Genomic DNA, 288,358 nt, shown 5'->3' with positions numbered 1-288,358 from the left:
GATGATGATAAACACACAATTAATAGGGGTAAAATAACACAATAAAGTGCACCCAAGTAATAATAGGAACACTGACATTATTTTTTTCATCAGTAGTGTCTCAGTTTTCTCCACACTTTCTATCTTGTCCCCCTTTTCCTCAGGTTTAAACAATTATCGGTTGCAATTGGATACCATGAACGACACAACTGCAAATACTCTAATACTTTAGCACGTTGTCTCACTTGTTGATATTCTAGTGATTTTATTTGGGGGCTTGGTGGTCTGTCCAGAGTAAATTTGGCAGACATTTGCTGTCTATCTTGCCACCGCTCCATAACATCTGCAGAACATTTCAAGGCTCCAGGTGGTGTGTGAAAATGGTTAATGTTATATGTTGATGAAGATTCTCAGGCACTCAGGTCATGGTAATCGGGGCAACTGGACATCTTCTTGGATCTTGAAATCTTGAGATCTTGGATCTTCAAGATCCAACCTAGATCAAGATCCAAGAAGAGGTCCAGTTCTCCTTATTCAAGCTCTTACGATGACTAATGCTACTTTATATGCTAATTATTTCCTTTGATTTGTCACTCGTCTGTGGTTTAGTCCACCATCACACAATGTCTGGCACGTATTAGTCTTTTTTATTTTCTTCATTCAAGGTTTACACAGGTTCCTGTAAAGAAAACTGACATGAACTCAAAGGCTTCTTCAAAGTTTTATGACGTGCAAGCTAGATGGTTTAGAGATTTTGGAAGCCAGACAAGAGAGGATGTCAAAGTAAATCTGAATCTCTGTCTCTGTAACTTCAGCTAAACATGATTGGCTTGTCTGCCCTTATGGCCCTAGGTTACATCTGTGATGCTTACACTAGTGAGGAGCAGAGGAGGACAGAGCTCAGCCTGAAGATCAGCAAAGGGGAACATTTGGTTTTAGTCTTCAGTTCTTGCTGTTTATGGTAATTTCCTGTAGCAGTGAAGCGCTTGGTTGCTTTGATTTAAAGCTGCCAATTAATACTAGAGATATTCTCTTGCCAAAACTCCGCATGCTATAGGTAATCACTGCATTTTTCTTATACAAAAAGCTTGCAAACTGACAATTTATTAGGAATTATCTGTTCCATCAGCTGTCATTTGCATCTTTGACATTAGTGAAGGGTTTTCTGTCTTCTCTAAATATGAAGGAACATAAAAATCAGTTGTGTTGTCCCTTTTTCTTCAGTAAATTATTTCATTAGACTCAGATTAATTTGTCTACAGTACATACCGTATCTGCATGCATGTTCCCTCTGTGCATATTTAGGAGGAATTTACATCCAATCAAGGACCTGACTGCATGTTCACATTCATTTAGATGTTTGTAAAAGATTTTTATTTAAAAAAAGATAAGAGGAAGCCTGTGAAACCCAAAATATGTATTTTAATTTAAGGAAAGTGGCAAATATGAAATATGAGGCTCCAAATTTTGAGAAATTGTCTTTGTTTTAGTCCCTGCAGCCAAAAGTGTTTCCAAGAGCACATCCTGTCTCAGCGACACACACATACACACATAGACTCGGAAGGTGAAAATGATACTAGCCTCGCAGCTGGTAACAAACAAGCTTACACACCCACATGCCCCCCCTCCACTATCACTCTGCATGTCTTTAAACAACATCTCAGCCATCCAGGTCATGTCTTTAAACAACAACCAGGAATAAACATCAAATGCCAAAAAACAGAAAAGCCTTGTGTCTCTGTGAGTTTTAATTAAAAAGGGAATTTGGCAGAAACTTAAAGGTGGGGTAGGGGATCTTTTTCTGGAGCATTTTTTTACATATTGCTTGAAATACTCTTCACACCCCCATTGCAACCAATTATTTAAAGTTTTGACACAAATATGAAAAGTTTTAGTGGCCTCTAGAACGTACAATCTAGGAAAAACACTATCCAATCATACTGAACGGACCGTTAACGATGATTGGATTCTGATGCGTCTATCACACTGCAATCTGCTCCTCCCTCCCCCTCCTTCCCCCTGTGCGCGTACCCTGCTCCGTGAACGAATTACGCGTCCAGAAGCTTGGCAGGAAGCTAAACTAGAGCCAGCTTGGATAGCACCTAGCATTATTAAACGTATAGTTATCATACACTAAATACGGCAATGATCGATGCTTGCTGTCAGAACAGTGCTCGTGCACCTTCGTGCTCTTGCATGTACTCTAGAGGCGTGGCTTCGGGGGGAAAGTGAAGAAAAGGGTTGGGACTTTTGACCTGTGTATTTTCAAAATGCAGCTTTGCTGGACTCAAAATCCAGGATCTCCTACCCTACCTTTAAGAGCAGTGTTTTTTTTATCATCATTTAATTGATGTATTATGTGTGAGTATGTGCCTATGTGACTACACACGTGTGTCATTTCGACCCATTACCCCTGAGGTTTTAATCTATCTGGAAAGCTCTACAAGGCTTCTGCAGAGAGAAGTAGGTCTCATCGATCGTGTCTGAAAAACAAAAGTATTTGAATATTTTATTTAAGGAACCTGTACTTTTCTGTTGAAAATAAAGATTTATTTATTTTTAATTCATACCAAAAAATTACAAGATTATCTTGATTTTTTTTCCCCACACCAAGCCACAAAGTGAGTTCCCTGTATTCAGCCACTTGTTCATCATGAGGTTTTCTGGGCACTAATGGTCTCTATTCAACAGTGAGTAGACAGAAAGAGGGCAGAAAGATTGGGGGTAGACATGCTGCAAAGGGCCCCAGGACAGGACTCAAACCTGGGCCAGCTGTGTCGAGGAACAACAGCCTCCACTTAATCACTTGAGCTTTACGTCACCCCCATCACTAGCTTCTTTCACATATTGTTTGTGCTTCATCGGTGTATAAAAGATGTCCTCTTTAACCCACCGCTGTTCCTCCTCCTAATTCACACATGCCCAACAGAGGCAGCACAGCCCTGCATAGCTGTGTCCTCACATCACATAACGACGGCACCATTGGTTTTGAATGGTGAGTTATGCACTGGAAAAAATCAAAGTCTTACCAAGTATATTTGTCTCATTTCTAGTCAAAATATCTCATTACACTTAATATAAGACACAACTGCCTAACAAGTACCATTTCAGCCAGATATAGGGACTTGTTTGAAGATGATACATCTGGAATATCTTGTTAAATAAAAACGTCTTGAAAACAAATTGTTTTGAGTCACATGTCATATGAAACAAGCTTCAAGATCACTTTTATCTCAAAAGTTCTAAATATCACATCTTATTTCAAGAAATCTTGACAAGCCGATTTTCACTCGTTCCATTGGCAGATTTTTTTGTTTACTTCAAGCAAAAACGTCTTTTATTTGTTGTTTTTTTACTTATTTTTGGAGGGGCATTTTTTCCAGTGTGTGATGCCAGCTTGATGAGTGTAAGCACAAGTGAGGCAAGCCCGTTTTGCCCGTTTTTGTTTGATTCGGTCTGGCGATCCATCCAGGGTGTACCCGGTGTACCCTGCCTCTCACCCAATGCCAGCTGGGACAAGATCCAGCCCCCCATCAACCCTGAACTGGATCAAACAGGTGTAAAAAAATGGACCGATGGACGGACAATATTTAAGATTGGGATAGTTATTATTTAGTGAAAGTGTTAAAACTGAAAATAATGCACCATATGTGAAAGATCTTGTTTGCACATTGTTTGAATATGTTGTGTCATAACCAAATGTGTGCTAATTTATATTTGCAGAAATGAATTCAATTATTAGAAAACATTTTGCTAACTAATTACCAATAAGATGCAGTGAAACAGATCTAAAAAAATAAGTGAATATGTTGTCATTTGAAACACATTTGATGGAAAATGTCACATTGCATTCTTCATTCTTTTAGAAATACATTTCAAACTATGCAGCAAGAATGAGTCATCTACCAGAATATGGGAAGTGAAAATTAAGTGAAATCACAGTGAGGCTTCCTATGCCATAATGTGATTTCCCCTTCATTTCAGAATGGCTTTAATATTGGGTCTGTCATCTAAGGAAGATGATGCTGTTTAAAGAGTCAGCCACTTTCACCTCAGGATTCCTGAATGTTCAAAGGCAGCCTTCTGGTTTTCGGTTGGCCAATATAATTGAGAACCACTTCAGACTCAGTCATCGGAAAATTACCCCTCTCCTTACTACTACTACACCTGCACTCCTATCAAAGTAATCTGTTACAATTGGGAAGAGCTACACAACACTCAGATCAAATGGATATGACAATCTCTTTATCAGTGCGAGTGATGACATCTAGGCTGGCTCCTCTTACGCAGCTCTCAAGTTGCTACTAGAAAAAGTAAAGATTTTTGGACAAATTTGCTTGTTTGCAACCAACAGTAAAAGAAGCTGCTGAGATTGACCATAAAGTCTTCCCATATTTCTTGGAGGTACAAAGTAAGATAAGATAGGGCTGCCTGTCATCAGCTTAACTTTTGGATTTCAGTTGGCAAAAGTCCCACATACAGGGCTCACCATAGCCAAAAGTCATGGTCATTTGCTGATTTGACATGTTTTCCCTGATTTTGTCATAGAATTTAAGGAATTTGCATCCAATATTATGAGATTTATTAAAAGCGAGAATATGTGTAATAAATAAATATATGTTGTACTACTGCAATACAAAATGGTTTATTTAGAGAAAGAGACACAATTTTCACATTCTGCTGGGATATCGTGGGTTGTTGAAGAACCCAAATGCAGACCAGATGACTGGATGACGGCAGGAAGTGGAAGTTGAATTGAACTCATTTATTCCTTAACAAACAAACGCGGCAGAGTCGAGGATCTGACAAATGCTGTGAAACTACAAGGAGACTAAATACTGTGGGGAGAGTGACTGGTGAATGAGTGCAGCTCATGAACCGGCTGTACGGAACTGAGGAAGGACAGGGAGGGAAGGGGGAGCAAGAAACAGAAGACAAGACTAACTGATCAAAATAAACCCAATGAAGACAAAAACATGAGAGAAACTAACAGACAAACTGAACAGGAACAGACCAACCATGGAGGAATCTATTAACAAAAAGACAAATCTGGACTATAGACGTAGAAAGAGCAAAATTCTAAAAACAACAAATGACTAAATAACAGACAAGAAAACAAGATAATGATAAACCACAGAAAAAAAATCTGAGAAAACTAAACCAAATTAAAAATAAAAAAACGTAACACATTTATTGAATGAAATTAAATACATATTTACAATTACACTTATGATTAAGGAAAGTCTTCTGGAACATTTGATTTGACTGTGATTATGGTGATTATGTGGTTTCTTCTTACCTCTCCATCCCTGTACTTGTGCTCCCTGCCAGCACGTCTCTTTATCCCGGCTGTTTACTTTCAGGTTGCAGGTATTTACAAAAGAAGACAGAAGAATCAATTTCCCTTTAAGATGGATGATGTTTTGTCTTCTTCACAATGTTGCTTGGAGAAATGAAAAGAGTGCTGAATGTGAACACCTGTCTTTGAGAATAATGCAAATAGAATTTGTTTCAAATTGCTGTCAACTGAGTTTTTCAAATAAAAGCTCACACACTTTGCCTAAGCACACAAACCATACCATGAGTAGGTAACTGATGTTCTGCATTACACACAAATGCTTCTTTATCATAGCAAGATAACTATTCACTCGTTTTCCTTCTATGCAGAGGTGAATATACAGTTGTAAACATTAATATTAATGACAGTCGATCTCTATGTAGCAGCTCAATTTCCCTGCAATCCTGCTATTAGTTAGAATCTCATGATTTAGTGATAGTAACACTTGAGCACTCATTGTTTTATTATTCACATTTTAATGACATTGATATTATTTTATAAAAACATCTTCAACAAACAAATGTAAGCCAGAATGATTCTATTGAGTGAAAATGAAAATGTTGGTTTTCACAGCCCTTTTCATACATGCACTGGAGCCCTGAAATGTTCACGTTCTGGAGCGACAGCATGTGAGAAGCTGAATACTCACATCAGCTGACATTTTTCTGGAAAATAACTAATTGAGACCATTTATGACTATAGCAGGTAATCCAGTGAGGGATTTGGGGTGATTGAGTGTGTGTGCTGAAAAGAATAACTTCTTCATCTTGGGTCTGGAAGAACCTTGAAGATTCTTCTGCAGACAGCAAGCAGATGTGGTGGGGCCTTTGGCCATAAGTAAACATTTTTATGCATGCTTTAAACAACATCATAACCCAAAGAATCCCCAAAAATATACACTCAAACCTAGCTCTGCATTGCTTACAGTGACATTAGATGAGGAGATACAGCACTCCGAGAAAAAATAAACCCCATAAGGCCACTGGCCAGGACATCTTCAGATGGGTCCTGTATATGCTGTAAAACTCAGTGCTGAGTCATATATATATATATAATATATCCTCCACAATTTCTGAATGTATGAGTTGATGCAATTGGTTAATCATTTTTGCAAATATATTCATGTTATCGTTTACGTCAATAAATGGAAACACAGGGAACCAAGAACTCATTGTCCTGATAACTTTTTCATTATTGAAATGAAAAAATATAGTATGAAAATACTTTATTTATTCAAAAGGGAAATTATAAATGATTATTGCAAATTTGTGAATTTCCACCTGGGGATAAATAAAGTATCTATCTGTGGGAAAATAAAGCCTTGAACCTTTTTGACCTTTGGTAGATCTGGGGTCCGTTTCACGTAGCAGGTTCAACCAACTCTGAGTCTATTCCTGATCTCTGAGTTGATCTACTCTGAGATAGAAAACTCTGAGTTTTCGGTTCCAGAAACGCTGATTTGAGTGAGTTTAATCAACTCTGAGTAGGTTCACCTTGAGTTTTGCGTGTGCACCACAACTTTAAAAAGCCAGCATCAATGGAGCCCCAATTCGACGAGTCACCATGGCAACGGGGAAGAGGAGGGGCTACGTTTTTCACCAACCTCGAATTGGAAATCTTAATGCGCTCATACGGCGAGTTTCAATACGTTTTAGAAATAAGTGCAACACCGCTGCAGCAGCAAAAGTGTAAGTTTAAATGTAGTCCTTTGCAATCACAATAATATTACAGGGAAACTGCTTGAATGGTAGCCCATTCATTTATTTCATTTAGGTGCAATCCCGCAGGGGAGAAGCGCTCTTGGCAGCAGTTTAAGATGAAATATAAAAACATTGTTCAAACAGGTGAGACCTCGGCATGGAGGTACCTCATTTTGATCATGTTTTACACTGTAGGCTAAAGTAAATATTAAGTGGCTATTTGACTGTGCAGTTATTTTATTCCCAACATAATGCTGTTTTAACACACATAAACTATGTCTTCTCATCTATACCATCCATCCATCCATTATCTATACCGCTGAATCCGTCGGTCGGGTCGCGGGTGGGCTGGAGCCTATCCCAGCGGTCAATGGGCAAGAGGCGGGGTACACCCTGGACAAGCTGCCAGTCCATCACAGGGCCACATAGAGACAAACGAGACAAACAACCATACACACTCACAGTCACTCCTAAGGACAATTTAGAGTCATCATCTATATCATGTTCTGTTAAATAATTAAGCCTATTTAAACTAACACAGACTTCTACTGAGCCAACAGAAAGAAGGCAGATGCCCGTAAAACGGGTGGTGGCCACCACCTCTAACGGGAGTCCAGTGGCTGAGGGAATCCCCGGAGGGAATCCACCCCCAAGACACAAGTATATATTTTATATAAAATATAATAGGCCTATATATGTCTTTTTTAAGCCTATTCATACAGATATATTTATTTGTCTTTTATGTTTTTTTTTTCTTTTGTCCCAACACATTCTGATGGTGCCGCTCAAAAAGATAATTGTCTGTAAATGCAAAAATCTATGCGCGGTCTGATAACCATCTCCGACGAATATTTATTTCTCTGCGCAATAATGCTGCACCTTCATCCACGGGATCGTTGTAAAAGGACATGTTCGTGAAAAAAGTCGCCTCCTACTGTGCCTAATGGACTTCTAGAAGTAGAAGAACTCGCTCTGCTGACTGAATGAATGAGGAAATCAAATGGTGTGTGTGGCTGAAAGAGGGCGGAGACAGAAAGAAACTCGAGGTTTCTTGAATAAAACCTGGTCCCGACCAGGTTAGGTTCAGAGAGTCTGTTACTCCGGTAACTGACCGTGAGGTTAAGTTACCTCTCTTTGTGAAACAGGCTAGAGTTACCCCTCTTTCTCGGGGTTGAGTTACCTCCCTTTGTGAAACGGAAAACTCAGGGTTTCCCTCATTTCAGGGTTAACCTACTCAGAGTTTTCACTAAACCTGCTACGTGAAACAGATCTCTGGTCCTCCTTTTTTTCAAGGACTAAAAAGTTTGCTTAATTCAAATCCTTCTATAGAAATAGATTGCATATATATCAACGCATTAAAATATTCATGATATTTGTGTTGTATTTATACTGTAAAAAGAGCCATTCCAGCCAAGACCAAAACTGTTACAATGATAGATTCACTATATGTTATATAGTGGTATATACGGTTTTAGATGATTTGACACATGAGCTTTGTGTAAATTATGTATACAAGTCTTCAAGGTTATCTGTGGCGTTATTGCTCATTTGTATACTGTTGGAACGTTTATGCCCGGACGTCAGCTGTGTGATAACATCACCACTGGTTAGAGTGGCAAGCTCCATAATACTGGCTTAATGTGAGTAAGCACATACAAAGCGGGATCATTTCACCTCTGTTACCGCTTCCCTTTGCCGGGGAGAGGCGTGTTTACTCCGTTCCATCTGTACTTTCACACATGACAAGGTGCACAAAGAAGGCGCATTAGTCCTGGCTTGAAAAGCCGTATGTGAAATAGGGCCGGTTTGAAGGCGGTATGTCTTCAGATAAAGATCTATCCACTTTCATTTACTCTCAGAAAAGATTCTTTACAGCTTATCTGCCACTTTGAATGTGGAGCACCTGCCGTGGCATACAGCTTAGCTGATGTTTTTTCTTCTTCATACCTTTCACTGCTTCACTTTCTCCTGCGGTAACCTTAGCATTTCAGTACACCCCAGCATAGAAGTTAAAACAGCTGAGACATAGCTCATATATCCTTCTGGATCAGTCATGCATTGATCCCTTTACAACTGTCACATAAAGCCTTTCAGTAGCCCAGTCTGAATGACATAAAACGAACAAGCATGTAACCTTTCAGTCTCAGGAAATGCATCTGAAAAGAATCTTTCAACCATGTTAAAATTAAGTCAAGTAGTGTTTAAGGCAGTTATGCTCTGATTGGCTTTACAGAGGTGAAAGTAAAGCCAAATACACCTCTACTATAGTTGCCTGCACACAGTCTCCATGGGCATGGATGTATATTCAGTGTTTGAGCCAGGTCTGCTAGAAGTAGCAGCAAACCACTGTCCTGGCTCAGAAGAATTACGTTGTGAAAGCATGTTGCTGCTTTCAGTAATGGAAATTAACTGAGTACATTTGCTCAGGCACTGCAATTGATGTATGACATTTGATTTTTAGTGTAACTTTTACATCTGTTGCAAAAAATCTTACGGAAAAGTGTACTTATGACCTCTATTCCCTCCTTATACATGTGTCGACTGTTTCTATATGAACACAATGCAATGAATTACCCCACATTATAAAGTACAAAGCCAGAAAAATGAGTGAATTTCAATTAACTGCAGCATATATATGATGATAACAAAAGCTGTACAACTGCAATTTCAAAAGGTTGGGACGCAAATCTCACACACCAACATCTATTTCACAATAGAGCATAGTTGCTGTGAAACAGAAACATGTTACAGCAAATTGAATTAACGCTCAAAAGGTCAGGAACATCATTGGGCACAAAAAAGAGCCTACCTTAGAGAGACAGAGACTAACACTAGCATGCTAGGGAGATTGGACTGAAGAGAAGTTTCAGTGCAATCTGTTGGTTATTAGCTAGGAAATTGTTTTTGAGTTGGCTCTGTATGAATTAATTGGACTCCGGCTTCCTCCCACTGTCAAAAAACATGCATGTTGGGTTAATTGGTGTCTCCAATGAGTGTGAGCGTGTGTGTGTTGTTTGTCTCCGTGTGGCCCTGTGATGGACTGGCGACCTGTCCAGGGTGTACCCCGCCTCTCGCCCAATGACCGCAGGGAAAGGCTCCAGCCCCCCCATGACCCGACCGACGGATTAGGGGTATAGAAAATAGATGGATGGATGAATGATTTGGAATAATTTTGAATTTAATTAATTGGATTTGATTGGGTTGTGATTACATTGAATTGAACTCCAATTGGCTTGAATTGGACCATATTATTTAAGTGCCTTGTGATGACAATTGTTGTAATTTGGCTCTCTATGAATGAACTGAATTGAATTGAAATTGAATTAACAAAAGTAAAGCTGCAAAAATCTGTCTACAAATTATGAAGCCATTTTAGAATTGCAGTAGCCTATGTAATATCATCAAAATTGCTGCATGGGCTCAGGAACACTTCCAGAAGTCATCGTCTGTGGATGCAGTTCACTGTGCTATCCACAAATGCAAAAGGTCCTGTCATTTAATGAAGAAGCCATATGAGAAAATGATACAGAGAGGCATCTGTTTTCTCTAAAATTGAATGAGGCCAATGAGAAAATATTTGGGATTTTGCAGTCCATGTCAATAGATTTGTCAATTTTTCTGGGAAATCAACTTACTGACTTATTTTTTTGTTTTTATCTGTAGTACTTGAGAGCATAGACAGTTTCAGAACATCATCATGATGAAAAATAGAAAAAATTATTTAGCAAGTAATTAGTAAGCATTTAGCAATTCCTGTTCCATTATCGATATCGCTGATTGGTTCGGTTCCTCATTGGTTCTCTTATCGATTTTCATCCCGTTATATAGTACAAATATAGTACAAATGGGTTTGGTTGCAATAACACTTTAATTTTAAGTATACACCAACATTTTATCTATTTTCCCCTGTCATTTTACTTTTCCCTGCCTCGATGAAAGGGGTAGCTGCAGCTATGCGGGAGCCTGCCTACAGTATGACCCTTGCCTCTGAGCCTGCCTCACTCTTGCAGTCCTCGTCAAGTAAATGTTAATATTAGATGGAAATTATTCATACAGTATGTCGCTAACATTATTACAATCAACAGGACCTGGAAGTTTTACGTAGCAGGGCTCTCAAGTTTTGAATGCAGGCAAGAGTGAGGCGGGCCGTTTGCACGTCACAGGAATGGGGGTCTTTCGTTAATGATATTATTATGTTGTTGTTATTAGTAACTGCTCTGCTCAGACTCATGGGAGACGTGCTTGTTTCCTGCCGTTTCCATAGCGATAATGAGAGAGACATTCATATTATCATTTTTTTTCAGCGTGAGAAATACAATGTGTGGCGGGAGTGCATGACCAAAGACCGAAAAGCGTGAGTGTCACGCTCAATGCGTGAGACTTGAGAGCCCTGCGTTATCTGGTACTTTTGAGGCCTCAACGCCATGTTTGGAAACATTCTGAGCCAAAATACGAAGCGTGCACGTGACGTCATTGCGCAAATGCGTCAGAAGTGAGCAGAACCGATAAACGGGATCGTTAGGCAGGCGGATTAACGATTCCACTGAATCGAACTACTGGGAGCCGGTTCTCGATTAGCATCCCTAGTCATCAGACAAATATTGCTCCTTTGGCGTACATTTGAAATGTTCTCACCCTTGTCTCCTTCTTTGTGTTACTTCTCTTTAAAGTTTTTCACAAATCCCTTAAAAACGGAGAGTTGCGAAGTAGTGTCATTTATTGCAGCTTTTAAGCACTTCTTACATGATTAGTATTTTTGCACCATGAAATGTCATTTACGCAGGTTATTCAGCATTATGAGTACTGTGTTTCTTTTAAAAATGGATTCAGGGCTTTTTAGGACAGGATTGCTTGTTTGCAGAACTGAGTAAAGGCATACAGACCAGCTGTGAGCAAATACTGATATTTGTTGGTGTATTTAATGAAAGAAGCATACAATAATTGCTCATAATGTGATTGGTATATATGCTTCTTACAGCTAAATTAGATGACAAATATCCTAGAAGAAGATAGAAAGCACAGAGAAATCATTCAACAACACTGAGTCATATGTACATCAGCCGTCAGGGCAATTAATCCTAAACTGACTCCCATTTACCGTAATGTTAGGTAACAGGCTATCAGTGCTTCACATAAATCTCCTCTGTTTGTTGATATAATCTGGCTTTTATCTCCTCTTCCCATCCCCCTGTCCCTGCCTTTTCTTCCTCTCTGTTCAATCCATCCATCCTGCATCACTGCTCCTGTCAGTCAGCCTCTTTCACTTTTCCCCTCCCACTACTCATGTGTATGGCATGACTAACTGTGGTCACTCACCTAAACAACGACCACCCAGCTGTCAGGGCAATAATGTAAACCTTGCCGAGAGAAGATAACAGCCGACCAGGATAATTTGTCAGACGCGCGCGCACACCCCCACACACAAACCCACCCACACGCACACACAAATGAAGTCAAGGCACACAGTGAGAAACCTCTCAGTTACCATAGGAACATGACCCAAAGCCCCGAATAGACTCATAACAGTGAACTGACCAAACACCCCCCTATGTGTACTTTGCCCAGACAAGGCGAACAGGAGAACAAAACTTCAATCACAGAGATAATGTAACAAGGCAGCGGGATCCCTTACAAAAACAGGGACCTGCTTCGTCAAGTGACAGAAAACCATAAAGGTCACATACAACACCAGGAAGATTTCTTGTCATGTAAGGGTAACAAGGAATACAAGCAAAATATTGAGAGATATAGGTATTGACTGACCTGCTCAATGATAAGAGTGTAGCCGTCTGTTTAGTTGTATCTTATAAATAATACATAATGAAGTAAACTGTTGGATGCACATGAAAAAGGCTGGTTTTATTTACTTAGATTAAATTAACCCTGATAACTTGGACATTTTGTACCCTGTGGCTAAAAATCACCACGAATGCAGCTTGTTATCAGGATTTTTTCCAGCGGACAATTTTTATGTAGGTAACTTGCACCTCCTTGTGGTTGCAAGTTGATTTTACAGCTAAAAAAAATAAAAGAATACAGATAATTCTGATGTTGAAGAATGGAGGAAGTTTTTTCCATCCATCCATTTTCTATACCCACTTCATCCGTCGGTCAGGTCACAGGGGGGCTGGAGCCTATCCCAGCTGTCATCAGGCAAGATGCAAGATGCAGGGCAGAACTTGGACAGGTCGCCAGTCCATTACAGGGCCACACAGAGACAAACAACCACACACACACTCACTCCTAGCGACAATTTTAGAGACACCAATTAACCTAACATGCAAGTTTTTGGACAGTGAGAGGAAGCCAGAGTACCTAGAGAGAACCCACACATACACAGGGACAACATGCAAACTTCACACAGAAAGGCTCCAGCTGGGATTTGAACCTGGAACCCTGTAGCTGTGAGGCAATGGTGCAAACCACCATATCACTTTGCAGTCCAGGAAGTTATTTATTTATTTTTTTTAAATGTTTCTTTACTGATTTATTTTTCTAATCAAGTCCAGATTGACGATAGGGTCTTCTTTCACTTTAGATTGTCTCCATCAGCATTCTTTTTGTTTTAAAAGATTTTTAAGTATCTTATTGACTAAGTTGCATCAATGACCAGTGCAAGTAAAATTTGGAAATATGACACTTCTAAAATTCTAAAATTAAATGTAAGATTTGTTTGCACATATTTCTCTTTCAGATGCATATGTACAACTATTTGTGGTAAAATAAATATCTGAAACCATCACCTTATATTCAGTCTTTGTTGTCAAGTTGTAAAGATTTATGTCTTAGCACATTTTCTTTATAATGCTTTTGATGTCATTTAACTTAACCTTTATTCATTTGACATGCACTTTTCTCCAATTTAAATGCCAAACAGTCCAACCAACAGTCAATGACATGATGCTACTGTAAGACTTTGACGTTGAGCAAAAAAAAAAAGAGCAGGAGTAATTTTTTGTGAATGCACCTCTTTATTTACCATTTCGATCAATGACAGCAATCATTGATTACCAGAAACATTTTTGTAAACATGAACAGCTGTTGAAATTTTTCAAAAAATCTGAAATTCTGAAAAACATGAATTTGACATCCCAAAGGCCTTCTTTAAATGAACTTGCTTGAACAATTATCAGTACAATTATGGCTCAGTGATTTAATGCTTGTGCAAAAAAAAAAAAAACATTTTGAAAAGCAATTCCCAATAATTTCTTGAATCTTCTCTAATTCGGAATCCAACACAAAAAAAAAACATGTTACACTCAAGCTTAAGTTGTACATCTGTCATTTTTCTGACTCTGAAAATGATTTTAAAGAATAGATTTACTCAGATCTGTTGGTGCAAGACTTAAAAGGCTTTAATTCTGCTCTCCTACAAAGTACAGTTCAGTGTCAGCTGTATCTTGTTTCTTTAGGCCATTAGCAATATTTTTCCAAATTACGTTTTTTAAAAGAGATTGTTGAAATACATTTGAAAGACAACACAAATAGCATATCTGAACTGGTGTATGTGAGCACATAAATCTGTTTGTCACTTTCAAAACAATAACTTCCCATGCTGTGAATGACTATGGTTTAGAGATGTTGATTCAAGCTCCTAATGTGAGGTAAACAGCCTTCAGTGATCTGAGCTTAACTTTGTGTGATTGCTAGTCTTGATGCATCCATTCTGCAATAGTAGAAGTGATCTCAAGCTGGTTGACTGAGGGGAACTCAGCTGCAGCACCATCTCACTCAAAAGCTCAACCTTCAACTGAGAGGCACCGATAGAGTGACCTCATTAGCAAAGTGGCATTCTGACTTTAAAAGGCTCTTAGATGTCTCGTCGGATAAGGAAGCACTGAGGCGTAAAAGAAGGTATGACTCTTCCCTTGGAGCTGGTTTTGTCCCCAGGCTACAAGCTCTACCTGCAAGGGTTTGATCAGTGACAGGCGGAGATGAGCTGAACACTGTAAACGTGGAGAGATGATTTATTTTTGTCTTTTTTCTCACACTGACTGTTGGTCTGATTTAAATTGAAAGTAAACAAAATTGAACCGTGCAGATAACCAAAAACTTCTCACAAATTTAACCATCTAAGAGAGTTGATCCAAGCAGTCAAATAAATATTTTTTTTTGTCTTTTTTTACTCTCTGAGAGTAATCCAAGGTGAATGGAAATTCATACGTGGTGCACAGAGCACTAAATATGAGCTCGCTGCTCATCTCAGAGGGTAAAACCAAAGCAAATTCAATTGCACTGCTACATATTACAAGGTGTAGATAAAAAAAAATAAACCTTTAAATGAAAACACATTACCTGCTATGTGTGCAGCCCTGTATTGCCTTCACCCTCCTGCTCTACCCTTTGGTGACTAAAGTGTTTCTTAATGAACAATATTGGAAATATAAAACTTCTCTACCATTCTTTTTAGGTATCTTATTCCATTCATTCTTCAAACGTTGAAACTTTTACTACCAAGTGACATCGTTACCTGAAAAAAAACCCAACAATGTTGAGTCTTCTTGCCCAAAGGGAATGAAAGTGCAACATAACATTGTTCAACTTTTTTTCCTGAGGACATAAAACAGTAAAAGTTGCTTCTTGCTTATTGACGATCACTAATAGTTCACTAGAGGGCAGCATCTAACCACAGACAGAACTATTGCTAAACTGACAGCTCATGTGTCCTGCTATTTTTCTTTTTAACTCAAAGGCTTCTGTTTTTCTAAAAAAAAAAAAAAAAATCATTGATTATGTATCATGTCTATACCAGTCAATACTTTAAAAAAAACAAAACAAATAAAAAAAACACAGGCTCGTAGCTTGAGACTTAACCAAACCATTTGCCAGAGGGGATGTTTACCTTACATGAAAGTGTGCTTCCTGTGTTTGAAAGTGTTTTCACACTTGTGTGTCCAAGTCATTTTGCTTGTACTGAAAAAAATATACCTTGCTCTCTCATCCACGACTCTCTATCAAAATTAAGCAGCAGTTATGTCTTACACAGAGTAATGATTATCAGCTCCCTTGTTATCACCTCCCAACAGTCTGTAATTTACTTGTTTACTTTAGCCATGACCTGAAAAATGAAAATAATAGATCTTTTGACTGCAAAATGATTCACTTAATCTAGAGCGCTGTTTTTGTTTTATGGGAAAGAAAGAAAGAAAGAAAGAAAGATATATCAGTACCTCATTTGTTTTGATTAATGTTAATCATTCACCCTGATGTTTGCTTGATGTGATGCGGTTTTACTTTGTCAGGTCCAGTGTTTCAGTGCGATAATGAGGGAAAATAAAACAGATAAAACTGTTGTTATGCTTTCCGGTAATCTGGTTTTACAGCCTTTGGAAGGTAAAGGAGCTCTGACTCTTTGAAGTTCCCGAACCAAAGAACTTGCAATGTATCTCCCAGATGTAGTGCTCGTCAAGGAGCAGTTATAAGGCACATTTGAACTTCTCCACTCCAGGTTATCAGGGAAAGTCAGCCAACTATGGATGGTCACCCATCCCTGTCCGTCCACAGTTTTTGTAGTGGCATGCCTCACAGACTCATCTGAGAGATTGCGGGAGTCGTGAAACCAGTGAACATCTCCATCTGGGTAGACATGGTTGAAGGTGCAGCTGGGACCATCTCTCCTTAAAACACTCTCAACTGTCCCACAACACTCTAAAGAGAAGATCACAAAAAGTGTGTTGAAAATGCATTAGTTGTGCAAGACGTTTGGGACATTAACTGTTCTCATTTAGCAAAACCGTCAAATTCTGGATGTACTTACCTAATTTTCTAAATGAAAAAGTACCATTCTTGAACAAATTTACATCACACATTCTTTGACTAAATCCATTGAATATTGCATTTTTATAATCTATGAGAAAAACTTCCTGAAAAGTGGAAAATAAATAGCTCGCTTCTCGTCTACTTAGGTGCACAAAACGAGACATGCTGACATGGCTTCTGGTAGATCTGTTTTTCTTTTCGATAGGTATAGTATGCATACAGCTGATGCTTCACACATCTCTCTCTTTTGTTTCAGGGCATGTTGATGATCTGAAAACAAAGGCAGGAAGGAGGAAACCTGCTACCCAGGGTGCAAGACTTTTTATGAAGGGGAAAGGAACGCCTGTGACACAATTGTTAGAGCTCATTCAAAGTAAACACAAAAAACGTGCTACAAAATAAAATAGACCAGGCTCAGTAAACAATTCCCTAAAATCAACAATTAACCTTCTAATACTGGCTCAGTACCTAATGAAGAACCTCCTGATCCCTATAATCCCTACATAGATCAGTGAGCAGTGCTGACCAACATGTCATTGGGGTCATCAGGTGGAAACCTCCTTTCATCAGTGTTTTGTCTAGCTGGGCCCACGACACCTCCAGGAGGCTAGAGAGTGATCACTGGCGTCCCAGAGTCACTCCCCTAATGCCAGCCAACACTGCTCCTCACACCACAACAACCATCTTTTCTTCCACAAGCAGCATTATTATCAAAGTTAAATGTTGATAATTACGCTGAAAGTGCATTTTTATTTTGTACATCCATTACATCAGCTTTAAAAAAGCTTTTAAGAAACATTATTTGCTTAGCAAGAATAAACATGGACTCTGACCTTGCAGCTCCACTCTTGTATATTCATGGGGCATTCCTTGGTTAGAGTGCAGTTTGCACCTGTAGGGCATCGCTCTTCCGGCCTCCAGAGGCAGGACTTCTTGAAACACAAGGGACAGCCGCCCATCTTCATATTCACAACGGAAGTCACTGGTAGAGTTTTTCTCGTACATAGTAATATTTTCCTGATTGTCCACCGAACATAGAGGCATTTTGTCTTGGGACCACTCCATGTGTGAAATTAATAGTCCATGCTGAGATGAGGATGCGTTGCAGTGCAGGGAAACTTGTTTGCCACACTCTGCCGAAAGCGTGGGACTCACCTTCAGTCCCACCAACTCTGGAGACAAAGATACAGATATGCTGAGGTTTAACTTAAACTTTCACTATCAAGATACCATCACACAGTTTCACACCAACACCTTACATTTTCTTATATTTTTATTATGTTTAACTCTACTACTCAGAGAGGTTGACAGATCACATACATACCTTGTGTTGTAAGAGTGAATGCAGAAAGAAGCCAAAGAAAACACAAAGCTGTGAACTCCATTGTCAGCCTTTGCATTTCACTGTAACACACAGAACCATTAAATTAAAACCCCTCTTAATACATGGACACTACAAGTCTAACCAACATGTTTGTTCAGTTTTTACTATTAAGCAGAACTTACCTCTGGAATATTGTTGCCACTCCTAAGCTCTTCTTCCGTGCTTGAATTTCAGAGTCCTACTAATGCGTTTCCTTATTCAGGTTTATGGGGACATAAAGTTGATCATTACAGAATTTTAAAGCGGAATTACCAGGAAGGCTGGCGACTTGCAACTGTGGAGGGAGTGTGCTGAAACCTAAACAACAAGGAGAAGGCAGAGGAAACGTCTGTGCGTGCCTATGCATGCATGAGGAAGAGAGAGAGTGAAAAGAACAGAGAGACTGAGAGTGAAGAGCTATTCATAAAGCTCAAGAAGCTGCCTCAAACAGACACTTGTATGATGCCTTTGAAGTGTTGCAACAGTCTTCTGCAACTCAATTTTACTTCACTCAGCTCTGATATGGACTTTTCCCATTACGTCATTATAGCTATTTAATAGTGTTCTAATTAGCCTCCAGCAAAATGCTCCATTGCACTGTATTATGCTCCAAAGAGTCACTTTTACTCTGTCAAGAGCTTAATTGTGAAACTGTAAAGTCATGAGTCACTTTACGGAATTAGTTGTTCTCTCATGGAAGAGAAAATGTACAGGTCCAAACAGGCTTTATTTCACTTTCTTTCATCAGCTATTGAAGGTTGGGTAATAAAAATCAAAGACCAAAAGCATAGTTGTACTGTTGTACGCCCCTCCCAAAAAACAAAGTTCAAAACAAGTTAACTTGGGGGAGGGGCTCAGTTGGAAGGATTGAACAAAATCAATATCAGTATGTGTGTATATGCGTATATATATATATATATAAATATATATTTATATATATTTATATATACTTATATTTATATATGTTTATTTATATATATATGTAGATACACAAAAAGAATGCAAATGTTTGGCGATTCGGCTCTGATGGTGAGCCATGGTGGAGGATTGGGATAAGATCCCCAGAGCCTAAACACTGGTGGTGGATAAGAAGATGCCAGTCTTCTAATGAGGCTACTTATTGGGCTTTATTTTTCATAAGATCTTTTTTCACTGGTATTTGCAGTCTGACCATGTCAAGAGCTTCAGCTATGCTGCAGTGTGTTTACTGCAATGAAATATGCTGCTGCATTACATTGTTTTAGTTTGGTTTTTATCATCTAATTTATGTTTAAATAAAATTAGATAAGCATAGTTTGAAAGGGATTATGATCAAAGTTCATGTCTTGAACAGCCTGCTGCTGATCTTAGTCGATACCATTTGACTTTTAATTTTTACGCTAAAGACTGTATCCAACGGCGTCATTGGTCACCCTCTGGTAGCTCATTATGTATGACATAATGATTTCATTGGACCAGCTTCTACAACTATTTACCAAATAATAGCCTCTTCCAGCTGATGGCCCAACCCGTTTGGTCTCTAAAATCCAATATTTACAGGTACAATCACCCTCTCAGCTAACACTTTCACCTCTGGATAAGTTATCTGTTCACAGACCTGTACTGCATAGTGCTCAAGCCATCTCTGTCACAGCTATCACAGTCTGATTGTGCTTTAATACATTCTTTAAGGTTTGAAATACTATATTGTTCTCCAATTCCTTAAATGTTTCACAAAAGACACATTAAGAGATAATTCTTCCGGTAGATTTTACAGCAAGGATCCAGAGGACTGTAAAAGTGTGCCACTCCTCTTAGATCAAATTTGATCATTATCTTGTCAGCTGATCTGGTGAGACAGTACAGGAAGTAGCCGGGCTGTTGGAAACAGCTTTATTGGAATATTGCTATTGCAAGAGTGTGAAACAACCCGTGGACGACAGAGCCAGTGGTGACTTATTAGTTACTGATATGTACTCAATAATTAAGAAATATTTAATATGTAAATCTGATAACTAATATTTATTTCTACAAGTCATTTCCTGAAGATAAACTGTACAAATAAGACGACAAGATTTCAGTTTGGCAACAAATTGGCACAGAGTTGGAGTGATGTAGAAATGATGCAGTTTTCAAAAACAAGACACTTACTTTAAATATATATACATTAAATAAACTTAGGTGAACCCGCGGCTTTTGAGCCTGATCTGCAGCCTTGGAGCAGAATTATGTTTTGACACGTCTTTAATTCAGCTTTGGCTATGCCTACACACACGTGCAACACAGAAACATTAAATGCTATACCCCTGACCTGACGTCATGTATTCAGGGGCAAAACTGTGCCAGACTCATAGGCCTTTCCTACTGCACCTCAGTTATGTTGAGTTTTATCCTGTACTTATTTTCTCTGCAGACCAAATTACCAAAAAGGCAGTTTTAAATGTGGATTTAGCACAATGCACAGGACTGAAAAAAAACAGTGAAGTTGGTATCTCTTTCCAAGCATAGACTGACAAAAAGGGGGATCAGGACAGTTGTTTTTCACTCTAAATATCTCTTACTGTGCTGATTCATTAGGAAGCAAGTAGTCTGTAAAAGTGTGTCTGTTCTGACCACAGAGGAGGTAAAACGTGAAGAGAACACTGTAGAAATTTATGACACATCAAAAATAGCATTTAAGGCTCCTTGATGACCGTTGTGTTATCATCAATACTGATATACGGATGTCTGAAAAAAATCCACAAAAGCAAGGAGTGAGTTGAAAATCAGCAAACAGCAGGAAGGAGACTTGGGAGCAATACTTAACAGTATGCAGTATGCTCATTCCAGAAGCACCAAATACTCGTTGCTATGTTTTGCATGTCGTCTCACCTGCTTATGTTCCAGAGATTTTACTAGGAGTCTGAACAGAGAATCTCTGAAAGGAGCCTTGGGTGAATGTTGATGATTACTGTGACCTCTCCTGGATGCCACATTATTAGACAAATCCCCTGTAACAGTTTGGTAGGGATCTTAACTTTAGGTAATTCCACTAACTGCCACCAATACAAAATAATCCTAATAGGCTTGCTTGACAACTGAGAAGGAAATGAGGCAGTAAGGCATCTGCTTTCTGTTCAAGATTATTACACGAGCTGTTGATCATATATTGCATCACAGCTTTGAAGGTACAAGTAATAACTCCTGAGTGTCTGCACCCTGTTAACCCCCCCCCCCCCCCAAAGTCCTATACAGCTTAGCCTCAGAGAGATTTTAAGAATTTAAGCAGTGCTTGCACTGAAATGAAAAAGTTCTCTCTAAATTTCAGCAGTTTCTATTTAAATTGCCGCTCCTTGCAGTACTTGTGATGCCTCAAGGCATCTGCATTTCTTGTGATTAAACGGATGTCGCCACACTGTGAGTTTAATAGATTTAAACCAGTTCAAAAACATTGTAGGAATTACTCATATCTCTAACAGATATAGATTTATGCATTTACAGTCACCGTTTTAAGAGGCATGGCATTGCCTCAGGGTATCCCACATAATTGTTTTGCACGTTTAAACGACATTTTCTGTTTCTCATGGATGGCAGGCTGGGACATGACTTGCAAGTCGTCCTCCCTAGATGAGGTAGCTTGTACCTGCTGTCAGTTATAATTCATATGAGTGACACTGATGAGTTGGTCCCCTTTTGGAAAGAGCAACAAAGTTTTTGTAAAGACGTTGAATTGAGTAAGCAGGAAAATTCGCAGTTTGACACCACACTGTGACCTTTATACTTTTTTTTTGTTTTAGTTTAGCTTTCACTCACTGTTTGTTTCTGCTTGCTGTTTAGTTTGTTAAGAAAAGGTTGACCTCAGTCCTTCACTACTCAGAATGTGTGAGAGCTAGACCTTCTGGAAGTCCATCATAGATCCACCATATTACCGAAGGTTGTACATATACATAAATGCTATGGAAGCACTCCACAGTGGTCCCCATCCCTAAGAGGAGCTATGTTAAGACCCTGAATGACCTCAAGCCTATGGCTCTCATGAAGGCTTTGGAGAGGATCATAAAAGAACACATCGTCATGACAACAGACCAAGTGATGGACCCTCTCCAGTGGGGGGATTGATGATGCCAAAACAGTCATCATGGACACTGTACACAAACACCTGGAACAGCCCAACACCACAACCAGACTCTAGTTTGCAGACTCCTTCTCTGTATTCAACACGTTACAGCCACACATCTTGGCAGAGAAACTCTCCACATGCTTCCTCCTGAATAACCAGCTAATCCTGTGGATCACTCACTTCCTGATCAACAGGTCACAGAGAGTGCTTGTCAACACCTTCTCCTCTACTGGTTCCCCTCAGGGCTGCGTCCTCTCACCTCTGCTTTTCATCCTCTACACAGATGACTGTAGGTCCACCCACCAAGACTGTCATTTCTCCTCACCCCGCTCTCGGGACCCTCGCATCACTTCAGCTCAGTCTTGATGAGTATGCGAAGTGGTGCAATAAGCAGCCCGTTCCATGGGAAGACCATAGAGATAGTGGAGGAGTATAAATACCTGGGCACCATCTCTGACAACACCCTGAAATTAAATGTCAATGCAGAGGAGATTCTCAGGAGATGCAAGCAGAGACAGTAGCATCTGAGAAAGCTCAACACCTTTGGAATTGACCAGAACATCCAATCTTTTATTATTTCTTCATTGAGAATGTCTTCACATTCACAATAACTTTCTGGTTCCACGGCATTAGCATTCAATTCAAATCAATTCAATTCAATTCAATTCAATTCAATTCAATTCAATTCAAAATACTTTATTAATTCCCGAGGGGGAAATTACAAGTAGTTCCAGTACGACCCATCCAGACAGACAACATAAAAAACAAACAAGGGAGACGGGTGACCGTGGCCATGCAGCCCTGAGATGAGCGCAGCACCTTCCAGATAGGAGAAAAATACCACATTAGGTGAGAGGAGGAGAAAAAAAATCATATTTCACACTTTACCCTTACCAGGATACAGTTTCAGATTGCAAAAAACCTCAGGACAAAAACGCATACACACAACATCAAGCATTGGGACCGGTCATTACGGTCATTCTGCAGACGCTTTTATCCAAAGCGACTTACAATAAAATTGGTGACTCTAACATTGTCCCTAGGAGTGAGTGTGAGCGTGTATGGTTGTTTGTCTCGTTTGTCTCTGTGTGGCCCTGTGATGGACCGGCGGCCTGTCCAGGGTGTACCCCGCCTCTCGCCCATTGACTGCTGGGATAGGCTCCAGCCACCCCGCGACCCGACCGACGGATTCAGCGGTATAGAAAATGGATGGATGGACTTACAATAAGTGTGTTCCACATTGGTAGGCAAAAGAACTTCAGGTCACAAGAAATCATAAGTGCATTCTGTTTTGTAGCTTACAAAACAGGATTTGCCTACAAAACACAGTGAAAATCTGCTCTAAAACTATAGGACTTCAACTCAGATCACTCTCCACTGTGTGTGACCAGCAGAGTCTGAGGGCAGTGTGCAGGGCTCTACAGGACCCCTCACAAACGTCCTCCTTTTTTAACTTAACTGTTATTAGTTTTTTTTTAGTATTTGCTTACTTTTACTTACCTTGACATGCATCTTAACAACTGCTCTACGAACCTTTATTTCCCCCACAGGAACAAATAAAGTTGTTTAAATTGAATTGAATTGAAGTAGCACAACAGATCAGTGCTGTCGTTCTAATATGAAGCAGATGAGGTGGTGATAGTGGAGTGGGCACTAGGGATCAGTGTTGTATAAAGTACTGAAATCTCACACTCAAGTAAAAGTATAGGTACCCCTCCAAAATATGACTTTGGTAAAAGTCCAAGTCACTGACTGAAATGTTACTGGAGTTAAAGTCTTAAAGTATCCGAAACATCTTGTACTTAAGTATGAGAATTACTGTAAAAATAGATGTACTTAAGTAATGTAATGAAAAGTATAAGTAAAAAGTAAACAAGGCAAATGCAGTTTGAATGACATTTTTTATATTTTGGTCAACTTTGAAGGTCAAATACACTTAAAATCTACACAGAACCAAGTGCAGGCAAAATTTAGACCAGGTTTAGACAGAAAATACAAACTTTGTGAACCTTTAAGTTTTTCTTCTTCAAGTAAGGTCAGTGCTGAAAATGAGGCGTACATTACACCATTAAGAAAAAAATGAAACAAAAGAGGCTGCTACTGTTATTGCCATCATTATAAACAAAATTTAAAGAAAAAAATAGAAGAAAACTGAAGCTTATCTGGCATCTGAGGAGGGAGTCCAGTTTGAAACCCCTTTTGTAAACCTTTCTAAAATATAAATAAAATAACTCAGTACAGAAAATGCGGCCAACATCACCAAGAAAAAAAGCTGTTACATTACTGTACTTCACAAGCTATAGGAGGTGCACACACAACCGGTCATTATACAAAAGAAAAAAAGAATTGGGAGGGAACTGCAGCTTATCTGGCATCTGAAGAGGAAGAGCTTTTTTGTAAAACTACCTTAAAACCTAAAAAAGGGGAGTTTCTGTAAGATAGAATTTCCACGTCTTTGGGCAGGCATAACATGCATGGGGTCAAAACACTGTTGCGTTTTTTTTCTCTCTCTCTCTTTTTTTTTGTAACGAGTAACTAAACCGAACAATGAAAATGTATGGGAGTAAAAGTATGCAATTAAGTTCGGAAATATAGTGAAGTAAAAGTGAAAGTTGTCAAAAAATGTTAAACTCGAGGAGAGTAGAAAGTATTCCAAAGTACAGTAGTGAAGTATTTTTACTTCGTTACTATACAACACTGCTAGGGCTCTATGGAAACATATTTTTGGTGTTGTCAAAAAGAGCTGTCCTTTCAAGTTACAGTATTGTCAAAGTGTTGCTTGTTTTACAGTGTAGTCAATGCACAGAAAAGCCAAACAGAAACAACTCTCTTCAATGAAGATGGGATGCTGATTTTAAAATATTGAAACTGCTGAATACAGACACCTTTCTGAAATTACTTTGATGGTTTAAATACTGCTGAAATAAAAAAATTCTCACCTAATTTATACATTAAATGTCACTGAAATCCTTCCCCCTCTAATATACAGTGCTTGTTGCAAACTGTGCTCTTTATCATTACTGGAAGATTTATGTGAAATTTACGAGGTAATAACTTCTCACCATAAACTTGACAGTGCTTTATAGATCCCCATCCTTTCATCCGGCAAATATACAGATCAGTTCCATGATGAATTTGCCCAAAATATCAAGACAATCAATCAATTGAGCATGCAAGAGATTGTCTTTAAAAATAAATCTTTGCTTAGTTCTAAGTTCAGTTCCAAGTTTATTTCCAGTAACACTTGCTTTTCCTCACTCTGACAGCCACACCTTCAAATCACTTGAACTTTGACTTTTGCTTCTTTAATATATTTTAGAACAGCTCTTTCTTCTCAAGCAAACCTTCTAGACCAATTACAATAAGAGTAAAAAGAAGAAAGCTAAGCAGCCCTACTAAATAACACACTGATACATTCATTTATTCTACTCTCTTATTTTTTCAGTTTTTCCGTGCTTTCCTTCCTCTGCATTTTGTGCACTCAGCAGCAGGTTGTAGGTTTATAGTGCCATTATCCAAAAGTAACAGGATATAATCAATACGACTGAGAGAAAATGCAGGATGAGAAGAACTGGAAATTGCTCAGAAATTGTTTCTTGAGCAAAGAAGGAAAGAAGCACTTTAAGCAACAATCAGTTTTTGTTTTTTTCCTTAGAGTGGCTTTGTGTATGTTGCAAGTGACTCACCAATCAAATAAAATGGAGCCAATTTTACCAAATTGTCATTAGACTGACATCAGCAGGTTTGTGTTTGTGGGGTTTTTAGTGTTTTTTAGGGGGAAAACATTTGAAGAGACTCAGAGTGTTCGATATGGATGCATTTAGGACATTTCTTCAAGACTTGGCATCTTATCAGAACAAGTTGAGAGTTATTTCTGGGTGTGTTCAAATATACTATAAAAATATCCCTGCAAGAGGAAAACGTACTAAGCCATTAGAACAAAGTAAACCAACATGTTTACCATCGATTTTTTTAAACAATAATTGTTCAATTATTCTATTGAGTAACAAATTCCTTTTTAAGATGTATTCTTTTGCTTCTCTCAAAAATTGTGAGAAAAAGAAAACAACTTATGTTCCTAACATTTATAAAATAGAAACATTTCAAAGTGCCCTGTGAATGTATTCAGGAAAGGGTAATGGCAGATGTTCATAATTTACATCTACCGTTCTTTGTCATAGACATACGACAAAGTCACATCAGATCAATGAATATTTATCAATCTTTTATATATGTGCAGATTATTATTTCACTCGGTCCTACCGCATTCTTTTAAATGTCATTTAATTCAAAATGTTTGAAATAAGGCAACAACACAGTAAGGAATAGTTTGATATTTCAACACAAAAAGTGACACTGTTGCCAAAATTACTGTCATGATAAGAAAACGCTGCAGCCAGTATGAGAACATTGAGACATTAGGGAGCATTGTGCTTTGCCATCTGTGGCCTCATTATACACCACTTTCACTATAACCTACAGACAGCTACAGGCTTCAGAAGGATGCGTCTGAATAATCTTGATTGTGGTGCAGCTGCTGCTTCACTTGGCAGGAACAGGGCTTTAAGGGCTCTGAGATTACAAAAACTATCCTGGGATGCAAATGTTTTTACTGACACAGAATAGATGATACCTGGAGCACAGCAGACGATTTTGCCTTTGCAATGACTTTCACAGCTCTCAAAGTGACAAATGTTTAGATTTTTACTTTCTTACCGCTTGTACGCAATCTGTACAATAGTTTGTACCAGTGTGAAAAATGTGGTTTGATTTGTTTTTTTTTTGTTGGTACTCAGTTATGGATGGACTAATGTTGGCACATAGCCCAACTTTGAAGGTGATTAACTTTTGATGTTGAGTAAGTTCTGTATCTAGAAAGTATTTTTTAATCCAGTCTCAGACTCCTATTATTGATTTTTGTAGCACTGAAAATCCAACCGTATTTTCAAAGAAAAGACTGATAATACTGGAAAAGTCCATGTAGACCATAACAGATGATCATCATTATGTCCTGCCCAGAATCAGTATGTTCCAAGCTGTAATTCTCTGTAAAAAAGGAGAAGTCCTCGCAGGGATCAATGTTTACTTTTGTTTGGACTAAAAATAGGTGAACTACAGCATTTGGATACATAGATCCCATGGTTCCTGTGAGCCCAACCTTGTCAACAGCTTTACTGCGTCCCAAAATTGTGTTTGAGGAAGAGTTCATCACTCTGAAAGCATCTTTGAGGAGATCAAAGGCATGTTTTGCGGAATCAGAAAGCTAATCTGGCTCAGAGCATACAGGAAAGCTGGTCTACCTTGTTAGCAAACAAAGAGCCATGCTCAAACTTAATACCAGTATTTTCCAGTGCAAAGGATTAGTTTCCTGTGTTTTCTTGCACTTTGCAGTCGGTGATGTGTTTTTACAGTATTAGTAGACCTAAACTTATCCTTTATCTTGGCTCAACTCCCAGATTAGATTCTGGCCACTAAAGGTGTTTTGTGATAGGCTGATTAAATGTGGTTCAAACTGCCCCAGTGAAAATGATGACTGACTCTGTGATTAACAACACTCAGACAGCCACATCACACTGAGGTGCTTATAGACTGAGGGCTTTCGTTTCCAGAGATTTAAAGTGAGTGCATCTGTGTCAGTTATAAAAAGGAAAAGATTATGGTAATTAAACAAGAAGCAAAGGAGGATCTCTAAGCACTCCATCCCCTCATGAACCAAAGAGAGAAATCACGTTCCACTCATTGCCAAGATTGTACAGATGCCTGCACACAGTTTCTTGCAATACTGCACCTTTAATTCAGCTGAAAGTTTTCACCTTAATTTGGACATGGTGAGAATCAAAATAAGGATAAACAAATAATGGCCCAGGAGGCGGAACAAGACGGTAGCAGAGATCTACAGCCACACAAATGGTTCTGTGAGGCTGTAGATTTTTTTTTATCTTATCTTTAGCAACGCACCAGTCACAGTGGCATTAATCCTGCTCACCAGAGGGCATCTTTGATAAACTATATCACAAGCGTTTATTGAGCTGACTTCACAGTACAAACAAGAGAAATCCCAAACTTCTAGATTTTTGCTGGTTCTAAGCATTTATTTGAAAAAGATGTATGAGGTAGTGAACGTTTAGATATCAAGTATTTATAAATTATATCCAAAAATGATCTAAACCTTCATCAAAACTCTCATTGAATACTCATTTGAAATAAGTAGGACAATTGATTGTATTGCAGGTTTTTGATAATGAAGTATGGTCAGTTGAAAAATGTGATTTGTGTATGATAATGTTTTTAATGGTTTTGTGCTATTTGTTTCAATACAGGAGCGCACTTTCTATATGACACATGTGTGCACATGTCAAGATGTGTCACGTGTTTCAAAGGTTATCTGATCTATTTACAAAGAGAACAGGTAACAACCACAGTAAGGTGTAAGGTATAAGTCTTAGCTTCAACCTGAGAGACTATGCACATCCACTGGGTAACTCACGGTTGACCTTCTCATGATAAGGCATAACGTTTAGTCTTACTATGATTTAAGTTGATAAAGCTGAAATCATGACAAAACAATAACTCTTGATTAAAGAGTTACAGGTGGCGCTTTGCATGACAGCACGGTGATAAGATGGTGAGTGAAATAAGTAAGTAAGTAACAAGATGGAAATAAACAGGGAGTAGTGAGGCAATCCTTCACTTTTAGCTTGTAATACCGTATAATTACCAAAGTAATAACTAGGTAATAGTGTGATAAAAACAACGGGTTTTACTTAAAACTAGGGCTGGGCAACAATTAAAATGTTTAATCTAATTAATCACATGATTTCCCTGATTAATCACGATTAATCGCATTTGTACGCAAAATCTAAAAATGAGTCCAAAAGTAGTGTATAGCTTTTAGCATTTAGTTTTATTTTAAATGTGCTGGCATATGAATGAAAGTGCCATAACATTTATGTGCAAACACACTTTTAACATCAGCATCTTTCTGTAGTTTTTATGTAGAAGCCTCGCTCCACTGTCTGTTTCCTTGAATGACTTGCTGCTATCAGTTGTGTGTTTTGCCTTTAAGTGATATTTTAGACTGGAACTACTACGCTGAGAAGACAATTCAACTTGGCAGTGTTTACAGATGACTTTGGTTCTGTGGACTCCGCCGTCTGGAAGAACTTTAAAATGAAAATGGCTGAGTAAAAGTTCCGTACCCTTCTCCATGTTTGGTGGATCCGCCGATTACTTTCTTTTCTGGTTTCGCAGCAGACAACAACAGACTTTTACAAAATAAAAGCCTGTGAGCAACAGACTTGTACAATAATAAAATAAATAATAAAACAGGGGTGGTCCGTGGCGTAGTGGGTTGAGCAGCCGCCCCATGTACAGAGACTATAGTACTCGCTGCAGCTGGCCCCGGTTCGAGTTCTGCATCGGACGACCCTGTGCTGTGTATCGTTCCCCCTCTCTCTGCCCCCTGCTTCCTGTCTCTCTAAACTTTCCTATCCATTAAAGGCACAAAAGCCCCCCCAAATTTATTTATTTATTTTTTAAATAAATAAATAAAACCTGCGTTAATGCGCGATAAAATATTAATCTGCATTAAATAATTACAGAGTTAACGCGATAATAATGAGTTAACTCGCCCAGCCCTTCTTAAAACATAATAAAACAAAAAATTTCAGGTCACAGAAACACGTTTTCTGCAGCTCATTGCAGTGGTAGCTCCCTGCACACATTTGTGCAGAAACACACTACGGAGGGAAGGAAACACATTTCCTTTAACCTCCTATTGTTAAGGCCAGTGGAGTTAAGTGTTTGTTAAGCAGGAAAGGGGCATCTCTCTTGATGCTCTCTCAAACTGTCCCCTAGTACTACATCTTCAGCCCAAATCGTGTGTACGATTTTCAATTGCCCTGCAGTTTTATAAGTGATCTCGCCTCCCATGTGGTTGCGCAGCATTGGCTCATCCATCTTTGAACTGACTATGATTAGAGATATTGGACTGGCCTCGCTGCTGATGGTATTCATGGACAGTGTGTATTAGCCTTCCAGCCTCCCCTGGGCACTCACCACTGATTTAGTGAAGCTGAGGAGCCATGAATTTTCAGTCAGGTAGTTGAGAAGAAGCCTTGTTGATTTATGCTTTTGTTTACAGGGTGCTGTGGGAACCTCAATCGGCAGTGATGAAAAGGGCAGAGTGTGTAACTACACTAGACATATGTGGGTATGAGTTAGTGCTTGCACAGGAAAACAAAATCAAGAAAAGTGGGAAACATTTTGACTTTTGCAACAGTGAGAACAGATCATTCATAGGGGAGAACACCTTAGCAGATCAATTGAAGATGTGTGTTCATATGTAACATGATCTCATGAGACTGCATAATAGCTCACCACGTCAGCCACATTGTGTAGGGCATTTCTCAGCACAGTCTCTCAGAACTAAAGGGAAATTGTTATGTCACGGAAAACTACTGTCCGCATTTGTGCTGACAATTTGTCATTTAATTTTTTTTGTGGTATCCAGCACAACTTTCAAAGTAATGTATCTCAACAGAACGTCCATATCGTGTGTCCAACAGGTTTTGCGTGTTTAGCTCAGGGGGCAGAGCTCGTCAGCCTGTAATCCAAGAAAAGGACATCGCCATCCTCCAACTACTTTGACTATTTGGGCTTTTTTGAATATAGAATATGTGTGAATATGTAGCGGCAGTCAGTACATGACTGTGACATTTGTGCTGTAGGACTAAATCGTGTCTTGCATTGAAATGATACACATAATGGCTGAAGTCCCTTTACAGTATATGTGATGCAATAATACAGAAAACAAAAAAAGTTGAATAGTAATGGCATGATATGTCATGACTTGGTGTTATTATTCTATTTTCTGAAATCAGGCTGTCACAAAAAAAATCATCTACCCAAGCCATACTCGGTGAGTTGACCGCAGGAAAGCCTCAAATGAAGAACTATGTTATTTCTTATTCAGCTGCAGGGTACACCATTTATGTTGTAAATCACTGAGTGAAAGTAAAAAGCTTGGCAATAGTCTACCATTAACATTTCTGTGATCAGCTTACAATTTATCACCAGAAGTACCTCATAAAAGTTAGTTTGAATGTCATTCACAAAAAAAGAATTCTCTGGGACATAGAGTCGGTCAGATCATTAGCCTTCATTGATGTCCCCTTTGAAGGCATTACCCTTCCTAAATGACGCCCCTCTCCATTAGGTGTGGAGCATAAAATGAGCTTTTTGAGTGCTGATGAAAATAGCCTCAATCAGTGCTCCCACATCTCTCTGACGCTGTGAGAAGAGAACTCTTCTCTTTGCAGGAAAGGGAGTGAAGGAAGTGCAATCCATTATCTTTGCCTTAAAGGTCACTAACACAGAAAGCAAACATCAATAACGTGTTTCAGTGATCCCTACAGATTTCAAGTGTTAAGTGGTGTCCTTGTTGGGGCTGAGAGGGGTTTACACCTTATGGTGGGTGATCTGAGGGATGGTGTTAGAGGAAAGGACAGATATATTTAGGTGAAAAATAATAAGTATAAGACAAGAAGTGTTGAAACCCCACCATTTCACACACATGCAAGTGTATGCCATGCTATTTTTAAAACTGACAATCTCTATTGTTTTAGAAGAATGATTGTGGAAAGGGAGGTGTGGGCAATTCACTCATAATTCCAACATGAAAGAATTTGGCCTTCAATCCTTTTCTGGACAATTTGACAAAGTGACAAAGTTATTATGCCAACTCTAGTTTAACACTCAGTTGAAACATCAAAACATGTTTATGAATTAAGCTAGTGCTTCTGCTCACCACTGTCTTTTCCATTTTCATCTGACAGCTGCAGCAGCAGGACTTGTCAGAGCGATGTCAGAATTAGTCTTGAACGTAACTGTAATCTAAATGTTAGTCAAAATCAATGCATGTTTGAGAGGACAGATTGCCAAAGGCTGTCCGGTCAAGTCACTCACATCAAGTTGTGAGTGCAAACAGAAACTTGCTTTGCAAACAAAAGCTTGTTTGTTTTCTTCTTTTTTCTACTTGTAACAACTGATATTTAGTTGGGTATTTTTGATGCTTTGACCTACCATGTGCCTGGAAAAATATCCAAATTGCTAATGAAATTAAAGTACAACCCCAATTCCAAAAAGGTTTGGACATTATGTCAAATGTAAGAAGAACAAAAAAATGCTTTCATTCACATAGTGGAAGGAAAATATATCAAATGTTGAGATATTTTATCTTTTCATTAAAAACTATTTGCTCACATTGAATTTGATGGCAGCAACATGGCTGAATAAAATTCTTCCACTGTGAAGTCATATTGTTGCAACAGATGCCGTTTGTGGTTTAGCATTATCTGGTTGAAAGTTGCAAGGACTTCCCTGAAAAATCCATTGTCCAGGAGGGAGCAAATGTTGCTCTAAAACCTGTACATATCATTCAGCATTAATGGTGTCTTTTCAGATGTGTACATTGACAGTTCCAAAGGCACAAATGCACTCCCACACCATCAGAAATGCAGGGTCAGAACTGAGTGCTGAAACAAGCTTGGTAGTCCGTCTCTTCTTTAGAGTTCCCATACTGATGCCAAGAACAAGACGGCAGACCCTCTGCTGTGTCTCCTCAGGTTGGCAGTGTTGGGGAGAACAATTGCACTTGAGCATACCACAAGCATAACCTCCAGGTGCATACTCCAATGTACAATGCATATTGCCCTGAGGAATTGAGCAGGAGTCACTACATTTTTTAGTAAGATGAAAATGTGAAAACAAAACAGCTTTTGTATAAAGTTGCAGAAATTTTCATCATCCAACACATTTTTGGCTCAGTAACAGGCTGCTTTGATGTGATCAATTCAAACATTACATTACATTACATTACATTACGGTCATTTTGCAGACGCTTTTAACCAAAGCGACTTACAATAAGTGCGTTCAACATCGGTAGGCAAAAGAACTTCAGGTCACAAGAAATCATAAGTGAAATAAGAAATCATCCTTCTAATACCAAACAGCTAAGAGCAAAACTAGTGCTAGAGTAAGTGCGATAACCAACCAGCCTCTCACCAACTGCACACCAGTCACAGCGGGGTGGGGATGCAAACCCTGGTTCGGGTAGGGGAAGACATAAAAGAGGTAAGAAAAGCAGGAATGGGATGCAAACCCTGGTTCGGGTAGGGGAAGAAATAAAAGAGGTAAGAAAAGCAGGACTGGGATTCAAACCCTGGTTCGGGTAGGGGAAGACATAAAAGAGGTAAGAAAAGCAGGAATGGGATGCAAACCCTGGTTCGGGTAGGGGAAGAAATAAAAGAGGTAAGAAAAGCAGGACTGGGATTCAAACCCTGGTTCGGGTAGGGGGTAATGAAAATATAGAGGGTGCCAGTGGTGGAGGAAACAATAAGTGCGTAAGGAACTAGGACGGCGCAGATGCTGTCCTAAGAGGGCGGATCAGGGTAGTTTTTCCTGAAGAGGTGGGTTTTCAGCCAACGGCGAAAGATGGGCAGCGACTCAGCTGTCCTGATATCAGTCGGGAGCTCGTTCCACCATCAGGGTGTCAGAACAGAGAAAAGCCGTGACTGTGTCGATCGTGCGCAGGGACCCCTGAGTGACGGGGCAGCCAGGCGCCTGGAGGCTGCAGAGTGAAGTGGTCGGGTGGGGTTGTAGGGCTTGACCATAGCCTTGAGGTATGAAGGAGCTGTTCCTTCCACTGCCCTGTAGGCCAGCACCAGAATCTTAAACTGGATGCGAGCAGCTACAGGGAGCCAGTGTAGAGAGCGGAGAAGGGGAGTGGTGTACTGTCCTCCTGATGGTGTGCATAACCAAAATTAGACAGCCAGCCAAACTCCCTGAATGATTGACGCGAGAGTCAGGATGTAGCGTCTCAAGCTCCAGGTTTTAATGACGACTCTTGTGTCAGACAAGGTGTAAAACTGAAATAATAACAGAAATATGCTCAAATAAATTTCTTATACAAATACTAAAGCATGAATATTAAACCAAAATTCCATTAATTATATTAGAAAATAAAGTACAGGTATCTTAAATATCCTGGTTGTATGAACAATGAGCATATCCAATGCTGAGCAATGTTACCAAACCAATATCTAGATAGTAATCTAGCAACATAAAAATTTCCATCAATATACTTCAAACTAAAAATATATCTGTGTAAATAATAAATTTTACTTACAGACAATGCTTTCTATGGCTCAAACCAAACAGATGGCGACAGATTAGAAAACAGCTCCATCATCTGCTGACCTCTCCATAGAGTGACAGGAACATGTGCTAATTTTTTACTTCCTGGTGCAATATCACATTTGACCACACTACCAAACAGGGGGGCGCCAAAACACACAAACTTCCAACTGCCTGGGAGGCAGAACACTCCCCGCCTGGCGTCTGTGATGCCACTTAATATTTAAACTATCTTCACATTAACTTGGTCCTCTTCGGGAAGAAGAAGAATGATGGCTGAGACAGGTCTCAGGAATGTCTTTGGCATACCTTGTGCTGCAGTTTTCACTTCGACTTTCCGCACCTTTCCATCCTGGCTTGGGTAGGTCGCTGTCACCAGTGCCAGGGGCCAGTCGTTTCTTGCAGCTTGGCTATCTTTTAACAGCACTACATCGCCTTGTTGCAGGTTGCGGTGTTTCCCAACCCACTTGCGACGGCTCTGTAGCGTAGGGAGGTACTCCCGTCTCCATCGGGTCCAGAACATGCTCGCGAGAGCTTGCACCTGTCTCCATTGGCTCTGGTGGAGGTCCTTATCTGAGAAGTCTCCAGGTGGAGGAAGCACAGCACCCTTTTGTGTGAGTAGCATCGCAGGAGTCAACAGGAAAGGAGAGTCTGGATCCGTGGACACTGGAGTAAGGGGTCTGGCATTAATGATCGCAGAAACTTCACACATGAAAGTGCATAGGACCTCATGGGAGAGATGGACGTGCTCCTGTAGCAATATGGAGCTGAAGATCCGTCGAGCTACTCCGATCATCCGCTCCCAAGAGCCTCCCATGTGCGACGAGTAGGGGGAATTGAACTCCCAAGAGCAACCTTGGTCACTCAGGTATCTCTGGATACTGGGCCCTTGTCGCTGTTTCGTCAGTCCAAGCTCCTTGCTAGCAGCAATGAAATTCGTCCCGCAATCGGACCTTAGTTGCCTTGCAGGTCCACGGATTGCAAAGAATCGCCTCAGGGCGTTGATGCAACTAGAGGTGTCCATGGACTCAACTACCTCGATATGCACTGCTCTAGTGCTCATGCAGGTAAACAATATCGCCCATTGTTTACTTTCAGCATGCCCCCCTCTAGTGCGCCTCGCAGTGACCTTCCACGGCCCAAAAACATCCAGCCCCACATAACTGAAGGGTGGAGATGTGGTGAGGCGTTCAGGTGGCAGATCCGCCATGGTTTGCTCTTCCATCTTGCCTCGTAGCTTGCGACAGGTGATACACCCATGTATGATGGAGCTGACGAGCCTTTTGCATCCGATGATCCACAGGCCTGAAGACCTTACGGCACCTTCAGTGAAGTGGCGCCCCTGATGTTTCACCTGCTTGTGGTGGTAGGACACTAACAGGGCAGAAACATGGTCACGTTTAGGTAGAACAAGGGGATTCTTCTCAGCGTGTTCCAATGGCGCTTGTGAGAGCCTGCCTCCAATTCTCATGAGGCCTTCTTCCACCACTGGACTGAGCCTAAAGAGTGGGCTGTTGCTGGGTAGAGCCCCACCGTTGGTCAGAGCAGAAAACTCCACTGAGAAAGCTTCTCTCTGGACTGCATGTATGATGACATTCATGGCTTGTGAACGCTCGTCAGGTGTGCGAGGTTGTTTGCACCAATGCCAGCCTTTACATCCCTTAGAATAGTCCTTAGACTTGTGACACCGGACTATGTGGATGAGCAAGGCGACAGCTCTCACTAGTGAGTCCCAAGTAGAAAAGCGCTTGAATCGATCTGTTGTGAGGGATTGTACTTGGACCTGTGTATGGAAGCTTGACACCTCAGGTCGCACTTCGACATCAAGTTCAGAACTGATGAGTTCAAAGGACTCGGATTCCTCTTGCAGGTCATCATACGATCTTTGAAGGAAGGCTGGTCCGCTGAACCAGGTAGTTTTCCCAAGGTTTGATGCAGAGACAGCCCTGGATGCGTGATCAGCCGGATTGTGCTCTGTTGGTACATAGAGCCACTGCTCTGGCTTGGTCGACTGACGTATCCGCTGCACTCTGTTGTGTACATACACGTAGAAGCGCTTCACCTCATTATGTATGTACCCTAAGACCACTTTGCTGTCGCAGTAAAACTTGACTGCATCCATCTTGAGATCTATCTCATCAAGGATGAGCTCTGCCATTTCCACTGCTAGCACAGCGCCGCAAAGTTCGAGCCGAGGGATGGTAGGCTTACACTGAGGAGCTAACTTGGCTTTCCCTAGGACGAAGCCAACGTTGCTGTTCCCATCTTCATCAATGGCTCTAAGGTAAGCAACTGCACCAATAGCCTTGGTGGAGGCGTCAGAAAACACACAGAGTTCCAGTCGTCGTGCCTTAGTAAGGGAATCTGGTGTGTAGGTACGCGGAATGTGCAGCTGCTTCAGCTCTAGGAGTGAGTCTCGCCAGGTTACCCATTCACTTCGCTTCTCCTGTGGGAGTGGAGCATCCCAATCAGAAGTGTCACAGGTAAGTTCCCGTAGTAGAGCTCTTCCTTGCACCGTGACAGGAGAGGCTAGACCGAGAGGATCGAAGACACTGTTGATAGTGGAGAGGACACCACGCCGGGTGAACGGCTTGTCACCCACGGACACTTGGAAGGTAAATGCATCGCTAGTTATCTCCCAGCACAACCCAAGACTGCGCTGTAAAACAGTGCTCTCCTCACTCAGGTCTAGATCCTGTATGCCTACAGCGTGATCCTCTGGTGGGAAAGCCTTCATCACAGCTGGGCTGTTAGAGACGATCTTGTGGAGTCGAAGGTTTGACTCGGCGAGAGATGCTTGCGTCCTCTTGAGAAGGCTGATAGCCTCAGTGTCGCTGGGCAAGGACATGAGCCCGTCGTCCACATAGAAGTGTCTCTCTATGAACCTTTGTGTGTCTGCGCCATGTTCACTTTCACCCTCTTTGGCGGCAAGCCTCAGCCCATAGATGGCGATGGAAGGCGAAGGGCTATTGCCAAAAACATGCACCTTCATCCGGTACTCAATGATGTCTTTTGTTGGGTCGTTATCCCTGAACCACAAGAACCTCAAGAAGTTCCGGTGGTCCTCTCTGACTAGGAAACAGTGGAACATTTTCTGGATGTCCGCCATGATTGCCACTTGCTCCTTTCGGAAACGGATTAGGACTCCCAGCAGGCTATTATTAAGGTCTGGACCTGTCAACAGCACATTATTGAGGGAGAGGCCACCTTCCTGTGCGCTGGAGTCAAAAACCACTCGAATTTGATCAGGCTTTCGAGGGTGATAAACCCCAAATGTCGGGAGGTACCAGCATTCCTCGTCTTGCATCAGGGGAGGCGCTAGTTCGGCATGATCATCCTCAAACACCTTTCCCATGAAGTCAAAGAACTGTTGTTTCATCACAGGTTTCTTGTTCAGGGTCCGACAAAGTGAGGAAAGGCGATGGAGTGCCTGCTTCCGATTATTTGGGAGTCGTCTTCGTGGGACCTTGAAAGGTAATGGGGAAACCCAGTTGTTCTTGTCGTCCCTGTACACCTCTGAGTCCATAATCTTTAGAAAGGCTACGTCTTCAATGGATTGAGCAACCTTATTGTCGTTTTCTGTGGTTTGGAACAGATTCTGACCTAAGCGATGCTCTGTAACTCTTTCCGGACTGGACTTGCGGATGTTGGTGAGACCGCTTGGTTGCTCCCCGCCATGACACACTTTCTCTTTCAGGTCGATGAAGTTGTTGCAGGGTGACAAGAAGGAAGGGCGTCCCTTCTCCAAAACGTGGGTCTTGAAAGCGCTCACCCTAGGCTTGTGGGCGTGTCCAAGGCACACTTCCCCAACCACCGTCCAGCCCAAGTCCAATTTCTGAGCGAAGGGGGAATCATGTGGGCCGTTGACCTGCTGGCGCACCTTATGTGCTCTTATGATATCTCTCCCTAGCAAGAGAAGGATTTGCGCGTTCGGATCAAGCTCAGGGATGTGCTTTGCCACAGACCTCAGGTGCGGATGGAACAGAGCTACCTTTGGCGTCGGAATTTCTGACCTATTGGTGGGTACTTGGTCGCATTCTATCAGTGGTGGCAAAGCAAGGGTAACTCCTCCATTCACGGGCTCTATCTCGAAGCCTTCTGCCTTGCGGCCTGACATTTCCATTATGCCAGCGCATGTTTTTAATGAATAGCGAGAGGAGTTGCTCTTGACGTTGAATAGGTCAAAGAATTCAGGCCTTACCAATGAGCGGTTGCTCTGGTCATCATGTATCGCATACATATTGATTGCCTTGTCGCGCTGCCCCTCGGGAAATACACGTACCAAGCATATTTTTGAACAGGACATTGCTGGCTGCCCTTCGCCGCAAATCTCAGTGCAGCGTGACGTGACTGTAGGCACAGACGCAAGTTCTTCTCCTTCCTCCTTTTCCTCTGGCATAGAAGTAAGAGCTGGAACTTTGGGTGTCTGAGGTGCCGGACCAGGGTGCATGGCGGCGATATGGCGGTCGCTTTCGCACTCGCTGCATTTGAGGGTGACTTTACAGTCTTTGGCCAAATGGGAGATTGATGCACAACACCTATAGCATATCCCATTTTCGCGAAGGAACAACTTCCTTTCTTCGAGTGTCTTAGCTCTGAATCCACGGCATTTCTTCAATGGGTGTGGCTTATGATGGATTGGAAGTTCTTGCCAGGGTTCTCCGCCTGCTTTGAGAAGATGTTAGACTCAGTCTCTGCAGCAACCTCCGTTTTGTGGACTGTTACTGGTATTTTTCCGGTCCTATAGCCCGCCTTATCTTTCACAGGAGGATTGCTACCGTTGGGGATAGCAAAGCTTGGGTCGTTCCTGGTTTCTGCTTCATAGTATACGAATTCTGCGAAGAAGGAGAATGGGGGAAAGAACCCGTCGTGTTCGTCTTTGAACTTAGAGCCTCGCGTTATCCATTTCTCCTGTAAACCGTAGGGAAGTTTCTCTACTATAGGGCTGATCCCCCGAGAGGTATCCAGGAAGGCCAACCCAGGTAGGTATCCATCCTCTTTTGCAGATAGAAACTCCATAAGGAGGTCTCCGAGCTCCCTTAGTTTGACATGGTCCTTACTGGCGATCTTGGGGAATGTATCCAGTTTCTTGAAAAGAGCTTTTTCAAGTACCTCAGGTGCTGCATATAACTTAATCAGCCTACTCCATGTGTTCCTCAGTGCTGCATCAGGATTGTTGACATGCACCTGACGAATTATACGGACATGACAGGATGACTCTTTGCCCAGCCACTTAGTCAAGAGGTCCAATTCTTCGCTGGCTGAAAGGCCAAGACCTCTAATGGCGTTGTGAAAGGAAGACTGCCATGCCCTAAAACTCTCAGGGCGATCGTCGAACTGGATGAGACCGGTAGTCACTAGCTCACGACGTGCTAAGTACTTTACGAAGTCCGTCATCACCGGTGTCTTGAGTTGATGAGCAGGGTCAGTATGCTGATGAGGGATGTAGGATTGAGCCGAAGGGTTCATCTTGTGGTAAGTCTGATGATGAAAGGTGTACTGTTGTGCTGAAGGAGTTATATTGTGGCCAGTAAGGTGATGAGAGGGGTAGAGTTGAGCTGAAGGGGCTACATTGTGGTGCTGTGGTTTAGAGTGTGACTCATCTTCATTTCGATCGGTCCTTTTAGCAGGAAAAGGTGGCATAGAGTCAGGACGTTGGATGGGCACTTCGTGTGAGATGGCAGCCTTTTGGGGAGAGGGGCCAATTGCGGGAGAACCAGTTGGAGTTCCCCATGAGACTAAGGTTTCGTTAGCCCGACTGGGTGGAGATCCGAGGTCATCATGGAGTGAGGATACATGTATCTCATTCTGCTCTCTTACATATGCACTCGTGCGATCCTCGATCTCCGTCTTTAAAGACCTCACACTGCCGTGCGCGTTGTCTGGAGCTCTAACCCGTTCTTCAGCGGCCTCCAAGACATCTGCCTGCCTGCTGGCAGCTGCTGCTTCTCGCTGGCGTGCCAAAATCTGCAGTTCAGCATCAAGTTTTGCTTTCTCAAGGACCGCCCTTGCTTCTCTCTCGGCCTGCTCAACTTTTAATTTAGCTTCCTTCTCTGCGAATGATGCGCGTACGCGTTCTGCTTCTGCCTTTGCGCGGGCCTTGGCTGCTGCACTAGCTGTAGAGGCGGATGTGTGCGTGCTGGCTCTGCTGCTGACATGAGAAATGTTGTCGTTCTCCTTACGTGTTGCCATGATGAGCTTTTTCTTCTGTTTTGATCTGTCACTGAAGTTGCTGTTGAACCAACTGTTCACTTGTCTTTTTACTGTACTGTCCTCCTGATGGTGTGCATAACCAAAATTAGACAGCCAGCCAAACTCCCTGAATGATTGACGCGAGAGTCAGGATGTAGCGTCTCAAGCTCCAGGTTTTAATGACGACTCTTGTGTCAGACAAGGTGTAAAACTGAAATAATAACAGAAATATGCTCAAATAAATTTCTTATACAAATACTAAAGCATGAATATTAAACCAAAATTCCATTAATTATATTAGAAAATAAAGTACAGGTATCTTAAATATCCTGGTTGTATGAACAATGAGCATATCCAATGCTGAGCAATGTTACCAAACCAATATCTAGATAGTAATCTAGCAACATAAAAATTTCCATCAATATACTTCAAACTAAAAATATATCTGTGTAAATAATAAATTTTACTTACAGACAATGCTTTCTTTGGCTCAAACCAAACAGATGGCGACAGATTAGAAAACAGCTCCATCATCTGCTGACCTCTCCATAGAGTGACAGGAACATGTGCTAATTTTTTACTTCCTGGTGCAATATCACATTTGACCACACTACCAAACAGGGGGGCGCCAAAACACACAAACTTCCAACTGCCTGGGAGGCAGAACAAGTGGTGTGGGAGAACTTTGGGAGGTTGAACACCAGACGAGCAGCAGCTTTCTGAACCAGCTCCAGAGGTCTGATGGCAGAAGCCGGGGCGCCAGCAAGGAGGGAGTTGCAGTAGTCCAGGCGGGAGATGACAAGAGCCTGGATGAGCACCTGTGCTGCCTTGTCGGTGAGGAAGGGGCGAATCCTCCGGATGTTGTAGAGGAGGAATCGGCAGGAACGGGTCACTGATGCGATGTTTGGCGAGAACGACAGTTCGTCGTCCAGGGTCACACCCAGATTCCTCGCGGTCCGGGTTGATGTCACCACAGAGTCATCCATGGTGATGGCCAGGTCTCTGAATGGGCAGGCCTTCCCCGGGAGAAACACCAGCTCAGTCTTGTCCAGGTTGAGCTTAAGGTGGTGCATCAACATCCACCCCGAGATGTCTGCCAAACACACCACATTGATTGTTACATGTAGGCTTTTATTAAGCATTTAAACTTTATGCACCAAAAAAATAACACGGTTAAAATCACGTTAACTCACTACAGAGTTCTTTCATAACACTGAACAGCCAATCAGAGTGAATTGGTCACTTCCCAATCCAAAGGGGATATAACATGTCAAATCAGCCTGAAAAAAAGCTCATACAGGGTCCAACAGAGATGTCAGTGCATTACACTGAGAAAAGGCATGAGACACACACGGTTACAGATAGTCACAGATGCTTCAGACGTTCCCAGCGTTCCCGATTGCCAGCTTGCTGTATAACAGCCCTTAATCCAGAGAACGCAGGATCCATGATTTCCCTAAAAGATTTGATATATCTGACCACAAGCATTGATTTCTGGAAGTGTTCCTGAGCCCATGAAGGGATTTCCATGAAGAGAATGCCTGTTTGTGATGCAGTGCTGCCTGAGAAGCTGAGGATCACGAGCATCCGATCTTGATTTCCAGCAGCGTCTCTTGTGCACAGAGATGTCCCCAGGTTCTCAGAATCTTTTGATGATATTATGTGACGGAACATTCAGTCTTTACATTTTTATGTTGAGGGACATTATTTTTCTTGAAGAATGCTGAGTGTCTGCCCATTCTTATCTATGAGAGACTCTGCCTCTCTAAGGTGTTCTTTTTATGCCCAATCATGTTACCAAGCAAGTTTACGACACTGGGGGGAAAAAATTTAAATCTTTTAAATTATTGTATTAGTCCAACCCAAAATTAACTTTTAAAATCTCAAAACCTGCAAGTAATACACCCAGATAACACAGTTGGGGATTAAATCAATCCTGAATGAATATGCAAAACTTAAATAGGGTGCTCTGCAAATGCAAAAATGGCAAAGATTACATAATTACATAATGTTTTATACACTGCTCTTCGTAGACTGTGCTAGTTTTTTATTTCATCAGCACATTGAATAGTGCACACATTCCTTTGAAACTACTTAGGATTGTACCTCCAATGTTTTATGTAGAACATAAACAATGGGCTGTAGGTGTTGCTATACATATTTAAATAAGAAATGCCTAGTCATTGCTTTGATGCCCGATTTTACTGATGTCTTGTGTAATACTGAAAGATCACCTTGGAATACTAGACTTGTAAACAATTAACGTAAGCACTTTCTGTGTCTGTCTGTACTTGATACTTAGATCTATCAAACAAAAAGATAGACAGAATTTAAAAATTACACACATAGCTCGAAATTGCAAAAACATGCATAACATCCAGCATCCAATTATTCCCAACGAATCAATGGTCTTCAGCTATAGCTACTTTTCATTGTGATAGTATCCTTAAGTGACCTTGGTGATAATGATTGAAGCAAGGAAGTCCATAGGAAAAAAAAACTCTATCTGTGTACCTTTATAATGCTTTGATGGATTGTAGTAAGTGGGTCAACACACACCCATGCACTGCAATCATGAAAACATAATTAGATTCAATCAAGACAGAGAGTAGAATGTAGTTCCACAACATAAGAATATATAAATACAAAAAGGAAAGTGTCACTCCCCACAGAGCAGCAACTCTGGTCAAACAAGATGAGCGTAGGACAGCCTGGAAAAGAAATGTACAACAAACCGAAAGAGTCACTAAAACTGTGACTGGAAATCATTTGTCAAACACGTCAACAAATTTCCCATCAAAGCTAGCAAGATTTTTGTCACTTCACCCAAATGATGATGAAATCATACAGGAAGTGGTCCCAGAGTCAGACACAGCTTCATGAACAACTTTGAAACACAATAGGCTTATTCAGAGGCATATTGCGTGAATATAGATTGAGAGGAGCCGGTTGGGAAGTAACTGAGCTCACCATAATTTTAATTTCCTCTCAGGGCTGAAAGGTTTTGAGATCTTTTCCATTAGGTCTGTAACCACCAACAAGCTCTTACTTGGCCACAACATGTTGCTGGTACTGTGTGGTTGGGAATATGATGAGATTTTAATGGGTAGCATTTTGCCACAATTTGTTGTACCATGTAAGAGAGCTTCACTAATGTTTTAAAACAGCTTTGTAGGACATTTAGGAACATTAACACAGATCAGCATTCATTACTGGCTGATGCAGCATGTAAGTGTTCTATTGCTGTCACAACTTTCTTCAGAATTCCGTTTTTTTTAAGAACTTTGTATGAGTTTCTAGTCAGATGCTAGATTTTGTATTTTGATTCATGAACACACCTGCATTAACTTGTTGTTGCTGTGAAGTGTGACTATTGTCTTCATGAGCCTCTGTTCATTGCACATACAATTTCAAGAATAGAGGGAAGCTATGAGAGGGGCAGTTTCTCTGTCTTTCTTGTTCAGTCCTCTCTGCTCCTCTTCCCAGTGCTCCTCTGACTCTGTTCAATTCTGCTAATTGAACGCAAGAGACCTCGTTGTAAAAAAATAAGAATTACTATGCTTGTGAAAGTTTTGGTTGTCAATAAATGCGTGCCTGTATCTCCCTCCCTTCCTCATTCTGTCCAGCCATCTTAGTGTACAGCCTTTTATGATGGTTTCTCAATTCCTAAGGTTTAGAACTGATAGCATCTCTGAAATGGCATTACGAATGTTTCCACTGTCAAAAAGAGACACAGAGGGGGCTGTAGGGTTGGAGGGTTTAGAGGGACCAGATAAGAAGCATTAGATCTGAGTCTGATACTGAGATTATTTTTCCAGTTTTATTTTTGCTTGTTTTCCCTTGTGACATAATTAGGTGTAGTCACTAAAACTACCTGACAAAATACTTGGTCAGGTTGAAATTCATGGTTGAGATTAGACTTCAACCAGACTTCAGTCAATCTGGGTGATGAATAAATTGAAATATTTCCATACGTTTCCTCTCATATCCACTGGAGGTCATTTATTTTTTAAACATGAACCTCCTGTGGAGTGGCAAACATGAATTTATCGCTGTTAGTGAAAAATATTTATTGCGTAGGTTTGAATGACCTGTTTATACTGGCATATTTGCATAATTTAAGAACTGTATAATGCCAGCCCTGTGATGGACTGGCAACATGTCCGGGGTGTACCCTGCCTCTCGCCTAACGAGAGCTGGGATAGGCTCCAGCACGCCGAGACCCTGAGTTGGATTAATCAGGTATAGAAAATGGAAGGTTGGATGTATAATAGCAATAAGGACAGGTTAAAACTATATCAACAAACCTCAATACTAACAACAAATTAACTATTCATCTTCATCTACTAATTCTTCTTATATGTATCATTTTTTAGAGCTCTGACGAAAAAATTAGCCTCAAAAGAGAACTTGGTTTTTGCAAATAATGACAGCAGTTAAACTTTTTATCCCGACGCATGTGCTGAATTATTGACTCAGTGCAGCTTGCTGCTCAGGGTAGTGCAGCAGCTTTAGGCAAAGCTGTCAGATTAAATGTAGCTGTTCAAATGTCACATAGTGAAACAACTCTGATGCCTCTGATACCAATAAATGCTTTCTGGATTTATTTTACTTTTTAGAACTACACTGGCATTGTCTGCATATTTAGTTGTATTTGACTTAGTACAGAAATAGAGCTTTTTGGATTACGAAACGCTAACATGACTGCAGATGTTCCTCACCCAGGGAATTTGCCCAGCTGTGTGTGTGCTCACACCCCTCGTCTGTGTGCTTCATCTCTCAGCCCTCACTGGAAGCCAGACAAACAACTTGTTTGTTTCAGGAGTTGATTTTTCTTTCCCCTCCATTTTTGTGTTCCTCCTTTGCTTGTCATGATTCTGCATGTGGCATATCAATAATCTAATTCTTAACTCGTGGCTGCTGGGTGCTGGACTAATTACCTCCTCCATTATCTGACCACATCTCTCATTATGCTGTAAGCAGCCTTCATTAGGGCCGCAAGCAAAAATGCTTGGGAGGGGCTGATGCAGAAAACACACACATATGCGCCAAAGACTGATGAGCATGCACGAACATCCTCTGAGCTGTGTTACACATGAGTGCTCAGGAAGACAAACAGACAAACCTGTCACCTTTCTGCACTCACTATATTCACTTCCTCACCTGTCTTCCTCTCTTTGCCCAGTCAATCAGATATCCATTAGCTAGTATTGGTCCCAAGAGATACTCTCTCACATATTGCACATCCACGGGAGCATTTCCATTCACCGAGATGGCTCACCTCCTCACCTCACTGTGATAGCAGTGCAGCCCAGGGGAAATAAAGATAGCTGCAGCCAGTGGGAGAGATGATGGCTCAGATTAGCATGTGACTGACCACTTCAGGCTTCATGAACCAGGATATGGCATGGTTCTCCTGGTTTGATACCATTTACGCTGCAAAGGCTGTAAGCTTTCACTGTGGAAAACTACCATAGAGTTGAGGGAAAATCTAAAACGGTATCCTTTGTCAAATACTGTACAGTGCTTAGCCATGCACTGTTTGTAGTTAACCACTTTCTCCCTCTCATCTCTTTAAGACTTTACTATGAAGTATATTTTCGGCAATTGTTTGCTTGATAGCCCTTTCAGCAAAGGCAACAGTCCTCGTGCATTAGCATGAAACACGGAGATAAAGGCCAGCGCGTGACAGAAGCAGGACACTGTACTCAATGACCTTTGTAGGTAGGACTTATACAACCTTGTTAGTTGTGGAGCACTGGACCAGTTTCAGTGCTCCTGCAAAAATAAAAATAAAAAAGTAAGAAATGATTTGGTTGTAGGATCGGTTAAGGTTTGCTAGTTTCAGTATAAAAACAATGCACATCAGTGTACACTCAGTAGGCAGCCTGTGTAAATGCATTGTTCAGCATCGTGTGTGTGTATTTTCTGCAAATGAATTTCATTTTTCTTCCCTCTCTACCCACCTATCCACCATTCCTCTTAGGGCTTGCAGCGAGTGATGCTGTCTGACCTGTAAGAAAGAATTAGGTGTTGTGTTGTTCATCATCAGCTGCCTCTCTGTCCTTTCTCCTCAGCTATCAGCCTCTTGTTATACGACTGTTTATCAGCCTGATGGCAGTTTGCTAATGGTGTCAGCGGACTTCAATTAGCTTTCTGCCACGCTCGATAGCACCGTCCTGCTGGAGAGGGATTTTAAATTGTCTGAAATAGCAGAGCCATTAAGTGTGAATGGGTAATGGGAGTTTAAACAAAGAGAGAAGGAAGAAGAGCACAGCAGCACCAAGATAGTCTGTGATTTTCTTCTTTTTTTCTTTCCTTTGCAAGCTGGCTGAAGGTTATAAACACACTATATGACTTCTTCTTGCAGCGGACTGTAAATCACTCTCCCTCCGAAATGTAAACAGAGACACTTTTTATTTCAGTTCAGTTCACTTTATTTCAGACAGAAAAATATAAAATACCCATGACACGAAATCCTCTTTGTCACTATTAAATGAGCATCCTGGGATTCATGAAAAAAAGAAATAAATAGTGCAGTGTGACATCATAAAGATCTCTGTGTTTACAGTTTGATATGGTTTGTAGCTCTATGCATTTACATCCAAAGTTGCCACTGTCAACACAATACATATACGTACATGCACATTTTTTCCACGAAGTTGGAATTTGTGTACAATGTAAATAAAAACTGAATTAATGAACTTTTAAATAATTCAAACCCTATATTTGATATATAAAGGGAGACAGCATATATCTTGAAGTTCTGTCTTGTTATCTTTCCTTGTGAAGCATCCAGATTCACTTGAGATTCACAAGATTAAAAACACAAAAGAATCCATTTCCTCAGCTTGCAAGCTATCCATTTATAGCCAAAACACAAAATTTCAGATCAATGAGTGTCCTATACTGGTAGCCAGAGGGGGCTTTAGGTGGGATGAGAAACAAAACACAGTTTTGTCTGGTTTCAGCTGCTTTATCTGACTGGCTGAAATTAACCCGTGACTTTGATAGAAAGATTCCTCAATCACCTAATAAGTATGTTCTTTTTTTTAAGTACCTGTACTTTTTCAAATGGTTTTCTACAAAAGACATCCAAAGTCTTTCTGGACACCATCTGGCAGTTGTGTCAGGTTACTTGCACACATTTCAGAAGCCAAAATCCACATGTAACGTTAGTGACGGAAACTATTAATGCTGAAAGCTATATAAAGGTTTTGGTGCAACATATGCTGCCATCCAGGCAACATTTTTCACAAGGAAGAACTTCCTTACTTCAGCAAGATAAACAATGTTTTGTCTGCAGAAAGTCCAGCCGCTGTCCAGACCTGTCTCTTATGGAAAACATTTGGTACATTGTGAAACAAAAAACAAAACAAGGAGGCCCTTTGACTGTTAAACAGATTCAATCTTATATCAAGCAACAAAGAGAGAATATTCCCCTTTTAAAACTACAATAATTGCTATCTTCAGAGTGCTATTAAAAAAGACATGATTAAACAGTGGCAAACTTTTTTAGAATTGTCGCTGACATCAAATTCAAAATGAACTTGCAGTTACATTTCTAAGTTTCAACATGCAAAGTTTGCTTTTTTTATTTTCATTTTTTGTTAAGCAAATTAAAAGATAATTGCTTTTCATTTGATCTAATAACTTAGATGTGTCAAACGTCAATTAGTATGTAAATGTTTCTTGGCTAGTGGAGATCTTTAAGCATGAAAATCGCCTGTGACAAAGCGCCTGATCAAGTATGGGCTATGGGCATATCTGGTTGTATAGAGTGGGTGTCTCAAAATAAAAATCCATTTATGTTTCGTCTCCAGGCAGTTTAGATGTTACTGCTCTTTTCTAAACCAACACCAACTAATAAGTTATTTTGAAGAGGGAAAGAAGGGAGCAGCCTCCTACAAAGAAGTTAATTCTATGAAGATCGAGGTCAAGTTATGTAACTTTATCTTATAAACGTCGCATGACTTTAATATATATATATATATTTGATGTTATTTAATTAGCAGATGACTGAGAAGGGTAGAGATTGTGGTTATCTGTGTTGTTTCTGTCAATAAAGAATCAATAAAAAAAAAGTCAGAAAAAAACACATAAAGCTGCCTAATATGTCAATGTCACCTTTTGATGGGTGGCCTCTCACCGATCAATCGCTCCTGACTGAAGTCATCCTTCAGAGGTAAGATTTAAAGCTTGTACTTAAATGCAAATTAGATAAAATGTCTGAATGGATTTCATGAAACACAAATAGCTTTTTACATATAACTTGTGTGTATGCATACTGGGTATGTAAGATCCAGACATATAGTATGGTACCCTGCAAACATGCATAGACTGGGAAATTATGTTCCTGTTTGAAAATGGTTACGGGAGGACAGCAAAAACTGTTGCTAGGGGGGTAGATGATGACATGGTTTGAGTGTCCAATAATGATAAAGACCTGAAAAACAATAACAGTCTCAGAAAGCCTTATTGGCCTGAAAAATGGACCGAAGCAAGCTGGATCAATAACTGAAAATTGTCTTAAAGGCCTTAGTTACATTGCCAGTCACAAAGAGTAACAAACAGTCCAAGTTTATTTGCCTTTAGTGGATAGTTAGTGCTCCCTCCATATTGAATATAAATAAAGAAACATGTTATCCATATTTCAAATGGCAAACTGTTTTGTGGATTATGGGAATATTTCCTAGTGAGCCATGATATTAACACATTTCAGTGTTGCAGAAAGGGGGTCCAGCAGACCTCCAGCAGAAAATAACACATAACACATACTTTTATACTCTTAGTATACTCTTTTATACCTAGTGTTGTTCTTTCTTCCCTTTGTTGCCAGTTGTCAGTTGAGAAGGCAATTGCTTAGAACACTTTAACACCCACATTGGATTCCCTCTCGCTGCCACCCATGTGAAGGTGGATTTGAACCATCCCAGGGGTGGAGCAGTGATTTTAATGTGGGGGTGTTACAGGGGTGGGACATGAGCACCACATCAAGCCCATAGACACGACGCTGAAGTTGGCATCCGATTCGCAAATTGAATGGATGGGCATAAAGGGCCATTTCATTGCATTTTTGCATTTTGATCGCCCTAAACTTGGTCCTGTAAGGAAACTACAATTGTTAAACTGCTCAAATCTGGATAGAATTATTCTAAAGAGGCTGTAGATTCATTAAAACCTTGTTTAGGATTTGTGAAACATTTTTCTGATTTGTGAAAATGCAGAACAGGGCCATCTTACTGTTTTTTTTTTTGTATTCTCATCACCCTAAACTGGGTCCTGTATGGAAACTACAATTGTTAGACTGCTCAAATCTGGATGGAATTATTCTAAAGAGGGCACAGAGTCTTTAAAAAACACATTGTATGTTGGTGCACTATGAGGGTGGGCAAACCGTTAATATAATACATCCATGGGGCAAACGGGTTTCCCTTTGGAAAATGTGGGGGGGATGAAATCATCTTGCTGTAAAAGTGGGGGTGTCGAAACACCCCCATCCCCCACGGGTGCAACACCCATGAACCATCCAACTCCGCCCACATCCAGGCTGTTTATCATGTTACTTTAGAAGCTGAGCCCACTACCCCAAAACCCTGTTCATTAACCTTAACCCTAAACAGTCAATTTGAGTGTGGTTTTTCTATATAATTAAGCAATTTCTTAGCTTTGGTAAAAAAGTGAAATAAATCAAAGAAATACATTCTTGGCTTTATCAAAAGATAAATAGGCCTCAACTCATAATTCCATTTCAGCCTGAAACCTGTTGCTCTCAGGTCTTTGATCAAGGAGTCATGCAGCTTGTGTAGTTATCTCCAAAATCTACAACAGAGCCAACTTGACCTTTGCAGAGACTGCAGAGACTGTGAAATTGTGTTGCTGTTGGAAAATGGTTGCAGGAGGACAGCAAAAACTGTTGCTAGGGGGGCAGATGATGACATGGTTTGAGTGCCTAATAATGATAAAGACCTGAAATCCTACAAAGACTTGAAAAACAATAACAGACTCAGAAAGCCTTATTGCACTGCAGCTCTGGCTGTGGTGTGGATGCCGGCCTGCCCTGATCAGGGCGGTTCCCCGTGGTGGTGGCCTCTGTGGTCATTGGTGGGCTGGCTCCCGGTGTGGACAGATCCCCAAGATACCGTTTCCTCGCTTCAGCGTCAAGCCAGATTTTAATGTTGATTTTAATGTTGATTGTTGTTGATTGTTGTTGATATTGCTCATGTTGGGGGTGGTGGGGGGGTAGTATGTGTGCAGTGTGGTTGTCGGTGTGATGTTGTGTGTGAGTTTATGAATTGAATTGATTTTATTACTGATTTTATTATGTAAAGCACTTTGTGTTGCTTTTTTCTTTAGTATGAAAGGTGCTATATAAATAAAGTTTGATTTGATTTGATTTGATTGGCCTGAAAAATGGACCAAAGCAAGCTGGATCAATAACTGAAAATTGTCTTAAAGGCCTTAGTTACATTACATAATGGTTATTTGCCTTCAGTGGATACTTAGTGCTCACTCCATTATGAATATAAATATAGAATCATGGAGCTTATATACTGAAGGGACTGATGAAACAAGTGACAGAAGCTGACACCAATTAACTATAGGTATCTATACGGGACTATACTGGTGAGTATTAGGCAACTAAGACAGAATAAATATACTAAAAACTAAGATCAGGAATAAAATAAAACAAACCCAAGACAATAGATAAGCATAAAACCAAAGGAAGAACAATACTTAAGGTAAATCGTAAAGGAGAGACGAGAAACTGACTAGACTTGAAAAGGAATAAGTAAATGCACTAATAAGTAAACACCTCACAGAAACCAAAGCGAAGGTCACAGACTACAATTAAAAAAAAGTGGGCAAGACACAGAAATTAAGAAACTAAATGGAGCAAAGAATAAACTAGAATAAGAAGACCAATAATTCCAAAATACTAGGGGGGAAAAAGTAGAAAACATAAATCAAATCAAACACTGAAAAAAACCCAAACATAAACCACAAGCAACAACAGGAAAGCCAAAAACCCCTAACACGGGATCAGTAATGCAGAATGCTGCTTTTGGAAAATCCGTATTGAACGTATACTTCCAAATGTTTATTGGTCAGCATTTAATAGGGTCATTTTCTAATAATTCTTAGAGACAGGATATAGTTTGACATTCAAATAAGGAAGCTTAGATGTCTGCATCTCATCTTGAACAGTAATCTGCTATTTGAAAGACAGACTTACACAACCATTTGGAAATACACACTTTTTCATAAAAGGGGTCATATGAGTATGCTCTCGATTATCTATTCATCGGGTCATGGAGAACTCTCTTTTAGAGTTTCTTAGAGAAACTGCTAGTAGGCTGGATGCTTCAAGTCCACCAAAAAAAATCTGCAGGTGGTAACCAACACCCAGCACATTCTTAAGGAGGAGCATTACATTTTCCATCACAGTCACACCTACACTGAACAGCTTATGCAACATCCGGCTTCCTGTACTGTGCAGCTTCTATGTGTACTTGAGTCTAACACTCAGCCTGGGGCTTCATTTCAGCGATGAAAAGCACAAGCAGTTGGGAAACCATGAAAACATCTGGGAGATAAAAATGTAATTGGAAAAGTTAGTTGAATCATAGAAAGTAAATCAAAATTTTTGAAAAATAAAAAAAAATACATTTAAGTATATACTAAAAATGAATTAACAAAGTAAGAACATATAACACATAACACATATCTGACTTTTATACTCTTATCACTAGTGTAGTACTTTCTTCCCTTTGTTGCCAGTTGTCAGTTGAGAAGGCAATTGGTTAGAACACTTTAACACCCACATTGGATTCCCTCTCGCTGCCACCCATGTGAAGGTGGATTTGAACCATCCCAGGGGTGGAGCAGTGATTTTTAAATGTGGGGGTGTTACAGGGGTAACATGTTTATCATGTTACTTTAGAAGCCGCGCCCACTAACCCATAACCCTGTCCATTAACCTGAACCCTAAACAGTCAATTTGACTGTAGTTTCTCCGTATAATGAAGCAATTTCTTAGCTTTGGTAAAAAAAAAGTTAAACAAATAAAGTAATATACTCTTGGCTGTATCAAAAGACAAATAGGCCTGAACTAATTCCATTTCAGCCTGACACCTGTTGCGCTCAGGTCTTTGATCAAGGAGTCATGCAGCTTATCTTCAAAATCTACACCAGAGCCAACTTGGCCTTTGATCAGATATTATCAGCAGGTTGCCAGGAACAAAAAAAATTGCCATTTCTTACATCTCCTTTCATGTTTTATGGACAAAAATATATATAATCAATTAACTTCGGCTACACACCTCTCCTATTCTATTTTAATATTCTTGGCTTACAGTTTAAAAGCACCTGTAAGTAAAAATCCAGATGGCATTCATATTATAAAGCAGAAATGCTGAGTAAAATGTAAATCATTTTCATATATACAAATCTGATGGATGACAAATAGGAGCACAACTTGAATCAACAAACTAACTTTATGAATATGCACATGACAAGATTGTTATCTTTCCTGTTAGTTTCTAAGTACAGGGCACAGCTGCTGGAAGAGTTTGTTATTACGGTCCCATTCTGTTGTCATGGAGAGGATAGTTTGTGTTGCCTATTGTGGAAGTAAAAGTCAATCACATTTGATGTTACTAAATGTTGGCACGGATGCCGTACTAAAATAGGATTAATAATGCAAACAGAGCTGTGAAATGAAAGACAGGATGAATTTGCTATTTAATGTTTAATGTTTTCGCAATAAATAAATGACCAAGTATAAAAGGATTTTCTTGGGTTGGGTGGGATTGGGGCCAGCTCTAAATAGTTTAAGAGGAAGCTCATTGTGTAGAGGTGAGTAAATATGACATTAGTTATCAAAATAATCACTTTAATGTTTTAAATGTCAACTATTTTGGGGGGAAATTTGTTTTTACCTTATTTCTTTAAGTCAGTCAGCAATATTTGATTATCTTGGCACATTTGCTAAATGTGTACAAGGTTACACAACGTAATCATAATCCTATAAGCATACAGGAATTTAGAAAACACAAGCTAAAAGGCTGAGATTTATATATTTTCTAAACGTCATCTGAGAGGAGGCTTACTGTTCCAGACTGATAACTCCAGGGGCCTCATGTACAAAGACTTGCGTGGATTTCCTACTGAAACATGGCGTACGCTCAAACCCAAATGACCTCCAACGTCGGATGTGTGAATCTGTGCGCACGCATCAATCCAAGCACATTTTGTTTGTACATCCCAATCAACGTGGAATTGAGCGCACATGTCGGAGCACCCGACTCCTCCCTGTCCACGCCCCTAGTTAAATATGCAAATCATATTTAAATGAGCCCTGCACCTGCGATTCCCCTCTGTGTACGATCAGAAAATAAAGAAAAAAGAATGAATAAGACGGGAAAAAAGCAAGAAACTAACTTTAACCAGCAACTATGATGCTGTGAAGACAGGATAGAAACTGGGGGCGCACATACTCAATGCACGTTACGGGGAATAATATTAGGCCAAGTACACAAATAAAGTTACTCATCAAGAATCCACCCATCACGCACAGTGCCAGCCTGTAAGTCTGTTCCCAACGATGCTGTTACTCAGAATGTATGAATCGTGCGTTGAACCAGGGCACCTTGCCACAATGTTGGTTAATTACATTTACGCATCACATATGATCTGTACATCGATCGAATGAAAACGTTTCCTGTTAACATACAAATTCATCATTTGATTGCGCTTTTATAGCAATGTATGTGCAGTCGATAGCTCCGATTACAAAACCGGCTCTCGCTTCAAATTGAGCTTTAATGTTGGCCTGTTGGGAATTTGATATACGTGGCTGAGATGCGGATAATTCTGTCCCACGCGGCTGGCATGGCTCGGCTCAGGGTAGACTGGCACAGTCCCAATCGGTTGGCCAGCTCCCTCTGGAATGCCCCGGTTGCTATAGGAACCCCAGTGTGCACATCACCTGTGAGCACCGGCAGCGCATGGCTCCTCGCTGTGTTGCGCTCCAACGCCGGCCGCTGCTCTGCGCACAGTTCCAGGAGGATTTCCCTCAAAACAGCTAATGAGTTGCCATCATGTGCCAGTAAATCCTCTCTGTCTAATGAACACACGCTCTCTTCGAATTGCACCATTTGCAAAGTCTTCTAATACTGCTAAAGCAGCCATTGTTTTAATGGTATGCTTTGTGCATGCTTTTATATCCACTCGTGTAATTGTAGACACATGGGTGTGTTAATTGTTCATCAGTATTAATTGTTCATGTCTAATGTGCACATCACTCTGAGGACTAATTGTTTTCACATTTATTTATTATAACAGTTTCCCAACATCATCTTAGGTGTCGCCAAAGAATCAACAGCAGTAGAAAAGTGCGTACGCCAGCCCTGAAGTTGGCGTGAGGCACCGCACATTTCCACGGTCTTTTCGCTCTTGATACATCTGATCGTTGACGTGAAAAAGTGCGTACGCCACTATTTTGTGCGTACGCACCCTTTGTACATGAGGCCCCAGGTCTAGATAATGTAGGTATGCTGATTGGTGGAACATAGATACACAGAACTGTCAATGCCTGCTAAAAAACAACAACCTACAAACTATAGTAAAACTTCAGCCATGTGAAAAAACATTGAAATAATTGTTCAGTTAATCTTAGAGAATGTGTACAAGAGGATAGCTAGATAGCTAGCACTAGCCCAAGATTGTTTAGTGATGTTGTTTTGGGATGCTAACTGTCCATATCCTTCGCTAGTGACACAACCTGAAGTCAAAGCAGAACAACTAATTACTACATTGGTCCACAGTGCAAAAGGTTTTGTGATAAAGACTAAAAAAATTTGACTACGTTTTCCACTCTCACCTTACTTTCTCTATGTAGACACAAAGCTTACGCAATGACACATAAGTTCGTTGTCTTCCAACATTCTCGATGTGATGACTTTCAACTGGCATGTGTCCCCTCGTGAGGACTTTGTTAACCTGCAATGTCTTGCTACATTGTTTTTACTCTCACTGTACTCTTCTACTTCCCTCTCACTCGAAAATCCTTAATTCTCTAGTGCACTCTCACCCACAAATGATTAAAGTTAGGTGCATAAAGTGCACTGTTTGGGGCAGAATTGATATGTGTGGTTAGGTTTACATCATTGTACATAAATGGTTAAGGAAAATATACATGTTTAGGAATTATATGTTTTAAAATGTATGGACTGTTATGGTCGTGTCACGTAGATAATCCCCTACACAAAACAACAGCCTACACATAATACCAACTCACAATTTTCAACCCTGATTTGTGACACTACTATGCTTCTGATATGAGGACAAACTTAACTATTGCATGCCTTCCTTTGAGGCTGGACTTGATGAAAACCGAAAATGTTTCAAGGCGCATTGAACGTGTTCAACTGAACACTAAACTAGCCTACAATTTGCAATAAAACTTACACCCCCAAAGGAGAGGGACCCTGATTTACGATATGAACAGTATGCTGTATTAAAGAAAAGCTCAAACTTGCAACTGAGCCATCTATTTATTAGAATAGTGTGAACTGAGGTGATAAATCAAATTCTTACAGACCGCTATACAATCTGCATTCAGCTGGCTGTTTTAGTTAGATTAGAACAGTTTAAGTTACCGTTGGTCTGTGGCTATTCTAAGATTGTATTTAAAACAAAAATATTTTCATTTAATTTTGGGTCCAAAATGTATGATTTTCTTTTCTTTTTTCTCGAAACAAAAGCATTATTTTGGTCATGATTTTTGTTTCCATTTGGAATCATGAAATAATTACGTGTGACTGTTAGGCAGCAGGGACCGTCCCTGCTCCATTGCCCACCTGCAGGTAACATCTGAACTCCTTCGCTCACAGCGTGACAAAGTGATTGTGGCTTTCTGAACACATCGACTCTCTGGATTTATGAGTCTTGTTTTGACTAGCGAGGGATGAGAGGGAAATTGAACACATTTGCACGTAGCTGTACAAACAGTGGAATTAGAAATGTGTCTACATCAAAACATCTCTCTTTATCTCGCTCAGACACATGTACACACCACTTCAGGTCCTGTAGTTTCAGTAAAGTATTTCTGTCGCTGCCTTTGGGCATCTCAAATTGCAAGCGTGTGTGTGAGATGACGCCGGGGGCTGAGACCTCCTCAGTAGTGATTCATTGCTTTAATCACTCGAGCTCTCCAACCTCTCACCAACCGTTCCAGAGTTTGACACATCACTGCCTTTTTTGAGCCCTCACACCATTTGTCCTACTTAGAACACTGTCTTCACTCCTGTAGACAATTACAAAGTGGGGGCACAGTGTTGTGTGGAGCTGGTAAAAAATGGCAGCCGGCTGAAAAGGCTGAATTGCTTTGAAATTTAGTACGAAGTTTCCCTCTGTTCAACTGAGATGATGGTGGTTTTCTTGCACATTTTTTAAAACGTCGACATCATTTCGCACCATGACTGGAAAAATCTCAGAAACTAGAGGAATATGGGTGGTTGGAGTGGGTCGTCCAGTAACCGGAAGGTTGACAGTTCGATTCCCACTCTCGCTACTCAAAAATTGGTGAAACTGAGCAAGGCACTGTACCCCCCCATGCTCCCCAGGCGCTGTGATTGGCTGCCCACCACTCCAGTGTATGGCACCTGTCTCTATGAGTGTGTGACCCTGTGCATGTGCGTGTTCAACAGGTGCCAACCTGGATGGGTTAAAAGCAGGGGACAAATTTCGTGTATGTATGTGTATGTGCATGACAATAAATCTGATCTTAAATCTTAAATAAGGATCCTACATGTTGCTTGCATTGACAAACTTTTTCTTAGGTCCTCTCCTCTTGCTTTTCCGTCACCTCAGCCTGTTATAACTTTATATTCACAGCACAAGAGCAACCTTTCTAAGCCTCTATTGATTTTTGCCTTGGTCTGTCTTTTTATTGCTGTATGATGGAAAAAGGACAGAATCAATCACACCTATTTTCTCCATTTGCCACCTAAAGGCAGCAATCTCAGGAGCTCTACAACACCAGTGAATGAAAAAACGCCCACATTACGACAAATATGTTGCTGCTTTGCAGAGTCAACAGATGATACTACAGCTGAGAGGCAAAACCTTATTCTGTTGTAATTTATGCCAAAATGTTTAATTGCATGGAGAAATCGTGAGTGGGCAGCTATAGTGGCTACTGTGCCGCAATTTGATGAAATCGGTGAGAAGGATACAGAGAAAGAAGCTTTACAGATGGCAGTGACTCGCTTTTTGAGGACATGGATGTATACTGTGTGGCTGAGAAAGCCATCTTGGGACTCAGCTCACATTGAGATAAGAAGTTTATCTGAAGTAAGCTCCAAAAGGATGTGACTTCTCCCCCACTTACACTACAGCTCCTAGTTTGCTTTCCTTATGCCTCATAGTCGATCCTCAGGACTGCTTCTCTCTAGCATAGTTTTCCAACAAAAAAAGCGGGGCAGTAAATTACACACAGAAGTGATGCCCGATGATTGTGGCCATGTTTTAAACGACTGAGATGTGGCCCTGTAGGAGGCGAGAGTTGTTCCAAATAGGACATATATCCGCATCTCGAGTATCTCCAGTTTGCACCGTATGGGACACTAATGTTACACTCCAAACCACAGTTTAATCCAAAGAAACTGAGCTGAAGTTTTCCCCCCTATGTTGCCTCCTGTGAAACAACCACATTCATTTTTGACTGCTCGAAAATCTCATTCTAAATCCATGGACATCTCTATGCCCTCAAAAAGAGATTCAGTTCATCCGAAATTTTGGGACCTGCCAGCTGGAATTTTCTCCCCTAGAAATAGGAGAGTGTTTGTGAATTGAGCTCAGCCGGTGGATGATGAAGCTTAGCGTGCAGCTAATGTTGCAGTGCCATCTCAGATGTATGTGAATGGGATTCAGGACAAGGTTGGGTGCTGAAAAGACTTTTCTTTATGGACCTTTAAAATTTATGTAATTACAACAGTCTCCTACTATAAACTATGTAAAAAAAAAAAGGCTGAAAAAAAATCCAGAATGATTTTAGATAAAAAGATAAAAAGCCTGTGATTGGAAAATAATGGCAATTTCAGCATGATAACCTCATAACATTTGAAGTATAACTGTCTTCTTCCCACTTGCTGAGGAAATACAGGAATTAGAGCTCAGACTGAAGCGATGAAAGAAGAAGGTCTGCTGCTCTCTGTGCATGCATAAGTATAATTTTATAGTCTAATTTTAACTCAAGTACACTCAGTAGTTACTTCTGCCAAGACAGAATATGTGTGTTGGCTGCCCAGTGAGTTTTGTGTGAGAGCCAAAGAAAAAATTTTATATTTGGATCACAGCGCAGGGGATCAGCTCCTTCTGTCTTCTGGAAGATGCTTTTAGGAGCCTTTCTTCTATTGCCTATTCCCTCCTTGCCCTGCTGTCACACAGTAGGACTGCTGATATGTCATTCACTATGTCAGTTAAAGGCCCTCAGTGGCTTCTGCAGCCATTTATTCTTTGGCGTTCTGTTGTGATGCTACAGTCAGATGGCTGCTCCCTTCAGCTGAGGGCCACTGGCTGTCAAAAAAGTCGGCTTGACGAAAGTGACTTTGTGAGAAGCCATAAGTGTGGTGTGTGTGTGTGTGTGTGTGTGTGTGTGTGTGTGTGTGTGTGTGTGTGTGTGTGTTTGTATAAATTTTATGTTGCTTCACCACACAGAAATGTACAAAGCAATGTCACCAGGTCTGTTTATCATGAGCTTGTTTTTTCAAAATGCTTGCAAATATTCACAGTCCTGCATTGCTTTTGTTTGTTTGTTTGTTTGTTTGTCTTTTGCTGTGGGCATATTGCTAATGTGTGCATCTGTTCTCATCACGGAATGTGAAATAGATATTAGCACATTTTCTGTCTCTTTCCTTCACAGATACAAGTTTCCACATATACAAGAGCTTTGATGTCGTACGTCTCCATACTTGATGGAGGAAGGGATACAAATCTGTAGACCTCCGTGACCACTTTTGAGCAAGAGATCGCTGGTTTGAGACTCATTCTGCACCTTTATGACAGTTACTGTACTTTAATACTTTCCTCCCACTCGCAGTTCAGTACTTTTTACCCTCTCCCTCGTTCCTACACAAAGGTGACAGTGAGTCGTAAAACTGAAATAACTTGATGAAGCTTCTCTAGTTACTTTTATAACTATGCTGAGGGGCTTAGTGGCCGAAAGGATGAAAGAGTGGGACAAAAGACTTGATTTGAGTAGAGGCGAACATATTTTTTACATGCCTTGCCTTGCCTTGACTAATGAATACCCACTTCTGGGGAAAAAAAATTAAACAAGTACAGCAAATTTTCAACAAATGTGTGTAACAGAAAAGGTTAAGGCTGAAGCAACACTTTTTTAATGACTACATTTCCTACAAAACATCTTGGTTTGTTACACTTTGAAGTGAAAACAAAACTAACAAAAAAAAACAATAAATAGAACCAAAAACATTGATATAATCACATCTTTTAAGCTGCAGAGAAGTTTCTAAAGTATTTAAATAGTTCCAGTTGCTGCATTAAAGTGATTTATGTCATGTATCTGAGTCTGAAATGGGCATTTCGACCTAATCATACATCAGGCATTTTAAGTACAGTTTAACTTTACTTTTGTACTTTAGGACAGAAAATGCAGATTTTTTGTTGACTCCTAACAGAGCAGTTACACTTTATTATTGCTTCCCTCAAAGAGCCACAATAAATCTTCTTCCCTGTGTGTTCATAGAACTGTGGCAGCATAAATGGATCAGAAATATCTCTCTTAGATATGGATCAATAAGATCACATCGTTTTGACATTGTTTTGGGCTTGTTTTCATTACATTTCTGTCCATAATCCGACAACACAAGGCTGTGACAACATACCATGGGTGCATGTTGGAGTTTTTGTGTAGGTGCACGTGTTTTGCTTTGACTGTGTGTGCGTGTGTGAAACCAGAGAAGAAAAGGGAGTCAATTTGGATCGTAATGAAAATGCAAATTTCTCTCTCTCGTGCCGACCTGGACTGTCAATCAGCATCACAACACTCCATTCAACTTCTGACAAAACAGCTCCCAGTCAGCCCTGACGTGACTGGGTTAAATCTCTCCACCAAGCCATTTCTATCACTTGTAAAAATAAATCAGCCCCCCCCTTATTGTTAAGTTCACCCCTACTGTTCATTCCCTATCCCCCCCATTGATTTCTGTCATCCCTCAGCTGTTTTGTTTTTAACTCTCCTATCAGCACTTTCCCTCCCTACCGATCAGATTGAAGAGGTTTTTTTGTTTTATTGGCAGAAAAAAAGATAGTGGAATAAAGACCTCTAAAGGTGGGCAGCTGGTGGGATGATTAATGATTAGTAATTAACTTTTGGCTCCGCTTTCAATTACAGTTCAGACACAGGCCTAATAGATTGTTTTTCATTTATTTTCTGTGACCAAGTGCTGACTACCAATTAGCTTGTCTGAGGGGGTTAGGATTAACAAAAGGGGGCCCCTGTCATCACTTGGTCTAATTTCCTCTCTTTGCTCGATTGGACAACATGGATAAACTGTTAACTACTTGTAACCAGCATTTTTTGACAGTAACATGCCACTAATGTTACAGCAACTCATTGTGGCTTTGAAGGGAATGTTGGTTGTATGTACCTGCAGTGGTAGGGAGGAGCTGGATATTTGACTTTTCAGCATGTTCGGTTTGTTGAACAAGAACTCTTGACAGGCTACCCACTCATAAAGACTTTATTTTACTTAGAGTAAAAAATTCTGATCAATTCCAGAAACACATCTGTCCTTTCACAAGGGTGAGTTGTGTCTCTGTCACTGGGTACTTGCTGGGTACTGTGTGAGTATCTTACAACAGATGGAGGGGAAGCTTCAGCTCCAATGCTGAAGAAAAAAAAAAGTGAAAAAAAACAAACAAAAAAAACTTGATAATGGTGGGAAAAAACATGTGGCAGGAGACACCAGAACAGTTATTTCTTCATGTAATGATGCAATCTGTCAGATTCATCTGAAAAGTGAGTTAAAAGGCAAATTAATCCATTAAAGTGACTGAATGAAGTTTAGACAAAATTCAAGACAGTTACCAATCTTCCCTGGAGTGGAGGTCAAGTTGACTACAAGGTCAGACTGTGCAATGCTCAGAAAAACTGTGGAAACACCCAAGAGCTCCATGTCAGACTCTTTGAGTTGAGAAGATTTGCCAGCAAGAAGCCTCTTCTCTCTCCAAAGAACATGGCAGCACAGCTTGGGTTTGCAAAGTTGCATCTAAGCAAACTAAAGGATTTCTGGAACAGGGTCCTTTGGACAAACAAGACCAAAGTGGAAATGTTTGACCACAATGCATAACACCACATTTGGAGAAAACCATACACAGTTTATCGGCACAAACCCTACGGCTCAAGTGGAAGAGCTGAACCACGTGTTAAAGTGTCCTTGGGCTAGACACTGAAGCCCACATCGCCACCGATTGATGTTATGCATGTGTGTGATAAAGAGAGAAGCGCTGTGTAGCTTATAATACCATATCAACTAAGAAGTACTGTATAAGTGTGTGTGTGAATGTGGCTTGTTGAGACTAGAAAAGTACTTCTTAAATGCAGTCAATTTTCAATTAGTTTTACCAGTGACTGCCTTGACTTTACAGTTATCAGTATCTAACGTTATTCCTTCATGGTTCATGTGAAGATCACGCGTGACAAATGTCCCTGTATGCTCTCCTTCCTCTGTCCCTGTTTGCTGATGGGTGTATTGTGTTCCCTCACTGGTTAAGTTTCTCTTTGTGAGTCTGTTTGTCTGTGTATCAAGGTTTAACAGCTTCCCTTGATATCTACACACTGGTTTTATTACATACAGCTTGTTTTGTGCAGCATTCTGTTGTTTTTTTTTTGTTGTTTTTTAGCTTTCATTGGATCCCTTGTGTTTGCATCGTACTTCAATTCAGCCCTCACATATTGTTTGTACCAACATTGACACGTGACTGCATTTAGACACCCTCAGTTCCACTTTTTCAGGGTAAACTTTGATGAAGTTTTTTTAAAAGAAACCAAATGCACAAAAATGAAGATATCTGAAAATGTCATAGTTCTGTACAGAGGCTACAGGTCAAATTTGCCACATATTTATTGAAATCTTTATAGAAACTGTTTGTCATATAAACCATCTGTGTTGAAATTTTGAGTTCATAGTTCATAGTTGATCATTTGAAATTCTTCACTAAGTCCACAGCCTCAAAATTAATTTCTCACTTTTTTATGACCTCTGAATTCTCCTCTTTATATGTAATGTCGTCTTATGGAGTGCAATGAAACAAGAACATGGGCCCCACAGCCATCTGAGCGGATACATGTACATCTCTACATTCTTCTGTTGTATTACAAACCATCAGTCTGATGTTCATTATGAACAACCAGCAACAACAACATGTCATACGCCTAAAACAAAGTAAGAAAAAAGATCATTACCAGTGGAAAAAACAACAAAAAACAGCTGTAGGAGCAAGGCAGCGGATAAAATCATACTTAGTGGCAGGGCATGAATAATGTGAGGACACAGACCAAAACAGAAGTTAAACTTAGATTACAGTTGCTCTCGTCTAGCTTTCTGTTGTGCAAAGTCATCCATTCCATCCTTCAGAGCCACACCTTTATAAATCACCACTTTTAGTCAGTTTCTGATTTGCTGTATGTTGAGGGGGCATTGCTTTTCAGTTCCATGACTACACATGTCAGTAACTGTCCTAATGCAGCTGCATTAGCTGTATGTTGTTGTGGTTTTCGCCGGAGTGCAGTGGTTGCGTGGAGGCATTATTCAGCATGGTCTGTTCACTTTCCACAAGAACGTTATTGAACTGCCGCCAGAAAGGACTGCGCTTACTTCACATTCGTCTGTTTAGAACAGCCTCATTCATTCAGAATTCACAGAAAATATGAAAGCAGCTCATGAACGTACTCATTTTAAGGCGTTCATGCGCAACGCTGTAAATCACAGTGATTGTTTTTAGGGAATTATGAAACTGTAAAACTCCATCTGACATGTCTGGGTACATTTCTTGTGGTTTCATCGGTGACAAAATTCAAAGGGGCCCTTAACAAAGACGTGAGAACTGCTTGTGTTGGCTAAGGTTCCTGTGGAAACAGGACAAGGACAATCAGTTGATAGTTACAATTAGATTGTAGTAATCAGGATATCTGGGTCCAGTTATCGGGACTGTCTTTGATGGGTATAATTTGTCGTACTAAACCTCAGATACTTTTATCCTTTTATTTCCCTGTAAATAAATTATATGAAACTTTTAAAAAAACATCCTCCTTGATCTGTCCTGATCCTCCCTGACACACAGACAATTCACTCATTTAATATTGTTATTTAGTTTATGCATTCTCAATAGCTGGCTGTCCAAGAAATTCCCTGAGGATCTTTCAGTTGACAGTTGATCCAAAACGCTGCAGCCAGAACACTGACCAGTACTGCCAAGAGAGATCACATCTCTCCAGTTTTGGCCTTGCTACTTTTGGCTTCCTGTATAGTTTAGGACAAAAATTCAAATCATTGTCATTACCCAAAATGCCCTTAATGGCCAAGTCCTCACCTATCTGAAAGATCTTATTATTCCCCCATCACCCACAAGAACCCTTCTCTCAGTGCTCTGGTCTTCTTGTTGTTCCCAGAATGTCTCGGATTAGAACGGGAGGCAGAGCATTTAGTTTTAGCCTTGCCTCCTCTACTGCGGAATCAGCTTTCTGCTTGAGTGCGGGACACAGACACCCTCTCTGCTTTTAAAATGAAGCGGAAAATGTATCTCTTTGAAAGAGCCTATTTTTAATACATTGATATGCATGTGAGCTACTTGTTTTCGAGAGGTTATTATATTCTGTGCTGCATTCCTTTGATACTGCACATTGAACGTTTTTTGGCTGCTGACACTAACTGATCAATTTAGTCACTGGCTATATGAGCCAGAAAGACATCATGTGTAAAGTGTCAGGGAACTCTATATCTCAATTTGGCATGACACCCACTACCCCAGAGACACATTATGTAAAGTGTGTTCTTGCATTTACCCCATGGCCAATAGTTGACTATATAATGTCATTATATAATATCATCTTATTTGGAGTATCTAACAGTTTCTCAGTGGGAAAATCTTTTATAGGCAAGACCACAACAATAGTGCACAACAAAGCTCAACAACACCAAATGCGTATCACAGAAAATGTGACGACAAACACACAAAACATCAGAATTGCCTTTAGTTTTTATTACAGGTTCTCTGGTGCTTATGTGGCTGTGGTGGCTTTATAGATGTTCTGGCTGTCTCAGCCTCAGGGGAGATTTGGTTTGAACATAGACATCTCATTAACAATGGTGACAAATGTTCTACTGGGGGAACTAAGCCAGTTGAGAAAAAGGAAGACTGGATTACTAAAAGCTGTATAGTAGAGCTGTGACAAGGCTTGCCATAATTTTCACACCTTTTGTTCTTCCAAGGAAAAATCGAACAGACTGATGTGGGTAGACTGTGCATTTTAAGACGTCATATTTTTCTAAATAATCCCTTAAAAGTGGGCTTAGATAAAGTCTTTAATGGCTTTGTAAAAGCCTGATTAGGGCAGATTCTTCAGACAGTACCAATGGGTATTCTCTGTGTCTGATGGAATGCTTTTTAAACTTGAGTGATTTCTGCTACTGCGTTTGCATGATATGCCTAATTCCTGTGTTTAAGTATTTGTGTGGACTGATATACATCCATCACACACACTCCCACAAAACTAAAAGGTGTTAAAAAAAAAATCCATTGTTTGTGCAGTGGATCCCCGCTGAAACTATTCCCACAACCCAAAGAGAGGTACAGCAAAGTGTGGGTGGTGGACTGTCAGTCAAAACCACATGTACAAGTACAAGTTATGCATGAAGGGAGTTTGAGATTTCACTGTCATCTTTTGTCTGGGCCCCCCCCCCCCCCCCCACTTCTGATTCCATTTCTGCTCCAATGCTCTGCTGGCCACAAAGGCAGTATAATCTGTGTTGTGACTAAAACTGTTTGAAAAAATCATTTAAGTGAACAGATAAGGTGGTTGACAACTGTAGTTATTGTTCCTCCACATTTGTTCAAGCTAATTTTGCATTGTGCTGCCAGCTGTGTTTTCTGTGAGTGTATAAGCAATGTACAATGCGGTTGCAGAGGAAAAAAGACAATGCTTCTTTTATTTGCTGTAATACCATACTACACTCTAGCTTGTGAATTTGGTGAAATATATATATATATTTTTTACATATTCTTATTATCTATATATGTTTTTGTTACTACTATTTTAATGCTGTTTCTGCTGCAGTCACGCGACCTACAGCTGGGTGCCGCTGTGCCATCCTGATCACATTCGCTGTCCATGGTGCTGATAAGCCTTTCACTGGCGTCTACCTTTTTGAACCTTGGTAGTGGCAGATATACTACACAACTCTGGCCAAAACTTTTTCTTCTTCTTATTAGTATCGTTATTATGGTTATTATTGTTATTGTTAATATTTGTATCATTATTATTATTATTATTATTATTTAATATTATGTTAAGTTGTAACTACAGTCAATAAAACCTATGCTGTTTACCCTAAATGTACTAATTTAATATTTAACTTATATCTGAAACGTACATTTCTTTATGTTATATTTGAAAACTGAGTTAGGTAACTGGTAACAGACCGTTTGCAACTCAACTGAGGGAGTCACAACTCTGAAGAAATCGCTCTTTTGATACAGGTGGGCTTTATTAAAAAGCATGCTGTAACAAATTCATAAATGCTTATTGTGACAGGAACAATAGCAGTCAACCCTTTACGCACTTCTTGAGTGCTTCTTAGTCGCTGATGCCGCCATGCAAATATGAATGCAATTGTGGAGGTTTTCAACAGCATCTGTCCGTCACTGTGTTGGACTAGCATCAAGTCAGCCAGAGGGAGCAAAGAGGATGCAGGAAACAATGGGGATGTGCCTCCCAAGTAAAATAACCACATGTTATCTGCAGTCAGTGTTTAATGTGTAGGGATATTTAGCGTTTGAAAGCAATGACAAAATACACCAGTATTGACCCTTATCAACTGTGTACAAATAGAATAGGATAAAAGAATAAAAAAAAAAAAAAATTACTCCTTCTAGGAAATTCATTGTGGGTCCAGTGAAGAAAATTAACGGATGGAGAACAGGGTATTAAAATCCAGCACCGAGCAGCATGAACAAAAACACAAATTTGAGGAAAATGGTGTTCACAAACAAGCAAATAACAGGTGTGTCTTACAATCATTTCGGTTCCTTTTCTCTCTTTGTTATAATTATTTTCTGATTATTTGTTCTAATCTTAGTGGTTTGTTCATTATCGATTGACTGAAAAAAGAAGCATGGATTCAAGGTTTTTGTATTAAGAAATGTGTACAATTTTGTAATGCTTGCATGTTTGTTACGCGCCTTCTGCCATCATAGGGAATGACCGTTCATTGGTGAGGTATTATTTTGAAAAGGCAAAACCGGAAGCTGTAGCTTTCACCAGAACAAATCTCTTCTGGAGAAGTGAACGTGTAGACTGACAGACCGGTCACAATCGCGCTGGCTTTCGGAACGAAGTTAAGTCCTTCCCGCGGCTGCTTTTCCTCCCTTGAAATCCCAAAAATCCAAACGACACGCACTTTGTTTCCCCCATACTTCACCACAGCGACATTTTGGTGAAAGACTCACACCGGGCAATTGTCGACAAAGCCTGCGGCGACCTCCCCTCTCGTTCGCAGCGTTTCCCTGACGACGGGATAACGCATTAAACGCGATTTTTCATACCTGGATGAGGAGACTTCCTGAAAGAAACTTTCCACCATTTTTTTTTTTTTTGCGCGTGAGTTTCGGAGAGCTCTGCCAGGATAAGTAAGCTGACTGATGCTGCGGACCGCTGGATGGGACAGGTGTAAGATGTTCGCTCCTTTCAATTGTCAGGTCGGGAGGTTAACAACAATGTCGGAGGTCGCTCGTTTTGGAAAATGATTACTGGCAGCACCGACGGTAAAATAATGGTCAGAAGATGTCTAGTAACGTTCAGACCTTTCAGGTAAGAGACAAAGAGCTGACTCTATCTTTCCCTATAGTCTCCAGCATTGCGGTTGCTTAAGTTTTTTGCCTGTATGTTTAGTATACATTGTAACTATGCTCCCCCCTCCCCTTAATTTATTTATTTTTTTTTTAAGAAAGCGTGTAATTGCATTTACCTGCTGAAGGTAGGAGAGCCCTGATGAGCTGCAAAGCAATGTGGAGCTTAGGTGTTTTGGACTTGAGCTATCACTCATCCAAACGCCCACGCGCCAGATGTTACTGTCAGTCGTCCAGATGAATTATATCTAAATCCATATGGATAAGAGCGACAACAAGCAGCTGGAAATCTATAAATTACTGTAAATAAGCCCATACTGCCGGTCAGCTGAGCTCTAACTTAGTTTCTCACTGCATGGATAGCTCTATTACCAGGCTATGTGGCTATGCTTTGTTTGAGGGTATACATGGGGAACTGGAGGGGATTTTGTTAACCATATAAAAAGTTGATACTTTACAACCCATTAAACCAGAGGTCTTCAACAGGGGGTCCGCGGAGGTACTGCAGGGGGGTCGCGAAATCTTTGTTTGATTAGACGATTTTTAATATTTCTTTTTTTTTTTTTTCAAACAGTTTTTTTCTCACAAATTGTGTGCAAACGTGTGCCATCCACAGATGGTTTGAGGATTCATTGTCCCATCTACATGCATGTTTAAAGTTAAAATCTGTGGATTATTTGAATAGCTCAGTGTTGTATGCAAGATGTTTGTTTATAAATGGCAGTGGCACGGCCACCCTGCACCTTGCACATGTTTAAAATAAAAACATGAATATATTAACCTGTGTATTATTTGAATAGCTTAGTATTGAATGTACAATAACAGAGTAGCTATGTTTATACACGGCACTAGGCCCCCGTTAAATATAAAACACAATTGTATGCCATATAAATAGTAGGGGGGTCCCTGCTCCAACTCTCCATCAGTTTGGGGGTCCCTGGCCTGAAAAACGTTGAAGACCCCTGCATTAAACCTTGCTCTGCCAACCAGCGTAATATATCATATGTCATCCACAACACAACCACTGACAAGTGAAGTGACTGCTTGATTAACTTGTAAGCTGAGCATCAAGTGAACAGTCATCACTGAAAGTTCAAGTGTTGGAGAAGGAAAAGTGTGTAGGTGTAAGCCTTCCAGGGAAACATAATCCTAAGTGGTCCAAGGAAGGGCAACCAGTGAACCACCTGAAGTGCTGTGACAGCTCAATCCGCCCCGGTGCGTGTGAGGGAGCAAAGGCTGGATTGCTCGGTCTGATCTCGCAGCAGAGCGAGCGTAGCACAACCCACGACTGCTGAAAACCTTAATGCTGTTTTTGGGAGAAAGTTATGGTGAGCCACAGTGGCAGTGCCCTTCCTGACCTCTGCCCACTTCTTAAAGGTTCTGCAGTGTAGATGTTAGCACCAGATCTGGATCATGGAGCAGTGTTAGGGCAAGTCATGTTAGAAGAGGGGAAGGCGTTCACAGTGTGATGCTCACATAAACTCTTTAGCAGGATGTTCATTCATACGCTCGTTCTGCTAATGATCCAAGACACGATGGCGCCGAAATGCCAGTATCATAATGCAATTAATGGAAAGAATTAAAAGTCTACATGATATAAGAATGCAGTCTTTGTGTAAGCTCATTACCAGAATCTAAGCGAGTTAAGGTGGTAGGAATTGTTTCTTGGAAATCATCGCAGCTAACACCTTCCACAAGGCTCCTCCACACCTGGCAGAACTGTTCTGCCTCGAGGCAAAATCTGATAAGTCAATGTGTGTAGGAAGCAAGTTAGTTGATTGCACATCTCTCCCACTGATCCAATTAAAAGGAGCAGAGCGTTTACTTTTAAGCCTGTTAATTAAAGACTCGTCAGGCAGGACCGGGGCTTAATCCTTTCATATCACCTATCTCACAGCACTTTGGAAAAACGCCTAAAAGATATGAAAGGAAGTGATTGCCACTGGACAGCATGACACGATATTCTGTACTCCCAAATGAGCCGATTGTTTTTTCTTTTTCCTTCCTTTTCCCTTCAATCAGTCTCGGTTGCTTACAAACAGTGCTGCCTGTGCCCCCTGTTTCTTTGATAGCTAAAAAGAATAGATGAAGCTGACAAGAAATGTTACAATTTGCTTTGAATCAACCGATTTTCTATCCCATCCTCAGCGTGACCGCTATCTTTTAAAAAGTAATGGGTCCGCTGATTTTGATTTTCAGTGTCTGCTCACTGGGTTTGCTGATCAGATGGTTGTATAGTCAGCATATAATCCACAAAGGTCAAAGTGTCTTTGGGTCATGGTCTCATATTGTTGCTAAATAATCCCACAATCATAATGGTGTGGTATGGGATTAAATTGACATGATGTTCTTTATTGCTGGTCTCTGGCTCTCAGACAATGCATTCAACAATAGGCCCGGAACAGATGGGAGAGATATTTATCATTTAATAACATTACAGTTTTCTTGGAGAGACAAAGAGGTAAATGAGAAAGCTTAACACTGGCACTTTGATGTCAACGCTATGACCAAGTTTTCCATACGTTTTTTTGTGTCGTTAAAGAAAATGCTACACAGAGGAGCTATCAGTAACGTGCTGATACATAAGCCTTTGACAAAGACTTGAACGGCAATAGTGAATGAAATGGAGACAACTTTATGGACTGCATCACCTGGCAGAGGTTAAAATGATGTGACTCACCTGTAAGTGTGGATCCATCTATTTTCTGCTAATGCACACAAAACTATAGATCCCGAGCATTTAGCTGAAAAACCTTTCTTTCAGTTACAAAACCAAAAACTGTGCAATACGACAACAAAATAATATTCTCGTGGAGGCACGTCACCAGACACTTTTTACCGGGGCACGTGCCCCTGTAAAAATTCCCATATACATCCTTCAGACTACGCTAAGACTGATGTGCCAAGGCACGGTTTTCCCTATTTCAACCGCGTAACCTACTTTAGCCAATGCTGCATTGGTCTACCAAAGAGTGAAGTGAAGAGGTTGTATTCGCAGGCATTGGGTGCGTCTGTGCATGTTCAGCGAATGGACCGTGTGTGAGGCGTAGCGCGCAAAATCAGAATTGGAATGAAAGATACTGCGGCCCGCACGTCATATTTATCAGCGGATAGTAGCCACACATTTTGCCAATCGAAGCGCAGTAGGCTATATGAACCACTACACATTTATGGATTGCCGTCATCGTGGTCATGTACATAAGGAAATTCTTACAGAGGAGAGTCAGAAGCAACAAGGAGAACTGAGATTGAAGTGAGATTTTTGTTTTCTCTGTTGTGTCGACGCCCACGCCTACCTATAAACCACTGTAATTTCTTACGCCAAATACACAACGTTTGCATTTAGGCTTAAACAGTTTCTGGTTCCATGGCATATGAATTAACGCGAGACAATATCCTATTCTGCCTATTATAGCCTATTTACTAAACTATCTTAGGCATTATAAATGGGTAAAATGTGGGTAGGCTAGTTTAAAAGGCTACTCAATCCAGTTAAAGCCAATTTTAACAAGGGGAATAATTTATCAGACCATATCAAGTACTCTTTACTTTAAGATTTTGACATTTTATTTTAAAATATTCCCTCTTGTAGAAGTATTTATTGACTGTGCTACAGTTTAAAAAATGTTCAGTACCTGGACTGAAATATTGTTCATTATTTTGTATCTGTTGAAAATTGTAATATTATGCATACTGTGTTTTTTAGGAATATTGCCTCTTGTAAAATGCTTACTTAGTTATGTTTGATGAGCTACAGAAGGAGGAATTGAAAAGGTAAAAAAATAAGATAAAATAGAAGTGTTTTTATTTGCTTAGATAACCTTTAGCTCTGTTAAACCTGTTGAGATTCATGCAAATTTGAATAAATGTTCTTATACATGTTCTGGCTGGGGGCCTGTGCCCCTGTACAGCAGCAACGTCCCTGTTCTCGTGCAAGCACGGTCAAAACTAGTGTGCTCTCTCGGTTCCATAGCTTCACTAAAACAAAATGCACTTACTACATCACGTTAGGTGAATTAACCAATGAGAGGACTGCAGTTATTAACTATATTAAGCAAGCACTCCCCAAAATGATACAGAACTGCAACTGCTATTCAAAAAGGGTTCACCAGCAGCTTCTAGTGTTAAGAGTGAACTCAGGTCACTGATGAGCATCTCTCAAGTTCACATCAGATTTGTGAATGGAGACCTGGCTCTTGCTAATTGTCATCATTGTTGCAGCCACAAATGATTGTAATCTTACTAATCTCACAAAAATGCAGCCGCTTTGTACATCAAACAATTGTTGTGCGGCAGAAAACAAAAACATCAAAACAAGAACAAAAAATCTAATAAATTAAAAAGACATATATATATATAAAACCAAGACTTTAACCATTGACAGATTTTCAGAAGGCTATTACACGTCATTAAATCCTAAACCACAACACCTAACCCTGGTCAGACAGTTGATTCAACCCATAATTAAAAAAAATACCAAATTGAAGAGAGAAATCATTTGTTTGAGGGAAAAACAAGATAAATGACCAAAGTCATCAAGATGTCTTCACACTTGCTTTGCCTTTTGTGGGTGATCAGACCGCTATAATCATGTTTACTGCAAATCTTCAGAGTCAAGCCTCAATTATAATGATTATGCAATGTCAACTTGTTCCTGTGTTGTAAAAGAGAAACGCTCCCCTCTCAAAGAAGTCGCATTGGCTGTCCTTAAAGCAACCTGAATGAATTATAACTCAGCACAAGGCACACTAGCTCTATCCTGGACTACAGCCTCACCCTCGTGGCGTGCCAACTTTCAAGCTCTGTACTTAACAGATTATTTGACATCATCTTGATTCTTTGGGTCAATTAGATCAGCTCAGCAAATGATCTTTTAAGTGGCCATCCTCCCATGCTGTCGATGGTCAAAGTCATTTTTTACAGCATCATAAATAATGAGAAGTTTCACTCAGATGTTTGCGTGACAGGAGATACTTACCATTCTAGGAAGTGCAGTCAGACATCACGCTGAGCCAGACATTCATGCAAACAGCGCTCACCTAGCTTTGGAGAAAAAAGCAATAGTTATAAATAATTCATATTTTCTATGTTAGCATAAAAAAATGTTGTCACAAAAAAACCTCTGACTTCTCTTTACCTCTCATATATTTTCTTCATTTACATTCCTACTGTTGTGTATTTGTTTCATCTTCCTTCGTATTGTGCCGTTTCTTCAAAATCTTCCAACACTTTTCGCTTGCGGGGGTGAGCAGTGGAGTAGCAAGCTTTATAAAAGTAGGATTTGACTTGTTAGTCATGGAGGCTGACTGGCATTATGTCCGCTGGATGAAAATCAGAGGGAGCATTTCCTCCCCGTTTCCCCAAAGAGTCACAGCATAATAAGGTAACCCTTGATCCATATACTCTGAGGAGAGTAACTCAACGAGGAAATCATTTAAAAGTCCTTGTTTTGAACTCTTTTGAACGAGTGCATGTAAGAGACAGCTGTCATGGAGTAACACACTGCTCTAACTACTCGTGCTGTGGTCACGAAGCCTGCTCCATGATGATGGCTTGCTAAATGAAAACATACCCTGAAGCCCATTTTACACTGGTCAAAAAAAAAAAACTTGCTAATAACATCTGTTAACATTTGTCTTTCTATTGCAATATAAAGGTATTTCATCAGCATTCAGAGCAGCATCAAATGACTCTGCAGTAGATGCAGGTTTTTGTCGGCAACATCCAGGTGCACATGCTAATTTTCACTCAGGATACTGTGGGCATGGCTGCATTAATGGCTGCAGCTAACTTTTTATTTACAGAAAAACTTGTTTACCCACCATAGCAGGATGTGCATATAAAAGCTGTGATGTGTTGCATTGAATTATTGTTATCCGGTTCACCATTTGAAGACATCTGTTCCTGTCAAATAAACAGTGGAATGAGATGAACGTCTCACACGGGGGCTCTGAAACTGACGGAAACTCACGGACAAAAAGGGATAAGCTTGATCAATTTTACCTAACAACTATACAGCTGGCAGCAAACTTTCAGTCAGGCTGTCTCTAATCACCACAGTCCACTCAAGAAAAAGAAACTAGCCTGAATATCTAAAAAAGCCATGCTGATCAGAAATTATTACACAATCTGACAAGACCTTCAGGCAAACCCAAGACTTAAGTGTTATATGTTGGCCATCTTGGGAATGCTTTGTGTTAATCTGGGAGAGCTGGATCAGGTGGTTCTTTGACACTGCAACTCGGTTAATGATAAACAGCAGAAAATGGATGGATGGATGAATGAAAAATAAATCTGTTAAATAAATACTTTGACACACTTGTGATGGGTTGCTATCAGTCTTTAGAGCGGTTCCATTCATGCACCTGTATCGAGATTTTAGCTGCCTACTGTCATCTATGTGTTGCATTAATAATCACAACTGCGATTAGAAACAAACTGCTCTCGCTCATTCATGGAGTTTTCATCGATGTATGCTGGGTAATAACATCACATCACTAGTGTGTCACAAATACTCTTTGGCTTTGAATTCTACTTTTCTGCCTGTGATCTCTCCTCTGTTTATGCTCTGTCTTCAAGAAATGCCCCCTGTGTTTTCTTCACTCTTTTATTCTTCCCCTCTCCTCCTCTTCTAGTCTCATCCTGCAAGTTCTGCTGATGTATTTCCCATAACTCTTTTTTCCCTTCCCGTCAGTCTTCCATAATAATTGGCAAGTGAATCTCCCTGCATTCCCACTTTTGTTGTTTTTAATGCTACAATGTTTATCGGCTCTTGTCTGTCCTCATCTCACTTTCCACCTCAGTCCGTTCTCTTTTTTTTTCTGTCCATCTTAATGTTGTTACTGCTCACCCAAAAGAGCTATTTACCTGCTCTTCGCCATAACTATGTTTACTCCTCTTTCATCTTTTCACTCTCTCCTCCTCCTGTGTTGCAGGATATTCGTGGTGGGAGTAGGCTTCTTCAGCCTGTGCTTTCTAATGACCTCTCTGGGGGGGCAGTTCTCAGCCAAGAGATTAGGGGACTCCCCTTTCACCATCCGCACAGAAGGTATTGATCTGTGTTGTGTGTATGTGTGTAAACAGTTCCTTCATAACGTTCAAATGCGGTTGTGTCACTGCATATTGCAAAACTAGAACTTTCTACCTTCCTGTTTGTGCTTCACTGTCTATGCAACTCCCACATTTATCTAAATTTTCAATAAGCACTGGTGGACAAAGTAAGCAAATCCTTGTTCTGCAGCGGCGCGCGGCGATGAAGTCATCCCACTAGAGGTGTGTGTAGAAAGCCCCCATACGCCCCGGATAACAACAACACGGCAGCTCTGAGCTAACAGTGCAATAGTACGTGTTCATTTATTCATTCGGCTTAAAGGCCTACAGAAAGCTGACACTACACCCAATACATAACGATAATACATACACAGAGGAACAATAATGATCATTGGACTCATTGGATTTTGAATTTGCCGCTAGGAAACCTCCTAGAAAATCCGTGTGACGTCACAAGTGCATGGTTTTTCCTGGCTGCCGTGTTGCGGCAACCCGGCATACCGTCATTTCCTGTCAAAACGGCAGTTTCAAGCTAGCTACAACGAGGGTAGGTTCACTTCCTGTTTTCCCTATGATAAAAGGCAACGGGTATTTTATTTTGTCAAAATAACCGGAAGTGCGTTGCTCAATGCGGCTAGCTTTAGCAGCGCCGAATTCGTCGGAACAAAATGGTAAACAGCCGGTATTTTGTCAGGTTTTCAACACGTTGGGGATCTAAACGACTACTTTCTCACCTGAAAAGTTTCAAATGTTGCGGGGACAGAGGAAGCAGAGAGACCTGCGGTCTTGTGTCTGTGTCTCCCTGTCCGCCTGCCTCCTCTCTGGTGAAATCAGCCGGAGCCATCCAGCCGTGTTCAGCTCCCTGCGGTGCGGACACTCAGGAGGAATCCACCTGGCGGAGAGCGGACACACCGCGGGATGGTTGCCCTGAAATCAGCCGGCAGAGCGATCATCAAGAGCCCCGACGTGGACATGATCGCTCTGCCGGCTGATTTCCACACTCTCCGCCAGGTGGATTCCTGTCCGACCGCAGGTCTCTCTGCTTCCTCTGTCCCCGGTGGTGTGAGCTGCTGGTGCTGAGGGAAACACACGCACTTCGTACATCTACTTGCAATAAAAACTGCACTGAACCCAACGTTTTATATTTCCAAGCGACGTCCCGCGGCACACATCGAAATTTGCCGTGAAGAAGCTGTCCAGGTCTGGCAAACTGCTGGCTTCGCTACTAGAACTACTGGTATCAGACATGTTTATTGTTTATTGCACTCGTGACGTCACGCACCTGTCGTCGGTTTGCCAAAATTCGAATCAAAAGTGGTGATAGTTTATTGGGTCTAATCAGGACTATCCAGGGACCTAAAATTATTTTAAAATCATAAAATAATTCCATGGTATATAAGGAATCGATCTGCCATTTCAGTTTTGTGCAAAAAAATCACCTTTCTGTAGGCCTTTAAAGTATTGGTGAAATAAAGACAGATAATGCCTTATTTAGAGGCTGTATTGTCTCTGCCCTGTTCTCTCCCGTTATATGGAGATACGCAGATCTCGAGTAATCTAAATATCTTCCGAAGGACGCCGACTTTCACCAAACTGTTATCGGTGAGTAGATGAACGTATTTTATGCCAGAAATAAGATCCAGGTTTAAAAAAAACGAACTTCCCCTTTAAGCCAGTGAGTAGTTTACTGTTAGGTTCCAAGCTTACCCACTTCCACTAAGAGGCTAGAGAGAGGCTCAAAGACTGCTGTTGTTGCCACAGTCCTGAGATGAAAGATATCCAGAGACTAATTCCAGACTGTGTTAGACATTTTGGATAGTCATCCTGCAGTGTGACTGCTGCCATGATCTCCTTACAAACCAATGAGAGCACAGCGGGGAGTGATGTGTGAATTATTGTGACTTTGGCACCGTTGCATGAACCAAAACTAAACTGAACAGTGTAGAGGGAAGCCAGGTGAGGTAAATGTAACCTGCATTATTCAGACAGTTAAATTATTTTTTTGGCAGAAGAAGCCTTGTCTGTAGGACGTGTCCTTCAGCTCAGACCCTGGCTGTGCTGAGACAGATGCAGCATGAAATGAAAAATCATCAGCTTACAAACACTCCTCTCTTTACATATCTTTAACGATGCTTTAAGAACTGTGTTCATAGAAACCTGTTGCTGTTTTAGTTATTTTTTCCACCCAAGACAAAAAATGTGTTACTTTTATGGATCAGGTTTATTTACTGCCTGTGTCATATTTTACTAAAATCTGAAATAATCTTTTATGTGAAACCTTTATGTTAATATTTTGTCCTGTTACTGCCTTCTTGACCAGCCCTCCCTGGAAGAAGAGACCTTGTATCTCAATGGGACCATCCTGGCCAAACAAAGGAAATAAATGAATAAATACATAAAACAGCACAAGAATGACATCTCTCAAGTATGACAGGCAGCACATTCATTTTACAGTCTGTAAGATTATAAATCCTAAATCCGTGCCGCTCTTCACTAGCAGCCTGCCACTATTCAGATGGTAAAGTAATTGTGCAGCCAACACTTGATGTCGTAGCCAGATGACAGTCACACAACATGGCTTTCAGTGTACTAATAAGATGGCTAAAGTCGCACAGTGTACAATTGCCAGAACATATGCTTAATTTGGGAAGTATTCAGCAGCAAGATGGGCAAGGTGAAAAAGCCAGACTAAGAGAGAAAAGAAAGAGACAGAAACATAAATACACACAGGGGCTGACAAGTCACAGAGGCAGTAATCAAGAGTGAGATGATAGGGACAGGCAAGCAGGGAGAGTCAACCAGCAAAGGAGAATTAACCAAACTGCAGAAGGGAAACTGATTTAATCGTTTTATTATTCAGGCTGGAACAAAGAATAAGGAAAAATGCAAATGCTACAAAGAGCAGCAGCTTAAAAAAAAGCAACAAATACAAGCTGTCACGAGGGTGTGGGGATGTAGGACACGGATGCGGACTTATAAAAGAAAACTGGGTTTATTTCCATAAGAATCAAAAAACAAAGTACAAACAAAAGGCGCGACTGAGCCGGATTCAAAAATGTAACTGTGAAACACAATCAAAAAGACTTGGCGTGGCATAGAATAAATACTTAGTTTAAAGGTGATGAATAACATGGGAAACTCCGGTAACATGGGTAACAAGGTGGGTAAGTAAGGCAGGCAGGGAAGACAAGCAAAGATCCGACCAAGTGACATGGGAGACTGGAAACTAAATAGAGGGCTGGGAGTGATTGGAGAGTGAGTGCAGCTGAGGGGAAAAACACAGGTGGAGTGAGTGAAACTAATGAACTGAATGAAGGGAAATTAAAACATGGCAAAACTAGAAACTAAACATGGACTACAAAACCAAGACATGACCAACACCAAAACCAAAAACATGGGGAGAAACCCCATGGGCGTGACACAAGCAAATCAAGACTAACCAAAAGATTCAAACAAAACATCAGAAATCATTGACTATGACACATAAAGTTCATAACACCTTACATCTGCCGATTAGTTTGTCACCCTTTAATTGAAAATTACTATCACACTCCTCAGAAAGCTCAAATAAAGCCCACCACAGGCTTGAGTACACACGCAGTCAACTGCAATAACCAGCAGGATAAGTCACTCATATCAAGTCTGGCTTTTGCTTGGAGATGAGATCATTAACACATCAAAGTGAGTTTTTTTCAGGCAATTCTGTGGATTTCTGCTAAAACTCATTCTAAACATCAAAATGGATCCTAAGTCTCTTCCGAGGATGAAGCCACTGCTCAGAAGCTGTTACGAGCTTGTTGTAGTGGCACATAAACCAGAGGGATTAACTTGAGATGCAGCTAAATAAACAATTACATCATTCTCTGGGACGAATAAAAAAGGTAGATAGATAAAACATTATGAAGGGGTTGCCAATTATCTGTTGGCAGCCATAACACACCGAGCAGCAAGTCTTAATAACGTCAGCGATATGTGTGGAAAACATTTTTCTCCATTTACAGAAAATATGACCGTGATCTGATAAACGACTCCTAAAGATTATGTTGAAAGCATCACTAACCTGATGTTTGCATCAGCTTTTGATCATCTGAGATCACATCATCATGGTTCACATTAACAGATTCTTCTTGTGAATTCCAATCTCAAAATAGTGTTATGCACATCAAAGTGCCATCCCCAGTCTTATTTCGATTGAATAGACTTGACTCCAATTTGTTTGTATTGGGGTTAGCATACAGAATTTTTCCATTCTGCACATTAAATGCTGTGTCCATGGACACGGACATTGCAATTATTTCTGAAATATCGGACAAATACACAGAATGAATGTGATTCCCTGGGTAGAACTTTTCTTTAACTTTTTCCAGCCATAGTGCAACTCTGTGGTCTCTTGGACCACAGACACTACTTTGAGACAATTCTGACCTTAAAATCCATTCAATCTCATATCACTGAGCCCAGTATAAGGTTGCTGCACCTAATGCTGCAAGGAAACTGCTTTTTTATGGCAAAGCCGCATCTTACCAGTGAAATGTCATACACTGGTCAGCTAGCAAATGTCACATGACCCAGAGTGTGGTTTGATCCCAGTGGCAAGGCAGAAAGAATTAGACCTGGTGGGAAAATTGAAAGTCAGAGGTCATTTGTATGGAGGCCAACGATTTCCCTCTCCCTCTGGTTAGAGTTGTGAGGGCATTCCTTCGTGTTTGAGTGTTGAAGCTTTGCTGTGGGTCAGTTTGTGTTGGCGTGACAGCACCGTAAAGACAAAGCGAGCATCGTTGTGTGTGTGTGTGAATTCAGGACTTTGCACGCATGAGTATGTTGTCTGTCAGACGGAGAGATGAGCAGATGAAAATGGAGGTGAAAAATACTGGCTTTAACATTACAGCAGACACAAATTTAAGCTCAGTGTGTGTAAGAGAGCAATGAAATAGTAGGGGGAGGAAGAGGTGTGTGGTAGGAAGGTCATCTGGGATTATGATGTCAGAGATAAATTGAGATTACTGTGTTTGTGTGATAAATTAGGATTTGTGTATATGTGTCAGAGATTCTTAGTAAAATGTGCTTGATTAATCAACCATTCATGTGCTGCAGCCTGGTAAGACATCTGGAGCAAGCTCATTAAAAACTGCACAGTCTCCAACTACATTTTCTCACAGGAGTTCAGTGTGTGTGCATGTGTGTGCCTGTCCATATTTGTTTGTGTCATTTCTGTAGTTAAATATCTTGATACTTGACAAAGCACAAAGGCTGCTCATCACCCCATGATCTTCTTCGCCTGGCTACAGTTGTTTATGTGTGCCCAGCTGTTTCAGCTCTTTTCTCTCTGGATGCGTGGCACTGCGGTTCGATGGCACACACTGCTTGGCTGCTTTCTTCTTTTGGGTTTATCTGGATGCCTGTTTCACGTGTGTTTCCGATGAGCTCGCTGGAAATTGGCTGTTAAATGGGGCGATGGCGGAAATATGGGACAAGATTTAAACCAGAGAGACAGAAAGACCGATCCATCTGCTCCCTGCAAAATCAGCTTGGCAAAACAACTGGCCCTTTCATTAAGCTTCCACTCGCCACCTGCAGTGCTGCACACACACTCTCACAGGCAGACACATGCAGACCCACTCTCATGTTTCACATCAAGTACATGTCATTTCTCATGGACCGTGTATGCCAGATCAGGAAACATCGGCAGCAAAACACAGTTACTATATCATGTAGTAACTGTATTCAGGGTCATTTTACTGCCACTTACAACATCTGGCCTTTTCATGATTGCAACTATTTTACTGCTGCCAAGCTGAAATCTAAAGAAATTTAGAGCTTTGCGAAAGATTTCAAATTGCAAGAACCGGAATTTTAATTGCACTTTATACGAGCCCTTCCCCAACAAGGTCAGGACACTGTGTAAAATATCAATAAAAAAATCAATATTTTTGGGGGCTTTTTATGCCATTAATGATAGGACAGTTGGAGAGAGACAGGAAGCAGGGGGCAGAGAGAGGGGGAAGACATGCAGCAAAGGGCCGTCCGGTGCGGGACTCGAATCGGGGCCAGCTGCAGCGAGGACTGTAGCCTCTGTACATGGGGCGCCTGCTGTACCCACTACGCCACCGACCGCCCCAACAATCAATATTTTATGTACAGCGAAGTAAAGCAAACCACATTTCGAAAGTGAGACATTTTATTGTTATATGAAAAATATTAGCTCATCTTCATTTTGATGGCAATAACATGTCTCAAAAAAGTTGAGACAGGGCCATGTTTACCACTGGCTAGCATCCTCTCTTCCATTAATAACCACGATGTAAATGTTCAGCAACTGAGGAGACCAGTTTCTGGACCTTTGGAAGAGGAATGTGGCCCCATCAACAGTTCTGGGTCCTCTGTATCGTATTTTCATGACGCACCAAATGTTTTTAGTTGGTGAAAGGTCTGGACAGCAGGCAGCATGGTCTCTACTGAGGGACCTTTTGAACTGAGTGTCGATAATAAAGAACACTGAACAATGATATGGTTCAAATATGGCTGCTTCTTTGCATGATAGGACATTAATCTGCATTTGCGGCTGGCACGATGAAATGTGTTCACAAACAATGATTTCTGGAAACGTCCCTGAGCCCATGCAGTGATTTCGATGACAGAATCGTACTTGCTTTAGGAGCAGTGTGATCGCAGGACCCGAAAATCATATGAATCGAGTCAAAAATTTATTTTCAGCAATGGCCTTTGAGCACAGAGATGTCTGCGATTCTCTGAATCTGAATATAAGTCATCATCTACAGCACATGATACTCAGAGAATAGTATTATCATATTCTCATGATATTCTCTGAGTATTCAGTATTGCAGATGGTGGAATATTCAGTCTTTTTGCAGATTGCCCATCTTTACTTCTGGGATACTCTGCTTTTCTGAGGTGCTCTTTTTATACCCGGCCTTGTTACTCACAGATTGCCAATTAATCCAATGAGCTGCAACATATTTCTCCAGCAATCTTTTTTTTAGCTTTTTGTTGTCACTCTCCCGACTTTTTCAAATTCAAGATGAGGTAATAATTTTTTATTATAGAGTAAAATGCTCATTTTTAAACATTTGTTATGTTTTCTATGCTCTATTATGAATAGCATATTGGTTTATGAAGATTTGTTAATCATTGAATTCTTTCTTAATCTGCATTTCACATAGGGTTCCATCTTTTTTGGAACTGGGGTTGTATTTCTGGAGAAATGTCACAAAGGACAACACTGCACATGTGATGCTGCTGTGCTTTTTGTCTGCCACTGACTGAGGACAGTGGAGGCAATGAGACAGGTGTTTCTGTAGCATGATAAAGACCTTGCTATTGCAGTGCAATACCGGCAGTGCTTGCCCTAAAAGTAGCCAGATTCCACGCTAGCTGCAAAGAACACATGTTTAATTCACTGGTCAAGCTGATGACCGTCTCCACTTGTTTTCTCATCATTTTCAGACAGTAAAGTGTTAGCATCACTGCAGCATTTATGTGTCGAGCAATCAGACTTTGCCAAGACAGCTATCATCAGTGGTATTACCCATCCTGAGCAGTCTGATGGTGGGAGCTTCTCCAGCTGAAATGACTGAACAAGTCTAATTTTGTCCGGTTACACTGCCGTGTCTCAGATGCTCTGTGTGCACCTGACAGCACAACCCGAGAGAGGATTGTGTCCTGACACAGAGGAATGTCCAAGACCAGTGTCTTCAATCAAGTGCCTTTAGCTTTTCACTGACATGACTTCTTTATCAAAGGGATTCATCTCCGAAATAGGTAAAGTGGGTAATATTAAAAGGGCAATATTTCTTAGGGATTTAAAGTAATTCATGGTGAGGTTTTTCTTTTGTGTTTTGTTTTTTGAATTTCTTTTGCTGAAGACTTGAATAGTAAATGTGATCATGTGATCCAGATGAGTTTGCAACACTTTCATTCAGTGCAATGATTTTTCTATTTTCTAAATATATAGACAATCATATTCTGTTGCTTTTGTCAGTATCTGTCTTCTGAGGCTGATCATCAAACATGTTGAGTTGACTGCAAGATCATTATGAACACAAGTAGTCATATTACTTTTCTCTGTATGAATCAAATTCATAGGATTTCATCTCACATTGTTTTTATTGCTCGAAATAGCATCCAAATTTCTGTAAGGCTCTGTGACCTTAGTGGAAGCTGGACTGATAGCAATTGTCTGGGTATTAGCTGGATTTCATCGCCACCTCTCGCTTCCTTGGATTATCAGCTTCCACCGGAGATTCAGAGTGCTCAAATCCTCCCTCAGTGACTCATCAAGAGCTGCGAACCGGAGATGGAAATGCGGCCTTTTCAATGGCGAAAATGGAAAAGTGGAGTATGCAGCAGGAGGTGCGGAATTGAGATGCATTTGTGTGTGTCAGTGAGAAGCATGAAGATGGCATTGGTCAAAAGAAACAGGTGGAAAAGAGAGATGAAAATGGACATTCATTGGGTTTTTTCTCATGATTCAAAACACATCACATAATTAAGTTAACACTATTAATGCAGCTTATTACAAGAAGGCCCTATGCAGTCCTTAAGCATGTGTTTCACGTTACTCTTTCTTCCTATTTAAATACTCAGACAATTCTCTCCATCTAGGTGCTCGCAAAATGGGACAGAAAATTTGAACTTTTCTGCCTTTTACATTTTTCTGATGTACATTTTACTGCTACCTCCTTGCAAATGTCACAAATCAGCAAGAAGAAATCACACAAAATGGGAGACATTGAATTATCAAGCAGAGCTCTCTATTTGGAAATGCTGCTGTACTTTGATCCAAGCAGGGGCTGAGACGAATGGCTGCTAGACTCAGATTAAACTGTTTTTCTTTTGTGATGTTCCTCTGCCCTCAGCCAAAAAAAGATTCATGCTAATGTGTCACATTCATGAGAGCCATTTTTACTTGTGTCCTAAGAGGACCTCAGTCCAGAATTTACACAGATTACAAGTAATATGCTGAATAAGTGTCATTAAAAACATGCTCACGGGAAGGGGTTTACTCTATTCTCAACATGTATTGGCTATGTACCGTATGCAACCTCACACTGACAGATTTTAGTTTGATTCTGCTGGCCAGCTGCAGCTTTTCAGTGTCGAGTTTTAGTGTTTTCAACACAGACTATTTTTGAGTGGGCTACCCTTGTATATTTGGCATCTTGTTCATATGTTTATTTTGTAATTCCTTTATTACACAAAACAGTAAACTCTCGTGGCCACTGATTTAGCCACTCTGTGTCACATACGAACCTCATCTTTATCCACACACAGCGAATCAATAAATGACAGAGTTACACTTAGTCTGTATCTATGCACAGTTACGTCGAGGTACGGTGACATCTGATGTTCGACTCTGCTACATTGTGATACGCTCCTTTCAGCTTGTTGGTATTGGAATTTTCCAGTTGACCTATTATATCACAGCCCAAATATGTTGACAAACTAGTTAGCTTGCTGCAACTTAGGACCTCGTCAAGAGGTGAGTTTGACATATTTACAGCTTAGCTCGGTACATTTTCGATGTGCTTAACACTTCTTCTTCTCTCTTTTTTTTCTTCTATTTGCTAAAAATCCAAAGCCAGTCTGAGCCCCACAGAATGTACATATACAGGAGTTATTTGACTTCCAATAGTATTATTTGGGGCTGTTAGTCTGACTTTGACAAATTCAGTTTTGTAAGATTTTAGTCTGAAGTGTTGACATGTATTTCAAAAGTCTAATTTTGTTGGACTTTTTTTTTTCTCATGTAAACACATCGTCTGTTACAATTAATGAACACTGCGTAAAAACATCCACCGAGCAACCATCCATCCGTCATCTATAGCTCTCAATCTAATTCAGGGTCATGGGGAGATGAGCCTATTCCAGTCCATCACAGGGCCACACAACGGACAAACAACCGTGCACGCTCACACTCACTCCTTGGGACAATTTAGAAAAGCCCCAATCAACCTGACATGCATGTTTTTAGACGGTGGGATTTTACACAGGGATTTGAAGCAGGAACCCTTTTGCTGGGAGGCGACAGGGTTAACCACCACACCACCGTGCACATCCATCAATGTTTTGAGCTAAAGTTAACTCCTCTCAGTCAAAGCCAGTCTCTCGCACTGCCCCTCTTCACTGCAGACAAAGAAGGAAGATTTTGCATCGCTACATTACTACAGCTTGTTTGACCACAGGTAGCAGCCACTTGGCGCCCGAGAGGACAAGCAGCAACATGGCCCCTGACTTTGATATGACATGTGAGTGAGAAAGGAGGAATTAAGACATGCTGTTGCCTCTAATGTAATCATGTTTTAATCTAACCACAGCCAAAAGTAACTCAACTGACCAACATTTTAAGTCTTCTTTCATGTAGTAAATACTGTGGTACACCCGAGGTTGAATGACTTACTTTTAAACTCTTGCATACCGCTCCTACCACACCACAGCACTGCAGTTGAGTTTGGGTCTGAACTTTGACCTGACCACTGCAACATCTTCCTTCTTTTCTTTTCTTTTCTTCCAGATTTGCTCTTGTGGTTGGGAGCATTGTCATCTTGAATGACCCAGTTTCAGCCAAGCTTTGCTGGTTGGGAGACAGACTGTCTCACATTTAGCTCTAGAATACCTGTCTTACAGCCTGTTTAGAGCCCAGTGAGCAGGCCGTTACTGTAGTCTAACCTGCTGGAGACAAACGCATGGATTAGTCTTTCTAAGTCTGGTTTAGACACTATTCCTTTGATTCTGGCAATGTTTTTTAGATGGTAAAAAGCTGCTGATGTTACAGATTTAATGTGGCTGTTAAGGTTCAGGTCTGAGTCCAATATTACCCCGAGATTTCTAACTTGATAGTTAGGTTGTAGAGAGAGAGTCTCAAGGTGACTGATAATACTTTCTCTTTGTTTCTGTTGGCCACAGACAATGATTTCAGTTTTGTCTGAGTTTAGCTGGAGAAAATTGTTTTGCATCCACACACTGATCTGTTCGATGCAGCAACACAACGTATCTACAGGCCCGTGTTCTCCTGCCGTCAGTGACACGTAGATCTGAGTGTCACCTGCATAATTGTGGTAGGACACATTATAGCTGCATATTAGCTGGCCTGATGGGAGCATGTACAGATTGAACAATACGGGTCCCAGGATTGACCCCTGGGGAACCCCACAGGTCATCGCCATTTGGTCTGAGACTCAGTTACCAATTTCAACAAAATATTTCCTGTCCTCCAGATAGGACTTGAACCAGTTTAAAGCACAGCCAGAGATTCCCACCCAGTCTTCTAACCTCTGTAATAAGGTCGCATGGTCAACTGTGTCAAAGGCAGCACTCAGGTCCAGCAGAACTAAGACTGTGACTCTAAATGCATCTGTGTTCAGGCGGATGTCATTTGTCACCTTGATCAAATAAGTCCCCCACCACTGTGCTTCATAGGTGGTATACGGATGTTGTTCCAGAAATCTTTTGGTTTGTTCAGACACAACTTTGCAAACCTAAGCCATGTAGTCATCTTCTTTTTAGAGAGAAGATACTTTCTCCTGGAAACCCTTCAAAAGAAATTATACTAATACAGTGTTTTTCCTCATTGTATTCTCATTAATTTTGACATTTAAAGGTGCTAACTGAGTCTTGTTGAGCCTGAGATGTGGCTCTTCAGTTTTTTGCAGTTTCTCTGATCATAGCTCAGCCTGACGTTGTGATGAGCTTGCTGTGACATCCACTTCTGAGAGGATTGGTGATAGTGACAAAACTCCTAATTGTTGTGATATAAAGTGACTTTATAACTGTCCCCAGTGTTTTGTGGAGCAAAGATCAGCAAATTGATCTTGATTCTTTCATCAAGATCATTATTCGTATCAGTATCTTTCCTTCTTGGCATTATGTTAGCACACACAGGAATGCTTCTGACCATCAAACTACCAAAACATTATAGAGGTAATAACACTGACCGATAATCAAGTAATCAAGTGGTTTTGATTAGCAGCACCTGGCTAGCAGTAAGGATGCATGTTTTTCATAGTGTTGTATTTTAGCCCAGTTTTTCTTGAACAATGACAAGATGTGTTGTGTTGTGCTGTTCATCATAAGACACATTTACCTAATTTGAAGACAAAAGGACCAGTTTTTTTATTTTTTTTTTATTTTGTCCTGATCTATAAAACCTGGTCGTTGAAAAAGGGTTTGCATTCTCTTAGACATGTATGTCAAAAATGAAAATGCAACATTCCATTAAGGCATTGACAAGCATCCAAAGGTAATGGTGTACTTTGTTTTTACAGCTAACTGACCTTAATTTAGTCAGTTTTACAGTTATTTTGATGGGAATTTAGCTACAGCTTTATCATTTGATAGCAGACATGTCACTGTGTGTATCTTAGTACATCGGTATCTAGTAGCTTGTATCAGTGAAGCGCGTCCCACACCCACACTACTGCGGTCCATATTAATGTTTTTTTTGCTCCCCTCCACACTGGATGTTGATCTCAAAGGTGCCTTCCCTGCAGTTATGTTTTCTTTCTTGCTTCATGTCGAACAAATCTGGCGTGACAATCTTCTTCATGTCACTGGTGCTGGATGCAGCTGGGGAGTCACTTAGGGAGTCCACTTTATCAGTGCAGTCATAGCCTGTGGAGTTTGAAAAGATATGTGTGTGTGTGTGTGAGTGTGTTTCTCTCTGAATAACACCATCAAATACAGTATGGGCCAAAAGTAAGAAATTTCTTGAGAGATCAAAGAAGCCTTCTGAAACTGAAAGATTTGTTTGAATATACTTTTGTTATTGCTATCCCACACGCTAGACTAAAATTAACGAAGTACTTTATTATCAAGCGTTCTATTTCGTGTAACATTGAGAAATAAGAGGACATCAGGTTGCCTTCTATATGTCTGCATGCGTTTGAATGTAAAGTTAGAGGAGATTCTAGCCTAAGTGCATCGAGTAAGTAAATGTGGGCGTATGCAGCAGTTACAGTTTATTACTTTGTCAGCATGACCTGAAGAAATTGATCCAAATGTTTTCAGGGGAAGGATCCAGATTACTGTAAGGATGTGTATCAGAACTGTGGAGACGATGAGTTTCTAGCTTGCAAATGTGAAAATTTACAAATGCATAAAATGCAATTTGGAAACTATATAACTGAATGTTTTACAGAAGACTTTTTGTGTGTATTTGTTGTGTGCGTGGAGCTCCTTTTTGATTTCCATCCAAAACACTAAGTCTGGAATAGCCAAGTTCCCAATATAGAATGAAATTGTACACAGAATCATACCGAAGTTTAACGGCTGAAATGGTTTCTCTTAATTACCAGCACATTTTCTAAGAATTTGGAAGAACTCTCCACTTGTTGAAGTTAAGATAAGCCAAAGATTATGATTAGAAGTGATATAGGTCATGAGTAGGGTAGTGTATTAATAAAACAATGAAAGGTCACAAAAGCAAAGAAACCCTGTCAGGTTGTGTTTGTCCATCACCAGGGCATCATGGAAGTATTCATCACCAGGTGCTTTATTCCTACACGTTATGGAAAAAAAACCTGACTTGACTTTACACTTGCAACTAAAGAACCTGTGAACTGTGTACTGTTACTTCTAAACGAAAGCTATTCTTAAAGGGATAGTTTGCGTCTTTTGACATGAAGCTGTATGACATCCCATATTAGCAATATCATTTATGAACATTTTCTTACCCCTGTGAGCCGAGTTCCAGCATCGTTTTGGCTTTGGCAGCAGGGGGTAAGAAAATGTTCATAAATGATATTGCTAGTATGGGATGTCATACAGCTTCATGTCAAAAGAGGCGAACTATCCCTTTAAATACTTACATAGCCAATACATACATTACATAGCCATAGGCAATATTGAAATGGATCTTGGGGGGGATCTTGATGTGAAGCTCTTTGATGTTATCCAAATTTTCCAATAAATGTATTTACAACTTTATGTACAAAGATACTACAATTCTTAAGTCCCAACCTCAAGTAAAGTATGTTGAAATCTGGGCAGCATCTTGTCAACACACCTTCATTATCTGCATTTCTAACTTCCAAACTCTATTTGCCCTTTTTGCAAACCTCAAAGTTTGAGTTTGTTATGTTGTCCTCGATCCAACCTTAACACAAATATATATTTGTGAAAAAGCCCATTTAATGCTCAAGGAAAAAGGGACATTTTATTGGATGTTTTTTTTTACTTAAGTGCTTTAACCACAGTAAATGTGCAGTTTCTCCACAGCACATTATATAATCGTCCTCTCTCATCGAAGGTTACTCTGCAGCAATTTGTTGTCGCAATTACCCACTCTGCACCAAGCTTTGTCTGCAGGTTTCTAGCACATCATTTCCTCTGCCATAAGGTGGTTATTTTCCCAGGTCCTGATAGTGTCATCCACAAGTGTGCTCAAGCTTCCATTTTGCAGATATACACTAATGGTGCAAAGCAAATAGGCTGACAGTTTGGGAAGACTGCTGGTTGTATTGTTTGCGTTGACAAAAAGGGCAGCGGTATGTGTCTGGTGTCTTTCATGGTGAGGGCTGATAAGGCTTTAAAACCACACTAAGTGTGACTTGATTACTTTTCTTTTACCTTGAACCAACTCTTTCTTTCATTTTCTATTGCTGTCCCATTGCTCCCATTCTCTCTATTTCTTTCCCGAAGAAATTAATCTATCAAGTATAGAATGCGAGACTTGCACTGTAGCTATTATTTTGCTGTTATTTCCTGCTCCCACACGAGGACCTGTGTGAAATGCACTTTGACTTTTCCTCCAAAGCCAAAGGAACATTTTCATGGTTGTTTGAAAAAATTATGGTTGAAGTTATTTTAAAAGGCTGGAGAATTCTTTTATTTGACACAAAGTGTATTTCACCATTTAAGCTCGACTAGCAATGCTTTTGTCAACATTAATCATGACATTGACATTTAACATGCATATTTTTAGCTGTAAAAATTTGCATTAGTTGCCCCCGCCTTGTGCTATTGTTTGCCGGTTGAAGTTATGGTCATGTTAGAAATTACACATTTTCAGAATCAACTAATTATTACTATATCTGGCATAAGTTTTTTGTCCATTTACCTTCTAGAGTTTGTAATAGATAATAATAAAGGCACAGAAAAGAAGAAAATATGACATCACTTAAAGAATGTCTACTTTACCAGTCAACTCTCAAAGGTGAAATATACACATTTATGCTAGTTTTCCCAGATGTTTTCATACAGGTGGGGGTTTATGATGATTTTGCAGAAATATCCCAGTTATCTTAAATGATTGCAGTCATACACTTTTGTACCAACCGTGACAAGTCGACTTTTAATTTCCCAATTAACATTAGCCACACATCAGAGTGCTGTAGTAGCCATCATTTCTGTGGTTTTCACAGGCTTTATGGCATTGAGTTCAACAACGTTTGACTCAATGTAATCTGCAAAATGCCTCAAATATATAAAAAAAAATCTGTGCAGACTCATTAATACACACTATTTGATTTTGTAAGCACCGGTGTGTGCATATAAATGAGCCGAACAGAGGATCACTGACCAATTGTTCTCAAATTGTCATACAAGCCACACAACAGCTGAATGCAACATAAATCTAAAAGTGGTTGTGGTAATAACTGACAGACAGCAGAGTCAAGCTGATGTGAGAAGTGCCTGCATAATAGGGTTGTAAAGTCTTACTCGACTGGTCACTACTTTGGATTAGATCAACCCACTAGAGAGAGGTAGATTGAAGAACGTCTACGTGATTCAACGTCCGGTAGTTTGCTGAATATTTATTTTTATTTTGAGCGTTTCATTTACAGTGAGTCCTCCTCTACCATCCATGTCAAAGACATCGGCATTGTGGCAGAATTTTACCAAAGTAGATTATAGGCTATTTATATCATATTAAACATATTTCAATATTATAGTCTAATAATCGTTTATTCGTTTTATACCCGCCCGCAACAATGGCAGCATCCCTCAGATACACCAAGACCACCCATTTTTCACTAATAAAACTTTATTTCGTTTGCACTTGTCTTGATCTGGGATGTTTAATAAAGATCATTTTCCCTGAATTGCCTTTTGTGCTTAATTGCCTTCCTGTGCTGATATCAGTATATTTTCGGTAATCATGGGCTATTATTGCGCAGATGCACGTGATGCAAAACGCTGTCAGAGCCGTCAGACACGAGTTGCCCCCCCCATGAGTTGATTTTTTTTTTTTGCCGCAATTTCTGGGTTTCAGTCGACCAAGAATTTCTTTGGTTGATTACAGCCCTACTGCATAAGCTGTTATGAAGAATATGCTTCATGCTCTGATTGTAGATTGAATATATATATATGCACTGTAACTAAAGTGCATTGTTGGATGTGGTGCTTATGTAGCTGCTCAGCGCCTATGAGGACACTGGTGCTATTTTAAGAAGGGCTGCTAGGAGCAAGTGAAATGCCTCTAAGGGCAGTAGAAATGCAGTAAAGATAGACAGATGATGAGAAAACAAAAGATGAGGGAGATTGCTCCAATATGAATTAATATAACTTTCCACAGTTCTTCTTGTTTGTTTCTACCTGCAATACTCAACTGTTTTATTTGCATCATTTGGTGCTCTCAGACTGCAGCTATTTTTCATCTTTGTCTCTGCGTTCTGCTCTTTCTCTCCTCTTTGCGAGTAGTTGGTGTGGGCGCACGACGAGCTGATGCAGTTGATTTAGCTTCATCGTATGTCTGTGTGCTAGCCTCATAAGGAGTTTCTTTGACAAGATTTAAATACTTTTGTTGAGGCGAAGTTTTCAAGTCACCATGTAAAGTTAATGTGGTTTGTTGACGTCCATGTATGGAATTATCATCTACAAAACATGATGTTTACTCAATTGTGTGACATACTATAACTGGTATTTGCATTAGCATTGAAAGCACATCTATTCTGCTTTGGGAAACTATCTGGAATGTGTTATGGTTTCAGAGTGTAATATATAACATCCCATTTTCTTTTTTAGATTTGCTGCTGACCAACACATCATTTGTCTGCCCGACTTAGTTCCAGCATAACACTTTCTTCACTTCTATTTTAATTTAGAAAATTGAATCTATGTATGTTTCTCTTTTACTAGTATGGTGCTCAAGATTAAATGTCGCTTTTGGCCTCATGAGAGCTATTTCCAAATGGGATTGGGATTCAGTATTTTGCTCATGAAAATGAAATGTTTACAACAAATGTGCTTTACTCCATTCTGTCTGATACCAAGCATTATAAAAGCATTGTGATCTCTTCTTATCCCTACCTCAGTAAGTAAATGCTTACTACATAAATCCAGAAGCCGGCTCTTAGTCATTGGTCATGGCAGAGAATGAGGAAAAAGCAGTTCAATTCCAGAAAAGGAACTTAAATATAGAGAGGTGAATAGCATCTTCGGCTGAATCTTGCTGTACACTAGACAGGTGGACATAACCTCATCTAGTTGTGTGTGTGTGTGTGTGTGTGTGTGTGTGTGTGTGTGTGTGTGTGTGTCTGTGTGTGTGTGCGTGCAGCAGAATGAGCGATCAATTGTGTCTTTGCTAAGCTCCAAAACTGAGTCAAAAGAAAGGCTGAGTGGTTGGTGTTAGTTCAGGTGAGCTGGAAAACGCTGGGACGTTTTCCTTTTAAGACGGAGTATATGGTAAAAGCTAAAATGAGATGGAGCAAGTGTGCTGAAATTGTAGATACGTATTGAGAGCTCGTCACATAGTCTGTTGAAATTACAGTCAGGCTCCTTGCATCCATTTCTTTTTACCCTTTGCTTATCGCTCCAGCACGCATCTTTCCTACAAACACACAGATGTGCAAAAAGACATGGCAGCAGCAATGACACGGGCAGCACTTATATTACACGTTGCGCTGCACATCCATCAGCAGGTAATGGCAGCCATTGCTCCTGTCAAACAAAAATGCTAACAAAAGTGCTCCCTAACGATAGCCTCATCAAAGTCAGCGTCCAATTGCTGATGTCTTTCTTTCATGTGAGGTGTTGTTCTATCGACAGTCTTTTTGATAAATGTTGCAGGCAGAAGGAGGTCATTTATAGTTTCTTCCCAGTCAAGGTTTCCCCTCTTGACTCTGCTCCATTCATTTTACTTTGTATTGAAAAGATAAGGACCGACTTTAATTTGCATCTCATACTGCCGCATTCCATTTGTGGCATATTTACATAATGTGATAATGCATCAGAGAGGGCTATATGTCTCGTGAAATCAGACATGTAAAGCAAGTAAACCAGGACATCTTATTAGGAAGATGTTGTGTTGTGTGCTCTTGATTATGACCCAGTAAATCATGCAAGCATTTACACACTCAAAGCCACATACTAATCTTTTAAAAACAGAATTATAGTGTGATGGCCTAGTTATTTGCAGGCGTTTGTTTAGAAGTGTTCTGAGATAATTGTACGCCAGGTGTCATACTCCCAAGCCTTGGATGTCTTCTGTCATTCAGTTTTTGTTCACAGAGGGATCCATCACATTTGAATGAGAACAGCTTTTAAAAAGCACATCCTTTTTTTTCTCTGTCAGAGATGCTCGTCTGACAACCCCGTGCGGTTGTCAGATGTCTTGGAGTCACTGTCTTGGAGTCCAAGACATGTCCAATATTCTTCTGTACAAAAATACCAGCACTAAAAAGCACAATGACGAAGCAAGATTATGGAAACTCTTATCTCAATAACTAATGGCTATTGTGAGCCATTGTAGGAACTGCATGAAATTTGAATTGCTTGTGTCCTTTGGAGGACTTTGTGCATTACCAGCAGTGCAAAAGAACTGACTCTCACAGCGACATGTCAACACAAAAAACTAAAGAACAAAGAAAAAGGACATTGCCCCATCCATTAACCGTCTTACAGTTACAGATTTTAATTGTAATTATAAGATAGTTAAATTGACATATTACAAAAACGCTGTTGTTGCTTTACCCTCAAGTAAAAATGTTTACCAAGTTTCTGGCTCAATTTTATAAACTGAGCTGTATTCTTTTTGCTTCCTGAAACTCAATGAAATGCTTGAGTCAAGTCTGGTTTCACACCACAGACTATGAAGATTTGTAGCCTGCCAAATTCACATTAACAGTGCAATCCAACCCAATATCTGAACTGGAGATTTTAAAAAATGGCCTGAAAAACATGTCCACAACCTGCCAAGATTTATTTGGTACAAGTTCAAGTATAAAATATATCTAAAAATCACCAGAATCTCAGTAAGATATAACTCAACCTTCCTCACTTTTGAGTTGGAATCTGAAAGCTTACAGCTTTACTTCAGCCCAGATGGTACAAGTGCAGAGGTTGACATGTTCATATTTTTAGACACCTTTTAGATTTAATATTTGTGTTGTTAGATATTTGAACAAGCTGAAACCCAGTTCTTGTACGCAGTGCTACAGCATATTGTTTTCAAAGTTGATCCCTTCACATTTTTCCCTTCAGAAGTTCACAAACCAATTGCTTCATGACATTTGTGCGTTCTGGCTTAAGAAGAGAGGTGACAAAACCTCGTCCAGACTCTTGATTTTCTGAAAGCAGTGCTGAAAACCATTTTCTATTCACTGGTTACAGAATAGTTTATGTATTCATTTATGCACTCACCAAAAAAAGTCAGAGCTCACAATCGCTTGGTGCTATTTTCTCTCCCTTCGTATCACTGCCTGCTGTGTAGACCGTGCAGACCAAAGTGCAGACCGAGCAGTAAACACTGTAACAGGTGCGGCTGTCGGCAGGTGGCTGAACGCATTGATATGAAAGGAGGCAAAAATAGCGCAAGCAATTGTGAGGTCTGACTTTTTTTCCTGAACGATTTTGTGACGCAAATGTTTTACTCTTTTGAACGTTTTGAGAGGACGCAGGACGCAGCAGGGGGCAAGAAAATGTTCATAAATGATATTGCTAATATGGGATGTCATACAGCTTCATGTCAAAAGAGGCGAACTATCCCTTTAAAAACATTAGATCCCAAACCAGTGGCTGACATCATGGTGGATCCGTCCATCATTTATTTGCAGTCTGTGTTCAGAACAAATCCTCGTTGGCCTTCTTTTACATTGGCTAAAATTACATCATGGCTTTTAATCTCTCTTCTTGCTTTGGAAGGGTTTTTTTTCCTTCAAACACGTGTCTGTGTCATTACACCCCCATTGGGCAGTGTATGTATGTCTAAATGTGAGGAGAAGTTTGAAAATTTGTTGGTGTGCACGTGGCTGCGTTGGTCCAGATTTAAGTTTCTTGATTAGCTTCGGAAGATCAAGTTGGAAAAACGTATGTTGATTGATCATTCTAATTTCCTTAATGGATCTTCTCGAGGCTCAAAGCGGCTCTTGTTAGGGCATCAATCTATGAAGAATGAAATGTGCCCGGCTCAGTATCCTGTGGTCTGTGAATCTGGAAATGAATAAAAACCTGAAGGTCTGATTATCGATTACACATACAAACATGTAAAGGTCGTCGCATAACTGTAAACACCAACATGAGAAGGGAAAAATTGTTTGCATGACGTTCCACTGTCTGTACGTTTAAACCAAAGGTTTGCCACCATCTGCAGCTGCAGATAGATATCATACAACTGTACGATACCAATCTGTCGTCACTGTTGTCAATGACAAGATTATATATGTTGAGATAAAGTGACGTGTGTGTTTGTCTAAATCTGTTTACTTTCTTGGCTTCTGTTAGACAATGGACGGTGTTATTTATTACAAGCAACACTATTAAGAAGCCAAAGCCAAAGAAATGAAACACATTCACACAATTATTGAATCGTAAATTACATACAGAGACAGCTATTCAGTTTTCTGTTCTGAAAGAAAAAAAGATTAAATACAACATCTTAAAATTAGGAAAATACGAGATCAGATGAAGAATAAGAAACAATTTATTGCACTGTCATATTTTTTTTTTACATAAACTAAGCTAAAATGCAGATGCATTGTTTGAAACACTAAGTCCTTCATTATTGTAGAATTAGAATTCAAAAGAAAAGTAACAATCAGGTGCAGCTGCATAAATACACTGGATTAACTGATCATCAGCAGGTGTGAGCACCTCTATGAAAGCAAACGTTTTGTCAGATTGCTGGCCTGGAGCATTCAGGTGTGCGTTAACACAATGCCAAGGAGGAAAGACATCAGCAAGGATCTTAGAAAGGCAACTATTGGAGAGGTTACAGCAGAAAGCCTCTTCCTTCTTTGAAAGAACATGGCAGCATGACTTCAGTTTCCAAAGGTGCATCTGGGCAAACAGCAAAACTTCTGGAACAACGTCCTTTGCACAGATGAGACCAAAGTGGAGAGGTCCTCATACCAGCAATCAAGCGTGGTTGTAGAGGCGTGATAGTGGACCCATAACCACTTCTCTTATCTTGTAACTTTTATATGCTAAAATGGTTCATCTGAAGGTGGAATCCAGACTTAAAAAAAACAAGTTATTTTCACAAAAATAAAATTGACATATAGACACTGTGGTGCTCTGTTTGCAGTCCTGTTTGATGGTTGTTTTCCCAGTTTGTGTCGTCAGGGAGAAAGCATTTGCAGTGAGAGGCAGAGGAGAAAACAGGCTGGGCTAATTGGCCTTTTCATTGATTTCGCTAGTTTAAGGGTTAAATAGATTGTTTTAAGGAGAACAATGTTTGAATATATATTTTTACAGGTTTAATACTTGCCCATAAGATCCCATTTTTGAATCTACGTTTCAAAAATAGGGGAAACAAATATATATTAGCATTGTTTTTCATGATGTCTATAAACTGCATTGGGTTATTTATGGAGATCTGTTTATACTCTCATCTTGCTGTTTGTCCTACCTGTTTTATTTTCTGAATTGTGCAGGATGTCATATTGTTATAATTGAGCCATGTTTTCAGACCATTTTCTGCCACATTAAACTGTCAGTTGCCTTGAAACTGCACAGATAACAGCAAAAACTGATTGAGTAGAGCCCTTGATTAGTTTCCTAAACAATTTTTTTTAAGGGGAACATTTTAAAAGAAGATGGGTTGATGGAAAGGCCATGTTGAGTTATATCTTCTAATATCAATACTGTCATCCTCAGTCTATTTAGTATTCTTCGAGTGTGCAGGACATTTTAAAAAAATTAAACTTTGTCCGCTTGGGGCTACTCTTTGAATAAATTTATGTATCTCTATAAAAATCACACTGTCGTATCACAGCTCCACTTTAAAGAGACTTTCTTGGCATTTTTACACTGAAAGGTGGGAAGCTGCCGTATGACAATGAGAGTGGATGCTGGCTCAAAAACAAGGTCAGTCTAAATATGTAATGACACTCATTTAAGCCTGTGAAACTGGCTTCATGTGTAAGACTCTGCAGGATATATATCATTCTCAGTATATGTTTTACCGTAATGCCTTACAAATGAAAAACACGTGAGTACGCATAGTTGTACCAAAGATGTCACAAACAAAGTACCGGTGCAACAATTATGTTTTTACTGGCCTGCACATTCACACACAAAGTAACAACACAAACACACTTGGCACCGTCAAGTTGCTGTTATCAATATTTCAAAAAGAGCATCATCCACCTCCCAGAGGAGTTCGTGAATAATTGATTAGCCATCCTGTGGGATTTAATATGTGTGTTCTTTCCATGCATGGTGTTATCATCGCCGTGCTGTGCTACACAAATGTGACATGCACTCATTTCTACCAGGGTAGGTAATATTGGCCCGCGTTCTCCATTAAGTGGGCAGCAGTGTTCATCAGCACAGCACACTTTGTTTTGAATGTCCCTCTACACTCACTAACATCTCATTCCTGCACCACCGTCATCAGAAATAAAACACAGTGGGGTCTCAGGTAGCTGAAATATAATGTAATTAGGGGGAGACCACAGAGCCTCGGATGCAAACAGAAGCTTATTGAAGCTGACATGGCTGTCAGATTACGCTGGCAGGGAGGCAGATCAGAGCCTAATCTTCAGCGCATGCATGTGTTGATTTGTGTGTGAGTGTATGAGTGTGTTTTGAAAGAGCGATAGAGCAGGCAGACAGTAGCCTGCTGCAGATTACACAACACCGTGTCAGTTGGGAACAGAGGGCACTCGTCTTAGTTGACTTGAACACACACCTATCAGGCGCTCTGTCATCTGGCCTGAATTCTGCCTTGTGATTTCACCTATCTGCTTTCCTCTCTTTTTATCCCTTTGTTCCAAATGCCCCGACAGTAGATTTGAAACAGCTTTAAAATATTCAGGGCTTCTCTCCATTAATTTGACATTTCACCTCAGAGCTATCATTTCAGTAGCCTTGCTAAACACCAAACATCAGCAATATTTACCGTGTAAACCCCCTCGTAAGGACTAGAAATACTGTAAACGAAGCAGTGACTGGCTGAATACTTGTTCAAAGGGGAAAAAAATGTAGTTGTCAGTTGTATAAACATCTTAGAGAGCAAAGTAGTTTGAAGAAAGATTTTTATTTTTTAAATTGCCGACCCACTATCATTATAAAAGCTTCAGAGTAATATTTTTTACATATAGACTAGGTCCCGTATCTGATCTTGAAGCTTTTAAAACAAAGTAGACACATAATAGTAAAAATTATCAAACCTTTTTCACCAATATGAATATGCATTCCCGCCATTAAACATATGAAATATTGGTTGGAATGGGTTGGGAAAATATGCAGAGCTTTGTATCATTGATTTATAACGTTATAATGAATTCACTCAATTATTTAGTGCATCTTTTAAGACTTACTAGCTGTTTCTTTAAAATTGAAACAATTCCCTCTGTTTTCTGATTTAGACATCTCGGAGCAAAGTACAGCAATTTTCAAGTGACAAAGTTTGGACCTGTATAAGACAGTGATATCTATTCCAGCTGCTGTTTTTTCTTCTTTTGGGGGAAGGGGTTCAAAGAGGCAGCTTGCAGTCAAGTAAGATTAAAAATAACATGAATATGGCCACCGTTCTGCTCCTTCAGAACTGCTTGGCATTTCGCATTTTTGTACAACACATAGCGCACTTGTTGCGACCCCAAAATACCTAACCTGGCCTCATCCTAGCTGTTCACATCACCTGCAAATGTTTGTACATCCCCAGTTAGCAGCTCACCTTTTCAGTATCACATGGCCAGATGTCCATTTCTGCTTCCTGAGAAAGTATTACATCTCTCACACGCAGTTTCTCCACTTATTTGCTTCATTACCCATGAGTCAGAGTCAATAAGATGAGTGAAGGTGCCAGGTCGCAAAAACAAGAGATTCTGCCAAACCGCCCAGCACAGAGCAGAGTCTTGACTGATGTTAATCTATACTCTGTAGACTGAATTAAAGCCCAACATTATAGGTCCAGACAGAAAGCGGTATGCAATGAGATGAGATTTAAGGAAAATAGCAGATAATAAGAAGTCAGCAATCCTGTAGAATAGTCTCTCTCTGAGAGAGAAATGTCACGGGATAGGTCAGTATTATGGTGGGGAAAAACTCAAAATCCCCACCATGTAAGCCAACCAGAAGCAAACAGTGGCTTTCACACAACCTTTACCAAAAGATGTAGTTTCAAATATTTGCAAAGACAAAACAAGGTCTGAAAAACATTGAATGAAGCTTGGAAGCTGAAAGCTCTTGGAAGAATTAAGAGGATGGTAAAGAAAGCAAAGTTGCATAAAAGATGCCGTTATTATCTGAGTCACAGACATTCTTTTATGTCTCACTGTCTGATATTTGCTTTGCTTCCTGTTTTTTCTTTTTTTGTCTAAAACTGACGGATGACGGTTGAAAGACACTTGTTTTTTCTTTTTTTCATCATTGCCTGTCTTTTTCGCCTCCTTCATTTCTCTCTCTTCCTTCGGGGCTGCAGTGCAACCATGTGTTACCGTTATGTTCCCTTTTAGCTAATGTAGTGACACAGTTCATACAAATACTGCCCGAGGCTTGGGTGTCACCTTGCACATGTGCACAACAATAGTGTTGTACAAAATGAAGAAACATGAGCTCCTTTCATTTTATATCCTTGTTTCTTTTTCCTTGAACATAGTTAACTTTGATAAAAACGGACCAAACCATCTTGATTCGATTAATCCACATCTATTCTGGTTAGGCTAAAAGAGCTCTGAATCACTGCGATTCATTCATGGGCTGGTTTCAAGGTACAAAACCCCCCTAATAAGTTGCATTTCAGAACCACTCTTTTGAAACACAAATTGGAACGGATCTTTTAAAATGAAAAACTGTGAACCCATCTTTTAGTTTATTGTAGTAAATTACACTTTTTCGAAATAATATTGTCAGAGGCAGCTGTATGTTTTTCCTGCTATATCCCATTTTTCCAACCCTTTTCAGGAAATGTGAAAATAGCCCAACCATTTAACAACACCCAGCTGTATGGTAGATATACTCTATACCTCTATTCCAAGAAATTCCTCAGTATGACCTAATTTTCACCTACTCATATATGCACTCAGACGCACACACGCACACACACACTGCTGAGCACAGATATGACCGCTCAAACACAAGCCTCTGTGAAAAGGTCACATCATACATATTTCTCATCTAAATTCTCTTATGCCCCAAACTAACAGACACACACCCATTCACACACTTTAAACTCAAAGCCTCTCTGCCAGTCTCAGAGTGAAATAGAATTCTCTGTCACACAAACATAAATAGACATGGTTGTGGGCAAGTAGCCCCTGCAGCTCAGTGTTTGTCTGCTCTGAGCAGCAGAGCAGCAGACAGCAGAGCTGAAAACGTGAAAGTCAAAAAGCAAATGCTTTTTCTGAGAAACAGTTGGGGGAAATGGTAATAGGGTAGGTGAGTGTTCTACATTCTGTACAGACTGTGTGCATTTGGCCAGTTCAAAATATGCTTTTTTTTTCTTACTGAGGAAAATATACCACTCATGTATCAAATACCTTTACATCAAAGGTCCAAAAAGACCTTTGATGTAAAATGACATGAACCTCTTCTTGTTTTAGCAAGTGGCAGAAAAGAAAGATAAGCAATTTCAGCAAAAGGCACTGCAAGGAGGAATGCAACTGTCTGGAGGAGAGGAAGCACAAACCATTCAATAAAGCATCCAAAGATTGCTTCTGCTTTCTGCTGGAAATAGTGACAAGCAGCTTTGCAGCAAACACTGGAGAATATAGGGAAAATGCCCAGGGAGCTACTGCTGACAGTGAAAGTAGCAGCCGTTGCACCATGCTAATAATATGGGATTTGATTGCAGTCCCAAAAGCTTTTTTTTTTTTTGTCTTGATTTTTATTTCTTTTTGAAAAAGCTTGCTCTGGAATGTTTCAGTCTTCAGCTTCAGCACGATGTCTGTAATCGGCGTCACTTCACAGTATGTTCAGAGGCTCTGCACAAGCACACCAGCCAAGATGTTGCAGGTGATCACGGCTATTAAAAATTTAATTTACAAATAAAATTGCTCCATTACTATTAAGCACTCATTATAATCATTGAGTACTATTAGTGCTCTGTATCAGAGCAGTGCACAAATGTTGTACTTCTTAAAAAAGAAAAGTTTTTGCAATTAGTGAATGAGTTAACACCACAACATATGTTTTTTAAAATGATCAGTGATCAATGATCAGAAGTGAAAGGCATAATGTTAGTTCAGCTCCGTAGCTGCTGCTCTCATAGCGTGAAGAAAAGTTAGGGCTCAGGCTTGTGCTCGTGCTCTTTGGGCTACTCCGTTAGCACTCATCAGTGGAATTTATTTACAGTTTGCCCAACATGTGGCTACATTTAAAGTAATTTAGATTAGTCAGTATAACACCGAGCTCTACCTTTAAGAATACTGCATTGTCTGTACACCGTGGTAGTGTCTCTGTTATTACTAAGGTATGTTCGGTTGACGGTGAACTTGGTGCCTGCAATAGTTTCATTCAATTAAACAGTTAAATGTAAATGAAAAATAAAAAAAAAACTGGGTGACATTTTGCCATTCGGGATTACAGCCTTCGAAGTACAGATCCAGCAACCAAAGAGCATTTTACGTGGGAGAAGAGATGCATTCCTGTTGGTGTAAACCAGACTAAATACAGTAAAGCTTAAAGGAGAATTCCGGCCATTTTACAAACATATCAATAACCAATTCGGTAAAAAGTATTTTGATACACGTTAAGAGCCTCAGGAAAGGTTGAACGCTTGCCCGAAAGAGCCCGCTTTCCTGGAAATCAGCGCAATTGGACAACTTTGCGCAGCGGGCATGAAAATTTCTTGCGGTTTTCCCTTTGGCCAACTTCCCTGGGTCTCCAACAGATGGGATATGTGTAAAAAAGCTGGAATTCTCCTTTAAGAAGAAGCAAGAGCGGAAGGTGTCTGCAGTGAAGATACATAGTTTTTGATTAACGCCCACAAAGGACTTCTCACAAATGATCTAATATGAAGATGTTGTTTGACTTTGTGTGGATCCCCAGAGTTTCAAAGGATATGCTGTACTCCAATGCCTTAAAGGGATAATTCGCCTCTTTTGACATGAAGCTGTATGACATCCCATATTAGCAACATCATTTATGACCAATTTCTTACCCCCTGCTGCGTCCTGTGAGCCGGGTTCCAGCTGAGTTTTGGCGTTGACGAAGGTACCACCTGCCGACAGCCGCGCCTGTTACGGTGTTTGATGCTCGGAAGCAGGGGACTGCTCAGTCTGCACTTCGGTCTGCACGGTCTGCACAGCAGGCAGTGATACGAAGGGAGAGAAAATAGGGCCAAGCGATTGTAAGGTCTGACTTTTTTGATGCAAATGTATTACTCTTTTGAACGCATATTGTTTTGAAAAGCAAAACGCTTTATTTTTTAAACCCCAGCCAACTAGCTGGACTACCTTCATCAACACCAAAACGAGGCTGGAACTCTGCTCACAGGACGCAGCAGGGGGTAAGAAGATGTTCATAAATGATGTTGCTGATATGGGATGTCATACAGCTTCATGTCAAAAGAGGCGAACTATCCCTTTAAACATAACAGGGATGCAATGACTCACCTAGAAATTTCTCTCGGTATTCCATAGAGACTTCCTCATATTTAAAGCTGAGAATTGATGCTTTGGTGTACTATCCATTAGTAGTATCCACTATTAAATTTGAAACTCAACATGCTGAGACACAGAGTCAAAACAAATACTTCTTGAAAGCGATTGTGAGTTTTTTGTGTGTCCGACAATCAAAAGGGAGAAAACAGTTCAATTGCAAAAAGAATAATTCTCTCTTATGGCCTGATGGCAACCAGCCCCCCCCCCCCACCGTGAATTGGATAAGACAGGTATAGAAAATGGATGGATGCATTTTTGCAGTCAGTCATGATGCAAGTGTTATCACCCCATTTCATCATAGTTTCTTCAGGAATTAGATACACCCACGCATACACATGGCATTTGTCAAGAGATTAGTCTTTCCTAATGCATATGTATGTATGCAATTTGGTCTTCATTCAAATGCGTTTTTTCTCCTTTTCTTTCTCGAGTCCTTTGTTTTAATGTGCGTCTGCAAGCTTAGTCATGCTGCTTTTCATCCTGTATCATGCTTTTTAAGATAATCTGTGGTAAACCAAAATGACAGAGCGAGATAGAGGGGAAATTATAGAGTGTTTGAGAAATAAAAGATCAGAGGATAAGTGGCCTTTTACCCTCCTTCAACCTTGGGCGGTTGGTGGAAAATGCTAAAGTAAACCAAAGATTGTGTCCACTTTGAATGTCACATCTTACAGATAGGAAGTGCGCATCAAATGTAACAGCACCTTACAAAGGCAGAAAAAAAGCAGTAAAGATGGGGAGAGGGCTGAAGACGATAACATTTGACTTGAAGCTGAACTGTTGCGACACAAACGGTGAAATTACAGCCATTTACAATCTTACCTCATCTCCTCTTTGATCAATCTAAACATAGGAAATACTAAGTGGAAAGTCTGTTAATAGCCTTTGGAGCTGTGTTTTTTCTCCCATTTTTATGTATTTTAATTTCCTCTCATCCGGCCCATCTCCCTTCATGAAATCTAATTTTCCATGACATTGTTGGATAAATGATGAGATAATATCAAAACCAAATGAACAATAAATATTTAAAAAGTTAATCCATGATGAGGGAATTGAGAGGAGCACCCCCCCCCCCCCCCCCCCCTCAACATTTCCAGCTGGTTCTATTTTATTAGATTCTGTTCTGCTGTGTTCTGTGCGGTGGAAAGTCTTATTGATCAGCCCATTACTTCGGGTCTTACATCTTATTACACTTTATTTCAGATCAGCGCTATGCGTTGTTTACTTTAATGCCAGCCCTATACCTCACTTCCCAAATTCTTCATTTGTTACAGTTTTATTTGGCGAAGCCCACTTCATTCTCATTGTGCAGTTAAAACACTCACAAACACTCGCACACACACACACACACACAAACACATCCCACCCTTTCCATCTGCACTCAGTGATGGTGTTTTTTAGCTCATGAACAGTGGGCCTCTTGCATCATAATAATTCAACTCTATGGGATTTGTAGTAATTGAATATGGGTGTGAAAATCTGGAGAGGAGATGTTCTGGAGTTTTGAGTGTCAGACTGGTATTAAACACAGGTCTGTCCGACTGTGAGTCTGTCTGTCTTTGAGTTTTATCGGTTAATTCCAGCATCGTACTGCCGAGGAGAGGATGAGAAATTAGCGAGGGAGTTGGAATTCGGCACAAAGAGTCTGACCATTAAGATGGTCGGGAAGATTAGGGCGGTAAAATAGGTGGATAAAGATCAAGGAGAAGGTGAAATGAAAAGCAGAGTGGATAAACAGCCTGGCATTATGTAGTACATTCTAATCTTGGTTAGGTTCTAAGTGATTCTCATTCACACATACAGCACGTTGTGCAGCCCTTTTATCAGGTTGTTCGACATTTAGATACAGTGAAGATCACATTACCTGAGCCTTGGGCGGCCACTGATTAAAATAAATTTAATTACGGTTTTTCAACCTGAAGCTGTACAATTAAAGTCTTCTCTATGATGCTCACAAAAATATCTACAGTTGAAGGAAAATTAATTATCTTCCAGGTCAAGCTAACATATATTGCTGTTGTGATTCCAGCCAGAACTCATGACAGATTATGAAATACCTGCACAAAACATTATAGTTTTGCAATTAAGGCTCAAACATTGTACAATTACTGTTTCCCTTCCTCTGTTCCCTACACCCATAGTGCGTTTTATTTAGAAGCACACCTACGTCTCCACACGTGTTGCTACGTGATGATGACCACTTTCCGTGTTCTTCTGCTGTTTACTTAGCCACAAATGCTGATGAGGAGGGAGCTCAGCGTGGTTGTTAAAAGCACATGGTTAGGGTTAGAATTAATTTCAACATTTCATAAAGTATGTGGTTAAGAGTTACAAAAATGGTTGTGGTCACAGCTTAGGGATTTTTGTATCCGTGCATTATGATTCCTGCCATGTCACATGAAAGCTGCCCTTCAGAAGACAACTGTCCGGGGATACCATACTTTCACCTAATTCTGACTATGGATTGAGGCATTACTGCATAAAGGACAAGTGGAAAGATGTTTTGTAGGTATTCTGAAGTTTGACACTTCCTGGTTAGAAGTTAAAAATGTATATTCTGAATTTCAGCAGGATTAGATATCTAATGGGTGAGCTGTGCCTGATGAGGCCACTGGAATTTATCCGTCACAGCAGGCTGTGCTTTTCAGGAGTGGGAGGCCTCCCTTGCTTTGCTTTTACAGAAAACCTTCATATGCTAAGTGCACACTGGTAGCTAGTAAATAGGAGCTTAAAGTTTGTCTTTTATCTGAGACTGTGGCGATGATGTAATCTAAAGACAGAAACAAATGGGAGAACACCACAACAACAGATATGGTCATACTTGATCGAGACTACATTTTTAGGGCATACCTAGAGGGCTTAAATTTAGATTAAACTCTCACTGGGCTGGAGTATTTAAAAGACTAACACTTTCAAAGCCAGGGAAGTTATCATGCTCTAAAAAAATTGTCTCTGTAATGTGGTATGTTTCACCATTAAATCAAGTTTGAATGATTTTTACGATCATGGTTTTAAGGTGAGAAATTATCTAGGAATTATGTAAAAAAAGTGTATCCTCCATACTATGTGTATGTTTTTATGTGTAGGTGTGTGTGTGGGTGACAAAATGACATCGGCCTCAAGTTAATTTAGCTGTGTCAAATCCTATCCAGCGGGCCAGAAGGGCCTCAGCATCTATCAAACCACAAGTGGTTTTCTCTTCATGAATATCCCTGCAGCCAATCGCACACCATCCAGTTCTGGCACTCATAATGGACTATGTTTAGTGTGTGTACACAGGTGTGTTTTTGTTTGTATGTGCACGTATGAGTAATTCACTCATCATGGGTGCTATAAGCAACATTCCTCAGAGAGATGATCCCACAACCCAGCGGTGCATGGGGGTACGTGCATGCCCACACTAACGATCGGCTTACTCACCGTAGGAAGGTTAATAGTTCAAAGCTGTCTCATAAACCAACCACATATCATATGATAGCAAGTTTTCTTCAAGGCGGTTTCATTTTCTAAGACAGAGCTCTATCATGCTCGAGATGTTGAGACTAAGAAAGCTTTCTCAAATGGCCTTATATCTTCTCCAGTTCTACTCTCATTTCTCACCGTTTCTCGATCGGTTTATATACAGCTGATCCTGTAAATTTCCAAAATGTTGTATTTTCTGTGACTGTGGCAGTTATGTAGCATCAAGAATGTCGTTACCCTATTTTAGTGGGCACTTAACTTAATAAGTAAGGAAAAAAGAACTCGACCCACAACCCACGTCACTCTGTTGACGAGTGCTCCCTCACTTTAACTTCAGTCTTACAATCAAACACACACATAATCACACAGGCTGCTAGAGCACCTTAAGGCACAATTATACTATAATAAGGAGCCCCACTGTTTTAAGAGCCCCCACAGTCTTTTTTTGTTCAGCATTCAAAGATAATCAAGACTACAGATGTAACATTGCATGTTCGGTGTGGTCTTACTTTGATGTTTATCCATTTTCACAAAAGAGTCAGAGAAATTTAGCATGAAACCAGACAGTTTCAGGAGCTCATCTGAGCTCTTCACCGTGATTTATGTTTTTTTTTTTTTTAATCTCATTGTGGTTCCTTATGTTAGTTTTAATATTAAAATCTTCTTTATGTATGGGTATTATGAATAGATACAGTCATGCGTATGATCATGCCTCAAGAAATTAAATCTCCCGGATTGTGTAGTTTGAGATGACAAATGGCTCAGTCAGTGCTTCTGACTTCTTAAGCTGTGTGAAAAACTAAGTCCACTGTGGCTCCCATCCTGTAGATATAGTGCAGCTTTGTAAATCCGGAAAAATATTTACACAGACATTTATACACATCAGTGTATTCTCACAGTTTATGCCAGTTATTGGTACAAGTGCAAAAATCAGCTTTGGACTTTGCCCTTTTGCAACCTGAAATGAGAGAATGCACAGTGTTGGAAAGTTAAATAGACCTGAGATGGACGTTGCCTTTCTTAAAAATGCAAAATAAACTATTATATTAATCTCATCACAGGTTTTAACTTATTGCATTTCATTATGTCTCTAAAGGAATGTTTTAAAGTGGGCAACAAAGCCGGTCACAAGTGTCCCTGAAATATTAAACTACAGTGCCAATCAATAACTTCCACAATTAGTTCCACAGCTCACACTGTGAAATGAATTAAATGAACGCACATGTAGAGACAGCTCAGTGAGCCACATTACACCTGGTGGTGTTGCACTTGTTTCGTCTGAAGACATTCCTGCGGATGACACCTGTCATTCCTGCATTATGAAAAGATACAATAAAAAATAATGAAAGTCGCTGTCATCATAGTAGTTTTTCCTTCAAAATTCTATTCACGTGTAATGTCGTTGCAGTCTGCAACATTTTCAGATTAGACATTTTTCTCAGTAAGCTTATATAGTTACAATTAATTTTAGTTTTGTACATCAAATCAAATCAAATTTATTTATATAGCACATTTCATGTACAAAACAATTCAAAGTGCTTCACATAAAATAAAAGCATTGCAGCAGGGAGTGTAAGAAGCATTAAAAATACATAAAAGAATATAAAGAGAAACAATTAAAATAATTTAAATGAATTTAAAAACGAGCAACAGTCCAGATAAATTAAAAGATACCGTGCAGATTTCATGTGATAGACACATGAGAAAAGAAATGTAAAAAGTTTCTCCTGGATATATACTAGGGGCTAGTACATAAAACCTACCTCTGGAAACTGCTCTGACCACTTTCTTGTCTCACTGTTCTGTTTATCAGGCAGCTGTAGGATTACTGCTGCTTTATTCATGAAACAGCATTTATTCATGAAACACTGTTGTGACATACAGCAAAATAAAGCCAATATAATTTGAACTGCTGTGCTGCAGTCATATAATAGCTTTCATCAGCACACACTGTTATTTACTTCTGCCTTCTGTCTTACTGTATGAGCACAAAGCGACACCGTCTGCCTCTGGGCTGCAGATTTCAGGTGTTGTATGATCAGGTCGTGCCATTCTGCACCATTCAGACAGTAAGGTAATTTCTCGCATGAGGGAATTTCTGCTTGTTGACTTGTTATTGTCATACATCACTGTGATTGGCGCTGCTGTATCAGAGTGATGAGAGCAGTGATGTGAATTGAGAATGTCACCATAACCTGTAATTTAAACACCAATTCACCCAATTCCTTTGCACTTTGAGCAGCTATATATATAGCACACTACTTTTACATGCTCTCTCTCCATTGTCTTTAAGTGGGGTGGCCGGGACTCAGAGGATAGAGGGGTCATCTTTCAACCAGAGGGTCAGCAATTTGACAGTTAAAGTGTCCATGTGATGAAATTTCCTTGGGCAGGACACTGGTCCTCACGCTGTCCATGATATGTTCATAGAAACACTTTGATTATCTGAGTGAATGGGCGAATGAGGAACACATGCAATGCATTTTGTAGAACCTACACGGGGTTAAAAAAGAGCTATACAATTACGTGTTATTTAAGTCAAGCAGCCAGATGATGGTGTGGTCATTTCATGAACTAATTTCAAAAGTGCATGCATGATATACAGTTGCCATGACTTTTGGTTTTAGCATTCTGTAATATTTCTTTCTGGCCTTCAATCAATAGTCCTCTATAATAACTGTACTGCACTGAAACTGATAGGGGTTGATTTAGACAAAAAAAAAAAAAAAAGACTCTTTCTGCACATACTGCAGTATGAAACCTCACATCAACATTAATGTATGCAGGAAAAAGTATCTCCTACTCCTCAGGAGTCAGTTTAAAGGCATTAACCAGGATTCTGGTCATGCCTCATGCATCGCAGTCCTCAACAGAAATGAGCTGTGCAGTGGCACTAAATATTCTGCCCAAATATGGTAGCCGAAGTGGGGCACTGTATATTTGTGAGTGTGTGTACTGTACGTATGTGTGAGGCGATTTATTCCGCCCATGCCAGTTGAGGAGTTCAGACACTTCATGAAAAAGTATGCCACGAGCTTTGTGCTGTTAACTCACTGCTTTCACTCTCTCAGGATTTATACGCCAGCACAAACAGCTTGTCACTCAAACAGTGCTCTGCTCGATTCCCGGCTGACAGCTCCAAAGCAACTTTTGTTTGATCTCGAGACAACTCATTCCTCACTTGTACATTAAATAAATGCAGCGCTGCTGTAATTAAAGCAAATTTTCTAAATGATTAGGTGTCAGTTCATACATCTTTGTTTCACTTCCTAACTTTTAATCTTTCAAGTGATCCTTTTCATGGGATTCAAGGTGTCATTTTTGCAAAGATACAACTGCATTGTGGTAACACAATTTTACCATGTTGTTTGTTGTGAGCAAGTCAGTGGCTTGTAACCAGTACAATGCACAAACACAATTAACTTCCTACCGCATGCTGTGCTTTCTCTCCGGCTGTTTTATTATCAATTTCATCATAATTTTCAAAAAAAATCTTTAAAAAAAATGTATTTTCTATTTTCAAGTTAAACATTCCTAACTTAAGAAACTACTGGACGAAAAGGGAGCTTGAATACATTAAATAATTTAGGACTAAACGTGCCGTGGTGCATGAGCAATATCCAGCTTGTTCAGTATTTGTTGATGTATGATGGGATTTGCGCTGTAATTTAAATATACTTTGAACTGAATGTAGATGTTTCACTGGCCAGACAAACTTGCTTTTATCCTTTCCATTCTGATGCTGTTGTAGCATTATTGGGCATTTATATATGCATCAAATATAAGGATTTATAAGACGTTCTAACTGTCTCAAATAAACCTTAAAACCTCGAATTTAGGGCACCACCTCACTGTGTTTTGACTTGTTTTAAGTTACAGTCCAGGGAGGACAACTGTTAAAATCTTACGATCCTGGTATGTTAAATTAATAATCAATTAATAATCAGTCTCATATCTCGCTACTTTCGTGAAAGTTCTCGTTTGGTTGGACAGACATTACGTAAAGAAAGCATACGACACAATCTGTGATTATAACATATATATAGATATATGAACTATTTATTAAAATGATATGACCAAAGACATGAACCTTAAACAAACAGGAAATGCATTGAATATGGGTGATTATATAAAACACTTAGTGAATGGAAAATAAAATATGGGGAATGGGGAGATACTGGATGTATTCAAATAGTTCGGGTTGGCTGACTATTTGATGCTAAATACTGACATTTCGGATTAATTTATCATTCTGTGAAAGCCTCGAGACATCCATCAAACCCACTTTAAGGTGAAAACGGGTCGGTCTTACTGTGCTGAAGTTCTGCTTAGTCAGCTCGGAACACGGCAGCGGCCACGCGGGGTCCGAGGGGATTTCTCTTCCGCTCTCTGGGCCTTCCTGGTTGTGGTGGCTGACTTTAGCGGACTTCTCAGTTGCTTCTTTTCACCGGGAAACGGGAACGATGTTGCCGAGGGCTTTACCGTGGGATGATCAAATCCTCGGAGTGTCAGAGTTGGTCCGTTGCTGCTTTCTCTGATGAAGCGAACTTAAGTTCACAGAAGATTAATAAAAGGTTGCTTGGAGTTGGCTTCTTGGTAGGAAAAGGTGATGATGGTGTGAAACAGAGGAGGTTAGGGCGTGCGACGTAAAAGGACATGGATGGCGATGGACGAACAAAAACAGGTAAAACGTGTATCTTCAGAGCATTTCATTCTGTTTCTTTTCTTAGGGTCTTTCTTTCTCTCTCTTTCCTTGGGTCCTTCTGCCATCTTCTTCCTCCCTTTTGTCGTATTCTGCACGGCTCATCCTCTCATCTTTCCGCTCTCTTCAAATCTCTCCAGATCTGACAAACTGAACAACTGAAAATCACATCTAATCTGCTCCCTGAGCAACTGTGATCTGCTCCTGTTCTCTGCTCTGCTCTCTGTGTCAAATCTCCTTCTTCTCTGTCCTCTTTCTTTCTTCTCCTGAGTTTGGATTCGCGGGTTCCGTGGTTTGACTCTCGGAGGCGGGGCATGACGTAAGCTTACACTACTCTTTCAGCCAATGATATGCCTGAACTGTGGTGAACGTCTGCCTGGGTGTCTATGTAAGGCGATCAGCATTTATATGGGGATTTCTGGATGAGACAAAGAAACTCTTATTTCTCCATTACTCCGTCTCATAGAACATTTGTCTCGATGATTCTGAAAACACCACAACTTGTTAAGATATGCAGGTTAAAGATATAACATAGACTTGCAATATAAAGACATCAAAATAAGACACAACGTAATACAGAAGATTAATAAAAGGTTGCTTGGAGTTGGCTTCTTGGTAGGAAAAGGTTGTTAAAGTGTCAACTTCGATTTATGGTGAAGATAAGATAGTACGGTGTCCCACTTTTCCAACAGAAAGATCCTTTGTTCATTTTAGTTTATCCCAATTTTATGGCAAGCGTCTGTTGGAGTTCCACTCCACGAAAAGCTTTCAAAGGGCCGAAGGTTGTTGTAAATTAGGCAGTTTCTGTCTCTTTTTCCCTTTGTGGAAAGAAAATGGAGATCTGTTTTTTATCCACATATGTAAAGATCCCCCACAGGAATGTTGGTTTCGTCAAAGTTTGAAGAACTCTTAATCCACACGGCACTGTGACTGCTACACTGTAGTCAGATTTTTCAGCTGCTTTCTTTGTCTCCGTCTTGTTTGTGACTTCACTGCACTTTGAGACTCAACATGTCAAACCATAAAATTCCCAGGTGGAATATTTCTTCTCCTGTCTGGTGGACACTTTATGTGCAGAAATATTACAGGTGAGAGATTTGAATGGTGCTTCATTTGATGATCAGATGTTGTCCGTTAAATTATTTTTTTGATTGAATATCATTTGCAGTCAAACATATTAAAAATATTCCTTGCCCCAGTGACACCAACTATATCGCAATGAATTCACAACATGAATACATTTTCATTAAGGCAAATTTTTTTGATATTGACATCGGTTGATCCTTATTTGCACAGAAAAAGACTACTGCTGTTTCTCTTTGGTAGTTAATAGAAAGCAAACACATGTGCCTCAGCGCTGTAACAATGTGTGCTGACGCACATCAAGCCAGCATTGTAGAATCAACTGTTCCGTTTGGAAGGCTGGTGTGTCCAACGATGCTCTCCCTCACACAGACAGACTATTTTGCCTCTGTTGCTACCCAGCTTGATGCCTCAGAGGCACACCAGCAGCGAATTAACTTTGACCCTTGTACCGCCTCTGTGCTTTCACACATGACACCAATAAATAACAGAGGTGTATCAGTCCCAGCTTGGCAGTACGATGTGAAATTAACAACCATTGGAACGCAGTTTCTATGACGACACTCAGACACAAAGAATTAATTCAATTTAGTTTAATTTATATAGCGCCAAATCACAACTCATGGAATCCCAGGGCACTTCAAAGATACAATCCAGTTCAAGCCAATTAAATCCAATTCATTGTAATGCAATCATAATTCAATCAAATCCAATTCAGTCAATTCCAAATTAATCCACACAGAGCCAATTTAGATAATGTAGACAAGCTAAGTAAACCAAGAGATTGCACTGAAACTTCTCTTCGATTCCAATCTATCTCATCCTGAGCGTGAACGAGGCAACTGTGGACTCACAGAAAGCAGAGAGTCTCTTGACTTTAAATGACATTTGAAACAAAAGAGCATGGAAGTGTGTGAAAGATCTATTCATTTTCTTGTTGGATCTTTTACACCTTTGGGCTTCATTGAATCATTCTCCCAGTACTGCATGTACCAAATATGCCAGGAAACGGTAGCTGTTGGCTTTTTCCGTATTTTTCAGTAAATACATTGTTATATACCCTAGTTGTTTTTTTTCTTTGATTTTACTTTCAGTTGATTAGTAAGTAGTTGAGCCCATGAGCTCATTCTAAGCTCATTCAGATGACTCAACCCCAAAAAAAACAAAAAAACAAAAAAAGGAAATACTATACAATACAAAGCTATCATTTGTTGAACTCGCATGAATGATCAGTTCCTCCTCATAACCGTTTCTTATATTCAATAGATCAATAATATGTAAGTTATCCATTATTAGCCAGTCACAATGATTACACTTAGGTGACCCACCGGCATACTCTGACACAGCAATCTATCATAGGCAGAGGACATGGCACTGTCACTCTCAAATGAATACATCTGTCTGTGAGATGATAACTCACTGAACTCCAGATACCTCCTGTGGCTGGTGGAAATAGTGGTAGACAGTGACCTTGTGCCAGAGCTGAAAGGCACTGGAGCCCATTGGCTGTAATTGCTTGTCAAGCAGCAGACATGGGTTTGACAAAGTGGTCAGGAAGCACAATCCAGCTGTTTTCAACACCAACCAGGCCCTACTAAATGCCCAAAGGTGGTTGAATATACTTCAACCTTTGTGTCTCTTTTGCACTAAAGAATCAATTGATTCAAAGCCTCTTTACTTGCAATAAAGCATGTTTCACACATTTGGAAACTGCATCTGTCCACTAACTGTTCATTAAAGCGTGTCCATGCCTTTGTTCTGTGAGGATGCATAATTCTTTCTGTCTCTTGTTTTTCTTTTTTTCTGTTAGGATTTAAAAGTTAGGGCTTAGTCCTAGAAATGTTCTTGCTTATTATCACACTTTCATTGTCCTCAATTTGGACCATAATGACAACAATCACAGAAAGTCTGAGCCTGGCAGCGCTGGTGTAATTGTTTTAATGAGGTCTGGTAGACCTTTTATGCAGTGTATTGTTCTGTCCTTGTCGTTCCTGCATCTGCGTGTGCTCATTTGTGTTGTGGCCTGTTTTTACTCCTGCAATACAGCACCGAGGCAAAAATAAGAAATACTCTGTATGGCTCTGTTACTTCTGACTCTTAAATTGATGTAAGCACCACCCTTAGCAGAGCCTCTTTTACTGTAATTACTGCATTGCAAGTTGTTGAAGATCAAGTTGAATGCATGAAAATATCAATGTAAATGTAAACTTTACGCGCCTGATAACTGTGCCAATGGGTCATACTGCACTCCTCATCTATTTGGCGTGTTTCAGTGGATACCACTGGACCCGTGAGGGGAAACGCCAGTTCTTTTCCTCTCTTCACATACAACGGAATGCACAGCATCTTCTTTCAATTCCCCTTTTCATATACCAGGTGAATAAAATAGATTGGCCTTCAAACACACTGAGCAAAAAGGCGAAAAAGACAGAGACCGAGCGCCTGGCCATAATTAGTTCCTGGCTTTTCATAACTCATAGTCTTGGTGGAAATCTCATTCTTACGTTGTCATATCAAAGGGTATTAAAGGATATAAAGATAAGCCCACATACAGACATCGGACTCCAGAGTGTCTGGGTGTCTGCCCTGATCAGAACTCAGTTCATGATAAGAGATGAGAATACAGCACTGGGCAGAAGAGATCAAGCGGAGGATATTCAGGTTAAGGACTGATATAATCAAAGCATTGGCTTTTAGACTTCAAGATGAGAAGTAACACACAAAAATGAGCCGTTCTTATACAACTAGAAAGGTGTTATGGTAGAATTGGGGTTTTCTGGTACAGAAAATTAAAACTTTCCTAAGAATCAGGATTTAGCATATAAAATAAAAGGTATGAGAGGCAAACTATCTTTATTTCAGTCATATTTTTTTTGGTTTCCTCTTTGAGCAAGTATGTAAATGGGAGGCTGTTCTTTACTGTAAAAAGCTAAAAGTGTTAGAGGTCGTATCAAGTATTATATTTTATCCAAATACTTGAAAATCAAACAATGTTTTCAAACAAATATATTTGAGGACTTTTTCACAGCTTAGCACGTAGCAGATGGGACTTTGTTTTTAATATTCACAGAGAGACAGTTTTCCAAAGCCAACTACCGTCTGGTCGGCCAAAGGAGCTGCAGGCTTTGTGGCTAATTGGCACGTTGTTTGTTGGGTTTGTCTGTTCTCACTGTCCAGCTTTCTAGTGATCTCACGTTTCTCCGTCCACATGTGTTTCTCCACTCAGTGCTGGGAGGTGTGGAGTCGCGTGGTGTGCTGAGGAAGATCACCGACATGTTGGAGGTGATTTTGAAGAGGATGGACAGCTTGTCTAAACTCGACAACACCACCAGCACAGACGCAAGGCGCCTGGATGAGCTCAGCTCTGCTATCAACAGGTATTCTGAGTATTTTTCTTCATTTTAAACCTTTCGCATAGATTCATGTTCATTGTTTCTATCAAGCAGTTGTTTATGTTACAGCTCAAAAAGGTAAGTGGTTTGAATAAACTTCCCAGTTAAAGGTGGGGTAGGGGTTCTTTTTCTGGAGCATTTTTTTACATATTGCTTGAAATACTCTTCACACCCCCATTGTAACCAATTAATTAAAAGTTTTGACACAAAAATGAAAAGTTTTAGTGGCCTCTAGAACAAACAATCCAGGAAAAACACTATCATACTGAACGGACTGTTAACGATGATTGGATTCTGATGCGTCTATCAAACTGCAATCTGCTCCTCCCTCCCCTTCCTTCCCCCTGTGCGCGTACCCTGCTCCGTAAACGAATTACGCGCCCAGAAGCTTGGCAGGAAGCTAAACTAGAGCCAGCTTGGCTAGCACCTAGCATTATTAAACGGTTCATTATGATGTTGAAAGGTATTTTCTTACCTGTGAATCCGCCATGAGAAAAAGTTAGCAAAAGTTAGCCAAACCAATTGATGCTTGCTGTCAGAACATCGCTCGTGCACCTTCGTGCTCGTGAACAAGCATTGCGCGTTCATGTACTCTAGAGGCGTGGCTTCGGGGGGAAAGTTAAGAAAAGGGTTGGGACTTTTGACCTGTGTATTTTCAAAATGCAGCTTCGCTGGACTCAAAATCCAGGATCTCCTACCCTACCTTTAAGGCTGATTTATGGTCGCCTACGGAGACCCTCCCGGAGACGCTCTCCGTAGCTTGCGTGCGTCGGCCAAAATTTCTATCTATCCGTCGAGGCAACGGAGACCGCAAGGGTTGTGGTTGGTCGGCTAATTTTACAACATCGTTTCCGGAATCACTTTTCCGGTTTAGTGCCTTCCTCTCTGAACAACAACACCGCCATTTTTGAAAGAGTTTACTGTGTGCTGGTCCACATTTGCTCAAAATTATTTGCATTTCAACATCAACAAGCTCCAACTCCAACAACAGTCTTTCTCTCTCGGTCGCCATCGTTCACTGTGAGGAGTGGAACGGAGCCGGAAGGTGAACAATCAATCAACGACTTTCACGATAGACGTCGCGAGATTGGGTCGTCTAACGTAGCGACGCCTACTGATCGGGAGGTGAACTGCCTTGCGTATCCGACAGCCCGACGTAGAACTTCGAAAGGACGGCCTACGGAGACGGCTTGAGGGATAGCGACGGAGAAGCATACTGAGGCCTTTAATGATGTTTGGTACCTTTGCTTTTCTTTCTCCTCTCAACAATTGCAATTGCAAATACGTAGATGATAATTTCACGTAAATTGTATGAAATGGTATAGACTTCCTGTCTGTTGAGTGGGCACAGTTTAAGTGTAGTAAATGTTGCGTGGCTGTGCGCCACATGATGCAAAGATATCTATTCTGCAAGAACTCACAAGAGTGCGTTGCCGAGACATACTGTAGGGTCCCAGGGTCGTAAGATATTTTGAATGTAAAATGCAAAAAGAATTTCAGATTTATTCAACAAAGATAAATCGTCATCAAACATGGAAAACGTGTGGCTTGTGTAAAAGAACGGGTCAGAGTCCGGGCTCACAGTGGAATGAACAGATTCAGAACCCGCAACCAATCCCTCTAAAGATGTGGTGAAGTGGTGCGCACCATGTGACACGCAAACGGGGACATTTCCTAAGGGGCAGTCTCGTTTCTAAACAATTCTTAAGCAGAAACTATTTAGCACCTTGTGATGGGATCACACGAAAACTCAACCGACGTGTTTTGTTCTCCGGCTGATGCCAGATGCCTCTCTGCTGAGACCATACTGTGACAAAGACTCACAAGGTGGAAAACAATATCACTGAGCTTGACTAATCTACCTTTTAAGGATCGGAACTGCCTCGCTTCACATGTCTGCAGATGAAACAGCTGGTAGAGCTTTGTAGGCTAACTTATTCTTTACAGCACATAGATTTACAGTACATCACCCCTTTATCTTTATTACAGCAGTGCCCTCTATCTTTTTCCCTTTATAGTCCTTGACATACTGTAACATAGCGTTTTTGTCCATGCTCTCATTTTTTTTCCCTCTTATGTTCTCTTCTGGAAATCGCTGGCTATTACCACTAAATCCCTGCTGCAAACAGAGAAGTAGTGTATGACCTTGCTGCTCCAGGTTTTACCTAACTGCTTCCCTCTTTGCCGTGTTAACACTAAAACGTCCCATTTGTCCATTATATATCTAGCGTTCTCTTGATTTCAGCTTTCATTTCAAACAGCTTCACTAAACTCAGCAGGTGTGATGCGATACACACTGACAGAAATCCCCTCATTTCCTCAAACCTTGTTAAATGATCCCCGATAAGCACTCAGGTTCAGATCCACGTCGAGGCACCGGAGCGGAAGGATGAAACGATTAATATGGTCCGACGCGGGTGTTAACTGCAATCAATGTCTAGTAATGGGCTGTTTAATGCAGAGGAAGCTGCTCTACACTTAGGCCATTACAGAGAAGTGATCTGGTAAGGCTGTAACTGCCTGTCATCAGAGACTCATACTAGAATGGTCCATCCATATATTACTGATGTGATAGGGGTTGGTTGGGTTGGGGGCTGGGATGAATATAGATTAACAGTTAAAATGTAATTTCTTTCAAACATGAGCTGCAATCAATGTCTGTTAAATATGGTTAAGCTGCAGTTTGTCCCCAATCACTGTACATATTTGATAACATTTTATCATTGTGTAATTCTGATTATTGTAAAACAAGGAGTATGATGATAAATGTGTTAGTTTTTCAACAAACTATATATGGTGATTATCACTTTTGCATCTTCATCAGTCATAAAAAATGAAACCATCCTCTCTTATCATGAGTTCATGTTATGGAGGCTAGGTAGAGATGGAAAGAATCTCCATGGTAACAGCTTGTGCCTTTGGAGTTTTCAGGATGTCACTTGGCAGTGTTTGTAGGAGCCTAACATGTTCATTTTCAAATTCTCTGAACAGCTGTAGGGTTCATTTGCAACGTTGGCAATGTGGATGTGTGTGTGATCAAAATAACATTCAGTTCTTTTAGGCTGCTTAAGTGACACAGTGCGGTAATAAAAAAGAAGTACCAGCACTGCAGTCAGCTGAGCTTAATCTCCAGCAGTACTTTGGTGCTGGGTGAGGCGCCTTCATGACACACAACTGGGCAACTATGAATATATGGACAACCTATTAAACTCAGTATAGCCTGACTTTAGCTGGCCTGCATTTAAAAAGACATATAACAATTCTTTTTTCAGCCAGTTCAAGGGCATTGAGTGAGCAACTTGATGCCTCTTTTGAGATCGGTAGTATTCAACAATCTTTCAGCATATTGATACTCTATTACAGAACAAACATCCTGAGAACTCACACTAGCACACGTCAAATTGATGCTGTAGAAAAATGTTTGACCGGTATTTAAACTCAAATACTTACATCACGTTTCTCCTCCAACAAAGCAAAAAAATGCAAAAGAGTTCCCACTTCCCACTCAGCGAATACAGCACTCAGAGATACAGCGAATGCAGCAAGATTTGATGTTGAAATTGGGAGGAGGTGAAGATGAATTCTACTCGGAGCTAATAATGTTTTGAAATCCACTACAAATCGGAATGGCTCATTTAATGGGATATTTTCATAGGGGATCCAAAAAAGAGGTTTTGCGTCGGCAGTGACTTCAGACACCCGAATATATACTCTCAAGCACAGAAAAAGTCATTATGTCCCTTTTTCAGGCTTCGCTTTGTTTCCTGTCTGAATTATTCAAATTTTCCCTTCACGACAAAAGTGAGCCAATGCAAGCCATGTGACGCAATATGCAACAAACAAGCTCTCCCGTCAGAGACCGGACTTTATGTTTTTTATTATCAGTTTCATTCAACCGGAGATCTTTGTGGACAATATAAAATCAAAAACAGACCATCCTGAAAAAAAAAAAAAAAAAAAAAACATTTAATTTTGTTCTCTGCACAGCATTGATGTTGTTGTTTTTTTTTTTTAACTCAATAGATCATTGGACCTTTGATTCAGCGAGCAGAATGAAAAGGCTATTGACTGAGGAAGCTGTGTTGGCAGCTGACATGCATGAGCGTGCGCACGTGCACATAGTCCTCTTGATGATGTTCCTGTGATGGAAAAAGAGATGCTTTTAACACATTTATGTATGTGTGTGTAATTGTAATGTGCGGATAAGCATGTTTGTGTGTATATTAGTTTATTTGAGGACGTTTGTCAAAACCGCTCTGAGCGTGTCACCAGGGTACAGTCCCCGAACGGAACACATGACCTGAAGGATTAATGGCTTGCCACACACGCACACAAACACACTCTCTCCGACTGTCACACAGGGATGACCTAAGTCTCTCTTCAGTCCAGTAATTTTCATTCTGTCATTTATTTCTCCTCTCCGTCTGCTGCTGTCTGTCCATTTTTCTCTCTACATTTACTGTGTCTGCTTACGCTCTCTGTGTCCTTCTTCTATGCTCCCCTGTCCTCTATCACACATACAGGACACTGTGTTGTGGGCATGAGTGATGTGGTAAAGTGTGAGCTGTTTGCCAGTGGGCGGAGTAGCGAATGGGAAAAGAGGGCTTTCTGGAAACATCCCAAATCCAGACCAGTCAGGCACATATTTAGAGAAAGAGACACATGTACAGGCATACTGTGCAGGAGTCTTATCTCTGTGTGAGCTTCATTGGTGCTGACACACTCCCATGTCGCAGTGAATGGGACTTGATGTCTGAAGCCCCAGTCTGTGATTCGCCCACAGGGCAGCCACTCGTTAGAGCAGAAAACAGAGGGAAATAAAAAGGCACGGAGACGCATCGCAAAGAGTCTGAGAAAATGAGAGAGGGGGGGATGAGGGAGGGGGGAAAGGATGTAGAGTTGATTCGCTATGTTTTACTGTGCCATGGAGAAGAGGGGAAATTGGTAAGCCTCTCCCTGAGGCGTCTGCTCTTTAAAGATCAGTGCCCGGGCTTGGCTTTACCTATCTCTCCCCCCTTAAGCACTCGTCTAAGCTCTGTCAGTAACAACACTTATCCCAAGGGGGCCTTCTTTCCACAGCACTGTACCAAGCATGGCTTTGCTGGAGGTACTCCCCTAAGGAAAAAAAAAAAAAATCCCAATTCATTTTTATTCAGAATTTATTTGCCCCATTTTGAACCTTGTCTGCACAGGTGCAAATGCTGTTCCAGCTGGAGATGTGATGAAACACTCTGAAAGCAATATTAACTCTAAACAGTTTAATTTGAGCACAACGGAGCCCTCGTGTGTTCCTGCATCGCCACAAGGGCATGCCAGAAAAAAAAATTTCGGCTCCCTGCTCCATGTGCGCACGTGGTTCTACCGGCTTTGGATGAAGCACTGACGGAATGGGGGGGGGGAGCTTAGAGGAGGGGCCACTTTCGAATCTTGCTAGCTCTCTAGGATTGCCTACCATAGCTTTAACCGCAGGCCTTTGTGACAGTGAACACTTTCTGCCATAGATTGCTTGATCAATATTTGTCCCGAGTAATGTTTTTCTCGAACATTGCGTTGTACTTCCATCCCACTTATGATTCCTAACTGTTCTACTCTGCTCTCACCGAATGGTAAGGGTCAGCGTATGTTTCAAAATACATGGTTATACAGTTAAAGCGAGAGAAGTTTGTGAATCTTAAAACTTCATGCTTTTATTTTGCACATACCCAGGCCTGAAACTGCTCTGGAGCACCCAGGGCCTGAGATACAGCAGATACATATACCGGGACTCCTTTTCTACTCTAGTGTGTGGTGGTGGCGCGCATGCACGCAGCAGCTCGAGGCTCCTGTTTTTTGTGCGCTATTTTGGGAGCTTGTTGCTTTTTTTTTGTTGCATCACAAACATGTCCCCCCTCACCCTCAGTTTTTTTCGACTGTGTGTATATGTAAATATAACCGTTTGTACAGATGTCAGATGTCAGTGGCTCCTTTTTTCAACATTGTGATGAAGTTTCTGTCTGCAAAAGAGGAGATGACAGAACAGCATGCCTCTCTAAGTAACCTAAGTATGTATCTCTAAGTATACCAAGCGTGAGTGCAAAAAAATACAAACCTTAGGCAATCCTTTCCACCACAACAATCAAGGCATGAACATTTCATACACACGGTGGGACTGTGATGACATTTGAGCCTGTGTGCATTACTGAAATTGAATAGTCACTGCAGAGCCTAACAGTTTAACTCTGACATGTGATGGAATGAATCCACATGAACAGAAACCCACAAGCTGATACCTTGTTACGTGCATGTCTTGGCCAGATAACTTTGTCTGATGGGATACTGCCTCAGCTCTCCTCCTCCTTGAACAGGATGATGTCATTAGGCAGAAAGGGAGAGAGAAAAATAAGAACATGAAAGCACATCTCTCTTTGTATCCGTAGAAAGGCAAGTTAACATTGATTTTCTTTCTCATGCTGTTTCACTTCCACTTGGCATCTGTCTGTTTCCTCTTGTTGTTACTTCTCCCACATACATTCTCCCATTTTGTTTTATCTTTGCTCTTCCTCGTTTCTGTTTTGTTCCTCTTGTTTATAAAAGAGACAACTGTCTAAAATCATCAAAAGGAAGGTAGGTTCATTGCAAGAAACATGCAACAGTGGGCCATCAAATATGTATATCCATGTCCTTCTTTGATCCTAATCATCGTTTAATGTTTCAGTCAAGCCGTCTTGTTGGCTTCCACACGGAAGGCATTTTATCGTCTCTCTTAACACGAAGGTCCCCCTGGAACTCTTGTTCTGTTTGCTGTGAATCGTTGATCTAGTTCCTTTTATTTTCTGCCAGATTTTATTCCCGCTAAACCTCCCAGAGTATGTTTCTCCACATCTTATTTTTTTGTCCTATTTAGATCTCACTGTGCAGTCCGCATCCTTCAGTCTTTGTTATCCACTTTAACTGCATTAGTGTCTCCTCTTGCAACAGCTTCCTTTCTTGTTGCCCATTTTTTCATCTCTTGGGAGAAGTTTACGTTGCGGCAGACACAACTTATGAGATAAGAGGGTCACACTCTGGAGAAGCCAAGTTGCACAAGCAAACAGAGCTTTAAAGTAGGACCGATTACCCAGTTACAAACCGAGTGTGTTGTCCTTCAAGCCATTGCAACTTTGTAGGACGGCAGCTGTGTTAGCTTTACAGTAGTTTAGCTGGCATGACCTACTGTTGGTTAGAATTACTCAGACGAATCTAAACTGACAATTTTTTCATTTTCTACTGAAAGCAGATTAAAAAGATTATAATTTTTCATCCCTTAAAGGTGGGGTAGGGGATCTTTTTCTGGAGCATTTTTTTTTACATATTGCTTGAAATACTCTTCACACCCCCAGTCCAACCAATTAGTTAAAAGTTTTGACACAAAGATGAAAAGTTTTAGTGGCCTCTAGTACGAACAATCCAGGAAAAACACTATCCAATCATACTGAACGGACCGTTAACGATGATTGGATTCTGATGCCGTCTATCAAACTGCAATCTGCTCCTCCCTCCCCCTCCTTCCCCCTGTGCGCGTACCCTGCTCCGTGAACGAATTACTTGTGTCCAGAAGCTTGGCAGGAAGCTAAACTAGAGCCAGCTTGGCTAGCATCTAGCATTATTAAACGTATAGTTATCATATACTAAATACTAAATACGGCAATGATCGATGCTTGCTGTCAGAACAGCGCTCGTGCACCTTCATGCTCGTGAACAAGCATTGCGCGTTCATGTACTCTAGAGGCGTGGCTTCGGGGGGAAAGTGAAGAAAAGGGTTGGGACTTTTGACCTGTGTATTTTCAAAATGCAGCTTCGCTGGACTCAAAATCCAGGATCTCCTACCCTACCTTTAAAGCTGCAGTCTGCAACTCTTTTTCAAGCATAATGCCTGGAACTGTCCGGGATTCTGAAAGAAGTACATTAAATACCCCAATACATAAAAAAAAATGAGTTCTCTAGGTCCCCTATATGTCCCGCTAGGTCCCTCCAAAGCCAGCAGGTTTGTTTACAAAATTGCAGACCGGACCGGTAAAAGGTAACCAATCAGGTTACGAGCTGGGCTCTGCTGCCTGTCAATCATCGATTGTGCACGCGCGATTCAAGGTAGGCTCGTCCCCACGCTTATTTATCTAGACTATTGAACTTCATTACGGGCTAGTCTACTTACTGTGTCTTCCATGATCGCAAATGACCGGTGAGTTGATGAATGAGGAGTCGTGTAAGCGCATCTGGCGTGCACATAGACGTGCACGAGTTCTCATGTGTTTTGATGGGGCGGGACAGGAAGTTGAATAACTTTTTATTTTTCGGTTAAAAAATAAGCATTTCTTGCATTTTGCGACTACGGAGGTCACCGTTTTCAACTTCAAGCGTTCTGATAGATCATGTAAACTCTTAAAATGCCAAAAATTAGGACTTTACGTATGACAACAACAAATCCTGCAGACTGCAGCTTTAAGCTGTGGAGAGTTTTTGAGTCAATGGGACAAAGGCTCATGGGACTGTTTTATAATTCTATTCTGGTTAATAATTTGGCACAGGGGGCAGTCGGTGGCGTAGTGGGTTCAGCAGGCGCCCCATGTACAGAGGCTACAGTCCTCGCTGCAGCGGGCCCCGGTCCCGCATCGGACGGCCCTTTGCTGCGTGTTATTCCCCCTCTCTCTGCCCCCTGCTTCCTGTCTCTCTTCAATTGTCCTGTCCATTAAAGCTGCCGTCGGCAGGTTTTCAAAATTCCGAGTCTAAAGTTGGAAAATTCGAACTGATACAACTTTCAGGTCCCTCCCCCTCTGTGGACGAGGTTGTGCACGTGAGTTCACACCAGTGTGCGCGCACACAAGCTGGGGGCAGACTCACGCTCAGCATGGAAGATGTGGTTGTTGACTGTTCTGCTCGGAAAATAGATCAATAATAAACCTAACGTGATTGGTTAAAAACAGCCGGGAGCGCTCGCTTTTTGCGAGCATGATTACAGGCTTCAGAGGGAGCTACAGAATTCGGGATTTTTCCTTAACAGCCTATTTAATATTCTACTTCCAGAATCCCATGACAGTTCAAGCTAATATGACTAAAAAAAAGTTGCCGACGGCAGCTTTAAAGGCATGAAAGCCCCCCAAAAAATAAAAAAAAAAATAATAATTTGGCACAGTTTTGATGTGTAATACTGCTACTGTATTCATATTGCGAACGTGCTGTGATGTATTTTATGTAAGTGCAAGCCGTTTCTAAAAGTCCTAAAATCTGAAGATGTTCCGGAGTGGTTGCGTTTAAGAATGTAAATGTCCACAACATTAGTTCTGAACTTTTTGTCAAGATTTTCCAGAGTCCACTAGTAAAATCTTCTTAACATCAGCGGGTGAGGCAATGTACGAAGGTGTCAGCAAATGCGAGTGTGCGTATCTTTGTGCCTGTGAGTTTGTCTTTTCTGTTCACCTGTGTGCTGCTTTCCACTCGCTCCCTGCTTGCACGCTGATACGTACAGTTAACATGCAGTACTCATATCAACACACTAATGAGCCTTATCTGCTATTCTCAATGTGTTGTAAAGAAAACAGCGATTTCCACAGCACAATTTCTGCATCATATACTACCTCCTGCTTGCACAACTGCTCCCCCATTTCACACCATAAGTCTCTAGCTACTATGTGCTTGTGTGAACAGCAACCGCAAAAAAAGTCCTAACCGAATCATTTGCATTTTCTCTTGAAAATCCCTGGTGTGCAAGTGTAATAATGGCCTCAGTTCCTCTTACCTGTATTTCCACATCGAATTGGAGAATGTGAATGGTGCTGAAGTTTAGAAATGATGTGGTGTGCAAGAAATGCTCCTCACATTAGCACTTCTGCGTTCTGGCTTGATCCTTCAGCATAACTTTAACAACCCACGTGTGTTGTTGCACATTACTTTCCTAAAAGCAATTAAGAGGAAATTGCTTCAACATATGTTACAAAACTTGAAATTGATGGCACTAATACTTACATGTGTAAGATAAAATGCTTTACTAATTCAAGCTCTGAAAAAGCTTTACTTTCACAGAATAGAGGAGTATTATTAATTAGTAATTAGATTAGTGCCATACAGTGCTGGTGGAGATGCACACTCACAGGTAGAGCAACCACTATCAGACTTTCTCAGATGAGAAATTTAGATTTTCTTTTTTTTCCTTCAGATGTTCTGCTGTGAAAACAAATGAAATGGCATGAATGTATGTAACATGCCATACCATCGCAAAAATGATTTTTTTCACTATGAAGTGGCCTGTTTTTGGGTGCGGAGTGACCAACTCTGCTTCAATCCACCCTTTTCTTCCAGAAAATGTGCCTCTTTTGAGATTTGGAGAACTCAATAAGCCTTGAAAGACATTATTACATGTGGGAGAACATGCTGTAAATACCTGAGAGCTCCCATTAGCACACACAGAAAACTGAGCCTTTCTATCACAAAATACTAATAAAGTATTTGATAGGAAAATGTATCCTAAAAAACTTCCATTTAATATTATACTTACATTTTACAGCAGGTACCGATTCCCATTTTAGACACATTCTCATAGCAAGTCATGGGTTGAATTGTTGTAGCAGTCACAGTGTTGGATTAAGAAGCCTTCAACCTTCATCTGAATTTTGAGACTCATAATCATCTGTATCATGTTGCGTTATTTGATGTCTTTATATCGAAAGTCTATGTTATATCTTTAATCTGCATATCTTAGCAAGTTGTGGTGTTTTCAGAATCATCGAGACAAATGTTCCATGAGACGGAGTAATGGAGAAATGGAGTTTCTTTGTTTTATCCAGAAATCCCCACATAAATGCTGAGCAGATCGCCTTACATAGACACCCAGGCAGACGTCACCACAGTTCAGGCATATCATTGGCTGAAAGAGTAGTGTAAGCTTACGTCATGCCCCGCCTCCGCGAGTCAAACCACGGAGCCCGCGAACCCAGAGTAGAGTTGATTTGATTTTCAGTTGTTCAGGTTTTCAGAGATGTAGAGATGATTTGAGAAGAGAAGAAGAAGAGGAGAGCTCACCAGAGTTTTGGGAGTTTCCCAGAGTCTCAGGAGAGAGCGGAAAGACGAGAGGATGAGCGATGCAGAAGACGACAGAAGGAAGCCCTCCATAACCAAGGGAGGCCCCGGAGACGAGAAAGAAAGACCCGAACAAAGATAGGAACAGAATGAATTTTTCTTACCAAGAAAGCCAACTCAAGCAACCTTTTATTAATCTTCTGTGAACTTAAGTTCACTTCATCACAGAAGCAACGGACCAACTCTGACACTCGGACGAGTTTAATCATGCACAGTGAAGTCTTTGGCACCAGCGTTACCGTTTCCCGGTGAGGAGAAGCAACCGTCCAGGCCGCTGCAAAGCCCGCTGAAGTAATCCACGACGACCAGGAAGGCCCCTGAGAGCCGAACGCAGAGAAAACCCCTCGGACTGCGTGGCTACTACCTGCTGTGTTCCGACCTGACAAAAAAGGGACTTCAGTAAAGTAAGGCCGACCCGATTTTCACCTTAAAGTGGTTTGATGGATGTTTCGAGACTTATTAGGATGATAAATGAATCCAAGTCAGTCTTTAGCTTCAAATAGTAAGCCAACCTAAACTATTTGAATAAATCCAGTATCTCTCCATTCCCCATATTTTATTTTCCATTCACTAAGTGTTTTATATAATCACCCATATTCAATGCATCTCCTGTTTGTTTAAGGTTCATGTCTTTGGTCATATCATTTTAATAAATAGTTCATATATCTATATATATGTTATAATCACAGATTGTGTCGTATGCTTTCTTTACGTAATGTCTGTCCAACCAAACGAGAACTTTCACGAAAGTAGCGAGATATGAGACTGATTATTAATTGAAACATTAATTTAACATACCAGGATCGTAAGATTTTGTTTTTCCTTCATTCGAAGGTGGTGCCCTACATTCGAGGTTTAAGGTTTATTGAGACAGTGAGAACATCTGATAAATCCTTATATTTGATACATATATAAATGCCCAATATCGCTACATTGTCAAAGGTTAATAAAACACCACAACACATGACTGACAGCCAGCTGATTAATACACCAGGCAAAAATCATGTAAAGTCCTTCATAAATCATTAGCTTCACCGTGGGTTATTTTATTTGTGTTTAAGGTTCTAAAGGACTACCGTTAAGAACGTTAAATGGGCAAATGCTTTAATTTTTCTTTCATAATATCTCATCTTTAGGCATTTTAAGCTATTTACATATGATTTTCTTTGAACTGAAAAGGACAGCCCGATGGTGTACATCACTCAGATTTACATACAAAGCTACTTGAAGCCATTATATGCAGAAGCTTTATCTCATGGAACAAATTTACTTTGCATCACCTCATTTCACATTTCAGCGTTTCCACATTCTGCCGACAGCTGTTGCTTCTGAAATGTGGATGCACTTGAGAATAATGGTCTCTCTGTAGTAGTGAACATAGTGAAGAGGATGCTAAGAGAAACACACATGGGGAAGCTTACAAGTGTTACTTGCGAAGCTGTTAATGGAGCATAGAGACCGCCTGCGACTTTGATGACTGCCTCATTTTTTTGTTTACACTTTGTAAAGCAACAAAAGGGCTTTTTGCATATTCCCTAGGTCCCATGATTTTTTTTAGTTCAGTTTCATGCAGTTGCTATTTAAATTTTGTTTGCAAACTTGCATTGAATCCTGCACACTCACACACACACACACACACACACACACACACACACACACACACACACACACACAATCAATAATTCTGATCACCTTCTCCTGATGTTTTATTCCGCTGTATTTCAGATTTGCGAGTAACAACGTTTAATTCCCTCTGTTGAATAAACATCAAGGTGAGACATGCCTACACAGATAAATGGAATTATCTGAATGGACATAATGGGCACTAGCCTGATTAACATAGACTTTCAAATCTCTTCGAGATTCTGGTCTGACCAAGACCATAACGAATACGATTCGAAATGGCCTGGTCAACCCGCCTCCCTCGGGTTGCTACTGGTTGTGGCCAGAAAAGGCTGTGCCTAAGCTTAAGCCAATCACACCACTCTTTCCTCTGACGTATGATTTAGCTACCAGCGGGGCTAACTGGTACATTAAACTCTTACCAAAGCCAGTAGGGAGCAAGCCAGGCGAAAACGTCTTTCCTGTCAAGAAACGATTCAAGGGCTGTTCTTTGCTCGATTTTTAACGAGAATCTCCTGTCGAACACTTTCATTACAGCATCTACAGCAGTGTCAAAAGCTTGACGCTGCTCCATGTTGATATTGAATGAAGCGCTTCCGTGTACAATCCATGGGTTGAGTGGCAGTTCAACCACGTCACTACCTTGAACCCGCCTTGGTTGGCGCTGCTCAAAGTTGATTGCTTCCCGACAAAGTGGGTGGAGTTCCCATTTTTTCGGGAACTCGAATCCACCTGAATGAGCAGTTGGCCTGAGTAAGTGTAGCAGAGCCGAAGGTGTTGCGTCACTGCGAGGGCGGAGCCTGGGTAAATGGGCACAACAATATAAGTGTGTTTGTACACATGCTTGGCTTTGATAGCAGGATGTGCAACCACCTTGCAATATGCAGAACCACAATGAACACACAAACCAAAGCCAATTGAACTCCATGCACATAATGCACACAGAGATTTTATTGTGTGACTGGGTAGTCTGTCACCCTGTAGAGGATGTGGTTTTAACAGTGCAGGTCAATTTCTAGTTGCACTCAAACCAAGAGTCTACCGATTTGCATCTTGCATCACTGAGACTTCTACATCAGTTGAAATGTAAAAAGGGAGGGGACAAAGGAGAGGAAGAGGAGAGGAAGGGAAAAATCAGTACGATATAAATATAATAAGGTGAAAGATATCAAGAGAAATAAATGATGATGAGAGACATAAACTCATTAATAAGAAAAAAAAAAAGCTGGAGTAGGGGAGAAATCCAGAAGATAAAGGGGGTGCCATCAGAGCGTCATTTTTACTGCCGGTCAAAGATTCAGATGCCAGGTGTGTGTGTCTGTGTGTGTGATAGACATGCTCCACACTGAGGCACTGAAGTGTGTGCTTTATTAATCTTTTTGTTCTTAATTGAGTTTATGTTACATGGCAACACTATGAGATTACCTGTCTCTGTCTTTGCATGCCCTAACTCTGCATTTGTGTATGTTGTGTGCTTGCAGGTTTCAACCAGCCAGCCTGGTGGAGAGGATCCAAGCTATAGCCCAGAATGTTTCCAACATGGCCATCAGGGTGGAGCAGATACTTCAAAACAGTATGGTCCAAGGCAGAGGTAGAGTATCATCATCAAAACTGTGGTGTCCTCTTACCTTTTTGGAATGCCTCACCTTTATCTTGTGCAGACTGTCAGACTTTTAGCGTTCCACTGGACTAAAATTACAGCCAAGGAACGTCCCCACGACCACTGTTAAGACGAAACAGCTGAACCTTGGTCGGACAAAAAGTTTGGGTCTCAGTTTGCATCAAACTGAAAAATAGTTTGATTTTTCTCTTGTGTGAAAATATTTTAAGATGCCTTGGCAAGGCAAGGCAAGGCAATTTTATTTATAGAGCACAATTCATACACAAGGTAATTCAAAGTGCTTTACAGCTACATAAAATCACAAGAAGGCAATAAAATCATTAAAAAGAAATTAAAAAAAAAAAACATTAAAAATAATCATTAATTTAAAAGCGAAGAGTGCAGATAAAATACTTTCAGGTGTCGTATGCACAGCTAAACAGAACTGTTTTCAGCCTGGATTTAAACATTGTCAGAGTTGAGGCCTGTCTCACATCTTCTGGAAGACTGTTCCAGATGTTAGGAGCATAAAACTGAAACGCAGCCTCACCTTGTTTAGTCCTGACTCTGGGCACCAGCAGGAGACCCCTCCCTTGGACATTCTGGCCAATCAAAAGAAGTTATAATAGGCTAATATTAAAATGAGAAAGTGAAAAGCTGAGCTGCAGCAGGATTTGGGGGGAGGAGACCGGGGTTTTCTTTCATCTTCTGTAATATACCCCCACACGCCTTAGCTGTCTCTCCTGAAACTGAGTTGAAGACACCCACAGGACTCCTAGAAGTCTTCACCTGTAATGCCATAAAACTATTATTACATTGGTAAAGAAATTACTTCCATGTCGATGAATTCACACTGGAAAAAGCTACTTGACAGCGCATTGATACAGACTTTCGTCTGTCTCTAAACCAATAGAATTCGAGCTAAGGGAAGCAGCTCAAGTTGATGATGCAAACAGGACATAGTTATGCTAGCTAAAGGTAAGTGGTAAACTTAAGTTAAAAAACTTTTGCAGGCATGTTGAAAAGAAAGTACACCCTGTGTCAATTCTAAAGTTCAGGACATAATAAAAGAATAAACAAAAACTAAGTTAAAATAGAGAAGCAGTGTATGAAATAAACCAATGATTCAACAGCCTGTCCATAACTTAATAACTTCAAGTAATAATTTTCTATATAATGTGATCAGTCTCTCACATTGTTGTGGATGAAGTTTGTTTGTTTTCACTTCTGCAGAGTTCTCCTGCCACAGACTTTCAATCAGGCTGAGATCTAAATTATGACTGAACCTCTGCAACACCTTGAGTTGTTTCTTTTTCAGCCATTCTGTTGTGGATTTGCTGGTGTACTTTGAAACTTTGTGCTCTTGAACTAACCCGGGTTTGGCCAAATTTTAGCTGTCAGACAGATTTCAGACAGTGAACTCTAGAATAGAGTTCATGGTCGACTCAGCGAGTGAAAGGTACCCGGGTCCTGTGGCTGTAAAACAAGCCCAAATCATCAGCCCTCCACCACCCTGTTGACATGATGTCAGAATCTGTGTTTTTGGAGGGCGTTTTTTTTATAACTTATTAACTTATAACTAATTAAAGATATATTGCTGGATTCAGAGGAAAAAGTTACTAACTGCCCTCTTCCCCCATTGAGTAGCAAACAAAGTCACTGACCGTGTTTGGACCACGGCTGCCTGCTGATCGCTTGAGTCTCCTTGTTCATTTATTCACTGTTATAAATAAACCCACCTAACTTTTTCTTTCGCCTCCTTTCGTCTCCTTTTGGAATCCTGCCTAACCACTCACCTTAACACATGAGGTGTTTGTGTTGATACACCGGGTTCGGCTTCATCAAACACAGCGCCCTGCATTAGACTTAGACTTTATTTTATTGTCATTGCTCAAAAAACACGGGTGAGTCTTGACAACGAAATGTTGTTACTTGGCTTCCGGTCAACAGCGCTAAGATTTTGAATGCTATACAGTACTATACAATATAAATAGGTATGGAAGTGCTATGTGCTAGCACTCTGAATAAAAAAAGTGCACAAATATTGCTAAATATTGCTCTCAGCCTTAGGGAAATTGCACAAACAGAAGTGTGTAGTTCGACCCCAGGTAAAATGGAAAGTACAGATGTGCGAGTATTGTCCATGTCCATGTCCATGTTGGGGGGGGGGATTTGTTTAGATGCAACTATAAAGCCATGCCACCATTTACGTTTTCAGTCATTTTGTAATTCTGCTGGCGCAAAGGTTGACATTTAACATGTTAAAAACTGGGGCTCGTGGAGTCTGAGATGTAGCTGTTGGGTTTTTTGCTCCGAGCATTGCTTGGTCTGACCTTGGGATGAACTTGGCTGGGACGTCCGCTCCTGAGAAGATTGACAAATGTCTTGAATATTTTAACTGTCGAATGGAATGGCCTTATAATCCTTACAGATCGATTAGCAGCAACAGATGCATCTTTAGGATGACTGCAGATGTCTCTCTTCCTTGACTTTGAGAGAACACACATCTGAATGCCTCAGACCAGAAGACCTTTCATAGAAGTTTTTCATCAAAGTTTTTTTTATGTCCTGGTCATAAAACCTTTGAATTGAAAGTGTTTTTTTTTTTTTTTTCTTTTTTACGCGACTGTAGTTACAATATGTATCACTGAAGCTCATTTCATTTAAATCTTCATTGTTTTTTAGAGCCTGTAGTGATTCATATGCAGCGCATTGTGTAACAAAAATAAGTATACAAGCCATCCACATCCAACTCGCTTCCCTCTGACAACTCACTATGGTAAATTGATTAACTGAGTTATTACAAAGGGGAAAAAAATGTTTCATTGTGGACACAAAATCGATCAGTTAAAAGCACTCAGTACTCAGTCAAAATCTGTGCCGTAAAAATCAAAGATAGGGCACTGACAAACACCCACTAGCAGTTTGCACAGAAGGAATTCTGCGATACTATACATCTCCAACCAGTACTGCATAATAAACTGCAAAACCACTGCTTTTCAAAGCAAATGTTAGTTTTCTCTACACAAAAGAAAAGAAAAGGGACGAAAAAGACATAATTCACCCATAATTTCAACTGGGAGCGCAGCTGGACTCCTGCACAGCTGTCAGCTTGTGTTGGATCGACTCTTCAGCTGCTGCTGTTGCCAACAATAGAACAGAGGAGAACACACACCACACAAGAAAAAGACTCACACACTGTCACACGTGTCATGTCTCCACTCACATTAATCACTTCTGATACTTTGTCAAAAAGCACAGGTTCCATCCTTTCTCACAAGAACCGGAGGAACAGTGTAAGAACATCTTACCAGTACGGCAGGAAATTTGGAAAAAATAGATTATCGGAAACATCTACCCCGAATACTGAAAATGCGCAGTGTTTTAACCGCACTCAAACTTAAACTTCAAAACATTTTTTAAAAAAAACTTTTAAAAAACCTATAAGTGGTGATTTTCATTTTTGCTTTGAGGTTAATAAAGTAAGGAATTTTCATTCAGCCCCATTGTATGTTTTGTTCTTCTTTTATTTTCCATTTAGTCCATCTCCAGGGACAATGGCACACGCCATAATGAAAACATTACTGCTCTTTCATATCACAAATGAACTGGCATACTAATGGCAAACCTTTTCTTAATAATTTATCTCACCGTGAGGCTTGAGAGTTGGAAGACAGGAATAAGATTTACTTCCCTTCGAGCATTGACGATGCTTTTATGTAATGACGTGCAGGGACAGGAGTCGAGCCTTTATCAAGTAAAAGGCCACATTTTCAATTGTTGTTGTCGTAATCATATTTGCAGACAGTGTATATCTCTGTGTGTGTTTTCAGTCACAGGAGAGAAGCCCCAGGGAAGACTTATATAGAGAAATGTCTCTTTTTCATTAGGCAAATGGAAAAAGACAGAATGGGAGAGCAGTCAAAGTTGTTTGTCCAGAGAGAGGAAGAGGGGGAGATGGAGGGGGAAAGACGGAAAAACACAACGAGCAAAATGAAGTTCACCCTCTGACACTCTCCTTCCTTCTTCTACTGACATCAGCTGCAGAGGAGCAGTTAACTAAGTCAGTGGAGCAATTAATGCAGTCAGCGCAGCTAAAGTGAGCAGACATATACTAGTGTGTCCCCACAACAAGACCGTGTGCACTGCAGTAGAGCAGATATGTTGCAGTGCCGTAAGGGGGCAACCACGGGGAATTATGAGCAACACACGCTGTGAATGATAATGTTGAGGGGAAAATGTCTTCCGTCTTCAGGTGTTTAGAAAGAAGCTGTGTATTTGTGCGAAGCTAATCTCTGTTTTCGAGCCTTTTCATCAAACTTTTAGTGTAGATTGATATTGAAAAAAGGTCAAATGAATTTAAAAAGAGATAAGAAGGCATGATATGATACAAAATAAGCTGTGAGATAATATTACACTGCCCGATTGCAGCTGGAATGGTTATCTTCACTTGAGGCTAAGTATTCACATTTGAGGCAGCTGATATCAGAGAGAGAAACCAGTGAGTCCACTGACTGATAAAGCAGCAGTGATTGTGACTGGAGCAAAGGCAAGCAGCTTGAGTTCCACTCAGACATACTGTATATAAGCTGAGGGGGCACCTAATTGTCACCTTTCAGCATGTCGATAGTTTCCACAGTCTGCATGTCGATGTGTGTTTGGTCAAGGCATTGGACCTCACTTTGTGTGTATGTCATGATAAAAACAATGTTTTAGATTGTAAGGCTGCGCATTCTTTACAGTCTGAATTTGTGCGCGAATGGGTGAAAATGCCTTGTCGAGTTCAAACAACTTGAGTGCTCAATGAAACCAGAAAGGCATTATATTCACCATTTCTGCTCATTTTGGATCCAGGTGTATTACAGGCTTTCTGCTGGGAGGACTCCAGCTAATGAAAACCAATAAGAAAGATGAAATATCACTCATTGTCCTTTCAGTGGCGAGAGATGGGGCATCAAGCCAATGTGAAGTACCGAGAGACAGCCGCTTTCCAGAGTGTCCTGGAAAAGTAGATGTGAGTTTGTTTTTCTTTTTTCTTTTTTTTCTGTTTTTGTTTTCTTGATTGGCAGTATTGACGTGCTCTGGTAAGTAGATGATCTTCTGTAGCTCAAAATCTCAAACATGTTGTTGGTGCTGGCATGGTGCACTAAACAATAAAGCATGCCCCAATCAATGTAGTGGCATGAATGGACAGAAATACCTTTATACTTAGATTACTAATAATTATCTTTTTTTGCTAACTCACAGTATGACATCGCCTTACAGCTATACGGAACAGCACGTGGGTGTTGTTGTACGCGTGTGTTGGTATGATTTTCGGTGTGCATTTTTGTGATTTTCACTCTGTATGTTCTCCAGTGGATGCGTGCACGGTGGACATCAGACCCTTGCTATGCCTTCTACGGTGTTGATGGCTCTGACTGCTCCTTCCTCATCTACTTGAGTGAAGTGGAGTGGTTCTGCCCCCCACTGACCTGGAGGAACTACAGCAGCTCCCCCACCCAGCATACAAAGCAGGCAAAGCCCCCCAAGAGACAAGTAAGGACAGCACAAACAAATATAACAACACAAACAAATGCCACAATGGGTATGTCAGACTTGCTAACAGTAAAGTTCTATTTAGAGTCACATCTGCATTGGGTGAAAGCTGCCAACAGCCTTCTGCTGAATGATCAATAAACTCAATAATGTTTTTGCTCAACTCACCACCTCACAGAAGGAGCTAACAATACAGTTTACATGTGCTGTGAGAGCAACAATTAGCATTGATGCTTACATGCAGAACATTAATAAAATGTACAATTTTACAACAGTAAGTTTACTACTACAGTATTCAAATGAACACTAACATGATACGTTTCTTTTCAACACTCGAATTATATTTAAGAAATACTTAATTGTAGTATCCCTCATGTGCTCTTTTCAATCATATGGAAGTATTGGATACAAACCCAATGCTTAAATTTACACCAAAGAAAACCCATGTTTGTGTCTCAGGACACAAATAAAGCATGTTACTAACATCTGCATGTTCATGATACTCTCTTGTCATAACCCCTTAATTGTGATGTTTTTCCATGGTTGAACATCTGGGGCCTGCACTATGAAGCAGGAATAGTAGCTAAGTGAGCAAATCTCTGGTTCAACTGTATCATAAAGGAAGATTTAGGCCCCGTTTACACGACAGGAAGACGCAGATATTTTCCTGCAGTTTGGCCTCTCATTTACACCAAAACCCCGTTTTTATCACAGAAAACGATTATTTCTAAAACCTCCGGCCAAAGTGGAGATTTCGGATAACGCCGGTTATGTGTTGCCGTGTCAACTGGGAGAAACAACGTTTTAGGTTCTTAAACGTCACATTATGCGCCAGAAAATGCTTACCGTCATGCGAGCGCTTTGTGTTTACAGTTTGTTTGGCTACTGATCAGGATTATCATGGATGATGTTAAAGTTCTACTAATTTTTACGTTTGTGCAAACGATTCTGGCCTTATTGCATTTGCAACAACGTCCACCTCGCTGTCGGTCCACACAAACAAACCTCGCACCATTGCTGTTTTGAAAGGTACAGGAAGTCGCTCGTGTTATTTGTTGGTGTCGATTCTGAGGATTTTGATTGGCTTGCATGGCTTTATTCCTTTCCCTACACTGCCGCCAATAGGTTTGGCACAGTTATTATGGCGCTTGACGGCGTATTTATGCTGGTTGATGTAAATGACAAGTTTTTTGAAAACGATGTTGTGTGCACTATGTTATTATTGAAAACGGAGGGGGGGGGGATATTTGTTTCTCTAAATACCCGGCTCTGTGTAAATGTGGCCTTAGCTGCGGTCTATCACCATGGCAACTAATGCTTGAAGGCTAACCTGCTCAAGAGCAAAGGAGAAGGTTTTTGTTTTTTTTTGTTTTTTTTAAACCTGGACCTCATTTCTGGTATAAAATGCGTTCATCTACTCACCGATAACAGTTTGGTGAAAGTCGGCGTCCTTCGGGCAATATTTAGATCACTCGAGATCCCTGTATATCCATATAACGGGAGAGAACAGGGCAGAGACAATACAGCCTCTAAATATCTGTCTTTATTTCACCAATACTTTAAGACCAATTAATGAACGCGTATTATTGCGTGTGATAGTTAGTTCAAAGCTGTTGTGTTGTTGTTGTTGTTATTAGCGGATATCGAATTTGAAATCATGTCATTTTTTTAAATATTGAGACTGAGAAATGGATACATAAGAAAAGTTTTTACTGTCTAAGCTGTTTTACGGGTAAACTTTACCCAAAATAGCAACAGTGAAATCCACCCTCTTGTGGCATTTTCTTAGATTTTTCTCCTCATTGGACATTGAAAGCTTCAAGTCCCCAGTTGACAATTAGTGTAGCACAAAAACAGAGATATCAAGAAGTGGTACAGACTGCGGGTCAGTCATCAAATAACATAGTAATTCAGAGAAACAAAACATAATTTACTTATCCTGTCAGAGCAGACTAATGTTTGAAATTCTGCAAAAGAAGAAGAAACAGGGAAAATACCAGCGTGTCTCTGCTGAGAGATACAGCAACACTGGCGGTCGTTAATAGAGTCATCAATCACATGTCCACAGCAACAATCAGAAGGGGAGCGTAACAACCCTTTTCTATTTAAGATGCTGTTGAGTAATAGGAGGGTGAGCAGTCTGCCTCCATGACTACATAATTGTTAACCTTCATCTGAGCCTGTTCGCTCCCTGTTAATTAATACAGGCTTGATCCTCTTCATCGTTATCTTCTCTGCTTTTTTCTCCCCTTAATTGACTTTGAGGTCAAAGAGCATTTCAGAACCATCCTTCCACACAAATTAAAACACAAACACCTAATGTGAGCCATTTGCAGGGCCATACAAGACATCCATACTAATATTTACAGTTAGGCATAGTATGTGGCCCATTCTTTTTTTTTTTACTGATTAACAGGGTGTTCTTTGTGAAAAACCTGTGCATAAAGTGCCACCATGGAATGAATTGGGTCTGTACTGCATACAGACACGGAATATAGTGGCACTTTTCCCAGTTACATTGGCTTGGTCAGCCATTTCCAGAGTTTGCGAACACAAGGATCATGAATGTTTAAAATGTTCCAAAACAGGCTTTGTGCTCATTACATCTTTGCTTACATGCTTTCATCTCGCCTTTTTAACTGGATAACTGTGCTGGCAGGGGAAATTTTTCGAAGGTAAAGCAGAATGTCAGTGTAGATGAAGACTGATGTCTCCTTCCTACCCGGTGACCCAAATAGCTGAATTGTGGATTACATTCTCCCTGGGTGTTTCACACAAACAGAGCCATGGTTGTTTTCAGAGGGGAGAGGTATTGACTGTTTATGGTGCTAGTTAGAAATGCATGGCATAGCGTGTAGAGTTCTCTCCATATTTTTCCCTGACAGGTGAAACTAAAACTGCCAAGTGAACAAGGTCACAACTTTTCCTGAAATAACTCTCAAACTTATTGTTGAAACCAACCGCCTTCATCTGCCTCTCTCTGCAAAAGCATCAAATTACCACATGGTTTACTCTTTTTTTTTTTTTTAATGTTCTAAAATAGGGTAAAAACTTAAATCTGCATTTACTAATTTGTTTGGCCAAAGAAACCATTCATTGGTTTGTTCAATTACTTAAAAGATTGTCTAGAAAAAAAAACTGAAAAATTGACTCAAAATTGTTGCACTTTTTCAGTAGAATCAGAGCTGAATACAAGATTTCAGCTGCTCAACAGTCCATTGTTGTTGATGTCTGATCCTCCTTGCCATAATGCACCACACGTTGTCATTATGAGACAGATGTAAACTGCAGGCAGGACAGTCTGGCACACGCACTCTGTCTGTGAAGCCACGCTGTTGTAGGTCGTCAGAATGAGGTCTGGCATTATCCTGCTGAAATAATCACTTTCCTCCTGGGAGACATTGCTTTTATGGCAGTCTCCTACATTCCATCAATAGTGCCCTCACACATGTAAAACAATGGAGGTACTCTGCACATCTATATGTGGAAACAGGTAGGTAGGAAAAGGATGAACAAATCCAAGACAGCAGAAAATAAATCAGGAAAAAAACAAACTCATTTGCTACAAAAGAGCTGGATGATGAATTACTCTTTAGTTGCTATACATAAAATAGCTGTTAATTCTTATTAATAGATTTGTAGCAGCAGTAAAATGTATACTCATAAGGTCATAAACTCAAAGCTCATAAGGCTCACTTAACAGTACGTCCGGTTTAATGTGTCCTTGCATACATGCTGCAGGTATTTCCTTTTGTTTTTACCTGAATTTGGATCTTGTGAAAAAGAGTGTAGGCCTAATCAGTAAAGGTGATAATACTTCAAAAAATTTAGAATGCAACCGGAGTTTGCAGATTGGAATTTGATGCTCTCACATTTATTATGTTGGTTCCTGTCCTTATTGATGTGTTTTCTTTGTGTAGTTTTTATCATTATTATTATTATTTACCTTTATTTAACCAGGCAAGCAATTAAGAACAAAAATTCTTATTTTCAATAGCAGCCTGAACGAGCAGAGGCTCATATTAGTCCCATTCACGTTTGTTGTGCCCAAAGTTGTCCAAAGCATCTTCCTGTGCATTTAGTGAATGTGACAAGTTGGACACATCCTATTTAAGATGGCTTCTGCTTGATAGAAATTATTTATCAGATGAAGGTCTTGGAACAAAATGTTGGAAATGAACGTTTGTTGATGCATCTCAGTATCATTCTAAGCACTTGCTTTTGCACCCTTTGCTTACAACAGCCAGGAAAGTCTTTATTACCTTTGAAATGTCAAACCAGAAGTCAATTTTGTCTTTTCTTTTTTTTCCCCGAACTCAAGCTGAAATGTGGCTTTATCTGACCAAAGAACACATAATCCCTGTCTTTCTGTCCATCTGAAATGAGCTCCTGACCTAGTGGTGTTTCTGCACAGAGTCATGGCTCTTCCCTGTGTAATACAGCTTCAGGTCATGTTTATGGATGCTGGAGCAGACCGTGTAGCAGAGTGAAAATGGTTTTCCTAGGTATGGTGGTGAAAGACCAACGTTCTTTACAATCTTGCATTCGGACTTATTGTTGATCGCCGGATAAAATTTGGTACAAACTGCGGGGCCATGACCTGTTCTTGCTTGGAAAGACAAATCATTTGGTGGATGTTCCTTTTATAACCAATCCTGACACCCTCACCTGTCATCAAGTAATCCAATAATTCCTGGACGGTGTTACATCTGTATTGTATAAACTCCTCAATCTTCCTTTGCTCTCAGTTCTTTATCTTTTTTTGTGTTCCTGCCATCAAATTTTCAACACATAGAGTGGAAATGATTTCTTTGCCCTTGTGTTTGTTGAATAAAGGTTCAAATAAATTGACAAATTACAGAATTAACTTTTCTTTAGCATTTTAAAAACAAATTTGTACTCATTTCTGTTTACATAGAATACACAACTGAGAGGACAAAATATAAGATGTATTTTATTTTTTTAAAACTCCAGATTTAACAACAAAATTACCTGGATTCCAAGGTGCCTCTATTTTCTGCTACTACTTTACAGTTTACTTTCTTTTCATCACCCTCTCAGGCTGCCTTCCGCACAGACCTTTCTGTACTGCTGGACCAGATCGGAGGTGGAAAAGAGTCCCTCAGCTTCATGAAGCGCCGAATCCGCCGCCTCACAAAACAGTGGGCAACAGCTGCCAACCGCCTGGGTGATAAACTGGGTCAACAATGGAGGGACCAGAAGAAGGTGAGATATATTATGAAATTGGAATTACTAATAGAGTTTGCTGTATAAGACTGAAATAACGTAAGTATCTATTGTTTTGATTAAAGGGACACTATGTAATTTCTTCCCCCATCTAGTGGTGCAATTTTATTTTGCAAAGTTGAATGAATTTGCTCTCTAGCGCCTCACGTTTTCAAATGTGCGCTGCAACTTCTTGAACTACGGCAAGCGGTATGTGTCAAGATTCAAGAAGCTATAGCTTCAGACTCAAGGTCCATACAAACAAAAAGAAATCAAGACACACAGTACAAAGGATTATATAACACACATACAACAACACTATGAATACAGATGACAGATAACATGTCAGATAACATAACATCTCCTTTGGTGTGCAAGCAATGCAATTAGTCATATTCCGGGAGTTACCGGAAGTGACGTCGACGCAGCGTTAGCATTAGCCTGCGTTAGCAATAGGAGCATTAGCAGCGGTAAATAAACTCCCGGTAAACTTACAAACTTTCTAATGCCTCGTTTTGTGAGTTAAGAGCCTATGTGTACTACGGCAGAAGTTTGGTAACAATCAATGCATTATTAGTGGGATCATTTACGAGATAAAATCTATTTAGCATTTTTTTTTTTTTTTAAACTTTATTAGTAAATCAACAAAATAACAGTTTACAAATGTGAGCATAACGCCAAAAAGAAGATATCCAGGGGGAGCATAGGAATAATAATAAAAAGAAGAAGATGATGATGCACTTACAAAAAGAAAGCTAATGAACACAAAGACATATGTGCCAAGGAATAAAATCTATTTAGCATTAGCGGCTTTAATAAGCCATTTGGCGACGTCATTGTGACGTCATTTCCGCTTGTAGGCCTGGTGGGGAAATCGCGATTCGAAGTGCTTTATGTCCCTCTCGGCACTTCGTCATTTTTCATAGAGCGGAAGGACATGGCAGCCTCCATAGAGCTTACCTGCTCTATGTAGATACAGACAAGTTATTCTTCACTCAGGAGGATAAGTGAGATTTTTGACAGAGATCATTTTACACCAATGAGGACTAACTTATGAATGAATATGTTGATTTGAGCTAATAAATGACTTAATTTATTACATAGTGTCCCTTTAATCGTATTTAATTTCTGTATCACATTTTCCAAAAAGAGAGGATAGTTAGAATACAAAAAAGTAGCGAGAGCAATGGAACAAGAGGGAGGACTTATATCACAACATAACTGCAAACATGCAAACAACGTGCAGCATGTAATACACTACAGTTAATTCCAGTTTTTTTTTTGTCATTCCATCTTGCAAGAGCAAGTGTGTGGAAGAGTCACCAGCTTGATAATTCAAGAAAAAAGGTTCTGAAAACAATTTTTCCCTCAAGTAGTTTGGCATCAAAAGACTTTTTCAGTTGCATACTGAAAGTTCTCATTTGAATAATATCTGGTGGGAAAAATATGATTGCAGTGGGTATTGATAGGTTGTTCATCATTAGAGTCTGTATTTTACTTCTGTCCTTTTTCTGCAACTGTCTCTACACATGAATTCAAAGTCCGTTCCCACAGCTATGTTATTGTAAGCTAGATTTTGACTGTAGCATTCCATGCTACAGGGACTCCTCTTCTTTCTGCTGGTAGCCTCTGTCTATCAGTTTCTCTGTGTTTGCAAAATACTCCAATGAGAGCAAGAAATAGTTGTAGATAAATGAATAAGAGAAAAGAAACAAAAGTGGGTAAACATCGAAGATAAGATGACATTGAATGACTGGGATTATGACATGATGCCAAGCATTTTCCAGAGCCAGAGGGAGAAGAATGAGATGGAAAAGAAGGTACAAGAGGGGGATGGATAGTAGCCTGGCGACGCCATCCTACGTACATCCGCCCAAAGATTTTGGCTCCGCACATAGTCTGGCCCAAACCACCCTACCTCGGTTCGCTCAGTGTTTCGCCAATCAGCAAACAGTTGAGAGTGGTGATGCAGAACTCACCCGCAGAGTCCATTGTAGTCCATGTAATTGTAGTTCAACCGCAGCGGAAATAAACATGGCGACGGAAGAAGAGACGCTAGAAGCTATCCATGAAGAGCAAGAGGAATGCCTCGTCAATTTTGTTAGTGGCAAGAATGTCGTAGCTCTCCTTCCAACTGGCTTTGGGAAAAGTTTGATTTATCAAATGGTACCGGTATAATGAAAGCGGATGTGGGAAGCGTGATTCGCGAGCAAGCATGACGTAGCATAACCTACGTCATTTCTAAACATTACTGATTGGTTAAGGGAACTCCAATGAATTTAAGTTGCTGAGTAAGGTCCCACCCTCCATGGGAATGGATTCCTCTTGGGTTTTTCCAGACTGTTTGACGGAGTCAACAGTCGGCTTTCGCCCAGGCTAGATGGATAGTCCTGTAGAGTATGTATTAGGAGAGGATTGATGAAAGGAGAGAAAGGAGTGATGTACTGCTGAAATGAGCAAGAAACTAACCATTGGAGACCATGTGACTGTGGATGCTGGCCATTTACTTAATAACTGGTTCAAAATGTACAAATAAAGGTGCAATACTGTGTACTTTTTCCAAAAATCAGTGAAAGTATGATGTGGTTATAATGTCAAGTATCTTAAGTATATTTGTTATTTTTTTTAATAATCCTTTTGCAATACTCATCGATTTCTGAATCAACGCATTATCGTTTAGTTCAGAAATTAAAGAAAAACGTATGTGCGGACGTAAGAAGGCATGATTGAGCCCAGCCCACATTCTGTCTCATCTCTCCAAAATATGTCTCTCTGCCCTCTTCTTAAAATAAGTTAACAAGGGTGGAAATAGTCCTCTGTCACTGTGATTGATGTTCCCCTTTCTGGTACTGCACTGAAAGAATTTGTTATCCTCTATCTTGGCTCCGAAGCTGCTTGAACCGCCTATATGTCTTACAAAGTGCTGCTGCTGCTATCACAACAGCAGATGTCCTGGTATTTGTAAGAGTTAGCTTTTGCTGTCAAAAGCTATTTATCACAATAATTAGAAATGGAAGGGAATTAAGAGTTGTTGTTTTTTTCAGCCTGTCTTTGTAGATCTGTGTTCATGCTTGACTGCTATTTGGGTATTATGGCATTAAAAAGCCACGTGGCAAAACAAATTTTTTCTCAATGTCTGTGCAAGAAAAATTTATTTTGATGGTGTGCCCCTCCCCCCTTTTGCTTTTACAGAAAGATTGACTTTCATTCAGGCTTTAAAAAGCTAACTCCCTTTAACACGATGAAGGGAACCACTGTTTGATTTTAATTAACTTTGACCCTGGAAAGAAAACCTTGTCTGATGTGAATTAGCGATGGCCCTGTGCTTGCCTCACCTCTGTCTTTGATGCAATTCCTTGCTTCAAATGGAAACTTTAACATTCTGCTTCAGTGTGCATTCTTCGCTTATGCAGTGGGGCTGTGTTGATTTAGTTCTCCCTGTTTGGCTTTCCCTTTGATTGTAAGCAAAGTGAATGTTTACTCGGAGAAAGAATAAATTAGGGAAGCAGAGAGGCAAAGCATAAAGGGAGAAAACGTCAGGAGTACGAGGAAAATGAGAGACAAAGCACAATGATTCTTTTTAAAGGAGATGTTAAGGACGGCTAACGTGCATGAGTTTTACAAATATGTTTCTGTAATGCCGGGTTTTGATGCTACATACCAATGCTGCATTCCGTAAAGAGTTTCCATTTCCCAGGTGCAGCAAATGCATTTGAAGTTGGAAGTAGATAAAGATGTGGAGGCTGGATAATCTTATTCTGAGCTGGACCGGAGACACACTCATTCAGCCTGTGGAGCTGAATGAAATATTTACAGACCGACTAACTAAGTGACAGGGTTTAATTGCATCAGAGGTTTGGAGATGGTGATCACTTCAGGCACCCAAAGATATGCTCTCAGTCACAGAATTTTTTATTTTTTTCATGATATGTCCCCTTTAACTGTCAGTCACAGACACAAGCCCTCCCCGCTCAACCTTTGTTGCGCATCTGTGATTCTGTGAATTACAGCAGCAGCTGAACGAATATCTGTTTTTGTGCCCGTAAGAGGCAGCCACTGAGTGAAAATGCCAACAAAGACAGGAAAAGGAGAGGTATGTGTGTGTTCCCAACATTGTTGTGTTGGGAAATTCTTGGCTATTTGATGCCTCCAAGACAGTTACTTCCAGTTCTTTTTTTTTTTTTTTTCTGAGCACATGAAAGACATATAAAAAGAACATATTAAAAAAATAGAACAACAACAAAAAACATACAAAGTATGCAGCAGATAAAGCAAATGTGCAGGAGAAACCAAAAAAAAAAACCTAAGGGCTTGTCAAGTGGTCCTCCAAAGATAAACATTCTACATAAATTTAATTTACAGTAATGTGAAGAACATCATAAAGCAATTAGGAAAGAGAGAGAGAGAGAGAGAAGAGCAATACAGTGTGGTGATATAAAGAAAATATGTGGGTTATGCATTGCTCAACTGGACCAATAGAAAGTGAATTATTTGTTTCTTAAATGATTTTATGCTTGTACAATTTCTAAGGTGACTTGGTAATGAATTCCAAAAGTGCGGCCCTCTAAATCTAATTGGGAACTGAGATAAAGTAGACATGAAAAAAGTGGGATGGAGATTATTTGCTGACATAGTGCTGAAATTATGAATCTGGGAATTTAACTGAAATACAGATTGGAAACAAATAGGAATTAACTTGTGAATGGATTGATAAACAAAAATACATATTTGAAGAGTATTTACAGCAAAAATAGGAAGAATACTCAGGGATTGAAACAGGGGTAAAGATCTAGTGAATCTGTTAGAAAATGTTATCATTTTGATGAATCGTTTTTGTAAGGTGAGAATACAGTTGAGGGAACTCTGGAAAGTACTTGCCCAAATAAAATTACAGTAAGAAATGAAAGGATAGATCATAGCATAATATAAATTGATGAAGATTTTACCAGACAATAGATGACGTATTCTCCTGATTACTCCAATATCCTTTGTAATCTTATTTGAAATAGACAGGATATGATTTTTCCAAGTGAGATTTTCATCAATTAAAATACCTTTTTGCTTCTGTGACCCTTTCCAAGATGTTATTGTCAACATATACATTAGGAAGAGAGTTTGTTGATTGTTGACTTCTCGGAGTAAATAACATATACAAGCTTTTTCTTTATATTAAGTCACAATTTGTTTGCCTTAATCCATAAGTCAACTTTCCGCAATTCTGTGTTCATTTCTGATATTAATTTAGGTCCATTCTTACCAGATAAAAAAATGTTGGAGTCATCTGCAAACAAAATAAAATATGCTTTAGTTGACATGACATGTATAGTTCATTTACATAAATCAGAAACAGTACAGGGCCCAAAATTGATCCTTGGGGCAAACCACATGAAAGCAACTTAAAGTCAGATGAGGTATTGCTCCAGGAAACAAATTGCCTTCTATCAGACAAATAGCTTTTAAACCTCTTGTTGGCTATTGTAGCCTGTAAAAATGCCATGAATGTGAGTGAATGTGAGTGACAAAAGTTCAGACAAAGGATATGGTGTCGTATCTTACTTACTTACATGAGGCAGCAGTTACAGAGAATATGTGGAAGATTATAGCAAGACATCCAACTATTCTTATTTCATTTTATTTCAACTTTTGCCATTTTATTTTATCTGAACTTTCAACCCATTTCGCAAGTATTACTAAGCTGAGCACTTCTCGTGCAGAAAAATTGCTGTTGTCCTTTTTCTACAGATGAAAGGGGACATATTCATCTGAGTTATGCCATCATGGAAAGGTTTTTAAGGTTATAGATTCAAAGACGCTGACCTCATCCTGTTAATATTGTGCAGTGGATTGACTGCCAGAATGCTGTTAGTTTCTGTATCTCAGCAAGTGACTTTGTGTGCATCTGTGCTCCTCGGTGTGCATTGAGTATGCACATTTAGTGTGTTTGTCAACATATGCCAAACTGTTAACTTGCCCTCTCCCTGTGTCTGCCCTCATGAGGGTTAATTGACCTCAGAGTGATGAAGTGCAGACAGTGTCGGAGACTAATGTGATGCAGAACGTGAAGCGGGGAGGCAGAGTGGGGTGGCGATAAGGAAAAGCAGGAGGGAAGGGGGGGGGGGCAAGAATACACAACAAGAAGGAGAGACGTGAGTAGAAATAAAGACGTTGAAATAGTGAGTGGAGCCTTGAAAGAAGGATAGAGGAGAAGGTGAAATTAAGGGTAGAGCTCTGCTGGTTGTCAGCGCCAGCTTGTGCTGCCACCTGTGTTCTGCAACCTTCTTAAGGGCCACAGTGCATGAGAGAACGGGGTCACACACACTCAGAAATGTGAAGTCCTTTGCTAACAGATGCTGAGACAAGCATTAGCATTCATCTGTCGTTAGCCTGTTAGTAATGAGTGGAGTAGAGCGGAGTGCTGGAGTGGTACCACATACTCGACAGGCACTTCAGATTTCCTGCTTTCATGTATCCCACCAAGGACTTTCCAAAGATGTTACTTAGACAGACTTTCATATGACATAAAAAACTCCTAGCAGTAGCACACAAAAGCCACCAGAGTTCCTTTCCCTCAGCTTTTCACTATTATTAAAGTCACACAACTTTTGGAACAGGAGGGATATTGTAAAATTACCATTTTTTTTATGGCAGGAAATTTTGATGAGATGAATGGGGCATGAACATTGATGTGAGCACACAAGGGGTGAGATTGAGACGGGATCGTACCCATGTTTCTGTCACAAGGTGTTTGATGGGTCTGTGCATCCAAGTCTGATATGAATTAGACGGCAAAGAGTGGCTGTAAATCTTTTTTTTAGAATCACTGAACTCGCCCGTGAGTGATTCAGCATTTGTGCTGAAAAACTCAGACACAGGACTCTAAGGCTATGTTCAGACTGCAGGCCTTGACTCTCAAATCCGATTTTTTTGTGAGGTCGTTCACATTGCAATTAAATGCGACCTGTATGTGGCCTGCTGTGTGAACGGCTTAAAGGATAAGACCGGTTTTTTGACATTGGGCCCTTGATTTCACATTATAACATGATGTTCTACTCACCCCTGCTTGTTGTTGAACATTTGGAGCTGTTTCGAAGATATTCGAGAGGCGTCTGGCTGCTCTCTTGAGATATTCGGCCATGAAACGGTTTCCTATGGGCAAGCTTATACAGGCACAAACTATGCTGTTTATAATTTATTAATTACTCTACATTAGCACTGATAAGGTGGAGGTGCGTCGCTTACTTAAAAAAATCCGGGTTACTGTAATTTTGATTTTTTTTGTCGTAAAGTGGGTGTTACTGACGTCCTCGTCGTGCTACTACCACAGACAGCCCACAGACCTGCTGCCTATTTATTCATTCGGCTAAAATTCAAAATTAGTAACCCAGATTTTTTTAAGTAAGCGACGCACCTCCACGTTATCAGTGCTAGTGTACAGTAATTAATAAATTATAAACAGCATAGTTTGTGCCTGTATAAGCTTGCCCATAGGAAACCGTTTCATGGCCGAATATCTCAAGAGAGCAGCCAGACGCCTCGCGAATATCTTCGGAACAGCTCCAAATGTTCAACAACAAGCAGGGGTGAGTAGAACATCATGTTATAATGTGAAATCAAGGGCCCAATGTCAAAAAACCGGTCTTATCCTTTAACGCCCCATACTATCCCGCATGCGCAGAAGAGCGTACGATGACGTCATACGCAGCGAGCGTGCCCAGTGTTTGCGATAGTAAACATGGATGGTAAGAGTAGGAATGCCTATATTGCGATTTTAAAGTTGTTGTCCAGCCGGAGCCAGCACATTAATCACGGCAAAATTTTAAAGAGGATATTAAAAAGAAAAAGAGCTAGGCTTTTGGCCCTGGGCTTTTGTGGGGCAGTGGCATCGTCTATCCAAAGACACGTTTGGGTGCGTCGTCGTAGCCAGGAGTGGTGGGACTGTGATGTGAGCGGCTTTTCAGATGCGGACAAGGAGGTCTTTCATTTATCTCTGTGAGCGCATTTCTTGAGCGCTATCACGACAAGACACACACCTCCGATGGTCCATATCGGTGAGCAAACGCGTTGCGGTTGGACTGTACTGGCTGGCAACAGGTGCACACATAATGATGACGCGTAGGTCGGATAAATGCGCCCTGGCCGTTCAGACTGCAGTCGCATGGCAAAAGATCAGATACGTATCGGAATTAGGACCACATATCCAAGTGGCCTGGATCGGATTTGAAAAAATCCGATCTGTGCTGTTCAGACTGTCATGAAAAGATCAGATACATGTCGCATAGGGCCAAAAAAATCGGATTTGGGTCACTTCAGTGTGCTGTCTGAACGTAGCCTAACTTGGAGTTCCGCGTGTTGCATGTCAGCATGACACAAACGCACGTACACAAACAAAATCAAACAAAATTCAAAAATCCATCGGCACACTCGGAAGCATACATTTACATACATACACAGTTATACCAAATCTGTTTTTTTCCATAGTCGGTTTTAATATTTTTCAATGAACTCTCAATGGATCATAATCAAGTTGCCAGATTTTAATAAGCACCCTTACTCTCCCACTTCGAGCTTTAGATTTATGCCTGGAAGCCAGTTTTGTGGAATTCAGTCCACAGTTAATCATCTCTGAAGCTCCTGTCTCATATTTCTCATATTTCGTTTAATTGAACTCCTTCTGTTCATTTTTGCATAGTTTCCAATGTTTGTGTGATACACTCTATAAGCAACACCATCACCACCAAGCCAAGAGACTGAGTAGTATTAGCATCATGTATTCTCACTCTTGCCATCTGCCACCCAAACTCTAATTCAATTTCACTTATCTTTCTTTTTTTTTATGAAGCAGAAGTTAATAGAGCAGGTTTATTAAATCAGGCGATTTTTCACGCCAGCTGGAGTCTCACTGGAGCTTGACTCAGCTGCATAAACATCACTGTTAAGCATTTTGCGCTCATTTTGTACATGTTAGGAGACTGGGAGACTAGTTAGAATAACTCAGTCAATAAAGTTAGAATACAGATCGATATATAGGCTATTTTGAGTAAGTTAAGTGTCTGTCGTAAAACTTAAAAAATGTTAGGGTGAAATCCGTGCATTAAGCCTGTAGTGATGAAGCTACTGAAATCTATCACTTGAATGAGCAGGTTCCCTCTTATTTACAGAGATTTATTAAAGTAATTAGCAGCTAAAGAGCCGAATAGCTCCCTGGGGGGGGCGGGTGGTTAATGCAGAAAATTCTAAACGTGGGTAACAAACATGACTCCAAAAGAAAGGATTTGTAAGTAAGTAACTGCTTGTTGATGACTCACAAAATGAACTTAAATTTTCATGTCATGTCATTACTGTTTTTGTACCAGTAAAATTACTTAATGCAGGTCAGAATTAATGATCCACTAAGAGTTTTTCTGTTACTTCAGAGATGGTGTTTTCTGGTATCACAATATTTAATGATTAAGGCACCGTGTGCTTATACTGTGTGCAGATGCCTGTGTTTGCTCCTCTCCCGGAGCTTCATCACTAATGCTTTGTGGCATGACTAAGAGGGGAAGAGTGGGATAAGAGAGTTCTTTGCAGCAATTTTAAGAAGCCTTTAATCATTAGCTCCACAGTTACAACCTGTGAAGGTACAGACTCAGGACACACTCCTGCACTCACAGACAGAAGGAGACATATAATGAGGCAACGAAATACAGGCAGCAGTCCCCAAGAAAACTTTCTTGCTAACTCTTCTTAGTTGGTCTTAAGCTCATTATGCATGTTTCATGGTCATAGTTGTGGGATACATTTGCCAGCAGAAGCAGCTGGAGGTGTTCATGCTGCGTTAGCTAATCAGGATTACTCAGCAGAGCAACGTTTGGACATGGCTATGTTTAATCCGCTGTGAAAAATAACTTGTTGCTAATTTCTCGGTGGATTGCAGCAATTATGCAGCACCTAGCCGGACGTGCAGAAGATGACTGTGTCTGTAGGTTCAACGTTGGGCAAGAAGGCCTTTAATAATTCCGTTCCATGCCTTGTTTTAAAACAAAAAAGATTTTCACCCTGGTTATCATTTAAACACATGTGAAATTAATTATATGCAATAAAACCCATAATTCTGAATTTAGCATTTGCATGCTGTTCCTTTGAGGCACGGGGGATAATTCACTGAGGATTTGAAAGAATTACTTCCCAGTTGCTATAATTTCCTGTAAGAAGAGTCTGAAATTCTAATGATTCTAATCCTCAAAGTCATTAAAACTGTTTGGACAGCTCAAGCTTAACAGTGAAACAGCTTAACTTTAATCAGTGTGTACAAATATATAATAAAAACTGGGTGGGATTCAAAGTGCTTCAGCATAAACACAACACACTCTGTGTATGTAAATTATTAGACCACCATCACTATTAAATGATGACTGTAAAGTGTGTCATTAGAACCATAATGGTTCTACTAACAATACGGTGCAGATGTTTTAGACACTGGAAACATGTCTCACCAAACAACATAAAGCCACAAGCAAAGATAACATTTTTAGCAAGAAAAAAAGCAACAGATGCTTTGCCACCAGGGCCGGAGTGGGACTCATTTCCAGCCCTGGAGTTTCATGCCCACTTTAGATGACGACCTGTAATCAAAATCATTTAATTATAACCTTACATGTTAAGTCTACAATATCGCACTGTTCTGTAAAGCCTTGTGATTTAGCGTCTTTCTCTAAAATATTAAAAATGGTCATAATTCTCAGCACAAATCTCCCCTTTTTACAGAGCCTCGTGATCAATTCAGGTCAGTTTCACTAATGTAGTGCTGAACCATCTATTATCTCAGGGCACTTTTCATATAGAGCAGATCTACACCATACTTTTTATTATATTAATTCTAATAATATTCACTCAATGAGTAATCCTACCTGCCCTCTCTGGACTTGTGGGCTCATGGCTGGTGATTGGTGCTGCATCTAGCTTCTGACTCTTGAGGGGCAACAAGACAAAGTTTCCCAGTTATGTGCCGTCGCATCATACTATTATTTAAACCATATAACGTTATATAATAATTCATTGACTTGATCATTACTGAACTTGAACGGTGGTTTGCAGGCAGAGTTCAACATATTGCCTCACCCGTTTCAGCGTCCTCATTTGACGTTACAAACCGCAAGCTCGTTTTTGTGAAAAAGTTGCCCATTTTTGCATAATCTGTTTCCAGAGCTTTCCTCTTTTTAATTCTAGCCTTCTCCCTTGATCTTTCTACTTTCCATCTTTCAAACACCACTGACCGAGTGAACTGACGTGCTACGTCAGGGTGCTTCTGCAAATAAAAAAAATAAAAAAGGAGAAGGAGAAGGCAGCCCTGGGACAGCGGTAGCAGCACACGTAATCAACCCACTGCCATGCCTGAACACCGGCCCTTGCGGCCCCAACATCACACCGGCCCACCGGGAATTATCCCGGTCTTCCCGATTAGCCACTCCGGGCCTGTTTGCCACCAATGAGAGCGTTACTAAAGTGGGGGACCCAGATGCAGCGCAAGCCAGATAAAAATCCCAAAACCAAGTCGGCATAGCAGGCAAAGGCAAAAACACAAGATCAATCCAAGAATTCCAAATAACCAGGCACATGAGGAATGTCTAATGATACTATCCTCCTCCCCAAAACAAGTCCAGGCTTTTGATCATGCAAGACGATATGGCCAATGATTAAGTAAAAACAATATGCCACAGCTAGCAGTCATGAAAGCAACTTCTTGTCATGAGTGAAAATGGCGTCCGGTAGTCACATTGTCCAAAGAATATTTTTCCGAACCATTGGGTTTTGATTGTTCACTAATTCTAGAAGTTAAGATTTCTAACTCCAGCCAAGGGATGCTGTTTCCAAAAGCTAACCAGAGACAAAATAGCTTCCATGTCTGTGACGGTTATGTAGTAAAAATTTTACACCTAACCATGATGGTGTGGTCTTTGTGGATTGTTGTTGCTTCCAATGGACGCCATCTGAGGTCCGTTTCACGAAGCAGGTTTAGTGAAAACTCTGAGTTTATTAACCCTGAAATGAGGGAAACTCTGAGTTTTCCGTTTCACAAAGGGAGGTAACTTAACCTCACGGTCAGTTACCGGAGTAACAGACTCTCTGAACCTAACCTGGTCGGGACCAGGTTTTATTCAAGAAACCTTGAGTTTCTTTCTGTCTCCGCCCTCTTTCAGCCACACGGCATTTGATTTCCTCATTCATTCAGTCAGCAGAGCGAGTTCTTCTACTTCTAGAAGTCCATTAGGCACAGTAGGAGGCGACTTTTTTCACCAACATGGCATGTCCTTTTGACAACGATCCCGTGGATGAAGGTGCAGCATTATTGCGCAGAGAATTAAATATTCGTCGGGAGATGATTTTTGCATTTACAGACAATTATCTTTTTGAGCGGCACCAGCAGAATTGTGTTGGGACAAAAGAAAAAAAGACATAAAAGACAAACAAATATTTGTATGAATAGGCTTAAAAAAGATATATATATAGGCCTATTATATTTTATAAAGGCACTTGTGTCTTGGGGGTGGATTCCCTCAGCCACTGCCCTCCCGTCAGAGGTGGCGGTGCTGGGCACCACCCGTTTTACGGGCATCTGCCTTCTTTCTGTTGGCTCAGTAGAAGTCTGTGTTAGTGTAAATAGGATGAATTATTTAACAGAACATGGTATAGATGAGAAGACATTTATGTGTGTGAAAACAGCATTATGTTGGGGATAAAACAACTGCACAGTGAAATAGCCACATGATATTTATTTTACAGTGTAAAACATGATCAAAATGAGGTACCTCCATGCCGAGGTCTCACCTGTTTGAACAATGTTTTTATATTTCATCTTAAGCTGCTGCCAAGTGCGCTTCTCCCCCGCAGGAATGCACCTAAATTAAATAAATGAATGGGCTACCATTCAAGCAGTTTTCCCTGTACTATTATTGTGATTGCAAAGGACTACATTTAAACTTACGCTTTTGCTGCTGCAGCGGTGTTGCACTTATTTCTAAAAACGTATTGAAACTCGCCGTATGAGCGCATTAAGATTTCCAATTCGAGGTTGGTGACAAACGTAGCCCCTCCTCTTCCCCGTTGCCATGGTGACTCGTCGAATCGGGGCTCCATTGATGCTGGCTTTTTAAAGTTGTGGCGCACACGCAAAACTCAAGGTGAACCTACTCAGAGTTGATTAAACTCACTCAAATCAGCGTTTCTGGAACCGAAAACTCAGAGTTTTCTATCTCAGAGTAGATCAACTCAGAGTTCAGGAACAGACTCAGAGTTTGTTGAACCTGCTTTGTGAACGGACCCCAGATCTATTCAGATTGGTATCTGGGGGGATGTCTACAAAAAACTGAAACATGAAGGAAACATGACCAAAACACCAGCAAACAATAACCCAAAACCAGGACCCCAAAGGGTTCGGAGTCATCATGGAGTCTGTCAGGGTTTACAGGCAATGACAGTAAACAATAAGAAGTCTTGAAAGCTCTATAAGAGTCTATATGACGAATCTCTTAAAACACCGGCATCTCATTGATACGGGCTGTTTGAAATGCAGTAAGTGGTCCCAACAAGTATTGTTCCTTTTCATCATGCGGCTGTTTTGTATGAAGCTGACCAACAAATGGAAACAATTTAGGAATTTACCTTTAAAGCGTCCCTACTTAACTTTTAATGCCTAAATCTTTTGCATAGTGCTGTATGTATAGAATTGCACAAATATACAAGTTTACAGATGATATACAAATCTTTTATATAACACTGACTTCCCCATTTCAAGTGCACTCCCTTCTGATGGTGCTAAAAAACGCTGATTTGGTTTCATGTCTGAACTTCTGATTTATTGCTGTTCGTGTTTTTGTTGGAATGATGCTACTGCTTTTATATCTTTTTGTACTTTGTGTTCATAAGACTATGAGCAGGGACAATAAATTTAAGATTAAAAATTATATAAACACGAATTATATTTTAGTTCATATTGAAAATTGTATGAATATATCATGTATATAATCAAAGATTTAAAATAGGGGAAAAAGTAAACGAACAGTATAAATCTTTATCAAAGCTTTCTGAAACATGGTGTCCCTTTTTCTTTTTTGCTTAGGTCCTGGTTCATGTGGGCTTCCTAACAGAGGAATCTGGAGATGTTTTCAGTCCAAAGGTGCTAAAGGGGGGACCTTTGGGGGAGATGGTCCAGTGGGCTGACATTCTGACTGCCCTCCATGTTCTGGGACACAACCTCAAGATCTCCATGTCTGTTAAGGAACTTCAAGGGTGAGTTCTGTGCATAAACAATCCCACTAACCTTGCTTCATCTGATCATTGACGGTCAGCGAGTTAATGATAAGAGGAATAAACCCCATTCTGAACATATTTTACCAAAAGCTAAAAGGTAAAATTTCACTAGTTGACTCGCTACACTATCATCACTACTATGTTTGCTTTGAAAAGTTTATAGAGGGAATGTATTTGACGTCATCAGAGTTGTCGCAGTATTCAGGTTACAACCCCCCCGAATCGCAAAAAGACACTAAACTTAAAAACTGCCAACTGTTTGACTGTTTGTCTAAAGTGTGGAAGGGGTATTGTGAAAGACTCATCAAGGATTGGAGATATCGTCTTACAACGTTCTAAAAGGTAAAGAGAAAAGAGCCAAATGGATTGCTGAGATTCAGAGACAACTAGTTTTCTGGCTCAGGAACTCTGTGAACATTTTGTCCAGTAATAAAAACTTTCGGGTAAAAATCATTGAAGTACAGTATTTTGACAAATTATACACTAAAAAGACTATTTGGAGACTCTGTTCTAGAGTCAATGTATTTGCAATGTTTTTGCTAGCACATGTTGCAAGACACACCTGTAAAGATGACAATTGTTGTGATTTGGCACTATATAAATACAACAAGAATTGGTTTGAATTGAACAACACTCCTTTTGCATTGTGGATCGTCTAAGGTGACGTTAGACGAACAACAACACATCCATTCTCCAAATGAAATTTTGACAGAAAGTGACATAACGGTTGAAGTTTGCTCCAGATTTGTTCAAATTAAGTTTGTTATTGACTTTTTGATGGATGGCTAAATCACACTCATAACCTGCCTTTTTCACATCACAAGTTTTACATTTCAGATGTTTTCTGAAATCAGTATTTAAAAAGAAAAAAAAAAGCACAGTAAGGAGTCATAAAGTGGGCTCACAAAACAAATCTTACAACTGTGCTCCGATGGTACGGGCTGCACAGTGGCTTTTAACATATACATACATTCACAAAATGTCTGCTGTGCAAAAATACCTGTGAACAGGATATCCAGGCTCCTATATGATTTTGGGCTTTGCTCCATGAATTTTCCTGGTGTAGAAAATAGTTACACATAAGCTGTGGTAACCAGATTTCAGGGTAGATGTTTTTTTTCTTTGCTTCACCGATTCTTTGGTAAGTTGACAGGATCCTAGTCAAGACCAATTGCTTCTAGTTTAAGATGATGTTCACTTATTATACTCCCAATCCCACCTCTGGAGGCCACAGCCGTGCTGAATGTTTAGTTAAATATCTGCTAAATGTCTGCCACAAACACACTTGCTGTTTCATGTGCATTCATTTATTCATTTTTATTTGTTTGTGCTTTCAAGAATAAAAGTTATGCACTCTAATTCTAACTAGGCCGCATTCTTACTTGCATGATGCAAAAAGGGGGGGGGGGTGAAGATCCTGTTGAATTATTTGTTTATGCTGACCTCATACTGACTTCATTACTGTGTATTTTTTTCTCTATGCCAGCATGCTTACATGTTTCTGCTGATGGTAACAGCTGTAGATCCAACACACATACACGCAGACAAGAAGATTTACTGCACATGGATGTAAATCTGCCATCTTGGAAAAAAAATAAAAAAATCCCTCAGGCTTGCTCCCTCTAGTTTATGCAATCAACTTTGTGGTCTCAAGGCTGAATATCAAAGTTACAGAGGTTGTCATCTTCCATAAACATAAATGACTCATGCTGTACAGTGGGACCGGTGGGGACACGTGAATCATCTGGGAAAAGTCTCTATTCATCCTCAATTGAGCCCATAGTCTTTCTTTATTCCACCATTGATGGTTGCAGTGACACCAGTTTAGATAAATAAAACAGTGCCTGCCCAGATCCAGCTTTCTGTGCGTTTGAAACTCTCACGAATCATAAAAGCATTGCATTGACACCAAGCCTTTGGCTGTCATTTTGTAGACATACAACACCTCTGCAGGGACCAAGAGAAAGTGGGAATGTCTCGAGGAATTTCACACTTTGAAAATGACTTTGGAGACGGCAGGGACATCTACAAGGCTGAGTTCACTTGTCAGATATAAAACGGATGATGGGATTGTTTCTACTGTTTGCTTGACACCGTCGTGCTTTGGGACCCCCAGTTTAAAAGTTTTCACTACCTGAGTTGCAATGCTGCACTGGGTATGTGCAGCATAAGGAAACACACCAGCGACGACATTTTTTCCCACCTCTTCCACATAGAACAGCAGATAACTTTGCACAGTTTTGCTGCAGGAACATGAGACAGTTACACATGGGGTTATGCTGTGTGTCCAGTTCAAGGTAAACACAAGAAACTTGTGCTAAAGAAAAAAATAAAACGACCAGACTCAGTGAATAATTCCCTATACTCCCTATAATATAGATCAGTGATTTAAAAAAATAAATAAATAAATGTTTTCCTTTGATACGTCGCACTGCTATCACATCTGTCCTTGTCTTCAGTAAGAAAAGAGAGTAAAGGCTGAACCAAAACAATGAAGCCGTTTGGATGTCACAGAGATGGACTGTAAAAATAAAAAAGTGCTAATGTCTCCCATGTTTCACATAAACCTGCAAATGGTTTTATTGATCTATTGGTCATCAAAATGAAAGCCATGACACTGCCAGCCTGACACTGACCAGTTATTGATGATAATGTAAAAGTGGAAAGCCTCTATTCACTTACACCATCAAAATCAGTGCTCGGATGCTGAAAAGAGGATACACTTTACCTGTTAGTAGCATACTCAGGTCTTGTGCATGTTATTCATGACCAATTCTTTGCTACTGGAAAAGAATACGTCTTTCATTGCTACTGCAAGATGGAGGCACAGGTGTTGTGCAACTCCAGCCAAAGTAGAGAGTGTGTGAAGGAAGAGATTCTCCATTTGTGTCTATTTGTTTAGAATAAATTAAGAAAATGCTATCAGAACAACTGTTGATAAAAAAAAATAAAAAAAAATTTTAAATGCATTACTCGCGGCACCATAAGAATTTTGGCTTCTCTTCATGTTTTTTTCTTTTGAAGTTATTTAGTTTATTTTGTTTTGATGGACACAGCATAATGTATTATAGGTTTGATGTCAACTTGCACAATTTGCACAAACCTTCCTTGGTCCACAGTGCAGAGAAACAGAACTTTACCAAATGGTGAGGTGGCTGTGCTACACTCCAGGTCCACATTCACACGCCTCCATTTTCTGAAGTAACAGCTGTTAACTGTTATCTCCAGATTGGACTTCAAGCTGCAGTTACAGCTGGCTATTTGGTATATCCAAAAGGTTATTTTTTCAATATATTAAAGGTGGGGTATGAGATCTTGGAAAAACGGTTCCTGCAAGCTATATTTTTGAAAATACACAACCTTGCCTCTCCCTTCAGCCCACCCCTCGAAACCACGCCTTCAAAACACATGAACGAGTCACGAGTCTGTGAACGCGCAGGGGTGAGGGGGCTGACAGTTGATTGGCATGTCAGAATCCAATAGAAGTGCTATTGGTCAGACATTTCCTCTTGCTACATCCTCTACAATGGACTAAAATATATATATTTTTTTCCAAACATTCAATTTTAGTGGGTGCAATGGGGTCGTGAGGGGTTTTTCAGACAATATGATAAAAAATGCTCCAGAAAACATCTCATACCCCACCTTTAAGCTTTAATGAGTCTTCCTCGCTTTGTGTGCTGTCTGATCCTGAACAATGGAAACAATAACAAACCAACTTAACTACAAGGTGTTAAGTGTGGTTAATAGAGTTTATCTATTAAAGTAGACCTGATAAATTTTATGTCTTTCTTTATGTGAGCCAGAGAGAGCGTCTCGAATATTTTAAATGGACAAGTGATTAGGTTCATCCTTATATGTTCTGTGTTGTAGCTACAAGGAACAAGCTGAACGTGCGTCACTGGTCAGTTACAGGCTCCTGATTTATGAAGTGGCTTGCACCTACGCTCATCTCTGCTGCTCCTGGTAGACTGTTCCAGTCAATCGTGGAAGCAGCTTGTGCGTGTTACGTCACCTGCAGAACTGAACACTCCATTCTGTTCTGTTTATGATTTACAAACATGTGCTAATTTGTCCTGTTTAGTAAATCTGCCCCTATATTTCCTGCCTCATGATTGAGTTGCAAACAACAATGCAGTTAGTCATAATATGAAAAGCATGAGTATTGATTTTCCGTTTGTTGGCAGTTTGAGATTTACAGAAGGTAAAAGCATTTAAACAAATTAGAGTGTTTGTTTAACACACACACACACAAATCTGCTTTTCCACGTTGAGACACTGTTATGTTGCCATACTCCCAGAGAGTGAGAATAAATATATTCACACCATTTCGAATGCAGTTTTCACCATTTATCCGGAAGGGAAAGCTTTCTGGTTTAATCACTCTGCATCCCACATAACCTTCAGCTGTCTCAGTTAAGTCGACAAAACACATTCATTAAAACACTTAATACTCTATTATTAACATCAACCCATTCTTTTCTACTTTAAAATATTTTTACAGCAACAATTGAATTTCACTTTATAGATTGAGCAAATCGTTTCAATTCAAATTATATCAGTTGATCTCATTATCGTCACTGAAGTTGATCTATTATGGTACCAGTAGTTTGGGAAATAAAAGTGTTTTCTTGAAAAATTCTGATATCAAACCATGTATTTTTCTTCATTTTTGTTTTTGCTTGTTTGGGACTTTTGATGCGTTTCTTACAGCACTTTTAACATACGGCCCATAAAGAGAATAAAGAACAAAAATAAAGAAAAATGCTCTTAAAGTCTATTTAGTAACACTTGCACTGGAAGAACTTGCAAACTCTACAGAGAAAAGTTGAAGCTGAGATTCAACAGGGAACCTGTGAGGTGGCATTGTTCACTATTCCACCACCATGAAACTCTTCAACATACTATTTTTTTTTTTACATCAACAAGGTCCAAGTCCCTCTCCTGAAAACTAAAATAGAGGTATTGTAGAATAATTTTATGAGAGTGCCTTGGAGTTTTTTTATATTCAAGTTTATGCCTATCCTATCCAAAGAACTCCTCAAAGAAATCCACTCTAAACCCAGGAAGAGTATCCAGTATTTTGGATGCCTTTTTTTTCTCTGCCTGCTTCTTCCTCACGTTTTCCTCATTATTAATTCATCAGTTTCTGACAGCATAATTTGCTTATTATTTATTCCAGGACAATGCAAAAGCAGGAATCTTAGCATATTTGAACATTGTGCCTCTAGAGACAAACAGATAACAAGATGAACAAAAAAAAAGGTACTCGGAGTGCAGTATCCTGCAAAAGTTAACACAGTAATCTGAATCTGCTTCACTCGATCGATGGAGTCCAGGCAGATTGTTGCCCCTCTTGAGCCTGGTTCCGCTGGAGTGCTCAACCTGTTAACAGGGAGCTTTTACTCACCACTGTTGCCCACCAGCTTGTACAGAGTGAGGGATTGATTCAGACTAGACTTTTGATGCAATCTGATGGTTTCCTTAGCGAGATGACATTTCTTTTCTAGAGTGGCATTATATGAACACGGTTATAATTAATAGTTTATTTGATTTTTTTAAAAGTATTTTATTGGACTGTATCTAAATGGTTTAGTTGTTTACTTGTTTGCTTTCTCTTTAAAATGCCTCGAGGTGACTTTTGTTGTGAATTGGTGCTTTGTAAATAAACTAGATTAAATCATACTAAAGTCTCCTTATCAGAGTAAAATGATCTGATTGTCTGGATCTGTAAACAGATTTGCTTACCCTTTGGCAACACTGACCAACAGCACAACAAAGCTGAACAATAAGTCTGAGATTGTGTGTGGAACAGGACACACGTGTGTGTATTTTTGATATAGCAGTGTCCCTTACATTTAGCACTTTTAGAAAATGATCAAACAACCACATGTAGCTCTCATCCTCTGCATCTTTTTTCTCCCCCCCATAGACAGAGAAAGTGTGTGTGGGGTTTGTGGGGGCTGTTCATAGTATAGGTTGCTCTTATGACCACCTCCAACAGTTGTAATAGGCTTCAGAGGGCAGCTTTAATTGGCCACTGTGGGCATGATTAGTTCCAGAGTTGTGTTACTCTGTATGATGTCCACCCTGGCTTGTAGTTACCAGTCAGCATTGAAATCCGATGGCTGGGACGTTATTCAGTGCGAATGTGCCAACAGCCTCTGTGGCTAGAGGTAAAAATGGATTTTCTTGCTATAATTCAGGAAAAAATTAAATGGATTCTTACATTGGTGATTTCAGTTTTTGTGCTTCTCTGATATTCATGATTCTGTTGTCACAGAAATCATTCTTCCCTTTGAAAAAGCAGATATGCTATCCTTTTGGTGTGAATCTTGGACCCGCCGTAATTTATTCACAAAGCTGAAAATTCACTCCATTCCCTACCATTCACCAGCCAAAACCCATTAGCATAAAACCTGAGTTAATTCATTACAAGGTTTCGCAGCTCATCGTCTCTGCTGAGTATGCACTCCTCTCAATGTGGGCTTACTGAGTAGTTTGATGGAAATGGAGCTGAATTTGTCCCCAGTTAGATGGGGGAAGGGAGCTGAGATGTATTAGTGCGAGAGGGAGCAAAGACATGGGTCTGGTCGCCCATTACAGCTGGAGGGCCCAGCTCACCGAGGGTGGCTGCAGTCATTATAGAGGTGGGTGGTCAGCACCTTTGTGCCTTTTCCTGTCACTGCTGTTAAGTGACATATAGAAAGTTCAGTAGTACTGCGGGATGAAAGAACCTAGCACAGGCTAAAAAGTAATTGCCTTTTGCACTGCATTGCCCCTGGCACACACAGGACACACTCGCAAGAAGTAGTCATAGTGAAGTTGCCTGGAAAAACTGCTGCTTTTTGGTCATATTGTGTTGGCTTGTGTACAGAGCAATATATGTGGGTGTATTTCAAAGACTGTAAAAGTATTGGCCAAGGTGGCAAGTGGAAAGCAACTGAGATGAAAGAGGAGAGCCCAAAATGGGCCAAATCGCAGGATGGTTGCTGTTAAAAACTGTGCAGGTTTGTTCCGTGATGTTCCGTTACCCAGTTAGGGGGACAGGAGTGCTGAAGTTAGTTGAATTCCTTCACCTGATTTTCATTTTAGTCGATACTTTACACAATGGGAGAAGATTTGCAACACAGCGTGGCTAAATCCTAACAAGTTTTTCCACCAAAACGAGCATATAGGTTGTCCGTTCATAACCCCAATACAACCCACATGGTCATCCTTTAAACTACCTACATGCAGCAGGAGGAATATGTGACTTGTGAGTGTTTCTACATCGGAGCAAATATCATTACAAAATGTTTCCCTTGTTAAGCCACAAAGTCCTTTTATGGAAAAAGAAGGAGAAGTGTATGGTTTCGATAACTAGTTTTGCTTTCAAACACGGGATGTAATTCAATTTCAGATGCAACTTTTTTGTTTCTTTTTGTATTACTCCCGGTTAAAGTTTATTTTAAACACTTCCTGGATAAATGTAGGTAATACCATTTCTTGGTTAGTGTTAGAAATCAAAACTACTTGGTTAATGTAAAAAAAAAACATCACGATTACGACTTAAATATCTTTTGCACTATACCGCCATTTTGACGCTGCACATGCAGATGCTCTCGAAACCACTAGAAGTGGCTTATCATTTTAATGCAATTACAGGCCATCGTTGCCAGCACATGCAATTTAAACATGGGGAAGAGGTAAGTCTTGTATTTGGGAAGAGGCAAGTCTCCCAAAGACAGCTGGCAGCGAAGCTATTCAGTCCTCTGAGGCACTTTTTGGTCCATTCAGTGTCACTGTGATTTGCAGTTAACTTTACCCTAAGTGTGAGCATGAACATTTATTGAGTGGTTACCTCTGTACTGTCTTCAATCGGCAGTCCAAAAAATAAAAAATAATACATAAATCACCAAAAGAGAGATCATTAAAAAAAATTTGTCACTTGCTCTCTTCTTCTCCTGTACTTCATCTCTTCCTCAAAGTAGAGCTGTCAAATTAAACAATCCCAACTTCAGGTAGTGTCTCAGTTGCCATGGAGATTTGACTCTAGCCGAGTTAGGGATGGTGGTGGAAAGACACATATTAACAGCCAATCTCCACTGTTGTAAAGTGGACAGAAGACACATGCAGATTAAATTAAAAATAATACAACTGCTGAGAATATCCAGTAATAACATTGGTATTTATCAGCCCTCTTCTATTTTTTTGTAGCCTACTTTAGGCTTGCTCTGGAAATGAGTTTTTTCAGTTGAGTTTTAGAGCCACTTAATGATGCCCTTTGTCATTTTTTAGTTAGCCCAACAGTTCCTTAAAGTGGTTCTTCTGCTTTATCTTGTACGATGATTATTATTTACTGTTGACTGTACCTTCATTCTGCCCTATCATGGGCTTTATGTTCTGTTTTTCCCATCTCCTCCAACACTTGTTCCCAGTAGGCATCTCAGGCTACAGAGTTTCTGTCTTATGTGCTAAAGTCAAAGGTACAGCTCCTTGTAGGTGTGATATAACTCTATTTGTCTTGTGTGAAAGGAGGAGAAAAGCTCCATTTGTACTGTACCAACACAGCTGTAAATAAAAGATTCTTATTTCCCTCATAAGCTTGTTGCTATACAATAAGTCTGGCAATTTGGTCTAGATACGTCTGGCCAACATGCCCTCTCCTTTTGCAAGGAGAGGAGAGGATTAAAAGAGTTTGATATGAAAAAAGCACCTCTCCATGAGGTTATAGTGTTATAATAAATTGGATATTTTCAGAGTCTCTCAGTTTTCTACTCGTGTTTCTCTCTGCCTTGTTTGAGCTGAAGCCTAACATGGTGTTTTGGCCTCCTTTGATGAAATTTCCCCTTCTTTTAATTATTTTTTTCCTTCTGTTTTCTGCCCTCTAACAGGGTCTCTAATTGCTTTCAGTTTCATGGCCGTGTGACTGGCTGCAAGCGTCTGAAAGATCTGCCAGATCAGTGGCCCGATAGCTATGTGGTTGGAAGTTGGTTTTGAAAATTGGTAGTAATGATTTTTACTGCAGCAGCTTGGAAAGTATGATTGATTGAGTGGACTTGGAAGTTGCTGTTTTAAGTCACTCACTTCTTCTCCCACTACATTGCTGAGAGGACTAGTCCTCCTCTACAGTATGTGACCCTCTTTTTAATACTCTCTCTTTTTCTCACTTAATCTCAATTCAATATGCTCTGTTGTTATATCTCGGTGAACAATATACGACTTATATTAAGTAGCTAAGAGGGCTAGAAAGAAGTGGGAAAAATAGTTAAGAGTAAATAAGTATGGAAAAACATAAAGAAAATGGTATTTTAAAAAAAAAGCAAGAACACGAACCGTGTGTGTCAGCCATGTCCTCCTGTGCGGTGGTTTCTCAGTGGCTAGGCTGGGCGCAGCCTAGTATCTGGCCAGGATCCGTCTTTGCTTTGTCCCTCTCACAGTAAACAGATATACTGCCAATTCATATTGATGGTTTGGGTCAGATAACAGCTCAGTTTGTTCTGAGTTTTTTGGTTGATTTGTTAAACGTTCCAGTTGATGAGCAGCATTCAGCGGAGGTTGGACAGTGTTGGGCTTTATTTGAAAAACGCGGCTCAAAACAAGCAGACAGGAGGGATTCTTTTTTGGATTCATCTTGTGTAATGGGTCCTGATGCTCCCGAGGCACTTCAAAATTCCATCTTTTTGCAAATACAGTCACTGTTTGAACTAAACTAAATGCGCCAGAAAATGTGATTGAAAATCAGCCTGTTAAGACATATTATCAGACATAATCTGCAGAATTACAAGCAGAGCCCAACAAGAAAGGAGGAGGAGGGGGGGGGGGGGTTAGACTGTTAATTTCCTGATTAATTCATTCACTTAATTAATTCAGTGAAAATGGAATTGATTTGGTCTCTTTTGTCTGCATAAAACATTTATCAACATTTTTCTTGCTTCAGTCATTTACTGCAGACCCTAGTTACATCAGGTGCTGATGCTGAACCTTTGCCCTCTCTTTCTTTCTCTCTCCTCCCTTCGTTACCCTCCATCAACCACACTCCTTCTCTCCTGAGACAGGAGTTGCTGACCTAAGTTCAACTCCCTCTCTTCAACAGACTGTCATGGACTGCCTTGTTATATCAGCCCCAGGCAGAAAATTGCCTGTACCGTACATGCATACTCATCCATTCAGAAATCCCATTATTGCTTTGGTTATTGCTTGATTTGTTTCCATATCACAGTATCACTTTTATATCTTTTTAACAACTTTAGCGTTTCTCATTTTTTTTCTGAGAAACGAAAGCCATTAACTATGCAGGTTTACGCTATTGGAAAATATCTAAACTTCCAGTTATGAGGCAGGTGTGTATCCCATGTGGTGTAACTTCCACTTCAAGACAAACTGTTTTGAAACAATGGGAGTTAGTTAGGGTTAGTGAATATGAGAAAGAATAAACATGCTTACCTGACACAAAAAAAAAAAAAAAGATTGTGTTTATCTGACCAAACGCAGACTTTTAATATATTGTAAACATGTTAGTGCATGTATAGGCTCACTTCGACGAAATTGAGACTAGGCACTCTGCACATGCTCCAAAGTTCCATCTTCTTGTATCCTTTTGTAAAAAACAGTAAATTGCCATATTATATAAATACAGCCAAATATTCAATGAAGCTACTCTCGTTCACATATTCTTTATGTTTACTTTGTCAGATGGGTAAATGCATCAACAATTGCCAAGTCGCGTCTGCTTGAAGCATTTCCAGACTGTCGCTCTGCTCATAAAGTTCAGATTCTAAAACTGCAATCCTATAATATAACTATTCAAGTAACTTAAACATATGTGTAGTGAATTTGGCTATACTTAAATGTACGATGATCTCCTACAGAAAGACTTAGAATACGTAGAATGTCTTTTAATCAAACAGCCTGCAGTGTTGCAGCATCAGACGTGCGGTTCCTTTTGAACTGTAACTATAGCTTTACTCTTTTGTGCATGTGACCATGCTGAGTGTCAGCTTTTCTCTCTTTTATTCATCAGAGCCTGCAAATATGATGCTTTCTTTGCAACATTTTGTTTGCTTTTAGTGTCAAAATGAGCAGAAACAAACCACTCCTCTTTTCTCTCTCCTACATCCTTCCTGAACTGTTTTTTTCTTTTTGGGCCTTTCTTCTGCTATCTGTTTCTATCAGTCATTGTCTCTTTGTTCCTCTCTTTTTCCCTACAGCTGTTCCCCTTTATAGGCAAATCAATGTGCTTGTTCGCGACTTCCCAGATTTTTAGAGCATTTCATCACTCCAACCATTACTCCCCCCCCCCCTTACAGACACACACCACAGTCAAGCGCACACTTGGTAATGATTTCCCATACACTTTGTCTGAAAAGTTAGCAGGGTAAAAAACTGTTGTGGAGTAAAGGTGACTTTTTCTTTTCCATCAGTATTGCTGCTTTGACTTCTTTTTCATTAATGAGTGTATGATCTCCAGATAACTTTACTTCTAACTGGTCTTAAGTATCAAAACCCGAGACACGCATGAGTGTGTGTTTCCCGTTTACATATATTCTCGTGAAATTGGGCTTTTTGACCTCTGCCATCAGGACAGTCTTAGAACATAAAAAAAAATTCGGAATATGTAGTGATTTGAACTGATTATAAAGGTAGAAATCACAACAGGTACTTCAACAGAAAGCCACCGTATACAGTAGGTCTGTCGTCAAAACCGTGACATGTTCTGAACACATGTAGCACCGTGAGGTTCTCAGCTTGAATCTCTGTTGGGGCCTTTCTGTGTGGAGTTTTCATGTTCTCCTCATTCCAGCTTTGTTTCTGTCTGGGTACTCAGGCTTCTGCCCACCATCCAAAAATGGGTATTTGCTGGCTAATTAGTGGTTCTGAAATTACCCCAGAGGCAAGTCTGCACATGCATAATTGTTTGGACTGGAGACCTGTCCTGTGTGTACCCCCCCTCTCACCCAGTGGCAGCTCTGCTGGGACAATGAAAAGGATTAAGCCACATGGGGAAATTAATGAAATTATATACATGCAAAAGCTGAAAAGTGCATTTCTTTATCAGCTTGATAAACTTTACATTCCTATCTTTCTTTTTGGTAAGTCTCATGTGACTTTACACTTCTTTTTTTAGCCGTACACAGAGGCAAGCGCTCTGTCATTTGCATAAGAAAACAGTGTTTGGGTTGATACCCCTCTGTTTGGTGGTAATTGTCCCTGTTTTACTTTTGCAGTGTAACATTAAATGTAATAACGATTGTTTAGAAAGAAAAAAACATTGTTTACATTTGGTTAATATTGTTTTTTTTTTTAATAATTGAAATCATTGTAAACACTTTTATACAAAGATATTTTCATTTATATGAATTTTGATGTGCTTTTTCAATAACTATATTGTACTTTTGATAGGTAATTTGCAACTGTGCGTTGTAGAAAAGTATCAGATTGAGGCTATCGTCGTCAGATAATCTTCTATACCTCAGATTAGAGACAAAAAAACATTGTTTGTAGCATTCAGATCATAAAGCGCTTGTCTGAACAAGCCACAGAGTCCTAATTAGGAGGAAGGAAAGGGGGCTGCATGGTGCCAGTACAGATATTGCTTTCAATCATGGGACCCCATTTTAAAAGCACAATGCAGCAACTGTTTATGGGGTGCCGAATGGGAGCGAAGGGAGTAAAATGTTAGCTATAAATAGGCTCCAAGCCTGCAGACATATCAAACTCTGGTAAAACTGACACTATCAGCCATTCATTAGTTCCCTTTCCCTCGCTGAGCTCTATTTTTCACATGTACCTGCCTCAGGCAGACAAAGAAGGAAAAAGACAAAAACAAGAGTTAGGACAGAATGACCTGTAATCTCACGCTGTAACACATTTCGCTTTTCTAAAAAAGCAGTGTCTGTCTTTGCTTTACAGTCTTCCCTCCCTGTCTGTTCTTGGATGTTGTTGTTATGTAGGCAAACTGAGTAAAAAATTTTCTTTTTGAGTGAAGACAATTAACTGAAACCAACAAAGAAGCACCAAATGGCTTTATTAAGACTGAACGCTGGAGCTTAGGTGTTTGTCATCTGACTTTAAAATGCAACTATCTTTGAGTTACATTTGCTGAGTCGCTTTATTTACACATTGGTTATGGACACATTTTGAATTGCTTCAGATTGTAATTTTTAACAGAATTAACAGCCATAAAAAGCCCCATGTGTCACTAATGCATATGATTAGCCCGTAGTGAAGATGTATTTTGAGGATGAGGATTTTTTTTTTTTTCAAACAGAGAGTTATTGCAAATTAGGAACATCTTAATGTAAGATATAGTTTTAAAACCCCGTGAAGCATGTATCTAAAACTACACTCATTTGTAAAATCTGAAAGCAACACACCTAGATTTTTTCGTGATCAAACTTGTTAAAACACATGTTTTAAAAAAGCATCTGAATGTGATTGTTCCATATAATGTTACATGTATAGTTGAGTTGAGCTGCGGTTACTGCTCGACGGTACCGTTTATGTGACCACCATCCTTGTAACAGTCCAAATAAACAGTTTTCGAAGTGAGTTATCGACTGAATTATGTCTACAGTGCTGTGGACAATATGAAAAAACATGTTCGATAGTTATTCTGCTGCTTCTAACGTTCGCTGATGGAGATCATCATACATAAAAGTATAGCCGAATTCACGGTACACACTTTATTTTTGTGTTACGTGACTGGTGATTTTGTCAGATGCTGTGGTTATAAAAATCAGGATTTTATTAGAGCAGAGGGATAATCTGAAAAAGCTTTAAGTGATCTTCAGTTGACACAGTCGTACTGAGCTGATGTTGATCACAATTTCTTATGTGTTTAACCATCTGACAAAGGAGAGAGGAAAAATATGTGAACAAGAGCAGTTCAGCTCATTCAGAATACACATACACTTTGATATTTTTACAAAAAAATGCAAGAAGATGGAACTTTGGAAAGCCTTGGCCCAACAGTAATATATGGGTGTGTTAGCCAGGCTGTCAGAAACTCAAATTCTGTCAAATGATAACACGCATTTTAGAAGTCCAGTTTTGGTTGGATGAACGCAATAATATTTTGCTGCAACTACTTAAGCATCCACACTGATGAGCAATGATGTTCTGTAAACGGTGACACAATGTCACTGATGCTGTGAGGTGCAGCTGAAAGATCTAAATCCTTTCATGGGGCAAGAGAAATAATGAACCCTGCCTTGAAAGATTACAAACCACATCATGGTTTTTAATTAGCTCTCTGTGCAATGGTGCATGACCACCGCTGATAAATGAAAGTGCAGCACCTGCAGTGCAACCACATAACTATAATTTTTCATGTTAAGATGGTGTGCAGTTGTGCATTAAGAGAAAATAAGAAATAGATACATCATCAATTGTGTTTATCATAAAACTGAGTGCTATGGAGAGAATTGCATTCTGAGCACGAGCTTGTTATCCTTTCATTTCCCCACAAATTGACGTTTATCAGTGATTCATTATGCGGATTAACAGCCTCTGACTGTGTTGTAGGTCAGAGTCTACTCTCTAGCCTCTCATTACATCATTTAATATTATCTTTAAAACTTGCACTGTGTTGAATTAAATTGAATTCAGACACACCAATTTGTCATGCCTGTGCCAAGCACAGTTAAAATTAGGTCAGAAACTTCTCATTTTCCGCATTTTCCTTTAACAGGCTCGACAGTGTTTCTTAGTTATATGGAAGACCTTGTTGTCCCTACTTTATTGAAGAGTGCAGCTGATATGAGCAAAGTCAAGCATGATTGGGTTCGGTTCTGACATACTTAACTTCATAAGATGGCCCTGAAGACATTGAGAGTTCACATGAAAGACCAAATATTATGCACAATGATTCCATCAGTGTCTGCTCTTTGTAACAGCTTCAAAGGGACATGCTGTCAAAGCCAGGCTGATGTGGAACTGATGTCAGCACACCTCGTGTTTCTGAGCCCTCTGCAGGAGAAAACTGGCCCATTTTAAGGCAACGAGGCTTGAAATTAGAATGAGCAAAGAGCAGTGTTGATTTCACCAAACTCAAATAGATTACTGTTCTTGTCTCACTTTTTTTTGTTTTGTTTGTGGTTTTCAAATTCGTCTTTCTACACGTTTCCTCGCCACAGTTTATGCAGCAAATTCTACATAACAATTGAACTTGAAAACAGATGAGTAATAAAACACGCTGACTTTTCCTTTTGTTGATGCTGACTGATATGAGCCGAGGCACCCTGCAGGTGTGCCTAAGTTCCATCTTTTCGTAAAACAGCAAAGCATTAGCCTATATTGACAAAGCCAAATTCCCAATAAAGAAGCTTTTATTTTCTTTTAAGAGTTTAGTTAGTTTAGTTTATTTTGTCAGACAGCTAAATGCATCAGATATTGTGACTGAAAAGAAGCCCTTTGAAACTACTTGTTCACAGCATCATCTGATCAAATAGCCATTCAACTATAATTACATGTACAATCATCTCCTACAGACTAGGCTAGAAGTGGCAGATTGTCCTGAAGTTTTTCTCACATAGTCCTCCACATCGTGACAATAGACATACGTAAGTCAATGACTCGATTCTGCTCCTGGGAATGTATTCTGGGATAATGCTGGTGGTCCTGCTAAATGGACAATATGAGCTGTAACCTTATCTCAACTCAACTGTGCATGTAAATATGCTGGCTTTTCGTGAGTTTCCAGCAGACACAACGTTTAGGTCTTTAATTCAAAAGAATTAAAGGTTTTCTCTCCCAAAAAGACCAGGAGAAACTCATCCATGCATTCATCTCCAGCAGACTCCATCACTGTAACGCTCTTTTAACTGGACTTCCCAAAAAGAGCATTAAACATCTGCAGCTCATCCAGAACGCTGCTGCTGGAGTTTTAACCCGGACTAAGAGATCTGAACACATCACAGCAGCTTTAAAATCTTTACTCTGGCTTCCAGTCAGTCACAGAATAGATTTTAAAAGCCTGCTGATGGTTTACATCTGTGATATGTTCAGAGAATATAAAGCCAGCAGAGCTCTTAGATCCAAGGACTCAGGTCAGCTGGTCCAGTCCAGAGTCCAGACTAAACATGGAGAAGCAGCATTTAGCTGTTATGCTGCAAACAAGTGGAACAAACTGCCAGTGGAGATTAAACTTTCACCAAATGGAGACATTTTTAAATCCAGGTTATTTCTCTTTATATTCTTTTATGTATTTTTAATGCTTCTTCCACTCCCTGCTGCCATGCTTTTATTTTATGTGAAGCACTTTGAATTGTTTGTACATGAAATGTGCTTACAAATAAATTTGATTTGATTTGATATTAGGCCATTTGCCTTATCTAAAAAGTGTGCATCAACACAATGTATTTTTAAGCTCATGGGTGTGCAGTTGTAATGTACTACCCAATTTGGCATTGTTGTAAACTGGGGCCACAGCTTGACTGTCATCACTTGTGAAGTTAGCGCTTCGATTCATGTGCATGTAACCGTTGTCCCCATGAACACATGCTGATGCTACAACAATCGAACAAAGTTTCAATTTTAGCAACTATTGCCAATTTCATGACAATCTATTAAAGAAATATATTTCACTTAAAAATGATAAGATCGTTGTGTTCCATAAGGAAATAGTCTCATAGAAGCAGCTTAAGTCAGTCAGATTTATTGTAGGGGTGTAGGGGGGCGACTGTGGTGGACTAGCTGACAGACAGACTCTGGAAGCCCTCTGCTAGCAAGAGCAAAAACTTTTCCCAGATTGATAGATATCAAGCCTGGATTGCCCATGTACCATGCTTATAATGTGCCACTGATAATTTTGCTCTTCCTGTTGTTCCAGCATTTGTTTAACTCTTTGCCACTGCTTAATTTTACTCCCATTAGCTTTACAAGGGTGATTCGTGTATACATGGTTGCCCTCTGTGTCTTAACTCCTACAAAAAAAAGCCCAATTTCAGGTGTGAGCTGGAACTAATTTTCAGGAAGCTGAGTGCAGCTTCAGAGAGTAGATTGTCTCCAACACCCATCAATAAAAATTAGCTCCCATTTTGTGTTCTGCCCAGTCAGCGGGGTAATACTAATGAGTTCGCTTATACACTCTACGTGTGCGTATGTGTGTGTGCCTGGTAGGATGTGAAATGGCACTTGAATCAACACATCTACTTGACTTGAGACGATCTGTGACTGTGAGTGTTTGTTCCTGCACATTCATCTGTATGCCTGTGTTCACTTCACACTTGAACGAAAGGCATCTGCCTGCTGCACCACTTGACTGGCACTTGGCTTCTGTTTCATTCCTTTCTGAGTGCCGGAGGCAGGTTGCGAAGTGGATTTATCTTTTGTGCAGCATGTGTGAGAGCATAATGATATATACATCTGCCATAGTATTTACACACGCTTTTCCAAGCATACGCGCTATCTTACATTTGTGTGTGTTGAATGGTGTCACGCCCGAGGTTGGGTGTGCATTTTCAATTCCCTCGACTTCCTCTGTCACAGCCAATACCAGCTCTTATTCTTCTTGATTTAGTGGGATTAGATCAGAAGTTGCTGACGAAGGGAAAAGAGCAGGCTGCTTGACGTCTTGGGAGACAAAGCTAGAGCAGGCTTTATTAGCAAAGGGTACGCACTCAGTTTGGAGGTGTGTGTTTATTTGTCAGACCTTAGTGGTAAAGCAGGTGTGTTTTCCTTCTTCTTGCAGTCTCTCTGCTTCCTTGCTTATTCACACACTTTTCCCTCTCTGACTATCAACCTCTTCCAAAACACCTGACACTTTTTTTTCACCTTGCTGCCCCACATCTTGTCTGTCTCTCACATTTCCATCATGTCTCTGATTCTCTCCATTTCCCCAACTCTCCTCATCTGAGACTTTTATTACTTCTGACATGGCTGTTGAATTTTTCCTATTCCATCTTTCATCTCTGATTCATCCCTCCCTCCCTTTGCTGCATTTTCTCTCCTCTCCCTTCCTCTGGGCGGATCGGTGTGTATGATGCCTTGCGGCTCCCTTATCTCGTGCACCCTGCCTTGGCTGATAACTGGGGCCTGTCAGCTGATTCTTGCAATGCCCTATATGCCTGTGTTTTGGTGCACATGAGTGCTTGTGTTTGAAAGATTTTTTTAAATCGTTTGTGGGTACCTGCTCATGTGTCGATGTGTGTCTCTTTATCTCACGCTCCTTCACTCTGTGTGTTTGTGTTTGTGTGTTAACTAAGGGAGACTTTGCCTGCATGCAAACAGATTACCATCCACTGGTAGTAAATCGGAGGCAAATGTGCAAACAGAGGATTTCATAAATGTTTCGGTTGTTATGTTTGTATATACCCAACCATCATTTGACTGAAAAAAATAGGAACATGTCGGTTTACAACAGCATTCATTTCTTTCTGATATATTTTTCTAATGTTCCACCTATATTCCACATAGCCAAATGAAATTAGACCTACACACATATAGTGACATGCAAAAATCTGGTCAAAACTTCAATGACATTGTGTTGTTTAGTGAGTAAACTGAGAACTGTGGACAGATTAGGGGGAAAAAAACTGAAGGGCAATATGCAAATGTTTGGACGACATTAGAGATTTGAGCTCCCAAAAAAACCCTTACCTGATTCCCACTCTGAGAATTAAGATGATTCATGCTTACAAATTATATTCATGCTTACAAATTATAAGAAGGTTTTAAGATGAAGCTTTTCCCTCAGTTCGTAACTTTAGCATATCTAGAAGACAAAAACCCTTAGCCCTTTGTCACCGATTCTGTTCATAATTTTTATGGACAGAATTTCTAGGCGCAGCCAGGGTGTTGAAGGGGTCCGTTTTCACGAGTGAGGGACGAATGGAGCAGGAGTTTGACAGACGGATCGGTGCAGCGTCTGCAGTGATGCGGGCTCTGCACCGGCCCGCCGTGGTGAAGAAGGAGCTGAGCCAGAAGGCGAAGCTCTCGATTTACCGGTCAATCTATGTTCCTACCCTCACCTATGGTCACGAGCTGTGGGTAGTGACCGAAAGAACGAGATCGCGAATGCAAGCGGCCGAAATGAGTTTCCTCCGCAGGGTGTCTGGGCTCTCCCTTAGAGATAGGGTGAGAAGCTCGGTCATCAGGGAGGGGCTCAGAGTAGAACCGCTGCTCCTCCGCATCGAGAGGAGTCAGATGAGGTGGCTCGGGCATCTTACTGCGATGCAGAATTTAATGAAAAGAACTCCTTCAACTATTTAGCACGGGGCTGGATCAATCATCCTTTGGGCTTGTGTTTCAGCCGATGGCACAAGGAGCATTTTACTGGCAAAGAAAAGAATACATTTAAATAAATACCCGCAAATTCTGTAGGCAAAATTCTTTTTTTTTTAAAAAGGACGGAAAGAAGTTGTACAACAGGATATTATTCCCTCAAACATCTCAAAATCCAAAGTGGACTACCTGAAGGGTTGCAAGCTTCAGCTTTTGCCGTGAACCTCACAGTCCGGCAGCAGAAGCATCATTGAAAATCTGTAGAGACTTTAAAGGAGAAGTGCAACTAAGACAGTCAAAGAATCTCAAAGCATGAAAAGACTTTTTAGAAAAGGAGTAGAAGAAATTTCTAAACGTGAGTCGAAAGACTCTTATTTAATTGTTGTTTCTTAATTGTTTACATTTGAACTTGTATCATGTTTTAAAATGATGAAAATGTGGAAATGGAAAAGTAATTTTGACATAAAAAATTAATTGTGTAATGCTTCATTTTTTTAATTCAGGTAAGATTTGCTTAGCTTCTCACCTTTACGCTGTTTCTGGAGCAGAAACATCCAAACTTTTGCTTGCCACGAGCTCACAGTACTGCAATATTTTAATGGCAGATAGAGTTGACCTGACTGTCTGAAATAGGAGTTTTATAGTGCCTACAGCTGACTTCAGGGTCCACACATAAGAGTATCAGGATAGTGTTGCACAATTTTCATGCATCATGTCAAGACTTTGCAAGTCTTGAGGCTGAAATTTTTTTTTTGTTACCTTATGCAACATAAATGTAACTTTTTCAATAGACGTAGGAGGAATATATTTTCACCATTTAGTGTTTAAAAGTTCTTCTCTAAAATGTTATTGCACAGACAGTTCCAGTTATAAATGTGTACACAATTATCATTCAAGTGCACATTGCCATTTCAGTTGTGTGCAAACGTTTTTTAAGCAAAGTCCTGATAAAAGTTTTTCACAAAAAGGTCTATTTCATTGGCAAATGTAGGTATTTGCTATTTTGGTAGAAGATGCATCTAAGAAAAATCTGAGATACAAAAGTTTGAGGTTACTGCAGACCACTTCCTTTGATAGAGCAAACGCTCAGGTGAACAGTAAAAACACTGTCGACCATCACTGAGAGCATCATTTTTTCATCATTGGATTCTTTTTTTTGATGACACGATACACAAGGACACATGTGCACACACAAATACGCTGTCACAATCTCAGCTGCCTCGTTTTCTCCCTGTTGACCCTCTAAACCTCTGTCAGCCAGGGTTAGTGGAGATGACATTAGCTGACAGTACTGACTGCAATGCCCTTCAACTACTGTGTCATGCAGACAAACGCATACTCACAAATCCCTTGTTTTCCTGTCTTTGTGGTGATTCACCATTGGCATAATGCATACTTTAACCCCTTTCCCTAACTTTAACCATCAAAGCTGAATGCATAACCCTTCTCCTAAGCATAACCATAACCTAATTCTACCCCATTTTATGCCTTTGCTCATCTTGTAACACAATGCACAATTAGTCCTTACGGGATCAATACAGGCATTTTGCATTGAGCAGAATGACTACAGAGCAACATGAACGGAAAGAAACACAACTAGTTGTTCATTAAAACTTCAGTCACATACATGCAGAATTTCTCTGAGATTAAGCTGATTTATTGTATACTAATGACCAGGAGTCAAGAGAACCTTGGGTAATTAGACCTCAGTGTGGTCCTGGCACCGGATTATGTCTGGGATGGCTGCCATCCTTTGTGTGTATATGCTTGTGTGTTTATGTGTGTGTCTGGGTGAGTGCGCAGTTGTGAGTGTGTATAATAATTAAGTCTAGTATCGTAATGAGTCTTTTTGTATGTCATTCACAAATGTATGAATGTTCTAATATGGGTTGTGCTGTTATATAGCATTGTATTGTATTAACATGTGTTTTAAATGACTCTATTGTCTATGGTGAAAGGTTGACCAGGCAACTAGATTTTAAGAATACGGTATGCTCTGGATTTATAGTTTATAGCACAGCATGAAACTGATATTCATCTTAAACAATAAACATTTTCCAACTCTAAGATATTTTTCATAAATCTGCGTTCAAAAGAGAATCTAATATCTGGATGTATGGGTATTACAAAATCTCCTACCTGTAGTCATCCCTTTATTCTTTGAGATTTCAACTTGCAAGTTTGTTTTAGGGCTAAATATAAGACAAAGGGCTCTACAGTTAAAGGAGAAATATTTTTATTTTTTAAACCTGGACCTTTAAACCTGCTGCAGCGGTGCACGGCAAGGAAGTCATCCCACTAGACACGTGTGTAGAAAGCTTCATATAAAGCCCCCCAATAGCCCCGGATAACAACAACATGGCAGCTATGAGCTAACAGTGCAATAGTACGCGTTCATTCATTCATTCGGCTTACAGTATTGGTGAAATAAAGACAGATAATACCTCTGTCTATGCCCTGTTCTCTACCATTTTATGGATATACAGGGATCTCGAGTGATCTAAATATTTTCCGAAGGACTTTCACCAAACTGTTATCGGTGAGTAGATGAACGTATTTTATGCCAGAAATAAGGTCCAGGTTTAAAAAAAAAAACGAACTTCCCCTTTATAGATGGAGTAAAGAAATCAGCCAAGTATTTAGTTTTAGTAAAAACAAATCCAGATTTGATGTTGCCATCATCACAAAACTTGACTATGTGTCCAAAAAGCAGCACATCCAAATGTAGTTATCTACTACTGAGATGTCCTATACAAGTTGTTGCCATCATTTTTATGCCACAATCATATTATGCCATTTTTTAACAAGTTCAAAACAATTTCCTTGAGTCTTTATAAAATGTCAATGACATGCTAGGGTCAAAATACCACAAAGATGCAGTCCAACTCTTTCCCTTTAACCTATGAATTTACAGTTATTTTCATAGCTCTGTTCTGTGGGATGTGTTTTGACTAAGATCCGTCCCACAACTTTAAGCTAAAACGGAAGTTGAAATTTAGGAGCTCACACTAGCACATATAGCAAACCAAGCTCAGACTACCTCAATATAAGCTGATAGAAAAACACTTGACCTGCACAACCTTCGTCTGCACTTCACAAGTTGATACTGATTTTTAATCAGGTACAGTCTTGTCGTGAATCATTTGTTGAAATCTCTCAGGTTGTTAAAACACTTTCACTGAGAACCTGAAACAACTTGTACAAAGTTATCAAACACATTTAATACAGTTTTAAGATTCAGCTGAATGTGAATCTTGGTGAAGTAATTTCAGTGTTATTTAGGCATCTGGTTCCCTTATCTGGGGGGAATGAAGGTAGAATGTCAACTTCGATTTATTGGTCCAGATAAGATAGGGAATGGGTTAGTCTCCCATTTCTCCAAAAAGGGTTCTTTGTTTATTCAGTTTATTCAACTTTTTTATGACAGATGTCTGTTGCTAATTCCACTCCCAAAAGCTTTCAAAGGGCCGAAGGTCGTTGTAAATTAGCCGATTTCTGTCCCTCTCCTTTGTGTAGACTTTCCACATATGGTCCTTACCCAGAAAAACGTCCCCAACAGGAATGCTTGTATCTTCCAAAGGTTTCCACACTGGAACTTGCTACAGTGGAGATCAAGATGAGGAGGCTGGATGTTTCTACTCTATGTTGGGAATGTACCATAGAAATCCTTAGTGAAGGAGAAATTTTCAGATTTTCAATTTTCAATTTAGGGAACCCCAAGCAAAGACTATTTAAGTTGGTTGTGACTTCAGACTCCCATATAAATGCTCTCAAGCACAGAAAAGGTAATCTTTTTTAAAAATATGTCACCTTCAAAGGGCAAATTTAATGAACAGCTGCCACCATGGAGTTGTGAGGATATATATTGCCCAGTTCTGCCAGTGTTTTCTAGAGTTCCATCAACAAAAAAATATCCTTCCATGTTCCTCAACAAAAGAGAGAGGAAAAATAAAAGTTTTCAATTATGAATACATCATTTTTTTCTTTGGGTGAAAAACTGCCAAAGTAGGATTAGAGGAAAAGAATTAAACTGGCTGCTTGTGGGAAATGAAGATACAGGGAGGCAATTGTGTTCTGCCATGCTCCTGTTTTCTCAGCTGGTGCATCACAAGCCATGTTTATTATTATCCCCAGTCTTTCTTTAATTTTATCTTTCTGCTTTACTTTTGAACAATAGTCAGCATGACTGCAGTTATCTAATTCCATTCGCATCGCCCTTGTTGGCAGCTCTACATGTTCCCGCAAACAAACTGTGTTTGTCATTGTGCTCGTCAAAATGGACAACCAGCGATAATCTATCACAAATAAAGTATTTTTCTGCTGGTGGAGTAATATACCGCAACATTATAACTGACATAACTGACAAGTAAACAATATTGGTAATCTCATTACAATTTTGACTTCTGTTGGGAAATTCTCGGGCTCTGATATTCATGTGAATGTTGCTTTGAAATGTACCACCATTCCAAACATTGACGCAGACCAGCCTAATAGGTCGAGGGAAACGTTTCTATGACAGCAGCCTCCCCCAACAAGACAATGCATTTGGTCACACTGCCAAAACTATTTTGAAACTGCTTAAAGAAGACGGTAAAGATGTTTGCAGAACAGAACAGAATATCATTACTGCTGTCGTTCTGCTGAGCAACAACAACTGGGTACCTGTCATATTCTTCCAGTCCATTTTGTTCATATGGAAAAATAATCTTTATTTTGCTAAATGCATTTAAAAGTAACTACAATAAGTCCCTTCTTGGAATGTAAGATTATTACCTATTAAAGACTAAACAAGGCTCGACAGTAACTGATAGCACGCCTGAGTTTGTGACTGAGTTTTCTCTGTGCCTTTCAGTCGCTGAAATGAGGTTTTAAAAGGCCGGGAGGTAAGAAGAACTTACCAGGCTGCGAGAAAATAAGGGAATGTGCAAAAAGGTCTTCTATTATCGAGGACAGATGGGAGAAAATGCTGTGTCGCAGGACTTCAGGGGTTGGTATGAAAATCTGGAAAGTTTGTAGCAGCGCTGCAAAGATTTTTCAAGTATCCAGAAAGTTCAATATCATCCTGCAACTGAAGACATAATCACCCAAATACTCCCATGCCGTGTGTCACCATTCTTCTCTTTCCACATTAGAAAGAGTTTTTCCTTAATCTTTCCTCTTAAATTTATGAGGGGATATTTTAGCGTGTATACCCTCCCCCACCTCACGGCTACCTCCCAATATCAACCACGGTAGTTAAAACAAAGACACATTTAATACGATCTTCAGATTAGAGAAGGATTTTATCAACAAAGATCTTCACTTTTTTAAATGTCAGATAAAGATGTTGATTCTTAAAATGAGTCCACTGGTTCTCATCAGGTGCCTAAAGCAAAAACATTAGCAAGCAGCAGCGAGCACTGACTGCAGATTTATTTAAGCTATGTTTCATTTTTTTGTCCCTGGCTCGATACAGGCCGCCTGATCTTTAATTGTAAAGGTTGTAAAGAAGCATGAAATCTAAACAACACTCTACAACCTATACTGTATTCAACTGTCTTAGTGCTGAACATCCTAAATATTCTTACCTTTAGCTATCTCACATTTAATGCAACATTCGTTTCAAATTTAGCATTAGGACGCAGATTCTTCATTTAATGTACTAGTTTTATAGCAAAAAACTAAGCAAGTTGTATTATATTAATGGATAAACTGCTGCAATTAAAAGGGACCTCCAGGTTTGGAAAAACTTGCAAAATAAGAGGCTTTGAAGCTCATACAGTGAGTTATGTCCCAACTTTTGTAATAAGTCTATACAGTACGGTACAGTTTAAATAGGCCTCTACATCTACTGTATGAGAGACGTCTGTTATCTATAAGGACAAAAGCACCTGTTGTATCTTTAATGGAGGCTAGACTAATTAGGGGTGCCACACTCCAGGTGGAGAGCACACTTACAATCATGTTTTTCCATTATGTGTTTTTTAGAACTTTAAACCACAGCTTTGCATCTAGTTCCTAAAATGCTTGAATGTTCTGATGTGCTTTTAAAAACTCAAGGATAACTGCTGTATTAGTTGTAGTTTAAGAGGCGTGAAATTGTAAGACCCTTTTTTAGGCCATCGGGAAGTATATCCCGCAATTCCCGAGTCCCAAAAAAAGTCGGGACGGCGTGTATTCAAGGTAAACACAAGAAACTTGTGCTAAAGAAAAAAATAAATGAATAAAAAGGACCAGACTCAGTGAATAATTCCCTATACTCCCTATAATATAGATCAGTGAGCAGTGCTGACCAACATGTCATTGGGGTCATCAGGTGGGAACCTCTTTTCATCAGTGTTTCGTCTAGTTGGACCCACGACACCTCCAGGAGGCTAGACAATGACCACTGGCGTCCCAGAGTCACCCCCCTAATGCCAGCAAAACACTGCTCCTCACACCACAACTAGGGCTGTCGCGATAACCGCAAAATGCAATCACCGCGGTGCTGAGAGGACCTCCGCGGTGCGTGTCCAGGCCACCGCCAGAGTTTTAGGTAGTTTTAGGTGTGAAAGTAAATATAAACAGAATGCATTGATTTTCAAAGCTTGTAAATCAGTATTTCATATACAATATTCCAGAGATCATTGTTGGTGACAATATATCACAGTGACATCCACAACCGCTGTAGGTCAAATCCAAGCAATGAAGAAGTCATATTTTTTTGGGGCTTTTTATGCCTTTATTATAGGAGAGTGAAGATAGACAGGAAGCAAGGGGCAGAGAGAGGGAAATAACACGCAGCAAAGGGCCGTTCGATGTGGGATTCGAACCGGGGCCAGCTGCACGAGGACTATAGCCTCTGTACATGGAGCGTCTGCTGTACCCACTACGCCACAGACCGCCCCAAGAAGTCATATTTAAACATGATCCAGAGACACTGCTGTGTTCTCAGGGCCCAAGCTCATTCAAAATGGGCCAGACTGGAAAACTCTTCTGTGGTCGGATAATTCAACATTTTAAATCATTTTTGGGAAAAATCATGGACATCGTGTCCTCTGGACTAAAGAGTAGAAGGACTATCAGGCTTGTTACTTGCTCTCAGTTCAAAAGCCTGCATCATAATTCCATTACTCCCAATGGAACTGGCAAATTGCACATCTGGAAAGGCACCATCAGTGCTATATGTATATATATATATATATATATATATAAATATACATAGGTTTTAGAGGAACATATGCACACATCCAGATGGTGTCTATTTCAGGGAAGGCCTTGCATTTCAGAAAAACAAAGCTAAACTTCATAGTTCATCTGCTACAACAGCATGGCTTTGTAGTAGAAGTCCGAGTGCCGGACTGGCAGCTGGAACCCTACATCAGAAAAGGATAGGACAACATTTCTCTCCCAAAGGCCCAACAACTGGTCTCCTCAGTTCCTGGACATTTACAGACTGTTGTTCAAAGAAGACGGGATTGTGAATAAAGTTATTATATGAAATTTGCAAATCATTGTACTCCTTTTTTTTCCGTTCACATTCAACACCTGACCTTTTTCTAAGAATTGGGGTAATACTAATTCTAAAATAATAAATGTATTAATTTGGATTTGTCCTAAGTTGCTGCTTGTAATTATATTTAATGCTTTGCAGTTACTTTGAAGAAAGATTGTCTATCAAGAGTATGAGACATTTTAAAAATTAATTCAAACTGATCAGATTAGCTGATTTTCAAATATTACAACACCGAATTGTATTATACACGTTAATGTTAATAGAAATTGTCATTTACGCTGTATAAAGATACAGCTGCACACTGAGTGATTTTGCTCTAGATTATTCAGATACCGTTTCCTGGTAGAATTTTCATTTTGTGCACGTCAAAAATCAGTTACTCCACCCCCCAGTTTAACTTATTTATTCACACTGCTCCTAGTCTTTTATCTTCGATCAGAGTAAACATTCTCACTTTTCTATATGTGACAGCCACAAGCTCCTGTTGCTGCTTTAGAGCAAAACCTTTTTCATTTTAGTTGAGTCACCACTTCAAGCTCTTTTATTTATGTTTTTCCCATCCTAATAATGCTATCAAATTACCCCCTGGATCAGCAACACTACCACACAGACTCCAATGTAGAACATTGAGGGTACAAATTGTATTATAGTCTCCATTAGCCTTTGGCTTCGTGTTTCACAGAAGTAGGAGCAAGCGGACCACTCACAGGTCAAACATCTAACAGTCATCTAACAATCTGTCAGCACTGAAGCAGAGAGGGAACACAGAGCTAGCCAAGAATGTGAAGGCGCAAAAGTAATAACTGCAAGAATATCGGGTTTACATTCATGTAGTAATGTACGGTATTATTCTTCACAAAAGGGCAAAAAATAACACCGTTAAGAAAGTAGGTGAGAAAATGGTGTCCATCAGTTTGTACCATCTATCCAAACAGAATCTATTTTTTCCAGTTTCCTCCAGGTCTGAGTTGAGGTGAACACATCAAATTTTGTCAAGTGTTCCACTTGGGTATAATTTTTTTAGAAGAGGCCCATCTCTGTCTCTACATCAGCTGCCGTGAAGTAACCACAGACTCTTTCTTGTTAACAGCCAGAACTTCTTGTTTCATCAACTGATTGTTTTGCAGGTTGAGCTCTTGAGTTTGTTGTGCCCCGAAAATCTCTGTGTGTCTCAGATTGAAATGCAAACACAAGCTTTTGTGTTTTCAGCAATAGTTACCTCTAGACAGAGGCAAAGTCCTTGCATTAGAACACATTTACTCAAGAACTTCAGTATAAATTAGAGATGATCGTAGATTTCTTCCTGTAAGTCTTTTCTTTTTATGAAAAAAGTAGTCTCAAAGATTTAGTTGAGTTATTTTACAAATTAAAATGTTTGTAAACAAAACCTATCTAGAGTTTTATAAAATGTTTTTATCATTCTACCCAACAGTTACAAAAATGGAAAGAAATATTCTCTCTATCTCAATGATCTGTAAAGATGGCATCCTGCTTTTACCTTTTCGTCTCTTACCTTTGATTGAACTCAGCATTTGGTTGTATCTGATCAACAAACACTATTTAAATTCGATTCTTCACTGTGATGTGACTAAAGTCTTTGCCAAAGCACAGTGAAACGTAAACCCAATGGACATTTTGTGTCTTGTTAACATGCTGTACCTTAGACATTTTGGGATCCATTACTGTTCAAGACGTTCCCTTTAGTTTGACATCGAATCGGTTCATATTCCTCTACCCGCTGTGCTCCAACTCAGTTTTTATTCTGACAGATACATTTCGCCTGTCAGAGAACCCATTGGGGCTGCACGGTGGTGTGGTGGTTAGCACTGTCGCCTCACAGCAAGAAGGTTCCAGGTTCAACACCCAGCTGGGGCCTTTCTGTGTGGAGTTTGCATGTTCTCCCCGTGTATGCATGGGTTCTCTCCAGGTACTCCGGCTTCCTCCCACTGTCCAAAAATTCATGCATGTTAGGTTAATTGGCATCTCTAAATTGTCCTTGTGAGTGTGTATGGTTGTTTGTCTCATTTGTCTCTATGTGGCCCTGCAATGGACTGGCAGCCTGTCCAGGGTGTACCCCACCTCTTGCCCATTGACTGCTGGGATAGGCTCCAGCCCCCCCCGCGACCTGACTGACAGATTCAGCAGTATAGATAATGGATGGATGGATGGAGAACCCATTGGGCTGCCAGCTCACTCCACTATATGTTTGTAACAAAAGCAAACCAAAGGGTTTGTTTTTTTTCTGTGTGAATAATAGATGTGTGGCTGTGGGCTGAAGTGCAGCTTCTGGGCTCCCAAAGTGTTAATAGCGACTCCTGTCTTGTCTTTCATGACATGTATTTTTGCTTTTGTATCTTGAGCGTTTTATTTGTGTGTGTTGCAGGTTCCTCGGCGTGCCCCCAGGCAGAGGTAGCTGCCCACTCACTGGTCCGTTGCCCTTTGACCTAATCTACACCGACTACCATGGCCTGCAGCAGATGAAACAGCACATGGGACTCTCACTGAAGAAACACAAGTCAGTAGATGTGTGTGTGACTGTGAGTTTTAGCTCTCGCTGTATGTGTATGCTGTATTACCTTGGTGTGCGTGCGTGCATGTACACGCGCATGTGCCTGCAGGCAAGAAGGTTTATTGGCCGTTTATGGATTAATTAATGCGTGTAATAAGGCATGCATGTCTCTGTCCTGATGTCAGGCTGTAGCTTATTCAGCTTGTTAAAATCTGTTTTGCTTCACAAACACACTATGGCACACACACACATAAACACAATCTTTCTCCCTCTAACCCTTCCTCCCTATCCAGTTAAAAGACCTTTAAGTGCAGAAAATATCAAATGTAAATCATTGAGAATGTTTTGACGTAATTTAACAGCATGACTACCTGCACACACACAAACTGCTGCATCACCATCTGTCATGCATCATTACTCTGCACAGCAAGAATATTAATGTTTACAATCAATACAACATGTTGTACAACATCGGAGGCATATGAGATACTGGCAAGTCTTTATGCATGCCCACTGACACACATCAGTAATTATCATCGCCCACACAGGTACACACATAAAGATAATTTCCAATCAAACCCTCTTTTAACACCTTATTACCACAGTTTGAATCTATTCGTGAGCTCACTGCTGTTAAGAGTGAGGTTCTTAAATCCAGAACAGGGCTCTAGACTAACTTTTTACACTGGTTGCACTGGTGCAACTTTTTTTATTAGGTGCACCATGTAGCGTTATCGGGCATTTGCATCAAATATAAGGATTTATAAGACGTTTTCACTGTCTCAAATAAACCTTTAAAACCTCGAATTTAGGGCACCACCTACCGTTATCTTAACTTTAAGTTACAGTCAGGTAGGAAAACTGTCAAAATCTTACGATCCTGGTATGTTAAATTAATAATCAGTTAATAATCAATTAATAATCAATTAATAATCAGTCTCATATCTCGCTACTTTCGTGAAAGTTCTCGTTTGGTTGGACAGGCATTACGTAAAGAAAGCATACGACACAATCTGTGATTATAACATATATATAGATATATGAACTATTTATTAAAATGATATGACCAAAACATGAACCTTTAAAACAAACAGGAGATGCATTGAATATGGGTGATTATATAAAACACTTAGTGAATGGAAAATAAAATATGGGGAATGGGGAGATACTGGATGTATTCAAATAGTTTGGGTTGGCTGACTATTTGACGCTAAATACTGACATTTCGGATTAATGTATCATTCTGTGAAAGCCTCGAGACATCCATCAAACCCACTTTAAGGTGAAAACGGGTCGGTCTTACTGTGCTGAAGTTCTGCTTAGTCAGCTCGGAACACGGCAGCGGCCACGCGGGGTCCGAGGGGATTTCTCTTCCGCTCTCTGGGCCTTCCTGGTTGTGGTGGCTGACTTTAGCGGACTTCTCAGTTGCTTCTTTTCACCGGGAAACGGGAATGATGGTGCCGAGGGCTGTGGTTAGATGATCAAATCCTCCGAGTGTCAGAGTTGGTCCGTTGCTTCTCTGATGAAGTGAACTTAAGTTCACAGAAGATTAATAAAAGGTTGCTTGGAGTTGGCTTTCTGGGTAGGAAAACTTCATTCTGTTCTTATCTTTGTTCGGGTCTTTCTTTCTCGTCTCCGGGGTCTCACTGGGTTCTGGAGGGCTTCCTTCCGGTCGTCCTCTGCATCGCTCATCCTCACGTCCTTCCGCTCTCTCCTGAGATTATGGGAAAACTCCCAAACTCTGGTGAGCTCTTCTCTCCTTCTCAAATCATCTCCAAATCTCTCTGAGCAACTGTTCTCTGCTCAAATCTCCTTCTGAAACTCTGGGTTGAAACTCTTCTGGAACAAGAGCCAAGAAGCAAGAAAAACAAGAAGCAGAAGACTGTGTTTTTCGCGGGCTCCGGGTTTTGACTCTCGGAGGCGGGGCGTGACGTAAGCTTACACTACTCTTTCAGCCAATGATATGCCTGAACTGTGGTGAATGTCTGCCTGGGTGTCTGTGTAAGATGATCTGTGCTATATGGGGATTTCTGGATGAGACAAAGAAACTCTTATTTCTCCATTACTCCGTCTCATAGAACATTTGTCTCGGTGATTCTGAAAACACTACATCTTGTTAAGATATGCAGATTAAAGATATAACATAGACTTGCAATATAAAGACATCAAAATAACACACAACGTAATTGATGATTATGACTTTCAAAATTCAGATGAATATCTATGAAATCGTGACATATGAATAGTGAACCACACAATGTTAATTTTCTGTGTTAACAATGGGGATACCAAACAAATACCAAATAGATACCGAAAGGACATCGTTAAAAGTTAATAGTTGCATATATCTTGTCCATTTTACTGAGTCCTCTGGGATTTAAATGTTCAACTAATCAACACTGCAGACCACTAGGGGGCAATGTGGTTCCATCAGGCAGGTTGGGCATTTTCCACCAAAATCAGTTCTTTGTCAATATTTAAGCCAGAATCGCACATGTTTGTATATGCGTCTTGTGATCAAGCTGGAAACCTGAAAGAAATTGTATACGGTTATCAAACACATTTAATATAGTTTTAAGATTCGACTAAAAGTGAGCCTTAGTGAAGTCTTCTCAGTTCGTGTGTAGCCATCTGGTCGGTTCTCTGGTGGGACAGGGTGTTAAAATATCAATTTCGATTTATGGTGAAGATAAGATAGTAAGTCTCCAACATCTCCAACAGAAAGGTTCTTTGTTCATTCGAGTTTATCCCAATTTATGGAGAGCGTCTGTTGCGAGTTCGACTCCCCAAAAACTCTCAAAAGGGTAGAAGGTTGTCGTAAATTAGGCAGTTTCTGTCTCTTTTTTCTTTGTGGAAAGAAAATGGAGATCTGTTTTTTATCCACATACGTAAACATCCCCCACAGGAATGTTGGTTTTGTCAAAGTTTGAAAAACTCTTAATCCACACGGCACTGTGACTGCTACAACCAGCACAAAAGTTAGGTGCACTCAAATTTTCAAACGCATTGCATTTAACACTGCAGTTTTACAGGTTCACTTTATTTATTTATTTTAAAATCGCTGTCCATATATGTCTATTAACTAGCAATCTGGTCAAAATAAAGTTCTTTATTTTAAGCACAATTCTACAAACTTACTGAACTTAACTTACTAACTACTTACTGAAACTTGTTGAAAAAGTGTTGGTGCTTAAAGTGCTTTACTGACCTGAAATTTAAACTTAAAACATCTCAAGATAAAATAAATAAAAAGAAAATCTAAATTTAAATTGCAAGTGTTTTAAGGTAGCCTGGGCGAAAGCAGACTGTTGACTCCGTCAAACAGTCTGGGAAAACCCAAGAGGAATCCGTTTCCATGGAGGGTGGGACCTTACTCAGCAACTTAAATTCATTGGAGTTCCCTTAACCAATCAGTAATGTTTAGAAAGGACGTAGGTTATGCGCCGAGGTTCATGCTTACTCTCGCGAGGCTCTAGCTCGCGAATCACGCTTCCCACATCCGCTTTCATTATACCGGTACCATTTGATAAATCAAAGTTTTCCCAAAGCCAGTTGGAAGGAGAGCTACGACATCCTTGCCACTAACAAAATTGACGAGGCATTCCTCTTGCTCTCGTTTTAATTGTGAAATGCTCTCCAGAGTTGAGACAACTTCATGGATAGCTTCTAGCGTTCTTCCGTCGCCATGTTTATTTCCGCTGCGGTTTAACTACAATTATATGGACTACAATTGATTCCGCACGTGAGTTCTGCGTCACCACTCGCAACTGTTTGCTGATTGGCAAAACACTGAGCGAACCGAGGTAGGGGGATTTGGCCAGACTATGTGCGGAGCCAAAATCTTTGGGCGGAAGTACGTAGGATGGCGTCGCCAGGCTAGTTTTAAGGGCTTCAAACTGAACATCTCACGGCATAATGTCTTATGAACTATCCTCCATTGCAGTCATATGCCCCTCTGATGGCCAACTCCTGTAGTTGGGTTAAATATATATATCAGTATATTCACCGGTCTTCCTCTCCTCAAGATACGGCCGTACATAATGACGCATTCCTGAACGATCAGGAATGCCATGTACTAACTGTTCGCAATTAGCACAGACGTCTTTTTTTCCAATGTATCTGTGATGACTCCTATAAATTGCACGCACGCGACATCATTGCTGTATGTCGGGTTTATGTTGAAGCCATTTTTCTTCTAAAGAATTATTTCGGACTTGAACTTAGTGAAGAGAACTTTTGCAATATGGTCGGCAACATTAAACTTGATTATCATCTCGGCCTCTTCCGATGATGTGTTTGCTGCTGCTGCCGCTGAAGGCAGCGGGGAGAAGGGACACTGAGCAGGTGATGTGTTTCATAGATGCATTGTGCTTTATCAGCGTTTCAATTCGAAATGTATTAGAACCAGTCACAAATGCACTATTGCCACACTTTACAGTAAATGCAGTACATTATATTATCAGCTTTACTGTATTTTAGCCAGGTAAACTGGTCAAGCCACTCTCTTAGAAATGTATACACTTTAGCCCTTTTAATTTCAGTTGGTTCTGGCTCGAAGTCGATCGTATGTGGCTCATTATCTGATGCTAGCTCCGGATGCTAGCTCCGGATGCTAGCTCCGGATGCTAGCTCCGGATGCTAGCTCCGGATGCTAGCTCCGGATGCTAGCTCCGGATGCTAGCTCCGGATGCTAGCTCCGGATGCTAGCTCCAGACCTGGGCCTGACATAACGTGGGAGGTTGATGGCTCCGTGTCAGAGCATTGGTTGTGGTTATTTTCGGACGAATCAGGCCTTAACTTAACCAAAAAGTTGTCAATCGTTCTTTTTATCTTATCACCCGCGGCTACATCCACTGTTTATCTGACGAGCTGAGGTTCATCACCTCTCTGTCTGACTAGCAAGCACGTGTTCAAATGTACACACGTACACGGGCCAATCAGAAGGGGGTCCCGCCCTTCACTATCTCTGATTGGTTTAGACCACGATATGGGTATAATGTGTGTCTGTTGTTGAACCACAGGGAGACTTTCAGAGTCGCGCTGAGATTTTTTTTAGGCGCACCATTGAGAAAATAGGTCGCATGTGCGACCAAATTGGTCGCACTCTAGAGCCCTGCAGAATGAGACAGTAAAGAAACAGAAGATACGACGTGTTGATGCAAAAGTGTTCCTAATGGCTTTTGGCATTGCTACAAAGATTCAGAAACTTAGAAACTAGGCCATGATAAGCATGATACAGGGGCAAGAAAACATAAAACAAGACCAAAAGATGGGCTTAAATGCCACAGTGCATTTAAAGAAAAAAAATGGAAATGATAAAGAAGCTCGGCTGCACATCCCTTCAGAACACTGCATTATGAACCCAAATTATCTCAGAGGTCTTTCATGTTGTTGCCTTTCAATAAGATTGAAAGTGCAACTTCAGCCTTTTTCTTTAGTCTCTTAAAAACAGCTTGCAGCCACCCCGCTGTGTCCCACTCTCATGTTTCCACATCTAATAAGCTAGTGTTTTTGTCTATCCCCTTGTTTAAGATGATAGCATTTGATATTTTTGCTTTCCTTGTTTTTGCTCCCGGCATAAAAAGGCAACAATGAAAAATAAAAAAGGATGTGCGATCAGAAGGCCAGCTCAAAGTGAAACAGAAAGAGAAAAGTGAGATAAAAGTGTGTGCAGAGATGTCAACAAAGGAGAGCAAAGAGAAGAGAGGCAGAAGGATACCACAAGAAAGAGGACTAAAAGGTTCCTGGCTTCAACCTGACACCGCATATAAAGGGGTGCTCCATGTATTTTTAAAATCCAATTATGAGCGAGAGAAATGCGTTTCCGCTGGGCTTGGAAGCTGTTTTCCCAGCACACAACCTATTTTGCTGTCTCTTTCTAGTGCTCACGATGTGTCTTATGCACACACACGGTCCCACATTTCTAGCAGACAGGCAGCAGTCAGCACCTAATTGCTTGCCGAGTTCAGCAGTTCTTTGCTCTATCGTTACTGTGTGGTCTTGCTTTCCCTAACAGGATGTGACTTTCAGTGTTAATGAAAAAAATGTGTCTTTTGTTCCCCCAGAAGTCTCGATGAAAGTATTATCAGAACTACAGGATTGCAAATGGAATATGAACATCTATCTTAATTTTCTAGAGAGGCTTGAGTGGTTACAAATGTAGTATATGAACTAGAACACCTAGTGTTGAATATTTTGTGAGACAGTTCAAGCTTTAAGAAATCAGGTCAAATTTAAAGTGGGATAAGATTATCAACTATTCATTTTTATTAACTAGCCAAAGCAAGGAAAATACATTTTCTTGTTACAGTCATGTCAAAAAGAAATGACAGATTTTACATATCAGAACATAGTAATATATCATCTGGTCCTTTGCAAGTCTCACCAAAGGACATTTCTTTGGTTTGTTCAGATGCAACTTTGCAGACCTCAGCTGTGCTGCCCTGTTTTTTGTAGAGAGAAGAGGCTTTCTCCCTGCAACCCTTCCAAACAAGCCATCCTTGTTCTGTCTTTTTTCTAATACTGTCATGAACTTTAACATTTATTATGCTTACTGAGGCCTGTAGGGTCTGAGATGTAGCTCTTGGGATCTTTGCAGTTCCACATTTCACGGTCTAACTTTGAGGTGAACTTGCTGGGACGTCCACTCCTGGGAAGATTGGTGACAGTTTAACAATTTTCCCTTGGGAATAATCATTTTCCCCCTAGAATGATGGACACCAAATTGTTTGGAAATAGCTTTAAAACTCTTACCAGATTGATGGGCACTGCAAAATTGTTTCTCTAAGGTCATTGCTGATATATTTCCTCCTTGGCATTGTGTGAACGCACACCTGAATGCTACAGACAAGCAAACTGACAAAACTTTTGCTTTTGATTAGTTAATCAATGCATTTGATTTGCAGCACCTCGCTGCTACTTACTCTTCCTCTCGTAATGTTTTTCTTAATGTTCTGATACATAAAACCTGTAAAATTGAAAGAGTAAGGGGGTGTACTTTCTTTTTCACAGCTGTGTCTTTCCCCTCCCCAATATCTTCGCTTTGTTTTTTACTGCTATATACATTAATCTATGCCACAATACCCCACAGGATTAAGATAGGTCAATGACATATCTACTCACCCCTCTCTAACTCTTTATGGTCTACTTGAGTCTTGTGTACTGCAAAGAATCATTAATCACCCATTCTTAGTTTCGCCCCTCCCCCAGCTTTGTTTAATTACCTTTGTTTTATGTTCCCACTAAATCCACATTTATTATGCCTGTACAACACGGTGCCGGCCTGTCCAGTGTGTTCCTGTATTTGTGGAGCTGCCCACGTGTGTGTGTGTGTCTGTCTGTGTGTGTGTGTGTGTGTGTGTGTGTGTGTGTGTGTGTGTGTGTGTGTGCGTGCGTGCGTATGTATGCAAGGGTGCATCAGTACAAGTGCGCTGCGGTCAAAGAAACAGAAAGCGGATAGGAGACTGTTTTAGATCACATCCACTCATCAGATAATTGGACCAGTGTATTGATTTCCCCCACATGCTGAATTTACTGTTCTGATAGAGGTGGATCGAGGGAGATATCCAGGAACAGGGCTGCATCTAAACAAGAACAAAAACATCTTATCGAGACCCAGCACAAGCAACACTGGTTGTGCAAGTAATGGCAGACAAATGATAGATGGATGAGGGAATACTGTGCCTCAAGTTTCACTGTGTAACACGTAAATGATGAAAAATGGGCTGTAGTAATGTTTATCATTTTTATTCTAAGATTATTTCTAGTGTGTTGCTTCACGTTTCAATTTGACTGGACTGTACAGCGCTGTATAAGAGCATATGGTCTTTGTTGTAGCAAGTTGTAAAGCTAAATCTGTCTGATTGATTGACTTTTAATTACTAGAATTGCACAATAACATTTAAAGACACAAATCTCGTGAAAAAAAGTGTGGCAACTGTTGATTTGTGATTTTTTTTTTTTTCACAAGATAACCAAATAAATTCAAATTTCTTTGTTAATCAAACCAGAACACAAGAGTCTCACAGAGGATATAATTATGGATACAAAGAGGAGACTCAGGACTTTCCGCAGCCTTTCCTTTTACTTTTTTCACTCTCGCTGTAAAGAAAAACCTTGCACTTCACATTATCTCCTTGTAGGATCTAGTGTACTTATGTCTGCAAGTGAGAGATGAATGGTTTGCTGACAGCTGGCAGGATAACAAACAAACATCTTTTAAAATTGGGTCTGTGCCATTTTAATCAGAGAAGTGAGACAAGTGAAAGTTACGAGATAGATTCCCCACGGTTACATCTGCAGGTGACAACACACCACCCTGCCATATTTCCTTCACCTTCGGGGACTGTTGAGCCTTGCCGAGCAGCCATTTAACCCAGATTAGCCCCTTACTCTGATCTCCCGATAGATATTCAGCTCAGCTACTCCTCTGCTGATCTCCCCCTCTTCCACTATTTTCCATCCCTTGGAGACCCCTTATCTGGTGGCAGAAAACCATTGCAGAGCTGGCAATATGTGACAGCGCAGTTTGGACCACAGGACGTTGGAAAACATTGTAGATACAAGTGAAAGCAACGCTTGTCATTAATCATTCATTTTCAGCTTTTTGTGGCCCTTACAAATGAAAATGGGAAAATACTTTCTGCTGAATTGTATTGTCAGCAAGTAAACAATCCACAGATTAATGCAAATTATCTGATACCCCCTTTGTTGAACAGCTCCTTTCCAAGAAAACTAAAAAAAAACTAAATCTACAAAACTAAACTGAACCTAAACTATAGCTACATGTGCACGCTTTTCCAGGCTGCTATACACACACACACACACACACAAATATATACACACATTTTTCTGTTTCTTTTATCAGCTAAATGCATAAGAAATTGTCACTGGAAAGCAGTCCATTGAGACTAACTGTCAACTCGGGCTCACTTAAAGCATTTCCAGAGTGCTGCTTTGCTCTAATAGATCTCTGATTTTATAAGCACTGCATCACAACCACCACTTAAGTAACTAAACAAAAATAAACTTACAGGCAGAATGTCTTGAACATTTGCTTGCGAGTCCACAGCATTCCAGCGTCGAACATACTTCAGTCAATAACCAGGTTCCAATCTAGTCCGTGTAAATTGTTACAAGGATGTTGGTAAAGTTATATGGCCGACAACTATTGAAAAAAAAAAAAGAGGCAAGAATAATGTTTAAAAGATGTTTCATAGCTAAGCCACAGTCTCTCCAGGATAATGTTCATTGGACAGAAGAAACTGGAGTACTATTCCTCAAGAATACAATGCATCGATTTGTTTAGAATTTTAAAAAATGAGGAAAAGGGGGAAAAACAAACTCGACAGGATGAAGTTATAATGAAACCTACGGGAGGTTTTTGTGTGCAGCTGATTTGCTGCCTCTGGCACTACAAGCACTGAATCTATGAAAGAAATAGTGAAATCTAAAGACTATTAGGGCATTTTAAACTGTAAAGTGTTTGCTGATGAGCGAAAACTAGGTTTTTTAATAGAGGCCTTGGGTCTTTCAGCAGGACAGCATCTTAAAGACCCCTCAGGAGCGAAGGGTAATGGTCAGAATTCCTTCCCGGTCGGGATTATTGATTTTCTTGTTAAATTAAAAGCCTCTCATTTGCAACACCTTCATTTTTTTTCAACATGGTAACGATCCCAAGCACACTGAAAATGTAGTAAAATCCGACCTTGATAGAAAATCACACAATGGAACACTTCATAGTCATAGGTTGGTCTCCCCAGACCCACGACCTCAACATTATAGAAGCAGTGGTATCATCTTGACAGAGAACAGAACAAAAGAAAGCCAACATCTAAAAAAGCGCTTTGGAATGTCCTTAAAGCTGCAGTCTGCAGGATTTGTTGTTGTCATACGTAAAGTCCTAATTTTTGGCATTTTAAGAGTTTACATGATCTATCAGAACGCTTGAAGTTGAAAACGGTGACCTCCGTAGTCGCAAAATGCAAGAAATGCTTATTTTTTAACCAAAAAATAAAAAGTTATTCAACTTCCTGTCCCGCCCCATCAAAACACATGAGAACTCGTGCACGTCTACGTGCACGCCAGACGCGCTTACACGACTCCTCATTCATCAACTCACCTGTCATTTGCGATCATGGAAGACACAGTAAGTAGACTAGCCCGTAATGAAGTTCAATAGTCTAGATAAATAAGCGTGGGGACGAGCCTACCTTGTATCGCGCGTGCACAATCGGTGATTGACAGGCAGCAGAGCCCAGCTCGTAACCTGATTGGTTACCTTTTACCGGTCCGGTCTGCAATTTTGTAAACAAACCTGCTGGCTGGAGGGACCTAGCGGGACATATAGGGGACCTAGAGAACTCTTTTTTTTTAATGTATTGGGGTATTTAATGTACTACTTTCAGAATCCCCGGACAGTTCCAGGCATTATGCTTGAAAAAGAGTTGCAGACTGCAGCTTTAAAGGATCCTGGAGAGCTCTTCCTGAACACTACTTAAAAAAATTGTAGGAAAACTTGTCATTCAAGCTTTTTCAAATTATACAAACTCTTTTTTTGCCTCATATACTGTTTTTCAATTCATGTCTGCACGTCTCATTAAATGGATGCACTTATTAACCATTTTCCTGGCAGTATAGAAAGAAATTAGGGGTGGCTCAAGACTTCTGGACTAGACTGTATTTAGAAACCCTCCGAATAACATTGTATTTATATATCTATTAATTCATGACTGCACATAGAATAGAAATAGAAATAGAAATAGAAAAACACTTTATTCATCCCCCAATGGGGGGAGTTCAAATTAGTCAAGTAGCTCAAAAAAATGATAAATATTTACAATGATTGTATTACATGAACTCATCACTCACAGTGTTGTGTTGTGCTGTCATTTACAGATGTCATATCAGAGTGATTGACACATTTGGGACTGAACCAGCTTACAATCATGAGGAGTATGCAACGCTGCACGGCTACCGGACCAACTGGGGCTACTGGAACCTCAACCCCAGGCAGTACATGACCATGTTCCGTAAGAGCGAACTCGCACCCTTCAGTTTCATTCATTGTGGTTTATGCTTTAGACATGCTGTCAGCATAATTGTTCATGGCAGAATGCATTACTTTGGCTTCAGCACTGTATACAGAACACTTGATCAGATCAAGATTTTTTTTTTGTTTTTTTACCCTCAAAACCTACAGACACGCACGCACATTCACACACGGAGCTGTCGTCGTTTGACAGTCATTCTAAATATGCTAAAATGACTCCAAGCCGCTTTTTCACTTTCCTTGACAGGTCTCACTGCTTGTTCACATTAATTTGGAGCAATGTGTTTAATGCAGCTATTTTCAGCGACATCACAGCATCCCTTCAAGCTGCACCTGAGCTTTCTCTCCTCTGTTACTCCCTCTGTCATGTGGTACACAGTATGTCTGATCTGCCCTCGTAGCTGTCTGTCTCCTCAAATCCTGACTGAGACGTCAAATGCTTTATTCTTTTCTGCTTTCACATTCAACTCTCAGCAGCATTGTACAGTTGGCACTCAGCAGCAGGAGCATTACTTCGACAACATGTAGCCTACTGTTGTCACCCACGTTTCGCACAGTCCAAAGCGTGTGTAATGTGTGGCTCAAACTTCATATTTGTGATAGAGCGGCAGGGTGGTCACTGATTACAGTTCTTCAAAACGTGAGAATGTACATTACGAAAAATACGATTTGGCTGTAACTGTGAGGATGTAAAAGCTACCTGGTTTTGAAGAAAAGACTACAAGAATCGATAGCTTGGGGACAGCTCAAGCACAAGGTTTTGATCAAGTGAAATTCCTTGTGCTCAGGAAAGACTTAAAAAACGATTTCAATACATCAATCCCTGTATTGGCCATCTGAGACTTACACAGCCAACAGCAGCTGGCTTTGTGACAATCAGTATTTATAATACTTAGAGGGGCAATAATCACGCTCACTGAGCCACGGAGCTGAGGTACACAGGAATACTGTGCTTTTTTTCCATCTTTCTTCTCATCCTCTCATTTGCAGTAAAACTTTTTTTCCTCCTTTCTCTCCCTTTGTGGATTGTTTTCACTCTACTTACCACCATCCTACACATACTTACGACACACCCGCATATGCACTCATACACACTCAGCCCACACACCAGACAACTCATTCATAGGCTTTGTTTCGGAGGAGTTAAACGAGACAGAGAAGAGGAGCATCCAGCAGAACAAAGTCAACAACATGGCTGTAGTATATGGGAAAGAAGCCAGCATGTGGAAGGTACAGTAAAAACAAACTAATACTTTTAGTTGAAGCTACATTTACTGTATTTCGTTCTTTGGCAGGGCCTCTTTACACTGTAGTTGTGTAACCAAATACTGAGAAATGTCACAGTAAATCTCAGGTGCAGCTCTTGAATGTTTCCATGCAGAAAAATCAATCCTTTTGCACTTGAAATAGCGCCACAAACACATTTTCTGGATGTAGGCAGCATTGTACATGTACATATGTACATATTGCACAATGATAAACCTCCATCCATACAAATAAACAAACATCTGATACAGTGTAAATGCTTTAAATGCTAAAATTAAGGTGAGGATGCTTTATTTATTTGTTATCTTTAATCCGTCAATTTCCTCCATGCAAAATTGAGACGTTCAGACTGTCGGTCTAGCCCTCTGTTTAAGGTTTCCTTCTTGTACTCGAGATAATTTATGACTGTGAATGAGTATTTTGGGACACAAGCAGAATCAGATCATTTGTCCCCCCTGGTGGTGTTGTATAATGGATAAGAATCCCAGCATCTTAAAATGACGAAAACGTTTTCAAAATACTTTTGATGGAAATGTTATGTCTCTACATTGAAAATTTAAGAAAATAAGATTAATATAATTTCTACCATTCATACACTGTAGTGTTAAGAGAAGAAGACCGTGACAATCTGCTGTTTGTGCTGTTAAAGCTTCTTGTAGCTCTTATATTTTTCCTTTAAGAAACTGCTCACTTGTTTATCTGAAAAAAGTAGAAGCAGAAGGTAGTGCTTCTTTTCTTAAAATACTTATGAAGATGTTGTTTACTTACCACTGTCAGCCAACACCATTCACTTGATACCATCATATTTGTTGGCTGTGAAAGGAGTCGTGATAGTTCTCTAATCTGCAAACGCTTGTTTTAAAAAGGCAAAGAAAGTAGTTTGTGTCATTTTAGTCTCCTCTTTGTTTTCTGATCGCCCATTGTTGAAATGTTGTTTAGCTACAGTACTATCTGAATTGTATTTATGCTCTCTTTGTTTCTTTCTGCTGGCTGGATCCTCATAAGATTCAGGTAAGAGTTGTTTCTTTCACAAAATATTTCTGTTGTCTATCCCACAGTCTGTACATAAGCGGTTGGGCTTCGTGCCACATGGGTGTAACTGCCATCCTCAGTTGAGGCACCAACAAATGATTCATGAGACTCCACTGTCAAAAGCAGGCAACATCCTGCAGCGAAAGCAATCACTTCTGGAGTTTCACTTACATAGTAACGGTGATCTTTTCATCCTCTTACCTGAGAGAAAACCAAGGGAGTTGCAGGCAGGCAGCTGTGTGTTGTTGGATGTCTGTGTTGTTACAAAAGAAAATCTGTTTCCTCGTGTTGGGTGTGATTACATTGACAAAAAAAAGGAAAAAAGAAAGAAAACACCCATTCACAGCTACGGCAACACACTGTGCAGTATTTTCAAACAGGGTTTTCAAATCTTTGATATTAATTTATGCTGCAGCTATTTAATTGCCCTCCACTAATAAAACTTGAATTGATTTGAATTAGGAATACATAAATTCCTGCAACCACAGGAACCATTACATGATTCCTCCTTAATTCTGTTGTCTGTCGCTTGTAAAATCAAAAGAGAAAACATTGTTTTAAAATATGAGAAAATACATAAGCACGGATAAGCAAAAACAACCAAAATGTTTGATTTTCTCTGCAACACTCTCAGCTAAATACTTGCACAGTGCAATAAAAGAAAGATTAACAATCTTCGGGTATGCTGAGCAATCATGTTTTTTTTTTTTACATGCTTCTGACATCCTGCATACACAGAAATCAGCATCTCAATGCCAAGCAAACGTTGTCCTAAACCTGCATAACAAGAAATGGCCTAAGGGACAAAAACCTGTTTAGAAAAACATATTCATTACCAGTCCTATTTCATCGCATATCAACAGAGTTGAAAGCTCAGTTCACAAATTCTGCATTTCCATACTCCTGTGTTTCTCCTGTTAATTCATTGGTGTTGTTTGCTGCACTTAGCGCTTGAGCTAATTTCCTAATTGGCTGGGAAAATCCTCATAGAGGATACTATTGATCACTACCGCGTCCAGTTACTGATCCGCAGAGGGGGGCACACTACAACAGAGGGATACAGTAAGCTGCTTAACACTAACAAGCCGGTCAATACTACTGTCAGGGTTACACTCCATTCACATGATTAAGTTATGGTTGTGAACTCACTGTTGTTGGTTTTTATACTTGTAGGCATTATGCTAAACCTTGGCTTTAAAAGTTTGGCACTCTGGCTCTCTCGGCCACAGAATGTAATGCTTATATTCTTTTGGGAAAATAAGCAGTGATTTATCCACAGCAGTGAGTGAGCAGAGGTGGATGAAGGATTCAAGTCTTATACTTAAAGTCAGAGCAAATAAAAAAAAATTTAATTCTGAATGTATCACATCAAAGAAAAATGTATCATTAACCACCCAGCCAAACATGGACAATTAAAACAATCACCAAGTATATTAAAGTAGATTTTAAGATCATATGAAAATGAGCAGTATTTTCTACTGTGAGATGCTGGAGGTTTATCCACTGAAGACCATAAATGACAGATCTCTGACCAGCTCAAGAAACTCTTAGGTTTTTGAATAGTTTGGCCTTTTTTTAGCTGTGGACTTAGTTATCGACATTGTTAAATTATGCTACTCAAGTGCAAAAGGTGGGCATGACCTGCTGCAAGGACGTTGGAGAGGAGAGAGTCGGTCCAGCTATGATGAATTATGCCAGTGACACATCTGTCAATCCCAGCTGTATTCATTAAAAGTTTAAAAAACTGCCAGGTGAAAAATTAGGCAGGTGTTGGTGGTGGTCCTCACCTCTCTCCCACATTAGCTCTGTACAAAATACACTGACACTGAGTGTCCACAAATTATTTTCACTTATTATAACTTTGTTATATGAAAGTTTTGAATTTCCACCACTGGGCGATGAATAAAGTATTTTTCTATTTTCTATTAGTACATATGTAGCCGTCTTCTAGCTCGTCACAAATTAATCCACAGTCTGTTTGTGAGTATGTATGTGTGGACAGTGACTAACTTGACCCTTCAGTCCACTTTCACTCTATTAATAATAAATCTGGTTGTCTGAGTTGGCATGTATCTGCTCCAACATCTGTGGTGCAGTGTTTCAGCTTTGCTATTCACAATATGTATCGAGTTCTTCATCAACTGAATATCGCTCGGCATTTTGAGCAGTCAGCTTAAGGAAAGGAGCAAGGCCAGTTTTGCTTGCATTAAACCCTCCACCCAGTCACGGAACCCTTACAGACTTACCTTAAAATTCCTGAACAGAAAATCAAACGAAAACAGTCCAACTCCATAATTTTGTGCAAAGTTCAGTGTCTTTTAATGTGTTTCAGGCAGCAAAAAATGTATTTTCTCTGAGTTAGCTTTTCTTAGAATTTAGGACCAATACAATAATATTGTATCCCAGCTCTGCTGGGAGCATATGTATTAGTTGAAAAGCACAGTTAAATTATTAAAATAACAGCTGTCTGTCACTCTTATCATTGCAATTTCAGGAGTCAAGAATGAAAAATCCTTTTTCAAGGTCTTGTTACCTCAAGTGCTTTGTATTCTTACTTCATTTTGTATGAAATCGAAAGCCAAATAGAAGGATCCAAAACACGGACTTAATTAGGTTAATTGTCCTTGTATCAAACTTCTAAAAATACTGAAAGTTACTAAAGATACTAAACTGATGTAGGAGAGTAAGTAAAATCATTTCATCAGAGATGTGTTAAATTGGATGTAAGAAGTAACATCAAACGCAAATGTGTGTCGATTTAAGAGCGTCGATAATATCAGTTATTTTCCATCATTGCAAGTAATGCATTCTCACACTTCAACCCCAACACGAACCCCAGTGTGACCACACTGACAGAGACATAGAAGTTTATTATTATAAAACGCATATAAAATATATATAAAGCATTATAAAACTTCTTAACTTGATTCTCCATCTTAGAGTGTGTATCTCGTGTATATCTAGTGTGTATCCTAAAGAACAAGCACACCTCTTAGTACAAATTAGAATAAGCCGGGAGTCCCACAGATACAAGCCAGTTACCCTAACGGTGCGTTCACACCAGAATCGTTCGCGCGACGTGATTACATACAAAGTCAATGCAAAGACGCGAATAGACACGGATTCGAGCCGGCAGCGCGATGAGGCGCATGCCGCCGCGCGAGTGAAAAGATGCGACTCCGCGCAAGTTCAAATATTCGCCAAAGTTAATCCAACTTTGGCGAATATTTGAACTTGCGCCAGACAGCCTATCAGCGTTGAGATTCTGGACAACAGTGACGTTGAGACAGATGGACAGGCGCTCCGCAGCTGAAATGGAGCGCCTGTAGTTGGTGTCCTACAAAAAAAAAGAACAGATTCTGCTCTGTGTACCTGAATACAAAAGAAATCTCAATGGTTTTCCTTTTGATATTTCTTTCTGCCTTATTTCTCACCTTGGATCTTTCTAACCCCTCTTTGATCACTTGCCTTTCAGCAGGGCAAAGAGAGTTTCCTGGAGATTCTCCACAGGTATATGGAGGTTCATGGCACGGTGTACTATGAGACCCAGAGACCTCCAGAGGTCCCAGCCTTTGTGAAAAACCATGGCCTGCTGCCCCAGCATGAGCTACAGCAACTGCTCCGCAAGGCCAAGGCAAGAGACTGAGAACATAACATATATACATACATGCATACATATATACATACATGCATTCTGCATGCATACATGCATGCATACAAACATACATATATACATACATACATACATGCATACATGCATACAAACATACATAAATACATACATACATACATACATACATACATACATACATACATACATACATACATACATACATACATGCATGTATGCATACAAACATACATAAATACATACATACATACATACATGCACACATACATGTACACATACATACATACATACATGCATACATACATGCATACATACATGCATACATACATACATACATACATACATACATACATACATACATACATACCTGATCTATTGAATTATCTCATTCGTGGTAACACAGACTCTTCTGTAGACTGAACTGTTGAATTCATTCAGTAACTTTTGGCATACATAGAAAACATACTATTGGAATTGGTATTGAAATGTGAAAATGTGCATCATAATTACAAAAGAATATTTCAACTTTTTTTTTCGCCTTTTTCTCCAGCTCTTCATTGGTTTCGGGTTCCCCTATGAAGGCCCTGCCCCACTTGAAGCAATAGCCAATGGTTGCATTTTCTTGCAGCCTAAGTTCCAGCCACCACATAGCTCACTGAATCATGAGTTTTTCAGGGGCAAGCCCACCTCTCGAGAGGTAAGTAAATATTGTTTGATATTGTTTGAGGAAAACAGTTTAGCCATGCTGTCAAATAAATCTAACTACCAGCAGAAGAAACTTCCTCAAACATGAGATGTGGATTATACTGTGAGGAACTGAAAAGAGGCTGGTATTCAATGGCCCCGGTCCAGCTAATTTAACGTTACAGCATATAAATGAGTATTGATTTCATGCATTTCACAGACAAATTTACTCATACATCACTCACAGCACCTACATCACTGTAGTGATAAGTTCACCATAAGCTGACTTAAAGTTTTTTGTAATTTTAGTTTGGCTTCGTCTGTATTTTCTGTAGGTTTTCTCCCAGCACCCATATGCAGAACAATACATAGGCAGACCACATGTCATGACAGTGGACTACAACAACTCACTTGAGTTTGATTCTGCTATCAAAGAAATCATGAGGACCAAGGTACTCACACATACACTTTCAGAAAAACTACAGAGGGCTAATATAAAACAGTATATGAATACAATTTTAGATGTGGGACATAGAAACCTTAAAAAGAAGTCTGAGCATGACTGCATTATCTTCAATTTCAGTGTCCCCAGTTTTACATGTACCATATATGTCTATCATATTCCATATTATATTATGAGATCTTTTTTGTACAGTTGATAATGATAAATTACTTCTTTTTTTTTTGCTCTGAGTGACTAACAAAAGTAATTGTTTTGTGTGAAACTAATCATTGTCATTACTGTAAAGTGTAAACTGCTGGGCCCAGTGTTGTTGCGATGAACTTTATTAAGGGTTTATAAACTATTACACAACCCATAGCTTTACCACAGTGGAGTTTCTCTGTGTTTTTTTTGGGGGGGGTGGTTCAGCATACAGATAGCAGACGGATATTACAGAGTCCAAAACATAATAAATTAGAATGAGAGGATGCTAATTCATTAATTAAGTCTTTCTGGAAAGCACACAGAGGAGAGGAGAAAAATGGGGCGGGGGGGCGCATTTTAACAACCAAACAAAAACAAACAGTCTGGGACAATTCCACACAAAAGCTTGCAAAAGCTGTCTGTTCCCATTAAAATATGACGTTTTAACTCATTGGCTGCCAGCCATTTTCAGTGCAGAGAGACCCATACTGCCAAGTGTTTTACAGTATTTTGACTGATTTTCCAAGACCCACAGAAAAGTGTGTCTTATGACTATGTACACACCGAAATTACCAAAAGAAAGAGTAGACTCTCTTCTTTGATCAGGAAAAAAAAGTTTGTTTCTACCATTTTCAGTCCTTTAATAATAGACAGTAGAACATAGGTTGGTTTCACCAAAAACAGCTGTTTGACCAAAAAAATGGAGAAAACAAGCTTTTTTTTTGTGTGCATAGTGGCACTGCTGCCACCTTGCGGGTAATTTTGCCAGTATATTCTCTGTTTAGTGTTTACAAGCCTAAGATTTAGTGACGAACTCCGCTAGATTGTCCCCCAGCCCGCTCCGTTAACAAACGCAATTGACGTCTATAGACGTCTTTGGCAGTCAACGGGTTTTTTTAAATTCAATGTCAATGGCACCGAAAGAGTTAATAATAATGATAATGCATTTACATTATAAACACAAACAAATGAGACAGAGCATAAATAACTAGAGTGCAAACATTCTATTCAAGAGCTAAATCAATTTTAAAAAACGTTAAAAATGTCATCCATGCAGAGAACAAAATTGTGGTGCAAAAAAGTTCATGACATGGACACTTTGACATATGAAGAAGTGGATTACTCTCGTCGAGTTTGTCATTACAAACAGTAACTGAATAAGACTATCAGAATATCTTTAATGTATCGAATGTATTGTATATTCTTGGTTATTTGATAACAAAAATATTCACAGCTTAGGAAATCACGCCCACTGTATTTGTATTGTTACCCAATTTCAACAAAGTCATATTTAGCTTTTCTATATTCTTTGAATATATGATAATAAACCCCAGTAACATTAATAATTTAATAAAACATCAGTCCCAACTTCAAAGAAAGGAAGTGATCAGAAGAAAGCTGCCTGCATGACCCTTTTAAACAGTATATAATAGATTGTTTATTCAACAGATTAGAGAACGTGTCTACGGAGATTAGACTAAATTTATAGTGTTGGCTGTTTGTGTGTGTGTGAATGCTTCGTGTTGTCAGTGTTGTCAGAAAAGCTTTTAGTTTAGCAGCACTGGCTGACTGCACTGCCTCGATCGCCTCTGAGAAAGAGCTGATGGACCACTTCACCCTTCACTGGCGGCACAATGCCTCGGCGAACACAAACACACACACAAAGATTAAGATAGTACTCTCACACACAAACACAGCTGAGATACAAGCCTATCAGCACATAGGGCCTTACCGGCACATTACAGCCATTAACATCAAGACACACACCAACATACAACAGGCGTGCACACAATGTGCGTGATAGAGGTTCATGCTCAGTCATTCAGAACAAAGCAATCTCTGGCTGGCTGACAATGCCTCATGTTCCAATAAATCCTTTCTCCATCTCTTTCTTTTTCTTTCTGTCTGTCTCTCATTAATTAGATGTGCCTTTTTAAGTGGTGCAGTGCCACATTATGGTTCATTATACCATTGTCCCGAAAAATTCAAGAGTCTAGATGGTATGGTAAACCTCAGTGAGAGTAACTTGGAGCTGTGGTTATTTACATAACCCCCACAAAAACTCAAATAGCTTCTCAGGTACCTGCACTTACAATTGTGATTTTGAATGTGGGTTTTATTTGAGGGGAGACCATATGTAATTCAGTATAATATAATATAATAAGATTAATTTTAAATAATATTAATAGTGTATAAACTTACCCTAATCAGATTTTTATTCTGTGTTTCATATGTTATTTGTAAAATTCACACTTTTCATTTGCTTAAAATCTCACTGTGACACATTTCAAACCGACCACTCTTATCACTGAGGTCAATCTTTTGCACATGTAGCAGTACAGTGTTACTGTATTAGCAGTCTCTGTACTAAGGGGGTTTACTGGAACCCCAGGGACCAAAAGAAGTCAGTCTCATTCATAGACAAAACCAACAAACACAAAGTTCACATGTAAGTTACCACACAGGCACTGAAGTAATGTCAAATTACCCAAGACAAATGTAAAATAGCTACAAAGATACATAAAATGACTTAAAAGTTATGCAAAACAGTCAAAGTGTAAGAGAAAACAATCATATTAACAATACGAAACACAATATGGTCAACATAAGACCATGAAAAACGTCTTACTTGACCTGTTTACCCCATCAATAGCTTAGTACCAAAACCAGGATCCACATTTAAATTTTTTTACCTCATGCTACATGACGCATTAAGATGCAGAGATGCAAAAGCACCAAAACTGAGCCACACAACAAGCACAGAGATGTTTAAAACTATGAAATTAAGACACAAAGTAGTATTTAAAAAGTCATCACGATATAACAAAAAATGACTTGTAATAGATTAGTAATACTGCTAATTGTCACTGCATTATTTAGATGTAATGCACAATGACCACAAAATGACAAGAATCGACACAAAACATCTGCAAGGTGCACAGTTGGACTCTCAAAATAACCACAAATCACATCTTCCTGTCTGTTTGGTATATATTTTGTATTTCAATCTGTGTCTTAGTTCTCAGCAAGACTCACATGGGCCTTTGTACCTCTGTGCCCCAGGAGCACCTTTTTCAAAATCCACCCAAGACAAGAGTATTTCAAATGCCTCAATCAAGAGCTCGGTCTAAGTCAGCTTGCCTGGTTAAGTAAAGTTAATCAAGGAAAGGGATATAAAGAAGATTTGCATACATAGATTGCTTCTGCTGAGAGCTTGCGTGCCCCTGTTTTCCAAGTGTTTACTTTCTGCTTCAGTTTACAGAGTAGATTAACATAAGGCTTTGATCAGATTTGCAGTGTGTGTAACTTTTTAAATTGCATCATCCCTGCATGCTTGCTTCTGACTGGTTTTCACTTGAAATGAGTAAAGTCTGATTTCACACATGGTTGAACATTGGACTGCTTTGATTTCAGGTGTAAAAATGCAATTTAGTGAGTCACGTATCATTAACGGATCTTTTGTATTAAGGTGTAAAAACAAGCCTCCTCTATCCCTCTAAAGTGCAGTCACTGCTGTTAAAGAAAGCATGCTCTCTTTTTAATCCAGGGTCTGGCCATACCAGGGTCATAGCATACTCTATGCTAAGCGAAAAAACTTAAACAGGCACCAGCAAAACAGCTTTAGTTTTCAAAGAATTTCCACATCAAAGAATCAGATTGATATGTGACTGAAGCTAAACACATAAATAAGCCGCCAGGCGTGCTATTTTGCTAACTGTATATATTGGACAACATGCTGGCTGGCTTATTCCTTTGAGTGTTCATCGTCATCTGTTTGACCGTTTTGATGTCTGTTTGGAAATTCAGCAGTAAAATGCAACAGTAGAGAAGCCTGTAGGCCATTGTGAGGTCAATAATGGGGCTAATAGTCGGACATTTTGTGTCACACCATTAAAACCGGAAGAAAAAGCAAATATGCAAAAGAATATGCAATGGATTCCTGACTGAGGATCACAAATAGAATTCACAAAATGTTCATTTCAGGCAGCTAATGGTCTTTTAATGTTTCCAAAAAGACTTCAAAGATTTAGACCCAAACATGTGAAAATGGGTCCGATAGGTTAAAAGCTAACACAATTTTCTCTTCTAACTGTGCAGAGAAGTGTTTCCATCCATCCACAATATAGCTGTTATTGAATGTCAGCCATTTATTAAAGCGGCTAATTTAATTTTTAGCAATTTAAACATTGCGGTTCCAGCCATTTCATATTCATCCAGCTTTGTGTCAGTCTGTCAGGGTGTATTGAACATGTTGGTATTTGTGAAAAACACAAAAGATACATAGTCTTTCCAGCTCACAGCTAATTAGGCCAATCAAAAATGTGCTTTAGTTATAAAATTGGTACATCACAGCATGAAATTATCTATTGGTATGCAAATAAAGCCTAATGAATTTCCAAGCCATGACACACTGTGATTAGACCTGACAGAAACCTGACAATAGAAGCATTTATCTGCTGGAATTAACAGGGAGGGAGGCAATTTATTGCAGCTTATCTGAACAATGAATCAAAAGTAAAACAAAAAGTACACTTAAATATATGCAAAGTGTCAGAAAAATAATGGGGTGATGTCTGTGCTTGTGTGTATTTGTGTGGGATTTCAGGTTGAGCCTTACCTGCCTTATGAGTACACTTGCGAGGGGATGCTGGAGAGAGTACACGCCTACATACAGAACCAGGTGAGGTCTGCATTTCACTACAACTGTAACAATCCCTTCAAGTTCTTAGCCACAACTACATTTTTCTTTGCTACATTTATGCAAGCATGTTTCAACAGATTGCACATGTACTTTTACGGCCTGTTTCTGCTACTATATTTGTGTGTAGTATGTTTATGACATTCATAATGTGGAAATTGAATACCTGTAGAACCTGCATCAGTCTGAAATATCTTGTCTGCCTTTACCCTACAGTGTGATTGTATTTTTCTACAAGTCTATTCGCTTCTATTTTACATGTGTAACTGTTGCTGTGCTTAACAAAATCACAAGCTTTGAATACATTCAGGCTCATTATTTAGTGACTGTCAGTAACATTAAAGAGAGCAGAATAAGGAAAGGTGCATCATGGGAGTTCCCCCAGCAGTCTAGGCCTATAGCATCATGACTATGGGATGTTTCTGTCACCTGAGCCATCCCTAACTATAAGCTTTATCAAAAAGGAAACCTTTAAGCCAAATCTTAAAGGTAGAGAGGGTGTCTGCTCTCCAGACGTTTACTGGCAGCTGGTTCCACAGAGAGGGGCCTGATAACTGAAGGCTCTGCCTCCCATTCTACTTTTAGAAACTCTAGTAAACCTGCAGACTGACAGCGAAGTGCTCTGTTGGGAAAATATCTAATAATGAGATTTTTAAGATATGATGGAGCTCGTCATTAAGAGCTTTATATGTAAGGAGAAGAATCTTAAATTCTATTCTGAATTTAACAGGGAGCCGATGAAGAGAAGCTAAAACTGGAGAAATATGATCTCTGCTGTTAGTTCTCATCAGAACTCTGGCTGCAGCATTTTGGATCAGCTGAAGGTTTTTCAGAGAATATGTGGGACAGCCCAATAATTAAGAATTACAGTAGTCCAATCTTGAAGTAACAAATGCATGGACTAGTTTTTCTGCATCACTCTGAGACAAGATGTTCCTGATTTCGGCAATATTAGGAAGGTGAAAGAAGGCAGTCCTGGAAACCTGTTTGTAAATCAAAGGACATAACCTCATCCAAAATAACTCCAAGGTTCCTCACAGTAGTGCTAGAAGGCAAGGAAATGCCATCTAGATTTAGAATGTAGCTAAACATTTAGTGAAAGTAAGTGTTACATTACTGGATTTAGCCAGTGGCCATGATTATGATGTAGCAATTCAGAATACATTAGGCAAGCAATCAACTTTTTAAGCACTTAGCTTACCCTGCAAATTGCACACTTTTTGTTGGCTATTCTTCTAGAGCTGTACAGTTCCACAACAGTAACAGTGCACAAACTAAATTTATCACAACTTTCTCCAGGACTTCTGTGCACCAGAGCCTCCTTTCATTCCCGGCAACCTCTCCAGACTCGTATCTGCTAGTGGCAGCAGGATCAGAGGACCTCTTTTTGTGCCCCTGCCCAACTCCACAGCCCTCGCCTGGGCATCCAACATGACGGCTCCAGCTGTCTGGCCCCCACTCAGCTCCCTCAGGCTGTTCGTGTCTCAAGAAGGCCAGTCTTGTGTTGAGGCCTGCCAGTTAGCGGGTTTCGTCTGTGAGCCTGCTCACTTCCGCTTCATCAACAACAAGGAGGCTCTGCGCGGGTAGGTGAAACAGAAGTAACGTAAAGCAGTTCAAGTCGAGTTTTAATGAAGCTTTTAGTCTTAACAAGCAACCTTTCCTCACCAAAACAACTCACAATTTACATCAGGAATATGCATCTTTTTTAATTTAACAGATGCTACAGTGTAATTCCAGATAATGACTACAGAAATTGATACTGACCACGTATGCAGGACCTTTGTTTACTTCAAAGGCTGTGCATATCTTAAGAATAATAGACCTTTAAAGGAAATATTGTAGCTCAGAAGATAGAGTGGCCATGCTTCAATCTAAAGGTTCCTGGTTCGTTCCAAATTGCTCTTGTCGACGTTTGTAGGCGGTGTCGTTTGGCAAGATAATAATGTTATTGTTATGATAATAGTGTTCTTCATTATTGAAGTCACTTTGGATAAAATTATTTGCTGAATGAATATTATGGTTTGTAATGTTTTATGATTTCTATTAACTTCAAGAGATTGCACAATTTGCCAAACAGATTGATTTCGCTCACTGACAGACTCAATGTTGAATTGGCTGAAAATAGCGGTCTGACAGTGTGTTGCACGGCCGAAAAGACAAGAGTGACAGGCCTTTGTACATGTCTGTGGCTCATTGTCTTCTTGTTGTATAAGGGCCCTTGACTTAGAAGTTAGAATTTTTAATATCCGTGTCTCTGCATCAACAATGTCCTGATTTTTATTAGTTAAATTAGTTAAAAACAAGGACTGTGGTGTGACTTTGACTGTATGTACCTGAGACTTGATCATTCAGAAAGCTAGAAGTAATAGAATGTATGCCGGGTCAGCTGTTGACTGCTCTTCTCCGTCAATCACTGAACTCGTCCTGAAAGGGGAGTGGTCAGCAGAAGTTACCCTCTAAGCTAAAGCTTGCCACAGCCTGTATTAACCAGCCTGAGAAACAGGGCTACTGTAACAGTATTGACAGCCTGAATTATCTATGCTATAATTTTGATTTGACACTTGATGGACACATTCTTGGGACATGTAAGACTTCGACCAGACACGTCAGATTCAGACATGTACTTTTCTCGAACTCTGAAACTGAAAGCCCGCCGCCCCCCTCCCCAAATGTCTTTTGTGTTCATTTTTCCTTTTTTTTTTCAGTGCCAATCCCCCTTTTTCTGTTTTGTTGCCAGTCTTTATAGCTCAGGTCTTTTTTCTTTTTACATCCTCACATTTCTTATCTGCCTTGATGCTTTACTAGCTTCCTTGTCACTTCTCCCTTCTCTTAATTCCTCCATTTCCTTTGTTCTCTTTGAAATTAGCATCAGTAGCAAGATGAAAGTGTGAAATCTCTTCTTTTTTTTTACTTTTCGTTTAGTTTTAGGTCACGCTAGTTCCACTTATCTTTTTCTTGTCTCAAATAAAAATAACCATAATTTTCCTTGTGATGAGGCCTATGAGAGCAGTTATTATCCTCTGAGTGATGTATTCAGGTCCGCTGCTCTGTTTGACCCCCTCAGGTTAAAGGTGCAGTGCGAGGTGGTAGACTCTGAGATCAACCACATCCTTCCAGCCTTCTCTGTAGTGCGACGGGAGTGCGGCCTTCAGCGGGAACCTTTGCTCTTCAGCTGCGCAGGACACTCCCCTAAATACAGACGTCTTTGCCCCTGCAGGGACTTCCGTCGTGGTCAGGTGGCACTGTGCAGGGACTGCCTATGATTACAGCACGTGTGACGGACAAACACAAGAGGAACAGATTGGAGGAGGGGATTTTTGGAAGCTGCAGAGTTGAGAGTTAGTATTTTGTGAGACGACTGAGGTTACTGCAACAGACTGGAGATGGAGAGCAGTCAGCCTGAAGGGCAGTTCCTGGATCCCTCAAGCCAACACACACACACACACACACACACACATTCCCATTATGCACATTTAATTTTGGGACGGCATTTTCATAATAGTGGAACTGTGGTGCCATTTTATTGTGAGTCTTCAAACACAATGGCTTGGTAACCTCAGGTCAGAATTCAAATTCTCAGCACTTGGACAAAGGATGATGGACACGTGGGGTATCTCTCTCGGTCTGAGTTTGCCCCTGCATGAAGTGATGGATGCTTATCAGACCGAATTCCAAGTCTGAGGCAACAGCAATCAAAGCAATCATCTCTGTTCCGAGGATGAAAGAAGAGAAAAGAGAACAAACAAAAACTTCAGGGCACAAAATTATTTTTCAATAAATAAGCCTTCAGACCTCTCAGATGGATTTTTAAAGAGTTCTTGAGGCTTTGTGATGGAAAAATCCTAAATAAATAATTAAAAAGTAGAATGGATCAGTCTTGAGGTGGGTTTTCTTTGCCTCTTTTCTTAACTAATTGGGGCCTGCCATAGCATTGCATGGCAAGGCACTGAAGTGAATTCGATAGAGGAGAATTCGCCGAACTGGTGTAAAAAATGAGTGATGAAGGAGTCTGCTGACAAGAACTCAGTCGAACAAAAGAAATCTTTATTTCTGTTGTTAGGTTCGTGTCCAATTTACAGAAAGATGCATCTTCTGGAGAAAGTCTGTGTCCAATAGCCCTATGAAATCCTTTCTGCTCTTGGAGAGAAAGTCCTCACTCTTTAAAGGTTTTTCAAGGCCACTTGTCCAGGCGTTAAGCCAAGAGAGATGGTCTGACTGTAAGAATGTCTCAAATCTACCTTATTTGGTCATATTAAGGGGTTTATTTTTCAGTGTATCTCAGTGTCTTGCACGGAGAAGCGCGGAGGCGCGCGCAACCATTATGCACTTAATGAACTTATAGAGCTGTGGACTCAATGAACTCAAATAAGGCCTGTTTCCTCCATTTTGTCTGTGGGTCCATACACCTCAGCACCTATTACTATTCCGTTGGCAAAAGTCTATGGGATTTAACATTGAAAACGTGTCTCTTTATTTATTTATTTATAGGCTATATTTATTCTTCCGTCCACATTAATCCCAACAATATATATATCAAAACGACCGGCTCGATGAGTTTTCGCGGGCTATTACTTTTATTGAAGATTGGAGTTACCATGGCGACGTAATAAGCAAAAAACAGCCCCCCAAAGCCCCCCTAGGAATAAACAGGGGGATGACCTGGAAAAATCATAAAAAACCCTAAATTTTGAGCAGTTACTGTGTCATCATGCATTGACCTAGAAATGCCATTCAAATGTCAGTTTGTAGATACGTCCGTGCTGTGTTCAGAAGTGAAAACGCCATGTCGATACCTGCTACGGATTTCCCACAGCATGCCTCCAAGCGACCCAAAGTTTTGGGCAAAATCTGCGAAATTTGTAGCCTAGAAATCTAGACGCCCCTAGCGGCCGCAAATGGAATTTGCTCCGGGGCTAGTCTAGTCACTTGTGGTCGTTTTGCAACGTTCCAAATCAAAACTTGATCGAGCCAATCAAATCGTGAGGAGCGGGGTCGGAGGCCGGGCTACCTAGTGACGACAGAGGTGCGACGTTTCAGTGTGTAGTTCCAGAGAGAGGTAAAAAAAAAAAAAAAAAAAGTTCCATTAGCTAGCTCTCTTTAGCTTTATAGGGAAACGAAGTAAACTTACATCTGAGAGCAATCCCCAGTCAATTGCGAGCATGATGTAGCCTACCGAAGACAGCGGGCCGATCTTCGTCTCAGAGCTGACAAAACTCTCCGGTAAGGAATTTGAACGGTCAAATTCCGTTAACGGGACGAGAGTAGTCAAAACGACAAAACCGGAAGTGCGTTGCTCACTGCGGCTAGCTTTAGCAGCGCCGAATTCGTGGGAACAAAATTGTAAATAGCCGGTATTTTGTCAGATTTTCAATTGCGAGCATGATGTACCGAAGACAGCGGGCCGATCTTCGTCTCAGAGCTGACAAAACTCTCCGGTAAGGAATTTGAACGGTCAAATTCCGTTAACGGGACGAGAGTAGTCAAAACGGCAAAACCGGAAGTGCGTTGCTCACTGCGGCTAGCTTTAGCAGCGCCGAATTCGTGGGAACAAAATTGTAAATAGCCGGTATTTTGTCAGATTTTCAATTGCGAGCATGATGTACCGAAGACAGCGGGCCGATCTTCGTCTCAGAGCTGACAAATCTCTCCTCACCTTGGGGATCTAAACGACTACTTTCTCGCCTGAAAATGTTTCAAATGTTGCTAAAGTTTACAGAGTTTAGAGCTTAAGAGAAATCAGCTTTTCAGGCCATAGACTACAAACCACAATGTAAATTCCGTCGCGTTGACTACGTAAAACTTCTTCATCGCTCTGATTGGTTGTTGCGCCATCCTATTGCGTGGCGTTGAACTTGACAGACAGCCGTTTATCCCGCCCACACTGCTATCCAGCGTCACTAGACCCATGTACAGCTTTTTGCTGTACGGGTCTGGCTTGCTAGGCTACAAAATTTGAATTTTTAGAGCACAACTGCCATTTCATTAGAGTGTGGGAAGAGCAAGAGTTCTGACCTCAGATTCATTTTCGAATCGCCCTCACGCCTACAAATATCGCTCCAATGCCATTATGTACTGTCATAATATAGGCACGCATGTTGGGATTCATAAAATGTTTTCATATTTCATCTAGGGCTGACCGTTTGCTCTCAGAGCCCCTCAGACAAAGTGATGTCGGGGCTCAAAGACCTCAAATCCCCATTTTAATTCATCCAATTCTCAGAATCTCAGCAGCTCCTGCAGCCCTTCTTTCTCTCATCCGTGCTTTCACTGTGAATGTGCTACAGATCTGAAACGCGGGACTATTGAAGTCCAAAGGCGTCCCTCGCTCATTCTGCGAGAATATTTTCAGTAGCTCTTACGGTTTCCGAATGGGAAGCATCTATTCGTAGAGGTTTTTTGGCTCTGAGAAGCCTGAGTCTCATATAATTAGTGTAGCAGCAGCTGGGGCAGCTTAACTGTCAGTTAAATGAGGGAGATTAATTACCATAGAAACAAGGCTATTAGTGGCCCAGCCAGTCCTTTGAAGTTTCAACAGCACAATTAACCGCTTTAAAGGGACAGTTCGCCTCTTTAAAAGGGACAGTTCGCAGCTTTAAAGGGCCAGTTCGCTGCTTTAAAGGGACAGTTCTTCTCTTTAAAGGGACAGTTTGCCTCTTTAAAGGGACATTTCGCCGCTTTAAAGGGAAAGTTCGCCTCTTTAAAGGGACAGTTCTTCTCTTTAAAGGGACAGTTCTTCTCTTTAAAGGGACAGTTCGCCTCTTTAAAGGGACATTTCGCCGCTTTAAAGGGACAGTTGGCCGCTTTAAAGGCACAGTTCAGATTGGTTGAGCGATACGCACACTTTGGCAGGCCCCTTCTAAATTTCTTCAGAAATTTTATAGTTCTAATTGTAATTTAGGCCTGTCCAGGGTGTACCCCGCCTCTCGCCCACTGACTGCTGGGATAGGCTCCAGCCCCCCCGCGACCCGACCGACGGATTCAGCGGTATAGAAAATGGATGGATGGATGGATGGATGGATGATTGTAATTTAGCCAATTATCTGATCCTTTCAGTGCCATGTGACCCCACTGAGTGACAGATTCAGCTTAAACTATCTGGCAGGCAGCAGGAGACAAAGGACGGCATCTCCCATAGTGAGATTCTTCAAAATTCCATTTCATGTATGACATCATATATGACATCAGGTGTAATGATGTCACTTGCTTTGTGAGGTCATAACGGACTATTATATTAGCCAGCAACACAGCAGAGTGGAGCAACCTGAGCAACTCTCTACTATGAAGTAGCTCAGGCAGTAGTTGTTAGATTTGTTGAGAGTTGCTTTTCTGGAAAAGAAAGAAAAAGTTTATAAATAGAACCCCCTCCTCAAGATGGTCGCCACACCTTTGTAACAATGCCACGACGCAGACGCAGACAGGCTTCTCGCCCCATCCGCAGACGCCGGAGAGTCCGTAGGGCCTCTGGTGTCCGCAGACGCCGGAGAGTCCGTAGGGCCTCTGGTGTCCGCAGACGCAGGAGAGTTGCCCGACGCAGACGCTGATCGGCCTCACTTAGCATGTAGCAGTAGCATCCACAGATCCCTGATCAGGGGTTTGTGAGTCCGGGACTGCAGAGCTGCAGTTTCAGCTTCGGACATTCAGGCAGGTTTACTCTGTAAAGATTCCCTTTCTTTCCTTCAGCTGCTTTGATGTTTTAAATCATCAGGCTTTTTCTCTTAACAATTCCCTGTTATAGTTTGGTGGGATAGCAGCACACCCACTATGCGCCTGGTCATCACAAAGAGTGACGCCACACTTGTGCTGCCAACTTGGTCTGATTTGGTCTGGTTTGTCACCAGATTGAACTACTTCTCAGATCCCCTCAGTAACTTCCAGCAGCAATCTTTCAAAAAAAGCCACTTGCAACAAATCCAGCAACTATTGCCTGAGCTGCTCTCCTTAGAAAAGGGACGTGCCAAGGTTGCTCCATGATGGTGGGATGTAGCTGTGTGAGCTGTACAGGGCAGGATCTCTATCTGCTTCAGTGATATCGGCATAATTCAGTGGAGGAAGGTGGAGAAAGGTGGAGGAAGCTGCCGCATGGTCGTCATCATATGATGTCGCTGATGACCAAAGAAATTGGATGCCAACAAGTTGTTATGTCCATGATGGTAGAAAACTACGGTTTAGTAGAAACCTTCAAGCTTCATCTTGCTCTTCATTCTCCATCTTTCTCCAATGCCTGAGTTTGTTGTTGTTGTTGGTGGTGAACAGGTCAACAGGAAGTGGCTCTATTAGCAATAGTTGGAATGGGTACAGCACCACCTATCATACCGGGGTATGACACGCTTTGTGCCTCTGATCCCATTCATTCACCTCCATATATCCAAGGAGAATTACCCTTGTTCAACTCATTCTGATTGTAATTTCGCCAATTATCTGATCCTTTCAGTGCCATGTGACCCCACTGAGTGACAGATTCAGCTTAAACTATCTGGCAGGCAGCAGGAGACAAAGGACGGCATCTCCCATAGTGAGATTCTTCAAAATTCCATTTCATGTATGACATCAGGTGTAATGATGTCACTTGCTTTGTGAGGTTATAAAGAATAGAGTAGAATAGAAAAATACTTTATTTATCCCCCAATGGGGGAAATTCAAATTCGTCGAGTAGCTCAACTTTTTTTTTTTTTATATTTACAATGATTGAGTTAACAACAATAAATCAACAATAATAATACTACTACTAACTAAATAATAATAAATGACTAAAATGACTATTATATTAGCTAGCAACACATTAGAGTGGAGCAACCTGAGCAACTCTCTTTTCTATGAAGTAGCTCAGGCAGTAGTTGTTAGATTTGTTGAGTCACTTTTCTGAAAAAGAAAAGAAAAAAAAAGAGCCAACGGGGGCTGAAAAGTCGACGAATCTGGCAGCAAATCAACCAAGTTGGCAACAGTTGGTGCATGTGCCTGATACGACTGCACATTACATTCACTTTCAAAGGCATGTGTCCTGTGTGAGCACAAAGTGTGGTCTCAGTGGTTATAACCACCAGGTTATAATAAGAGTTTTAAAAAAGCAACTGTTTACAGAATGATTGTGAGAAAAGAATAAAAAGAGAATGTTAAAATTTGGTCCTTTCAACATAACTGAAAAGGTTAGACCTGCAGAAACCTGCTCTCCAGTCATCGACCCACACAAACCCCTGATCAGGGATCTGTTGATGCTACTGCTACATGCTAAGTGAGGCCGATCAGCGTCTGCGTCGGACGACTCTCCTGCGTCTGCGGACACCAGAGGCCCTACGGACTCTCCGGCGTCTGCGGATGGGGCGAGAAGCCTGTCTGCGTCTGCGTCGTGGCATTGTTACAAAGGTGTGGCGACCATCTTGAGCAGGGGGTTCTATTTATAAACTCTGGAGATATCATTCTGTGATGTCATTTATGATAACATCACTGTGACGTCACTGATGACATCACTGTGATGTCATCTATGACATTCCATCTTGTGAATATTGCTTTTGTGATGTCATAAAGTTTCTGTGCTGTTGTCATCACACAATTGTGGAACTGAAAACATTATTTCAGTCCGTTATTGATTTTCCTGAGAATGAATCCGTTCTTCATGTTGGTCAGTTTTACTGAAAAATGTCACAGTTTCTGACCATGACATCACAGAATGATATCTCCAGAGTTTATAAATAGAACCCCCTGCTCAAGATGGTCGCCACACCTTTGTAACAATGCCACGACGCAGACGCAGACAGGCTTCTCGCCCCATCCGCAGACGCCGGAGAGTCCGTAGGGCCTCTGGTGTCCGCAGACGCAGGAGAGTCGCCCGACGCAGACGCTGATCGGCCTCACTTAGCATGTAGCAGTAGCATCAACAGATCCCTGATCAGGGGTTTGTGTGGGTCGATGACTGCAGAGCAGGTTTTGGCTGGTCCAACCTTTTCAGTTGTGTTGAAAGTTGGACCAAATTTTAACATTTTCTTTTTAGGAGCAGCAGATTGCTGCTGGAAGTTACTGAGGGGATCTGAGAAGTAGTTCAATCTGGTGACAAACCAGACCAAATCAGACCAAACCAGACCAAGTTGTCAGCACTGGACACAGGTCACTGATACAAGTGAACATTAATGTAACGCAGCAGCTTCAGACCTTCTGCGTTACATTAATGCACAGTCTCTGTTTGTATATATATCTAGATTCTGTATATATATCTAGATTCTAGATTCTGTATATATATATATAGATTCTGTATATATATATATATATATATATATATATATATATATATATATAGATTCTGTATATATATATATATAGATTCTGTATATATATATCTATGTCATCTGCACCAACGACACCAAGTCAGATTCCTTGTAAGTTCAAACCTACTTGGCAATAAATTCTGATTCTGATTACGTGTCCACAGGTAGAAAACATTGGTTTGCATCTGGCTCATCTTCCATAAGCACACTTCCTCTGTCAGCACAAGTGTGGCGTCACTCTTTGTGATGACCAGGCGCATAGTGGGTGTGCTGCTATCCCACCAAACTATAACAGGGAATCGTTAAGAGAAAAAGCCTGATGATTTAAAACATCAAAGCAGCTGAAGGAAAGAAAGGGAATCTTTACAGAGTAAACCTGCCTGAATGTCCGAAGCTGAAACTGCAGCTCTGCAGTCCCGGACTCACAAACCCCTGATCAGGGATCTGTGGATGCTACTGCTACATGCTAAGTGAGGCCGATCAGCGTCTGCGTCGGGCGACTCTCCTGCGTCTGCGGACACCAGAGGCCCTACGGACTCTCCGGCGTCTGCGGATGGGGCGAGAAGCCTGTCTGCGTCTGCGTCGTGGCATTGTTACAAAGGTGTGGCGACCATCTTGAGGAGGGGGTTCTATTTATAAACTCTGGAGATATCATTCTGTGATGTCATCTATGATAACATCACTGTGACGTCACTGATGACATCGCTGTGATGTCATCTATGACATTCCATCTTGTGAATATTGCTTTTGTGATGTCATGAAGTTTCTGTGCTGTTGTCATCACACAATTGTGGACCTGAAAACATTATTTCAGTCCATTATTGATTTTCCTGAGAATGAATCCGTTCTTCATGTTGGTCAGTTTTACTGAAAAATGTCACAGTTTCTGTCCATGACATCACAGAATGATATCTCCAAATAATGTCTTCAGGTCCACAATTGTGTGATGACAACAGCACAGAAACTTTATGACATCACAAAAGCAATATTCACAAGATGGAATGTCATAGATGACATCACAGCGATGTCATCAGTGACGTCACAGTGATGTTATCATAGATGACATCACAGAATGATATCTCCAGAGTTTATAAATAGAACCCCCTCCTCAAGATGGTCGCCACACCTTTGTAACAATGCCACGACGCAGACGCAGACAGGCTTCTCGCCCCATCCGCAGACGCCGGAGAGTCCGTAGGGCCTCTGGTGTCCGCAGACGCAGGAGAGTCGCCCGACGCAGACGCTGATCGGCCTCACTTAGCATGTAGCAGTAGCATCAACAGATCCCTGATCAGGGGTTTGTGAGTCCGGGACTGCAGAGCTGCAGTTTCAGCTTCAGACATTCAGGCAGGTTTACTCTGTAAAGATTCCCTTTCTTTCCTTCAGCTGCTTTGATGTTTTAAATCATCAGGCTTTTTCTCTTAACGATTCCCTGTTATAGTTTGGTGGGATAGCAGCACACCCACTATGCGCCTGGTCATCACAAAGAGTGACGCCACACTTGTGCTGCCAACTTGGTCTGATTTGGTCTGGTTTGTCACCAGATTGAACTACTTCTCAGATCCCCTCAGTAACTTCCAGCAGCAATCTTTCAAAAAAAGCCACTTGCAACAAATCCAGCAACTATTGCCTGAGCTGCTCTCCTTAGAAAAGGGACGTGCCAAGGTTGCTCCATGATGGTGGGATGTAGCTGTGTGAGCTGTACAGGGCAGGATCTCTATCTGCTTCAGTGATATCGGCATAATTCAGTGGAGGAAGGTGGAGAAAGGTGGAGGAAGCTGCCGCATGGTCGTCATCATATGATGTCACTGATGACCAAAGAAATTGGATGCCAACAAGTTGTTATGTCCATGATGGTAGAAAACTACGGTTTAGTAGAAACCTTCAAGCTTCATCTTGCTCTTCATTCTCCATCTTTCTCCAATGCCTGAGTTTGTTGTTGTTGTTGGTGGTGAACAGGTCAACAGGAAGTGGCTCTATTAGCAATAGTTGGAATGGGTACAGCACCACCTATCATACCGGGGTATGACACGCTTTGTGCCTCTGATCCCATTCATTCACCTCCATATATCCAAGGAGAATTACCCTTGTTCAACTCATTCTGATTGTAATTTCGCCAATTATCTGATCCTTTCAGTGCCATGTGACCCCACTGAGTGACAGATTCAGCTTAAACTATCTGGCAGGCAGCAGGAGACAAAGGACGGCATCTCCCATAGTGAGATTCTTCAAAATTCCATTTCATGTATGACATCAGGTGTAATGATGTCACTTGCTTTGTGAGGTTATAAAGAATAGAGTAGAATAGAAAAATACTTTATTTATCCCCCAATGGGGGAAATTCAAATTCGTTGAGTAGCTCAACTTTTTTTTTTTTTATATTTACAATGATTGAGTTAACAACAATAAATCAACAATAATAATACTACTACTAACTAAATAATAATAAATGACTAAAATGACTATTATATTAGCTAGCAACACATTAGAGTGGAGCAACCTGAGCAACTCTCTTTTCTATGAAGTAGCTCAGGCAGTAGTTGTTAGATTTGTTGAGTCACTTTTCTGAAAAAGAAAAGAAAAAAAAAGAGCCAACGGGGGCTGAAAAGTCGACGAATCTGGCAGCAAATCAACCAAGTTGGCAACAGTTGGTGCATGTGCCTGATACGACTGCACATTACATTCACTTTCAAAGGCATGTGTCCTGTGTGAGCACAAAGTGTGGTCTCAGTGGTTATAACCACCAGCTTATAATAAGAGTTTAAAAAAAGCAACTGTTTACAGAATGATTGTGAGAAAAGAATAAAAAGAGAATGTTAAAATTTGGTCCTTTCAACATAACTGAAAAGGTTAGACCTGCAGAAACCTGCTCTCCAGTCATCGACCCACACAAACCCCTGATCAGGGATCTGTTGATGCTACTGCTACATGCTAAGTGAGGCCGATCAGCGTCTGCGTCGGGCGACTCTCCTGCGTCTGCGGACACCAGAGGCCCTACGGACTCTCCGGCGTCTGCGGATGGGGCGAGAAGCCTGTCTGCGTCTGCGTCGTGGCATTGTTACAAAGGTGTGGCGACCATCTTGAGCAGGGGGTTCTATTTATAAACTCTGGAGATATCATTCTGTGATGTCATTTATGATAACATCACTGTGACGTCACTGATGACATCACTGTGATGTCATCTATGACATTCCATCTTGTGAATATTGCTTTTGTGATGTCATAAAGTTTCTGTGCTGTTGTCATCACACAATTGTGGACCTGAAAACATTATTTCAGTCCATTATTGATTTTCCTGAGAATGAATCCGTTCTTCATGTTGGTCAGTTTTACTGAAAAATGTCACAGTTTCTGTCCATGACATCACAGAATGATATCTCCAAATAATGTCTTCAGGTCCACAATTGTGTGATGACAACAGCACAGAAACTTTATGACATCACAAAAGCAATATTCACAAGATGGAATGTCATAGATGACATCACAGCGATGTCATCAGTGACGTCACAGTGATGTTATCATAGATGACATCACAGAATGATATCTCCAGAGTTTATAAATAGAACCCCCTCCTCAAGATGGTCGCCACACCTTTGTAACAATGCCACGACGCAGACGCAGACAGGCTTCTCGCCCCATCCGCAGACGCCGGAGAGTCCGTAGGGCCTCTGGTGTCCGCAGACGCAGGAGAGTCGCCCGACGCAGACGCTGATCGGCCTCACTTAGCATGTAGCAGTAGCATCCACAGATCCCTGATCAGGGGTTTGTGAGTCCGGGACTGCAGAGCTGCAGTTTCAGCTTCAGACATTCAGGCAGGTTTACTCTGTAAAGATTCCCTTTCTTTCCTTCAGCTGCTTTGATGTTTTAAATCATCAGGCTTTTTCTCTTAACGATTCCCTGTTATAGTTTGGTGGGATAGCAGCACACCCACTATGCGCCTGGTCATCACAAAGAGTGACGCCACACTTGTGCTGCCGCATGGTCGTCATCATATGATGTCGCTGATGACCAAAGAAATTGGATGCCAACAAGTTGTTATGTCCATGATGGTAGAAAACTACGGTTTAGTAGAAACCTTCAAGCTTCATCTTGCTTTTCGTTCTCCATCTTTCTCCAATGCCTGAGTTTGTTGTTGTTGTTGGTGGTGAAGAGGTCAACAGGAAGTGGCTCTATTAGCAATAGTTGGAATGGGTACAGCACCACCTATCATACCGGGGTATGACACGCTTTGTGCCTCTGATCCCATTCATTCACCGCCATATATCCAAGGAGAATTACCCTTGCTCAACTCATTGGGGCCTGCCATAGCATTGCATGCATAGCAATGCATGGCAAGGCACCATTACTATTCCGTTGGCAAAAGTCTATGGGATTTAACATTGAAAACGTGTCTCTTTATTTATAGATTTATATATTTATTCTTCCGTCCACATTAATGGCATGTGCCCGCACATCCCAACAATATATATATCAAAACGACCGGCGCGATGAGTTTTCGCGGGCTGTTACTTTTATTGAAGATTGGAGTTACCATGGCGACGTAATAAGCAAAAAACAGCCCCCTAAAGCCCCGCTGGTGACCCCCCATGACTACATGCTGTCCCTGTCCAGCGGGGAGCTGAACGGCAGCCTGGCCAACACCATCACCAGCTTCGTGGACAAAGTAACAGGTAACTGCCCCTGTTTCACTGGTGGGGTATTAAAGGGACAGTTCGCTTCTTTAAAGGGACAGTTCGCCTCTTTAAAGGGACAATTGGCCACTTTAAAGGGACATTTCACCGCTTTAAAGGGACAGTTGGCCGCTTTAAAGGGAAAGTTCGCCTCTTTAAAGGGACAGTTCTTCTCTTTAAAGGGACAGTTCGCCTCTTTAAAGGGACATTTCGCCGCTTTAAAGGGACAGTTGGCAGCTTTAAAGGGAAAGTTCGCCTCTTTAAAGGGACAGTTCGCCTCTTTAAAGGGACAGTTCTTCTCTTTAAAGGGACAGTTCGCCTCTTTAAAGGGACAGTTCGCCTCTTTAAAGGGACATTTCGCCGCTTTAAAGGGACAGTTGGCAGCTTTAAAGGGACAGTTCGCCTCTTTAAAGGGACAGTTCTTCTCTTTAAAGGGACAGTTCGCCTCTTTAAAGGGACATTTCGCCACTTTAAAGGGACAGTTGGCCGCTTTAAAGGGACAGTTCGCCTCTTTAAAGGGACAGTTCTTCTCTTTAAAGGGACAGTTCGCCTCATTAAAGGGACAGTTTGCCGCTTTAAAGGGACAGTTCGCCTCTTTAAAGGGACAGTTTCCCGCTTTAAAGGGACAGTTTGCCGCTTTAAAGGGACAGTTTGCCTCTTTAAAGGGACAGTTCACCTCTTTAACCCTTAACCATTCACATTCATTTTGCTTGATTAATCAATTTAAGTGTTTGTGAGTTTAAACAATCCCTTACATTTCAGTTCTAGGGGATGAAATCATGCTGGGTAACACATATTTCAGCTTCAATTTCACATGAAATACAGAACGAGAGCAATGGTATCTTCTTACTGTTTCTATTTACAAAATGGTTACAAGAATATCAATCTCATGGAATTACTAAAAACACACAGTTAGTTATGATACCTCATGTCTTTACTTCCCACCCCCAGTAAACTTGAACAATTCTGGTACATAAAGCCAGTCAACCCCCTGGATTTAACGTCTGGGTAACATTTCGGAGGAGTTTGTTCCCTATGGAACCGCTTCACCTCACCGATATTCTCAGAATTTCAGGCATTGACAGCTCTCTTCAGATCTTCAGCACCTTTACTGGATCAAATCAGTGTTCAGACTGGGCAGGCCCACGCAGTGAATTTTTTCTTTGAAGTCATTCTACATTAAATTTACTTTGATGTTTGTTGATGAACAGCTGCCTTGGCTTTATCCTGTGAGACACTTTAATGCTTTTGCTTTAATTCTCCCCTCAGCGATGGCAAAACGACCGGGTCCAGCAGAGACCCTCAAATCCTGATCACAGTTCCTCCACCATTCTTCAACTCTAGGATGAAGCTCTCGTGTTGAAGTGTTTTGTTTCACATGTCAAGACAACGACCATCATGCTGCGATGGTTGTGTTGAATTTGAGGTTTTCCTCTGGCAGTAAATATCATAAACTTGTCCTAACCAACACTGCTGGCTGCCTGACGTTTTCCTCCAAACTCTTAATATAGTTTTTTTGTTTGTTTGTTTTTTGTTCTGGGTGGAAAAAAAAGCAAAGCGTGACATTCCCATCACCATGTTTAAGCATAGGGATTATGTTCTTCAGACTGAATCCTCGCTTGTCTTCCCACCTCACCTCTCTGTGTCCGAACAACCCCACTTTCATCTTATCCACCGTATTGATGAGCAAAAAGCTCTCTTCTTTATCCAGGGGAGGGTTGGTGGGGGAGACCTTGGGTTGGGTGTGTGTGTATGTGTGTGTGTGTGTGTCAGAGATAGTTATGTTCTTGGTCTGAATCCCAAGGCTTCTGCAGAATTCAATGAATAATAAACCACAGGTATGAATGCCAAAGTAGATTCATCAAATCCTCATTGACCTGTACCAGCATGTTGAAAACTGTCACTCCGTTCACCAGCTCACCTTGATTTAACGCCAGATGCAATTCAAATTACAGCGAATGCTTTTCATCTCTTTAACTTATCCAGAGTAAAATATTTACAGTGATCATAAAAACACACTTAGGCCCACGGCAGAAAATGTATCCTTATTCGGGGGGGGCTGCAGTCATCTGGCAAGGTTCCAGTCAACTTTTAACAAATTAATCAGAAAAGGCTTCTTTTTTTTTTTAAATGAAAGGAAGATATATTTATTTTGGGAAATATTTTTATTAATAATACTTTTATTTTAGTTGCTGTAGCCCACCGCTAACCTTCGTGCTGAAAATCAAAGGAAAGTCTGGCTCCGTTCATCACCCACAAAAAACAAACCTACCAACATTTTAAGGGCTCAAAGACTCACACATGATATCTAGTTGGTTTACATTGTGCCAAAAGCTGTCTTTTTTCAAGGTGAAAGATACACAAGTACAGTATAAAAAAAAGAGAGTTACACAAATACGATAAATCTCTGGATTAACTTGCTTTGTTGTACAGGCATCAAGTGTCAAGCACTTACTGGAGTGAAGATACCAGATAGCCACTAAATACCTTGATGAATTAAGTGGTGTCTATTTATTTCATTCTTGTTGAGAATTTTCATAATGTCTACCTAAGTGTACTTATCTTTTAGGGCTTAGAGAGTGGCTGTTCCTTGGTTACTTTGAACATTAAACATTGGCCTTAAGTGAAGACATTAAATGCCAGATTTCCCGTGCAGGTTCCCCAACTCTAGTTTTGCTTTGAACTGTATAAACCTCACATTTTGTCGCTTTTAATAATGGAGATAAATGGGTGATGTAAAAGTAAAGATTGGCATACATCAGTGGAGAGGTTAACTGGTGTGTATGAGGGTGAGGGACTATATATACCGCAGTAGAAACAGGCCTGTGAAACTGAAAGTCTGAAGGCTGAGGTTTGTTTTATTACTATATATCTGAACCTTTAAACTTCTGGCTTTCCGTATCCTTCCCTCTGACAGTCTTTATCTCCCCACAGACTTTCAAACTTAATACATGGAAGCTCAGGAACAAGACGGGGACTTTGTCCAACTGCTGCATTTCCCCTTCTTAAAGGACTCTTTGTGTTGTAAATTTGTGTGTAAAGATAACAAAACACTGCAAGAGCCTGCAGCGGATAGGCCTCCTAAAAATGCTTTTAAGCTACAGAAGCATTTAAACCCAACACTTTTTCAAAGTGAACAGTTTCAAAAATAGTAATGCACATGGAAAAATGTAAATGTATTTCAGCACCTTCACCTTTTATTTACTTCCGTTCTCTGTCCTGGAAGATAATGATAAAAAGAATTATCTTTCCAGCTCTGCTATAAAGAACTGTTCTACCAAACACTATCCGCTGACACTGAGGGGCAGTTATTCGATTCATTTTAGTGACAGTCACAGCTTGCTGAAATCGGGGTAGGAATTCACAACTGAAATGGGAAACCTGGAAACTAAATACTGAACTGGGTGATTGGTGAATGAGTGCAGCTGGGGACAATGGACAGGTGAAGTGAATGAAACTAATGACCAGAACATGGGGACTAAGGAAAAAACAATGGCAAAACTTAACTAAACATGAACTTAAAAACTAAGACAGGAGATAACCTAAAACATGATAAAACACAGAACTAAAAACATGGCGGAAACCCCTTGGACATGACATGATCAAGAGCACAGAGAGTGAAGATTCACCGATCTGTGTCTGTTGTCTGTGTTCCTAAACATTACTACATGTCCAAAAGACCTTCCTAAGAAGGCGTGCGGAAGGCATCTTTGTTCAGATGCTCAAACCATCTCAACTGGCTCCTGGAGAAGTAGTGATTCTGTTCTGAGCCCCTCCCTGATGACCGAGCTCCTCACCCTATCGCTAAGGGTGGCCCATTTTGGCCACTATTTTTCAGGTTATAAGTTGAATTCATGTTACATGAAGTTATGTTGTAGCACCAAATTTTGTGACACATCAGATTCCGTGGCCTGATTAGGACGTCCAGCCACTGCAAATGTTTTTATTATAGTTTTTTGTATTTAAGGAGGATCACAAATAGATATTTGCTGTTTGTTAAATTTGCAGGACACTTCACTCTGTGAAGGTAACACCTATGCGGTGGGTCGTATATAGTTACATGTCACTGAGTTAAGAGATGAATTTCATCTATTGAATATTACTGTGATCAGTTTCTAAAAAGGAATACAAACGTAAGTAATTCAGTTCTTTGAGGTATTTTCCCCATTCCTCATGCTAAAACAGAGTGTGGTATTCCATGCACTGCTGTTTTGAAGTTAATCCAAAGTTTTTTCAATGATGTTTAAGTTTGCACACTATTATCATGGTGAAACCTTAAGCAGGAGCCTCTAATGTAGTTTGTGGAGGATTTTGAGTGTGATTGAATCATTATTGTAGAGGTATGCTCCTTTTTATCTTCAGCTTTTCAACTTTATATCAAACTCACTGCATTGTTTTTCCTTTTTTTTTTTTTTGTTCATCAAGTCTGATCTAAACTTTTTAAGTTACTCCAGTTATCACATATTACAAAGCATTGAAATGATTCTGTCAAAACAGTATAAAGAATGAAAACATCCAAACAAAGCACTCAATTCTATTCATGTGCAGTGCCTGAGCAAAAGTACTTGTGCGCCTGTTCTATCTATGTAAGTCGGGCATGTCTTCATGTTTGTGTCATTTTTCAGTGTGTCCAGGCTCTGTGGCAGGCTGCATCCACCGAGCAGCATTAATGAGCTTATTAGCAGCTGTCAGCCATTAAGGGATTTAAATTAGAACCACATATGAGCATATTATTTATATTTATGCAGTTTAAACAGTGATTAATTAGTACAGGAACAGATTGATGAACACAGCTGAATAATTACCTGCCATCCCTCTTTTTAAAAACTGGCAAATACATGGACATTAGCTCACAGAAGTGAACACATACAAATGATTGCACATAGTGTAAGTAACATGCACTGCTCCTGACTACATCTACTTACACACGGAATGTTGCCATGTAAAGCCTCAAAAAATCTAAATCCAAACTCTTCTGATCTATTTCTTTTCCTGCTCTGTGTTTTTGTTTGTGTAATTTGTCGAATCCCCCCCCCCCCCCCCAAACCTTTGGCACTGCAGTCCTGCTGACACAGTATGTCAGAATGTGTGCCTCTAATAATCAATTGCATGTTCAGAATATCATATACATATGAAATATATAACTGCATTTGTCTTTGTATGTATATTTTTTACGTGTGTGTGTGTTTCCAATAATATACAGTATCAACATGAGTGTGTATGCATTGTTATTTTATGTTAGTAAGTGGAAGCTTTGCAGTGGCAGTTTGCATGTGTTTGTAAGCGATAGCTTGCCTATAGATGTGAAGACTCACTCATCTCTTTGTACTACTTTGTGTTTCCTGGCATGGCACTTTAATGAAGCCGGCATCCTTTTTGAAGTGCAGGGGAAGGAAGAGGAGGATGCATCCAGTGCCTTCAGTCATGTGGCCAGATCCCTACTGGGCTTTTCACATCAAGGTGGAGAGCATCTATCTTCTGCTCACCAGAGTCCCACAGCTGTCTTACCGTCTCTCTCTCTCTGCTAATAATGATTACCCAAGGTTCACACTTGGGAGACAATAGTGTGTGTTGATCCTAATCACACAACATTAAAACAACTGACAAGTTAAAATATATAATTGAACAAGTTGTGTTTTGAAGCTTTTTGAAGCTGGACGCATGGCAAGGGAAAGGATCTCACCAACTAAATAACACTTCACAAAAGCATTTTAAGGAAGGGGAACTGGTGAGTTCTCAGTAGTTGTATTTACATTCATTTGTCAGTCAAGGCTGTGTACATGTTTCTATATGTCCTGAACTGAATCTTTTGAAAAACATGCTCAGTTCATTTGCTTTGTCCAGACTTCCATCAGTCTTAATCCCCTTCTCTTTGAAGCCTGTGTTCTTTTTCATCCCTGACCACACATCCTGCATCTTGTTCTGCTGTTCCTTGGTAATAACTTTTTCCTGGTCACCTCCTTGCTCTCTGTTTGGCTTTACTTCAGGATATTTCTGTACATTCCTCAACTTCCTGTCTCTCTCTTTGGAGGCTTTCTCCTTCGTGTTCAGCAGCTTTTTCTTTAGGTCAATGGTTATCTAAGGCTTATTATTGAGGAAGCACCTCACTGCCCTGATGGGAGTGATTTCTGTCAAACACTGAGTCATGCTGTTGATGTCATCTCCATGTGGCTTGCAGAGTAAATACCAGTCAGTGACCTCAAAGCACCCTCTTCAGAGTTTATTCCGCTATGTGTGTGTCACCTTCTCACATTTCTGTCGGTCACAGGTTGCTGCAGAACGATGGGTGTATAGATGGAGGTAAAAAGTACCAGATTATGATCTGATTTTTTAATGGGCTAACGGAGGACCTGCATGCACATGCTATATTTGCATAGGAAAAGCATGTTTTATTTTCTTGATGGAGTAGTTCACAAAATTCTTGAAAGCTGAAAGGGAGACATGGATTCTCAACAGATACATCGATGGAAACACATCTAAAAGAGTCCAGGCCACAGATCCTCTTTACAGTGACATGTTCATTTTATACAATCTGCTTTTAATACCACCTCCTTTACCCTTGCAGCTCTTGATGTCTTTGTCAGCCCATATAGTCTGAACACTGGGTAGAGTATGTTCCTGCAGCTATGAAAGACATAATACTGCATTCCCGATATTCCTGTTGAGTTCTGCTCAGCTCCTCAAGTTCATTCACTTAATTTGTCAACAATCTTACATCGCCATGAGGAAGAATATCCTCCTTTTTTCCCCAGCCTGGAAACCACTGCCCTTATTTTTGCCTGAGTTAGGGAACCAATCACAGAACGGGGGGGGCAGCAAGACGATGACGACGTCTATGCGCGACACCGAAGCTTGTAGAGTGCTAATCCAACATGGCAGCGGACACAACATTACCGTTCGATGCAGCCTTAGAAAGTGTTTCGGAGTAGCTTAGAACGCAAGTTTACTTTTAAAAAAGAGCAACGCGTCTTCTTCTTCCTCGTCGAATTTCAGTCGCTCTACATACGTCATCTGGTATAAGTGATACAATTGGCTATGAATCGTGCGCAAAGCAAAGCAGCATGGGAAGAACCAGACGCCATTTGATAGACATTCGTAGCGCCCAATAAACGGCTCTAGGCATTCGTAAACCACGCCTCAAATACGAGAAAATGCACACCTAGTTCCCAGACCACCATCTCATCCAGATGTGAACGCGTCAGCCAGGCTACGTGAATGATGCAGATCTGAAGCATGAGCAAGTGTAGAAATCCCAATATGTTGCATTTTTGGGGACTACTGAAATTTCTCAGGTTTTAGCCGTTTCAGATGGTGAAAATGTTGTCTTCTACATGTGGCAGGAAATATCCAGAAGTAAACAGCACACAAGCCATTTCATGTGCACTTCAAGTAGTTGTCAATCAAAGGGAATTTCTGCAATCCCCACATTTTAAATGTGTGTTTCTCTGTGCCTACTATAAATAGGAAAAAGAGACTCTATATATGCATTCGTAGTTTTGTGTGTATTGAAGGCCAATTTTAAATGGAATTTAATTTCACACATTGAATTTGGAAAATGGACTGAGCATACAACTGAGTTCCGTTCTGAATGCATGCTGAATGTTGGGCCGTGTTCAAAATGATGCTCCTGTCATATGAATTGCATTGCCTTAAAGCGATGACTCTGGGATTGCACTTTAAAAAAAGGGAACAAACTGCATAGTCAGAGACTATAAATCGGATCCGAACTGAACATAGTGATTAGCCTGGCTGACGCGTCCACATCTGGATGAGATGGTGGTCTGGGAACTAGGTGTGCATTTTCTCGTATTTGAGGCGTGGTTTACGAATGCCTAGAGCCGTTTATTGGGCGCTACGAATGTCTATCAAATGACGTCAGGTTCTTCCCATGCTGCTTTGCGCGCGATTCATAGCCAATTGTATCACTTATACCAGATGACGACAGAAATTCGACGAGGAAGAAAAAAATGGAAAATAAAAGTAAACTTGCGCTCTAAGCTACTTAAATTGACAACAAAGTAGGCCTATATGCTATATTCTACATTAATTTTTATGTTGTAGAGTTGTGAATTTATTTTAATAATGGAGAAATTGAGCAGCCTTGCTTTGTTGTCTACAGTAGTAGATCAACCCTCATCTTACTTTGAAGCTCCCAGCTCCCAGAAGTGACGTCGACGCAGCTTTAGCAGCAGAGAAGCTATCAGGCTTGTGTTGATGATAATAATAAACTCCTGGACTATGTACAAACTTCCAAATGCATCGTTTTGTGATTACAGACCATATTTGTACTACTGTAGAAGTTTGGTGTCATGACATGTGATTTTAGTGTGGTAATTTTGGAGATACTGCCAGGGTCCGTTAGCGCTTGTACTAAGCTATTCGGGATAACTCAGTAACTCAGCTGATGTTCAGCCAATATCGGAAAAACTTCGGGTGGGCTACTTGGCTGGATGTCACGGTTCAAATGACCCTAGGGTGAATCTACTCCGAAACACTTTCTAAGGCTGCTTCGAACGGTAACGTTGTGTCCGCTGTCATGTTGGATTAACACTCTACAAGCTTCGGTGTAGCGCATAGACGTCGTCATGTTCTTGCTGCCCCCCCCCGTTCTGTGATTGGTTCCCAAACTCTGGCAAAAATAAGGGCAGTGGTTTCCAGGCTGACTTTGCAGTGAGAATGAAATCGAGCGCAAAGCAGCATGGGAATTCCCAGGCTACATAGTGATTACAATCAGCAGTGAATCACAACTAATAAAAAAACAAAACAGTGAATTACCTTCACACCTACCAGGAGAATGGGAGATGGAGGAGGAAAATAAAAAGAAATAAAAGAAGAGAGAGTGAGATGGGAGAAAGGAGCCGATTATGATGTGATTCAATTATTAAAGGAAAAATAAATATTACAAAACAATTAAAAGACGGGAGACAAATGCAAATTGGAGCAGAAGGAAGGAAATCAGAGGCTTGAATAAGAGAGAAAAAGAGGAGGACAACACTATCCTCATCAATAATGCACAGGTAATTGGCTGACTCCTCCTGAGCGCTGATGTGAGCCTGAATAAATAAAGTGCCATGTAAATAAGAGAGCAGCTCAAATATTTAAAGTGAGGCAAATGAATGGCAGATGCCCCCAGTGAGGGTGAAGGGGGGAGAAAATCCATCTTACCCCTCTACTGCCTGTCGTTCATTGTTTCTGGTCTTTTCTTACCCTCAGCGTAAAGAAAGAAGAGAGGCTGCATGTGGCCCAGAATGATAGGTAACAATAAACTATGCCGATGACACCTAGGGGTGTGAGCGTATGTATTTGCATGATTTTCTTCCATCTGTGTTGTCCAACCTCCCCGCAGCAACTCCCTACAATCTATGCCATCTCTTTTCTGCACTCCTCTTTCCATCCTTCTTACCACTCCAGCAAAAGCTCGTTCTTTTTTCTTCCATCTTCTTTCATAGCTGCCCTCAGTGAGTCCAGCTTTAGCTGATAAAAATCCCCTCAGGAAGCTGCAATAATGAGATAGAGAATGAATGAGAGTAAAAAGGAGTAAAGAATCAGTGATTTAAAAAGTAACAGCAGTAGTATAAGTCACGGCACAAGCAAGAGTGCAAGCAAAGATGAAGTGGTGAATAAAGATTTAAGCTGTGCTGTAGATGTCTAAAATCTTTTTTTTTTTACGGCAATTCTATATTTTGACAGTTTTTTATGGCTATTTCTGGATTGTGGAGTTCTTTTCTTTTAATGGAAATTTTTCAAATGCATTCTTAGACATCATCACAACAGTCGAAGCTTACAGTAGGCTGATCAAAGCACTGGCCACATTCCGGGCTTCTTCCGGATATTTTCCACGACAATTCCTCCAATGAGTACCTTGACTATAAGGGTACATTGAAGAGAATGAATACATCCTGCATGCAACCCCCCCTACATGCATGCAGGGCGAAGATATGACTCCTTCACAAATAATATCTTCACTTTTGTCACTTACTGATTTGATTTATGGAATAACATAATTTAGTTGGTTTGTGTTGGAAATCCAAAATGGCATGCTTATGGTCAGAAAAAGATTATGGTTAGTGCTGAAACACATACTTTTCACAAAGTTATAGTCACCTTAATGAATGCCAATTTTCTGGTTGCCTTGGTGACACATCAATACAGCAACAAGCTAATACAATATTTTGTCACTTCCTGGTTGAGTTTAGGCATTCACACTGCAACTTCTTCAGGGTTAGTAATAAAAGATGCCAGTGTCACCTTAATTGATGCCATTTTGACCCTTTACATGTACACATAGGCACAGTATTCATAGTGTCCAGTAGCGGCATTAGAACTTATGCCAAACCAGTGCTGAGCTTATGTTGAATTTTCTCTCCCATGTGGAGAGTCACAAGATATTTGAACTCCTCACAATGGAAAAAAAAGCTCATTCCCCTCCAAAAAGTGCAGTTTACCCTTTTTTTCCAACAGAGGTCAGAGATTTTAGGGAACCAACTCCCTGTCCAACCGTACGCACAATCCTACCCTATCCGTATCATAACCTATCGTTAAAGAATGGGATTAGTGAGAAGGTACAAGACAGAAAAAGCCCTGACTCACGTTGATTGTCCCAAAGAAAGGCCAATGCACCAGGCTGTGATAAGAGCAGGTGAGATGAAACTCCATTATTGAACATATCCCTAAGGCTATTTTAGAAGTATGTCGCATTTCTTTATTGAAGAAAAGTGGATATAGACACTGAAGCTTTTATATTTTTGGAAAAGATATTTTGCACTTCTCTCAACCAGCCTCACTAGGTTCCGCTCTTAAATTCTGATTGGGTGTCACCAAATATTGACAGTGATGTAAAGAGAGTGTTCTAAACTGTTTCCTACATTAGCTTCCCAAATGGCACTCTATAACAAATCATGTGGGCCTGCAGGTTAACATGCTACGTACACCCAATGGAAACCATTTACATCAAGATCATTTAGATTCTTCTAAAACTTGTACAAGCTAATTATTTCTTAAAGTTAAACTGCAATACAAAAAACAGTAGACATTACATTGAGCTGTAAATGTTACAATTTTACAGAAATATTGCGCTTCTCAATGTAAATGTGTATTTTTTTTACCTAAACAAAGATGAGACAACAAGGAATTTCTCTTCATTGGAAACACAAGACTGACAATTGTCTTTGATAAGGCAGAAACGGCATTAAGTTAAATACTGTTTAGAAAAAAAGCTATCTCTAGGAAGTCATTTTGGCATCCAACATTAGTAAAATTACTAGGAAACGGCTTGATTCAAACTATTACCTCTTCTTCTTCTTCTTCTGACATCCGCCTTTATCAGGGGTCGTCACAGCGAGTCAATCTCGCATCATTGATTTGGCACACGTTTCACGCCGGATATTCAAACAATTACTGGATAACAACAAATATTCTTGGACATTCCTTGATCTTGAAATCAAGAAATTGATCACCACTGCATCATTAATTGTCTTTTTTTTAAACTCTTTAACAGTGAATAAATAGAAAAAAGGAGTACACTCTCTCAGTACCCTGCTGTAAAGACTTATTCCAGACAGAAGATGGTCAGGAAACATGATTGAGTAGATTCAGTGCAGCAGGGTTAGCTAAAAAATTTTTTTTTCTTTGCAAGCAGCTTTGCTGCTAAACATACAAACATACAAATGCATCATTGGAGCACACAAAACAGTGTGCAGAGAGGAATATCTTACTTATCAGGTTGATAGGCATCAAAACATACATTTTAAAATAAGGTCAAAAAGTCAATACAGTCTGCAGCATGGCCATAAGAAGAATCATTTGCAAACTGTTTTTTCCTCTTATCGTCTTTCAAGCTAAAGATAATTATGATCAGAGAAAAACAAAGTGGAAGGATGATGAAAGGCAGCATACAAGCTGAGAGCCGGCACATACGGGCCTTGAGCCTCTTTCTGACCTGTGAGGATGCTCAGCAGGCAGGCTGAGGAGATAAACGGGATGGGAATAGAAGCATCTTCTAACGTCCATCCGACATTCTCAGTCTGATATCTGAATCAACCTTGAATTCCTGCCACTTCATACATTGACCAGATCACATAACAACAAAGCAAAACAGACTATTCAAAAATGATAAAAGGAGACACAAATACATAAAGTGGCTGCTGTGGGTTTCTTTTCTGATTTCATTTTTTTTTTTTTTTTCTGACATCAGATGTTTGGGACAGAGAGTCCACAGTGTTGTCTATAAAAGATGGGATCAGATTGTTTTCTCTGTAAATCACCTGCCTAACTGCAAGGGTTGCTGTGCTAACAATGTAGGGGTCAGTAATCCAACAACTATTCTTATGATGACAATTTCCTATATTTGTTTCCTTCCTGTACGCGAGCACCGGTTCCCGAATGGTTGTTGTCCTGGTTGTCTTGTTATATCATGTTGAGAATTTCTAAGCTGTTATAATCTGTACGATTTTTTGTTTGAAATGGATTGGATCAATATGTTTTTTCTCAGAAAGCATATTGATATTACTGCACTAATTGCATGTGGGGGTGGTTGTCATGTTGTTGGATTGGATTTTGTAAAAGTTGTCACAGTGGGACTGGATGAGCCATGTTATTATGAAGAAAAATGAGAATTCAGACTTTAGAGCAAACATACTTTTTTATACTCTTTTTGGCTGATGTGACAGTAAAATCCTTGATTAATAGACACGACAACTCCCACTAATAAACCACAGCAGTAACTGCACCCTGATGTCACCAAACTGTAAAATAAACACCACCGTGAAAAAAAGTTAATTGCCGTGTTTACTTAAATTCTGAGATAAATTTGATCTTAACTACTTTTCAACCTTAATAAATTCAAAACAAACAGATGGAGCTTGAATATGATGGAAGTGATTTATTGGATGGCACCAGCTGGAATTAACTGATTATGTTCTTACAGGAATTTATCATGTTGATAAATGTTATATGATTAAGTGATTACAGTCACTGCTTAATTCACGCAGTATAACTAAATCTAACTTTTTCTGAGCTTGTCATCTGGCATCTGGTGTTAGGGCAGGTTTTGCTGGTTCCTGTGCTGAACATTTGATACAATTTGACCAGCATGACAATATGCAGTGTGTCATGCTGGTCAAATTGTATCAAATGTTTATATCCACAACTATCATATAAAATGTTTTCAAAACTGATTGACTTAACTGGACAATTAAATCTTATCATTTTTCAGACAGGACTTGGACACCTATTTAAAAAAAAATAATAATAATTTTAAAAAAATAATTAATTTGATACACAGAGCACATAACAACCAGTGTTTTCAATTAGAATAAGATTGAAACATTCTCGCAAGCTTTCAGTAATACAAAAGCAACACCTATACTTTATTTAATGCTGAAGCGTCCACATACATCAGCATCATATCTGGCCCCCTTTTGGCTGGGATTTTTGACAAGGTTGTTTCACAAACATCCAAGTGCAGACAGAGAAGAGAAAAAAATCTATCAGAGCACAGAAGAAGGGCAACCATTTGCACATTCAACAATGGATTTGAGAATAAAAACACAGGTTTGAATCAGAACGCATTTGCAAACAAGAAGGGACTTTTTGACTGTAAGGACAGAGTTTTGAAGGGAATGAGTACAAAATCAGAGCATGAAAACATGCTCTCAAATAAAAATTATAAGTGCTTTTGATTAAAGATACCAATATTCCCGTGCTAAAAGCATAGCTGAAATTAGAGTATTCTCAATTTCCTCACATTTGTAATTACTCAATTTGTAATCATGTTTAGTTAGAAACAGACATGTACCCTAACTGGTATAAAACTTACAAAATCACAGGTATTTAAAAATGCATCATAGCGGATCAAACCTATTAGAAGATTTTACAAACGGTACACTCCACAGTGGGAGCATCTTCAGAGAGCAAGCTGTTCTATTTGGCCGGACCACAGACTGGCATCTGAGCAGACACTGCTTTTTTAGATCTTGCTGGATTTATGCTGTGATTTGGAACCTGTGTTGTTGAGAGGTACTAACTGCAGGAAAGTTGTTCTGGTGTATATCCAAGTTTTATCCACCTGGGGGTTTTTGGCTACCAGTACTTACCAGCGTGGGATAGGACACAGATCAGGCATTTCAGGAATAAGAAGTCCTTTGCTTCCACTGAGTCAGAGTAAATCAACATAAAAATGTGTGCTACATGTGAAGGATTTATGTCACAGCACTTGATGTTTCTTTGATCTAAGTTCCTCCAGAAGCCTTCTCTCTCCACTTGTTCTCCTTTTCTCTGTGTGCTTTGAAGAAACTGGAAAATCCTTCCAAAGAAGTAAGTTGTGATGAAAACACAAAATCAGCCACATTGTGGTTCAGTCTGCTGCTCCATCTCACTAACATTTCAGCCCAAGACCACACATTTCTTTTAACTAAATCCTCCTGATACCTCCTCAAATGAGGATGTGGGTGAGCAGATTATTCTGGACTGAACCTCCCTGACTCTCCCGTTAATGTTAAATGTTTTATCGCTGGAATTATGTGTCAAGAAGTTTCAAATTAGTTCCTAATGCCGAGGATTAAGATCAAGTGCATAATTGCTTGGTAACAGAAAAACAGATTTAGCAGTTTTTTGTTTATAGTTAGAAATGTATTCACGATTTCATCATATTTGCATTGAACCTTTGCATCTACATCTTCGTATTGACATACAACCGTATGAATGCAAGCACCTGTGATATTTACAAACACAAACCACCTATTTTGAAATAATTCATCTGACATTTCTGTAACATGAAAAATTAAACCATTGTGACTCGGAGTGAAATATGTATTGTTTTACCGATCAAGCCTGCAGTGAAACACACATAACATCAGCATTTCCAAGACAAATAAACTATTTTCATTTTCAAAAAAATACTCATAAACTTTAGGACAAACTCATTAATCTAAAGGAAATCTTGAGGTTTAGCCTCTCAAATGTTTTTTTTCTAATGTTTCTAGTCTCTTCCAGGCTGAGATTTTATGATTAGCGTTTTTTAATGAAACCTTTGGTTTGTGTCTCTAAGAGGCAGGTTATCAAAGATCTGATTGTGCATAGTTGTCAGAGATAATGTATTTATCAGAAACAAAACAATGTAATAAATAAGATGGTTAAAAAAATTATAGAATAGATTAAAGTTAAATGTACCATCTAAGATCTACCATTGTAAAATTGTTGTCAAAATGAAGCTGTATAGTTTGCTCAGTGGTTGGAATAAATCTGATCTTAATCTTAATGAGTCACATGACCAGAGCTCAGGCATTACAGGTTAGATTCAACATGCACGCAGAGGAAGTACACAGATCTCACGCAAAGTTATTCTGCATGTGGTCCAAAAGACGCACACGGTAATTGTCTATTATTGTTTTATTTTTCAATATCAAAGACATGTATTTCTTGGAGAATTTTGTGATTTCTTGGATTTATTTTATTTCTGTACCACTACTGTGTTTTGTATAATTTCAGTGTTGAAAACTAACAGGGCAAAAAGAAAACAGAGAGATGCATTATTTGAGCCTGAATTTCCTTTTTTTTTTGTATTTTTAATGGTGTCTACTGAGGAGAGAGGAGAAAGACTAAATAAAACTTTAAAAGACATCAGTATGAAGCGTGGCCATCTTTTCATTGGACCTGTGCAGCTACAGTTTGAGTGGGTTGAATCAACTAGACTGGAGCTTGTAATCCAATTTATTCTGCTGTGGATGTTGGGAAACCAGTATTTTCTGACCTATAAACAGACTTGAATAGAGTAGGGTTTTGATTTTGGGGAAAAAAAACAGACATAAGAAATAAATATGTATTTAGACTGTTTCTGTCCAATTGAACACTCTGAGCTAACAACAGCAATGGTCTCTTCTAAACCATTAACTTGTATTTTAGACTCAATCAAGAGGAGATTTTGTCCCTTAATCAATTCTTCCATATCAGATTTGATCAGTCTATCTTTGTTGACGAGCTAAGCACCACATAGTTTTAAGGTTGCTGTTATCAAACCCTTACTTTAAAAACTTACTCTTGATCCAGGAGTGTTAGCTAATAATCAACGTATATTCAATCTCCCTTTTCTGTCTAAAGTTCTTGAGATAATAGCAGCAGCTCAATCCTCCAGTCAGGATTCAGAACACATCATAGCACAGAAAAAGCACTGGTAAAAGTTACCAATGACCTCCTCTTAGCCTCTGATAGCATACATGTGTCTCTGCTTGTCCTGTTGGATCTCAGTGTTTAAGGCATATTTATCTGATAGATTCCAGTTTGTTCTTGTAAACGAAGAATCTTCCTCACACACCAGAGTAAGTCACGGAGTTCCTCAGGGTTCTGTGCTTGGACCGATTCTTTTCACTTTATACATGCTTCCATTAGGTAACATTATTAGACAGAATGGCATACATTTCCATTGCTATGCTGACGATACTCAGCTGCACTTATCTATGAAACCCGATTAAACCAATCAGTTGGTTAGACGACAAGCATGTCTTAAAGACATAAAGAGCTGGATGACTCAGAACTTTCTGCTTCAAAACTGAAGTTGTTATCTTTATTATTGGGCTGTCCAAAAAATTCTCTGAAAAGCCTCCAGCTGATCCAAAATGCTGCAGCCAGAGTTCTGATGAGAACTAACAGCAGAGATCATATTTCTCCAGTTTTAGCTTCTCTTCATTGGCTGCTTGTTAAATTCAGAATAGAATTTAAAGTTCTTCTCCTCCCGTATAAAGCTCTTAATGACCGAGCTCCATCATATCTTAAAGATCTCATTGTAAGATATTTTCCCAGCAAAGCACTTTGCTCTTAAACTGCAGGTTTACTTGAGGTTCCCAGAGTTTCTAAAAGTAGAATGGGAGGCAAAGCCTTCAGTTATCAGGCCGCTCTCTGTGGAACCAGCTGCCAGTAAATGCCTGGGAAGCAAACACCCTCTTTACCTGTAAGACTAGACTTAAATCTTTACTTTTTGATAAAGCTTAAGCCTTATAGTTAGGGATAGCTCAGGTGACTCTGAAACACCTCTTATGTCACACCTTTCCTCACTTTGCTCTCTTTTTTCGCTCCTTTTAATTTCTCAAATCACATTATGTACATCTGGCATTATTGTGGTTATTAATTGTGTTTCTCTCTCTCAACAGGTATCCTTTGAATGGTGTTTTTTGTCCCCTCTTTTTTGTCTTCTCAAACCCCAGCTGGTGGCCACCCTTCCTGGTTCTGGTTCTGCCAGAGGTTTCTTCCTGTTAAAAGGGAGTTGTTCCTTTCCACAGTCGCCTCATGCACGCTCAGCACAGGAGAATTGGCTCTGTATGTATGAATTGGACAAGTTTTTTAATTGAATTCATAGGATTTGATTGGATAATGAACAATGAATTGGACTCTAATTGGTTTGAATTGGACTCTATTATTGAAGTGCCTTGAGATGACAATTGTCGTGATTTGGTGCGATATAAATAAAACTGAATTGAATTAAAAGAATATTACAACAAAAGTTGCCTGTTACAAAGGAGATAGCGGGAAACAGTAAGTCTAGCTCTATCCAAAATTCAAAAGTACGCCTCCAAGCCTGCCTTCTCTCACAGGAGTGCATGACCACAACATGTCTTTGAACCAAATTATGTGGGAGAGGCACGTCATGTATTGAAATTACATGCTGTCACTACAGAAAGCATGAAACCCCACCTCTATTGTCCACTGGCCTCATGTATAAAAGACTGTACAGCTTTGCGACTGAAAGAGGGCATTTTCACAGAATCCATCTGACATTATTGTGGATGTAAAGAAGAGGGTGATTGTGGTGGAGGTGGAGGTAAAGGAAAGCTGGAGCTGGAAACACATGAAGAGAGGGTGGCTGATATTCTACATCTAAAAATCTAATTCATACACAGTTAACAGGCTGGACACAGTAAAACAATGCAATGATGATTACCATTAAGGGTGGATATTCCATTTGAGTTTGGGGGGTGATTTCAAGATTAAAGGTCGAGGGGAACGCTGATGTCTCAGGTTTTCTCCCTGACTCTGAACAGTGATTATCTTACGATAGACGTAAGCTGTTTTCAACTCATTATTCGGTACAATAGTGGGACTGCTTTCTTTGCATTTTTATAACTATAAATGTAAAAGAGCTCCACTGAGACTGCCTGGCTCCCTCTGACTGTCCTTGTCGGTCTGAGCTCAGCTCTGTTCTTTGTGTTGGTTTCTCCTGATGACACCATTATGAAACATTTTCATAACTTCTTTCTCATAAAGTCTCTATCAAACTGCCTTTGTCATTACCAGGGACCTTCTATTAACTTGGCATTTTTGTGCCCAAAAAATGACCAGATGGCTCTTCTTCTCTTTCTTTTCTCAGTTATTTAAATTGACTTGAGAGCTCAACAAACTGGCCCACACAAATACACACATTGTACACTGTTGTTTATAGTTTATACATGCTGCTCTTGCATCGAAGTGAGTGTGAGCGTAGATGGTTGTGTGTCTGGTTTGTCTCTGTGTGGCCCTGTGATGGACTGGCGACCTGTCCAGGGTGAACCCCGCCTCTCTCCCAATGACAGCTCGGATAGGCTCCAGCCCCCCTGTGACCCTAAATTGGATTAAGCGTGAATAGAAAATGGATGGATGGATAGATGCTGCTCGTGGTTACTAGGATGGAAAGTCCACCCTGTGTGGTTCCGATGACAATACCACTTTCCTGAAAAGGTCATAGATTTTACATGCAGGCCTATTTCACACAGGGAAGAGCAGAAATCCCATAGCATTTTCTGAATATCCTAGTTCATTGCCTAAACCAAAAAAAAGCCCAATAAAAATGATAAAAGTATAGGCTCAAACATACTGAATAGCAAACATCTAACAATGACCCAATTCAACAACGAATTAATCTCCAGTATTCCTAGGTATGTTTCGTCATGACAGTGTTTTACTTTACATTAGAGCCAGCGTGTCCAAAGATAATTGTACTTACTGTGAGGAGCTTCTTGTTTGAAACAAAAGTGATGATGATTTTCTGCTTACATTTAAAAACGCATCACTGTTCAACTCTGCAACTGAAAATAAATCTCTCAATTATCAACATCTTTTGGTGGCACAAGGTGAGCGAATTTACTGTTTGGGTGCAGTTGAAGGTCACTTTACTCCATCTGGACTCTCACCATTATATTTTCACTCATTCTGGAGTGCAATTAAGAACTGTTATGACCTTTTTTTTTCAAGGTTGGTTGCTTTAATCAGTCTTTAGCAAAGCTAAGCAGTCTTTTCCACAACAGCTATTTTGAAATTAAATAGGTTGATATATGTGTTACTACATTATGAGGGTTCCATCACATGTGTTCACCAACTTTTTTTTTTCCATCATGGGTGCCATTTTCATCCTTTCACCCTGATGCAGTTGTTCTCACAACCCAAAGGAAATGTACAAACCTGGTTTGAGATAACATGCTGGTGTTTGTGCATACAGAACAATGTTACAAGCTGCTTTTATGTACGCATATGTCTTTAAAGTTTGTGTTGACCCAAATGCTACCTACTTCAGTGAGCAGATTCCTAATTTTTCTTTTCACAGAAGTAAAATTCTGCTCCAGGTTATTTTAAACGTTTTTTCATTTATTTACAGTGAACATTTTACATTTCTGAAGTGATCCTGCATTGTGCAGCAGCATGAGCAGAATAATCTCAAGTGATACAAACATTAATGGAGCTCATTGAACATGACATTAACACAAGTGTTTATTTAGTTTCTTATTATCATCTCAGGCTTTTGTTTGTACAGTATAGTCCCTGTAGTCCTTCTGAACAGAAGAACAGCTGGTTGCTCTGAATTAGCATTTTCCTCATTAAAAATTAATTTAATACATGTAAAAACTGAATATAAAACAGCTCAAGGTGACCACATGCAAACAGCTCAGAAAATAACACATTATGCAGCTTTCGTGAGTTTCACTTATGGTCTGCAGCTTCAGTGCACTTTAAAACCTGTATGTGTACCCACTGCTTTTAAGAATAATTTAAAGTTTGCTACCGAAAAAAAAACAAAAAACGTATACATTCATTTGGCCTGTATATTTGAGCCCACTGAACCCTTGTTTTATATTGATTTAGAGGTCAACATAAACTCTAAAGGATAATTCATTCCATTCAGTATTTTTCAGGTATTGATTATTGAAATTGCATCCTTTGATATCTTAAAAACCTTTCTCATTCTTCACATAGCTTAGCAATAGCTTGTTCGAACTGTATGTTGGCTATTGGTTTGGATATTAATGTTTACATTCCACCCAGCATCCCCATGTCTAGAAATTTACAATTTTAAATCTGTGTCAGGTCAGGGAAATAACAGCCACCCCTTAGTGCTGAAATGAGTTGTCATAGCATCAAGCGCCCTTAAAATGTGAGAAAACAGGCCAAGATCAAAAGGCAATTTACAGCATTGTGTGACTTCCTTAATTTAATTGGCAAATATATGAGGCAACAGCACACTCACTGTGCTGCCCCTCCTGTACTTTCAATCAAGTTCATTTTAGAATTGTGACAATCTTGCCACATTATGACCTCGCTCAACACAGAACACATAACATTGTGGGGAACAGACTACATGTAAGGTCTGTGTGTGGCGGCTGGCCTCCTGTTCAGTTAATAATTAATGTAGAAATTAATAGTTCAAGCTTTATGTGTAGGCATCTTATTTTCTACAGTTGACAATGGCTGCCTTCTCATATTTAGAAAATTACAAGCAATGTTGTAGGTGTTCCCTCATTGTAGAATGTGCTATCAGTTTCCTTAAACACTGAAGGCTGTCTTTAGTTGTCTCTAAAAGTCAGCACAGACAACTAGTGGTAATAATCCTCTTGTGAATCTTCAAAAAACGTGCGAACTCCTCACATAAGATAAAGAATCATTTAACGTGGAAGATGTTCATTAAACTGTTTTATTTTACTTGTGCGAATGTTAATAGCTGTTAAATGAAATATATAACTGTCCTTAAGGTGTTCATCCTCAGCCTCAGCAACAGTATGTCAGAATCTCCTTTCTTCTTTGACAGTATGCCACACATTCTTGTTTCTCTTGGTCTAGGTACCATTCTGATTTACAGTGGTGACAGCTTGGGAGTGTCTAGTCCCTAACCAGTAGCAGTGTCCACTGATGATGGGATGAAATTCTCTTCTTTTCTTGCAGATTTAGATCTGATCTCTTCTTTTCAGTTCCCATTCTGATTGAGGTTACTGCATTAACTAAATCAGCAACAGGATCCTATTCTCATAAGTTTCTGTTTATGACCCCACAGCTGTGGTGGCAACGTGTGTCTCTACCTTAAACACACAGACTTTGTGTCAGCATCATTCCTCTCCCTGGTCTTCCTCTCAGTTTTTCCATGATTCATGGTAAAAATCCACTGACCTATAAACTATTTCATATGCATCAACATTCACAAGGTGCTTTGCATTTACTATTTATGGTTGAACGTGGGCACGTAGAGGACAGGATATGAGGCTGATCCACATCTACTTTTTGGCACATGCCAGTTTGTCTTTTGTGTCTTTGTGAACTTAACTTAAATGAAGCTCTCATGCATTGTTTTAAATAAATTAGGTCTCTCATCTGGTCTGTCTGTAACAGCAGTTATTTCTCTATTGTTCAGAATTTGTGCTGAACCCCACAGTGAAACAGAAGATTTGGATTAAAACAAATGCAGATTCCTCACAGTTTGTGAGTGGGGGCTCGAGGCTGGAAAGCATGACCGTTAAAGGATGATTGTCATGACTTAAACTTAAAAACATGGATATATGCATGTTAGATCGCAGACTTCATCACTATTCTCAATGGTTGCAACAGAATTACAGAATCTCTATGGACTTTGATGAAAGCTTTCATAAGATTCAAAGCACAAAAAATAACTTTATTCACCTGAAACAACTGCCACAGGGAGTCTGAGAAGAAGTCAAGAGAACTGTTCCCACAACTGTATATTCCTTCACGGTCTTATCCAGTATCTCTTGACAGTATGGAGACATAATGTATGAGAGCCATTTGTAGCTGCAGCCTCCCCCGCAAGTGAGAACCATTCTTTTTTTTTTTACTCTAACCTTTGGAAGTATAGATGGAATATTGCTGACTACAAGATACTTTCTTCATTTCAAAAAGAGTTAGGAAGGTTTTTGTGGGTGTGAAGGCTTTTATTTTATGTGAGGAAACCTGCCTTCCGCTACGCTTTCTCTTATCTCTTCTCTATCTTGCTTGCATTGCTGCATCCGTGGACTGCAACAGATAATCCTTCATCGTTTTTCTTTTTTTTTTTCTCAAGGTTTCCTTCGAAAAAAACATTTCAACCCTATGACCGCAGGCAGAGACAACTTCCATCATATTGCATTTCTTTGACACCGTTAGTACTACATTCTCATGTTCGTGAAAACATGGTCAGATGCAAAGCCTGCATTTTTCTAATGGCTGTTAATAAATATGATTGCGCAAATCCACCAAAGCAAGTTTCTGCAGAGGATACCCCCATCGGCATTACCAACAACAAACTGAAAAACCAACCCAGTCTCTTGGATATCTCACAGACATCCTGCTTAACCGTAATGTGTGCAAAACCGCCACCAAACCTCTTCGACTTACAAATGCTTGCTTTTTTGCCAGGTCATTCTGATTGTAACTTCTTCGATTCCACTACCACTTACATGAAATGATGTGGGATCTTATTCCTCCTCGCAGTTATTTTCATGACCACGTGCAAAGAAAAAAAAAAGAGAAATTTATGTCCCAGGACAAAATTCTATACAATAAAGTTTATGGGACGCATGCAGTCTTGGGCTCTTTTTAGACTTTAGAATTTCTTAGTGGCCCCACTAGACATAAGTGTTTTTCTTACTGTTCTGGTATCTATCCATGTCTTCAACTTTGTAACTGTTACGGTTCTCAGAGAATAACAAAAAGGCAGGAGAAATGTCACACAAATAGGATGGATAAACACAAATCTAACTTTAAAAGCCTTGTAAGATGATGGAAAATACACACACTGGGAAATAAAGCATACACAAAAGTGAATGCATACACATCTGTCAGGATAACAGCCTTTTCACTGTGGTTGGTTGAGAACAAGTTTTAGATTACCTGTGATTTCTAATCAGAATCATAAATCCCAAAAATCTGTATTCCCTGCTCTGAAATGTTGAAGGGGCTTAGTCTCGCTGCAGACCATGGACCATGTGATTCCTATCGACAGACAATTTTCTCTCCAGTGGTCTAACAGTGTCACAGCATTTTGTCAAATAGTACACTGCTGCCTCACAATTTTATAAGCCATGGTGTAACCCCATATTGCATTGCAACAGCACACACAATTCAGTCAGTATGGTTACACGCAGAGTTGACTTGAGCTATGTTTACAGCTAAACTCAGGGGTGGCCAAAGTTTTTTCAAATAAACCTAGATTTCATAAAGTGAAAATGTTCAAGGACTGGCTTTCCTTCCTGATGTTTTTTGACCCATGAGTAAGTTACACATAAATGAACTCTTCTGGTAGAATTTTATTTTTGATGACAAAATATTTGCAATTTCTTCAAATGATAATGTAACAAAATGTAAACAACTCAGGTATAAACAGGCTTCGCGTTTCTTTCAGATCTGGAGAGTAAAAAAAAAACATATAGAGCGAAAGACCGAAGCTGAAACTAAAATTGCCTTGAATTCAATATTTTTACCTCAGATTAATTTCAAATATGCTGTCAAACAATTAAGTTTAAAACATACAAAACTTAATGTGTTACATCTACAGGCACATAATACGGTGGCCGACACGTGCAAACGGGCTGCAAACGGCAAAACAAATCCAACAGTAAAACGCTGCAAGAGAAAAATGCGGCAATCACCAAAACGACCGGAGCACACGGGCTGCAAACCCCAAAACACATGCAAGAGAGAAACGCTGCAAACCCCAAAACACATGCAAGAGAGAAACGCTGCAAACCCCAAAACACATGCAAGAGAGAAACGCTGCAAACTTCAAAACACATGCAAGAGAGAAACGCTGCAAACTTCAAAACACATGCAAGAGAGAAACGCTGCAAACTTCAAAACACATGCAAGAAAGAAACGCTGCAAACATCAAAACACATGCAAGAAAGAAACGCTGCAAACATCAAAACACATGCAAGAGAGAAACGCTGCAAACTTCAAAACACATGCAAGAAAGAAACGCTGCAAACATCAAAACACATGCAAGAGAGAAACGCTGCAAACTTCAAAACACATGCAAGAAAGAAACGCTGCAAACATCAAAACACATGCAAGAGAGAAACGCTGCAAACATCAAAACACATGCAAGAGAGAAACGCTGCAAACATCAAAACACATGCAAGAAAGAAACGCTGCAAACATCAAAACACATGCAAGAGAGAAACGCTGCAAACTTCAAAACACATGCAAGAAAGAAACGCTGCAAACTTCAAAACACATGCAAGAGAGAAACGCTGCAAACATCAAAACACATGCAAGAGAGAAACGCTGCAAACATCAAAACACATGCAAGAGAGAAACGCTGCAAACTTCAAAACACATGCAAGAAAGAAACGCTGCAAACTTCAAAACACATGCAAGAGAGAAACGCTGCAAACTTCAAAACACATGCAAGAAAGAAACGCTGCAAACATCAAAACACATGCAAGAGAGAAATGCTGCAAACATCAAAACACATGCAAGAAAGAAACGCTGCAAACATCAAAACACATGCAAGAGAGAAACGCTGCAAACTTCAAAACACATGCAAGAGAGAAACGCTGCAAACTTCAAAACACATGCAAGAGAGAAACGCTGCAAACTTCAAAACACGTATTGCAGCGTTTTACTGTTGGATTTGTTTCGCCGTTTGCAGCGCGTTTGCACGTGTCAGCCACCGTAACATAACACCACCAGACGTTAATCTTGTTAAAAAGTTTAATAAATTCCACGAATCCAAGTGCATACATTTACAAGTGTTTTTTGTTTTTAATAGTGATACAAGTTTTCATTTAAAAGGGCATACAATGCACATCTTTCTGTTACAAATTAAGACCAGAATTCTTTTTATTTCAGATAACCAACGGGTAGCCTGCTGGCACCAATGAGAAGGGTGATGCTGAGCGCTAGACTGTAGCACATTTGATCAAGTTTGGCTTGAGAGCAGTGGATGAGATGTGCAAAACGTAGGTGGCCATCATTAAGCCTTGGCCTCAAAGCGGTTACTGTTTAAGTTAATAACAGAAAATCTTCGACAACCTCAGCATTTTCTTTGCAAATGTTCGTATTTCTGAAATCCTGCCATCACCCAGCTGCCAGTAAAAGTTCACAAGGGAAAATTGCCAGTGTCGGTTGCGCTCCTCGCCACACTGCTGGTCGATGAGCTGCAGCTGCGAGAACGGAGAACAGAACATGAATATATCCTTTTCAATAGCTGCAAAATCAAAAGTGCTTGTTAAACTCCTCAGCAAGAGATGCGAGGGCTGTCACATATCTCCTCGTGCATGGATAGTTTCCTGTGAAAAGCGTTCCAAGATCTTGTGCAGTGCTTGGAAATGTTGGGTACTGGCCTCAATTTGTGACGTGTCTTTGGAAAAGTTGCAGTTTAGATATAAAGGCCTTGATGTGTGCATATAACTGACGCACCAGTGTGTATTTTCCGTATGTTCAGCACATTCAGATGCTCTGTTTTATCAACCAAAAAGCCAAATCTGCAAGCCATACAGGGTCTGACAGTTCTTGCATTCGTCCTTTTGAACCAAAAATTGTCCAATTTCTCATCTGACAGAGATCAATCGCTGCAGTGCGGACCCCCAACCCAGCCATCTTACATTGTTGTGATATACTACATCTCCGTATTCAGCTTGGAGGTCAAGTTATTGAGGTATTTAAGACTTGTGGTTTAGTTTAGGCATTGAAAACTACTTGGTTAGGGTTAGGAGAACATCATGGCCTACTCAAAGACACTTTCATAACTCTCTTTAAAATCATTTTCCTTTTTTATACTACATGATGAGACCTGTCCCCTTGGCAAAGTTCACAAAATATGAAGCAGAAAGAAACCTCCAACTGAATAGAAATACTTAAAATGTTGTGCTGTATGGCATGAAAAGATTGCAGAAGTAATTTCATTTGTAACTGGAATTACAATGATTTTCTTTTCATACTTTTGTATTGAGGCCGGGTTGCTTAGACTACAGCTGTTGTGATGTATGCTGTTCTCCTCTTCTAGAAGCTGCACAATTTGTGTTCAAACTGAAGCAAGTATAAAATGAAGAATGAGGCTTTTCTTTCTTGCAGCACCATCGAAAAAAGAACCCTCGCCTTTTGGTAATTGTGCTTATGTGTCACCCTCAAGGCTGCTAGGGTGCCTCTGGTTCATTTTAATTGTTAGGTTCTCCTTTAATCAGACAGAAGCAATTCAGTGCAGACCCACATTTTTGTGCTTTTGTTTTCCTTTCTTCTCTCAAATCTGAGTGCCAGATGGAGGCATTCTGTGTTCAAGTAGTCTCAACTTCTGTCTATTCGCCTCATTCTTCAGAACTGTATCATAAATGCCAATTCTAAATTACTTATTATTCCAATTGATGATTTTATTTATCTTGAACAAACTTGGACTCAAAAGTGAACTCGAATTTTGTGGATTAGTGTCACAGCAACTTAAAACACTGAGAGAAAGACTGTAGACGATAGCTTCATTGGCTGTCGGAGGTGTGCAACCAAGTGGTTTGTCTATAGGTTTATGGCAATGATGGCCGAGGCTGAAATGAAACAGTGGGGGAAGAGTCTAAATTTTAAGAAAAATACCAGTAAAACGGGTACAGGAAAATCTTAGTCCATGTTTGCCAAATTGAGAATGTTGTCGGAATATGTTGAATAACTGAATTAAATGTGTGCCACTAGTAAAAATCCTTCCTGAAAGCCTTGCCAACATTGCTTCAATCATGTCACTGCAGCTTGTGGCACCCTGCAGCTTCATCTAACCTCCAGCCGTGGGCTTCATTGTGTTTACAGGCAACACCTGTGAAGTGATCTCTCACAACCAGATGTCAGAGGCAGCTCATCCACTTTCTGTGGAAGCAGTAAACACAGGTGTTTCAGAGGTTTAGCACAAATCGTGAGACATTTAGACTTATTCAGATTAAAAAAATAATAATCTGTTGTTGCCTGAATTCATGTGAGCAGCTTGACTCCTCCTGAGCTAAATATCAGAACAAGAGAGATAAAATTATGGAAAATATAGGTTAACGTTACATCATCTTACTGTAAATATCATCCTTGTTGCAGCAAATGTTTGACCTCCTACAAAGCTTGTGCATGTCCTCCTAAATGTCCACATCAGGATATTGTTTACATCTATTTATGTGTTAACATTTTGGGTACCAAATCTAATAGATCAGTCTTGCACTTAAGTCATGTTTTACATACTATTTTCTTCTAAGGATTCTCTCTCCTCAACTTATAAAGTCAAGGCTGCTTTATGACGGTTTACTTCAATCACCTGGAAGATCAGTACATTTTATCTTCAAAAGGCCCATTGGGTGAGAACCATGAACCATGGGCTACTTATTCAATTCAATTCAGTTTATCTATATAGGGACAAATCATTATGAGGGACTTGTGGCACACAACTGGAATAAAGAAGGCAAGATTCCTTCAAACTGGTTTCTGTTGATCAATGAAAGAGGACAATAGCAAGTGAGTCTGTGTGTGTTGGGGCAGAGATGTGATGGGATGTGCCAGTGCAGAATGTTTGCGGTGTCTTGGGCTCTGAAAGACTGCACTTGTCTTTTGGTGGGTATAGAGAATTTAATAAACACTTAACTTTACAGCTAGGTGATTTTCTGCCCTTTTTGACACTGACATACAAACCTACTAAATTACATGTTTACCACAAGTCAGAAAAGCTTTTGAACTGCAGAGAAGTCCAATCAGTGGAAGGATAGAAGTCAGTGAAGTGTGAAAATCTCATGAGACAGAACAGCCATCACCTCCTGTTCCGTTCCTTCTGTTCTGCTCCATTTAAAGCAGGGGTCTCAAACTGATCCGTGAAAGGGCCGGTGTGGCTGCAGGTTTCTGTTCCAACCCTGCAGCAGCACAAGCTGACTTGTTTCATTCAATCAACTGAACTGGTTAAGACCTTCAGTGCAGACAGTTCAGTTGATTGAATGAAACAAGTCAGCTGCTCTTGAGAGTTTAGGTCGTTACAACATTATTCTCATCCTCATCTCTCCACTGATCTTACCTGGTCAAAAACAGGTTTCATTAACATCCATAATTTGTAGTCTAGTACCTTCCACTGTTGTCCCTTTTCCTAAACCCCACAAAAGAGTTTTTCTCAGCATGGTTATGGAAGATATACAATCTCTGGCCTTATGATCAAGTTCCACTTACACAAGCAAAGGAGGAAACCTGTAGTCAGATTGATGTGATCTGTATGATGATGGATTTTTCCATCAAGAGGGTTCTTATCACATTGTCTCGACAAGCTTGTAACATGGATGAAGTCCTATAACCAAATCCATCCAGGCTAAAAGGTGTTTTTTTTTTCTGGTACTTAATTTTATTTATGTGTTTGTATTTTTTTTGGTTTGTCAGTTTGTTTAACCGTAGCCATAATGAACTAAATGCATTTGTTTCACCAATTGCATTTGGTGAGCTTACAGCAATGTTTTGGTGGTCAGTAATGAGTATCTTCAATGAGTGAAGAGAAATAGAGAAATACAGTAAATTAATGTATAGACTTGTACAGAGTGTTTTGGAATTCATTTTTCAACTCTATAATGATTTTGAAAGTAGAAATGCTGAAGGTATTTTTGGTTGAGCACTGTAGTATGTATCACATTCAAACATAATTAGTTCATTTATTGTATTTGTGTACAATGTGACCAAAAGAAAAAAAAAGCCTTTCATAGAAAGACAAATAGATAAAACCAAGTGTAACTTCTCAATGTGCCTGTTTCTTATCTCCCAAACCTGAACCGGGTTTACCAACAGAAAATTGAATCTGAATATACTGGAGAACAAATGCAGCTGGCTCGCACACACCCACTTCACATGTTCAGGTATTGGTTGCAGCTCAAAAAAATTCACAGAGTGGGAATTGTGTTTAGGAACTCTTCTAAATTCAACCCTCAGGAACTATGCAGGCATTCATGATCATGCCTTTGATCAGAGTCATCCCCCTTCAGACCTGTTGGCTGAGCAAAAAAATGTTTTTTCAAACTGATTCTGACTCCTCTCCAACATAAAAACAAAATGCCAAAAACACATTTTTGGTAACACGTGTTTTTAATAGTATTTTTTCATGTCCATTCCAATGAACGCCACGACAAAAAGGGCGTAAAATGTCATAAAAACGTAAGAAAAAAATGCTTAGTTTTTCCACATATCCACCAATCAGGTATGACCTAAACATCTGGAACTGGATGTTTGCATGGTTTTGAGTCTGTGTGCAGTTTTGAACGTGCACATGAACTTGATGGTGTATCACAGCGTGGGTAGGGAACAGCAGTGAGGTCATCACCAGGAAAACCCAGAGCCTGCAAGAAGATAGAGAAATGACGCAATCTGAACATGCACATGATCACAATAGATGTATGACTGTAGATAAGATTACCTGAAATATCTGTTTTTCCCTTAGTAAACTGTATGAAAATGAAAAGCTTACAGGTATTTTGTTTCTTTATATACTGACAGTAAACATGTGAGTGTTAGCTAAACCCGCCCAACTCCTGATGTCCATTGCAATGGACATCAGACTTTGAAAAAATCCTATGATTTAATGATATGATATATGTTCAAAATAACTTAAAATATTATAACTTGTAACAGTTACAATTATACTAAGAACAAATTTGTTTGGCCAGCATGATCCAGCTTAAATTGATATTTTTGATTGAAAATGGACACTTACTCTTCCCTCTCTGCAGTCGCTCCACCATGCTCGTCTTGTCTGATGTCTGTCACTCTCTCAGAGCTTGCTCAAAGTCATGAAATGATTATGATTGGATAATCAGGATCCAACCAGTAACCAGCAATGCTGGCATCATTCAATTACAGAGTATTTATTGGTTTACAGACAGAAATATGTCATGTCCATTCCAATGGACGCAGGGTCTGAAGGGCTAGATTAATTCTCATTTTTTAGACAAAAACATTGCCACATTTTGATTATGTGGTGTCTCAGGCATGTGGTTTTCTAAATTTTTTACACTACATGTGGTTTGCGGCACAGGGCTTAATTGGTATCCACCCCCTGGTCTGGTTAATCCTAATTGTTATTTATGAAGATGATTTTAAACATGATCAAACTTTTTTTTTACACATAATGTCAGCATTTTGTGTGCTCATGAGGTTTTGGGGATCCCAGCACATCTATGCTACAGTTCTTTTAGTGTCTAAAACAAATGTAACAACCTTTAAAACATCTGCTGGTAGTGGGGCATAAGCTTTGTATTTCAAAACAAAATTTGAGGGATGATTTTTTTTAATTTCTCTTTTTCAGCCTGTCCCCTGAAATTTTGTATTTTTTTTAAAAGCCTTGCAGCACTCTTTTTTTCTGGCAGTAGAACACTGTGTTGCCAACACAGGTGTTGGTTTTTATACATACATAGGTTTTTATATGTTAAAATGTCAAAGTGTGTTCGTGTGCATTAGCACAGTTAATTTGTTGTGGATTCTGAACATTTGTATGCAACTATGTTGCTGCTGGTGCATGTGCGCAGGTGTGATGTGCATCACAATATGAGTTCATTAAATGGATTTGCAGATGCACCTGAGTTATCTTCAACAAATCAAACAGTAGAAATGTTGATTCTCAATGGGGGGTGGGGGAGCACTTTGTTTAATGGTGTCTCGACAGGACTTAGCACTTAGCAAAAGGAATGCCTTTTATTTATTTGTTCTTTAAACCCATTACCTCAGGGCTCATGGCAGCCATCAAGGAGTTAGCATTCTGTGCGCCTATGATGAAGTGGGTTTCATCATCACATGAGCTGTGTAAAAATATTAAGCAGGCACGTTACAAATACAACAAAAGCTTGCATTAAAGTACCCGAAGCCCATGGTACTTGGAATCTGGGATATGATTAGGTCTTAAAAAGGCAGGAGGTATCTCCATTGTTTCCTGATCTCAGTTTTATTAACAGTTGTTCTCTCTTTTGTTACTGTCTCTCAGTTGTCAGTAAGGAGTTGTCAAATGTTTCCGTCAAGTTTTTCTGCCCTATTTTATTATCCTATTATCATCCCACAACAAAATAAATCAAGTCAAGATGCAGACAGGGGCAAATCTGGGATTCATAGTGGGACTGTGCTTCTCTTCCATCTATTCTTGCTTCAACCCCCCCCCCAAACACCAGACTAATCTCTGAAAAACGTCCCAGTTTTGGTGATGCACAGTCGGAGTGCTATAAATGGCTATAAACTGTGGAGAAGGCAGAACATGAACAACAGGGGTCTTAGCAGTATTCATTTTCGAAAGAGGTTGGTGGAATGACTGTTAGTCAGACAGATGGGAAAATAAGACAAAAGATGGAACCAGAGAAGAATGAGTAAGAGCTGTACAGAAAGGCTTACATGAGGTTTGCTTTTGCAGCAAAAACCACAATACAACATGTAAGCAGGCCATCACATCTACAGCAGGCTAAAATAATAAAACAAAGTGAGCAACATCAGGTGTCTGTCATGTGCCTTCATTGGTTCCTTGCATCATCTGAATGGAGCAGTACAGTTCTGTCACATTTCTGTCTGCTTCCTCAAGAAATGAATGTACAGGCAAAGTCGTGCTGCTTCAGTGTTCCAGTGTGCCAGAAGACACCGCATATACACCTGTACTCCTGTTTAACATCATGGCACTCTGTGCTTTGCAATATTTATTGTAGTCTGTCATTGGGAAAACTAAAGGCTCTTACATGAGGTCCCCTGTTGGGTCTTTTCATTTTGCCAACATCTAAGCAAAAAAACACCATGAAGACTACTTCCAAATGCCAGCCAAGATATACAAGAAAATGTAACTTGGTAGTGCAGAAAGGGGTGGTAGTAAGTATGTTATGCAATAAGGCCACTTTGTTGAAAAAGTGTTAATTTTTTGGGAGAAATTAAGATGAGTGTTAAGTTAGTCATTTGCCCTCTGTTGACACTTCCACCTGCCCTCTCATGTATTCATTCTCGAGGACAATTTTACAATCAAAGTGAGCTCTTTCACGAACAGACACGATGCCGATTGAACGTGTTGTATCAGCTGAACAAAAGACGTCGACGGAGTCAGGCAACAGTAACAATGAACACAACGGAAATACAAGTGAGACAGATGTCCCAAATGTAACAGATGCATGGGGCCCATAAGAGGACATGATTTCACTTAAAAGCACTTACAAACAAGAATACATTCAGGAAGCTGTCTCAAGTACCTTTTCCCTCTCACTTATTAAGTCACTTTATTCATTTATTTATTTGTTCATGCTGAAATGATAAACAGTAAAATTTCTGTTCAATGGAAGATCCCCCTGCTATGTTACATCTTTATATACTTTGGGGTATATGAGAAAATCTTTTGGGACAGCAATTACACCAGGTGATCATTTGATTTCACCACTGGAGGTTCACTAAGTGACTTGAAGCAAAACATTTAACACCAGACTGTGATATAACACATAATAGTGTGTGAGTGTGTGCGTGCGGGTGCGGGTGTGTGCATGTGTGTGACAGACAGAAAAGCAAACAAGGGGCAAAATGATTTAGATAAGGATGCCACATAACTGCCATCAGTCCATTCAGCTATAACAGAATGTGGAATAACAATTCTATTTTTCTTTATTCAACAAAGCAACACTGTGCTGCTATTTTGGACATGTGACCTCACCTGTTGGACCACAATTCGGCCAAAGAGACTGTGTGTCACAATCAGAAACATCACAGTGGTCTCACAATCAATTACCAATAAAAAACAACTTTTTTTCTTTTTTTAAATCCCATGTCTCTTTTTTTGCCTCAGGATACATTTCTTAATAATTTTGGAGAAGGTGGGATGGACTTAAGCAGTGTTAATTCATCTTGTGAATAGGATGGAATGCAAACCACTGCAACAGTCCTATCTAATAGTTCAGTTCAACCTAAAAAACAAAATTGAAATCCAAAAGAAATTCCACACTAAAATGAATTCAGTAAGTATGGCAAACTATTCAAAATCTTTAAAATGTTGTTGATACATTTTCCTTGACAAACAAGTTGTAATTTCTCTCAGATCTGCTGCTAATTAAATCTTGATTTAACTGAAGAAGAAAAAACGTAAATGGAAATGAAGACATGCAGGAAAAACCTGATGCACACCTGTAATTACTCAGATTAAGAACTTCAGCACGTATTCATATCAATGCATCCTGTACATATGCTAAATATGTGGACTTACAAACCCATTATTGAGCTACCAACAAAACCTCCATCCAACACAGTCAAAGCATCTGAGGGGATTTTTTTTTTTTTATGAGCATTGATGTTTATGTTTGTGTTGTGCAGTGCTTCTTTGCATATTGATGGAACAACAGTCTTAGTTCTATTGTCACTCAGAGGGTGTTAACTCAGTCAACAGCCCCCTATGGGAATTTGCCTTTAATTAGAACAGCAACACAATGGCACAGCAGGCGGGGTCAGAAATGAGAAAAAAGGTGTGTGTGTGTGTGTGCAAGTTTGTGGCAAAGTTCTCATGATGGAAGGAATAAACCGAGGGGGAGCACACACGCGCTCTCATGCAACAAAAACTAGGCCACTTATGGTCTTCACATTTAAACTGATGTTTTACTACTTGAATAACTCAACAATTCAAACCATCTTTCTAAAAACATAAAAACACTGTTAGAATCGGATGTTAAAATATACTGAATACTAAATATAATAATGATAATAATGCAATACAGATAGAAAAAAACAGATCAGCGTGACATAAACACAGCAGTATTTTAAGGCAAAGCAGCATTCACATATGTACATTGTCAATAGAAGCACAGCAGAGAGACAAAGTGCTGGTGAGAGTTGGAGAGGTTGGCAGTTCATAAGTCCTACAGCCTCTTGACAGAAGTCACATTTGAGATTGAGTGAGCTTTTTAGTAGTTTGCACCAACGTCTGCACCATCTTCCTGTTAGCAGCAGAGCACTTCTGTTGCAGGTGGTGATGGAGTCAGACAGGGGGCCGTTGACCACACACTGGTAGAAGTCTGCCAAAGAGCTGATGCCAGCCTGCCTCAGTCTTCTGAGGAAATGAAGGTGGGCCTTCTTTATAATGTTGGTGGTATCCATAGTCCAAATCAACCATAGTGTTAATCAAGGACCCATAGCGACACAGGTGTCACCAACGATTGAAACTAAAAGGAATTTATCAAAAGTGGCAATGTAACATATGTAACATTACAGATCTTTGACACTTGGTGGTGGTATTTGAAATGGATTTTGGAAATATGTGGTCCATTTGGTCTATTTTATATTCAGTATTATTTTAATTTAAATAAAAATGCATCTGGGTTCTTCTGGTTTAAGTTCCTGGATATGTAGACCATCAGGACACTGTGGCCAGTGCTCTGTGTGTAGTCTAGTACCCGGTATTGACTAAAGATTGGCTTTCAGTGACATCATTCCACAAACTAAATCCCAGAAGAGCAGCTTTGTTGTAAGACTAATTGTTCTCCATGTGGGTGAGAGCAGAGTGCATGACTGACACAACACTGCATCCAACACAGACCAGAGGTCCGTTTCACGAAGCAGTTTTAGTGAAAACTCAGAGTTTTTTAACCCTGAAATGAGGGAAACTCTGAGCTTCCCTCACAAAGGGAGGTAACTCAAACCAGAGAAAGAGGGGTAACTATAGCTTGTTTCACAAAGAGCTCTTGGTCAGTTACCATAGTAACAGACTCTATGAACCTAACCTGGTCGGGACCAGAAGAAGAAGAAGAAAAAGAAGAAGAAAAGCAAAACTGATGATGACTAGTAGGTCTGACTCTGATGTTTAATGTTTAGTTTTGTTTGTGTGAACTTCAATCCCAGAGCCCGTAAAGTTGTTCTTTTTGCACCTTGATGCCATTCTCATGACTCAACATTCAACATTTCCTGGCACAGGAGCGAGGAAGCGCAGCCTTATATGGTATCATTTTGGGCGTGGGGTATGCAAATCTACTATCCTCGTGCCCCTTAAATACGCACGAGTGGGATTCATCATTCATCATTTACGCAGGTCGTTTACACACTTTTTCCGAAGTTGAGAGCGTTTGTTGAATCTGACGTGGCGTGCGAGACCTTCGTAGGAAAAAAGTACGAGAAATTTAGAATAAAAATGAAAATGTTCTTGCATCATTTCAACTTAAACTGCTGCCAAGTGTGCCACTCCTCCGCAGGATTGCACCTAAATTAAATAAATGAATGGGCTACAATTCAAGCAGTTTTCCCCTGTAAAATTATTGTGATTGCAAAGGACTACATTTAAACTTACGCTTTTGTAGCTGCAGCGGTGTTGCACTTATTTCTAAAAACGTGTTGAAACTCGCCGAATGAGCGCATTAAGATTTCCAATTTGAGGTTGGTGAAAAAAGTAGCCCTCCCCTTCCCCGTTCAATTCAATTCAATTCATTTTTATTTATATAGCGCCAAATACAACAAATGTCATCTCAAGTCCAATTCAAGCCAATTGGAATTCAATTCATTGTAATTATAATCATTTATAAAATAATCCAATTCATTCATATAGAGCCAATTCAAAAACAATTTCCTAGCTAAGGAAACCAACAGATTGCACTGAAACTTGTCTTCAGTCCAATCTCCCGTCCTGAGCGTGCCTGAGGCGACTGTGGAGAGGAACGGCTCCCTTTGAACTGGAAGAAACCTCTGGCAGAACCAGAACCAGGAAGGGTGGCCATCCGCCTCGACCAGCTGGGGTTTGAGAAGATTCAAAGGATACCTGTTGGAACAGGGAAAGACGAGTTAATGACCACAATAATGTCACATGTACATAATATCATTTGAGAAATTAAACAGGGGAAAAAGAGAGTAAAGTGAGGAAAGGTGTGACAGATGAGGCCCCCCAGCAGTCTGGCCCTATAGCAGCTTAACTATGGGATGTTTCAGGGTCACCTGAGCCATCCCTAACTATAAGCTTTATAAAAAAGGAAAGTTTTTAAGCCTGGTCTTAAAAGTGGAAAGGGTGTCTGCTTCCTGAACATTTACTGGCAGCTTATTCCACAGAGAGGGGCCTGATAACTGAAGGCTCTGCCTCCCAAACTGGCAGCTGGTTCCACAGAGAGGGGCCTGATAACTGAAGGCTCTGCCTCCCAAACTGGCAGCTGGTTCCACAGAGAGGGGCCTGATAACTGAAGGCTCTGCCTCCCAAACTGGCAGCTGGTTCCACAGAGAGGGGCCTGATAACTGAAGGCTCTGCCTCCCAAACTGGCAGCTGGTTCCACAGAGAGGGGCCTGATAACTGAAGGCTCTGCCTCCCAAACTGGCAGCTGGTTCCACAGAGAGGGGCCTGATAACTGAAGTGCTCTGCCTCCCAAACTGGCAGCTGGTTCCACAGAGAGGGGCCTGATAACTGAAGGCTCTGCCTCCCAAACTGGCAGCTGGTTCCACAGAGAGGGGCCTGATAACTGAAGGCTCTGCCTCCCATTCTACTTTTAGAATCTCTGGGAACCTCAAGTAAACCTGCAGTTTGGGAGCGAAGTGCTCTGTTAGGAAAATATCTTATAATGAGATCTTTAAGATATGATGGAGCTCGGTCATTAAGAGCTTTATATGTGAGGAGAAGAATCTTAAATTCTATTCTGAATTTAACAGGGAGCCAATGAAGAGAAGCTAAAACTGGAGAAATATGATCTCTGCTGTTAGTTCTCATCAGAACTCTGGCTGCAGCATTTTGGATCAACTGAAGGCTTTTCAGAGAATATGTGGGACAGCCCAATAATAAAGAATTACAGTAGTCCAATCTTGAAGTAACAAATGCATGGACTAGTTTTTCTGTATCACTCTGAGATATGATGTTCCTGATTTTAACAATATTACGAAGGTGAAAGAAAGCAGTCCTAGAAACCTGTTTTATATGCGAGTCAAATGATAAATTCTGGTCAAAAATAACTCCAAGGTTCCTCACTGTAGAACTAAAAGCCAAGGAAATACCATCTAGAGTAACTATGTAGCTAGACAATTTCTCCCTAGAGCGCTCAGGTCCAAAGATAACGACTTCAGTTTTGTCTGAATTTAGAAGCAGACAGTTCTGAGTCATCCAGGTCTTTATGTCTTTAAGACATGCTTGTAGTCTGACCAACCTATTGGGTTCATCTGGTTTTATAGATAAGTACAGCTGAGTATCATCAGCATAGCAATGGAATTGTATGCAGTGCTGTCTAATAATGTTACCTAATGGAAGCATGTATAAAGTGAAAAGAATCGGTCCAAGCACAGAACCCTGAGGAACTCCATGACTTACTCTGGTGTGTGAGGAAGATTCTTCATTTACAAGAACAAACTGAAATCTATCAGATAAATATGACTTAAACCAGCCTAATGCAGTTCCTTTAATCCCAATAACATGTTCAAGTCTCTTTAATAAGATACTGTGATCGACCGTATCAAATGCAGCACTGAGATCCAACAGGACAAGCAAAGACACAAGTCTGCTATCAGAGGCTAAGAGGAGGTCATTGGTAACTTTCACCAGTGCTGTTTCTGTGCTATGATGCACTCTGAATCCTGACTGAAACTCTTCAAACAGATTATTTCTGTGTAAATGATCACAAAGCTGAGCTGCAACTATTTTTTCAAGAACTTTAGACATAAAAGGGAGATTGGATATAGGTCTATAATTAGCCATTAGTCACCATGGCAACAATCCGTTGCCATGGTGACTCGCCGAATCGGGGGCTCATTGATGCTGGCTTTTGAAAGTTGTGGTGCACGCGCTAAACTCAAGGTGAACCTACTCAGAGTTGACTAAACTCACTCAAATCAGCGTTTCTGGGACCTAAAACTCAGAGTTTTCTATCTCAGAGTTAAGGAATACACTCAGAGTTTGTTGAACCTGCTTTGTGAAACGGACCCCAATTCTTCCAGCTGTTGTGCTGGTGAGGGACAACGTGGATGTCAATACAGTTTTCACTGTATGAGGGACATGGCTGGCTGCTGGAAACGTGATTATGTGTGTGACAGCCAACTGACGATAACCATTCATGCATTTGATTGTTGCACTTTTGGGCAAGGGAATAACGACATTATGTTGATGTCCATCCCCACCTTGGTGAGTTCATGAGCCCAGTCCCTCAGAACCCATCCTAGACTGTTATGTCTCCCTGTTGTCTCACAGCCGTTGATGTGCAGTAGTGTTCTCACATCCTAAGCAGACACACTGAGCAGTAACTTACCTGATTCAGAAGTCAACCTAGAGATTGGGGAGGAGGTGGAGGCCTCAAAGCTGGCATAAAATGTGTTGAGGTGCTCTGAAAGAGATGGATCTCAGTTTATACTGTCTCAGTTGTTTGGTTCTGAACTGCATCTTTGGTTATTTATGAATGTGTTTGTTCTTGTCTTTTACTACCCACCAGAGTTACATTTGTCTGGTCCCCTTTACTTCTTATTTCTTTTTTATTGTCCTGCCAGTGCTGTTTTGTTCTGCAGTTGCTTGCTTTTGGGGTTTTGAATGCTCAATGGCATTTGCCTTGGGAGCTTGGTTTATAAGTTTGCTCTACTTTTTAAACCTTTGTATGACTAAAAGATTTTGTTTTTTCTCACATAAACTGCAGGGAACCACTGGATGAGCTCATACACAGGATTGGATGAAAGGTAAACAGCAAAGAGTTTTTTCTCATATCCCTGTGTGAATAATGAATGACTTACATTTTTGGACTGCATTGCATTTAAGAAGTTCCATTACAGAATGCATCATAGAATGATGTAACCAATTTAAAAGATTTTAAGTAAATGCCATGTGCCAACATAATGGAGGGTAGCAACCTAAATAGTTGCAAGTAGATTTTCTTGTTGATGGTGCTATAACCTCATTTTTCATAACACAACACTGCTGCCCCTCTGAAAAGGAAGGCAATCCGTCAGAGGAGGCTGCTTTCTTGGTATAATTTGCAGCTGAGTAGTTGAAGTATTAAATTAAATATATAGGAAGGAGGTGGCGTCTCATTACTTTAGGAGAATTTCACAGATTAGAAAGATAATAATTGAAAAAAAAGTCCTCTGCAATTTAGAGCCATTTATTTTTCATCATTACTGAAGGAGAACAAAAAACACATCAGGTGTCTGTTCAGCACTGTAGAGTGGCTGATGAAGATTTATAAATCTGGTAGGCCTTTTTCAACTCTTAGTAATGTGTTTATAAGCTTCAAAATTCACCACAAGCTTTACACCACTCTTACTGATGTAACATCAAGTAAAGTATAGGTTTAGAAACAACTTGAGGACCTGAACTATATTGGAATTCCTCTCTGCTCTCTCCAAACAAACTTCAACAATAGCTTAATCTAAACCATCAATTTGTTTTTGAAGTCAGTGCTGCTTGCTGATAAGCAAAAGAGATGCAGAATGAGTTATTGATATTCCTCGTTTTTCCTTCTGTGATAATAAAGAGTACATGCAAGTACAGTGACTATCAATCAACAGTAACAAATTGATTATTTGAAAAAGTAACAAGCTTGAATTGCAAAACTGACTTGTCACGTTATAACAAAAAAGTAATCTCTATGTATTCTAATGCTGTAGCCCAAGCACTGTGTGTCCAAGCACAATGTTACTTCAAAGTTTGATACAAAGCAGATCTAAGTTTCAAACACAGAGGCCTGCTTTACACTGCCGTGGGTAAACTGGAAAACTGGTGAGGAGACTGCTGATGTAGGGCGGACCAGAGCAGATATATTTCTGGAAGCATGATAAGGCACAAGTGCGTGGATAGAGCAATCACAGCGCCACCCAGCCGACCACATCCAGAACAAACACAGGCAAACAGAGAAAACAAGCAGGAAACGACATGGAACAGCGGAGACACAATGGGGATGGGAGGATGCTACCAAACACTAACAATTTTCCTGCAGCTTCCATCCTCTATAACTATGCTTTACAAAACCACTGGGGGCTTGGCACGCTAACATGAATTATTTTTGCGGCACAACATCATGGGAGAAAACTTACTGTATGAGGACTTTGTAAATCTCACTTGATACATCATCATTTTTTTTTTTTGCTAAAGGCAAATATTGCGCACTCAGTGTGATACTTCTTCACACTCACAGTCACATCTGCATGAGGCGTGAGAAATATTATTGGAAATGTGGCACTGTATTGTTCACCTAAGCCTACAGTACTACCTTCCTGTAACTAAAATGGCTTTGAATGACACTATGAATATACGCTAGGGTCACTTTATGTAAACACTGCATTTTCACATTAACAGTAACCTTTTATCAAGTAAAACTGAACAATTTAGCTGAAGGCTCAACACCAGCGAAAGATATAGCACACCAATTGGAGAGACATAAATACCTGAATGTTGTTAGGATGCCATATCACAAATAGCACTCATCTGATATCTGAAACATGAACAAATTCAAAACAACCACCAAGCAATCAAAACTGCTGTGAAATACAAGCAACCCAGTCAGAAATTAAAAGGCTTCCCCCACAGATTCCAGCACATCTGCAGAACCAAACACGCATGCCACCACAAACACAAAAACAGGAAGGTCACTGAATCCCACATCATTTACTCCACTAGCAACAATCCAAACCAAGCATGAGTGATAATAATCCATCATGCCTCAAAACGCATAATGGATCGGAAGCAATCAACCATTCACAGCAGTACAATTTACTGTGTTTACTGTGTCAGCCAGGTGTACCTTCCGTAGCTGCTTGATTCAAAGTGCAGCACTAGACTCTCCCTGGTTAAGGCAGGGCTGCTAACTGGGGTGTTAGTAGACTCTTCCCCACAATGGTAGTTTTTCCTTGAATAGCTCCTCTCGAAAAATATTAATTAAAGATATAAAACTCAATTTAAAAAACTAAAAAAACTATTCTCAGCGTAGCATACCAGCTACATCCCTTAGCTGTCCAGCTGACCCTCTTCAAAATTCCAACGTAAACAGCGAGGCCAGTTATAAGGCATGTGTCAAATATTATGCCTAACAGATAGGTTAGAGCATTTGACATTCAACCCAATTTCCACTTGTTTAAACAGCAAAGGGTATTCACATGAACTTCTGAGGGACTCAGGGTAGATTTTTTTTTGCACAGGTAAAACATCTGATTTGACAAAAGCCCTAATTCTATTTTTCTGCAATAGCATAAAGGACTGATTGAACTGTACTTAATAAAATACACAATTGTTTTCGTCAAATTTGATGTAAATGATATAATTTCAATTTTCTGATTTTGACCATCTCTAAGCCAGCACAAAAGGTTTCATTGGTCCTGGCTGGCACCCCTTTGAGCATTAGGTATCTCATGGCTTTTGAGTTATTTAAGTTTTCACCATAGTGGATACTGTTTTGCATGTTAAGAAATACAACATTTTAGACGCTAACTGAAGGGCCTTGCGCCCGAAATATGGTGTTCTAACTATTCAGTTATAATATCTACTGATTATCGTCCTTGATATGATTGCTGTTATTATTGTAGCTAGGATTTATGGTGGACTAGTACCAAACAAAATATAACGCGATCAGCAGAGAGGATTGGAAGATCTGAATTTGATCTGAATATAATATTTAGCAAAGTATACTGAAGCCTTCCATGCAGTCTGTGATGTTTACTAAGTCTGTTTGGAAAATCCTTCTTTCTACTCATATTAAAGAAACAATTCTAAACCTTCTTCAAATTGTGACTCTCGCATAAGAACCCAGACTAACAAATAAAACATTTAAAAAACTAGTGGAGAAATATTGTTATGAATGCTTTAAAAAAAATCGTAGGCGATTCATTAGCCTGGAACATGCAACAGAAGTCTCCAACAAACAAAGCAGTGAAAGTAGCATATGGAGATGACTGCGAACCAATCACAAGAGGTTGCAATACATGCATGTTAAAAGGTATTTTGATGCCAGGTGTGTATGGATATACTTGATGAGCTTTCAAAATCAGAGCATTTCCAAAGGGGGACTGGTCCATGTGTTTGTCTGTACATCTATGGGAGTATATCTCTAATCCAATCAAATCAAGACTTTATTTATATTGCACTTTTCATACCCAAAAGCGTTGGTTTAAGCATTGGTCTAAATGGATTAATGAGGAGCTTGCGATATATCAAGCATGTTAGATGTACTTCACTTTTCCTAAGTCTTTGAGTTGGAATAAAAGCACAAATGAAGAAACAGGACAGCATTGATAAATGAATGGCCTCTGTGCCCCTGACTTTAGCCATTACTTATTAGAGAGGGTGCAAGAGCTCCTGTGCTTATCTGTGAAAGTTAAAATACATGTGAAGAAAAAACAGGCAAAAGAAAAAATGGACAGAGTGTAAGGAAAAACTTTACTGGGGCTGCAGTTTTCTACTAAAGTGTGTGTAGACATGAGTGCAGATGTTCCCCTAAAGCCTGCTTCACATTATGCCCAGACAACCAACCACCATTCCTGGATTCTAATTAGATCCATGCCTTTGCAGAGGCTCACACAGAGAATACAAACAGTATTTCTAGTGATATTCATAATCATGCAAAGCAAATCATGTGGATCATGTGAAGATCTTTCACTTTTCTGTTTGGGTTTAATAATTTTGCTTTGTGATGTGCTGTGGTATGGTGGAGTGATTGGAAAGTACAGCATAAATTTTTCCTTTGAAATACTAGTGGTCAATAGGTTAATGCAGTTCTGCTCTGCTCTAAAGTAGAACCAATAAAAAGCAAAAACTACACAAGTCTATAGGAGTTTATTTATTCATGTGTTGAGTTAAGCAAGGCTGTTTTCGATTAGTTTAGTAAAATATGAAGTAATACTCCTCAGTACATTTTCACTTGGCAGGTTTGTATTGCCAGCATTTCTCAGCATTGAGAAAACGACTTTGGATTTTGAACAATTTCATGCTCCCAACTTTGTGGAAACAGTTTGGGGATGGCCCCCTCGGTTCCAACATGACTGCGCACCAGTGCACAAAGCAAGGTCCATAAAGACATGGATGAGTGAGTTTGGTGTGGAAGAACTTGACTGGCCTGCACAGAGTCCTGACCTCCATCCGACAGAACGCCTTTGGGATGAATTGGAGCAGAGACTGCGTGCCAGGCCTTCTCGTCCAACATCAGTGTCTGACCTCACAAATGCATGGTAAAAAATTCCTATAGACACTTTGGAAAGCTTACCCAGAAGAGTTGAAGCTGATGTGAGAATACTTTTGGCAATATAGTGTATATCATATATCATGATCATCCAGCGTCTCCATTATCCAGTATCCATTAAGCTGAATTTGATCATTGTTCATCAGATTTTTTAAGGTGGATTTTTCCCCATTCCTTTGCATGTTTTCACAATAAGAGCTTTCAATAAAGGTATTGGATCTTTAATATATTGACTTTATAGATTCAACACTTAAAAAATGTGTTTATTAAATAATTGTTTATTGGATATTCAGTATTTAATAAAATATTCGGTAGAATGAGATGTACCAAAGTGGAATTAAATTGCAATAGATTCATACAAGGCAAAGAGAATTTTCAGCACTGGTTTTGAAACTGTGCTGCTTGCGTGGATTCTCCTTGTGTTTCTGACACTTTTCAACATCTGTATGAGTTACTACACCAATGCAAGAGTTTTTCAACAGGTTCAGTTCAGATCAACGCTTAGCATGCTCCTCCCCTGCCCTCAGTGTCAGCTGGGTTTTGAAGGCCTGTGCAGAACAGTTGTGTTGTATGCTATCTGGCTCTTCAACTTTAGCCTGAGTCAGTAGAAAGTTCCACTGCTGTGGAATACATCCTGCCTTGTTCCAGTACAAAAAATGTCATGCATCTGCCCTCAGTGACTACAGACCAGTTGCCTAACATCCAATATCATGAAAGTCCTAGAGAGACTGTTATTGACTCACCTCAGTAGACAAGTGAACATCTTTCAGGACCCACTACAGTTTCTTTATCGTCCTAGGGTTGGTGTTGAAGAGACCATCATCTACCTGCTTCAGCAACCACTCTCATGTGGACAAAGCAAACAGTTCGGTGAGGAACATGTTCTTTGATTTCTTCAGTGCTTTTAATACAATTCAGCCTGTACTTTTACATAAGAAGATGCAGAAAATACAAGTCGATACCTCAACAACCGCCTGGAATATTGACTACCTAACAAGCCGAACACATTATGTGAGATTGAAGATTTTTGTGCAACACAGGGGACTGTACTCTCACCATTTCTCTTCACTCTGTTCACCTCGGTCTTCCAGTACAAATCAGAGTCCTGTCATCTCCAGAAATACTTGTAATACTGGACAAGAGACTGAATACCTGTAACTGTTCAATTACTTTGTGGCATGGTGTGGAAACAATCAGCTAATCTTGTACACAAACAATGCAAAATATATATCTGTGGATTTTAGGAGGACCAAGAAAAAGCCAAACACTGTCTTCATTCTAGATGAAGAGGTGGAGGTGGTTGAAGTCTACAGATATCAGGGAAGTACTTGGAAAATGCTACACTGAGGCAGTTTACAGAAGGCATATAACAGATCGATGTACTTTTCAAGGAAGCATAGGTCCTTAAATGTCTGCACCAAGATGATACTGATAGAAAAATTTGTCACGCCATGGGACTCTTGTTTTTAGTTTTATGTTTAGGTTACGTTTTTGTGTTCAGTTCATGTCTTGGTTTTGAGTTTTAGGTTTTGCCATTGTTTTTCCCTCACTTCCTTCACTCAGGTTATTAGTTTCATTCACGTCACCTGCACTCATTGTCACCAGCTGCACTCACTCTCCTATCACTCCCAGCCCTCTATTTAGTCTCTTGTCTCCCCTGTCTTTTTGTCGGTTATTTGTTTGTCATTCCTAACCTGCTTGTAGTACCTACCTGACCTGCCTGCCTTGTTACCCATGTTCCTTGTCATCTTCAAGTTAAGTATTTATTTATGCCATGCCATGCCATGATCTTTGTTTATTTTGCCACAGTTGTTTTTTGAATCCAGCTCAGCCGCGCCTTTGGTTTGTACTTTGTTTTTTTGATTCCTGTGAAATAAATCCAGTTTTCTTTTTGAAGTCCGCATCCTTGAAGTCCGCATCCATGTCCTACCTTCACCATCCCAACCCCCAAATCCTGACAAAATTCTTAACCTTTATGCCCACATAATCATTTCTACTTCTGTGTAACTGCTTATGTTGCAAATATTGTACTTATGCATGAGAATAACAGCTGCCCTCTGAGAAGTCACAGCTGCTGGCTGCCAGAGGGGAATATCCCACGACTCGTATCAGCTAAAATCCAAGCTTCCGTTCACTCTACCCTATAAAAGTTTCCTGAGAACTCTGTATCTTTGAACATTTTCATGAAACTGTTCCCTTGTTGCAACATGATTAAATGTCCTATGCTTCTGAATTTTGGACAGTAGTCCTGAGTATGCTTATTAATTTTGCGAACAACTTGGTCTTTTCGATCTCCGGAGCGGGATCTGCTCTGTAGTCCAGACCAACAGGACCTGACGACCGTGCACAGGGGAGTCCGGGACTCCTGAATGAAAGACCTCCAGCACGATGTTTGCTGACAAAAAGAGGCCAGGACCTTCTAGACTGCAGAGGGGTGACGAGATCCACAAACGTTGATTTAATTTCCTATACCTGGATGTCTGACCCATTAGGTAGGACAAAGATTTATACTCATTTTCTCCTACAACAACAGATTTAAAGTCGGGGACTTTAAAAGTTAAGATCAGGGATCTTAAAATGGTACGGAACTTGTGTTAAGAGATTGGTAAAAAAAAAAGACAAGACAAGAATTAAAACTAAGAAAAGACAAAACAATGGTCTTTTAGAAGAAAAAAACTGGTTGACAGAGGCAAAGGAAAGACAGGAAGGAAGCAAGGGCAAAGAAGGTAAAAGACAGACACAAAGACAGAAGTGATGACTGTGACTGATAGACAAGATGACAATGTAACATGTAGGCGCCATGGACACTGACCCTGACCCTCTACTTGGACCTTTGCCGAACCCTCCACCTTACCCAGACCCAAGTCAAACACCACCAGTCTACTTAAGACAATTGCAAAGACAGGTACAACTGCTCCTTCAGAACCCACAGCCACTCCCACTGTCAGTGGGAAAACTCAGTTTAAAAAAAAGGACGCTTGACTCGTGTTTTAGAGCATTATAAACATGCCACGAGTCATTTCAATAACAAGAAAAAGGCAAAAAAAAAGCACAGGCTTTTGTGTTCATTGATGAGGGAGGAGAGACTGTGCATTTCCAAGCAGAGCATGACAGGGAGCTTGGCGGAGGAGAGAAGCTGATGGACGAAGAGGAGGACGTGACAGAAATTCTTCCTACATTTGTGGTAAGCGGGGACACAGGGCTCATAACTGCAGATCAAGAAAGGACAGACGTTGAGGGGGCGGAGAAGGTGGCGACAACAGGACTGAGTGTCTGATGAAAGGTATACCACATACAGAGACAGAAGACACAGAGGAAGAAATTTAGGTGTTGAGATTTTTACATGTAGACCCAATGTTGAATCAAGAGGTAAAACCACTTAAATTATTGGAACCAGAGAGGTAACACTCCTGTTTGACACTGGGGCTTCACGGTCTGTAGTACACCCTGATGTTTTACCAATGTCCCAAAGTCTCCTGATTTCTATTTCCTAAGCTATTTCCTAGAGCAATTCTTATTAACTATAGTTTATTAATTTTAAAATGTATTTAATTGGGAGAGACACCAACATACATAGAAAATCTAAAAACAGCTTTTCAGTACAAGTATCATAGTGAAGAGATAAGAATGTACACAATAAATCCAGTTAAGAACCGTTTAACTATTCAACTACAGCAGATCTATGAAACAATTGATCTGTTCTCTCAACAGAGTAGCAAGGTGCTTTACAGAAATGTTTAAAGTGAGTTAGATTATTAGAATATTAACAAAAACACAGCAATAAAATGTGTGATTTGTGAGTCACATGACTTCCTTAAAGAGGAAAACTTCATTTAAATTAGCAGCAGTGAGCCTGAGTCATAACAAGTCAAGTCGAGGTTTATTTTTATGGCACGTTTTAAAACAACCATGATGGACCAGAGAGCTGTACAAGCTGAACAAAATATGAATATTATTAGCAACTTCTAGGCCTACTGATAAATATTAATTGAATTAAATAGTGAAAGCATCTTGACCTCAAGCAAAAACTAATCCTTCCATGCAATGTGTTCAGATATGTTGCCTTATTGAGCCGTGGAACATATTATCATTCACAACATATAGATTCTTATAGATCACTCTGATGGCTAAACCTAAATATAGAACTCAAAAATCACTGTGCATATCATCCACAATCAGCAAGATTGGTGGACAGATTCAATGGAACTGTTAAATCCAAACTGAATAAAACCATGGAAGAGACTGGGAAAAATTGGATTTACTGTCTACTACTAGTACAGCTAAATATGCACATAGTACCAACAAGCACAGGTCCTACGCCATTTGAGATAATGTGTGGAAGATCTTAAGTCATTCTACAACTGAGACCACTCACCAGGAGTGATGAAGCAGCTGAAGAAACTCTGGCTGACTACATGAGAAAAGATGTTAACTAACCAAAGCGTCCAATCTGCTAATTCAATTTCAACACATGAACAGGAATAGGAACACTTCCTGACGCAGTGGGGTGATGGGCAAAAGGCCCACCCAGTCCTAGGACTTAGTTAAGATTAAGATTACTTTATTGTCATGTTATTCACACGAAATTACTCTCCGCATTTTACCCATCCAGGTCCGCACCTGTTGAACACACACTTGCACATGCACAGGGTCACACACTCATAGAGCATGCCATACACTGGAGCGGTGGGCAGCCAATCACAGCACTCGGGGAGCATGGGGGTACGATGCCTTGCTCAAGGATGTGGACTGTTACCCTTCCAGCTGTCAGTTTCACCAATCTATTTTTGAGTGGCGAGAGTGGGAATCGAACCGCCGACCTTCCGATTATTAGACGACCTTAGTGAAATAATGACACTGAGGAAATTGAGGGGGAAAAGTCCAACAGAAACCTGATTAAAGTTAGCTAAATTACTTGTTTCAAAAATGGAGGCCAACCCTGGCACCCATTAGGACAGTCTGACATGTGTGGCCTAAGAGGTACAATGTGTTGTCGGACACTTTTAACTATTCTTATTGTTTTCCCTATGTATTGAGCTACAGGAAAACAAAGCATCCACCTGTAGCAACCACACCCAAGAGACACACACAAGACACACCAACCTAATGTTGTCTATTTCATCAGATTGAGCAGAAATAGAGGGCCAGTGGATCCCAACCAAACAAGGAAGGCAAGGTAACAGCGAATTTGTGTGTGGGAGAGAACACTACCGTCCTCATAAGCTTAAGCGCCACTGGCAGCTGCATTGGTAACAATCAATATTATTCAGCAAATGAGAAGTATCTTTGTACGAGATTTCCCTTTACTGCCTGGGGACCAGTTTTCTTTTCCACTGATCTGAATTAATGGACAAACCCACATAATACAAAGAGACGCAGATGGAGTATGGTGAGGGAACAACCAATAACCCGTGCACTGACAAATGCAATCCAGTGTATATAACAATCCAAAACCCACAAGTGGAAAAGGACTCCAGGACATTCACCCTAGGGTACGATAACACCAGTAGAGATGTACAGGTACACTTACACATCTTTGTGAGAAGCTACCCAAGAAATACTAGTAAAAATGCATCTTTAGTGAATACTACCAATGTTACGACAACCAATCCAGCTCACCTCCACTCCTCTAGACCCATAGTAACTTATCTGAATATTTTTGGCCTCCAAACTGTGGTAGCTATTGAAACTGGTTATACTGAAAAGAATGAATGGCTGGATTGGCAAATTTTCACAGCCCACAAAACTGGAACAAAACAAGACTGTTTAGCTTGCGCCGCAGCTGCCAAGTTTGGGCACAGTTCCATTCCCATTAGACCCTAACATTGATCCCACAAGCTATACGTGTGTCTTACAGTTGTTTACAGGAGTAAGTCGGATGAAGTCCAGCGGCAGGTAGAAAACGACAGTCCGAAGGATATCAATAACACATATACGGAGGTGGAGGAGGAGGTTCTAAGAAGGGATGCAACTGATACTGAGGTGAATAGGCCAGTTAGAGAGAAAAATATGGAGCAGAAAGTTAGAGTTAAGTCGGTTCCGCGGAAGGAAGACAGTCAGACCTGTGTTGCATGCAAACTTGTCAACTAGTCATGCTAGTGATACTAGAATGGCACTAGTCATGTCATTCTATGTTTTACTATTAAATTAGTCTCCTGACCACCAGTAAAGTGCTAAAATTACACCAGATTCACTCAAAGCAGTCTGCTCCTTATGATTTATTTGATGATACTGTGTACATAGACTTGGTTTGCTCCAGTTGAATGGATTAACTACATTTAAAACGTTTTGTCAGTTACACTCATGATGGCAAATTATTCTTTTTTGATTTTGAAGTTTCCAGTATGCATTAAGTATAAACAGAAGAGAAACCTCTCCACCAGCCATGTCTCTTAACAAATCCATAAAGGTCTGCTCTGTCCTGGGCACTGCTCTTGAGCCTCTGGAGCTGACTGTGCAAAGAATCAGCCATTTGCACAAGTTGATAAAAATAATCAACAATTCTGTCCACCCTCTACATAACATAGTGTTGAAACAAAAAGGAATGTGTTCAGGAAGATGCTTCTTAAGCTATGCTGTAACAAAGAACACTACAGGTCATTCCTGCCAGCAGCAATATCCATACATATTGAAAACTTATATTGATTGATTTATAAAAAATTAAATGAAAAAGTACTGAAGAGTTAATGCAACATTTTAATTTCACTATAGGAAAAATGAAGCTTTTTTTTTTTATTTCATTTGATTTTTATTTCAGTTGGTTTTGTTATTTTTGGTGAATGAAATTATTGAAAAAGATACTGATATGTAACATTTCCCACACTGGTTGATGTCAAAAGGTGTTAAAGGGATGGATACCACAGTATATTTGGCATGGCAAACTCAAACCCTGTACATATTTATTCTTTGTAGTATGCACACAGGACTTGGTTTCTAAACAAAGGTGACCCCTGATATCGTATGCCGTTCATCTTCGTCACAGATTGAGCTCTCATATGTCTGTGTGTGTGTTTGCCTTGCATGGATGCAGAGTGGAATAGTGAAAATGATTCCCTCTGTTTCAAGTCTAACCTGGCCACATTGTGGCTGAGCTTGGCAGAGACCATCTGGACCAGCTGGTGGTGATTGGCTAATTGAATGCAGGCTTGAATTTTGGCAGGCAGGTCGAGTCTTCAGTTTGGGTAATGACTACAGTGAAGTAAAGAGGTGTAGATTTTGAACTTGACTGTGAGAACATCATGCAGTAAGTTACTGCAACAACACAACATGCTAGAAACAACATACTGCATGATGCATGATTTCACACCCTCTGTTCTACTGTTCTTTTACACCATTCCATTATTGACATTTCATTTTTTTCCTTTCACAACATATGAGTTAAATGCCGAAGCAGTGTGTGATTAAAATATGTACATAATTCAATGAATCAGTAGCTTTGGAATCACCTTCAGTGGCAGCAGCTTGAAATGATAGTTTCTGTATGACGTTATCATTATCAGGAATCAAAAGCCACTCTTCTTCATAGTATTGCTTTAGTGAATGTAGAGTTGCTTGCATCAAATCTATGCACAGTTCTCTCAGTGTGCCACCACAGCGTTTCAGGGCACACTAGTCTGGATCTTGATTGGGCCATTGTAACACTTTGATTATTAAATTTTTCAGCCATTCTGTTTTTCAGCCAAATTTTCTTCATTGTCCTGTTGAATGACATACATTTTGCCATGTTTTAGCTGCCAGACAGATGCTCTCATACTCCTACAGAAAACCTTGGTATACATGGTTTGGTTCATAGTTGACTCAATGACTGCAGTGTGCCCAGGGCTTGTGGCTGTAAAACAAGCCTATATCATTATCCCTTCCTCAATGTGCTTGGCAGTTGGTATGAGACGTTTGTTGACGTGTTGTGTTTGTTTTTCTTCAAATGTGGTGCTGTGCATTACAGCCAAACATATCCACTTTGATCTCATTCACCCAAAGGACATGGCTCCAGAAGTCTTATGGTTAGTTCATAGATAACTTTGCAAAACTAAGCTGTAGTACCATTTTCTTTTTAGAGAGAAGACTCTTTCTCCCAGCAGCCCTTCCAAGCTAGCCAAACTTTTTCAGTTTAAATCTAAATGTACTGTCATAAACCTTAACATTTCACATGTTAACCGAGGCCATTTAGGCTATCTGAAGCTTTTATTTTATACAGCTTCTCTCAGCATTGCATGGTTTGACCTTGGGGTGAGCATGCTGGAATGTCCACTGCAGGGAAGATTGTTACATGTCTGGAATACTTTCCATTTTCTCACTATAGAGAAACAACTGCTTCTCTTTGATCATTGCTGATGTCTTTCCTCCTTGGCATCGTGTAAACACACAACCGAAATGCTCCAGACCAGCAAACTGACAAAACATCTGCTTTTACAGAGGTGTTCACACTTGCTGATCAGTTCATCAATATCTACCCTCTTAATTTTTGTGGGAGCAGTAAAGGTGTGATTAGTCATTCAAACACTAATTCTGCATTTTTTTGATTAGTTCTGGGCTTTTTTTATTTTGTTATATTGCTGATTTCTTTGTTAGTTTTATTATGTTCTGAAATGTAAAAAAAAACAACTTAGAAATGAAAGAGATGAAAAGTACACTTTCTTTTCCATATTACTATATTTAAAACAGAGGATGTGAAAAACAGAGTCTGAGTTTTCCTATTTCCTACAGATTAAGCTCTCTTTTCTCTGGACTTTGCAAACCTTATTAGAGGAGCACGACAGAACACGCCAGCTCAACTAAAGTCCCATTTCCCCATGGGTATTGCAGAGGTCACTTTGAATGGACTGTTTTATCCTTATCCTTACTTTATCTGTTTGTGTCCCTCATTCTGCTACTTTATTTTACTGGGTGGTCCTTTCGTCACCTTGGGAATTATTTTCTTGTACACTCTTAAAAATACAGTACATACAAACATGCACACAGTTTTATGGTGCTAAATCAGATTTTTGCAGATAAAGAGAAAATATCAAAACACTACTACTGCTCTCAAGTGCCTTAGATATAGATTATACTGGTTCAGTATTAACATATCACAGATATTCCGAAATATATCAAACCAGATTTAAAGTATGTTCTATCAAATAGTTCGGAATCACTGACACATTTTCTATTTATTTAAAAATGTTTAGTGCATACTCTTTGTCTCAATCCCTGAATGATATATAATAATGAAACAATAATTCATTATTTTAGAGCATTTTTTTAAAAGTGCTGAAGTAAAACTGTTTTAAATGCAATTTCAGGCACAACTGAACTGTTATCAATTGGCAACTATTTTCTGGTAATATTTTCGCCTTGACACATTTTGTGTCTCATCTATGACTCGCCTACATGTGCAAGCCTTTGCTGTGCAAATAGCTGATGCATTTTTCAATTGCAAATAATAAGCATGAATGTGAAACTGTTCCATATCTGATGAATTTGGCCAACAAGCAAGTAATTGTGCTATCAATTAACACTAGAAAATTTGATGGCTTGACCTCTGCTGTGATTGTTCTGCCTACAATGCATGAGAGATGCTTTGAGGCTGTGTAAATGCATGGTGGTCGTGGACTGTGGAGGATACTGATCAAAGCTCAGGGCAAGAGGGAGAGACTTACTGTAAGAGGATTGTTATGCAGTGCCCTTGTGTGTCTTTGTACCTCTGGGCTTCTGTGTATACACAGCTTGCATGCAAGATGTATTAGCGCATGTGTCCATCTGTATGACTATATGTCTGAGTTTTTGAGTGTCTGTGGATGTGGCACACTTTCATTATCAACTAATCACTTGCTGGTGCTTTTATTAATGTTTATCCATTGACCTTGTGTGGTGAAAAAGATGGTTAAGGATGGCTAAGGACTATTACAACCTAATCCTGACCAAGTGTCCATGTGGGATGAGCTGAGAATATGTTAGTGTCTCAGTTTAGCTCATTCAAACTCTGGCTCTACTCTATATGTTTTGCATGTGACAACTGCTGTTGTCTCACATGAAGACAGTTTCTGGGTTGAACCTGTTAGTTGGCTCAAGTTATTCGAGACTTTCCTCCATGCAGGCAGATACAGCAAATAGTCACATTCAAATAATATGCTACTTCTGGTGGCCATGACAACAACTACATGTGAAGGGTAAAAATGTGTCCATGATAGAACATGTTTTTCGCCAAACAATGAATGTTTTCTAACCCTAGCCAAGTAACGTTATCGCCTAAGTCCAACCAAGTGCCTGTGCTACAAAGCAGGATTGGTTGCTTATCCTGGTAACTTTATGTTCAGCTCTGGATTTACATTAGCCGCATTCGGACAGAGCAGTTCTAAGAACGCAGTTCTAAGAACGGTCCACCTCGAATTCCGTTGTAATAACTGCCCTTCCCTAGTGGAACTGTTTCATTTTGCATTCGCACATGAGTCGGGACCTTGATAGGGACTGATGCGACGCAGCCGTCTGCAACAGCGACGTGTTACTTTAGCGCCACATGGAGCGTCTAACATGGAGGCTGGAAGAGCTCACAGAGAGTCAGGAGACGAAGGATCGAGCGCAGGCCGTACTTCTTGGTTTCATGAAGGAAGGAGAGCAGAGCGCCGCAGACAAAGGAGACCACGTGGAGGTTTAACTTATTAAACACGCGCCAGTTGAGTCCGTGTCGTATGAGGAAACATTTCAGCCGTTATTCTACTGTTTGCGTTGAGCAGATTAGGAACATGAAGGAGCAGAAATCTGACAAGGAGCATAGCTACCAACCACCAAACACCTCCGTCAGATGTGTTGCTATAGAACCCAGAACAGACCCAGCTGAGGAGAAGGAGCTGAAATGGTTCCAGGAACTGAGGGCTGTGGTCCCAAGTTCCTGTATGTCCGAATGTGGGAAAAAACGGCCCCGCTCCTGAAAAGGTTCTAGGAACTGCAAAAGGTTCCTACAGTGGGAATGTGCCTATTATCACAAAGCTGGTGATAATCACTTATTTTTTGGCTTGTATCACCAGGACAACTTATGCTAGAAAACCTGTTCCAGAGCAGTTTAGGTTCCAAGATAGGAGATCAACACATGTAAAGGAAATAGCCTTCAATTTTCTTAGAAAATTTAAAAATAATAGAAGAAGGCAATAATTGCCTCAATAATTGCCTCAGAAATTAAAACCAACTGCGCTATTTGACTCATCTTAAAGTAATATGTCAGTTTGTAGCATATCAAATTCACTTACATGCGTCAACAAAATGTCTACTTTTGCATTGTGACATGTAGGGGTGTGGTTACCCAGGACCCCCACAGAAACATCAGCTGCTCTACCAGGTCAGTTAGCAGAATAGCCTTTGTATTTGCTCAGTTTACTTTTTATTATTTTCTCTTTTTTATGTTGTGTTTTTATTGATTTTAATTAACAAGAACAGACAAATAGTGCATATTATGGTTCACGAGTTATAAAAGAAAATATAATTTAGGTGCATTATAATAATTATATATATGTATATATATATGTATATATATATATATATATATATATATATGCACACATAGACCAAGAAAGCTATTAGCTTTGTATCACATGTCGCTCTGGAAATGTCAAGACACCATTATTCAGAGCTGGATTGTTCTCTTTGCTCAGCTCACCTTTGGTATTTCCTTTATTTTACGTCTGAGATGCCCATGGCTCCAGTGTTATGGTAATGTTCATTTTGATAAGCCTGACTTGATAGACGAGGCCTTGAACAATAGTAGCCCTGGCCCCATCGCTTTTGGCAGTTGGGCAGGGACACAAAGGAGACATAATGAGCAGAGATAGCATTGTGATGGGAAGCTGCAGATGAAAGACTGAAGGTATTGTACACTAGTGTGACCGTGTGTGTGGTTTTATATGGAGGAGAAAGGCATGGTGTTAGAATTTTCTACTACCGTTTAATTAAGTGTTTGTGTGTGGGCATCATCTGCGAAACGCAGAGATGGAGGGCGAGAAAAAACGTTAGTTTGCCAATCAGTAATTGTCTGATGGCGTGTTGTTGACATAGCGTGCCTCTGAAAACGCTTGTGTCTACAAATGTGGTGTGTTTCATGGAAATACACAAAACTTCATAACCGGTTGATCAATAACCCATTCAAAAGTAATGAAACACCACTCGATATCACCACCCTCATTCTGAATCAAGCTGATAACAGCCAGTCTGCCTTTCTGTCTGGTGCAATTAAAATAAAAAAAATACTGATCTCTTCTACTTTTAGCCCCAGTTATTTTGCAATATTAAATTAAACATTGTTAACCATTATATTATAAAACGTTATTCTAAACGTTCATCATACATACAGTATGCTCAGATCATAAATAATGTAAATATTTTTTTTTAATCATGTTTTAAATCACAAAGGAAAAGGTTATACTGTATGTACTCATGTAGCTGTGGTTTTTACTTTTCCTATATTTAATACCAATTAGGTTTTAACTTCCTTAAGATAAAAACTAGCATGCACAACAACAAGAGGAGCACATGGCTTGTATAACATGGCATGTCCACCTAATGAAAAGTGCTTATCAATCACTGCACTCACCCTATAGTAATACACATTATAACATTGGCTACACAGACAGTTTATTAGACCGTGTATTTTTACAACATAAGCATGGTTACTTTACCCATGAGTTTTCAATGTCATACTGCCCCACATTTTCACCAGCCTTGTAGTGTTAAAGGATAAGACCGTTTTTTTGACATTGGGCCCTTGATTTCACATTATAACATGATGTTCTACTCACCCCTGCTTGTTGTTGGTCATTTGGAGCTGTTCCGAAGATATTCGCGAGGCGTCTGGCTGCTCTCTTGAGATATTCGGCCATGAAACGGTTTCCTATGGGCAATGTTATACAGGCACAAACTATGCTGTTCATAATTTATTAAGTACTGTACACTAGCACTGATAACGTGGAGGTGCGTCGCTTACTTAAAAAAATCCGGGTTACTGTAATGTTACTGTAACATCTCATTGTTAGATATTTTCCCAACAGAGCACCTTGCTTTCAGACTGCAGGAATTCTTGTGGTTCCCGGAGTTTCTAAAAGTAGAATGGCTAGACTGCCGGGGGACCTCTTATGTCACACATTTCCTCACTTTGCTCTCTTTTTCCCTCCTTTAATTTCTCATATGACATTATGTACATTTGGCATTATTGCTGTCATTAACTTGTGTTTTCCTGTCTCAATAAATACATATTTGAATGGTGTCATGGTGTTTGTTGTCCACTCTTTGCTGTCCTCTCAAACCCCAGCTGGTGGAAGCAGATGGCCACCCTTCCTGGTTCTGGTTCTGGTTCTGCCAGATGTTTCTTCCTGTTTTAAAGGGAGTCATTCCTCTCCACAGCTGCCTCAGGCACGCTCAGGACAGGAGATTGGATCGAAGAGAAGTTTCGGTGCAATCTGTTGGTTTCCTTAGCAAGGAAATTGTTTTTGAATATGCTCTATATGTATTAATTGGACTAATTTTGAATTTAATTAATTGGATTTGATTGGATTATGATAACAATGAATTGAAGTGCCTTGAGATGACAATTGTTGAATTCAGTTTTATTCAACTATATGAATAAAACTGAATTGAATTGAATTGTGTTAACTGGTATTAAGCCTGACAACCAACTAGGAAGAAAGAGCAGCAACAAAGTAACCCCTGTTGTGTCTCCTTTGTCAGTCACATTTTGTCAAAAAATACTTTATAGAAGAGGACATAACATTATTCATTAAGGTAAGCTGAGTATTGGTTAAGTTCTTAGTGTGCAACATTGTTTTATTTCAGTTACATGTGTTTTAATGTGTCCGGATCACTAAAACAAAAGTGTTTCAAAATAAAACTAAAACGCCATATTGGTTATTCTCCATGTTTATTTTTTAGTTAAAGGTAGGGTAGGAGATCCTGGATTTTGAGTCCAGTGAAGCTGCATTTTGAAAATACACAGGTAAAAAGTGCCAACCCTTTTCTTCACTTTCCCCCCGAAGGCACGCCTCTAGAGTATATGAACGCGCACGAGCACGAAGGTGCACGAGCACTGTTCTGACAGCAAGCATCGATCGTTGCCATATTTAGTATTTAGTATTTAGTATTTAGTATATGCTAACTATACGTTTAATAATGCTAGGTGCTAGCCAAGCTGGCTCTAGTTTAGCTTCCTGCCAAGCTTCTGGACGTGTAATTCGTTCACGGAGCAGGGTACGTGCACAGGGGGAAGGAGGGGGAGGGAGGAGCAGATTGCAGTTTGATAGACGGCATCAGAATCCAATCATTGTTAACGGTCCGTTCAGTATGATTGGATAGTGTTTTTTCTAGATTGGACGTTCTAGAGGCCACTAAAACTTTTCATATTTGTGTCAAAACTTTTAATTAATTAGTTGCAATGGGGGTGTGAAGAGTATTTCAAGCAATATGTAAAAAAAATGTTCCAGAAAAAGAACCCCTACCCACCTTTAAACATTTAAGCTTCTTGCATAGAAAATAACATATTTAATGTCGCATTATTGTAAAGAACTACACTGAACTTTATCTTTTTGGTGATTTCGTGTGTTACAGTCTTACACAGATAAAAGAAATGTGCATTTACCATATGGCGAGGGGAAGAATGCAGGGGGGTGATGTGAAGATGATTACATGGGTGCCCTGCTTATACATGAAAGAGAAAAACAATTGTGTGATGTAATGCAATGCAACTGCAATAAATATTGCCTTCAAATGTTATGCTAGATTAGATTAGATTACAGCTTCAGTTTATATTGGTTTAGGATGGCTCATTTTAAAATTGTACATTATTTGAAAGATCTTTCCTAGGAATTTGTTCATTTCTTTTACATTTGACGAACCAAAATTAACAGAACTACAGCAGGTTTAATATATATGCTTTTCAGGACCGTTAAATGTTACAGATTTTATTTTATTCATATTATTTATGTTGATGGTTTGCAATTCACTGAATGCAGAGGGAATGTTTAGATGGACAAGAGGAAAGACCGATTAAAGACTAATGAAGAAAGTGCAGTTCCAACTGTTTTAACCTTCCTGATTCTTTATTCATCTTTGAGTGCTGAATCGTCTTTTGAGGCCTATTAACTTACAATCAAACCAGGAGGCGGAGATTTTTGTAATCATAACTTAGAAAGGATTAAGAAAAAAAAGGGCTCATCATCCTGCTCAAGCTGGACACATTAAACATTTTGGCAAATACTTATATTAGGACTCCAGTTATATAATACAGTAATCATATACAAATTTGTAAGTGGAACTGATGGTCAATCAGTCAAAAGTGTTACTTGATTAGTTCCAACTGCTCTGATAAATAATAAGCACAATAATTATCGATCTCGTTTTTGTTGGCTGACTAAATTAATCTTTTTCACGAGTGACTTCATCTTCCAAACTCTATTTCCCTGTAATCGCCTGGACAGTGACAACATGTCTCACTGTGAGCCAAGTGGTGTTCTTCCCATGTTAGGCAACCTAATCAAGTAAATGAAGGTTGACCTGTAATTTGCACAGTCTAAACATTGTTGAGCTCCAATTAAAGGTTCTCTGGAAAGATAAGAACCAGGGTTTGATGATGAGGTTGTTGAACAGCGGCATTTACTGCCCACTGAGCAAAGAGACGTTCATACGACGGCTTTTCTAAGTTATTTTTGTCACCTGAAGGTGCAGACTGTTACTCCGACGTCTTTTTTCGACGTCTATTTAACGTCCATTTATGACGTCCACAGTGCGTCCATAGAGGAGCCGTTTCTAATCTAAATGTGTCTCATTTTACTCATTGATTTTATACTGTATTGCTTATAGTTTCTATGCATAACTGTAGTCCCACTTCAGAAAGTGGCATAATGTTCCAGTTGATTTTCCTATAGCTTTATTTGATTTTCTCACCAGCAGATGGTAACTGGAAATGCATACTAAGGCATTATACATTTCCACTTCAAATCTGCCAAATGAAGCTACAGTAAAATTAACTGGTACAGGAAACAGGTTCCTACCTTCTGGAAATGACACTACAGTCAGGTTAACAATAAATCACAATCCAATCCCAACTGTTTTCCCCATCTTTATTGCAAACATAAATAGCAGGCAGCATAACCCTCAAGTTTGACAAAAACAAAGTGGTAAATACAATAAATAAAATTACACCTCTTGGAGGTGATCTAACTGAATGGTGATCTAAAATCTAACTGAACACAGAAACATTAAAGGGCTGACCAGATTCACCTAATGAAAATAAAAAATAAATCTGAACGTTTTATACAGATAAATGGTTAATGGAATGGAATAACACACATTACCTTTGTCTATCCTATCATTAATAAAAAAATGAAAAATAAAATACTGAGGACATCAGATACAGTGTCATATGCACATGTAAAACAACAATATTAGCTACATAGCTGAGCATAGTGTCTTCAAACAAAATCAGCCCTGAGTGACTGTGAGTGCTTGGCAGTGTTTACAGATGACTTTGGTTCTGTCGACTCCGCCGTCTGGAAGAACTTTAAAATGAAAATGACCGAGTAAAAGTTCCGTACCCTTCTCCATGTTTGGTGGATCCACCGATTAGCTACTTTCTTTTCCGGTTCTGCAGCAGACAGCAACAGACTTTTACAAAATAAAAGCCTGTGAGCAACAGACCTTTACAATAATAAACCTAGAATAATAAAACAGGGGTGGTCTGTGGCGATGTGGGTTGAGCAGGCGCCCCATGGACAGAGGCTATAGTCCTCGCTGCAGCTGGCCCCGGTTCAAGTCCCTTATCAGACGGCCCTGTGCTGCGTGTTGTTTCCCCTCTCTCTGCCCCCTCCTTCCTGTCTCTCTGAACTTTCTTATCCATTAAAGGCACAAAAGCCCCCCAAAAAATGTAAGCCTGAAAACACATAGTTAAACTATTAATGGGCATTCTTCACCATGCTGTTGCAAATAATTTGGGTTACTCCATCTACCTTAATAAAATAATTAAAAGAATCTATAGAAATATCTACACACACAGGACAAGGCTGAAAATCAATATTGAATTTTGGTTCACAGGCCTCACTGTAATCACTGTAACTGTTTTCAGTTGAGAAAGAAGACTTTTTATAACTGGTTATTTTTTGGAGCAGACCCTAATCATCTGAGCTAGTAGCCTGATAAACCAGCCTAAATGGATTGGATGTCTAATTTAGTCTGGCACCGATCAATGGATACAACGGAACATTGTTGATGAGCACAACCCGTTGTCTTTCAAACCGCGTCTGTGCCTATAGGCCAACGCTCTGACCAATCAGCGCAACTGACTGTGACGTAGTAAGCGCGACAGAAAGCTTTGGTGGGAGGGGACTCTTCCAAAACTGATGCCAAGCACAGATTCTATAATAGGACAGATACGCCACTCACGGTGCATTTCCGGTTTCCAACGAGGCGATTTTGGTTGCAGTTCCACCCTCTTTCCACGTGGGGCGCTCAATTTTGGAGACCAGAATGAATGGAGTCCTATGGAGCTATACGCCCTTTCGTGCCCTTATCTCAAGATATAATTTTTTCTCTAGTAATTCGAATGTTGTTTTCGAAAAAGGGTGTTTAGAAAATACCCATGGCTGAGTTTTAGATTTTTAGAGCCACTCATTTGCTTAAAAAAAGGATTTGAAGTGTATATGACGTCATACATAGCGGGTCGACCAGCTGTCATTAGCACAATGCTAGCGCGTTGTGGACAACAAGAAGCCAACCAGTAAGAAATCAAAGCGATATATGTACTCGTTCAGTAGATTTTTTACTTGAAACCCATGTTGAGCTCTCAGAAACTACATTCAAATCTGAGCGCTCTTGAGGAGACTTAGGTGAAACTGACCATTTGTAGCATCTAGCTCCATAGGGCCCCATTCATTCTGGTCTCCACCGACGCTCCCAGTGGAATTCTGGTGGAACTGCAGCCAAAAAGCCGGTACAATGGGGCTTAATACAGAGTGGCAAGGCTGTTCGTTATAATGGCTGTGTGCCAAGGCTGAATCAAACGAGCACTGTTCCATTGCCGCCGCCATCTTTCTTGTTGTGCTTTCGCTTGTCTATGTTCGCTTCCACTGCCCAACGTCGCACTGCTCTGTCGTCACTCCCTCAAAACCCCGCACCAGAACCCTCTGGCCCGCCCGCGTTGATTCAAAACACATCTCTGCGTTGTGATTGGTTTAGTTGCCATCTGCCAGATTCAGGGCAGTATTTTCAAAATGACAAGTGGATCGAGGCCAGACCCAACCGCAGGCAAAACATTTTGCCGTCCAGCAGTTGGCGCTGGTTTTCCAGGCTACTGAGCTAGGGCATCGGCATGGCCATGGCAGAGGACTGTGCTCTCTCAGCTCCGTTCTTCTTTTGGCAAGGTTCAGTCGGGTCCAACATGGTTTGACGGGTATGGCAGCTCAGTATTTACCTTTTTTTCTTTTTTCACATATTTCAGCTTATTTTTGAGCATATTACATATTAATAAAAATTGTTTTGCGGTCGTAATAACAAGATGATGTCGTTTTTCAAAAAAACGTTTGTCAGTTTATGTTACTGTAAAACTCATGCAGGTAGTGCAATAATACGTTTTACAATTGATTATTTTCTTTGAGAAGCAGTTATGTGTATTAGGATTTACACGGCCTGCTATTTACGAAGACACACACCTAAAGACAGACATCAAACACACACTCATCTACAAAGGCCAGAACAAAGGAAAAGTATTTATAAAGCAGCAAAATGTGTTTCTTGTCTCTATTAGTGGCTTTGGCACCCAGTCTGAGACCTTGTGACAGTGATGGAGCAGTCCATCTCAGCCAGATTGTTAGGAGAGGTGGTGAGATGTGAGGGGAATGAAGCCAGACTGACCCACATCTTGAAGAGAGATTCATTTCATTACAGAACTCCAGAGAGACTGAATAAGAAGCAGAGAAGGGGAGAGAGGCAGGCAGGGGTGGAGATTCGTTTTATTACAGAACCCCAGAGCAGAAACCTGTCCCTATGGTGACAGATCGCCTCAGAAAATGCCTCTGATGTTCAGTTTGAAGCAGCGGTGCAGCTCTGATTAAGTCAGTAACATATCTAATCAGTACCATGTCCAGCCGTCAAACTCTGATCACTCGTACTAACACACTAATGCATGTACGCCTGTCGCTGGTGTAGAGACTTTATCTGCAGGGAACGCTCACACATACATTTTACAGTCACACGACTTGATGCAGCACGGTGCACTTTCATTTCATCAAGCAAAGCAAACAATTGCATACACAATCTAATGGTCATGAGACAGTGAACACTGTGCAAATTAAAAAGAGCTTTTGTTGCGGCCATGAGCGGAGCAGATACATGCACACCAGCTCAGTTAAACTGGGCCATGTGCACACAAGAATCTAATGATTCCTTACTGTTGCTGGCTGAAATCTCATAGGAGGTGCTGCTCCAGATTAAATGATCCATGTATTCTTGCCAGACCATGAAGGCAGTGCCGCCAAGGAGGCTGAATTAATCCGACTGACAGACAAACCAATTTCCACACACAATATGGACAAAACTAACCAGTTTTTGCACTTTTTACACATAATTCACACTCGAGGGCTGTATTGGGAAATGGTCCTGCGGGACCTGATGCAAATCTCCCAGGAGTGGACGATTATAATCAGAAAGACAGTGGGAGCCGACAGGAGAAGAACACATTTGCTTCAGGAGCAGGCGGTGATAGTTAGAAACCCAGCGGGAGCGGGCAGGAGGATGATAAACAAAACAGTACCATATATGGTTCTACTCTGTTTTATTTGCAAATGGGTTCAATTAGGAAATCTCAAGGGATAAAGAGCTTTTGCAATAGAATAATTTTACTTTAGTGAAATTCTGAAAATTAAATCTAAACATCAACCAAACATCCTCCCAAAAAAATCAAATGCCTCTGCTTTGTCAACGCGCAAAATATGTGTTTTGTTTTGCTACTTTGTTTTGTCTCTTATTATGTTCAGCTTTGATTGCCATGATTCAACATTTCGCTTGTCCGCAATGTTGACATCTGACTGGCTAACTGCACCTTTTTCAAAAAACAATGGGGATTGAATATCAGATGACAAGTTGAAATACAAATATATTTACATATTAACACATGTCAATCTTGTCGACGGTGATATACATATTCGGAACCAATAGAATAGATATATTGACCCTTCCAAGTCACGTGACTTTCGTAAAGCAACCGCCATTTTGGACGTATAGAAGACAACGATTTGCGAGTAACGATAGTAACAGTAACGATACAGACAGACTGAAAATTGAATAAAAGAAGAAAGAACAAGATGCAGAAAAAAAACTCCACTATCCAGCGAGGTCGGGCATTTAGTGGGCCAGCAGAGGGAGAGGTATTTGGAGAAGCTGAAAATTGGAGGTTTAGAAAATGACGTGTCCTTGCTTCCACCAGGGCTGTTTACAGACGTCCGACAGCATGCCACCGCCTCGTCTTTACCCGAATTCGGCCCCCACGACCTTTATATTTATGTTGTAAAAAACCCATCGCCATACACGGGAAAGGATCTAAAGGCATACAAGAGTTTGGATGCCTACAAATATTTTGTGTCGGGCTATGTGACCTGCCTTTTACCAGTGGATCGTCCCTGGAGCCGGAGGGCGCCATCTTTTTACAGCTAAGGTTTGTTTACATTTTTCATTTAACTTTGTTCACCAGGATAAACGACATGTAAACCCGTTGACACGGTGTTATAATCTTGCTATTACGAGAATCGCAATGACCAAGTCGTAGTGCTTTACTAAAGGCGCTGTGTTATGTTTTATCTAGTAGAAAGGCAACCCTGAAATGGCACGGGGGAACACTAGTGTGCCGTGAGAGATCATCTGGTGTGCCGTGGAAAATCCCTCTCAGGCTTTATCTTTATTTTGCATGTATATGTATATGTTGCCCCTGGCAACCATTAGCGTCTTCGGCCATGTTGGCAGACTGCCACCACCAGTTTTTCAGCTCTGCCCTAGCCGCTGCCACCACCTTCTTTAAACAAGGAATTCTTCCAGAGCTGTTAGCCAAGGCTTTTACAAGCCCACAAATCCTACCCCCGCCACAACCAACTGCCTCACAAGCTACATGGTGCTACTGCAAAGCAACAGTGCAGACTACAGGCATGATTACATGCCACTCCGAGCAATGCCAGATCAAACTATTTCACTTGAAGTGTCTCGGGTTGAAAAATATCCCCAAGAGGAAATGGCTGTGTCACAACTGCAGAGTCTTGGCATCAGTTGGCAAGACGGCGTAATGTTTGAGGGTCTGACAAATGTACCCAGTATGCTTGCCACTTTAGACAGTTGGCTCTTATTTTTTAATATATATATATATAAATCTTGTATTTTATTCTATTGTCTGTAAATAGCACTATTATATACATGTCATTATCCTTTTAAATAACTTGTTTGCACTGACTTGTTTGACTGTGAATTCTGCTTCTAAATGTTTACATTAAAAGACATTCTATTCCCTATGTGCTGAGACCAGAGTTAATTGCACTGACATTTTCACACAGTATGCAAATTAAATTAAATATCACAGACAAGAAGTTGTTGAAGTATATGTACATGGATTTATTCGTCACAGCAAAAGGATAAGAAAAGATTGGATTGAAAAAGTCCTGTCACTCATTTACAGAAATGTACATTTTTACAGAGTGTGACAATATTTACAGGGAGGATCTCAGATAATTATCTAGTCAAAAGGAATTACAGAAGGACAGATGTTAGTCAGAGCACAGGCAACCCTTACCATTTTGTCAAGAGTAGTAAACAAAGCATCATCATCAGTGTTGTACAGTAGCAATATTGGTACAGGACCCTGCAGCACTGTATATTTTGACCTTGCAAACCCAATCACTCGTTCCACATGAATGCGCACAGAGGCTAACTTCCGAGTATCCTCCAACTCCACAGGACTCAGCTGCTTTTTACCTCTGGTGAATGCATGAACTGCTACTTTGGCACAATAAAGGCCCACTTGTTCTTCAATTGTAAAACCTCTGTCTGCTAAGATAACGTCACCAGGTAGTAAATTATCTAAAAAACCACTGTTTTCTGTAATATGGGGATCTGTTGTTCTTCCTCCATATCCCTTCGAAATGAATGAGATCACACCCTGTGGAGTAATTCCTATCAAGTATTTCATTGTGTTATGAGATGTATACTTTGAGTATGTTTGACATTTTGCTATCATGCCTGAAGGTGTTTCTGTAAAGATTTCAAAACAATCAATCCCACTGATGCAGTCAGGAAAATGTTTCCTGAAACACATACCGTAGGTAGTGATGTCTTTACATCTTCTCTTTCAGGCCAAATCACAAACTTAGGGACCATGTTTTCATCCATGATGGAAAGTACATTTTCAACCACTCGTGAAACTGTTGAACTACTCACATTAAACAAATAGCCTAGGAACTGCGTTGCCAGATTCATACGCAATCGCATACAGGTTAACAACACTTGCTGAAAACATGTCATGGTCAGGGTATCTTTCACGTGCAAACGGACAAGACTTAACACGGACAGCAGAAGCGTAAAACTCGGCAAACCAGTCAAACATCTCACTTTCTCGTCATTGCTCTGAAGAGATTCTTCGGACAGCAGATCACAGGAAACCAGCTTTGACTTCAAGTCCATGTTGTCAACGCGTAGATTTTGACACTCCATCTCCAAAGCAGCAATGTCAGCCATAGTGAGATCTGTTTGGCAACACGCACTACGGTGAGCTACATCATCATCAGCATCAAAATCCAGGTTCTCCTGTTCGTTGTCACAGTACCAGCAGGGTACTGTGACAACGAACAGCAGGGAATGAGCAGCGGCGATCTTGCCCTCTGCCTCGCGTTTTTTCCTCTTGAGATGCTGACGTTGGTTAAACTTCCCTAAGCTGGTTTCTGCCCGTCGTGTTTGATGAGGCGTCATGTACTAGAACACACTGGGCACGTAGTCCGGAGATAAGGACTTATCTTTTTTCTTGCCTGCAGTGACAACATCAACACATTAGCAACGCCATACAGACATAGCAGTTTATGGCACAGACCCGGTCGTTTTTTTTGCGCACATCTAGGTCCTACCTGACTGCAACAATAGTACTTAAAAAGTTTAAGTAT

At 40.1% G+C, this 288,358-nt stretch overlaps 1 protein-coding gene and 1 long non-coding RNA gene across 2 annotated transcripts; one reads left to right on the top strand and one right to left on the bottom strand.

The window, feature by feature from the left end:
• Window positions 1-13,985: 13,985 nt before the first annotated feature.
• LOC142379201 (uncharacterized) lies at window positions 13,986-18,460 on the bottom strand. Its single transcript, XR_012769653.1, has 4 exons — window positions 18,283-18,460; window positions 18,101-18,180; window positions 17,610-17,948; window positions 13,986-16,665 (listed from the first exon to the last, which is right to left on the bottom strand). It is a non-coding gene; the product is annotated as an uncharacterized LOC142379201 (long non-coding RNA).
• A 48,769-nt stretch (window positions 18,461-67,229) lies between these two features.
• On the top strand, window positions 67,230-210,872 carry LOC142378287 (alpha-1,6-mannosylglycoprotein 6-beta-N-acetylglucosaminyltransferase B-like). Its single transcript, XM_075462606.1, has 18 exons — window positions 67,230-67,722; window positions 74,696-74,808; window positions 115,285-115,435; window positions 129,643-129,752; window positions 134,699-134,775; window positions 135,120-135,299; window positions 140,361-140,525; window positions 154,624-154,793; window positions 183,878-184,009; window positions 194,900-195,033; window positions 196,153-196,283; window positions 197,325-197,330; window positions 200,827-200,985; window positions 201,533-201,679; window positions 202,002-202,118; window positions 206,919-206,993; window positions 208,311-208,594; window positions 210,076-210,872. Exons 1-18 carry the CDS (start codon window positions 67,655-67,657, stop codon window positions 210,272-210,274), a joined length of 2,418 nt encoding a protein of 805 aa, XP_075318721.1. The 5' UTR covers window positions 67,230-67,654; the 3' UTR covers window positions 210,275-210,872.
• Window positions 210,873-288,358: the final 77,486 nt, after the last annotated feature.

This window comes from Odontesthes bonariensis, chromosome 4 (assembly GCF_027942865.1).
Source record: "Odontesthes bonariensis isolate fOdoBon6 chromosome 4, fOdoBon6.hap1, whole genome shotgun sequence".
Lineage (NCBI taxonomy): Eukaryota > Metazoa > Chordata > Actinopteri > Atheriniformes > Atherinopsidae > Odontesthes > Odontesthes bonariensis.
Note: the sequence above shows the minus strand (reverse complement) of the source record. Positions and strands in the feature narration are given on the sequence as shown.

Bases quoted from the DNA above. Each gene is read 5' to 3' on its own strand.
- LOC142378287 (XM_075462606.1), top strand. From the start codon at position 67,655: ATGATTACTGGCAGCACCGACGGTAAAATAATGGTCAGAAGATGTCTA. The intron at 140,526-154,623 runs GTGAGATATATT...TTTTTTGCTTAG, and splicing joins AATGGAGGGACCAGAAGAAG to GTCCTGGTTCATGTGGGCTT. The intron at 195,034-196,152 runs GTAAGAGCGAAC...ATACACACTCAG, and splicing joins GCAGTACATGACCATGTTCC to CCCACACACCAGACAACTCA.